The sequence below is a fragment of the Embiotoca jacksoni genome, unplaced genomic scaffold (genome assembly GCF_022577435.1).
Source record: "Embiotoca jacksoni isolate LCO1_2020_lvr unplaced genomic scaffold, fEmbJac1.0.p SCAF_4, whole genome shotgun sequence".
Classification (NCBI taxonomy): domain Eukaryota; kingdom Metazoa; phylum Chordata; class Actinopteri; family Embiotocidae; genus Embiotoca; species Embiotoca jacksoni.
The window spans coordinates 10,903,967-11,192,324 of NW_027185392.1; the positions used below are offsets into that span (position 1 = coordinate 10,903,967).

Sequence of the window (288,358 nt, forward strand, 5' to 3'; positions counted from 1 at the left end):
ATCCTAATTCTGTTAAGGATTTTTTTTTTTTACTGGAGCCCAGTGGGGAGCCACACCCTTGTGTAACAACATTATGAAGCAATCTGAAATGGATGGGCCGGATGTGTGGGGATTTAGTAGCTTTTTCAGCTCTGTGATATAATGATGGATGGCATTAGTGTCTAGTTTGGTCAAATACAAGGAGGGGCCTAAAATGGTTTACTGACATACTTCTGGTGGATCCATGGCCAAGAGCCAGCTGCCTGTGGCAATACTTTGGTTTTAGGGGTTTAGATTTATATCAATAAAAAAAAAATTATCATCTAAAACAGCTTCTGGATGATACAGGTTTTTATTTTTATTTTTTGTGTTGCAACTGCCTACTAACAATGGGGTTGAAGACAGTTTTGGGTTTTCCCCCCTCGCTCTAGAACAGGGCCCCTTTTGCCGACTGGAAAGGCTGACAGGCTGCTGATGAAACAGCTGCCAGCGCCCTGTGAAGAGCAGGGATGGAGAGGCCAAGCTTATATACAGTCTACGGCTGAGACACATGACTCACTCTCTCTTCATTGAGGCGCATTGAGAACGTGTGCAGTGATAAGTCCATGTGGCTGATGATTTCTGGTAAGCCTTCATTCCTCCCTTCACTTAGATTTATTTTTGCTGGGGCCGTTCTTTCTTCTCAACTCTGGGTTTTATTAGAGAAAACAACAGTCGATATCAGATGTCTTAACCCATTCACTCTTCCTCTTTCTCTGGGAGTTGCTGTAGTCTTTGTGTGCCTCTCCCTTTTCACTGTTTTCTGTTGTGGAGCCTACAGCTGCAGCTCAAAGAAATAACATTCCACAAGAAAGAAGCATTCATCTCAGCTATTGTGGGCTTGTACCATTGGGAAGTGGACACTGCACTAAACTCTGAGGACAGGAAATGAACAATGTAAATCTTATCAACTTTCTTAGGGTATGTAGGATTCAGGAACCCCTTTATGCATTCAAAATGTGGGTGGAGGAAAATGGGGCTAAGAGTATGTGGAGTATCATTGCCCTATTGGAGTTAGAGCTTCTGAAATTGTTGTGGATAGATTCCCCAATCTTGGGAAACTCCTGTTTGATGACTTTGAATTGTAAAAACTACCACAGATTAGAACAGTCCTGATTTCCATGTGAAACAACTCAAGGGCTGGTGATTAAACTCATACATAGTTACATACTGATTGAGAAGGACAACATGCAAGTTGAAACATCAAGAATTAAACTATAAAACCATAATTTTATGGTAAAAAAAAAAAAAAAAAAAAGGCAGAAGCACATTGTGCATAAGACCACTGCTCTCAATAAGACGGGACTTTATTCACAGTTAAGATGGCCTTTGTTGTTGAATCTAACTAATCTAACTAACTATGTCATGCCTGTGCCAAAGACTACTTCATCTTGTTTTCCTGACTTCTGGATAGAGAATTTAAAACAGAGCAGGGTTATCTCAGCTCAGGCACTGTATGTGTTACAAACTAGAGGCAGGAGTTTTAAAGACTTTGACATTAACTAGTTGGTTACTGGACTGACAGAATCGCATGTTTTTTGACTGTAAGCCATACTAGCAGAGTATCTCTGCCCCCGTGCTGGAAAGTAACAATGTAAATTTACTTGAGTAACTTGTGTAATAAAATACAGTTTGGAAGTACTTCTACTTTACTCAAATATTATCTTGTGAATTACAACACATTGTCAAAGAACAACTAAGGGGTTTCCAAACTTCTTAGTCTCTATCTTACAAAAATCAGTGTATAGTTGGGGCCACATTTTAGATGTTAATGAGATGTTAACCAAACAGTGATTTTCCCTCTAAATTTGTTACGTGGTTTAATTTCAATAAATGTTTTAGAGATTCAATATTTCATCAAAAATATAAGAAAAAAAAGTTCAAAAACTGAAAACGTATTTTTTTGGATCAGAACCTTTTTTCTTCTTTACTCTCCCAGTGATCATCTGACGACCCTTCAGACCTATCTGCTCTCCCGATATATATAACTTGATATCGTTCAAACTAGCTCCACCTGCAGCAGCTACAATAAGTATTAGCAGATTTTTAATGCATGGAGTATGGAGTATTGTAAAATTGTTGTATTGGTAGCCTACTTTTACTTAAATAAAAGATCTGAATACTTGTTCTGAAAACGTCTCTGTTGCCACAATACTGAATTTCCGGAGTATCCCTTCAACAACTTTGAACTGACTTTCTCTTTGACAATTGGGCTTGATAATATTTTTCTTATTCTTAAGGAACTTACAATAACTTTTTTTTTTTTTTACAATAATTCAATTTTGTTATTCTACTGTTTCCCTGTATCATTTTAGAATAAATAAAAACATGTCTCGCTAAAATAAAAACAAATCTGCATAACATCTACAACAGTTTTTTTTTATTATTATTATCATCTCTTTCGCCCGTTTGGAATCCCCCGCGCCCCGCGAGAGATAGAGCGTGTTTGAATTTGACGTCACTCCTGCTTTGCATAACCACCGGTCTCGCGCCTTTGATTGGGTCGCTCATGAGATTTAATCTGCATTTTCTTTTATGAGCACCACGCTTCGCCTTCAGTCTGCAGCTGGACTCTTCGGTCACTCCCCCGCCCTCGGTCCACCCTTCATGAAGGAGAGAGAGAGAGAGCAGCCCGCCGCCGCCTGCTGCCGCCTGCCGCCGCCGCCGCTGCTTTAACGTGGAGGGGAAGGACGCGGAGAGGGACGCCAGCCGCTTTACACTGCGCGGCTCTATTGTTTGTTCGCAGAAATTTACAGCTCTGTCGACATATTTAGTGCATTTCAGCTCGTTTCCGGGCTGAAAGGGAGGGACGGTTTGTTTCTCCGGGAAGTCTCGAGGAGCGGAGTCGACGGTTGAAAGGTAACGGGCGGTTTACTACGTTGTAACGTTTTCTCCCGCGAGCGGAATTGTTGAAGTGAAAACATCCTTTCTTCGTCCAGTGTTTTACCGCCGAGTGCCTCCAAATTTACTGTCGTGTGTCCAGAAGCCCACCCTCCTTCTTTCAGTGTCCCTTTTTTTATTATTTTTTATTTTTTTTAAATGAAGCAAACCGCATTTGTTTTTTTTAATTCATACCGTTTCTTTGTGGCGTGAAGTGGCGATGGATGTGTAACGTTAGCATGGCACGGAACGGTTGGGCAGAGGTTTGTGTTTTTACTCCGATTTAAGACCTTTTATTTGGGTGCACGGTGGTACGGCGCTCAGCTGGCACCATCCTCAATGATATCGCGTTCATTTTATTGACTGGCTTCGTGCGCTTCACACACACACACACACACACACACACACACCAAGCCGCCCAAACGCTCCCTGCTATTGTTCTGTGAGGCTCGACTGGGCCTTCTGCTGCACCGGGGAGAGTTCAGCGTGTTTGTTTCTCGGAGACAAATTTTTTTTTTAATTTTTTTTTTTTTTTTTAATCAAAGCTCCACTTCAGGCTCGGAAAAACAAAAAACAAATAGAAAGTCTCAAAACAATGGTTCTCAAAGTGAGGACCGCCTAGGGGTCCTTGACAGATCCCCGCATGAGCAATCTGACAGCGTTAGACATGTTAATATTTTTTTATCTTTTAAGATGGGCTGTTTTTAAAAAAGGATTTTTTTTATTTTTTTTTTCCAGTTCATATCTAGACTCTTTTTTTTTGAGAGCGGTCGAAGTCACTTTGCTTAAATGTTGGAATCATTTTTCCATAAGAAAGTTGTTTTGAAGTGGCATGCATCTTGTTTTTTTATTATTTTTTTTTTTCTTGGCTGCTCATCTAAGTCTTGCGTCTCGTTTCTTTCCCGCCAAGCTCTGTTTTTATACTTGCATCCCGACACATGGAGTGATCTCATTCACCACTTGGCAGAGCAGTATTTAAGGCAGACTATCAGACAGCACCGTCTGCAGATCTCAGTGATGCCGTTTATCGTCCTGCTTTTGGCTCCGAGTCTACATTGCATAATCTCTGTGTTTCGGACTTGACTGGGTGTTGGTTGGCAGGATTTGGATGTAGGCTGTAGGACCAGGGACCATCTCGCTGGCTTCCAAACTGTGTTTGACACGCGGACCTTTACTGGACTGGGGCATGCGTTTCTCCCAAAGCCCAACTTGTCACCTGAGTGTGAAACCATGTGTGAATGAGCCTGGCACATGCCCCCGCAACATCCTCATGCTTATGTCTGGCTAAGCTCCGAGGGCTCAGTGCAGGTCCTATCTCAATGGCTGAATCCTGTAAGATGTGCTTTCAGGTCCGAATTTGTCACAATGTCAAAGTCAGACCGATTTGAAAGGCTCCTCAGAAAGTAGCAGAGAATTGCAGTCTTTTTCCTGAATTTCGAGGACTCAGCTGGTGTGTCATTTGTCGTTGCCACTGTCCCAAAATCCCGTGTTCACTAGTTTCTAGTAATGGCACCATCAGGTATGGTTTGTTGAGGCAACCCTTTTCAGCAAATAAAGTATTATAATATTTTTGATTGCTAAAATGCTATTGATTGCATGATGTTTTTCTACATCATGGCATTACTTATGTTCAGGATCAACAAGAACACCCCAGAAGTTCTGATTTCTTTTTTTTTTTGTTAGACCTTTTATGCGATTTTTAGACTATTACCCAGCTAGTATTGTTGGGTAAGAAGTATTGTCGCTGTCAGTCTCAAATATAGTGCACTTGAAGATCTGCTGTATTTAATCATGTTTTAAAGCAGTTATGCCATTTTCTGTTGCAGAATTATGACGCATTATCAAATGAAAATGATGTTTGCTTAGCAATTCTCATAAAATTAAAGGTTACTGTGGCTTTTATATTTTTAAAGAGAGCCCCGGGTGTCCAGGACCTCAACAAGAACATCAAAGGTTATTCAAACATCTTCATTTGAATAGTTTCCATCTCTTTGAGCAGGTGCAGTTTGTGTTCGGCCTTCGGGTTCTATAAAAGAACCACATTTTTGCCAGATCCATCCTGTGAAAAGGGACACAGCTGTGTTTTTTGTGCTGCACAGCTACTTCCCCTCTCCGCACCTCTGTATCCTGTTCCTATTCCTACAGGTCACGGCTAAGTAAAAGAGGAGCTCAAAATAGTTCTCTCGTTTCATTGCATCCTATAACCTTAAGAAAGCGGAAGGGATTGGATGAGGGGGTTTTAAAAGAGGAAAGTCCAAGCATTTTGCAGAAAGTTATTGTACCTTAAAATCTCTACTCTTCTCAACAGCACATTCACAAATTCAAGTTCATTGTACAACATTTCTCTTATTCCTCGTATGTACTTCTGCCTTGTGGATTTTAAAGCTTCATTTATGACTGAGGCTGTGGCACCTAATGACCTGACTACAGTTGTTGTTGTTGTTGTTTATTTAAGGCACGACTGTCTGTGAGAAATGCAGGTGGTTGACATTGCACCATGTGAGATCGTGTGACTGGCTGTTTAACATGAGGAAACAAGTCAACTCTGATGGTCTGTGACTGGGTGACGTACCTGTCCTGTGTTTGAAATACCTCTAGTTCTTTGAATATATTTACTTGAATGACTTTTAGGCTCATCAAGCCACCATTGCAGGTGTGAACAGCCTTTATCTGAGGTGTTGGGTCAATGAAAGTAGCTATCTACTGGCTCAAGTCCCAGCTTCACTTTGTTTGAATGGTGTGATATGCTGTGGGATTCGTACGCCTAATGGATGAGGATTTGTTCTGTTTATTCAGTTTAGCGTGGGATCCTTTAGATTAGTGAAACAGCTGTGAGAAGTTATGATGGTGGTTTTAGATGTTGGGGTCAAGGGTTCAAATCTCCTCTCCATCCTGATCGCACACTGTGAGAACAGAATGTACTTACCAATGACTTTATGCCTTATCAGCAATTATCCATCAACATTTCTGAGAGCCCAGAGCCTGCCTGTCCTTAGTCTGAATACCAACTCAAAAATCAGGGCCACAGAACGGAAAGCACAACCCCTGCGCAGAACATTTGCATCTACTTGGGAGTCGGCTGATTTCAGTCCTGAACCAGCGTCAGCCTCGGTCCCACACCCATTGAAATTCAATCCGAACTCTCGCCTGCCCTACTGCATCTGTTTAGGAAGGAATTCAGGGCTGAAATATATTTCATCATTGACCCTTAAAGTTTGCAGTGTGTCTCGTGTTGCTCTCTGCTTGTCAGCTGTGAGACGGTGCGGTGCTGTAACTCTCATCACTGTGGTCTGGAGGCTGGCACTCTCCTGCCCATTAGGATAAAGCAATGGACGCTGGCGCTGCATTTTTAGGCATTCGGTCTGTCTGGGACTGCGAAGCTGGGCTCAGTGCACTGTAATTATTGAAAGAGTTATTCAGCACTTTAAAAGTCTGTTTTTTTCGCTCACTTTGGCCTTGAAGGCCAAACCAAAGATATATTTTACTGTGCCATGTTGTTGTAGACTACGTACGGACCAGTAGTTTGAAAAGAAAAAAAAAAATCTATTATTCATGGGTGCATGTTTCAGCGTTGTGAAGTGACATAATTGTAGATAATAAGAGACGGCCCTTTTTAAATAATGGGAAAACATGCGAGCGTGGGTAAAAGCCAGTAGTGAAGTGGCTTTATTTGCTGTGTGTATCTGCTTTCTCTGCTGGGGCATTGTTGTGTGTTTCGATCTATTTAGTAATTGATCAAAGTGCACGGCAGCAGTACGGGTGTGTGTTTGTTTTGGACAGGCTGGGCATATCCTGTTACCGTCCTCGGTCTCTTTATGAGAAACTCGGCCCTGTGTATTTATTAATGTGTGTGTTTTATGTGTGGTGTGGGGCGTGGCTGTTGGTTTGGGGCGGCTGTCAAAGAGGCACATAGGCGAGGTGAGGGATCACTGTCCATCTCGCTTCGACTCACCCTGCCCAGTCACAGGCATGGTAACCGATCTCACCCGCAGGCTCGCCAGCATTATATTGACTATCTGCCCACTTGTCCGTAGCCAGTTGGCTGGTAAACAGAAGAGCAGCTATTGGCAGGCTTTGATATGGCAAAACAGCGCTAGCCTCTCTACAGCCAATTAACCTAAACAGAATTGCTTAGTGTTTTTTTTGTTTTTATGTTGATTTTAAAGTTGCAGAAACTATCAAAGGATTATTTTTTATTTTTTTTAACACAGTGATGATGTGAAAAGGAGATAGTGTTTCAAATTGTAATGTTTCAAGCCTGCACAGTCTTCTCCAACTTCCTCTGTCTGCTTTAGTTCGTTGTGGAAAGCAGCAAGTAATAAGGAAAAAGAAGAGGGGATATCAAGGATCAGGTCTTTGGCAGGAAACTGGTATGAGCCTCATGCTGCAGCACGCCTGGTTGAAAGTTTGTCGACTTTTTTTTTTTTAATTTAACGTAGGATAAGAGATTGGACGCTACTTGGACTTTTAGTCTTTAAAGGGATGCTTCAATAAACGTAATAATCCAAACGACTATCATTGGCATGTCGACAAGTGGGGGAGAAAGCAAGTGCGCAAGAGCAACCGTGATGTGAAAGTGAAGCTTTACGTGTAACTGTATAATGCTACAATATGGACGTGTTATGAGGCTACATATGGGAGCCTCTGCATTGTGTGGGTAAATACGTTGCTATGATACGCTTGAATGGTTTAATGTGTCTTCAGTACATCAACGCGATATGCATGTCTGCTGTATCAAAAAGGGCGTCATGCGTCCCTCTTTCACCTTCGCACGCCCGTTTGATGTCTCTGGGCGAAGTTGCTCATGCCAGCTGCTCCTCCGTCCTGTTGCACCAGTTAATCCCGTAAACACCCGCCCCCCCCCCCCACCCACCCCCAACGGCACCCTGCCGGAGGGGGGCGCATAGTGTGCGGTGCAGACAATGGGGCTTGTCTGCCCACCCTCCCCCTGATAGCACCCTAATGGTGAACTCCGTTCTTACTCACAAACACGGAAAGATTGCACGTGTTGTAATTTCTGGTGACTTTGTTTGCCCCTTCTTCCCTGCATGGTGACCACACCACCATGCTGCCTTGATTCGCTCCACCGTCGAACCTTTTCGTAATGACAGCGGGGCCTGGACATTTGCTTTTTGAAAGCCCTGCCAGTTTTAGAGCAGATTGTAGCCCACTTCTCCGCAGCCCCACTGCTCTGCCAGTAGCCGGGAGTCCGCCCCACTTCCACTCCCTCAAACTCACTTTGTCCACTTAACTTGTAGCCTCACTTCGCCACCTGCTCCGTATGGCCTCATTGAGACGCTTACAGTCAATTAGCACATGTTGGTGTCCTGTATGGAATTGATTAGAATAAGCTTCACGCTTAAAATCCAGCCCAACCCCCTCTTCATGAAAGTGTTTTTTTTCTCTCTCTGCTATTAGCATTGACTGTGTTGTGTCATGGAGCACCCTAAATGTTGTTTTTCTTAATTGATTTCCTTTTTTATTTTTTTTATTTTAATCTGTGCTGATTATGTAAAATAAAGTTTAAAGTAGGGAACAGGTTGCAATAGTGGAAATCTGGAGTTGAAGACTTCTTAATGTCTTTGGTCTCGATCGGCATTTGAAAGATACGTCCTCAACATGTTGGCATGTGATCTTTTTTTAACAAAATAGCTGCGTGTATGTGTAAACAAATTAGAATAAATGTGCATATTATAGTAAAGAAACACAAATTGAAGCGCTTAAAGGGTTTTCCCAACATGGAAGATTGTCAAGCTGTAAATAAGGACTGTGTCAAGATGTTGTGTCTTATGCCTGTTTCCTAGCAGTACGCGGTTTGGATTTTGTGTATTTCATATTCAGTTTGTCTTGAGAAATTACTGCTCAGTAATGTGGGGATTTGTTTTTTTTTTTCCCTCAAAGATATTTGGGTCAATTTAATTTGCAGACGACATGTTGGCTTATTCCGGACAAGCACTTGTTCGTGCAAATGCAGTCTTGGGATGAAATATAGTGATGCAGTTCTTGTCAATACTTGCACACATTCTTGTTATTTGGACAGATGAACAGAAACCAACCAAGCTGCAAGATCACAGAGGGTTAATGTGGTTCTTTGTCTGCAGATAATGAGGTGCATGGAGTGCCATTCATCTCCTCGATAGTTTTTTAGTGAGGGGTGAGGAGCCCGTGTTGGCAGGGCTGCCCTCTACACACAAAGAGAGAAGGTCTATCCGCCGGCATCAAGAGACATGCCGGGGAAAGTGACAACGAACGGCTTTAATGGTGGCCAAGACAAAAATCACCAACAACAGGAACTCTGAAAATGCATCACTCTAAAGCTTTTGAAAGAGTTTGATGGCATTCTTGGCTTTTACACTTTTTTTTTTTTTTAATACTTCTTTTGTCATTATTTTTTGTGGTTAAGTCACTACAAGCTCTCGTTGGTTTATTATAGAATTTACAAATCAGATCTATTGATATTGATAGAGTGTGTGTGTGTGTGTGTGTGTGTGTGTGTGTGTTATTTGCCTTTGTCTCAGCCTGAATAACCTCCTCCACCGCCTCCCCCTCCCAGAGAGACTTCATCAGGCTGGAGAGGGAAAGTGTTCAGGTTGCGGTTTTGTGTGATGCATTTATCCACGAATGCAACATCCACTACAGGATGTTGACAACAGAAGTCGGAAATAGATCATTACTGATAGAGTTCCTTTTCGTTGGTACACACACCCTGAATTTTGTCACTCCTGTATTTGTAGAACAAAAACAAATGATCCACCAAAATGTTGGTGGGAAGCAGTTTTACATAATTGCTTGTTTTAATGGATTTTTTCCATTTCAGAACAGCAAGCGTTTTCTTATTCATTAATATAGTGTGTGTGTGTGTGTTTCTTATTTACATATGTTTGACTTATTTCTTTGAAATTCTTTATTAGACAGATCTACGTTGAGGTTACAATTGCATTGCTAGTTCTTAGTTTTGCATTTGTTTTTAACAACATCTACAATGGAAGACGTGGTTCTGGCAGTGAAACCCTGGTTCATGAAGGGATGAGCAGCAACTCTGGGTCCCATCACGCATGCCATGCTTGCCCTTGTTACTTTTAATGCAGATACAAAGTGATGTAAGCTGTTTTTTTGTGATTTGAGTGTTTGTGATATCGTGAAGGTCAGCGTATAATGCTCTGACAAAGCTGTCCTGAGGAACCGGCCCCTTAATTAGGAACACGCACAGTTAGAAAGAGAAGAGCAGTTGTGTAATCTTTTCATAAAAATGTCCGTACAGGATTTGTTTTAGTAAGACATTACGATGGGACTGAGAAAGAAGGCTCGTGTCTCCGTGTGTGTTGTAACCTTGAATCTAGTGATTAGTGGCTGTTTGAACACGTTGCTTTTCAAAGTCAGTGGGACACTACAGAAAGTCAATCATTAAATCGCAACACCGACAGACATCCTTCACTGACTTCCTATTTATTGCTTGTTTCCAACCTGGTGCAAGCTGTCTATACATCATTTTAGGATTTAATTATGTTAAATTGGTTAGCTGGGATGCAGGAGGGTATATCACAGTGACCTTTTAAACACAGACTGTTTTGTAATTCATTTTATTTTGCCCGCTATGTGGACTGAAAGCTAGATAACTTGATTACTATTTGCAAATACATTCAGCTAAACCAGGTCTGAAGTGGCTCCTCTACTTTTGAGCGTTTGCTGCCGTTTACGTCTCAAGCATCCTTCTCTCTCGCTTTGACCTCATTGTACAGGAGACTGACTTTATCAATCCAAACTGGAGAAGTCACTGGTTAGTTTTGATACACGGAAGGCCACCCTCACAGGAGAACTTATTTATTGATAAATGTCCCTTTTTCTTGGCCAAGACGCATTGTTTATGCGTTTTTGTTTTAGAGTGAGTGTCTTGGCATTTTGAGATTGACACAACTATTAAATAATAAATAATGTGCCCTCGTCAGCTGTGCGTGTTCACAAAAGCTTAAGCTCACATGCTCTCTCTCTCTCTCTCTCTCTCTCTCTCTCTCTCTCTGTCTGTGTCTCTCTGTCACCTGGTATGTGTGTGAACTAAACACTCAGTGATCCAGCAGAAACGGCACTACTGCCTTGTATGGTCAGGAGAAGCAGCCATTTACACACTCAGCCTCCCATTTCTCGGGAGGCTGATCAATTTACCAACCTGGATTTGCTTTTAGGTTCTTGACTGCAGGCTGATTCTGTAACTTCTGCAGGTTGTTAGTGATTACAGTGGAATTGAGTAAAAGCGAGCAGTTTTCTGCTTCCTCTCTGTTCAGGCTGAAGATTAAGCTGGAGGTTTGGAGAATCCCTTCAGTCCCCAATTGCTATCTAACCACTTGTTTTGCTCTTCAGTCCACTGCATGACTCAACCACCCTCTTCCGGCTGGCGCTTCCATTCTTGCCTCGCAGTTGCATGCACACACGCGTCCACTCGCTTGCACTGAATACTGCCCGTGTTTCTCCCCGTCTTCTACATGCCTCGGCCTCAGACACGCACCAAAAGGGAAGTTAATGAACAAACGGACGTCTCATTTGCAGCCTTTGTCCTACTTCACTCTTTCAACACTCCCAGACCACAGCCAAGTTCACTGGGTCAACTGAGGTTTGTTTTTAGCGGGCCAAAGGAGTGGTTCTAGTGAGAATGTCTGTGGAATTTAAATAATGCAGGAGTGGCAGTTTTCACCGTGACACTTTTCTCTCTAGGTGTTCTTTCCTCATTCACACTGTCCTCACCCACTGCTCCATCATCTGCCTCCACGGCAGCATACTCTCATTTATTGGTCTCCCTCTGACCCATCCACTCCTCACTCGGTCACACATGATCACCCACAGCCAGCTGTCACAGAGTAGCTCCGGGGAGTCCAGAAGAACTCAGCAGGGCTGCGATGTGGATGGCTCGGATTGGACGTGCTCTCGGCACCGCTGCTGCTTCAGGCATGCACTCATTACCAATAATGAAACTGAAGCAGATGCAGTTGACGTGAATCTTAAAGTAAGAATCTCAAAGATGTCAGTTTTGGGTTCTTTAGCAGCGCCTCTGTCTCCAACTGCAGCTGGGTTTTATTGGGCGTGACTTTTCCGAAGGGCGAGATTGTTGCATTAGCTCTGTGTACATTTGTCAGATGGAACAACCACTGCTCAGTGACTGAAACCGCTTGAGTTTTCTCAGGAATGTCGCCAATGAGAGGGCTTTCATCAGGCTCGCGTGACTTAACAGATATTAATTTAAATAAAACTCTGAGAGATTATTACTTGAACTCAACATTAGACATGAAAATAGCCATTTAAATTACTTGCACTTGTAATGATCTTTCTCTCTTTTTTTGGGCTCGATCATTTTGATTCAGCTATTTGCAAAATGGTGGTAGACATTTTTTTTTTTTTTTTTTTTTTTTTTTTTGCAATGCACTTAAATTTTAAAGGCCACTGCCCAAAGTGACATCTGCAAATGGGTTCTTTTTTTCTTTTCTTTTTTTTCCCCTCTCCCAGCCAGCAGTCCAAAATGCTCTCACATCTGGCAAAGAAAAGCAGGAAATTCTCCAGATGGGACAAATGATTGTTTTCTTTTTTTTTTTTTGGTTGTTTTTTTTTTTTTTTAAAGTACTTGAATAATTAATCAAGTATCAAAGCCAAGATTTGTTTTCTAACACACCGAAGAAAGAAATAGTCTTTTGAACTTTTGAAATGCGTTCCTAATTTACTTCTCTGACTTGTGCTTTCATTTATTTACATTTGAGACACGCAGTCAATCTGTTAAACGCCTAACGTGTTGTCGATTTGCCGTTTTTGTGTAGTTTCAGCCCGGTGATAACTGTTCGGGGTAAATGTACAGATGACATTAAGCTCCAGCATCAGTGCCAGCAGACCCCCCCCCCCCTCCTCCTCCTCCACCACCACCTCCTCCTCCAGCAGTCTGCACAATGCATTCCAAACCCCTGCCATGCTTCAACACGGCTAAATCCCTCTCTGCTTGTATTAAACACGGTATTAAAAGTGACCCATTTCGTCAGACACCGCTTCTGGACATGTAGAGGGCGAGACTAAGAGATGGGTTACGACGGGCGTAATCAAAATGGCTGTAGACAGATGTTAGGAGTGAGATTTAATGACCCGTACGGCCGTATTTCTCTTCAAGTGGAATGGAAATGCTATCGAGTGCTTTCTCTGTCGAGACCAACTCCCTTCAACAATGTTTCAAAGTAATGACTACAATTTTAAACGCACACTCTTCTACCGCTTTGGTTTAGCACATCTTGCTGCAGTTTTCTAGCCTTTTTTGGCCTTTTTGCCTTCTTCACGATACGTTGTAATTTTCACCACTGTTATTAAAGTAATTGTGATATTATCTGTGTGGAGTTGGCTAGTACGAAGGCACGTTGTGCTGCGAACATGATTTTGGACTCGAGTAAACTTGGGAGTTTTTTTTTTCTTTCTTTTTTTTTATACAAATGTAGACTGACAGAACAGGAGCCAAATACTTTCTGGGGAGTTGTTCTTTTATTCTTTTGGTATTATAGTGCAGTCATTTTTCGGGTTCCCTGCCGGGTGTACAATTACAAATTGAGTGTTTTGATGTCAAGTGTGACATTTTCTAATGGACATGAAACTGAACACCAGGGCACTGCAGAGCAGTTTGACTGTAATTTAGTAAAACGGCACTTATCGGTGCATGCCTGTCTGGATGAGATTTTAATGATCCTTTCACACACACACACACACACACACACACCCCCACTCTGTCCTACGTCGTAAGGTGTCAGCTGGTCAGATACGATGCTTTTACTTGCCCAGAAGGGGGTCGTCACATGAGGAACTGGGTTTCTCTGTATAATATTGTAAGGACTTTAATGCGTTAAGTGCCATGAAATAACCCATGTTGTGATTTGGCGTTATATAAATAAAGTTGAATTGAATAATAGTGCTGTCTGCTAAACATTAGTTTAGTAGCTGCACTGGTAAAACTGTACCGTGTCATGCACATCAGTGTCATGCACATCAGTGCCAGTCAAACTTCCCTTTTCACTACTGTGTGCTGCACTTTGGTTTTTTTTTTTGTTTAGTTTTTTTTGCAGCTCCCTCCTGTTTGAGCAAAAACTTAAGGAGACACCCAGTTTTCTCAAAGAGCAAGTTTGAACTCCATATAAATGTTTTTAAATCAATATTTCAACACTGCAAGATTGAAGTGTGTAAGGACTGATGTGGAACTAGCTTTACTTCTTTACAGGCTCTTTTTCATTTGCCTAGTCTAACATCAGTGGCATTAAAAAAAAAAAGACTGGCTCGTTTTTTTCTTCTTTTTTTTTCTTGATTGTTTTGCTCCCAAATACTAATGGATTCAGTACCTTCTGATTAATTGAATTAATTTTCAGCAGCATTCCAAGAGCGCTGCACATTTAGCTAATTGATCCAAATCTAAGGCTTTTTGGAAAGAGGACATGCTGCTCTCCATGACTTGGCTTCTTTTTTGTGCCAGACTTGCAGCCAAAGGGACCCGAGGATAACAAGAAATACAATAGAAGCCAGCCAGAGTGAACGCAGTGAGGGAAACTGTCCCAGTTTGTAACATTCCCATTAATGACACAACGCGTAAGACTACATTTTTTGTATTAAGTGTGATTTAAACACTTGATGTGCAGGTATGGGTGTTTGTGTGGAGTGTTTCATAAGTTCTGACAGAATTGGAAACAAATGGTCAATTCTTTTTCTTTTTTTTAAGATTCATAAATTTCTGTTTTTGTCTGAAGTAACCCCCAGCACACTGATACCAAAAAGTTGAGACCTTTTTATAGTGGGAGCAGGATTTCAAAAACAACAAAAGTTTCCAATGTTACGGTGTCATTACCTCAGATGTTAATGTGTAACTGTAACTAAACTGTTCTGACCTTTGGACGAGAACGAGCATGGCTTCTCTAAAAAAACACAAAAAAATCTTTAACCCGAATATGTCAGTTGGGAATAATACAGATTCTCTAAATAAGTTCATTTACCATCCTAAAGGCAAAGGTTCATGTACTCTAATGTTATTTTACACTGTGTGGCTTTTACAAATGTACTGAGTAGTGTCATGTCTCAATGTTCGTTGAAACTTTTTTTTTTTTTTTTTTTTTTTTTTTTTGCTCTCAGCAGGTGTCTAACTCCTCAAAGCAGCTTTTCATTTCAAGAAGCATAGACTAAAGGTCCAAAACCTGAAGTCCACCATTTACAACAATGCTAAACATTTTGGTGATTCCCAAAACAGATTTAACATCACATCTAAATTACAACAATCACCACACAATGGCAGTCACCTTTTTACAACTTTTGAAAACTTTCCTTTTAAAAAAAACAACAACGGGTAGCGCATATTGGACACCAGACTTGCGTCATCAAGTTACTATTGTAGAAAAGCAGCTTTACTCTACTATTTAAAGCTTTGGCTGTTTCAGCATTTGCTCTTTATAATAGTGGGTCTTTGTCCTTTTCCTGTTCAACTTTAGTTCCTCTTTCCTCGCATATCTTGTTTCAGGGATTTGCAGAGCTTTACTAACTAGATTCACAGGAGCAGATCTAATGGGAGAGGGGGATGTGACTCAGGAGTAAAGAGGAATACCTGGCTTTAGAAAAAAGGAGACCAGTATTCAGGAGGGGGGGTGGATAGAGAGCTGTGGTCCCAGTGGAGAAGGAATGGGGGACTGTGGGTGAAGAGGACGGTTGAGGGAGGAGAATATACATTTAATGGATCCTTTAACCGCTCTGTTCAGAGAAACCTGACCAAAGTGGTTATTGAGTTAAAGATCTGCATGACCCGACTGACACTTAACGTCTTCCACATCTCGCTCTATGCTTTCTTTTTCTGCAGTTCTTTACCACAGATTCTTGTAATCCGCATTGACTTCAGATTTTCCGCTCCCAGCACAGCAAATCTTTTCAGCAATTATAGGGTGACGTAACGATTACCATCTGCATCTGCTCAAACCAGAGGAAGACGGTGGCCAACAAATCGGCCTTTTGGTGCTTATTTTCCACCTTCTCATCCTTTGGTGTCATGTCAGGAGATTGTGAAGCCTTTCTTGGCTTTCGGCAATCCCAAACCACAGCTTTTCCCTATTAAGTTTCAAGATGTTTGGAGTAATGTCAAAGTCAACGGTTTTGTTTTGTTTTAAATGTTTAAAATGTACAGATAAAACCACACACTCTGCCTTTATATTGTGGTATTTTAATAGTAATCATTTTTTTTAGTTCATTTCCTTATGCTGCATTATTTTCATAGTGGAGGAGAGTGACTGGTTTTAGAGAGACGATTTGCTGGCATCTCTAGCTGCTCATTTCCTGTTGTTTCAATGTTTCAAACTCCCCCCAAATTCCAATGAGGCCCCTTACCATAAATGGTGTTTCCTTTGGCAGAGAACTCGGTATTTTAGAAGACAGAAACTGTGAAGAAAGAGAAAATGAACATTGTTGTCAAAACGGAGCCTGGAGATTAATACGCGTTTTCCCTCGTTCTCCCTTGTTCACTTGTTCTCCCACAGGGCAATACAGTGCGAGAGGAACTGGCCACTTGAGACACGTGGAAGCCCCCAGAGTTAGTCAACAGCAGAGACATTGGCGGCAACACCTTTTTAGGAGGAGGGAATGAAACCGGATGGGGTTAACATGGAAACACCAGAGCCCACTGAAACTGCAGTAGAAGCAGAGCACTCCTCATCGCAGGACAACGTAACAGAGCAAGCACCATCTCAACCAGCGGAAGCAGCAAATGATGCAGCACCTGCAACTGCTCCAAAGGCCAATGGCAAGCCAGCGGCAGCAGAGCCCAAAGTCAAATCAAAAGCTGTTGGAAGTAAAACACAGGCCACAGCAAAATCTGCAGGGGTTTCTGGATCCAGCTCACGGCCAGGTACTGCCTTGCAGCGCCAGGTGAATGATGTCAAATCCTCTAACAATGTGTCTGCAGCTGCAGGAAAGAAAATGACAACGACGGCAAAAGCAGCAGCAGCAGCATCATCATCATCATCAGTAGGAGCTGTACCTAAAAGACCAGGTGGTGTAGCAGCAGGGTCCTCCATACCCAAGAACCAAAGTAGAGTGGCTGACAAGAAGCCTGTCGGACCTGCCAGGACTACCTCTGTTGCTGCTGCTACAGTAACAAATGGTACTAAACCAACAACCGCAAATGGCACTCCTAAGAGGAGACCAGCAACTGAGACTGTTAACGGAGCGAGACCCAAAACCACAGGTGAGTCTGAAGGACTTTAGTCAAATTAAATCATAATAAACTTCTCCAACTCCTTTAAAAAGCATTTCAGTTTTTTTTTTGCTATAGTTGACAACCTATGCTTAAACTTTTTTTTGGTGTGTGATTTCATTGTCTTCTCTTTTTTGTTTGTTTTGTAGGTGCTGCCAGCAGAACAGCGTCTTCCACTGCTCCAAAACCCAACACTTCAACCATAACTAAAGCTGTTGGTGCTGCTTCTTCCAAAACCACAAGGTATGGATGCCTATCACAAACTGGCAACAAGCGCTGAAGAGTTTACAGGCCTGATGGCGCTGTATCAGACCATTTGAACAAAACGATGTGGTTGGGAAAACCCCTTTATTTTGCTTCTCGTTTTCTGAACTTGGTGATTACCCGTATAATCTGGATGAGAGGGTGACTTTGTTTATCTTGATGCTCTGAAAAGGAGCCGTTGGGATTGATGTCAATTATGGTCTTTGGGTCATTATTGAGTCAGATTTCACTTCAAATGTGTGTCATGTTGACAGAAATAACCTCAGACAGAGGGCCTTTACAGAGCCAGTGATAGTGAAGAACTAGTGCTTTGTCCCAATCAGACCCCCTGGCAGAAACCAGACCCACCTCCCCAGGGCAGAGAGTTGTTGACTTGGATCGTAATCCCTCTCCTACTGGGCCGGTGGTTTGGATAGAAAGTGCTGTAGTTGGACCAAACTCTGTGAAAGTGCTGTTCTCCGATGACCCTTTTAATTTTTTTGTATTTCATAGCTGACCTGCTCATTTGCTGCCACTTTGACTGGAAAGTTAATTAAAAAAAAAATGCAAATGTTTTACCATTTTAAAGGGAAATGGATGCTTGTATCATCTGTTCCCAAATATAATTTTCAGCAGAGAGCCAAACATTAATGATTAATAATGTTTCATCCAACGTTTTTAAAATGATATGATTACAAGTTTTTAACTTGAATAAAGTGATCGTCATTTGTGTAAATGAAATGGTCTCTCTTTAAAGGTTATAGATAATCAGATCCATAATACACCGATCCAACATCTTTCCACAGGATGTAATGTTCTGCACTGAGAGGCTTGATTAGATTCTGTCTCCACTCGTCTTTCCTCTTAATGCTCTCTTATTAGATTAAGAAGTCATGTATTACATCACCATCCTCTGAAGCAGCACAGACAGCAGCATGCACTCATTGCTTTCTTTTTTGGCTATAAGCAAATGTTCTTGCTGTAAATGCCTAACCGTGTCCTCCCAGCACCCGTTTCTGTACCTTAAAGCCTAAAGCGCAGGACTTTTACATGTTTTTTTGTTTTTTTTTAATCATTTTGATACCATGGCTACATCAAAACTAATATATTTTTGTATTAAATCCCATAACTTTTGCTACCTTAATGCAGAAGTAAATCTCATCAGCATTGGTAATCCAATACAGCGTTTACTATACTTGCTGGACTTGAGCAGCATGCACATCCTCACACGAGAGAAGCTTGAACGAATGAGTGGGTGTAGTTTTGGTTCGATAAATGACTTCATCAGCTAATTCTACATACCTTCATTTGACATTACTCCCTGTGTTTTTCAACCTAACGTAGACCGTGCAGGGTGACGGAGGTCATACAAGGTGACGACGGCTGCTCTGGATGTTCTGTACCGTGTGTTTTGTGTTGGTGGCAGGATGTGTACAAAGAGAAGCTCACCCTCTGAATTAATTAGAGGAGGCATCTCAAGCGGAGGAGTCTGATTACAGCGGCACGTCATCCTCGTTATTTCTTCCTGGCCGAGTCCCTGGCAAGTAACATCAGGCAATCAGCTCCCAACAGCAGAATAGCAGCAGGTGTCTGCCTCCTCTGACACATGATGGATGTTACATTTTGTGCCACCTGTGTGTGTGTGTGTGTGTGTGTGTGTGTGTGTGTGTGTGTGTGTGTGTGTGTGTGTGTGTGTGTGTGTGTGTGCGCGCGCGCGCGCGCGCGCGTGCGTGGGCGTGTGATGCTCGAGCCGGTAGCGTGTTGAATCCTTTGTGTAGCAACCGTGGCGGTGTCGTGCACTTCAGCCAGTGTTGCGGTTTGTGCTGGCCGAGTCGGTCGGTAACGGCAACAAACCTTTTCTTAGCTCAAGACAAGACCTGCATTATTCATGACCGCTGCTCCAGCTCTAACCTTCCATATCAACACATGCAACATTTGATCGTGTTAAAGCAGTTGGCAAACTACCCAATGAGATTATTTAGCCAACACAATAGCTGGGTCGCCTCTTGGTTGTAATTCCAGCCCTGCTGTATTGTTTATCATATTGCTGTGACAACAGCAGTCGCTGGGAGCCAAACTGTCACACAGGAACCCATAAACATTTTTAGTTTTTCCCTGGTAAATCTTTCATGTAGATCTGTTGGTGTAGTGGCACGCTGCCTGTGGCCAATAGAAAGGCAGCCCTCTTTCATGAAGTATTAACGTTCGCCCAAAGGGAGAAATGAAAACATATTGAATTTTCAGAGATTACTGTACTTTTACTGGAGCAGAGAGTTCATGACACTGAGGTTTGGCGATTGTGTTGGACTATGAACTCCTTGAAATGGGATTTGTGTAGAGGGAAGATGGAAATATGATTTGCTAAAAGGATATGATGGAGAGGCAGGAAATGCAAAATTTATGCCGAACACTCGCATTCTACACAGTTTAGGCAGGACTGTTTCAGTTGCGTGTTGATATTTAAGGGTTTCTAGGTTACCGTGTGAAGGACAGCAGGATATCTGTGTCCCACTGGTAGTTGATATTGATGCCAAATGTTGTAAAATCTGGCACCTGCTTTGCTCTGCTCTCCTTCAGTGATGGGCCATGGTGTCCTTGCACTGACTGGGCAATCAGTCTTTGTCCACCCCGCCCCCTCTTTCAGTCTCCCTTCACTGCCCCCTTATCCCTTTTTCTGCCTTCTGTACATGTACAGTGTTTGGCATTTAGCCAAGATCTCCTAAAGCCCTCCTTAGAGCCTTCACATCCATCTGGCTTTCAAAGCCATTCATCATTTAGCTGCAAACACACTGTCAAATTCAGAGTGCAGTTTTGCACCACGAGGACGGTGATTAGGGCGTCGTGTTACTGAACAGTCTGTAAGATGTTTAACATTCAGACTTGCACCATTGGGAATGAATGTACTTGCTGCTGGACAGTATGTTTAATGTCTACAGAATCTATCCTCATTATTAAAAAAAAAAACAAAAAAAAACCCCTCAATGGGCTTTAATGGAGAATCTGTCAAAATTACCCCAGAACGAGTACACTGGCCTTACAGGAACGGCTTTACTTTGCACCACCCACATTCTGGTCACTTTTATCATCTAATTTTGTTCGTTTCTCTCACTTTATCATCTCCTGATTTGTTCTGTGTTGTTCCTTCAGAGATAAAACTATGTAATTTCTCCCCGACAGTTCTGGCACCGAGCAGGATTACAGTACTAACAGAAAAGGCCCACGGCATCTATCACGGTGACAGTGGGTGCTCAGGGCTTCGTAAGAGTCAACACTGTCTACCCGGCTTTTGCTAGGCAGCAACATTTCATCTAAGCTCAGAGCTGATTCAGGCCTTCGCTCTTTATTGTCAAGGAGATAACTGAAGGCCCACACAAGCCTGAGGAATGTGCGCTCCTCTCAGGAAGAAGTAAATCAGATAGTTTTGGACAGCCTACAAGCCAAACAGGGCATTGTTAGGGTGCTCGATTTCCTTTTGTTGTGTCGGAGGGGGCCATTGAAGTGATGAGAGGAAGAAAAAAGAAGAAGAAGAAAAAAGAAGAAGAAGAAAAAAAAAAGGGCACAGACAGAAGAATGTGAGCTTACTGGAACATGGCGCATGTTTACCTCCTGGCTAGCCTTTCTTTGTTTTTATTAAAACAGAATAATTTAATCTACAGAAGCTGGTGTGCCAAGAGAGTCTAGCTTCCCAGCTGTGATTTTTAGACAGAACGAGAGGGAAGCTGGAGTCATGGATGGATATCAGGGGAAGGTGTGGCTTCAACAAAGCCCCTCTGGCTCATGTTTACTCTTTCAGTTTTGGCAAAACAGATGTTACAGCTGCTTAGTCTGTTAATCCATGGCTGTGGTGTTGCATCTGTCCTAAACACTTGTGAATATTGACTGAAAAGCAATGAAAGCCCATAAAAGTATCCGAGACTTGCTCCAGAGTCGGCCTTTGCCCTCAAGAAGACCTCGTCTTTGGTCATTGAAATCACATAGATGGCCGTTTAGTGCCTCTCATCTTCCTTTTGGACTGTGGTTCGTATCGATTTCAACCCTCTGTTGGCAGGAAATATAATCCATACTAATACACCAACAACAGAACCACCAGCCACCACCCACAGACAGTGTGTTGAGTGCAGGCATTAGTGAGTCTGTCTTCTGCTCTCCCTGCCGTCCCCCTGGATCAAATCTTTGTAGGTTATGACTCATCATAAAACGATATAGGGAGGGGTTTGGGTTGTCTCGTCTATGAATGAACTTCCTTTACCCTCTATATACAATATCCATCACTAACTGGCCTTCATTTTCTCACTTTCAGCCAATTACAAAATATCGTAGCTGCGAGTCCGTGTCTGAAACAAATGGTCATTGTTATGGTTATTGTAATGTGGGAGCGGCATCTGTGTGCAGGCAAGTTATCCCACTGAAAGCCATCAAAGTCTTTGTGTCTTTGCCAGTTCATGTTTACATCAACAACCATATCAGCAGACCGACTCAAAAAGAAGACATTAATGCAGATTGGTGAAATTGTTGATGGGGGACCCACACAGTTCCTGAAGGCAAGTCGATCTGTACCGTTAGAAACAGATGTCATACGAATTATTTCCAGCGCTGAGGTTTGGCATTGTTTTTACAAACCAGTGTTAAAGCATAGAATGGAGGACGAGTGTTGCCTCCGGCCGACGACTCGCTCATTTGACCGACTGACTTTGTTTGTAGGATAGCCAATGAAGAAGTGCATTGCAGCACAGACTACGTCAAATTCTTGGAGCCTGACAAGGCAAAAGTACTGTGGAGATTTCACAAAGCCCAGTGTAGCACAGCATAAGCAACATTTCAGAATCGGGTCAAATGTGGCGGAAAATCTGCTGCATTGCAATGTTCTCGTAGTGCAGACAGACTTGCATCTTTTCAGGCTTTGGGCAGATGATGAAAGAACATTTATACGTGGAAGAACTGTTCAATTGGATTGTATTTTCGTCAAGCCCCAAGGAACGTGGCACAGAGAAGCAAACACTTCTCATTTGAGGACATCCATTTTTAAATCAAACTTCATTGTAATAGTTAAGACCAACTAGCTGCACTGTCAGGTCCTGATAACATCCGACTTGAGAGTCTTGACCTAAAATTCTGCAACTCGACTCAAGCAGGATAGTCGCGAAAAAGTAATGGTGTTTTTGGGCCTTGGTCCATTTTTGTGTAGCGTAAAGATTGGGCTGGGATAAGGTTTTGGTTTTGTTATTTATAAATGTGGTTTTTAAGAGTTTTCTCCTTTTCAATAATTGGTGTGTATCAAGTAAATTAACCTTCCAGACAGAGTGCAGCCCACGGTGGCATTAGTGGCAAAAAAAAAGAGCAAAGATTGACAGGTTAAAAGTCGGCTAACTTGCGTAATGTCGTGTGCTGTGTGTATATCCTGAGGGCAGATATATCGTGAAGGACTTCTTTGCGCTATAGTTCTCTCCTATTGCCTTTTACAGGAGCAAAGCCTGGGGATAGGAATTTTTGGCTTGTTGCAGTGATTGAGTGGATTATTGCAGTGTCACACAAGAACTCCTCCAGACTGAGCAGGAGATTAGTACAGGATAGATTGAATGACTGTTTTCTCCCCGTACTTCCCCCTCCCCTCCTCCTCCCGCCTGCCGTGAGTGTCCTTAGCTATGATCTCCTGTTCCCTCTTTTTTAAGCATATTCTTTAACTGTCCTTGATTTTTTTTTCTTTTTCTTTTTTTTTTAATCCCTCTCTCTCTCTCTCTGTCTCACTCTGCTTGACCAGTTTCTCAAATATTCCTCCCCTGTTCCCCTCCCATCTTTCTATTTCATGATAGTGGCTGAAGAATGAAAGAGTTCTTGGGTGACTGTAGATAGAAGGTTATGTGTTAATGTGTTCCCATTGTTGAAATTGCTTTTGTGAGCAGGTCATTTGTTTACGCTTGTAAATGCATATAAAGGTGGCATCAGATTTCATGTTTGGATTTTTGCCAGCAACAGTGAACGGATCACAAAAATTAAGCTCCTTGGTTTTGGGTTTTTTTTTTTTTTTCTATATTGTCACTGGAACAACTCTTTTTGTCTCCAGGCCCGCCACAGCTCCCGCAACATCTCGACCTACATCCACCACATCCAGGACCCCAGCTCCAACCAAGCCCTCCACCACTGCAACAGCCAAAGCTGTTGCTTCCAGAGTCACCACAGCCCCATCTGCTGGCAGGACCACAGCAGCGCAGCCTCCTAAAACTACTGCTGCTGCTAAGAAAGGTGAGGGGGCGCTGTTCTTACCAGGAGATGCTAAAGCTGTTTCTAAGTTGGATGGCACAAACGCGCATGACGACTTTTAGCTGGACGGCCTAAAATATCTGTAATGCATGTTGACTTTAGTCTTGGCAAGGTGTTATGATTGTCTTTCCTCTGATGTTGGCTGCTCTATGAATGACTGGAAACGTGTGTTTTTGTTTCCAGTCTATATTTGATAGTTCAACTTTACATGATTGTCTACAAATAATTTGTAATAGAAAAAAATATGAGCTGATGCAATATTTTACCTGTAGGTAACATTGTGTGTTTTTTGGCCCAGATGTCAGTCGACCACCCTCTACTGCAGTGGCCAAGAAGCCAACAACAGCTCCAACATCAGCTGCTGCCAAAAACCCGGAACCCGCTAAACCAATGGGCACCGCAAAGCTCAACGCCGCTTCCAAGTGGTCAACAACAACGAAGGCGGCGGACGCCAAGGTGTCACAGTCCAAACCTCAACAGCCTGCAAAACCTGCTCTCGCAAAGAAACCTGTCGCTCCCGTGCGCTTCCCTGCGCTCAACAAACCGTTCGTTGGTCGAAGCCCGCCCGCCTCCCCTGCCAATAAACCTGCAAACAGTGGCACCTCCAAAACCAAACTTGCACCCAAACCCACCCAGACTGTCCGACCTTTTACTGCTACCAAGAAAACGAAAGTTTCAAATACTACCACACCTGCTGTAGAAACACGGGGTGGTGCCGCCGCCGCCGCCGCCACGCCAGTGGTAGCACTAGCAGCAACACAAGCAGAGGCCACAGCTGCCTTACTACGAGGATCATCTGCCTCGGCACCAGAGGAGGTCCCTACCCCAGTCTTGGCCCGGGACACCACACCAGTGGTGGCACCTCAAGAGGCCACTCAAAGCCATGAAGCAGCTCCTTCTCCTCCACAAAGCCCCGTCGGAACAACCTCGCCACAAACGTCTCCCCCCACGGAACGGTTAGAAAGCAGTCCTCCCCCGTTAACGGCACAGGAGCAGATCCCTTCCCCAGCTCACCCTACATTGTCACCCGTGGCCTTCCCTTCGGACACATCGAAGGAGACTCTTTACTTGTTAACGGATCAGACCCCTTCAACATCTACAGCCCCCTCGGCAGCAGCAACTGCAATTCCTCAGATGGACTCTCCCACCAATCTAAATGAGGAGGAAGATGAAGAGGAGAGGGAGGGAAGCCAGCTGGTTTCTGTGTCTGAAATGAGTGGAACCACACAACCCACAGAGGAGTCTCGTCCGGGGTCAGCTGGACCGGTGGGGGGGTCTGCTTGGAGAGCTAGTGGCGCCTTGCTCTCTGAGCTGGACTCCGAGGAAGTAAGCGGCAGCCAGCAGGGCGCATCTGAACTGAGTGCTCCTGGTGTCCTGGAGGGCACAGAGAGCATGGATGATCTGGGAGACGGCAGTCTTAAAGGAGCCATTGACATGGAGGGGGCCTCAGCAGGCTCACCTGACTTCGAGAAGGTTCCTGATATACCAGTGAATGACTTTGATGAGGACGAAGATGAGGATGAGGATGACTATGATCGGGTGTGTGACATGGACGTGGGCTCGGAGCGGGCAGACGAACCACAGAGACCCAGACATGACAATGACGTGGAGGAGGAGGAGGAGGAAGAGGAGGAGGACGATGATGACGTGGAAATGGCTAGTGAAGGGGTGACGGAGAGCGGGTTAGAAAGCTACGGGAATGCAGATGAAGATGACTTTGCCGAGGACGAACGGCTGGACAACTTGAATAGGGTGGCTCAGCCTCCTCCCCCACCTATGCTGCCCTCTGCTCCGGCTGCTCAGTGGGACCAACCAAACCCGTTTGCTGATCCCTGGGCAGAACCTCTTGAACCTCTACAGGTGGAAGGAGAGGCTGCAGCAAACCCTTTAGCAGACTCCTGGCAAGCAGACTCTGAGACCCCAACTCAGACCTCATCTCAAGCCTGGCTGGAAATGGGATCGGCTCCTTTTGTTCCTGAAAACCAAGAAGTTCCCTATCATTCGCCTGGCAGATGTGAGCCACAAAATCTCGAGGCCCAAATGTGCATCGATCAGTCCAGCCCGGCGCCGATGCAGACCTCGGCCCCAGCTGTCCTCTCCACCCCAGGAATGTCTCTGTCCAGCTTCGTGAGCAGTGAGACCAGCACACTTGAGGAACTGGGCGACTACAATCGTGACAGGAAACTCCAGTCTCAAGCTGCACAAGCCCCGATGCTTTCCCCACAGCCCGACCTAGACTACCAGGACCTGGGCATCCATCTAGAGAGAGAGGACAAGGAGGAGGAGGAGGAGGAGGAGGCGGCGGAGGAGCCAGAGACCCTGCCTGCTGATGAAGTCCTGGGAGGCCCCGCAACTGCCCCCACTTCCAACCCCTCCTCATCCTCGGTAACGGAAGATGAAGCGAGCGACACCGAGGGAGAAGCTCAGCTGGACGATTCCTTGGAGACTCCAGCGGTCGGCCACGCAACCTTTGACGGCCAGTCTGCAGCTCAGCGCTGCCTGTCCACTGTGGAAGAGGGAGAGGAGGCGGATATGCTGGAGGCGGTGGGTGGCGCGGGTGGGGATGCAACTCCACCTTCAGCTACCTCGTTGGCATCTTACGGCTTTGACACCACGACCACAGCGTCAAACTCCAACGCCCAGTCCACAGGGGAGAGCTGCATCAAGAGCCCCGGCATCTTTTCCTTGGAGGAGCTGCCCGAAGAGGCCAAGGATCCCGGTTTGGCGCTGCAGCCCGTCACCCAGCCACGTTCCCCGGAGCAGCAGTACATCGAGTGTGGGAAGCGGGAGGCGGGTTCAGCTGAGCAAGTCGGGGAAGAGGCGGCGGAGTCAGAGGAAGCCCCCGATCCTTCGTTAACTCGTAGCACCTTGCAGCAACCAGAGGAAGACCCTGACAGCCACCAGTCTCCCTACTATTCCACTGTATGTGAAAAGAATGAGGACCCTTATGCAGGTAATGTATAGTTGTTCATCTACCTAACAGTTCAAGTAATGCCCCCCCCCCCCCCCCCTTAACTCGCCCCGGCCCCGTTCCAGCCTCCCCGCAGCATCGCAGTTGTAGCTCTCGCTGTCAGCGTTTGTCCTGAAATCTCTGGGGGTGGATGAAATCAAAGTTTAAAAAAAAAAAGAAAAAGAAACAGAGAGCAAAAAAGGGAAGATATAACGAGGACAGCAGTGGCTCTTCCCTCAATATAACAATTCCATTATGAGTATATGGCTTCAATTCCTGTATGTGCAATAGCTATGTGTATTTACTCTGTGAGTGTGCCTGGGTTTTTGTTTCCGTTCCACAGAATCATGTGGTTGCCCTGAACTGGCATGGATGTCACTTGTCTGTTTACAGCTCTTTTAAAAAAAAAAAGAAAAAAAAAAAAAGGGAAAACCATAACAAAAGAAATGTGGAATGAATTGTTTAACATGTTTCCATGTGTATTTATCCTAGTACTTTTTACTGAACTTGGCTAAAAACTGAAATTTAGTTTTGATTGTATATTCATGTTGATTTCGCTCCCCTACTCTGCACAGGCAATTTTGCTTACCCTCAATCTTCTTGCACTTTAAATTGTACCTTTCTTTTGTTTATCCATCTTTTTGACTAATGAACCTTAAAACCTTAAATAAAGATTAGATTTTTTTTTACCATGACGTGCTCTCTCATCGTACAGTTTTATTAAAATGGGCACTTGGGAGTGGAGTGCAAGGCAGTTTCACGATGGATGATTTGTCTTGCACACAAATCCACACGAACACAAAGGATAAAGTTTCATTTTTGCGAGACACAAACGCTTAACTTGGTTGTAACCCGGAAGGTTTCCAAGTCAAGTTACAGCCTTCCCATTTATATCTCGACACAATGAGCAGTGAACCTCGTGCCCAAACCTTCAAAGACTTCCAACCGGCCTGTAAATCACATTGCGGGAATAAATCTGCCGCAAGCTGATCGTCCACTCCACCCGAGGATCGAATCCATCTCGAGCAGCAAAGAAGTCTCGACAGCTCATCGTCCGGCCTCGGGAAGGAAACGACTCTGCTCATTCCTCCACTACTGTAAAATCCCTCCAGTTCACTGTGGGTGTGTTTCTGTCTTAGCTCTTTTCTACTTACCTTTTTTTTTTTTTTTTTTTGTAAGCATTCCTGCTGCGCTGTTTCACAGCACCTTATTAATGTTAACAGAGCTTATGCATGTCACTGTTGCACAATGAGTTTATTTCATCTCATCTCTTTGGAGTGGTGTGTTCGGGGTCAGCCAGTAGCTCGGCTCTAGGACTTCACGCACTTAGAATAATGTCTAGCTGTAGCTTGATTTCCCTCTAAAGCCGAGCTATTATTTAAGATCTGTTTGAGATGCTGGATGTCTGTAAATGCATGGAGAGCTTTTGCATGCATCACTGGTTGACTAACTATAAACTCCATTCATGGGTGATGACTTTTTAAGCACGCAATAAGCTTTCCTGTGGTTGTTTTACGTCACGTCTCACTACAGTTGATGGCGATTGCATATACAGGAAGTTTGGCTGCTTTTCTTTGCACATACATTTTTTTTTTTCTTTTCTCTTGTCATTTTTAAAAGATCTTTAAAAAAAAAAAAAAAAAAAAAAAGACAAAAAAAACAACCACCTCAAGTATGCACTTTTGCTCTCTGCATAAATTTTCTCCGGCCCAGTCACCACCCCCAGTCACCTCAGCTCGGGTCACCATTTTGCCGTGTGTTCACTGTTTTTAAACTCTGGCTCCACCACTGTGAATGCTTAACAGGCTGGTTCTGTCGCTGCGGCACAATTTGCAAACAATGCCCCGCTGTCTCTTTATTCAAAGTACAAAACTAATAATTGCTGGTCACTTTGGTGCTCTAGGCTCCTGGCAGACGTTTGGGCTCGGCTTCACAATGCTTCCACTATTCCTTCCTTCCTCAAGTACGAGCCTCCGTAGGCCGGCCTCTTTCCTTTTACACCCTTCTGCTTGTTCTCACACTGCACTGCTGTCACTGTCCCGCTGCCTGTGACCTCTGTTGTATAACACCACGCTACTGTAATCTCCCTTCCCACTTCCTCTCACACACAGGCTTCACTGCACTGACGCACCCTCACCGCCGCGACCACTCGGCGTACCCCAGGACGTACTACGACATCGTCAAACCTATCGCCGCCGCCGCCGCCCCGCCCAAGCTGACCTGTGCCGACCTCCCGCCCAGGAGTGCCGGGCAGAAGGCGTTGAGCCCTCAGCTCCGCAGGCTGGAGCAACATCAGAGGCAGCTGCTGGAGCTGCAGCATCGCCGGGAGCAACAGAGCAGGCCGCTGGAGGAGGCGGCGCCGGAGAGGAAGAGGAGGGAGGAAGAGGAGCAGAGGAGGAAGAAAGAGGAAGCGGAGGAAGAAATAAAGAGGAACAAGGAGGAGGAGGAGGCGGCGGCGAGCAAGACGAAGATGAAGAAGCAAGCGGAGGCGAAAAAGAAGGAAGAGGAGCAAAAACGGAGGAAAGAGGAGGAGCTGAAGCAGAGGAGAGATCTGGAACTGCAACTGCAGCAGCAGCAAGAGGAGCTGAAGCAAAGACAGCAGATCATGCAGTGGCAGCAGGAGCTGCAAGAGTCGAAGAAAGGCCAGACGGTGGTGCTGTCCCCCTCCTCTGGCCTCTGCACCATCTACGAAGCCCTGGAGAACAGTGAAGAGGAGGCTGAAGATGAGGAAGAGGAAATCGATGAGCTGAACCCCGTTAAAGGGAAGAGGGAGCCTAAACGCAACGCATCGCGCCAAGAGAAGGGCGACCGCTCTGAAAGGGTGACGTCCGACCAAGGCAAACATCGAGACTCCTCACCATCTGCCAGCCCCCCTCCTCTTCCGGACTCCCTCCAGTCATCCAGCGACCCCTCCCACGGCGGAGACGGCTCCTCCCCCCGCCCTCCCGAGTCTCCGGAGCGACCGCCGCCCCTGGACCTGGACTGGGGGAAGAAAGTGGACATAGTCCAGCAGCTGATCAATCAGACCCTGATGCTGAACGGAGACGGCTGCTCCTCCCTGCTGCTGCTTCCGGGAGGCGCAGGAGGCACGCTGAGCCCCCTGGAGAGCAGCCTGTGGCCCAGCTTACTGCCTCCGCTCACCCCTCCCTCTGCCACCGTCACCTCTGTGAGCAGTTTCTCCCCAGAGGCCACTGGCAGCTCCCCACAGGGGGAGTGGACCGTGGTGGAGCTGGAGACGCACCACTGAGGAGGCGTGCGCATGTGTGTGTAGATCTCACACACACACACACACACACACTTCAAATGTACTGCAGATGTTGCATTTAAACTTTAACAATAGTCACACAGGGGAGAAGACATGAGTGCTGTCTAAGTATGCAAACACACACACACACAAGGTTGATGTATACATGAATGCAGAGCAGCACTCTTTACTTTGACTATAGACACACTTGATACAAATGACATTGTAGGAACAGCTGTGTAAGCGTTTAGACTGGCTAATGAGTGGAACAAATGGCAATAACCAGGGGAAATGAATATCACAATATCTGTTAAGAAACAGAAACTAGATTATTTCACTTGATGTTGATCACGTTGCACCAAATGGTAAAGGGTCATTTTACACTGTATTATAGCTCCCAGTATGTTTAAAAAAGTTTTTTTTTTTTTTTTTTTTTAAGTACACCAAGCTTCACATTAAATGATATTGCTTTGCCAGCCGAGAAAGACCCATAAACGTGGTGCTGTAGCTCAATGGTTCCCAACCAACAAGGGAGAGGTTGCAACGGGAGTAGAAAAATATATTTATTTCTGCTACACATTGTTTATTTTTTATTATTCTTTGATTCTTTTATCTCCCCCCCCCCCCTTTTTAGCCTGATCAAATCTGCCCATTTAGGGCTTTAACGAGTTTCCAGATGCAGAAATCTGACTAATCACGGTCTTTGGTTGAACTGCTCGCATCCTGTAGATGCATTCAAACCGACAGACGGTCACAAATAAGAGACGTAGATTTGTTTTAAGGGGGTTTTGAGTGCGGAAGGTCGGGAGCCACTGCCGTGGATTCACTGGAGACGTACTGGGATATGTTCCTGTGAAAATAAGCACAAACGAGGCAGATACTAACGCTTGGCGGTGCTACACTTAAATTGTTGTCCGTTTCTCTAAGCTCATAGGCAGTTCATTAATGAAGAGAGAAAAACAAATAATCACCCTGAATTCAGACTCTCGGGCAGTGCAGGGTTTATTTTGTCGTAATAGTAAGATCTGCAAGTGACCCGACCCCCGAAAGAACAGAACCTCGGTGCCCCCACCCCCCCCCCCCGATGTTGTAGCTGCAACCCTGCCTGAGAGTCTGTGCTCGGGGTCTTAAAAGTCTCGCGCCCCCGCTACCGATTGAAGAACCCGGGTCTCGTCTCCGGCCCAGAAATTCAAGTAGAACAGGACACCACATGGAAACTCTGCACCTCTCTTACCTCACACTCGATCTCCTGCGCCGCTGCCAACACAAACCTCACTGACTATAATGTTGCGCTACGCTGCTCTGAACACACACACACACACACACACACCTGAAACCATGTGGTTACTTGTAGAGTCCCATGATGCATTTCTGCTACTCACCTAACACTGTGGCACTGGACACTTCTGATGAACCTCTGTGCCATGTGAGGACACACACACACACACACTGGCAGTGCCAAATGGCGATTGAAGTAAGTTAACATGACTGTTTCTCACCCTTTTTTTTTTTTATTATTGAAGCCATACCTGTTTGTTTCTACATGTTTACATGCATCCTCATCACCTTATTTAAAAGTGACAAAACACCGGAGATGATGAGAAGTCATGAAGAGCTCTGATTCTCGGCGTTCTACGAGATTGCACTTAAATTCCTGAATATTGCGTCATCAAGTCAAATCGGTGTGGTTATTGAGGCCCGCAGGTCGCTCTCGTCATATATTCCGACTGACTTTGATGTTGTTTATTTGCAAAACTTGAGGTTCAAAACATGAGCGGTCCGAGCCGTTTGGATCTCGGTTCTTTACCAAAGGTCAGCGTGACGGGTAAATTGCATTTCCCTTTGAAACACTGGAGTCAGACACTGCTGAGGTTTTTAGTCACTGTGTAGCATTGTGTTTACATCTGTATTTAATGAAATACAGCTGAAGGATATATTTTATAGTCGTGTGGCTTCACGGTCAACACCGCTGATCCGTAGCCCCACATTTAACGTTTTGTCAAGTCTGGTCTTCCTCGGCTGCTCGCGTTCGACGATGCAGCTTCAGTCACGGGACGCAGACAGAATTACATCAGGCCGAACGCAGCGGTCATATCAAACACGCAAGATCTGAACTTCGCAACCAACTCTGGATTTTAACCGACAACCGCTGTGAAGGTCAGAGGTAACGTTACGGTGTGCTACGAGGAGGACGATTTTTTTTTTTAAATGGGCGGGAATGCCGAGAGGCTTCATATCAGGTATTCTAGGTGTTACTTGTGTATTGTTGAAACTGTGATGAGCTGAAGAGTTTATCCTGCTGGTTGTAAATGTTCCTGTGTGTGTGTGTGTGTGTGTGTGTGTGTGTGTGTGTCAGTGCTGTTTAAGGAGGTCATATTGAACTCCAGTATAATTTCACTGGTTTAAAGATGAGGGAATTCTTTCAGAGGGAATTTGCTTTGTAACGTGATAAGTCGAACTGGAGGGCACAGAGATCTCGTGACCTCCTTCTCCTCCTCATGTCCACTTGAATCTGTTTCTTGTTTTTTTTTTTAAGTCAGGTCTTGGCTTGCCGCCTCGCCTGCTAGTGTTTAGAGGCATAAAGACTGACTTGTTTTTGATACGACGTAAGTATTAAACTGAAAAGATTTGGCATCCAGTACTTTAACATCAGTTCACTCTCACGGCATACGTTTGCCTTTTCGCCCCCACGATGAGATCCAGCAAAGAAGGGTGGGGTTGGGAGGGGGGGGGCACCTTTTACCGTCACCCGCTAGCTTGTCCCGTGTCTGTGTGGAGCAGCTGGTGTCTGTGGTTGATTGTGTTTTCATCCGTGCGCCTCCGAGCAGGAAGCATCACACTCGCGCCGCACGTTTGTTTTTTTTTAAAAAAAGTCCTTTCTAAAACATGTCTGTGCAGTTTTGTACGTATTTGCGGACACATGGTCTAAAGACTGATCACTGTAATGAAGGGAAGCTCCACTTTACTTTTGTACTTCAGAGTTTTAGAAGTTTAGTAGCCGTCTAAGAGGTTTATATAGATTTTTATTGACTAGAAAATGAAGGGTGCAAATAATGGTAGATTTTATTCTTTTGTATGTAAATTGCCTTTCTTCATGTCAACAGAACTGTTGAGCTGAATGGTTACAAGGTCAAATTGAACACCGTAGGCTGAACTCGACGTGAACCAATTTTCTTTTGTTACTCTGGCTACGAGTCATTAAAATATCTCGTTTGGATATTAATTTATTGAAAATGAAGTGAGGCCTGTGTGAAGTCCTTTTTAAATGTCTCCATGAATCTCTTGAAATGAAGTAAATGGCGCGATCTCACTCGAGACCCAAATCTTGGCAGCTTGTTGTAAAATGTTTTCCATGTTTATTTTGACTTTCTCATAAACAAATGTGATTTTTGTGTAATTATTTCAATGCAATGTTTCATGTAAATAAAATGCTTTTTTTTTTTTTTTAAATTTTATTATTAACGTGTCTGGACTTTAATATAACATGACAATCTGTATACAAAAATTCAAAACTTGGGTCTTAAATCTTTTAAAACATTCAAAATCAACACAACTATTTAAGACTGTAAAACTGCTTTGAACGTCGGCCAAAATCTAAAATTAAAACGCAAATCTCCGTCTTAAAAGCTTTCAGGCAAACTTTCCGCCATTCCTCAACCAACAAGTCACAATACGAGTGTCGTGTTTACACGAGTGGAGGTTTTTCCTTCTCTGGAACCAGATGTTCAACCTTCTAGAATCTGTCATCGGCTGGAAACACATTTACATAAAACAATCTGCAGGGTTTATCTGCAACGTACCGAGCGAGTCGATCCGGAGCCGGCGTGTCCAAATGCTTTATATCTGCCACGATGGAAAGACGTGACGTCATTTGCGCACTAATCCGCCCTCCCTCCGGCAGGTCTTGCGTCAGTCCGCGGTCTGGTTCGACGACAGCAGCTGCTGCAGGCAGTATGTGGCGCTGCAGCTCGTCGGCTCGTCGCTGCCCAGAAACACCAGGCTGTGATATTTGGCCTGAGGGACCCTGCACACGATCCTGAAACGACGACGACCGTAGACGAGTCCGTCAGCGTGAGAAACGGTCAAATCGGAATGCAGAGATGGGGATTCACCTACCAGTCGTATATATCCTCCGTGTTGGGGTCCGGGTTCACCTGCACCCACTGACCGATGGACCACATCCTCACCACGTCCCTGTAAGGGACACGTTGGCTGTCCCTGTCCGCCTCCGCGTGCGCACTGGGAACGTCCTCGTAGCACAGGAAGTAACTTTAAAAAAAAAAAAAAAAAAAGGGGGACAAAAACGCAGAGAGTCGGAACAGTTTGACAATTAGAGACCCAAGCGATTGCGATCAAAATATTAACACCAAGAAAAGGAAAGGTGGAGATGCGACTACGCTCACTAGTCGGGGTCGCCGACCGTCACCGCTTCTCTCGCCTCACTCTCCCCCGCCGCCGCCGCCGCCGGCTGCTGCTGGTCGTCTCGGAGACGCTCCACGTTCCAGCGCATGCGTTTGTACAGTCCGGTGTCCACCGAGGACAGGTACGCCGTCGGCTTGCAGTAACGGAAGATGGTCATCCTCAGGCAGCCGAGCTGACTCTGGCCGATGCAGAAGTGAGACACGCTGGGAACGCAAAGAGGGCGAGGACAGTTGGACGAGAAAGGACGTCGCACACTTACAATGTGGAAACTGCAAAGTTCAAGAGTGATTAGCTTGTGCCACTGCGCCTCCGGGCTTACAAAGGCGTCGCTGGTGTATAATGCGGCAGTTTATATATTCAAGTATTTAGTATCTTCACGGTTAGCGGTCCAGTTGTCTTTATAGCCGACTAAATTGATGACTCTGTGTCCTGTTGCGTTATACTCCTTCTACTGTACCAGATTTAAAACCCAGCAAACAGAAAAATAAACACAACTATACATCTTCCTCGAGGAGCTTTGTGATCTCGTTGCCTGATAATAAAAAAAAATAAATAAAAAAATAAAAAGATTTAACAGGTAAACGAGGGAAGAGCGACGGAGAAGGACATGCAAACATGCAACAGGTGTCGTGTGCGCAGAAAAGAGCAACATGGTCAAATTACAGCGCAGGAAAACCAGGAAAGCGGAATAATGGACCGTCAACACAACAACGTGTGCAGGTCTGCGTGAGTGTGTACTTGTTGGGCTCGCTCTCGTCCAGACAGAGAAGATTGTAGCTGGCGTAGGTCAACACCAGCTGCTCCAACCTGTCACACAGCTGCTGAGAGAAGTCCAACAGCTGCACGCGCACACACACACACACACACACACACACACACACACACACACAGAGTAGAAGTTCTAACCCTTGTTGTTTTCATTCAGTGAACAGAAACGGCCTCCCATCCGGCAGCAGACATGAATGGTTCGTCCCGACAACTGATCGCGTCAACAAACCCCCACATAAAGTGTCCCGTGTCATCTGTCAGGCACATCATTTCACATCATTTCACATCATTTCACATCATTTCACAGTTAAAAAGGATCCAATTCAAAATCGTTTGAGATGTCCCAGTTTGTGGTTTTCGGTCAAAGCCAGCCATTTGAGCATTTATATGAATCTAGCTTTAAAAAAAAATTTTTTTAAAAAGCTACACTACAATTTGGGTTCCATCTGTAGTATACGGCTACAACTAGTTATTTATTTCCAGTAGTTTAGAACTCCATCAAAACAAACCTGCGGTGTCTTTAAGACAAACAAGCATTTTTGACGTTATTCCGATCTACCCGCCGATAACGAATCTGGACACAATTGGCCGATGGCAGCGAGATACCAAGCAAGGCCTCGACCGTCGGGAGCAAGTGAGGGACGTCTGGGCCCCGGCGCCCGGCCGTGGACATGTGGACATGAGGCACTGGGGACGGAAGCGGCCAACACTTTGACTCGCGCTCTACGTCCTGAGCTACAGCTGCCCCCGAGCAACTGCAACAAAGTGAGACACGTGGGACGCTGCGGAGGCCTAAAATGATAAAGCTCCATTACCACATGACGACGTCCATGTCTGGACGGACGGCCGGCCGGGAAACCTCAGTTGGACGTCGTACCCTCTCTACCACGCTGATCAACGCGATATCGCAGAATCCACGAACCGTCTCGCCTCCAGTGACACGAGGTCTTTCCTTCTAAACGCGCCGACAGCGTCTACCAAGTTTCGTTCTCGGCATGCAGCGTTTGACACGTAAAAAGACAGCCGGTGGAGCCATTGAATTTTTATGCGACGATCAAATTCCTGCCTCCTTTTCTCCCGCCGATGCGTCTCCGCCGAGCTACAGAAGCCGCGGTTCGCCGTCACACCGACGGACAATCGATCGCCGCCGGGGGGGGGGGAATATTCGGGTAAATCTACCGTTGAGGGGGGAAAAAAAAAAAAAAAAAACATTTACCCTCCTGGAAAGGTCGACGGGCAAGCGGGCGTGCTGGAACGCGGGGCTCCTGGCGGTGGATTCCAGGTGGTTAAAGAAAGGCTGACAGGTGTACAGGAAACTTGGCACCGCAGCAGCCAAAGTGTCTCCCTGTATTTGGCCTTGCCTGTCAGGAGGAAAAAAAAAAAAAAAACCCAGAAAACTTCAGGAAGCATCCGAGATGAAACCGGTGCACTGCCACGGGAGATACCTGGTGGTGAGGAAGTCGTGCAAGTCATCCGCTTTGTTCATGAGGAACTGGAGCTGCAGCTGCATGGAGTGGATGCTCCCCTGCAGCCGTCTGGTCTCCAGGCAGCTGAAGCTCCGGCTACCAGAGGAGGACGCCAGAGCAACGTCAGCCAACAACAGCAGCGGCTCCTCCACCTCTGAAACGCCAGATAAAATGTACATAAACAGACGGTGAAGGAAGATGACGCGCGCTCAACCGCACAATATTCATTCAGAAATAATGTCGTCAAATTCAGAGGAAGGTGTTCATCTGCTCGATCGGACCCCGAATTTGAGTAAAATAAAGTTTCAAATTCGTCTCTTACATCTTCGGAGCGTGTTATTATAATTATTATTATTATTATTATTATTATTATTATTACCATTACCCGTGTGTCTGAGGTTCTGCAGAGTCTCTGCGACGTGGGACTCCTCCGTGTCCTCGTCCTCCTCCCGCTTGTCTCCCGACACGTGCTGTCCCGACGGCGAGAGCTCCACGTGCATCTCGACCTGAACTTCGGTGTCCGACATGCTGTCCGACATGCTGTCGGGGACAGTTTTAGGTCGGGAACTCGTCGGAAAATTAACCTTAAGTCACCGACCAATGTGTGACGCGTGTACCGTCTCCGGTTTGACTAACGTCTCGCTTAGCATCCGGCTAGTAACCGGGCGATGCAAACTAGAAACAACCTCAGATGTAAACGAGTCGGCCCGCTGTTTTTATTTTTCCTTTTTACAAATTAAACTACACGATAATTCAATGTCAATTCACGCTGCGGTCACTTAAATATAACGTGTTTTTTTTTTTAAAAAGAGCCCGTGTTAACATTATCTACCCAGTTCGCTGTATACCTTTTAGCCGTTACCGCTCCTCTTGAGTGACTTCCTGTTTGTAACCTGTTTTTTTTTTTTTGTTGTTGTTTTTTGTTTTGTAAATTGTACTGTTTGCTTTAGTGTGTGGTCTTCAGTACCATTATCACTTAATTAGATAATGTTCTTTTGAATTAATTATTTTTTTTAATCTTACTTTAATTGTTTTATCAAACTCATTTAACTGAATACATTTGATTTTTTTTAATTATTATTATTATTAACAAATGAAATAAACTGGGCAATAAAGATGAAAAATCCTTCATGTTAAATTTTATCTAGGCGGGGTAAATCTCACAGCAGTATTCAACACTGATTACTGTCAAACTTGAATTAAAAGTTGTTCATTTTTACATGAATTAAGATTGAAATGTTTTTGATTTTTAAAGCACAACCACAAAACAAAAACCCCACAAAAGAAACCAGAAGTATGTAGATGTAGTGAAGGAAAAATGTTCTCAATCTCAACCCCAAACCAAGTCTACTTTCATTTCAACTCCATGATGAATGATGATACAACAGTGCTGTTTACAGGTTTTGTCAGAATGGTTTCTGAAAGCATTTCTGTGCAGTGCGAAGATGCAAAGCAGCAGAATAAATATCATATTCTACATACAAAGGGAACACTTAAACAACACGATGTAACTCCAAGTCAATCACACTTCTGGGAAATCAACCTGTCCAGTTAGGAAGCAACACTGATTGTGAATCAATTTCACCTGCTGTTGTGCAAATGGAACAGACAACAGGTGGAAATGAGGCAATTAGCAAGACAACCCCTATAAAGGAACGGTTCTGCAGGTGGTGACCACAGACCATTTCTCTGTCCTTTTGCATTTTGCCAGTGCCCTCACCACTGTAGTGATGGTGAGATGAAGCCTCATGAGGCATCGAACCACTTCAGCCAATTGGTTCGAGAAAGGGTTCATTACTCGAAGCTTCGTGTGCACACGAAACCACCTACTGGCCAAGTGTATAATCACAGGCAGCTGTATCTGAACCACATGTGATGCATTGAATTTTTGTGTCTGTTATGGCTGTTGGGAATGACTATGAATTACAAAAATGTATGACCAAATAATTTCTGTACATAAATTATCACATATGTGCATAATAAAATATTTTTTGAATGTATTCTGTGTGTGTAAATTTTCCCAAAATGGTAGTATCATATGATATGGCAGGTTGTGTAATAATGTTTTTCTGTCACTTTAGGAAAATGGCATGGGCTTAAGCAGGCAGAGGACAGTGAAAGTGCTTGAGGAACTAGGAAGAGGGGACTGAATATGCTTGTGTAACTTGGACAATGATGTACAGGACAGGGGACATTTTATTCATTTTTATTCAGAAATAACAGTTTCTCAACAGTTTTTGGTTTTGTGGATGTCCACATGTCAGAAGTAAGGCTAACAGCAGCCACCTTTTCCACTTTAGCCTTAGCCTTCTCCATAGCTGACTCATACTTGGCCTCCACCATGGCCTTCAGAGCCTAAAGGAAAAAATATATAGTGCTGAACTGTGAGACACAATAAAGTACTCATTTGTTTCATGCATGCACCCATACATACCTGCCTTGTAGGGAGAACATAATTAGGATCCAGTTTGGACACAAATGCCCTGAATCCAACATCATCCACAATACTGAAGGGCTGTGTGTCCTTCACTATCATGGAGACGAGGGCTTCATCCAGCTCTTGTTTTCTGGTGGCTGGTTAAAAGAGAATAAATACAGTGTCTGTTACCTGTCTTTATTTGCACAATAAACAAAAGTGAACAGGGAAAAATTGTGATGGTGCATTTGTAATATTGTAATGACTTACCTTGGCTGGGTGAAGCTCCAGTTTCCTCCTTATTCTCATGCAAGGCACGGTAACGCCACAGCATGGATGAGGTGTTGTTATTGTACCCCAACTCCTTGGAGCACAATAAACACCTCACCTTTGAATAAAATAAGAAACTGTGAAAAAGCCTCGACACGCGCTTCGAGGAAACGCCCCCTCCATTACTCGACACAGCTTCGAAGCGTCGGCACACCTGGTAACATCACTACTCACCACTAGAGGTAGCATGAGGCGGTGTCTACAACCCACAGAAGTTGCTCAGGTAGTGCAGCTCATCCAGGATGGCACATCAGCGCACGCTGTGGCAAGAAGGTTTGCTGTGTCTGTCAGCAGAGTGTCAAGAGCACAGAGGAGATACCGGGAGACAGGCCGGTACACCAGGAGACGTGGAGGGGGCCGTAGGAGGACAACAACCCAGCAGCCGGACCGCTATCTGCTCCTTTGTGCAAGGAGGAACAGGAGGAGCACTGCCAGAGCACTACAAAATGACCTCCAGCAGGCCACTAATGTGCATGTTTCTGCTCAAACTGTCAGAAACAGACTCCATGAGGGTGGTACGAGGGCCCGACGTCCACAAGTGGGGCCTGCGCTTACAGCCCAACACCGTGCAGGGCGATCGGCATTTGCCAGAGAACACCAAGATTGGCAACTTCGCCAGTTTCACACTGAGCACATGTGACAGATGTGACCGAGTCTGGAGACGCCGTGGAGAACGTTCTGCTGCCTGAAACATCCTCCAGCGTGACCGGTTTGTCGGCGGGTCAGCGACGGTCTGGGGAGGCGTTTCTTTGGAGGGCCACTCAGCCCTCCGTGTGCTGGCCAGAGGTACCCTGACTGCCATTAGGTACCGGGATGAGATCCTCAGACCCATTGGAAGACCATATGCTGGTGCAGTGGGCCCTGGGTTCCTTCTGATGCATGACAATGCTAGGCTTCATGTGGCTGGAGTGTCGGCAGTTCCTGCATGATGAAGGCATCGATGCTACGGACCGGCCTGCCCGTTCCCCAGACCTGAATCCAATCCAGCACATCTGGGACATCGTGTCTCGTTCCGTCCACCGACGCCACGTCGCACCACAGACTGTCCAGGAGTTGACTGATGCTTTGATCCAGGTCTGGGAGGAGATCCCTCAGGAGAACATCCGTCGTCTCATCAGGATCATGCCCAGGCGTTGTAGGGAGTTCATACAGGCACGTGGAGGCCACACACACTACTGAGCCTCATTTGGACTTGTCTTCAGGAATTTCCACAGAAGTTGGATCAGCCTGTGATCTGATTTTTCCACTTTTATTTTGAGTATGATTCTGAATCCAGACCTCCATGGGATAATGATTTTGATTTCCATTGATCATTCTTATGTTATTTTGTTCTCGACACATTCCACTATATAGATAGGTACTGTATATACTGTGCATTTTATATTTAATATTTTGTACTGCTATTTTATTGCTTTTCTATTATTATCTTATTGCTTCTGTATGCTGCTGTAGTGAAAAAATTTCCCCTCGAGGATTAATAAAGTAACTACCTACCTACCTATGTAATGAATAAAGATTTTCAACTGGAATATTTCATTCATTGAGACCTAGGATGTCTTGTTTAAGTGTTCCCTTTATTTTTTTGAGCAGGGTTAATAAACTTGGATATAACCTCTTTGTAATCACCAATACTTTTAATAGCACTATATAGCCCAGTTTTTTTCTCAGTAACTGATTACAATTATATTTATTTTGTCATTTATTTATGTTACTACATTACATGTAACAAGTTATTCCTAAACACTGATTATTTATCATCAAAAGTGCCAAATATTAACTGATTTTTTTTTTACCTTAAATTTTTTGTTTGTTTTTATTACAGTGACAAATGTAGTTTGGCATTGTTTTATTTTGGAGCTTATAAAAAAATGTGACATTGGGAAATAGGTTATATGGGTTAAAGTTTATGATAATACGTCCACAGGTTTTCTAATCTTATTCTGTCGGGCTATCCTATAACTCCTGCTACATCCTCCACAATGACGGAGGATAGACACCCCAGCATATCCTGTCAAATGCCACAAACGTGATTTTTTTTTGGGGACAAAAGTATTTTTCAAAACTTAAATTAACACAGGATAAAAAGAATGGTTTGAAAAAGTAATTGGTTTATTAAGGACATCCCTATCATGAATCATCGGTTCCCTCTCGACAGTCCTACTTTTTGCTGACTGCAAATGACTCAGCTGTATTTATTATTATTACATTTTTATTATTGTTGGGTTGTGAGTTTTTGGATTTACCCATCATCTACAGGATATTGAGTGTGTATCCTGGAGTGTAGGATTACTCTCTTCCTGTTTCCTTCTTAACTCTCCGCTGGAAAATGTTTATTTTGCAAATCACTTATGCAAATAGTATCTTATTCCTCTTTGTCAAATTTGATGAGGACGCCCACTCACACAATAACATCACCCAACCCCATCATGAGTTTTTCTCCCTCTCTCTTCCTCACCCCAAACCACTAAAGCGTTGTAATAATGCACTATTAACATTTCTGGTGAGTGAGATCAGTTATATGGACATAAATCTATTTATCTTTCATTGGCAAAAATCTGTATTGCAGATCTGTGGCCTTGAAACATCGATTCAAGCCAGATTTAACCTTTTACTTAACTCTAGTCTTTTTCTCAACTCTGCTCTGTGCCTGATTATTTTTTTCAAAATTGGATTCTTTTGAAAAAAAATGACCACACAGCCAAAACGATAGTTCCAATCTATTGGTACTTACATGTATACTACATGTTTATGTTCTCGTAACATGTCTGAAGTATCAGCCTGGGGGAATAAAAACAAGTTATCAACAGGTAGGCCTTGCATAACCGTAAACATTTATTTTGTATGGCTGTTCATTGAGTGTGTTTCAAAAGTCACTGTGAACAGTATAAAAGCAAGATATTAAATGTAAACGATACAAACATCTTCTGACCTTGTAGAATGTGATGCATTACTGTAGATTCAACTCACCAATAGTTCCTAAAGTTCCTAAAATAAGAACCTTAAATAACTATAGCAGTGAAATGCACATTCATACAACAGTAATATTAAACATCACATATACCATTAAGGCAACTGCATAGTTTGTACTTTTACTTTTGGTACTTTAAGTACATTTTGCTGATAATACTGACATACTTTTACTTAAGTACGTTTTTGAATGCAGGACTTGGTAGTGGAGTATTTTCACTATGTGGTAAAAGTAGCCTAAAGGATCTGAATACTATTCCTCCACCGTGTGGCCGCATCAGCAACCAACAACAATATTAAAATGCTGATATATATAGACTAACAGAGTATCATTTATGCTCTGTTAAAAACAAAAATATTTGTAACATTAGTTTTACACTTTACATATTCAACAGTTGGTTCATTTAACGTAACTGTTGACAAGTGGCCCTCCCGCAGGTCACATGACTCATCCAGGCGCGCCCCCGCCAACCAGCAACGGACCAATGAGCGCCCTGGCGGTTTGCTGGAGCGTCGGGAGCGCGCGGCTGGTCTACCAGTGTACGAGTGGCGTGTGAGCGGCTTCCTCCGGCCAGTCAGTCCCGGTGCTGTCTGAACGTCTGATCATGTTGTGTGTGTCCATCCCGTGTATCAAAACAAAGAGAGACGTTTCTTCTCTGCGCGTTTCGGACTTTATCCAGCGGAATATTTAGCGGACAGATTGGCTTCCCATTGTCCCTCGTTGTGACTGTGTGAGCGGCTTGTGGAGGACTGACAGGCGTTTCTTCTTTTTTTTTTTTTTGTTGGGTTTTTTTTTGTTGTTGGTGAGGCATGTGATACAGAGACTGAGGCGTGTTTCGCGGATGTTACCCGGGAAAAGAAGAGCGAGAGAGGAAGAAGGGGCTTTCTTTCATTTAATGTCGACAGTGGATGTGACTATCAGCAGGGCATGACGGAGGGACGCTGCTGGTGCTAGCTGTTGAATCAGGCAAGCACCCAAACATGAACAATAATGACTCTGGAGCCCAGTAGTTTTTCTTGGATGCTGTTATGTGAATGTCTCTTTTAAAAAAAACAAAAAAAACAAACAAACAAAAAAAAAACCCGTGCAGACAGCGGACGCTTTTTAAATTTTCGGTGAAGTGAGGGGCTAAAAACGCGCAGGGAGGATCGGTTCAGGCGCGGCCAGGCGAGCCCAACAATGCGGATTACCTCCTGACTGTTTGCCTTTGTGTCAGTGGACTGTTTCTATAAAGTTTAATTAAGGCTCGCAGGACGAATACACAGGCCTGTATAGTGTTTTTTATTGTCTCCTGAAAAGGAGGCAGCACGTTGACCTTAAGCACCAAAATCCCACATGTGCACACGTTGGCTGTGAAACTGCGCAGACTGAGCACAGCAACAGGGGACAACCATGGCGAACGACTCCATTCAAGTAAGTCCATCAAGTTGGATGTCCTGTAACCTGCATGCACGGTCTCACTTAAGTCTTCTGGCTTGGACTGAAACCTTCCCTTGGACACAGGATCTTGGGGCTGTGATCTCTTAACGTGTCCGTTTGTGAGCACTTCAACCAAAGACAGCTCTTTTCCTCTCAGATTTGAAAGATAATTCAGTCATTTTTCAAACAAGTGTTAAGTTAAATATATATATTTTTTTCTCTCTCCACTCATTTTCCGACCCGTCACATTTTTCCTAGCTCCCAATCTCCAAGTTGGAGACCACAGTTTTTGAACATATCGATTGAAATTGGATAAATTGTGCATTACTTTGAGAATAGGTGTGTTCAACAGGCTTTAATTTAAGCATTTTCATTTAGTGGATTAGCCAGTGAAGTGTAATTAAAAAAAAAAAAAAGGAGAAATAAGTGACAAAAATAACTTGCACAGTCCAAAATAAGATTTTCAAATTAATTGATTGCTCCAAAACTCAGATATTACAGTTCCTGTCATATCTGACAGTTCCTGTCATATCTGACATCTAAAAACTGATAATTTTAATATTTTAGAAGTTGGTTCTCGCAAATGTTTGGTACTAATTGAAATGATAAACTATCAACATAGTCGCTTATTGATTTTCCTCTGGATCAATTGATCCACTAATTGCTGCTCCTCTTACTGTAATGTGGTGGAGCAGCCTGAGTGAAATATTTCTGATTTGCCGGAGGGACTTCTCCAGGACTGGTGTTGCCCTCACTGTAAGGAACCACCAGGCACTCAGTAAAATTGGAAACAGATAGTTTGTCTCTGGTTAATAATGCATGATGGTCCACTTTCTGGTTCTGCAAAGGGCTCGTCCAGAGATCTCCAGCAGCGCCCTGTCACCTCGCTGTTCTCCTTTGTTGTATGTATTTGCCATGTCGTGTGGACTTTGGCGTGTCTGCAGCTCTGTGCCCGTGTTGTGTGTACAGGGTGCAGGCAGGTGGACGCGGGCACAATACTGGTGTTTGGTGGGAAACGGCGCACATTGCACTCCCGGTTCCCAACTCCCTGTGAGCATCACTCGTTCACGAAAGCATTGGTGCAGCAGGAAGAAGACTGCTGCTTGCGTTGCATTTACAGTGAATAGTTGTGCGCTGAGGTAAAACACTCACAATTTCCTGATGTAGCAGTCAGACAATAGATTGTTTCTGTGCTCTTGAGAGCCATCTAGCTTGAAATGATCAAGTTAAATGTGTTGACCTTCATTTTGAAATTCATATGGAGAAATTAAGGGGAACTGAGAAGACAGATGAGCTTTATGAAAGTCATCCCACTGGACTCAGAAGGACATTGTTGTAGTGGAGCTCGACACACTGACATTTAAGTCTTTGCAAGTGTCATGTATCCGTTGACATGCGAGAGTGGAGCTGTGTACAGTACACCGCTCAGAAACGCGTATGCTGCTGGTGTCATGCAGGCGATTCAGGTTAATAGGTCATCTGCAATCAAACATTGGGAACCTTGACGTCATCCAGCTGGTAATTAATGTCTGGCCGTGAAACGGGAGACATGTTAGCATCAACACACTCTTGTCATTAGAAGGAGCCCAGTGAGGAACAGGTGAAGGTGAACAATGCAGAAGAGGGATGACAGTGTTGAGAACTACAGAATAGAACTTAAGCTGACTAACATGAAATTTGTAAACGACCTGATTTGGTAATAATTGGACAAAAAAATGTCACGCATATAAGCAGCGTGTGAGTGTAAGAGCTTCTGATGTCATATAATGTCCAGAAACACAACGGTCTTCTGCGCGCTTCAGTCATTCATGGTCATGATCGAGGTGTGCTGTTCATTGATTGGCCTGAGAATTAATGTTCTCACAGGATTTTGAAGGCCTAGCAACAAAGCTCGTCGTGCACCTCTGCCCCGTAGTGTGTAGCAGCAGCTCGGTCGCTGCTTCTTTCTGACTCTCATGACTAAAAAAAGAAAATCAGTGCACGTTGGTGTTCTTTGTTTTATTACCTTGTAAATTTAATGTTTTGAGCCGTTAGTTGGACAGAACGAGCGATTTTGAAGCGTCACATTAAGGAAGTGAGCTTTGGAATCATTGTGGTGAAGTGCCTTAGCTTATTTCTAACAGTCATGGCAATGCAATTGTTGAGAGGATAATCTGCAGACTAATCAATATAAAGAATAATTTAGCTGTATCCCTCCGTAAACGGGCTGCTCCTTTATTATGTTTTCCCTTTAATTTGTGCCTGGAAGATCTGAACTCCAGCATGTGTCAGTAGTAAAATGAGTCACAGTCTGTGTTTAATTATGCTGCTTCAGAGCAGCATGATATATGACTGCTTTTAAAAGCTTTGGGTAAATTTACCACTTCAACCAGGTTTAATTCCAGCTTTGGAGCCTTGTCAAAGTGCCGTCACACTCACTTTAACTTCTCTATGGGAAACGACCAATGTAGAAAAATCAGTGCCAAACAAACCAAGCTAAATTCTGTTGTTCTACTCCATTGACAGCGACATGCCACTGACTGAAATTTGTATATTTGAATTGACCACCCAATAAGACAAGAGACTGACAATGTTTGTCTGACTGCACCATGAAGCCAGAGAAATACTTTCTCCTGAGAAACCTGCAGGAGACAAACAGCAGTAGCCAGGTGCTTCAGAGCAGTTTTTCAAAAATGGTTTGTTGCATTTGTTCGTTTTGGCGGGGCCCTCAGGGCAGACTAACGTAAAATTTGATCAGTGAAAGTGGGAAAACAAGGAAGGATTGAAATAATGGGGTTCAAGATCTCCCTCTGATCTTTTTAAAAGGAGAGGTTTCTTTTGGTGTCTGCCCGGTCGAGAACTCTGGAAACCAGTATTTCTCTTTTTCTGCAGGAGATGATGCTGATATACTCATTGGACATTTTGTTAAAGCTTGGGAATCCGTTTGATCCCTAATTAGGCATGTTTCCATGTCGCCTTTCCTGTGTGTGGACGATCCTAAGGATTCAGTCAACTTCGTGTTTGCACCTCAGACCAACTGTGTGGGAGGAGTGGGGTGTGGTCTGTGTCCAGATAATTCCAGTGTTGGAAAATGTGAGAAAAGACGGTCGGGGAATGACATGCACTACTGACCAGGAATCAAACAGGGCATTCACTTCTGACAGCAGTTGCGCCCATGTGATACCCTAACCACTCTGCTATCGCATCACCTCTACAAAATGCTCTTTTCCATGTTGGTACTTTACACATAGTAGAGCCTGGGGGATGGTTACTTTCTTGTAGGGTTTATTTTTGTTTTAAAATGTATTGCGTGTTATGGCTATGCTATTTTACGTACAATTTATGATACGAGTTGACCTAAGCAACAGACCGGGACAGTGGCACCTAGATGGCCATATTTGTAATTCATTAGTCCCCTATGAAGATTAAAGCTGTGGTGGCAGTGTAATATATGTAGGCCAACTGCCCTTTTTTCAATTTGCCTAACTAAAACTCAAGGCGGTGAGGCTCTACACCCTTCCCATGGCATGCCGTCTGTTTGACCTCAAAGGAAGATGATATTAAACAGCACCGATAGAAGCCTGAGCTCGACTGCGTCACACTTCCTCATAAAGGTTAGACGGGAGACAAGAATGGAATGAAAGGAGAATGTGTCACTGATCAGTACAGTATGTGGAGGAATCTGTGGTGGTTGTTGCTTGTGTGACATATTTTTGGACATTACTTTATATGTTCATTGGAAAAATCCCAACTAACCCAGATGAACTCCCCTTGTTTGTGATATTCATGTTCTCAGACACACAGATATAACAAGTGACACACACACACACACACACACACACACACACACACACACCCACCAGGGAATGCATAGGAGTATTTCCCATAAGCCTTACCATGACGTAAGGAGGCAGTTATGCACACGGTGGGCTTTTCTCAGCGCTGCCCTGTGGCCATGTAGGCAGGCAGAATCCACAATAATGTAGCAAGGAAAGCGTTGAGCATCTCGAGACTCGGAGATTATCTAATTTTTTTCAATGTCAGGCATCTCAGTTTAACGTAACGATGTGCTCTAACAGGACTGTGGCCTCATAATCATGTGATGCAATCTCTTGCATGACTATGTCTATATTTAGGCTCGTAACACATGATAATAACCTCCTACTGGCTCCTTTGAATGTGTGCTTTATCTTATCTGACCTTCAAGGAAATTGTAGCATTTTTAAAACCATTGCTAATAAGGTTTTAATCATTTCTACTGAGCACGCTTAACATATAAATATGTTCTCATTTGGACCAATCACTTTGGAGGACAGTTTGTTTCATTTAAAGTACATCTGAATTAGTGAATGTGAAGGGAACCAAAACCTACATCCTCGAAAGCCAATGTGTGTTGGACATAGTTATTCTGTTGTCCTCTGATAGGCTGTATTCACTGTGTCTATAGGGTGTCCATATTATATTATATATGATATTATACTCTGTAGCTATTGGCACTGAAGTAGATCTGTGTCCCAGTCAGCTGGTCAGAGGTCATTTTACTAAATGGTATTCATGGGACATCTCAGGGTTGATGTCAAAGATGTGTTCCTCTCAAGTTCAAGCTTATTTTGTAACGTACTGTGAAAAACAGGTCAAGGGTCACATTATTAAATGAATGTCATGTTTAATTAATAAATGGTGACATTAGTACAGAAGCCAACATTATAGCAAACTTAAGACAATCAAAATCCTAGTATCTCGCTGGACCATGTATGAAATGCTGGAGGTTCTTTAATTTGACATAGTAGCTTTTAATTTGAAATTGATACAGGAAGTTGTAACATTTGTCTCACCACTCGTGTAACTTGGTTATTTTGGGTTTTCGGACTGCAGCTCGGACAAAATAAGACATTTCATGATGTTACCTCCGAATCTGGTGTTCTATTGTCTGAATGCTTAATCAAGAAAATAATTAAAGTTTTATCTTTATTATTTCCCATCTGTACTGATACATCTCAGTCCTTTAATGTACTAGTTACCTTCAGTGACAAATGGTGCAAGAAGTCGTCTCCAAGTAGCTTTAATAAAAATATTTTGTTGTAGGTGGGAGTTTTCTGACATGTTTGTTAGTTTGTCCTGTAAACCAGCAGTTGTCAAACATTTTCCCTTCATACTTTCATTTTGTCACGAGTGAAGTGCATCGATGGGTCGTTGCTCCAATGGGAGCAGATCAGATTGGTGTAAGGCTTTCCTGGGGCACCAGGGTGGAGGGACAGGCAGGCCGAAAGGGCGTTATGCTGATGATGAGGCTCCACAGTCGCAGCAACACAATAGGTTGTATTGTCTGACACAAGCAGCCCAGATCACATTCAGTTCACTGTGAGTTCATTTTCCTCATCCTGGCTGTAGCATGTTGGTGACCACACCCTCACTAACCAACCAACCAACCAACCAACCAACCCGGCTGCCCACCCTCAGGCAGGGTAGTCCAGCCTGACATAGCAGGTGCGGTTAATGGTATTTGAGCTGTTTTTGTTGGTTTGTTTTCTTCCAAGTAAACTGAAATCTTGTGTGTGTGTGTGTGTGTGTGTGTCCAAACTGTTTGTGCCTCATATTGTCGGTATGAGCTGCAGCAGCTGCTGTAAGCCGGCGCTCTTCTCCCTGGAGTTTGCCCTGTTTCTTTATCTTCCGCTCACATCTCGCCTTCCCTCTGTGCTAACATCTCATAATTCTCATGACCTCATAGCGATGTACCCCTGCATTCCAGTTTCACATGGACCCCTCCTTCTTTCTACACACACACACACACACACACACACACACACACACACACACACACACACACACACACACACACTCAGCTCACACACTGTGATGACATCACTTATCACCCCTGGCCAGTACACCCCACCAGCTCCCTGTATTAGCCCTCGGAGGGCTGGAGAAAGCCAGAGTGATCAGGAGGATGGACGGGAGCGAGTAGGTCCGAGTGAGTCTCTCAGCCAAAACATGAATGTAACAGACGTTTTTCTGCTGACGTCTGTTTTTTGTTCTTGGAAGCAAAACAGATGACCGATGCTGAAGTTTCGTTCCAGTGTCTGCATCTGTACAAATTTGGAACCACTCCTTTTTTATGCTTCAGTCTTTGAAGTTTTGTTATATAACAGCCGTGGGCCGTGGCCCTGCTTGCCAACACCAGCAACCTTGTACTCTGACGTACTCTTGAACCTTGACCCCTCCTCATTATGGCAGTACAAAAGGCCCCCGGGCCACATACACCGCTCCCAGCCCCGTCGCTCGGCGCTGCCGTGCAGTTTAAACTGCCACTCAGTCAGGTTAACTATCTCCAGAACTGAGAGGGGACGGACAGCTTCAAATGTGTGTGAGGAAGAGGGGTCTGCCTTTCTTTAACAAAACAAAAAGGATGGAGGATTATTGAAGGCAAAGTTGCTTTTTACTGGTAGCTTGAAAGTGTTGGTGGTATTCAGTCTGAGAGAATAAATTAATCTGGTGAACTGGAACAACAAATAAACAACATTGTTTAGCCTGCCTCAATACAGTCCATGTAAAAGCCAACACTTGGCATGCATCTAAAGGTCAGCTTTCTTTTTGTAGAAACAAATTAACAGAGTATTATGCTGTAATCTCTGGGAGGTGTTGTCATTTCAGGGAAATGTCCTCTTCCCCCTAATGGGACAAGATATTTCAACATTTTAAATTGAGGCAGTTTTAGAGCTATTTTAGGTTAACAGCAGAAATAATATATTTGTTCCGGTTTGATAGGATGTTAATGAACCCTGACTGTTGTCTTCATTTCTATCTTGGAGTCCTGTTTTTGCCCCTCCATAGTTTTTAATGTCTGCCTGCCTCCCACCCTTTCGAGTGTACAATGTTCTCATCCTTCTGCGCACATTATGGCGATTGAGTCATGGTGATTTCCTCCACAGCAGGGGGCCCGCTGGTAAACAGTCCATGAACAAAGCAATACTCCACAACTTAATGGAATAAACGAGGCACGGTTGGCTGTGTGCAACAGAAGGCACGAGTGCTGATACGCGTTAGCCTCATTTGGCTGTCATTGTTTTCTGTCCACGTTAAATTTCAGGGTGGCTTAATGAATTATCTTATCTGACTTGGTTAAGAATGATTGGCTCCAAATGTATGACACCAGTCAACTGCTGGTTTATGAAGCAACTGCTTGTCGAGTTGACCTTTTTAAAAGGAATAGACCACAATGCAGTTTTTCCTTTGCAGGCATGAGGACAGTCGTCCTGAGATCTCAATGCACTACATCTTATAAGAAAACTCATGAAAATACACAAAACGCGGGCAACCGAGGAAAACATTTTTACAACACGAGCAACACTTGGGAACAAAAAGTGCTTAAAAGTGAGAAATGTAGCACAAACTACCATCAAAATGTTCCAGTGAGGACTAAAAAGTGATAAACATGGTCGGGATACGCTTTCTGTTGCCATGGTGACTCATAAAGTTACTGAAGTAAACCACTAATCACTGGACTGGTATTGGAAAATGAGCTAAAATTGTTTTAAACATTTAATCATTATTCCTGCTGTTAATGGATGTGGCTTTTCTGTATTTGTTTTGTTTTTTTTGCAGTCAAGGCGTTTTCAGTAGCTACAGAGCAACACGAGCGTTCATTTGGAGTCCAACAAAAGTTTGATATTCGCGCTCTTTTAGCTCCGTTTTGGGTCTCCACCAGCGCCTGAGGGAAATATCTGGTTCTCTAGCTGCTCAGTGCACCACTACGTAGATAGTTGTTAACTTACACTCTGCTGTTTCATAGTGAGCAGGTAGAGCACTGTCGCTTTAAGAGCGTTTTCACTGAAAGCAGCCTCCTGCTGAGGCCGAAAACATCACTGAGAGCTGTGAATGTGAACCAAAATGGTGTCATATAGTTTTGCCACGATGACATTGACATGTTGTTAATGCAAAAAATATGAGTTACAGCCAATTAAAAGAACAGATAATGTTAGAAATGTATGCAGACGTGTACAGTTGTGTTTGTACTACACTTGGTGTCTGCACACTTCAGCCTGTTTACATTTACATCACACCTGCCTCGACTCCTGCAGACGTAGATGGACCACAACATTTACCTTCCCCTGACCCTCGCAATGCTAATACTACGAAAAGTATGAATTTACTTGCACACTAAAATGCAACATCCTATAAAAGAATTTTCAGAAGTATAGCTTTTCAAATTTATTATTGAATTGTAATGTCAAAGTTGACGTACAAAATTTATTTTTAAGGCTTATGTAGGCAATAAAAATGTATAAATGTTTTCAGGTATGTAATTTGCCTTTAGCGGTTTTGGCGACGCCGCAACAAACGATACGCATGAATTGTTCGTATTTTTCCATGACTGCCTCATTTGCCGTGCGCATGTTCAGAGTTTTTGTTCTACTTCATCAGCCCCGCTTAATTACCGAGAGTTTCTTCTTCTCTCTGACTGTCTCGGTATGAACTCTGCTACCGTCTGGGTCAATTTACACGATGCTGCCGAAGCTCAGTCTTGTGCCTATTCCAGCAGATCGTTGTAAATCGGTGAGACCAAGATTGCACATAAAGGCAGAGGCATACAGAGGATGTTTCTGGAAATACATTTCCATCAGAGGCCTCTACTGAGGGACTAGTTATAATGGGTCCAAATCTAGTTACTTGGAACAACCTTGTCAAGCCCATGTAGTCATAAAACCCACAGATTTAAGAGAAGAAGAGACTCAATTACGCCGTTAACTCAGGCTCAACAAATGCCATCCAACTTGTAAAACGCCTCGGACAGAGCTCACAAGAAGCATGTCCTTAGCTTCACCTTTAAGATCAGGGCGGTTGTTTGCACTACATGTCCAACATCAAACTCACTTGGTTTTGTATTGATCAGTAGATGCATCTTCTGCTCAGTGCTTCACTCTAATGACTGTCCTTCGCTGTGGTAGACTTGTGTGCAAGCTTTATCTGCACAGTTTTCACTGCACCTCATCTTCATTTCTGTTTTGAAGGCGTTCCATACAGAACTTTTTGATGGTGGTTGTCATCTTTATATGTTCCTCCTGTCCACACTGCAGCATCTCTCACAGCGCCACACAGTTTTACCAGCAAACCTCTGGTAGCAACAAGTTCTTCTTCTCATCTGCTTTTAAAGGCAGCTGACAAACCGGTACTAGGAGCATTAGTGCTATCTTCTGTCGGGAGTAACTCATTAAAACCAGGCGCCGGTAACAAAAGTCACATACTCTAATCCATTTTTATTTATATATATATATTTTAACGACTATTGGAAAATCATGTCGCATCTCTACTTTCCAGTACCAGTATTGTATTACCTTAGAAGAATTAAATTTAGCAGGTTTCAGTGCAGTGCCATGGGTTTTCTTACTTCCAGAGTCCTCTCCACATTTCTAAGTCAACATTTTCTGGCCTCTGCAGTGCAGCCTGATCAAACTCTCTGATGAATGATTCTGGACCAGCAACGGTCCTGAGTGTAAAGTGATCCGCCATGTTGGCCTTCTATTATCTTTCCCTCCCCTCCTCTACCCTCTCCCACTATCTCTCACCTCCTCCTGTCCTGGCTATGCACCAGCTGCTGCCCTCTTCCTCTTCCTCTTCCTCCTCCCCCTCCCCCTCCTCCTTCCACAGCCTTCCTCCTGTAGTCGGCTGGTTGGCTCTCCAGAGCCGTCCTCCACCGGGGATAATTAGAAGGAAGACTTTTCCTTTCAAGTGATGCTGTTGCCGTTAATCGGCCTAAAGCCAACACTTGTCGGCTAAACATGGTGAATTTACTAAGAAATTTCACAGTTATTGGTGTCCTACAACAACCTGGTCTGTCATTGAGTGCTGCTGGTGGTTTGATAGATTTCCACAGTCTAGAATCATTTAATACGTGCTGCTGGGCCATCACCCTCTACAGGTAATAAATAAATCAGTGTATAGTTTTGTAGGAAACCAGTTAAAAAGTGTTTGTTTTTGTCATTTTTGTTTTGAGTCAATAAAGTAAATCCTTTGCCAGCTCCTCCGTAGCAGTACAGAGGATCTTTATCAAAGTTTGTGGTGAATGAGGTGGGTGTGTCTGTGTGCTTTTCTTTCTTCTTTTTTTTTTTTTTTATTTGCGTCATACGCAAAGAGAGTGGCTTGTAAGATATAAATAGGTTTTGGGAGTTATTAAAGTCTCCCCACACGCAATCCCTGTCATTACAATTGGCTGGAGATCATGTTGCACTGATAACATTTGGCTCACTGGGAGTTTCACCAGCTCTGGCACAAAAGTCGAGCGTGAATGGGTGGATGGTTAGATAGCTGGGTGGAGCTGCCGTCAAGTCACTTAGAATTAAATCAGTTCCAGATAAAAAGACCTTATTATTTATTCACCATTAGTATTGCATCAATAACTTTATTATTATACTGGATGGGTTGGGCAATAAACTATTCAAGCCTTTTGGATCCCTGAACATATTTGTAAAAAGCCACAGTGGAAAATAATGGTATCCTTTTCTGAAACAATTAATCCGTAACGTTTCCATAACAGATCTAACCTTCGTTGCCACTTGTTTGTTTATGATGTCATTGCATGCTGTTTTTTTGGAGTTTGGACAGTTTGGAATTCTGGCACCTGTTGCTTCTGGTAACTTGTGAGGATCGTTTTTATGATTTCGGCCATTTTATAGACTAAACAATTGACCAGGAAAATATTTGATACATCAGTTAATATGAACAAAAATCCATAGTTTTTGGCCTGGTCCTTTTTTGTTAGCAAGAAACATTCAATTTTACAGTAAAACCTTGCTAAACAGGAAGCTTAGTGTGGATAGATACCAGTAATAGATGCATCTCTTACTGACCGGTACTTTGTTGTTGTTTTTCTTCTAAAATATACCATATTGGCCCAAATATTAGCGTGTTGTTTTTCTGTAATTCAATTATATTTAAAGACTAGAAATTTATATTATTTATTGATCTCAACAGGTATTCTTCTTAATTGAAAAGTCTGTCTTCTAAGGTGATTACTTTTCACATGATGGGCTTGTGGCAGCTTTATTGATGCTCCGCCAGCAAACACCCTCAAATCTGTTCAATGTGTCTGTTAGAGTTCATCAGTCTTTAAAATGATTCGTTCGCCCAATGTAACCTTCAAGGGTTGTTGATGGCTCGTTTGTATTTTGGTGCCCCGTAGGAAATAAATTCCTGACGAGGGAAAACAAATCAAAAGCGTGTCATACTGCAGAATCAAGTGTGAAACTGGCCACAGATGAGGAACTCGAAAAGATAAATCTGTAAAATTATGACTTTTAAGACAAAATCATTTTCGACCAGGACCTAATGAGAGAGAGAGAGAGAGAGAGAGAGAGAGAGAGAGTGTGTTTCTGGCTTCTTTGAACAGAACGTTTGCATATGAAACAAAGTACTGCGTTATGGTTTCCTCGTGGAGCTTTACCGGCTTACAGTGTAAATAAAAGAACAATATAAAACCACAGCAAGATCACACAAACCCTGGGACTTTTCTACTGTGTCTATTTTGAATTTGTCAATAGTTAACCACCACCTTTAGTTTATGTCTGGAGTCGACCTCTTTGCAGCCAGAGCGCAGATCACTTCACTTATTTAATGCTCGGTTGGGAAGACATCTGGCTTTCATTCAGCTCCGGATTTGAATGTCAGCAAGCCTCAACACAGAGGGAAGGTTTGACAAACAGACAGCTGAGGGGAAGCGGGAGACAGGTGTTTGCGGCTGGGCTGTCATAGAAACAGCTGGCAACAGGATGAGGTCATCGTTTTCCTGCCCAATGATTTACATATTTCCACATTTCCACCCACACATACAGCAAGATGATGTCTAATTTAGCAAGATCTCCATATTTGTAGTTAAAGGGTCCTTTAGTGTGAATGTAACACATAAGAGGACATGATGACAGAACACTCTCCTCACTTTTTTACATATCACCATTTGTTTTGGGAGCCTTAATGAGAGTGCTCTCTCGGAGGACAATTAACTGTAGGCTGTAAAATTATATTTGGCTATGTAATTAGAGATTGGATTAAAATGCTTTTTGCCTTCACACTTGATTAAGTTGGTTACTCAATCACTATCCCCAAATACTTTATATAACCGGATTCACACCCACCCAAACAGGAACTGTAACCCTTCTTTATTTTAATTTCAGCTTCTCTTTTCTCAGCCTCAGTAACGCACTCATCTAGCTGGAGGTTTATCCATGTCTCAAGAAATGTGGTGCTCTCATCCACATCTAAATATGTCTACTCTTAACTCTCTTAAAATCTGGCCAAATCTCCCCAGCTATTGTGTCTAACTCCATATAAGCTGGTGCAAAGCTGAACGCTTTCAACAATATTAAACAGATTAAAACAAAAATTATGTAACAAGTTAATCTTAATATGAAAACAGCTGCTTGTTTATTGCACCTAAAACTGCTCTTGAATTAAGTTACCTACTAGATAAAAAAAAAAAAAGTTCCAATTAATTTACTAATGTGTTTTTTTTTTTCCTCCTGTGAACACAGACATTAAAATGCAAGTTAGTAGTCGTTTGGTACCTCTCTGAAATACAAAACATCTCTTAAATGCCATTATTATCACTGTTGTTGCACCTTTTTATACCTACTTTTATCTAGAGACTAAAAAAAATGTAGATATTGTCACATGGAAAAACCTTGTTTAATCAATTTTGTTAAATTTTCTGATTTATTACGCAAGCCTATCTACAGTATTTAAAAAGACAACTAACTTTTATTACATAATGAAAAGTCATAATCTCGTGTCGGTAATGTCTCTCCAACAGGGACCACATAATCACCTTTAGTGAGCTGAACTTGTCTCTGCAGGTCGAGTAAACACACACACACACACACACAGACCTGCCGCACTGGTCTCTGCCGCTGCTCCCACACCTGAGGCCAACTGTCATAACCGTTGAAGCTGTCACACTCACAGACTAATGCCAGTGAATCCCCCGGGTTCCCTTGTGGCACATTAACATGCACTTCCACCGTCCTCTTTTCTCTGTTATATTCACCACGTACAGCCAGCTACCCACATGCTCGCACAGCTTTTACACACACACACGCGCGCGCACGCACAATGTGGGTGAGAGACACTGTGTGGCTTGCGGGTGTGACTTGCTCGCAGTCAGCAGGCTCGTCACGGCTCTCTGCTGAAAGAACATCACAGACGAGCAGTTTTCTGAAGAATTAAAAGTCATTGTGTCTGTTGGTTTTTCTATTCATCTTGACATGAGATATTAAAATCGGGCAGAGCCAGCCGTTCAGTCATATTTACATGTTGAATTAAAATGCATTGGGTTGAATATTTTGTCATCAGTTTTCATTGGAGCACTTCAAAGCACATCTGCACAGACTTGAGATTTTAGTCACGCTGATCCAGACTAAAAGAATGTAAGCAACTATTAGATACATAATCATGAATTTTTATACAGCAAAGATAATTAATTATTATTATTTAATTGCATTTTTTTTTTTTAATGAAATGCTTCAACCGTTGGACCGATTGCCATTTGGTTGAAACATTAATTTTCCCCTCAGGATGACTTGTGACTTCTAATGAACCATGATCAAATACCAGCAGAGCAAATTACACTATTATCAGTCTCAGCTGCACTTTATGGTACTAATTATCAAACCATAGCGTGCTAAACTAATGTGAAACATATTACACAATGTACATGGCTTGCTAAATACAACCATGTCTGCATTGTCATTGTGAACATGATAGCATGATGTGGTTAGCATTTAGCTCAAAGTCCTGCTGTACATAAATCTGAAAGTAGCTATGGCCTCACACTAGGATCTCTGTGAGGCCATAGCTACTTCCGGTTTTGTTATGATTGTGTGACCTAATAGCCAAGTGGTTAAGGTGTATAGCACATGTGTGGAAATGTCATCAGTAGTCCCTGTTTGATTCCTGGTTGGCTGGACTTTTACAACTCCCCGTTGCTTTCTGCCTCGACAATACCTGTCTTTATTATTATACGAAAATAATGTAGGTTTCTAAGGCCCTTACACACACTCGCTCGCAAACTGTTCTGTACTTCCACGTACTGTTTGAACATGCATAAGAAAGACAAAGTGACAAAATCATTCATATTCAGTTTATTATTTGAACTGATTTCATCCCTCTTTTTTATTTTCCAAATATCTATGATCCAGATGAATGTAAATGCAGCTTGCATGCTGTTGTTTGAAAGAGCTGTGAACCCACAGCCTCCTTTGTCTCCTCTGAGGGATTCATCCTCCCTCCCTGACTATCACGCTCACTCCTGCTCTCCATCACAAACACAGTGTGACTTGCTTTTGTCGCCGGACTGCAGCATGTCCGGAGGACAATTTAGAAGCGTGTTTCTAAGAAAGACTCCATTGTGAAACCTTTTGGGCGGAAACATGTCGGGGAGAAGATTCAGATTCTCAAAAATGGTTAAAAAAAAAACACAAAAAAAAAAACGTAGAGTGAACAAAAATAAAACTTCTGCACCTCCTTAATGGGGAAAAGGCTTTTCATGTTTGGGAGGTTGATTGAACGTGCAGGCCTGCACATTGTGTATGTCAGACTGGTTTACAGCAGCAGTCAAATGTGCTCCCAATGAACTCTTCTCCACCCATGAACACGAGCTCTCTCTCTCCTTCCTCCTCCTCCCTTGCCTGTGTGTCTGATGTCTGAGTATTTGGCAGCGAGTCCGGCCTCCCAGCATGCTCTCACATGCTCTTTTATCCAGCACTCGCCTCTGGCTCTGGGGGTCGACTGTCCTCCCTTCCTCCTCCACCTGCTTCTTTATCACTTTTTGGCTGACCGTCTCTCTTCCTCCCTCCCTCTTGTGTCTTGCTCTCTGGCTGTCCACCTCCTTCAGTCTGTCTGCCTCTCTGTCAGCTCACAGTCTTTCTTGGCTTCTGTCTGTCTCTGGAGGGGGGGGGGGGGGGGGGGTCTGTCTCTTTTCTCCTCCCCTGCAGACTCATCCCTCCCTCTGCTCGCAGAGAAAGAGATGAAAAGAAGTTCACCAAGGGGGCTGGAAATGAAATGGGCACAACTTCCCTCCAAAAAAAAGTCTGTTGTCATATCGTTAGTGGGAGGAGCACAGGGAGTTCAGTGAGGAAAGGAATTAAGTTTTGTGCTTTCTATGTCTTTGTAAAATTATTTTGGAGTATCAATTTGTCAGTCAACAGAAAAGGATTTTAAGTAAAATTGTAGTCCCTTTCAAGTAAATGTTTTCTGGTTTCAACTTATCAGATATAAAGAGCTGATGCTTTTCTTTTCCTTTCATAATTGTAAATGGGATATAATTCAGTTTGTCAGACAGAACAAGACATATGATGACTTCATCTTGGGCTGCCTATATTATAAAACATACTTTGCACTATTTTCTGACAGCACAAATAGTAGAATTTGTTTACGAAAAGTAATTGGCTGATTAATCGATTAATAAAAAATAATAGTTGCAGCTTTGTTGCTGCTAATAACAAACTCGGTGGGGTCCGTGTCAGATTTCTGCTGTTTGAATATGAAGGCATATTACCATCTCATTTTTATTATCACTGTAAGTCAAGTTAAAGAAAAGACATAATGAGATGCAAATGTGCCCAGAGCGAAGTGAACTGACACAGCACGGGTTCAAAGTGCTTCAATTTGAACAACGGGGCTTTGTGAATCAACTTCATAATGGGGGGGAGGGGGATTCAGGGAAGGGAACAGGAGTGGCGTTTTTATAGCTAATGTCAGTGTATCAGATAGTCCGGTGTTTAGAAATGCTCGTATGATGCAAGATAAAAAAAAAACAAGTGGCGCACCTGAACAAACCTGTCGAGCGACGTTGCCTCACCTCTACCTGCCACTCTACCAGTGTTCTTATTGACTGGTGTTACTATGCCTGGGTGTTGTTCATACATTTTTGAGACAGTACCTTAAGCTCCATACTGTTTTCCCGAACTACATTTACCAATTTTTGAAAATTCATTTTTAGAAAAAGAAAATACACAGTATGGTACAGATGCAGAAGACTTCTTAATACAGTTTAGAAGGGGAGAGTTTAACGAAGGTTATTTACTGTAGCTATAATTTACTGAATGCCTCAGCTGGCTGTCCTTGCTTTTCTTCTATCTATAAAGATATAAGGTTTTTCCCCTAACAACACCTCCATTTAAAAAAAAAAAAAAAAAAAAAAAAGCTTCAGTCTAGTCCATCTGTTCTTTCATATAATATAAATCAGTGGAGATTAATTAGGTGGAGATGTACGTGCAGTGAAACAAGTTGTAGCCTGGTGACTTTATGGCTTTCCTGGCTCTCAAGGTCTCTCCCTCTTTCTGCGACACCTCTCCCTTCCCTCGCTCCTCCCCTTCTTTCCTGCCAGGTTGGCTGCTGTCACCACTCGGGCATCTCAGGAATGCCTGCAGATGTTTTCTTCGACTCGGCAACACACACACACACACACACACACACACACACACACACATGCACACAGTCTCTTGGACACATTTCCTTTCCATGTGCTCATAAAGTGCGAGGCAGACATTGTTTTGACTTCAGGTGGAAGTCTGTATCTAACCTACCCTATCCTACCCTTGTTACGTGAACAAAGCCAGGAGCAGCTCGTGTCCTCTCCTGTTTTCGTGCTTTTTAATGCGGCGCGACAAACCAAACTGACATCAGATCAGTGCCTCACAGCTAGTCAGCCATGCAGACCCATTTCCATCCACTTTAGCACACTCACACACAGGAAGGAAATGTTTGCAACTCTGCAGGGTTGTGTCATGAAGCTCATGTAGGCAGATACCCCAGACCTGTCAGAGCAATTACCCAGATATCTCTGCTGCTTTTCCACACAGACACTCACACAGTTCATGCAGACTGTTCTGCACCAGGCAGCTGATTTGAACTTCTTTGAAACATTTGTTATCATCTCGATCTGCATGACATTCAGTATTTCTCTTTTTCAACCACAAAGTTATTTTGGCCTGCAAGAGGCCATCAGCCATGTATAATGTCGGAAGGTTGGAAGGTCTCAGTAGTTTCGATTCCTGATCTGTAAATATATGAATACACTTCTGTCAAGGTTGGTGTGTTTTCTTCATTCCTGTATTTTATAAGCTTTTCCTCTAAAAATCAGCCTGCCGGGGCTAATTGAACCTTTTAAAAACACACCTATTTTTGAAGGCCTCTGCTCGAAAATAACATACCCTTAATAAAAAGAGTATATCTCTGCAACCACAAGGTCTATTTGAATAATGTTGGTGTAATAATAAAGGGAACACTTGTGAGATTTGTTCAGATGTGTAAATATCAGTATATATGTCCATATTTTAATAATGGCTTTGCTAAGTCTTCTCCTTGGCCCCCAATTGGGGGCCTCTAAGGCTTAAAAGGTTAAACAAAAGTGCAAATAGGGCTAACAACCCAGTGAAATATAAAGGCAGACTTATCTTGAACTAAATAAAAAAGGGTGCGTCATGGGAAATGTATGTCCTTCAAAATAAAAGTGCAGCAGCAAATTCTGTGGACTTCAAAAATAAAAGTTTGACTTTTGCGCACACATCCATGACACTCAAAAGTGTGTCTCAATGGCCTCGCGACCCACTTTGAGAACTACGGATGAGGCTCTGTGCACTTCCCCTGCATTGCTTGTTGTGTTTTTTGACCATAAGACAACATTGTAATTTAAAGGCTTTGTACAGCCTTGGTAAAACACAGGTAGTTTTAATTGTTCTGACTAGTTAGACCGTTTCTCATGACTATGTCAATTTAGTTTAAATTGAGTTGAGACAAATTACAGGATTTACCAGTCTGCTGTTCATAGATACAGTTAAAGTGATTAGATTTACTAAATATATACATAATATTACAAAAATTACATGTCTGTATTGACAGGTTGATGGAAAGTCATGGCTGCTTTTCTTTTCTTTGGGTGTTCAGAACTGGTTTTATGAGAAGCGGGCTGTTTCAGAGAAATGGAGGCTGTATGCTCAGTCAGTCTTGTCACGCTGTCATATGGCCAAATATTCCTCTGTTCACATTCCCACCTGGATTCTTAAAATTCTTTTGTCAGTGTTCCCTGAATCAGCTGAATCAAATCACTTCCTTTCTAAGCTCCTCCCACAGCGTGAAGGGAGGGCTTTTTTTGTGTGTGTTGTGGCCAAAGAATGATTGACGGTTGTCAGTCATCCTTACTGACTAAGCAGGGATTGGAAAATGTTTGACAGGTGTCGGGAACAGACGGTGATTAATGAGGGTCCTGCTGTGCTGATGAGGACGATTCACGTGGCTGGTGTGAATGTAAGCCTCTGTCTGTTTATTCTGGAGAGAAAGGAGCGGCGGTGTTGCCGTTTGTTACTTTTTGCCTCCCTTTCTCTCCTTCTTGCGCTCTGTTCCAGGAACTGTTCAGTAGTTACGCGGTCACGTCACCCTGGACCTGCACAGACTGTGTTTACATTCCCACCTTGAGATGTTTGTCATTGAAACATCTACTTCTGTTTACTGAAGCCTTTTATGATTGACTCAGCTGTCATCTTCCTCTCTAAACACTTCCAGCTCCCTGCTGGCTTTCAGCTATTTTACTTTAAACATTAGTTTTCACCTGTTGCTTCTCTTCCTGCTAAGGCCTGCAAATAACCATTCTTTTTTTTTTTTGGGCTATGAATTGTCAGAAGAAAAAAAAAAAATGTGTCCGGAAGTCAATCGTGACATCTGCAAATATCTTGTTTTACTCGACCAATAGACAAAACTCGAAAAAAAAAAAAAATTTTATCAGATAATGGACAAAATCTCACCATGAAGAGCCTGAAACTAGCAAATATTTATTTCTTAGATAGGAAGTTTTTTTTTAGAGCACAAAAATTAATTCTTCAATGGAGGTGAACCTTGAGTAAAGTTCTTTTTTTTTTTTTTTTTTTTTTTTTTAATTTTAGAAGTTAGCAAGGGTAGCCAAATATTATTTTTGTTTTTACTTCCTGTTTTCAAAAAATGTACAAGGCTGGCTGGGATTGTTTTAGGGTTAGAAGACTGATTGATTGTAGTCATATCAAATGGATCCCGCCCAAACCCAGTGACACACAGTACCATTATAGAAAATGATAAATATTTTGTCTGAAATGTTTTGCAGCTGCCGTTGGACATGTGACATTTCTGTCGTGGCTTTGTTTGCGTCTGCTGCAGTGTGTGAGCGATAATCCAGGTGAGAGGCAAACACGCTGCCCAAAGGTTTGCTTAACAAAACAGCAGCTTACTGGCACGACAGGGAAGTAAGGAAATGAGATAAGGAAATATTGTGAAACAGCCTCCACATTTTCTCCCCTGAGGCCTTTCATCCAAGGAGGAGTTTATGTTCTCCTCTTACCCTTCATCTCGGCTGCATTGTCCAGTACTGAGCAATACCTGAGGCACATTGTCTCTCACTGAGTTTGTTTATTCTGAGATTGTTTGCGAACTCCAGCAGAGAGGTTTTTAAGCCAACAGGTTGAGGGAGCTAGACGGAGTGAAAGCTGGCTAGAGGGAATGTGGGTACAGAAGGAGAGTGAGGGAGCAATATGGGACATTGTTCAAAGGAGTAACAAAGAAAAAGTCTCCCTCCAGTCTACAATGCAAACTGAAACACAAACACACTTTTGATGTAAGACAACACGTTGGCACACATCATTGCCAGTTAGGATACGCCACCTCTCAGAAAAGGCTGTATCTGCTGCTGGACCATGACCTCCTTCTCTGTTCATATCATGTGTGCATGTGTCTGTTAATTCAGCAGGTGGGTGGTGCACTTCAGTCCCATTTGTATTTGTTGCAAGTTTCCTGTAAGATGAATGAGTTTTCAGCAGTCATTATTTGAAAGATTGGTTGCAGCACAGAGAGTAAAGTTTCCTCCACAACTGCTAAAGGGGAAGTGGCCTGTAGGGGGTGAAAACAATGGCTGTCAAGTTGACCAAGTCCCTGGAAAGCATGTCATTAAAATGACAAACCGAGCTTGCGTAACAGAAGAGTTTTCTGCTGTGACGTCCAAGTCTTTTCATTTTGTTCATTTTGAGGGTGAAGCTGGAGACACTTGAGATTGAGGTGCAGAAAGGACACACTGGATGTAGAGCCACACAGGCGAGGAGACGGAGGAGGCCAAGATAAATGGCCTACCAGAGGATCTCGGAATGCATTCAGGCTCATAGCGGGTCAGCCATATATTCTGGAGCTAACCCCCTACGAGTCTTAACAGTGATCATACTATTTAAAAAAAAAATCTATTCTAAAGCGGAGAAGGAGGCAATTAAGTCATTTAAAAGCCAGGTGTAAAGTGCAAAGAGAAGAGGCGCTGAAGGAGATGAGAGTGACGGGGAGCAGAGAAGGAAGATGGAGAAGAAAGGAGAACGGAGTGAGTTGATGTTGGTCGGCCTGGTGGTCGTCAACATGACCACACGGACTAAAGGAGAAACACTGAGTGTTTCGAGTATCATGTGGGTTTGTAAGTGGTGGATCAGGTCCCGATTAATGCCTTTGTCTTCTACTATTGTCATCTTTTCTACTCATACTTCCTACAAGCATCTCCTCCTACATCTGGTCAGGTATATCTGGTGGAGCTTAGCAATGAGGCAAATATGAAGAAATCCGTCAGTAACCACTTCTCTTTATCGTTAATGAGCTGTTTTGGTGAACACTTGACTGGCACAGTTGTTGCACGTTGTAGTTACAGAGTGTTTGCTGAGTCATTGCTGTTCTCTGCCCCGTTCTGACTGCTTCAGCCCCATTTCTCTCCTCCCTCTCTTCCTGTCCCCACGCCGCTCCCTCTTTGTTTGCCTCGTCTGTCTGTCTGTCCCTCTAAAACCGTCGCTAACCACTTCTCCGTCTGTCTTTTTCATGAGTGCGACTGGACAAATTAGCTGTCGTTTTTGCCAGATTGTATTTTCTCCCATCTCTGGGACAGATGGTCCCTCTGCTCATGATTGCTCCATCTACAATGCCAGTCAAAGACTTTTACTGTACCCTCAAAAATAATGTGTTCCTGAATTCATGTTTTGATGACTTCTCATCCAACTTCTTTGTATTTTCCCAACACATAAAAGCCGCCAGCATGCAGCCAACCTTCCCCTCCATGGGAACAGTAAATGCTTTGTTTGGTTTTTATTTCCATCTTTGTCCATGTCGACAGTCTATTTCTGGGCATCATACGCCGTCCGCTTACTCGCCTCACTCCCACTCCTCGCCTCTCTACCGTGCAGTCAGTCAGTTTGTCAAGAATAGGAAATGGTATTTCCTGCAGGTTCATTTTTTTTCAGCAGGACAATACAAATTGGCCCATGTGGTAGTCGAAGATGTCTGCAGGAAATTACATGCAAGTTCCTCTAAATCCATTACAGAAAGCCACTGCAGACTCATGCTTCTGTTCTAGGTTGTGTGTCTGTGTCTGTGTGTGTGTCAGAGAAAGCTGATCGGTTCAGCAAACCTCATCTACAGTGCATGGAGCGTTAGTCCAGGCAGCAGCATGGCTGAGGGGGGCAGTTCTGGTTTCTGGTCAGTCGGTCGTTTCAGCTCCATCAGTTTGGTCCAAAGTTGAACATCTCAACAACTATGAGCTGACTGACTTTGGTGACTTTTTCATCTGGTGACATCGTCAGATCAAAATTTTATTTTTATCTTTGGTTTTTCGACCAAATGCCTGCAAGGTAAATGACATTCCCGTCATCCTCAGCTGTGTGTGAAGTGCTAATTAGCACACGTTAGCATAACACGCTAACCTAAGGAGGGCTGAGTATTGTTCAAAAACACGTTATGCCGATACCTTGACTTTAAAACCTTTAATATTTCAATACCAATTTTACAAAATCCATTTTAAGAAAATGTAAATTACACATTGCGGTACAAATTCTTAATCTTCATGGATTTGAGAGGGAGAGAGTGTAACAGGTTGTTTTCTGTTGCCACAATTAACAGATGTTGCCCAAACCCCTCATGTTATCTTGGATGCTAGCTGGCCGGCTCCACACAGAGAAGCCTCATTACTGCAGTGTAATTCAGACAGTGATGTTTAATATTGATTTGATCTTTGTCTTTGTGGGCGGCTAGAGTCTATCTATGTTAACTCCTGTGGCTCACTGATGATGACGTGCAAAAGTTATAAACTGTGTTGATGTAGCAGAAGTATCAAAAAATGTGGTGCATTTATGAAAGTAGTCGCTCATTTCAGACCATCATCAATGAGCTGGTTCACTTTTGCTCTCATAATAAATACTCACCTGCTGCTAAAAGAGATTCATCAGTCTTATTGAGTTGAGAGTCAATTACCAATACCATCTCACAGGAACCGGTTCTTTCCTCTTCCTCTTCTTCGCGCTTACTCCTCTATTATTAGCTGTCACTCTGAGCACAGTCAGAGCTCATCTGTCCTTCCTCTTATCATGTTGGAGTCGCATTTAAATTGGCCTTTTCACTTATTGTCGCTTTCAACAGCCAACCCCCAAAGTGTTATTTGGACTGAGTGAGCCGCAGCCATAAGAGTGCAGCGATCACACCCTCTATAATAACACGGCTCTCTCCATCAGAACTGGGCTGAGCTCTGTGGCCTCGCTCCCCAGGAGACATGTCCTCACGTTTCACTGGGAACCGAGAGGGGTTTTGTGCGCCTGTTTGCGTGTCTGTGTGAGCGCGCATTCATTAAAAGTGGATATCTCTCCTCCTATTTTTGTCCATGTCATACACGCTTGCACGACCACGCCTGTCCATGACCTCTGTGTGGACACTATCTCGGTTTCAGAGTGGTCACTATCACTCGTTAGGAAATCTCCCAGGCAGTGGAGGACACACACACACACGCACACGCACACGCGCACACGCGCACACGCACACACACACACACACAAAACGGCTCTTCACCCACGTTCTGTCTTGTTCTTCTCTGTCCAGCTCGAGGCTCCTCTGCGCTGCTCACACAGTCTAAATGAATTAGCCTCGCTTGGTGCCGTTATCTATTGAATTAGCTCGTCATTACTTTCCTGGACAACACTGCTGAATGTTCCTCCCTGGGCGAGCGCACTAACAAGCTGCACGAGTCATTCGTGCCCATGAACTGTTGCCATCTTTGCAGTGTTACACGGGTTCAGCTGCTAGAGAATGAAGTTGATTGTTTTCTTTCGGTTTCTTGTCTTTGACCGGTGAGCTCAACTCTTTGAGACGGTGTCGGCCTAAGAAGAGTGTCACCATGACTGATATGACTCATCTGATGCTTCCTCTCTGCAATACGCACTGAAGTGTGTCAGATCACTACTGTAGACATCTGCTGCTGCTGGCGCGTCTTCAACACATGTTGTGCTGGAGGTGACGGGAGACGCGCTCCCACCAACTAGACAGAGGACACATCCCGCAGGGTGTCACACTGAGCTATCATTGATACTGAAGAGCTGCTAATGTTCGTAATGTAACCTTACAGTCAGAGTCAGGGTTGATCCTAACTGCTGATAGATTTCTCAGTAAAGTCAAATTTATCTGACATGTTTTCAAAGAATTGATAAGAGTGAATTCAAGTTACTCCCTTTGCAGAATGAACTTGCACAATTGCTGGATTTGATTAAGACCCAGTAGTTGTAAAAATAGTCTTTTTTTTCTTCTTCTTTTTTTATGTATTGGAGAAGTTTTTATGTTTCATGTTTCAATAAGACAAACTCTGTTACAGTTTTGCACAAATATGGCCGTATCTCTACAACATACTCGTCTTTAAAAGCTTTTATTGTGCTTAACCAAAGATGCCGGGGAGGAATTTAGAAAGTAAGAGCTTCAGTGTTATTCTCTGCGGCAGAATACAAGTGCAGGGAAGAATAATATGGCAAATTTATCCAAAGATTCATCTCTTGTCTAACTTTTGGTGAACTCACAATGAATGAAATATTATTTCCAACAAGCTTTAATTCTATTGCATTGAACAAAATAATAATAAATAATATTAAATATAGATGTAAGCCTTTATTTCAAAGTGCTGACTTTGGAACTGATTTTGAATTAAAGAGGAATGTTTACTTGTGATGAAATGATGGTCTGAAGTCAGAGAGCAAAAAATTAAAATCAGTGATTTGTCATTGAGGAAACTGATGAAAAGGAACATAAATGATCACCAAGGAGGACAGTTGCGTGGAAAGCAGCCCAGTCCGACAACACTGAGCACTTGGCAGAGAAATGTAAGAACAGTAAAGTGACTTATTAATAAACACTGACACTCATGAATGCAGTATATCAGTATATCAAAGGCAGCTGTACTCTGTCGTGGATTGAAGAAAGAACCCTCCATTACTCCTCAGGATTTAGTTTTAGTTTACATCAGTAAATAAACTGCAAATGCAGTTTCTCTTGAAATGAACACATAAGGACATGGTTTGTAGTGCAGATTGCTCTGCTGGATTTGTCTTAACTAAAAACGAGTCAAGTGAGCCCCTCTTAGTCGTTAAAGTTGTCCTCACAGTCGATAATCTCTGCACAGATCAGAAACTTGTTACAGAAAATACAAGCAGCCTTCACATTTCTTGCAGTTCTTAATGATTAACCTGCCATCCCCCCAATATGTAACTGTCTTTTTGATTAGGTGTACATCAGCTATACTTAGTGTATAAGGGCTGTCGAGCTGTATTCATAGCAAAAGTCACTTTTATTGACGTTTCTGCTTGAAATTATTGATCAGAGAAGAAGTAGAAGAACTTCAAAAACCTCCATCCAGCTAAATTACACAATAACCTCACCATCTGACAGATAATCTCATGGCAGTGAGGCTAAGCAGAAACACAACCGCCCACAGTAAGACTGAAACTCTGCAGCTTCTTTAAAGCAACAGATCCTCCAGCTGTGACTGACAATGAAATGTAAGCAGCAGTGTTCTTACTGTGCAGGTGTGGATCACATATACAAACACAGCAAAGAGGAGACGCTGAGTGGAGACGGGGAGGATTAACTGTCACGTTAAAGTGACATCTTGGCTGCAAGAAGCTTTCTCGTCATCTTCACCAGTCAGGCTGGATGACGAGAGGTTCACCACACAGGAAGGCTGTAAGAAGGATAACAAAAGAAAAAAGAAAAAAAAAAAGCATCATGTAGACGAGCGACGCTGCTGAAAACTTCCTTTCAAAGCTTTTTAGGGATTTTAAGTGCAACACCGCATGATAAAAGGTAAACTTTTGTTATCTCAGGAAGGGTTGCGATCATTGTTATTATTTACATTTTTTAAAGACTCCCCCTGCAGCTCCAAAGCTGGAATGCTCACCCACTGCATGTGATATGTCCTCTAGCACATAGAATTGTTAACAAGGGTAAAAACTAGATTTTCTTTGGAGAACATTTTCACCAACCTGTTGTCAGTCTGTAAAGGAATATAAATCAAGCAAAATTTAATCTCACGGTTTATAAAGACTGCTTAACAATTAGAATGTAAGGGTCTATTACCATGAAAGGCCCCATGAATGTATAGAGAACATTTCAAAGTTTGTAAACTGAATAAAGTAAAGCCCACTGTTGGGTTGTCTCAACTGTGAGATTAAATCTTTGGTTCTAGATTACACCAAAAGACACTGAGACATAATGATAGTGATATAATTTTTTTTAATAACGGCCTCCCAGTGTGACTGCTGTTCTAACCAACTTTGACACACCAACCAATCAGGAATAAAGAATGAAACAAGGCAGAAACAGAAAGTAGTTTCAGCACAATAGTCCAATTTCAAAACTTTACAGTTTCACAGGGGATGATTTGTTTTACATCTTAGCACTTCAAATCACCAAGCGTTCGTCACATTCCTCAAACTGGTATCGTACATCCTGACAGGCTGCTATTTTTCCAGTTTAGAAGATGATGTTGGAGAAGATAACTCCATCCACTCGTACAGAGATGTTGTCATATTTGTGGGCGAGGAGGAGGAGAATCACCTCTGGGGTTTGTAGACGAGAGGAAGTGAGAAGTCAAGCAGGCAGCAGAAAAGCGTCCCAACCTTAGTCTCTCTGGCTTTGATCCAATACTTGGAAAACGCATCCTTCCCTCGTTTCCGCCCTCAACATTATATCACCGACCCAAGTGAGATCAGAAAAAACTAAAAGAAGCTGTCACTGATTCACCTCCAGCCAGATCTGATTAAACTGGTGAACACAAGCAGCTGAAGGGGACTTGACATCATTTAGGCGTAATGCTGCAGATCCAGGACTGATTCACCAAACCTTTAAGAGGGAGAATATATGTACATGTGTATGTGCAGTGTCTCTGGCCTTTTTTTCTCTGTGCCTCGCTCGTCACTGACAGCAGCAAAATCGCAGAGGAAACAGGAAAGGCCTGAGCAGCTTGGTGTTGGGACGGATATCCTCTCGAGGAGGCGTTCCCCCTCCTCCCTCACTTAACTCTCCCTCTCTTTATCTCTTTTTATCGTTTTTTCCCCCCATTTTTCTCTCGGTGTGGCATTCACCGTTTGGCTGAGCTTGGAAACTAACCACAAATTTCTGTTCCTCTGGAGATTGCTTTTTTGGGTCGTCAAATCTGATTTGAAGCATGTGTTGGCATGGTGACGAAGAGGATGAGGACAGCTCGGAGGTGAAGTGTTGATGATTTGTCTGTTCCTGTAACGGTGCCTGTGATTTCTGGCGATTAAGTGTCTCTCTCTCTCTCCTGCTGATTGTGTCTCGGCCTTGTTGAGTCTCCAGGTCTCAGTTTGTAGTAAGTTGTAGCAGACACGGGGTTGTCATTTTAGTAGGCAGGAGAAAGTTGTGGAGTGAGTGGACTTTCATGTTGGACAATCGGGAAGGAGCGGACCGTGAGAAAACTCTGAGTGAGGACAATGGACAGCACAGGTCATGAGACAGATTTGTAATTCACTTTGATGCTCTTGTATAGTGAGTTGTTGCCCATTCAGCAGGCAGACTCTCCTGAAAATGGCGTCTTTAATGTTATTCTCGAACTTCAGAGATTTTAAAGCTCTCCTTGTAAACAGCTTGAACATTGCGGATATGTATTGAAATGTTATAAACACCAGCTTTGTAAATTTTTTTGTCATTCCTTGCTGCTTCTCCTGCTTCCTTTTCTCGCCTTCTTGTTTTCACACAACTTTTCCTCCAACCCCCATCACTGTGATCTCCCTTTCTTTCCTCCCATTACCATCTTATCTTGCTCACCATCTCTTCCTCTTCTGTCTACCTCACTCTCAACACTCCGTCTTCACCAGGCTGAGGGGGAGTGATGTGTTGGAAATTCATGGCTGACATCGCCTAACTTCTCTTTCCTTTGTCCTCCATTGTTTCCCCCTCCCTCCCTCCTTCCTCTATATCTAACCGTCCAGAGTGACCCGGGCGGGCTGTCGGTTCTGGAGCAGCTTGGTCTGGACCAGAACTCTGACTTTTCCGACTCCAGTGTTCAGCAGCTTCTGGACGAGCAGCGAGAGAGGATCCGCAGGGAGATTCGCAAGGAGCTGAAGATCAAGGAGGGAGCTGAGAACCTGCGCAGGGCGACGACTGACAAGAGGAACGCACATCAGGTACGCCGCAGCTAACCCTTCATCCGCCAGGACTTATTCGAAGTCTCCGACCAAAGCAGCCAAATGTCTTGATTCTTTGGGGGGAATGGAGACTTCAAACAGGTTTCCCACTTAACAATGATACTTTGTATGAGTGTATCGTCCAAATACAAAACCTCAGAAACAAGTCAGGAATAAAAGGACAAGGTTATGGAAGCAGTTTGATTTATAGTCGGAAAATCCTTGAATTGTTATCGTTATAGTAGTGAAAAGAAACCAGTTTAATGACGGCTGTCTGGAACAGCAGCTGATGAGTCAGACAGTAGTTCAGTGGACCTGGATGGATTTGATGGTATATTAAGTCCTTATGCTGTTTGTTTTTACCACAATTCTTTTTAAAGCTCCAAGTGAGCAATGTGTCATCTTTTATTCACACAATTGTACAAAGGTTCATGAGCACCTTTTACTGCATCTAGAGGTGTTGCCTCACAGAGCTCTATCTTATACCCGCCAAAAAGTGACACCAAGTGCAACGTGGGTGTTTTTGAAAGTTTCAGACCAACTCGGATGTCATTTTCCTCATGCAATGGGTTTGTTGGTGTTAAAATGAGCTTTGGTCAGGTTCATTGTTGGGGCATTGTTATCATGAGGCAGCTGAAAGTGATGCGATTGACCTGGTGTTAAGTCAGATTTTACTCTTACTTTCAGGGCATATTATTTGGACAGTAATATGCAGGTGCACATAGTGTGTACACTCTGCTTGTGACATGCAACAGTACATAAAGATCTAAAAGATTAAAAATAAAAATAAAAATTACAATGTGAAAGAATATTTTGTGTTTTTATCCACCAAATCTTCTTAACTTCCTTTTTATATTTAATTTTTTCACTTTTATAGAGCGCTTTGTGAGTTTGTGAACAGGGCCTGCACAAATACACTCTACTGACTCACCTGCTTGGCAAATATGCCTTTATGATAACAACCCACCAAGGTGAAAGTGCACCTGGTTTTTAAAGAAAATGTGAGATGACACACTGATTGATTCAATTCACATTACACACAAAACACATGTATGATTAATTAAGAGATTCAGTACAATGCGTTTGGATTTGGACACACATTAACCCTCGTGTTGTCCTTGGGTCAGCTGTGTTCAACCAAGTTCTATTTTATTTCTATATTTTTATATTTTTTGGGATCATTGGTCATCATTCTTTAAAAAAAAAAAACTCAGCCTCCTTGTCACCAATGATCCCAAAAAATATGAAAATAAAATAGAACTTGGTTGAACACAGCTGCGGGTCATTTTGACCCAAGGACAACACGAGGGTTAAATGCCCTTGTGCCATGTGCTCTAGACTGTTAGCCCAACTGCAGCCCATGAAGTCACTCATTTACTACCCAGAGCTGCCCATCTGGACACCAGCAGCTGTGTCCACCTCTGTCTGATGCTAGAAATGTGCAGCAATACTTGAGCAGTTGGAGGGTTGAATGGTTTACTCATGAGTAGTTGTAGCTTTTAAAGGAGGAATCAGTGTTTAAAGCAAAGTAGGTCAACATCCAACAAGCTGCAGAACAGAAACTGCAAACATGAGGAAAGGGTCACTGCTGTGCCATCATTACCAAACCATCTTTAGACACTTTATTTAACACCTTATAATCTATTTTCATGCATTCATTGATGATTTCTAATATAAATTTTGACCAACTGTTGAATGAATTTTTAGTTGTTTTTTTTTTCTTGAAGGAACTTGAATTAGTCTTTGATCAATCACTTTTAAACACATATTTTTTTCTACGTTTATTACTTTAACTCTCTAAAATGTATTACTTTCATTTTGTAGCAAATTGTTACTGGCCGTTCAACAAGCATCCATAGATCACGATACTGACATCATTTTTATAGACTGAAGGCTGCAGGATGTGTTGCACAGAAGCTGTTTAAGAGTCAGTATTATTCAAAGGCAAAACACAGTCGTTCAAAATGGTCCAATTACTCATGTTTAATTAGAATGAGTAAACACCTTCAGGGTAATAATATAGTTTCTCTCATTTGTCAACAGCAGCATTGTCTGATTGTCTTGCAGAATTAGTTCAAAGAAAAATGTCTGCTCCCATGTGCCTCATTGTTCTTGCATGTCTTATTTATGGTCCGCATGTTGCCCAAGGTATATTTTTCCACTGCTTCACTTGTACACTCATGGTTTCACACTAAAATAAGATACATAATAAGAATGTCTTTCTTCCTAACTATAAATAAATGGTTTAATGCTTGGGTTTTTGCCTGCAGGTGGACAGTCAGCTGCGGTCCTCAAATCGCAGGCTGGACGACCTGCACGCTCAGCTGCAGGAACTGGATGCTTACATTGTGGTGAAGGGAGGAGAGGAGAATAAAGGTACAGTATGTATGTGTTCAAATGTCACTCCTGCAAACTTTAGTGTGTTGCCCTTTAGCTGTCATATCTTTACAGCTGCATTGGTGCATCAGGACTAAAACAAGACATTTCAGGCTGTTCTTGGGCTTCCGGAAACACTTTTTCACCACTTGACATTTTAAAGACCACATTTTTAGCAAAAAAAACAATCAGCAGATTGATAATTTTTGTTTGCAGCTCTACATGTCAGATATTATTAGAAAATATATAAGTAAAATAGCAGGGATGCTTTAAAGCCCTTTGTTCCAGACAAAGACCTCTGGGCAGTAGGAAGGTAATGTGGCCTCAGCAGTCTGTCCTTATTCTATTTGGTTGTGACACCATTTGGAGCCAAAGAAATGCTTCAAGCCGACAGCTTGTTGCCAGATTTTAAATGCTGTAGTGGATCTCTACTCACACAGACAACCATGGCTCAGTCATCAGATCTGTTTCCAAATTGTAGGATATTAATCACCGTGCATTCTGCTGCAGAAATCCAAGAGTGAAACAACATTTTTAGACGTCCCGTGAAATCCCCTCAGGACTATATTCTCTTTAGAGCACACCATGTGAACCCTCATCTTGTTCCTTATTATATAGTCTCCAACCTTTCCTTCTTTCCACAGATGAGTGTCCTCAGTCTCCGGGGGCAGAGAGTCGTACGTCAGCCCACAAGGAACGCATCGCAGCCCTGGAGAGGCAGCTCAACATCGAGCTGAAAGTCAAACAGGGAGTGGAGAATATGATCCCCATCTACGCCAATGGATCCACCAAGGTACAAGACATCTACTCTATCCATGCACACACACACACACACACACACACACACACACACACACACACACACACACACACACACACACACACACACACACACACACACACACATATTCACACTCAGGCACAGCTTACCAGGACAAAGGGAAGGGCACACATTAGACCCCTCCCCCAGGGCTCCAATAACCCACAGTGTGCATGCATTCATGAGCCATAACCTTGGAATCTGCTGACTCAGATGCTGATCTCTACATGTGTATAATCTGACACACCAACTATGCCTCCAAAATGCATACACCTCCTCTCCTCTTAATCACTTAAAAAAAAAAAAAATTTCTCTTTGCCATTTGACCTTGTTAGCCCATACCTGCACTTCCTGCACCCTTTCACCATTTAAAGATTTGAAAGCGGGGATATGAGGGCAAAAGAATTGTCTCTTATTTCTCATTACAATTTTTGTGAATATAACTATAACTTACAAAAAGTGACACCCTTCCTCCGTCATTCCATACGTTTTTATACTGTATGCCTGTTTGTTTCCTGTCATGTGATCTCATTGTTTTGGTACCGTTTCACTCAGGATAAGAAGATGCTGCAGACGGCCCAGCAGATGCAGCAGGACAGCAAGACCAAAATCGACATCATCCGCATGCAAATCCGCAAGGCTGTTCAGGCCACCGAGCACAATGACGACACGCAGGGTGAGTTTCATCAGTTGTCTAAATGAATACAGATCACATGAACCACATTTGAATTGTATTACCTTTTACTTACTTGTGAAAAGGGTCTTATTTTTCCTCATGTACTCTACTTTTTAAACTCCAGTAAACAGTAAAATTGGTCTGTTGTAGATTGATAAAAGGGTTCTAATTTAATTCAATCGCACATAAAGCCAGAAAAAAGTGCGTATTTACGTGATTATTTCTGGTCAAGACATTTTTAGCTCACCAGTTATTTAGATTCAGATTTAAACTGTTAATTTCAATCAGACATTTCAAAATAATACACTGTGATTTATGACAGTGTTCAGCTGGCTGTGACAGGATGCTTTTGCCTGTTTTATTTTTCATCTCATCATCTGCAGTCTTGTTTTGTTCTTCTCTGCATGCCACAAATTTTTCCTGAGCAGCAGCTCCAGACAGCAGACACACATTGTAGCATAAACAGATCAATAAAGAGCCTGCTCATTGTTTCACATCTCTCTCTCTCTCTCTCTCTCTCTCTCTCTCTCTCTCTCTCTCTCTCTCTCTCTCTCTCTCTCTCTCTCTCTCTCTCTCTCTGTCTGTCTGAGTCTTGTCAAGAAGAAGATGAAAAGGATAGTTAGGGTTGATGCACTACGGACTGTCTGTGTGTATGTGTGTCTATTTGTGTGTAGGAGGGGTGGCCAAATATGGGAGAGAGCAATACAGAGACTTTGAAATGGCACACCTGGCACATTACACCAATCGATCAAAGTAGCACACAGATGCACAACAAAGGAAATCCAATCCTCCGACAGATCGGTGGGCAGATGAAGAGTCTCTTTGACGCACAAAAACACACTCGGTGTAACAGTTGTGTGTGTGTGTGTGTGTGTGTGTGTGTGTGTGTGTGTGTGTGTGTGTGTGTGTGTGTGTGTGTGTGTAGAGGCAAAGCAACAAGCGGGTATTAAATGTGTTGGAGTATTTTCATGTGAGTGTTGCAGCACACACACACACACACACACACACACACACACAAACACACTCACACTCGAGTGCTTTTAGTCATGCACTTAAAGATACTATTAAGCAAACAGGTTCTCTGCTCACTTTCTCTCTGGCTCATGACATGTTGTGGCAGAGTGATCAGTTCCAAGGCAGATGAATGACTGAGTGCCGTGAGTGCCGTGGACCATGAAGGCCTCACCACTGGGAAAAAGGGCCGATTGATGATGGTCACAGGGGGTTGATGTTCTCCTTAAGTGCTGAGAGAGAGAGGGGAGAGAATGATGAGAGGAGGGCAGAAGTAAAAGCCAGAATTTTAAGATGGTATTTTCCCTTGGGGCTATCTATTCTTTTATTCTTATGTCAGGCAGAAGGAGCTGATGGCTGTTAAGAAAGTGGGTGTCTTTTAACCTTCCTGCTGTGCTCCGTTCTTTCGTGACCCGTTTTTACAGCCATTTTGATGCAACGAAAAACCCAAGTACAGCAGGAAGGTTAAGGCAAAGAAGACAATGGCCATTCGGAAGAAATATTAAAGGGCCCTTCAAGGGTGTACTTTATCCATCTGTGTCTTCATGATGAAAGCCTACATGGTTTCTAATGACCTGGTGATCTTTTCACAGCTATACGGTGTTAAAATAATGTTATAGATGTCCATGTCCAGACTGAGCAGCAATGCTCTTTAAAAGGTTCTCCACCAAATTTATTTTGAATGAAAAGATCACATTGAAAACAATGCAGAGCTACTGACCTTTGTATTCCACGCCTCCTTTTCCTGGTCACAAACCTGGTGCCTACAAACCCTCAGCCATTAACCGTTTGTATCCTCAAGTCTAAAGCCTCAAGAGTTGAGGAGCAGGTAACAGGGACCTGGTTTGTGGCCTCCTGATTTTCTTTTTAACTTTCAAACTAAAATGTTGTTATGTGACATCACTGGAGGCAATAGACAAACATTTAGACTTGTCATTGTAGGGAACATAGAGGTCTTTTAATGATGGCTGAGTTCCATTAAATGTCCCTGTGAACCTTGAAAGTTTAACAACATGCTCCAAAAGCAGGACCTCCCCTAAAAGGAATGCAGACATCATTAATGCACCTGTGCGTTCCCTACAAGTCTAAAGGACTATTTATCAGACTCCAAACAGCTCCCCCTGGAGAAACATGAGGTTTTATGCAAAGACCTGTAAACAGACTTCAATGTATAACACATCGGTTTCCCCTTTAAATTTTATTATGCGCAGCTTGTTGTGCTCATGTTTCTCTACACTTTCTCCATTTGGTTGTCTCTCATGGTAACGCAACATGCACGTAAATGTTCCCCTACTGTGCTGCTGTCCCTCACTGTCTCTTCGTTGTTTCTGTCCCTCTTCTTGAACCCACACACACACTCCCGGGGTTGTGTGTACAGTGTACACACACAGTCTTTCAGGCACCACACCCGGCTGAAGGGTCATCTAGCAGGGTCTGCTGCTCCAGGCAGAACACCTTATTAGGAGATAAAAGCATCCACATCACCACTAGCCCCCCCCCTCTTTTCCTTTCTCATGTCTCATGCAGCTTTTTCGAAAGCTCATAACTCATAAGAATTATTCCTGATCCCTCCGCTGTGTCCTTCTGTCCTTCTTCACTGATCTGATACTGTACTTGAATGTGTCATATGTCTCTGTTTAGTGCTATTTATCCTATTGTCCTTTTCCTTGTCTCACCTCTTCTCTTCCCATGTCTGTGTGCTCCATTGTGTTCGATGCCCTCTGAGAGGAGGCCACTGTGCCATTAAACCAACCACTTCGCTGTAATTGTGCTACTCTGAGATGTCTGTTTTTTTGTGTGGTTTTTTTAAGGGAGGGAGTTTGAATATGCTTTAAAATTTGACTTGAGAGCGTTGCACCTCGTTACCATTACCCAGTCCTTGAAATAAGTAATTGTGCATGTTCATCACAGGCACTGGTTGCATTTTTCTCATCAGTCTACGGTTAAAATTAACTGGAAATATTAAATTGTACATAAAGGCTATAATTGGTGATTTTTCTTTTGGTTAAGTATTGTTGCAGTACATCTTGTTACTGTTGGCTGGGTAACGATAAGGTCGTTTTACAAATATAAAGGAGGAGAGTTGTTGTTTTTTTAACTGCTGGGTGATGGGTCCATTTGGAAACACAGATTGGAGCTAAAGCTAACGCAGCTCGCTGAGGAATACTCAGAGGCTGCCTGCCTCCAGGCGCTACTAATGTTTTCTTCGTCTGACTCTTGTGCAATACATCACATGCATTACGGCATCAACCTAACTTCCCTTTAACACACCGCTGCCACAACAAGAGAACTTCAAAGCTGTAGTAGGTAACTTTGAGAGGAGAGCGGACTGAGCCTCACAATTTGAAGGAATACAACTCTCGGTCTCCTCCTCCCGCTGCGCTCCGACCCCGCCCCTCTCCTCTCTTCCCTCTCCTCCCTCTCCTCTCCTCCCCTCCCCATGCCCGCCCCTCTCCTCTCCTCTCCTCTCCTCTCCTCTCCTCTCCTCTCCTCTCCTCTCCTCTCCTCTCCTCTCCTCCCCTCCCCTCTCCTCTCCTCTCCTCTCCTCTCCTCCCCATGCCCGCCCCTCTCCTCTCCTCTCCTCCCCTCCCCATGCCCGCCCCTCTCCTCTCCTCTCCTCCCCTCCCCATGCCCGCCCCTCCCGTCCCCGATGAGGAGGCTTCGTGCACGCGCACTCATTAACATCGGCAAGTGAAGAGGCAACATGGCGCAGACACCCACCGGTAGGAAACACAAACTCAACTTCTCCCCAGAAGCAACATGCTTCACAGTAACCTTCGCCCGCTTATACTTCAGCTGGAAACGTGGTCCTCAATTCACGACTTTTTCATTTCGCAACAAGTAGTCCAACTTTGTAATAAAGTAACGTGAGTGTTTCTGAAAGCACAGTAATCTTATTACATATGTAACGTCTGCCAGCAAATTAGTTGCGCTAACACAGATGACAAGCCAGTAAATGATCCGTTTATTTACTCGTCGGTTTATAAAATGTGTTGCATTTTTATCTGGATTGGTTGAAACGTCACGGGTTTGAGAGCCAGACACTGGGCTCAGCAGGCGGCGAGGTAGCCGTGTATGAGGTGCATAAGGCCGGGGTGAGGAGGATGGAGCAGGTGGGCGTCAGGTGGGCCGAGGACATCGTTTGGGTTAAAAGTTTCAGATGGCAGAGGATTGAATACAAGCAGCCTCAACCGTCGTTTCTAGACACGTGATGTAGTTGTTGTTAGCTGTTTAGCTGTGGATGCTATGAGACAGTGTAAACATTGCTGCTGTGCCTTTTGTTCCCTCTCGGAGAAAATTCAACACCTTGATTTACATCAAGGCAGTTTTGGAGCAATGTTTGTCCAGCGACCCCAGCCTGACATCACACGTGACGTCAACAGCCAGTTGTTACCTGCTGCCAGATGTCAGCTCCACAGATCCTGGTGGGACAACAACACAAGCGGTTCATTCCTCGGCGGATACAGCTGCTGTTGCTATAAACTGTTGTGAAAAACTGGACATAGATTTGTTTTTGTTTTTATATCTTTTATATCTCTCCATATATTTCCAAATATTTATGTCACTACCATAATTTCTTCTCCAATAAAGTGTGATTTCTAAAGTGATTGGATTCTAATTGCATGAATGTAAAAAACCAAATGTATTACTTTACCATAATATATTATCAAAATACTTTTTTATACTAGACAATTTAAAACATTATTGAACAGTTGGAGAAATTACAATCGCCGGGTAAATACTCAGCAAGCAATGTCTGAAAAGCAATGTCTAAGAAAATGATCAAAGACCACTGATAACAACACTTTAGAATATATTGTCAAACTTTATTTGGTTTAAGAATAAAACAAAGTAAGTTGGTTGCAGAGGCATAATGCAACATAAACCTTGATGCTGGAAGTCAGGATTCCTCATCTGCCCTCTGTGGTGACCTCTGACCTGTAGAAAGGGCAGAAAGAATTAGGAATGTGATCACAGTTTGATTTATGAATCATCACAATGGTATTTATTTAGGGGAAAAATACTTTTTTAAACTAATCCTGATTCATGTCAGAATTTAGCCTTGCTTGTTTTTTTAATACATTATCGTGCCTCTTCCAGTAACGATAAGGAGGACAGTGGTGTAGCTGTGAGAAGTCAACCATAGCTGACCAGTCTAAAATGTAAACTGCTAACAACAGTGATAATTTTGAATAAAGTGACACAATCATTTACTTACTGCAAAAAGGTGTAGAAATAAAATTTTGAGGACTAGCCTATCCCAACTCACTTAGGGTGAAGGCAGGGTATACCCTGGACAGGTTGCCAGCCTATCACAGGGCCATGTAGAGACAGATGGAAACAAGGAAGCCAGGGTACCTGAGGGGAACCCATGCAGGCACAGGGAGAACATACAGACTCTGCACAGAGGGCCCCAGGCCTGGATTTGAACCCTGCACCTTTTGGCTGTGAGGTGACAATGCTAACCACTGCACCACGGTGCTGCCTGAACAGCCTGACTTGAACTGTGTAAATCCTCTTCTCTCACCTCTATGCAGGTAACCACGACCTGTGCGGGGTGGAGCTGCGAATCGAAGAGCTGAGACATCACTACAGGGTGGAGCACGCTGTTGCTGAGGGGGCCAAAAACGTCCTCCGACTCCTGGGGGCCAGCAAGGTTCAGGACAAGAAAGCTCTGTCTGAGGTGAGATAAACAACACACACACATCCTGCAAGATGTTTTCTCTCACACTTCACAAAGCAGACACACCTGTGTAAGCTGTATCAGTGACATCATCATACGGACACACCTGCTGATGTTGATACAGGTGTTTATTTTATTTGATCATATATATACGTTTTCACTGAAATCATGTTTTGCTGAGATTAAAGCAGTTTTTACAACGTCGTGACATCCTCAGGTATCCGGATGTGATATAATTTGACTTTTAGTCCAGAAAAGCACAGGATACCAAAAGCAATGCAGCAAAAAAGTCTTCTGTGAAGACGGACATTTCAGAGAGCAGCTTCAAGTGCTGTAATGTACAGTCTCTGCTCATAATAACATTTGAGAGATATCTTCACGACAGCACACTTGTCTTCCATTGCCTCCACAAATCAAAATGTCAGTGCGGGTGTTGATGGTTGTTGATCAGCACCAATGAACCACCTGTTCTTCCACTATGTGCTGAAATTTCTGTCTTTTAAACCTCACTCTTAAGTCTTTACTATTCTGTAACTCCACCACAAAAGTCATGCAAACCTAACTTATAACTTTTGAATATGATGCAACAAGCAAATATATTTTGATCATCTCTACAGTCATGTATAGCCTGATAAACACATCAGATGAGCAGTTAATTGCTTTCAAATGAGACTAAAATAAGATGTGATGCTTGGTGTTCACCGTGAGGTAGGATGGACAGCTACTTGAGTACTTGATGTCTACCTAACAATTTAAGGGGTCCCCCATGGGAAATTAATGTGTATTAAAGCCTCAATGTGTCGATGCTCTGCAGGCACAGTCTCGTCTGAGCGAGGCGTCTCAGCGGTTGGACCTGCTGAGAGATTCTCTGGACCAGCGTCTGGCGGACCTGCCGGAGGACCATCCCAAGGCCAGCGTCATCAAAGAGGAGCTGGTCCTGGCCTCCTCACCGGCATTCAGCTCCCGCCACGGCGCCCCCTATCTTCACAACCAGTACAGCACCCTCAATAAGCCCTCACCTCTCACTGGTACGTTTATGTCAAATAAAGTTATATGAAGGTATAGACGCTCAGTGAGTCGGACTCAGAAGGAGGCAGACACCTGCACGCTTCCGCACAGTAACATTGCTCATGTATGAACTCCACCAGATGAAACCTGTCACCCAGGTACAATTCAAATTTAGATTTATGAAATATTTACTGAATTGTATTGTTTAGATGAGCACAGGAGCTTACAGAAAAACATTTCAGACATACTAACTGACTGCCACAGTAGGAAATACATAGAAGTGGACCTAATTAGTGTATTTGGAGCTGTCTATCAATCGATTTAGTGGGATGAGATTTTCCCTGCTGTTCTTTGAAATCAAGAAACCATCTGGATGAACGCTGGAACCTTTTCAACAACAAAAGGCAGACAGATCAATTCATTTTCACTTAATTTTAGGAACATTCAGCACTTCTTTTTTGTGATAATGTGGTTAACAAACATTAATGCAAAAAACTGTCTGAAAGGGATTTTTTTATTTTATTTTCAGACACGTTTGTTAAATAAAAGAACCTGTTGTTGTGCTCGTGCACAGTAGTAAAGTTAATATCCTTTTATGTACAAGCTCGTTTTTGTTCTAGCACGAGTAAATTCATATGAATATGCAACAAGTCTGTAATGGCTTCAGTGATTTTATTTCCATCCATTTATGGCTAGTTGTAGAAGCAGTCTCTAGGCTTTATGCATGTGCATAGAGTTTAAAGATGTGGATGCATGTGTACACAAGGTAAAAAGCATATATGTTTATAGCATCTGCAAAACTTTTCCTTTTGAATTGAGACAGATTAATTTGGTCTTAGTGTCGTTTGATCTGTTATTGGTTTCACATGCATCGTTTTCCTCTGTCTTCAGGTACCTTACAGGTGCAGGTGCTCGGCTGTGTTGGGTTGTTGGAAGTGGTCCCAGGTCGCAATAAAGGAACAGCTGTCATGCTGCCCTGCTACAGCCCCGGAGACACCAGGTCCTTCATGAGAGGCAGCAAGGGACTCTACGGACGCAGCGGCTCTGTCAGCGGGAAGACGCCCAGCAAGACGGACGAACTCTCCTGTAAGTGGCCGGATGAGTCTTTGTCTCTCAACATCTTATTTTCAATGCAATGCAGCTAATCCATGTTAACTGTGTTGGTGAGACTGACGGTACTCACTGTAGGCTGGTCAGATTAGATAACACAGGTCACTGCTCACATACAGCAACATCAGCAATTTTCACGCGATTGATTTAATACTCTGAAAAGGCAGTTCTCTAGCAGCTTTTTATGGTCTTGCACTTTCTGCTGCAGCACTTTCTGCTGCGTCTCCAAGGAAACAAATGGCACTCCGTAATCATCTGTATTTCATAGAATGCAGAGTTTTTAAATCTGCTGTCTGGGGTTCATGAAACGAGTCGTTCTATTGCGGTTGTGACACGTTTTCGTAAATTTTTCCACAATTCAACCACCATTTTACAGCCGCAACAGTAGTGCGGGGAAAGCAGCGCAGCCTGATGTGAGCACTGCAATGTTTTGTAATTACTGTCACTGGCAGAGAGGAGACAGAAACTCTGCACTGCTGATTTAAATTAGATTACGTATTGTAGTGTAAGCGTAAAGTCATTTTTATTTTTATACAGGTTCAGGCTGAAGTGCATAGGAATGTCACCTAAAGAGGAAATATTTGTTATATGTGTGTAGCTGAGGTGAGCGCGGTGCTAAAGCTGGATAACACAGTGGTGGGCCAGACAGCCTGGAGGACTGTGGGAGAACAGGCCTGGGACCAGACCTTCACTGTGGAGCTGGAAAGGGTCAGTATGCACATCCACTCCCACAAATCTGCACATTAACACGAGACATGATGCAAGTATCCTTCGTGACAATAAAAGGCCCTTTTTTCCCTGTGTGTCTTTGTGTGTGTGTTTTAGTCGAGGGAGATGGAGATTGCAGTCTACTGGAAGGACTACCGCTCGCTGTGCGCTCTGAAGTACCTGAAGCTGGAGGAGTTCCTGGACAACCAGAAACACAGAGTTCAGATGGAGCTGGAGCCTCAGGGCCTGCTGCTGGCGGAGGTATACAGTAATCACACACAGACACACACAAATCATGACACAACATACTCACGCAACCAAGAAAAAAATTGGGAAAATGACAGCTATACACAAAAGTAGACATACATGTGTTGCATACATGACACGTAAGTGCTATACAAGAATATTCAGATGTGTGCACATACACCTACTCACTAGCTGTCACCTGCACCTGTGCTGGGAAACACTGCTTTGATATCTCATACTTGAAAGGTTTTGTCTGAGTGTGATGTCTGTAAATGAAATATGGGTGTGTTAGGGGGGTTTGTTTGTTTGTTTGTGATGTTTTGTTTTTGTGTGTTTTCCAGGTGACCTTCTATAACCCGGTCATTGAAAGAGTTCCTCGCCTCCAGAGGCAGAAGAAAGTCTTTTCTAAACAGCAAGGTGGGAAACTGACAGAGTTTAGAGGAAAAATAATCTCTGATGATATTCTTCTGTTTTCTACTCAACAGCCTGAGTGCAGTTCATACAGAGAAACATCAGAAGCAGGTTTATTAAACTGTAATAATCTTAATGAGGAAATTAACGCAATCTGAGGGGAAGCACACTGCTGTTAAATCTTATGTTTGCTGTATTTTCCATTTAGAACACAGCACCCTCCAGTGGTGAACAATCTTGTTATTCAGATAGCATTTATCGAAAAGTGCATTATTAGAAAGTTTTACATGATCAATATTTCAGCCTAGCATCTAAAATTCAGCATCTAAAATGATCTGATGATGTGATGGATCATGATTTTATTCCAGACAGTCAAGATGAGGAAAAAACAAGATCCTTGCGATATAATGATTATAAAGGAATCATGTTATCTGTAAATTATAATTTGACACCTCTATTTGACCGGATTAACCAGACAAGACAGTTTTCGGTTACATCAGTCTCTGACATTGATTTATCTTTTTACACTAATTTGGCGCAACCAGGTTGTATTTTTATTTTATTTTTTTATCATGTGCACGCTTTTTCACTATCTAGTGTAAATAATGTTTATTTTTCATAGAACAACTAATCTTCCTCATATTTGACGCGTGTGTGTGTGTGTGAAAAGATGTCATTGCCAAGACTATTTTATTGTTAATATAATGTAATTTTTTTTTTTCAGTAAAACTCAAGTTTTAGCAAAAAATGCTAAGTCAGTCACAATTCTTTTCTCAATTCATATTTCTAAAGGAGCAAAAAGCAGTTTTTGAATAGATCAAAATGTTTCAGACTTGGGTTCTTGTATACCGCCTCCTGGTTTCTTTCTCAAAAGAAAAACAACTAATATACCTCAAAGGAACACAAATGTGAAGTTTTTGATTACGGAAAGCTGAACAGTTTTAAAAGCTCAGGTGTGTCTTCAGTCTGATATAGATACTTATGAGTGTGGGTGATTAATGACGATCTGCTCTGCAAGACATTACTGACTCTTAAATGTGTGCGTGTGTGTGCGTGTGTGTGTATTTCCAGGCAAGGCGTTCCTTCGGGCTCGTCAGATGAACGTGGATATCGGCACGTGGGTGAGGCTGCTTCGAAACGCCATCCCCACTGTCAACAACTCAGGAACCTACAGTCCCAACGCACACAGCCTGACACTCAGCTCTGGGTGAGACATTCGCAGATAACACAAACATCACACACAGCAAGCCCAAGTAAATGGCACACAAGCTGCACAGACGTACACTGGAGAAACACTCCGCATCTGGGTGTGACCTTTGATAGCCGTCAGTCAGACGTTGCTATCAAACACAGCAGCATTCCTTGAACCTTTTCCCCTGTGTTTCCTGATGATGAATATAGCACGCGATGCTTTTTCTACCCTTTCGTGTTTTTTTGTGTGTCTGTTTGTCCGTCTGCATTACCATGTTGGTCTGTTTGTGTGCGTCTGCGTGGATTTTCCAGGGAGATCTCAGTGGAGAAGTTGAGTCTGGACAGCGACTCTCCGATGAGAGGCGATTACAAGAGAGACTCAGACACACCCACTCCGGTGAGACGGACAGAGACAGGAGACACCTGGGAAATAGGGGAAGTGAGTGATGAGGGTTGGTGTATAAAAAAGGTCATTTTAAACAGCTGAAGTAAAACGTGCTAAACCTGAATTCCCAGGAAAAGAGAAAAGTAACTGATCTCCTTTGAATATCAAAATATGAAATAAATCAACACAGTTGCACCTTTCTTACTTTAATCTGAGAATGTTGTAAATGTCTATAATGTAGGCCATAATAATTACAATTTAGGTTGAGTTTGAACTGTATTTTTAAGATGGACAAATCTTTCTCGGATTTCTGTCATTCACAACGAGAGTGCAAAACTTAACTTTGAGTGACAACAAGTGAAAACAAACTGCTTTTGACGGAATTATTAAGTTTCCCCCTAATAACTGTCAATTTGATTAAAAAAATGTTCAATCGATTTCTTTTTTTCTCACTCTATAATATCTGAAAATTATTAGTTTGTTCATTTCAATGAAACTTACTAATTTGCGTTTATGTTTGAAACTATTTTTGTATTTGGATACTATGTAAACTGACAGCAGGACACAGTCAATGTCAAACCTTTCATGCCATCACTTACATTTTTTTAGGTGGTCCAAAGTTTTAGTTTTTCCGTGTAATTCAATTCCAAAGTGATATATATATCGTTTTATACTGATTTTGCGAGCACTCAGTTGGGCATCTTTCCCATCTGTACAGTCTCTCTCATATTATGTGAATGAAAAAGCTACTGAAATATCTTTACGGTCAGTTCTCTGTTTCTATGTCACTGTACTTACCGCCAGCTGTTCTTCCTGTTAGCTGCACAGCTACAGTGGAGTTAAAACGACACTGGCCGTCCAATGTTTTCTCACCAGGCTGTTTAACATATAAATCTACTGGGAGGAGGTTATTTTCATAAAACACGGCTTTGTGGATTTTTGGTCCAGTCTATCTGGTTTGAAACACAGAGCAGGGACAGTAAGTTTCACCTCCAAACTGTGCTTCTTGTCTTTCATTTTGTGTCATCTTTTGTCTCTGCGTGTCTTTTCCTTTATGTCTCTTCCCTTGCATGTCCTCCATAAGGACCGACAGCCAGCCATCGAGCCCTTCTCCCCCCGAGACCTCACCCCTGAGTCCCCTGTCCTCACCCCATCTGTCAGCAGGTACACACACATGCACAGAAACACTTTTTTGCCCTATGTGCAACATACTTGTTTGTGTATTAATAACAAATAGGCCTTTTTCACAGATGACATTTTGACTTGTGGCAAAATGAAAAGCACGACTGTAAATTATGAAATTAATTTAATTTTGGGCAGCAAAGGTGTGCAGTGGTTCGCACTGTCGCCTCAAAACATCCTCCGACTTTTTAAGTTTTCCCTTCCACCGTCATAAATCATGCAGGTATTAAATATGTAGGTATGATTGCAAGTGTGAAAGGTCATGTGATTGACTGGCGGCCTGTCCAGTGTGACCCCGCCCTGGAAGAATTGCATTAACCGGCCTGTCTTACCGAGACACTTTGATAGTTATTTATGACATCGTTATTTATAACATGTCTGCTATTCTTCCTGTTACAAGTCAAAATGTCTGCTGTCCAACGTTACATCCACATACTTTACAGAGATCTGTACCCACACTCAACTTTCATGTCTGCCATATGAGCAACTGATGTACTTCTATTTTATCTTTGGTATCCACTTTAAATGCGTGTCTGTGTCTCCAGTAAGCAGAGGAAAGGTCCTCTGTCCCTCCACGACTTCAGGCTGATCGCTGTGTTGGGCAGGGGACACTTTGGGAAGGTACAGTTTCACAAATTCACTTTTTTTTTAATGCATCAAACTTTTTGACTTGGAATTCACAAATATTCAGCAAAAGTTCAGCAAACAGATCTGTAATAACACAAAGGAAAAAAAAAAGTGGTTTCGTATGTTCACAAATAGAGGTACAGTACATACAGCGACAATAGTCTTGGACTTATAACCCTTATGGATTGCAGTGTGTTTCAAGCTTTGGACTTTCTCTGGCAGCATCAGGAGGTTTGTGCAAACATGTTTCCAGAAATAAGAAAAAAGCTGAAAGTGATGTGATAGTCGCATCATAACCAAAAGACCATATATACAAGATAGTTTCTAAAAAGTAAAAAAAGGAAAAAAGTTTGGGTTCTTTGACGTGTTAGATGCCTGTATTTGTGCACATATTAAACATGTCTCAGATTTCTGTATTTTACAACTCTCTTCCTTTTCTGTTTGTGAAACATTTAACGTCCAATGCAAAGTGCTCTGGCTGCTGGAGCTAAATATGTCTCATGCATATTGATGATGATCAGTCAAAAAGGACTTGCTTAAAAGTGTGTCTGTGTGTCTCCAGGTGTTGTTGTCAGAGTACAAGAAGACAGGCACAACGTACGCCATCAAAGCCCTGAAAAAAGGAGACATCATCTCTCGGGATGAGGTGGAGAGGTCTGTGATGTGTTTATTCCTCAAACATGTGCTTATGTGACTGGTTGCCATTTTTTTGCCTGAAGTTTCAGAGCTCCAATTATACTTTTATACACAGTATATAATCTACGGCGCCTTGTTTTGTATCAACATGATTAAACTTCATCTGTGGGCTGAGCATGTGTGTCTCATTGGCCAAGATAAACACTGTCCAATGATGAATAAATGTCCCTTTAATGTTTTCCATCGACTCGATCTCTTTTCTCACTTTTCTCTAATCTTCTGCGTCCTCCTGTCTTTCTCCACTTTTCATTTCCTCTTCCGCCTCTTCCTCCTCCTCCTCCTCCTCCTGATAATCTCTGTCCCCTTTGTCTTTACTTTCCTTCCTCTTTTGTTCACTTTATTTTGCCTCTTTATCCACTTTGTCTCTCCTTCCTCCTCCAGTTTGATGTGCGAGAAGCGTATCTTTGAGATCGTCAACTTGTCGCACCATCCCTTCCTGGTCAACCTGTTCGCGTGTTTCCAGACACCAGAGCACGTGTGTTTTGTCATGGAGTACACAGCAGGAGGCGACCTAATGATGCACATCCACGCAGACGTCTTCACAGAGCCACGGGCCGTGTACGTAGTGTGTGTGTGTGTGTGTGTGTGTGTGTGTGTGTGTGTGTGTGTGTGTGTGTGTGACACAAAATGCTACCTAAATTATTCTGCCATTATTTTTTACTTACTCACTTCTCAAAGTGAACTAACAAACTTTGTTAGTTTTAATAAATGTACATTTTATGTAGTTACAGCCCCAGTACGCCAGACTTTCAGGGTTATTTTGGAGTCTGTAGTTTAAGGATAAACTCATGTGTCTCACTTCAGTGTTAAAACACCACTCACCCACCAACACTGATAGTTCTTGTACATTTTTCCGTCCAGTAAAGAGATTCCTTCTTAAAACTATAAACCTTTTTCACAGCAGGCATTTTCAACTTAGTAGTAGCAGGAATGTACAGGTAAAATAAATGACATTAATAAAGGCTCAGTTCCATTAAGTGTCCCAATGAACTGGCATGTACATTATGTTTGGGTTTACAATGTATGTGCACGGCTTTATAAGGAAATATGGTTAAAAGAAAAGCTCAGGCTTTTAAACACGGTGTCGGTAGTGTCAGGTACATACAACTAATTACATTTTCAGTTAGAGATACACTTATTTACAGTAGGACCAGCAGCAGCTGCTTAGCCCTTCAGCAGTAGTGTTATCAGTATCAAAGCAGTGCAACAGCTGGCACACAGCTGGTTGTCAAACCTCACAGCAGATTTGGTCACTTGTGATCTGAAAGCATCATCTGCTATTTACTGAGGTTTACATTTAATCCTGTGTAGCTGGAGGGTAGTAATGATGTTTCTCTGTTTTGACTTCAGGTTTTATGCAGCCTGTGTGGTTCTTGGACTTCAGTTCCTCCATGACCATAAGATTGTTTACAGGTGAGTGGACGCCACACAAGCCTGTTTTCTAACGCTATAGAAAAAACACAAAAGACTTTTGTTTCTATTCAAGAAGCGACAAAACACCCACCACTTGAATCTGTGCAAAAGATGTTCAAAATGTGCAGTGGAGAAGCTACAAACATCGACCTGTGTTTCTTTTGGAATTCTGAAACGATTAATGCAAACTCTTTGACAAAAGAATTTCATCAAAGATCTTCCAGAATAATTCCTATCCCTATGAATTCCCATTAAATACTTGACATTTTTATTTGACACAGCTTTGCAGTCTCAGTGCAGCACAGCCTTTCAGCTGCGAGGATGGCTGTAGACAGAGGGGCTACAGAGTGTGTGTGTCTTTAAACTCCTTGTGTGCTCACTGCTGTGTCTGGTGAAATACTGCAAAGAGACAACGATTCTCACCTACATCTCTTCTCCCTCCCAGAGATCTCAAGCTTGACAACCTGCTGCTAGACACAGATGGATATGTGAAGATTGCTGACTTTGGACTGTGTAAAGAAGGTGGACATCCATGTTACTGACAGATTGTGTTTTTTTTTTTTTCGTGTTGCGTCTGTATGCAGTTTGCCTCTGTTGTGAAGATTTTTCTGCCAGGATACAAGTTTATTTTGAACAATGATTGTGTCAGGAGGTGTGCACATGTAGAGAGCTCCTGAAGCAGGCTGCCAATTTTGTCTCAGACTCAGAAACACAGAGGTGTTGATATAAAAATAACAAGTTAAACAAACAATGAAACACCAAAGATTAAACACGATAGACTTCAAGGTTTTCCTCATCTAAGTCACAAAGTTACAACAAAAGAGACAAAGGAAATTAGGAAGTAAACCTTCCACACGTTCTGCAAGACTTTCATTTGTCTGCCTCTGTTTGTAGGGATGGGTTTTGGCGACCGGACCAGCACGTTCTGTGGGACTCCAGAGTTTTTGGCTCCAGAGGTCCTCACAGACACATCCTACACCAGAGCAGTAGACTGGTGGGGTCTGGGAGTCCTCATCTATGAAATGTTGGTGGGAGAGGTGAGAAATAACATGCACAAAGTCAATCTTTTTACACCGTGCAGCAGGTGACAGCTGCGTGAATTTTTATGTGAATGCACCATAGCAGCTTTTCACATTTATCCGATTCGTCACTGAGCTTTCACAGCAGAGCTTGTAGGTGAGACAGTGTTTCTCTGAAAGACGAATCTGATTATGTCCAGATCTTAAAATGTTTTGTAATTACCTTAAATTGTGAATTTAACAAAAGACCAAAAAGATAAAAGCGTAAAGGTGATCGATGTAACTAAGCACAGTGCAAATGTGCTGCGTTTCTTGCAGTATATGTAAAGATACTTTATATTTATAAGATGTGAGAGGTTCCTACACGTCATATTACATATTCACTGTGGTTAACACATTGATTTGTGAATTTCAAATTTCTGAAATTGTTTGTATTAAGTGGGTTTTTGTGTGTTCTCTGTGTGTTGCTGTGTGTAGTCTCCATTCCCAGGGGATGATGAAGAGGAGGTGTTTGACAGCATTGTGAATGATGAAGTCCGCTACCCACGCTTCCTCTCCACGGAGGCTATTGGCGTCATGAGAAGAGTAAGAACACACACACACACACACACACACACACACACACACAATTTCTCACCATCTCGCCATTTTTGTCACACACTAACTATACGTGACAAATGCTGCACATACATATGAAAAACGTAATCACAACACAGTTGACAATCTGACACACTCACTTACTCATAATCACACAAGTCATATTAATGTTTGACTGTTATTTCCCATCATAATGTCTTTTTCTTTGTGTGTGCGCAGCTGTTAAGGAGGAACCCTGAGAGAAGACTGGGTTCTGGTGAGAAGGATGCAGAGGAGGTGAAGAAGCAGCCATTTTTCAGAGTAAGTACACTGACGAGGTCTTTGGAGCTGCAGACGGAGCCTGTCGTCTGCGGCTCCTCATCTAACAGCTCCCTTTGGCTGCTTGCATTATTCCTCCCTGCAGTGTTTAAAACTGACGAACGTCCAGATCTCATTGCTGAGGCCCTTTTGTGAAGTAGCAGCGCTCATAATTTTCAAAGCGTCTGTGGCTTAGGACAAATATAATTTAGAGTTATAGAACTACAGTTGGTTTACTAAAGAAAGTAAAATAAAGCAGATATCTGGAAGTACAAACATGCACATTGGACTAAAACTAAACTCCAAACCACAGAGGTGTATGAACATGTATTGAGAGGTGGCAGCGGAGGGACCTTTTAAAAGCAGAGCTTTCTCTCTGGTCAGTTTTGGACAGTAAAACAGTTACACTGTCTTGCAGAACTGCGTGCAGGACTGAAAAAGATTTGACCTTTTTAAAACTTTTCATTCTCTTTTTTTCCAAGAATGTGGACTGGGAGGCGTTGCTGCAAAGGAAGCTGCCCCCTCCCTTCGTCCCATCTATCAGCGGCAAGGAAGACGTCAGTAACTTCGACGAGGAGTTCACCACTGAACCTCCGACGCTCACTCCTCCGCGTGAGCCCCGTGTGCTCTCCCGCAAAGACCAGGATAGCTTCCGGGACTTTGATTACGTCTCTGACCTCTGCTAGTGGGCTGAAGCCCACAGAATTCGAGGAAGGTTGGATTTTGAAGGCTTCACGGTGGTTTTTAGCCAGAGCGGACCGACAGTCTCTGATGACTGTTCGCGCTCGTCCGCCGATACTTACACTGTGAACGAATGCAGAGAGACCGAAGACAGTCAAGTCTGTGTTTTGTGTGTCTGTAGGGTTTTAAAGATCATGGACTGAGAAAATAAAAGCCGGGACAGATAGTCATTGGGGTTGAATGTTCTTTCACAAAACGAAGGACAAACGAACACACCAGTGAGCTGTGTGTTTTTCAAACATTAGCCTTTAAAACCCCTCCTCCCATACTCTTATGTGTCAATGTAGTCACCTGTGCAGCTGTGAGAGGAGCTCACTGTCTTTTTGTACTATTGACTGTCTAGAGGTTGCTCAGTGGCCTCTCATACCAATGCCTTACATTTGTATTTGTATTTGTTCCACAGAAAAGCATTTGTGTTAATTTTGTAGCCCAGCCAGAGGGACACAGTGAGCTGCAGAGACTGTTCTTTAAAAAAAAAACCGAAGAAATGGTGACATCCAGAGGGAATCTGTGCCCACAGCTTTTCCTGACCCTCGATATGTATGACTGATATTTAGTGAACTATTAGGTAACTATAGGGTAAAGAACCACTGTCTTACTTCACTGCAGTGGACTTTTCTTTGAATGTCCAACAACTACATTTTTAAATCTGTGCTGTTTTCAATTTTACAACAGCAGTTTGCAAACGAGTCATATTTAATAACAGACTCCTCGGTGCATCATTCAATACGCAATATGGTGGGGTTTTTTTTAATTGGACTTTTGATTCCAAGAAATAATTTGACGGTAACATGTGTAGCACATCCACCCACACAAACATTAGCATAAAAGCTATGTGGCAAACACAGGAAAAAAAAAACACTAAACTGTGATGTAACAGAAAGTTCATTATGGGTTTGAGACACTTTCATCCAGTTTTGTACATGCTACCGGAGTTTTGTGAACATCAAGTAAGTAATTTCCCTCTAAGACAATTAAATATTGAAGCTCTCAATGGCTGAGAGAGTTGTTTCAGTGTCTGTGTTGAGAACTGAAAGCCACCGACAGGTTCAAATCTACTCACTGTGGTCATTGCAGGGTTTGGTTTTCGGTTTCTGAAACTGATTGATATCTAAGCACTTGTGGAAAATCTGGGTGTTGCCACAAGCAAAACAAACTTTGTTGGCTACTTTTCCACAGTAGAAAGAATTAGAGAGCTTGCTGCAGTAATTCTACCCCAGTTCTGTCAGCAATACATTTCTAAATTAATAAGAGAGGGCCACACAATCATAACTGTTGGTGCCACACTAGCCAGCCGTAAAAACATCTGTAACATGCTCTGAGCACAGGGGAGGTTTGTTGTGCAGCTGTATGTATGACGGTGTGGATTTTACTTATCTTGTGTACGACAATACAAAACCATATGAGAGTATAAGAAGACCTATTTTATAAAGAAAACCTGGAGTGAATATTACGTCTGTTTATTGTTTTCATGGGACATTGGAGTGTTTATTTAAACAGAGGAAGGTTCGAGTACAGACACTGGAATGTGAAGCTTAAAAAAAAAAAGAAGTAATAACACCATTTCATTAAAAACACATAGTGCATAAATAGTGCAAAATACAGTTAAAATATAGGCATACTTAAGCCTAAACTGGGATTTTCCAGGTATCCTGGCTAAATTAAGCCTTAGATTGTTTTAATGAAAGCAGTGGCACATAAATTATCATGGAGATTTATTCTGTGCAGCTTGCCGGCTCCAGACAAGGCTGTATTATTCCTGGTGCCTTACAATTATTAGTCACTTAGATCAAGAAACTATTTATTACAGTTATAAATTCTGTTAGTTACTATAAGCCTGCTTTAAAATATATATATATATATATATATGTTTATGAATATAAAGCCTCGCGTTACTCTGTTATCCTGGATTTCTTAATTCTGCTCTTGTGAAACAGCCTTTGCATTTGACTGTTTTATGTAAAAGCTGCTTGCTGCAGACATTAGAGGTAATTAGGGAAATTAGGGGTCCAACAATATCTATAAACGCTTTATTCTAGTTTGCTGGGCGTTTCAAGCAGCTAACGTTGCCATGCCAACGATATCAACAACAGGGAAATAAGCCACATAACCAACAACAACAACAACAACAACAACAAAATCCTGGACAGTGAGAAATGACAGGGTCCATCAATATCTATAAACACCTCAGTTTAATGTAGCTTGGCGTCTTGAGCAGAGGATGGGCGTGCAGAGCAGTGGACCCACACCTCAAAACAACCTTTTGACGAAGAGTGACGACATCTCCATGAACCCTTTAGATAAATAACCTGCAGCACATATTAAGTTAGGTGTGCAGGGTTTTTGCTGCAGCGCACCAATGACGTGTACGTGCAGGCAAAGTGTGCACAAAATCAGGTGTACCCTGGCCTACGTTACACGCACGCTCCCCGTCGATGTATGCGAACGAACGCGCCGCATATGAGTAATACCTGTGTATACCCGTGTATACCTGTGTATACTTGTGTGTACTCGTGTGTACCTGTGTATACCCGTGTATACCTGTGTATACTTGTGTGTACCCGTGTGTACCCGTGTGTACCTGTGTATACTTGTGTGTACCCGTGTATAACTGTGTACCCGTGTATAACTGTGTACACCCGTGTACACCCGTGTATACCCGTGTACACCCGTGTATACTTGTGTACACCCGTGTATACCTGTGTACACCCGTGTATACCCGTGTACACCCATGTACACCCGTGTATACCGTGTACACCCGTGTGTACCTGTGTATACTTGTGTGTACCCGTGTATAACTGTGTACCCGTGTATAACTGTGTACACCCGTGTACACCCGTGTATACCCGTGTACACCCGTGTATACCCGTGTACACCCGTGTATACTTGTGTACACCCGTGTATACCCATGTACACCCGTGTATACCGTGTACACCCGTGTATACCTGTGTGTACCCGTGTGTACCTGTGTATACCTGTGTATACTTGTGTGTACCCGTGTGTACCTGTGTATACTCGTGTGTACCCGTGTATACCTGTGTATACTTGTGTATACCCGTGTGTACCTGTGTATTTGTACATCGTCGGTGTACTGAAGTAGACGCTCGTGATATTGAATTCAATTCTTCGTCAGCTGACGCCAACAAGCACGTGTGAAATCAAACTGTAAAAGGTTTGAAAGGTTTCTGTCGTTTTCTACAACTCTCCAAAGTAGTGTGTGTGTGTGTGTGTCAGTGTGTGTGTGTGTGTGTGTGTGTGTGTGTTGCTGGCCAGCCTGCCAGAGAGGGAGTCGAGAGCTCTGCTGGGAAACTACATGGTGCTCAATTTTTCAAGATGTCGTCGTTGGAACAGAGGCTGTCGCGAATCGAGGAGAAACTAAAGCAGGAAAATGAAGAAGCTCGCCGGAGAATCGACCTCAACATCGACATGAGTCCGCAGCGATCACGTCCGAGGCCGAGTGAGTGTCCACCGGGGGGGACCGGGTTGTCGGTTAACGGACAGAATAGCAGGAGAAAGACCGGAGAGGCGGCGGGGGGAGGAGGAGGAGGTGGAGGAGGGAGGTGGAGGGAGGTGTTGCTATATGCTAAAAGGCTAGCTACATAAACAAACGCCGACTCAGCTCGGTCCGCCGATTTCACAGTCTAATAACCCGCTTAAGAAGCGGGACAGATTCTTTACTGAGTAACGTAAAGCAGGATTTTAAAGCCAGATGTTCCTGTCGTGAAATAATCCCGCTGGAAGTCAAGGTCCCGAAACCTGTTTTGATTCTGCCCTGTCAAACATGCTAGGCTAACCTGCTAGCAGCCAGTGATAGTCGGTGTGAAGGCCCTCCGTCCGGTGGAGCGGGGCTTTTTTGGGGGAAAAGTTTCCAGTTTGTTTATGACATATTACGGACGTGCCATTTATATCCATCTTATCAGGAGGTTTATATCATTAGTAGCCATCGTATTTGAGTGTGACGTTTGGACAAAGTCGGGTTTTCACTGCCATTTTTGATGCTCGACGGAAACAGACGCTAATTTGTAAAAAAAAAAAAAAAAAAAAAAAAGCTGTGTTAACGCTGGCTGACGTTGAACCGACGTTAAATCACGTTGGTTTCGGTGTTATGAACTACTGCTCATCGCATGGTGATGAAATGCTTAATTTTCAGCATAATTACTGGATGTAGTCCCTCGCGGGTTTTGAGGGAAACCTGAAATCAGTGTTGTGTGTGTGAGCCACCTGAGGAGAAAACGACCTGCAGCCGAGGCTGCAACTTCACCTCGTTGTTGTCTTGAGACGTGAAACATCGAGAGGAAACTCCGGTGTGTGTAAGACAGACGTGATTATCCTGCCTGTGCGGTCGTGAGCTTTTAAAACTATTCACTCTTTCCTGCAGATCCTCTCCTCTTGTCCATCCACATAAGTTTGACACCGCAAACATATCTTCCTATTTGGTTTTGTTTCGCGTTTTATGAAGCTGCGTTTGCTTGTCTGTAACAAATAAATGAAGGTAAATGTACTTATTGTCAAGTCTCATGAGAGCACCAAAACCAGCAAAAAACATTGATTGTCCAAACGTGTGTCTGTGTATCTAAAGCCTGATGAGACCCTGGCATAATCAAGTCAATTGAATTTCATTTTTTTCACCCCCTCTATGTCATTACAAAAGCAAGTTTTGTCATTAGAGACGATGACCCAGTTTCTGTTGCACCATTAATCTGTGGACTCTTAGACACATTTTAAACCTCTGAAAAAAAGAGCACTGATATCACTTTGATACCCAGAATTAGAAGATACTGAGCTAAGGCATCGGTGTTGGAGGAGATGGGTACGTTACTCTTGCAGACCACCAATGAACCACATTGTTTACAATGAGTTGCATGTTCCTTCGTTACACACTGGACATGGGCACTCTACTATATTTTGAGTTGACTAACACCATCCTGCCTCCATAAATAGTCATTAGAGCACCAAACGTGTGTTAATCTGCAGTCCCCGAAAAACATTTGACTCCAGTTTGGGTAATGTTTGTTTAAATCTGCAGTGCCTAGCTGTGTTAGGAAATTACTGGGCCTTTTTATTTAGATGTATTGGTTCATTAGGACTCAGTGGGCTTTGGGCTGAATGCCACAGACAACGTTGGAAAGTATTAAGAGTCAGCGTGGCGCATAGTTGATTTTGGTCTTAATGAGATTTGTCGACAATAAGAAATAGAAAAATGCCAGTGTTTTGTTAATGCGTGAAGAGAACAAATGTGAGAAAGTGTATGCTGTTTCCATTTATTTTATGATGGAGCGTGTGTGTGTCTGTCTGTGTGAACACATAGGGTTGTCCCAGCACAACAGTGCAGTAATGTGCGTGTGTGTCTGTGTGTGTATATTTTCTTTCCTCTGTTTAGTCATCGTGATCCAGCTCAGTCCTGCTCCAGCCCCCTCCCAGCGTGCAGGTATCATTCAATCCATCGCTCTCTCTGCCACTGCACTCCCCCTCAACATCTGATCCCCCATTATACCTTCAATCCCTTCCTCCTTCATCCTCTCTTTCTGATCTTTTTTCAGTTCATACCACCCTCAAATAATACCAGAGAAAAACTACAAACTAGTTTAGTTTACTTTGTTTTGGCCCTTTCAGTAGAGCCTAATAGGCCCCCAACACCACTACTTTCCTCACATTCTTCATCTTAACATTTTTATGCACATTTCTTACTTCCAGTTTAATTTTGAGTTTTAAAAATACTTTGTGTAAACACATAACTCAATCCATCTACAAATGGCTGGGAAAGTCTGTTTAATATGACCAACTGAAATGGTCTTTTGAGTAACATATAAGAAGTAACTTGTGTTAAAAGCACTTGACAAGGTGTTGTTTCAAAGACATGGATTAACCACAACTTTTAACATACCAGCACATTATATCAAACATCCTTTGTCTCATCTAATAATTTTACAACTAAATACGTTTTTATCTGCGTTATTTATCAGTTATTTACACCTCCTCTAAACTCACATCATCTCTCCATCTCTACTCCTCTCTCTCTGTCTTTGTGCGTCTGTGCCAGTGGCAGGGTAGTGTTGGTATGTGTTGATGTTCACAGTGTGTGTGTATGCGTGATTGTGAACGTGTGTCAGATGATTAACCTTTGTTTTGCTGGAGGCAGAGAATCACGGTGCATGAGGCTTTTCCGCACGGCACGATGTTTTGGGTTATTTTGTTTGACACAGTCTCTAATCCAGCATCCCCACTGGTCGGCCTGCAGGAGTGCTGCGAACGCCCCGGCCTCTCTTTCTCTCTGTGTTTTCTTTGTGTGCCGACTGAAGACTTTGCTTCCTGTCCGAGTCCGACTGACTGTCTGTCTGACTGACTTCCAGCTTCGTCTTTGCTGTGCAGTTTTGGCCGAATTTCTCCTCTCTCACATCAGACTTTTTGATGTTGTTTGTCTGTTTTTCATCTTCTGGCACCCTCCCCTTCCTTTTTGCAGCGGCACTGTGTGAGCTGGAGGCGGTGCAGCACTGCCTGCGAGAATCTGTGTTTGTGTGTCTCACCCTCTCCTCGCTCCGTTTGCCCGTCAATCCTCCCATCCGTACATCTGGAGCCAGCCGAACTATGGAGATGCAATCTTTGCCAAAGACTGCCTGAGTCTTCCTTCCTCTCCCCAATAACCCCTCCTCCCCTTCACTAATTTATTCTCCCCTTACAGGCTGTTCTGTCCAGGTGACTCATGGATACGAACACCCGCAGCCGCTCTCAGAGGAGTTGCCAATCTGCCACAACACAAACACTATTAAATTATTATGATGATGAGAACAGCTGCATGGTCCTTAAAATGTTTTGCAATCTTGTTACAAACATTTAAAAACTTGATGGTGGGAATTTGCTAATACATATGGCGATAAACTCTCAATAATAATGTTCATGGTCGGGGGAGGGGTCATCATAGCTGCTGACTTTCTGTCTTAGCATTTGGTTGCATGACAGATACTAATACTACTTTAGATTGTTCTCCTGAAAGTTTTTAACATATCTTTATGGAAATGAGTCAATGCTTGCTTGTACATGCACCCGATATTACAAGGCTGGTGGAGTTTAAACATGTCCTTTAACGCATGGTTTAGACCTGGCTTTATATGGGGCTAAAAGCATCCTGCATACTCTGTTTGGAGTTTGGATTTTAGTGCCAGTAAGATGTGAACTGCCCCTACAACTGTTAATCAGACATCCAGGGTTATGAAGTCATTTATGAGTATCGGTAACGCAAACTGCGGCGTATTACAACCTGGGTTTTATTGTCACTGCTCCGGCCATCGGTTTTATCTGTTATGATAACTTTCTACTAACCAAAATAATTGCTGAGATCTGGGAACACAACCACGTTACCAAAAAAGGATGTACAAACACGAGCAGTTAAATAACCAGGTTTGCCAAAAACAAATATGTGGTGTGGAGGTTTTACCTCCAAAATAAAGTGGTACTTAACCTGGTGCATGATCATCTCGCTGCTCATATTTGTTCCCCTGTTTGATGTATTTTTGTAATGTTGCTACGTTCTGAAATCTCAGCGGTGACTTCAGTGAGTAAATGCTATCATTACAGTTTAAATCAATGCCTGAAGCTATTAAAAAATAAAACCCATATTTAAAAACACTGTAGTTTTCCTTTGAAAACAAACTGTGGGCTTGAACATCCCTAAACTGTACCTCCCAAACTGCGGCCTGACGCTGTGCTGTCTCTCTCTGCCTGAGAATGGTGTTGCTTTTGCTCTGGAATAACCATCCTGTTTGTTTTAACATTGGGTTGGGACATCAGTGAAACAAAAACAAAGCTGTAACTTTGGGGAAAGAAACAAAACAAGTTCTTATGCTGTTTAAATATTACGCGGGGTCTGGATAGCAGTGTTGTAGTGAAATAACTCTTTGACCTCGCCAAGGCCATTTTTCCTCGGTGTCTCACGGGAAATCATTTTCCGTCGGTATGATACAGGATATGATGGATCTTGTTCTCTTTTGTCATTAGACACTTTTATTAAGTCGGGGGGGGGGCTCTGAAATCCGGATTACAGGAAGAAAATACAAAGTCAAAGAAGTCACTGAAATTTGTAGAACAAACCTAATAAATTACAAACACATTATAAACTTCTGTATTGACGCACAATAACTTAAAATCATTCAAATAATGGAATATGTGAATGCAGGAATACACACAGTGAGCTTAAATGGTGGCGTGTGATGTAAAACACACTGCCACCACCCTTTGTCAGCTATCTGTGTCTAATGTGTCATGTCTCCCCACCCCAGCGCTCCAGCTGCCCCTGGCCAACGATGGAGGCAGCCGCTCATCATCTTCAGAGAGCTCACCTCAGCACCATCCTTACCCCAGCCGCCCACGACACATGCTCACCCTGCCCACGCCTCCTTATGGCCTCCAGAAGAGCTTAGAGAAGTACGTTGATTCCTAGACACATGCTGACATTTATCTGAGTGAAGACAAATGTAACAGGCTGCCTGCATTTACACTAACAAACCAACTGATGTTGTTCCTGTGGCATCTGTAGGCATCTTTATTGTTGACTGCCCTTCTGCTATTGTTAGATGGCGGGAAAAATAATATTTAATACCCTTTCAAGTTTATGTAAATACATTTCCTGAGAAGGCAGCCAAGTGATAAGTACCGTGAACATACTTGTGTCTGGTTTGAAAATGATGATTAACACCAACTCGCATGCAAAAATAGCCACAGTGAGTGCAACATTTTAAGTGCAGAGGGGGTGTAAAGATGTAAATGTGGGGAGACTAAACAGAGTCACAGTTAGCGGTCCTTACGTACTTGAACACGGTTAAGATTCACACCAACACTCGGTGTTCACTTTCACTTTGTGAAAATATGTTATGCGTAATGGATCCACATGCAGCGAGTGCGAGTGGAAGAGATGTACGGAAACACGCGCACAGCATCCAGGTCTAAATCATTTCGTCTCTCGCTTCTCAAGTGACTGTAGACGTTTCACAGAAACACTTCATGTAGCGTTTGCTGACGTGTGTGTCTGTGTCTCTCTGTGTGTGTGTGTGTGTGTGTGTGTGTGTTTTTTTTGTCCCTACAGTGCAGAGATTGACCAGAAATTGCAGGAGATCATGAAACAGACGGGTTATCTAAAAATCGACGGTCAGGTGAGACGTACACACAGAGACACTTGTTGCATTTTAGTCCCCTCAGTGTTGTAATCACAGAACAAGTCTGGACATCGTCTGGATCATTCTTCATGACAATCAAAGACAAAAACCAACAATGACTTAAGCCTTCAAACAAACGCTGCCTTTGTAGCCAAACCTCATCATAGCTTGTTCCTGTGTGCCATAGAGAAGTATTATGAAAAAACTTTATAAAAAACCATCAGCGCCACAGTGTTGCACTGGCTGACATTTCCCTTCTTTACCATCTACATTGGCATATTTTGCATCAACCCCACATACATCCTCCTGCTGCCTTTAAATCACAAAAGAGGAACAAATGTGTATTTACTCCTGGTTGAGTAATATCCTCTGAAACTTACAGTGTCTGATTTCTTTAGGAAATTAGTAATGCTATTAGAAACATAAAGCAGGAAGAAATGAAGGTTTTGACAGATTGGCTAATACAATGTTGGTTTTGGCTACGTATGTGTCCTGGGCTTCCTTTAATACAAGACAGTTTTCTCCTTCTGGCAGCAATAAAAGCAAACTTAACAGTGCGCCTGAAATATTCCAAAATACAGCCCCACTCTTGTTCTCCTCAGTTTGCAGAAATAATTTGCAGCTGCAATGGAAAAGCACATCTCCTGGTCTAATAGGCACAGAGACCATTGTTAAAGCAGGTCAAGGTTAAAACCCTATGAAAGCAAACATCCACACTGCTGGCGTGCCCTTGAGCCCAGCACAGACTCTATCAGGGCAACAACGGCCCTCTCTGGCATCTTTTTCTCTTTGCCCATAAACAGAACATCATGAAAAGCATCAACAACCTTGATGCTTGTTGTTTTGTCTAATGATGGCTGACCTTATTTTAGTTTGTGTGTTTTCTTCCTCTCCCAGCCTTCAGGTCCAGTTTCGTAATGAGAGCCATTCAGGGTTTGCAGATGCTCGAGAAAATAATGTGACTCATTACTGCTCTCCAGATTGTTTTTACTTCCTCTCATTAGCCCTTGGGAGGCTTGCTCCATCCTGCACTCAATAAGAAGTCACTCACTGCGCCTCAGTCACCAATGATTTCGTTTTAACGAAGAAGTGGATTGATGCATCTTTCCACTGTATGCTGGTGTTCTGCAGCAATGGCCGATGGGGGAGCAGCTTAATTACAGATCAAAACATTTGCTACTAAATGGCCCAGTGGGGTTTAATATTGCTGCATGATGCAGAAAGTCAGAGCTGGCCTCGTTATTTTCAGCCTGAGGAGTTTGCATAAAAACAACATTTATTTAACATTTTAGTCAGTGACAATATCCTGAGCGAGAGCTGAAGTTTTGGATTGTGATTGTGTGCGTCCACAGCGGTATCCAGCAGAGGTAACAGACCTGATCAGTGAGGGGGAGATCGGCAGTGGAACTTGTGGACAGGTCTTCAAAGTGCGATTCAAGAAGACGGGCCACGTCATCGCTGTCAAAGTAAGACCCTCCTGCATTCACCTGTCCACTGTTCACACAACCAGCTTTATTATGTTGCATATTACGGCTAATGTACGCGGGATCCAACTGTCACGGATCCGCTGCCCTCAGAGTGTGTTCACCAGGTCTAAGTTCTGAGTGCATGTCTGTGTTTTCCAGAGCCACTGAAGCTTATAATTTACTGGAATATGTTTATGGAAGGTGTGCCTTTATTTAGTGGCAATTGATTGAAAATTAATTTTATGATCATTTCAATTGTTTCTGACTTTGTGTTCACACATACACAGCAAAAGCAATTTTTTGTGTTTGTAGTTAGAGAGAGACAAGTAAAAAAAAAAATCAAGAGAACAAGACGACCTTAACCTCCTTTCAATGTCTTACAATTGAAAGAAATCTGATAGGGGCTCTTAACTAGTTTGTTGACCAGATGTTTTTAAGTATTTCCAGCTGCAGATAGAATCATTACTAAACAACATGGTCGGATGAAATAAAACAAAATACAGCTTAATAATAATAATGTGAGATTGATAAAAGTGACATTTAAAATGACTGAGGAAGGAAGAGACCAAAGATTGACAGATTCAAGTACAGCCACAGGGCATCTGTCCCCTCAACTAAATGAGCTGCAAAAGTGTATTTATGCTTGTGAACCATGAGAAGTGTTGGCACTTCAAATGATTTTACTAATGTATCTGCTAAAGAGCAGATACTCCACTTCTGAAACGTTTCCAGTAAAGACAAAATCAACACAGAGTGGTGACATTGCCAGACAGCAGCCAGATGCTGTGTGCACTCGACTGCATGCACACACACAAGTTATTAGTTCTGTCTGTCCTTGGGGAGCTGGTGTGCTAAAACATGAATCGCAAAATGTGAATTTTTGTCGTGGGTTTGTCTGTTTTATTCCCCAAGCCAGGTTTATTGTTAATAGGACCCCTAAAACTCTGAGCTGGTGTGGTCACTAGTTTTCGCAGGAGCCATCATGATTCCTCATGATTTACATTTCTATACATCTTAATGTCAAGTTAATTGAAGTATTACGAGCATTTTGTTGGCTGCAATGTCTCATTGGCTTCTTTTTCCTGTGTTGGTACCCGAAGACGAGAACATTGTAATTAAGTCTCTCTGACAGTGACGTAAACACTCACCCTCTCTAACCTCAGTCAGCAGGAGGAGCTTCAGGCTCTCCCGGCAAAGTCTTACTGTCTTATTTTCTTCAGTGCTTTAATTGTGACCAGTTTACCAACACAGTGACATTAATAACCTCACATAATACACCCTCTGTTTAAGAGATGACTTAATTGTAGCCGTCCAGTCTGTTTAACAATTAGGCAGTCAATCAGTTTACCACAGGAGTCTTGTTGTTCTTTGATTTTCTTAATGGCTTGTTTCTTAATGCATGCGCCCAGCATTAAGTGCCTTTAATTTTTGTTTGTGTGTGTCACCAGCAAATGCGTCGCACAGGAAACAAGGATGAGAACAAGAGGATCCTGATGGACTTGGACGTGGTGCTGAAGAGCCATGACTGCCCTTACATCATCCAGTGCTATGGTGCCATAGTGACCAACGTGGGTTTCCCCAAAATACTTCACTGTTTGTATTCTTAATAACAAAATTATAGGATTGTGAATTCAGTCATGTGTTTGTACTCTTTTATTTGAGTAAACTCCCTTAATTTCAGTATTCAACTAGTAAAATCTATTTGTATGTGTGTGTGTGTGTGTGTGTGTGTGTGTTTGGATACACGTACAGACGGACGTATTCATCGCCATGGAGCTGATGGGAACATGTGCTGAGAAGCTGAAGAAGAGAATCCAGGGCCCCATCCCAGAGCGAATCCTCGGAAAGATGACAGTGGCAGTAAGTCGTGGATACACGCACAAATGGCAAAGTGTAACATTGCTCACTTCACTGTTTTGTTCTTACAGTCTTACCGCGTGTGGGTTTCTGCTCCAGATAGTGAAAGCGTTGCTCTACCTGAAAGAGAAACACGGTGTCATCCACCGGGATGTGAAACCCTCCAACATCCTCCTGGACGATAAAGGTCAAATCAAACTCTGTGACTTCGGCATCAGCGGACGCCTCGTCGACTCCAAGGCAAAGACTCGCAGTGCCGGCTGTGCTGCTTATATGGCGGTAAGTGAAAACCCATGCGCACGCGCACACGCACACGCACACGCACACACACACACACACACACACACACACACACAATGTACACTGTGTACATAGCTCCAGGGCTATCAGTGATTTGAAGCATCAGTCAAGAAGACCTTAAATTTAATCTAATTTTGTTAGTTGAATCGCTGTATCTTTTTTTTTATTTGTCTTGATCAATGTGCAAAGAGCAAGAGAGGATAACAGAATGACAACGTTTATTGAAGTCTTGTCTCACAATTACTTAACTACAAACTGATTGTGATGGACGTAGAGAGCGGGGATGGAGAAGGAGGGCAGAGTGACGCATCTGTTTCTGCTCTGACACTCAGTCAGGACACGTTGTTTAAACACTACAAATGGTGAAAAAGAGCCGTTGAAACATGCAACTTGTGACGTACGAGTTTTATTATGTGGCTTCTGGACGCAGGAGTGGATCATATGTTTCTCATAATTATAATCAGAGAGAAAAAACAGGAGTAACAATGTTAAGTAATTATGAAGAAGAAAAGCAGGAACCACAAGCACATCTCAAATTACAATACAGTAATGAAGATTAAAACACAGAACCGCTTCCAGATTCATAGTCCGCATTATCATAAATATTTGTTTACACATGATACACACACTGTTGTCCTAAACTGAGTGTTGCCTGCTTTTGAATTCTTGCAGCCTGAAAGAATAGACCCTCCAGATCCTACCAAACCTGACTATGACATCCGAGCAGATGTGTGGAGCCTTGGCATCTCTCTGGTAAACCTGTTATCATTTTATTAATATGTACAGTGTCAGTCTGATGTGCCACTTGATTTGTGCATTTCCTTTTTGCTGTGCCTGTGTTTATTATGTCTATTTTGTATCAATTATATTTGATCAAAATGGAAGAAACATTCAACAAATATCAAATCAAATAGTGCTTGAGTTGATGGCAAACATACTTGGGATGCAATGACAGAATTTCATAGCATAAAAATAATTTTGACATAAGTTCCATCATGTATCAGATGGGTATTTATACTGTGAGGAATGATTTTTAAAGCTAAAAAGTCGCAGAATAATTTTCTGTTAACTAAATGATGAATCATTGTTGCAGTTAAAAAAAAGGAAAGAACATGCAACACAATATGAATAGAAATGATCAAATTTGAAATGATCATTTTTAGAAAGGGATACATGGGCCTTTTCACAATTCATTATAAGCATATAAGAAGGATTGTTGCTGCATAGCAGTTGAAGAGTTTGAGCGTAGAAGTTCATTCTTGATCTTAACTACAGAACCTCTGGAATTAAACTGCAAACTGAAAGTATCTGTTTGACTGCCATCAATATTTGGCAAATTAGTATGATGAAGGGTGAAATAAGTGACGCTTAGTTATTTATCCTGCGTCCTTACGAACAAGTTAAGCATTTGCTGCGGTTGAAGATGTTAATGGGTCGATGTGTCCTCTAGGTGGAGCTGGCTACAGGACAGTTTCCCTACAAGAATTGCAAGACAGACTTTGAAGTTCTGACCAAAGTGCTGCAAGAAGATCCTCCTCTCCTGCCTCTCGGCATGGGTTTCTCCCTCGACTTCCAGTCCTTCGTCAAAGACTGGTGAGTTCAAATCCGACGCTCACTGAAACTGACTGGTTTGTCAGTTCAACATGTGCAAATTTTTATAACTGCACTCAGAATAAGATCCAGATGTGGTGAAGAAACTTGTTGTTACTTTGGTCCTCTCACACTGTCTGATTAACTGAGATCTGTTACCAATTCATATGTCTTTCTACAGCCTCACAAAGGATCACAGAAAAAGGCCAAAATACCATACGCTGCTGGTATGTCACATTTTGTATTCTGCAAGAAAGACATTGTTTAGATTCACCGGAATAAGAACAAAGTTAGCTCATTTCACCTCTGTTTTTTGTTGCCCGTCTCATCACAGGAGCATAATTTCATCCTGCGTTATGTGGTGCTGGAGGTGGATGTGGCTGGTTGGTTTCAGACGGTGATGGATCGCACCGAGTCGCCCCGCAGCAGCCAGTGTTACAGCCATCAGCACCAGCTCCACTCGCTCTTCAGTAGGTAGCCTAGCCTTGACCAGCTCGGCGTTAGCTTAGCCAGACGCTAGACTAGCCTAGTTTAAGCTTTGCCAAGCCCAGACTAAGTCTGTTCTGGTCTAGCCGTGAGCAGCTACGCCTAGCGAGAAACCCATCCTGCCTGTCCATCTGTCCATCGGAGAACCTGAGGAGCCCACAGAGGAGGGAGAGAAGGAGACTCAATGGAGGACTCTGGATGGACAGATGGAGCGATGGACGGAAAGATGGATGGATAGATGACATAGGTGGCTCTGTTTAATAGTCTGTTGAATTTGGACAGGCAGACACGGGGAGGAGGGAACAGGAAAACGTGCATACTGTAGTTGGCTTCATTCATTATCTCACTGTCTCGTCACACTATCATATCAGGTCGCATCAGTGTGTGTAACAGCCACACGCTTACATACAAACTGTGTGTATCTTTTATCTTTGTCTACATTTCCTTCACTTTTTCAGAAGTTTTTCACCTGTATGTTTGTTCCCAGCATTGATCCGAGCCGTCGGATCAGTCAACAGAGTAGTCACTACACACTGGAACGAAGCATCTGCTACTTCAGCAAACACAAATCGCTCTTGTACATAAATTACATGGAGGTCTGGTGCAATTATGATTCTTCAGGTGTTTCTACTCACACATTCTCAGGCTGTATCTATATGTGGTTGTGTGTGAATGAGCATTTTCATGTGTGCGTGTGTGTGGATAACTATCCAGACACACTCACTGGCTGTTTCTATGAGTGAAGTTATATTTCCGAGTCATTTATTCACACTAGAGCTCTAACACACAAAGGAAAACAAATTAATCTGTTCCCAGCGCATTTTTAATATGCAAGGACTTTATTGCTCATTAGTTTTGCTGTGAAATATGTTAGAATACCCATCTTTTTTTTTTTAGCAGCTGTATAATTGGAAAAAACAATGGAAAAAGTATTACAAAAAAATTAGCGTTGTATTGTAGCTTTATAGAAAATGAGGCATTTAAGGTTTTGATTTTTGTATATTCAGGATGAGTTGAACTAAAAGTGTTTTAAGAGACGGAGGCATACTAAGGAGTGAAAAGATGAGCTAGAAAGGAAGCAACGGCAGGCTTCATAAACTCTACAAGTGTGAAGGAAAGACGGAGAAAGAAGAAGAGGGAGCTGCGTGTGCTGATTGATAAACATTTGGAAGATAAATGTTACTCGTGCGAGAAACGAGGGACACGTTGGAGGTCAAAATGGGAGCAGAGTGCTGCTTAATTAAGATGGAAACAACAGTCTTTATCTTGTACAAATAATATCACTGAGGAAGAAGTTATTAACTGTGGAGCATTTCTTTTACTTCACTCTCATCGTCTACCTCTTCCTCTTCGTCTGCCTCAGCTGTTTAGTGTGATGCGGTGCTCCACGGTGTTGCCAGACCAAAGGCTGCGTGTAGGTGGTTGTTTGGTGGAGCCCAAGAGATTTAAAGTTTCAGTTATTAAGAATCCACGCAGACGAGTCTTGATAAAGCAGTTTTGGCGTTTTAAGAACTGGAGGAGGAGTGTCAAATTATGTAGGGGCCCGACAGTCCAGCCACCACCCACACGTTGAGAAAAAATAATTCTTTTTTTCAGTTAATTTTTTTGTCCAATACTGGTTTTTTTTTTTAGGATTTCAGATGAATGTGAAAGCAATTACCATTTTCCAATATTATCAATTATAATATTTTATTGAGTCTATAAATAGCCAGAAAATGGTAAGCAATTTCAAGTTGTTGTTTTTTTTAAAAACAGTCCTAAAATTTACCTGATGGTCAGTTTATGATAATTTCAGATAAAAAAAAGAAAAGAAAAGAAATGCAGCCACTCTTCACTTTTTAAATGATTTTTGCGTGAAAAATGATTAGAAACAAAGACCAATCATGAGCTGTGGTGCAGAATACTTTTCTGCCGATTAACCAATCAATTATTCAAGAAAATGAATAGTCTGAATATTTTGTAATATGCAGACTCCAGTGTAAAACACTGGAGGTGGATTTTTTTTTTTCCCCCACCATGTGATTATTGTTCCAAGTAAAAATAGCCTCGTCAGTGGCCCCCAGATAATTTGACTTTGAGACCCCTGACCTTGAGGATTGTTGAGATGAAACTGAGTGTGTCAGGCTCGATGAACCAGGCAGAGCTGCACTGGTCAGTGTGTGTGAAACAACAATGTGTAGACGTATAGATGAACTTCACGAGCGCGGGTCCACACAGAGACTGACTGACTGGAGTCCTACTGCTTCCCCTCTTGCAGGGGCCACAGCCAAAGCATGCTAGATGTGCAGACTCTCAACTTCCCACGCTACGTCACACTTCAAACCAAATCACTGCTAGACACAGAACTGAGGAGCAATGATAGAGAGAGAGGAAACTGTCAAGTGTCAAGAGAAAGATGCAGGAAGGTTGTCGGGATGGCAAGAAAAGATAAGCGGAAATGAATCGACAGGAAAAAAAAAAAAAGAGAGGAGAGTATCAAGTGAGATGAGAAAGGAGACGGGGAGGATAAAGAAAGTGGGATGTCAAGTTTAAGAAAAGTCCGAGACAAACTGGAGTTGGATGACAGGAAGTTAAGTGAGGAAACAGGGAAGGAAAACAAGAGCCCAGGTTTCACAGGACAGCCGAGCTCTGAGGCCAGCTGGTTCTTGTAAAAAGCTTTCGTGGTGTTACACCGACCTACCAATTATGATTTTAGCAAGCGAGTTAGTGTGTTGTGTTTATGATGTTTTTACTGTTCTGTTCAAACTATGTTATTTATTTTACATGGCTACTGCTGCTACTTTTTATTGCTTTAGACGCTGCTGTCACTTCTTTTCCCCAAAGGACAAATACTTTATTCTTGTTCTTTTAAGCCAAATAAGTGAAATAATGCAATGTCTACACGTGTTACCAAATACAGAGGAGCAAGTCTTAAGAGAGCAAAAGCAAGTGAGCGTTGGTTGGAATGGATTAGAGAAGGAAGTGCAAGAAGGTCGCCTTCACAAAAGTACTAACTCACAAACTATAAACACACACTTCACCTCAAATGTAGCTCTATGTGTAAAGGAAGTAGTTAATCATTTATATCCCAGCATCATACTACAACTGTGTACAGTGTACATATGATTAGAGGGGAAGTCTGTCTGTCCAGATGCTTTCTGTCACATCCATCCAATACTCTGTCCGTCCGTCCCTCCATCTGTCCACAGGTCGCCTGCAAGCTTGACAACCGAGACCGTTCACACCAAAGGTGACCACGACTCAACAAAAATACGAAAGAGCGTTGTTGTTGTTATTGTTATGACTATTGTTATTGACATTATAATTGATTACTCTCAGAGGTGTGTGTGTTTCGGGGGTGCTGTATTATAGCAGCGCCGTGTGTGTGTCATATACCGTACAGAGGGAGACTGGTGCACTAACACGCGACAGCGGCAATACAAATAGCTGGCTCGTCCTTCTGCTCAGTAAATCGAACTCACTGTTGTTTGACGGGCCTGTGAGGAAGTCAGTCCAGCTTCCTGTCTTTGGGTTACCGGGATTCACTGAACATGAGCTGTCCTGGATAACTGCTACCACACAGCTGGTTATCAACTGGCTCTGTCAACTCTGGGTTTACTGATCCGGCTCTGAATGTGATCATGTAAAGCGGCAAATCCTAATCAGACTGAACCACCTCGAAGGACATGCCACGTTGTGATGACACAACCTCTTATTGAAGAAGAGAAGAGTGTTACTTCAATAGTGTAAGTGAGTATAAGGCTAAAAGTAGGTGTTCTTGTAACTACACAGGTCTTTTTAAGGGGTATTCCAGCAATTTAGAATTACATACCCCCAATAGAGCAGTAGAGGAACAGATAGCCTCACTTCAACTCAATAGAATAATCTTCAGGGTTATTTTTTAAAACTTCAGAAAGCTCTCCTCCTGACAAGTAAACTAAATACGCAACGTCGATGGCATCCCCCTGATGTCATCATGCATTCAGCATTCTCACTTTCATGTGCAAAAGCATTGAATAGTTTTCACTCTGAAAAAAGTTAGGTGTGCCCTTTAAATACATTTGGCACTGTGCATTAGGAGTATGAAAGTCATCTAAACTGTCAGATGTTATGAATATCCAGTTAGAAATGGTCATTCATTGTGCCCCTTGGATTGGTAATCTATAATATCTTGTATAAACTAAGAGTGAGCAAATTATTGTGTAAATAACCATGTTGGTAAATCATCTTGAGTGATGACCCCTCTGATCGGATCTAATGAAATGAATGTGCTCTGGAGGGAGTTAGCCACGCAGCACAGGTTAAAATGGTGATCAATCCCCGTTAAAAAGTCAACCAGAGTTAATCCCAAAGACAAGCTCGTGTGATTTCCTGAAACTGGCCCCTGGGCCGATGTGACGTCAAATTGGCACGTCTCCGTTAGCTCGGCCTTCGACGGTTTAACGTCCAGACCAGATGTGACCTTAAATTGATTTCAAGCCACGGTTTAATTTCAGCACTGAACAGGGTTTTCCTGCTCTGATAATCTTTGCACATGAAAGGGTTCGCGGTTCCTCATCACAGGTCCGCTCTGCCCCGCCGTTAAAACTGTTGTACATAGACCTGAATCTGGTGCTCAGCAGCCGCCCGCTGCACCGCTCTGCCAGCACGCAGCCGAGGTGTCCTCACCGGTGCCGTTTCAAATCCACAGACGAGACGGTTTACCCCCTCCATATCAAACCCGTGTCCAAATACTCGTGTCCAAAGTTGGACCCAGTCTCCCGCTGTCGAGGTCCTTCTGTTATTAAACTGGTGTGTATTTTACAAACACGCGCACACACTTGCTCGCCCGTGCTGTTTGACGGTGCCACGCTACACCTCTCTGTACGTCAGTCAGGTGGACGCCTGGTTATGTGTGTGTGTGTCGACAAACGAAACGTAATTACTAATTCACACACACACACACACACACATCAAATGTATAAAGTTATCCCATTCTTCACAGCCATGCTGGCTACAGCCGAGAGTGGCTTCGTGTGTATATTAGCTCGTCAGGTGGCCAGCGGTGTCAGAACAGCTGGATCACAGCGTGAAACCTGCGCGGTGCCTCAACACCGAGCAAAAAGTGTGTGCGTGTGTCTGTCTGTGTCTCGTAACCCCATCTGTAAGTAAACCAAATATCATTTTCACTATGCAGTCATTCAAACCATGTCAGCTTGCTTGGATGGGGAAACAAACAAAAAAAAGCCTCCTGTACATACACAGATTTACAGATGAGCTGGAGTTAGCGACGGTGTGTTTTCCTTTCCCAACATCCGCCTCCCTCCTGTGGTCAACATCGCCGCCTTCAGCTGGCTCAGAGAAAAAACAGAGCAAGAGATATGTTTTGAATGAGCTGACAAATATTTAAGGATTGTATTGGGGTCGGGGAGGGACGGGGGTTAGACTGGGGTTTGTAGTTCGGGGGAGATACAGATCAATGCTGTAAAGTATATCAATTGCATGTTATTGTCACCGCTGTAACTGCCATTGTTTTGTTTTATGTTTTGTTTTGTTTTTTCTTTTTCTTTTTTCCAAGACAATGGTCGGTTGGGACGGGGATGCACAAAACTTTATCCTTATTTATGATTTTTACACATATAGTCTGTATTTTTGTTTTTGAAAAAAAATGTTGAATTCTTGTGTACTTAGGAAAAGACACTTTTTTGCCTTTTTTTTTTTTTTTTTTTTTTTTTTCAAACGTTCTCTGTCGACTTTGCAATATACTTTTTCACTTTGTACCCATCACTAGTTGTTGTCGAGGAGGAGGAGCTGTATCTTTATTAGCAGACAGTGTTTGTTAGGAAAAAGTGTCTGAACGTCCTGTTTCCCCTCGTTCACGTGCCGCGTGTCCTTCTTTTCAGTTAGCTGTGTGAGCGTGCAGAGTGTGTGCGTGTGTGTGTGTGTGTGTGTGTGTGTGCGTGTGTGTGTGTGTGTGTGCGTGCGTGTGTGTGTGTGTTAATTCGTCTACCAAAAGTCTTTATCGACGGTGATTACTATTATTAGCTTTTATTTTTGTCCATTGTTTTGTTTTTTATTATAATGATTATTATGATTACTGTTGTTGTTGTTATTATTATTATTATTATTATTATTATTCAGGGCAAAGTTGACACCAAATTGAACAAAGAAATAAGTGGGTGATCCCAGACAGACGGCGCTGAGCGCAGGACGGCGTCGTCCGTCTCTCTGAAGGTTTCTTTTTCTGGCGAGGTGGGGCAATTGTTTTCCTCACCGTTACCTGTTGTGTCTGTCCACCTTATTCAAACCGCCACGTAAAGATAACCTCTGAACTGAAAGTCTCATAGTATTTTTTTTGAATTATTATTATTATTATTATTATATATTGTTTTCCTTTGATCAGATATGATCGATTTATCTCTTGTTTCCCCAGTTTGGGTCATAAATTGTGTGTGCCGTTATTTTATTCTTTTCATCCCCGCCCTTTGCTTTTGGATTTTTATTTTGTATTCCGTTTTATTTTATGATTATTATTTTTTCTGGTTTGTCGGATGCTGTAGTAATGAGCTGATGGTCAAACACCAGAGCTTTTTTTTCTTCTTTTCTTTAATGCTGAGACTGTCGTGACCGAGTTGCACTTGTGATGGGTTTTATTTTGGTTTTGTTTTGTGTTGCAGATTGTTGTGTAGAGAGGAGAATATCGGGTGTTTTCCTTATTTTCTTAAAGTCACAGCAGTTATTTTATCAATCATAAAAAAAAATCTGTGACACAGAGCGAGGAAAATGATTCAACAGTGTATTTTTCTCACTGGTATTTATTTATTGGTCATTTGTATGTTTCTTTTGGTTTGTTTGTTTTTTATTTGTTTTTATGTGTATTGCTTCTTTGTGGAGGGCAAACAGGACTCAAGGTGGAGGAGTAGTCTCATTTTCTCATTGTGTACAGAAAGTCATCACACTAATATGCAGTCTATTTCGTAGAATAACAGGTGAAAAAAATCTAAACCTGCAGCACACTAAAGTGCACCGTTTTTGGCAGTCAGATGTCCATTATTTTGTTCACTGTTTATTTACCCTCACAGAAGACAAACAAACTGCTGGTGGTTCAAAGCCACAGCACGGTGTATTGGACTCCAGTTTACTTTGCTAATAACCCAGTAAAAGCTTTTATTGTTTGAAACTTGGACGGTTTTTAATCAGTAAGTTCTGAACCCCACACCTACGGCGCAGTCTTTGTTTTTGTTTTCCGGTGTTTGAGATGATGATAACTACTATGATGGTGGACTGATTGGCTTGTTATTAACCTGCGATCCCTGACGGCAAGGCAGGACACGTCTGCTTTGAAATACCATTGAGGTTTGTTGCTTGGTCTTTTGGAAATGCAGTTGTCAGTCTAGATTGCATGACTTTGCTAGTGTGCAGCGTGGGGGTGGGGGAAGGACTGACTTCAGTCACCGCTGTTGCAGTTCAAAGGCTTCTTGTATGTTCGACACACAATGGATATATTGTCTTGACAGTTGTATCAATCGACACAGCTTTACTGTCTGTTTCTTAAAAACGTTTTGTTTGTTTGTTTTTGGGCTGTATTTTATCGCCCCCTTCCCCCCCATTATCATTTCAAACAGAATAAATGCCATTATATTGTGAATACCTCAGGATTTTTTTGGAGAAAAAAACAATAAAACACTTAAAAATCAAATAAATAAATAAATAAAAACTCATAAAAAAGTTTATATGTTTCATGATAGCTTTTTTTCCTTGGAGATATGACTTTTAGTCTCCAATAAGCCCCTCCTCCCACAATCCCCACAATCCCACAATGCAACTTGATATTCAGGAATGAGGTGAAGTATCAGAAGTCGGGGTATGTACACACACACACACACACATCTATCTTGACAATAATAGTGAAATTGATTTGTGAATTAGTTTCATTAAAATGTCGTGATTGTAATGTCACTTCAAATTGTGTTTAGTTTTCAGAGACCTGAAACTTTATAACAAAGTTTTAGTTTGAAGTTATCACGGCACTGCAATGCTTCACTGCATTGGAATTGGATTAATGTTCAATTTTTATATGTTTTTAGAAAAATACTGACAATAGATTACATTTTCATGCAGAAAGGTTCGACATGTAAAGTCTTCTCACACTTCAGAAACTTCGACCACCCAGAGGGAGGAAGTAGCTTCTGTGCTTTCCGGGGCTGAAAATATTTCCACAGCAGGGCCAAAAGCCCGGGAAGATTGTCATTGGTCTGTGAAAGCATCAACATCAGGACACACTCCAATGGCCAAGAACACCTGAACTATATCATCTGTTGGGTTGCTGCATACTGATCCGGTCTGTCACAAATGACAAACCTAACAATGTGTTTGCAGTTGCAGGTTTTTTTGAATACTTCAGATTATTAGATCCTCAAAAAATACAGACCAACTTGACCGATCAGTGACTTTCCGAGTGGTAAAGCCCCACCTCAAACGTTCTTGAACTTTCAGAGAGAGCAATCCCTTGGAGCAGAGACTTCGAGTTCCTTGAAGGTTTCTGTTCCCTGTGGAAAGTTCTAGCAGAGAGCCTGAATGTGAGAGGTGGAATTTTTTTTTTTTTTTTTTTTTTTTTTTTGATGCACATAAAGCTTCAGTTCTGTGAGTGCACATTACAAATGTAAAAGTACTGAGATAAATACTTTTGATCAGTTCTGTGGATTTTGTGTGAGGAACCGTGGAAACAGTGGAGTCTCTTTTATTACACTGCAATTGTTTATAATTCAAGGTTTCTGATACACGGTCTCAAGACGGAGCAGACAGAAGTGTTGGTGACATCATCGGCGTTCATGAGACATTAGTAGCAGTACTACTCCTCATGACAAGTAAACTGAGCTTCATGTGTATAATCGGAGGTGTCGCGTCATTTCAAACATATACTCATATTCCCAGACTTTCATCCACACAAAAAAATGCAGACATGCTTTCAATGTCTGTGGAGCCAAAAATGTGTTCATCTTGTAATATCCAGTTGTGTCCACAGCAGGGAGTACTTTTCAATCTTTTTTTTTTTTTTTTTTAGACTTGACCTCAGGGGGGTGTCACTGTGTCACCCGGCTCACAGGAACATTTTGAGAAAGTGACAAATCCCTCCATAACAACTTACTTTAAATCTGATGTTTTCAAACTTTTTTTTTTTTTTTGTCACTAAGGACTTTTATTGGTTTTGTAAAATTAATCTTAGTGGGTTTTATTTTTTTTTTTTATTTTTTTTTTTTAAAAGAGTATAAGTAAATTATCTTCTGCACATCTCAGTCATCTAAAACAACTCTTAACTGTGACACTGAAGGTAAAAATCAGGCCTGTGTCTGCAGACACAGTCCTATGGTTCTCTTCCTGCTGCCGCCTTTGGACTTTCCCCTTCAGTGAAATTTACCTACATGACTTGACATGACTCTTGTTTTTATCTCTGTAGCTTACATAACAGCAAGTCACACTCTTTCTTTCTACATTAAGCACAAAGATGATGTGTATACCATTAAAAAAAAACAACAACAACATGCATGATCACCTTTCACTGATACCATTGTGAGGTGTCTGAGACTGTTTTCGATGCAGGAAGCTGCATTATATAATTGTGAGTTGGTGTAACAACAGACTGCCCTGTGGCGGCAAAAATCACCCAACAGGATTGTGACTGAGAGAGTCAGCTGGGGAGAGACAAAAACCTCATCAGACACTAATTATCATTTACACTTCTTCTAGTCTAATCCTATTTTCATTTAATTTACATAGCCCTTTTTAAAAAACAAGTTACATGATGCTTTATAAAGACAAAAACACAGGAAATACCAGATAAACATTGAATTAAATGTGGCAAAGATTGACAAAGAAACAAAGGAGGTTAAAAAAAATGTCACTGAAGTACCGAATAAAACTTCAAAACAATGCAACTCCAAAATAAAGTGTTTTTTCAGAGTGATTTACTCTTGCATGTTGTATATTTTGTGTATTGAGAAGTAGTTGAACCACATGTGAGTCAGGGATATTGAGCCATTTTCTTGAGATCAGTTACAGCACATCATTTTGTATCTGAAACGAGCGATTCAGGCTTATGTATATCCATCCAGTTTGTTTTGATCCTTCACTAAGACAACTTTAAAACGATTAAGTTAACCGCAATCTAAAGTTGCTGTTTTATTTTATGACCTACAGTAAAATACAGTCAGCATACAGTGTACGCACACACCCTTCAATCCTGATATTGTGTGTGTGTGTTCATGTTGCGACATGCTGCCCCTATGTTACTATCAGCTCATCTTTGATGTGACAGATGTGAAACAACAGGAGGACAAGAGCTCAAGGTAATGACGGGTTTGAAAAGAAACTATACACCACAGGAAAAAAAAAAAATCCTAAACAATAAGGCCCGCCTACCTCCACCTCTCTGCTTTGCAGCCTCTCTGGAAATCTCTTTCTTTCTCCGTTTGCTCTCTCTGACCATATATGGTAGGGAATTAAACCAAAAGCTCATTGGTGGACGGGAGACAAAGCGCAGTTCACCTTTTTTGAGATGTGTTGTGGTATCTCTGAGGCAATGTCTTTATTTTTGTTGGTTCATTAATATTTTATTGTCAAGTGTATATATAAGGTAGAGTAATTTGTTTTGTTTTTTCCAGCAAACACATTGCAAAGACCCTCCGTGGTTTACATGTTTGCACTGATACTGGACCCATCGAGATGTCACTGAAACCATTGAGACATATAAACACACTGTGTGTGTTAGTTTTACATGTTGGCCGACATTTGACTCTTCTCTGCAGGCATTTATGGGTTTTGTATCATATTTCCACCTCGGACACATCAGCAGTGCCACACCCATGCTCCTGTTGCAGGTACAGACGAGGCCCTGCATTCCTCTACACGTACCCACACAAACACATGCACACATTATGTCTCATATTCCAGGGAAAACATGTCAAACTTTTTGGCTTTTTCCTCCCTTCATGCCAGCAGTATTGCAGCTCAGTTGCACGGCATGTTGAGTATTTATCCTGTACTTAATTGTCCAGATTACCCACGATGCTGAGTTTTATTTATCCTAGCCTTTGGATCTGGTCAAGACTAGGCTGCAGACCCTGCAGAACAACGCCAAGCCAGGGTGTGCCATGCGCACACACCCACACACACACACATGCAAATACACAATATACTCCCACCACTCCCATCACACAACAATAATCACAGCTCTTTCTACCATGAACAACTCATCCTCCTCGTGTGTGTAACTTACAACAGGTAAAGCAGTTGATCATTTCAAACTTCGTTTAGAATAAAGTTTTTCTATTTTCCCTGGGTTTTATAATCAATGTGCAAATCTTGGTAACTCATGCTCAAAAAAATACACTTTTGGATTGTATATCAGAAAACATGGATATAAAAAAAAATGTCAGTAAATACTGTAAAGAAGCTCAAGGCAAGTTTTGTCCGACCAAAATCTAAGGGTACTTAATTTAAAATGATGTAAAAGCACTATGAATTTTATATTTCAGAAGCTCAAAGCAGAGAACATTTTGTTTATTTTTTTCCTGATGAATGACAAACGTGATTAACCAAATATCAACATTGTTGGTGAGTAGTTTTCTGTCAATCGACTAATCAATTAGAAAATACTGTAGGCATACTTCTTATTTATCACAGACAGCACATAGTCTACCTAAACAGTGAGTCACCTTAAGGTATAAGATTCTGGTCCTTCCTGTAAATGACTTAACCTATTTGCTTCCTGTATACACAGAAAGACATAATATGCACAGCAACAAAACACTGATCACACGTGCACATCAATTATTCTATGTGCTTTTTCCGCCGTTTGTTTGTTAAAATAACCTTCAGGTTGTAAAAGCATGGCATCTGTTTTTTTTTTTTTAATGGTCTTATTTTTTTTTCTTCACAACTAGTTGTATCGACTTCTCATAACTCCAGGTTTTTACGCGGAGCTCCTGAACGCAGCACACGCTGCGGGAGGGAGAGGGCGTGGCTTTTATGTTACCTGCGAAAAATAAAAGTGGGCGGATCAAAGGTGCAAACTGTTCATCATCCTCGCAGTGCCACGCCGGAGCAGCTGGGCCGCCTGACAGAGCAGAAACTCGGCTGGAGACTCGAGAAAAAGCAGCAGAGAGGAGTTTTTGTTTTCTCTATTCCCGGAGCAGCTTCTTGTTTTGTGGTCAGAGGATCGTCGAGCAGAACTACGCTGCTGCAAAGACGGACACCGGAAGAGCTCACCTACAGTGCCTGCAGCTGAAAACCAGGTGTGTTCTCATGTTTTTACTCCGCAGTTAAGAGACAGCTCCGTTGTTTTAACTGTGTCTCCAGAAGATGGGAACGATCGTGGGCTTAAATTAATCAAATACAGCTCACATTTAATCAGGTTTGCTCGCGCACCTGGCCAGGTGTTCTCATCAGGTGAGAGAGAAGACCCCATTTAACCTGCGCATGCTCAATCATCACCTAGTTCTCTCTGAATCATGATGCAATGTGTCAGAATAAATTTAAATCCTTTCCGTAGGACATCTGCTGAGTCAAGAGTCTCGTTATGTTACTCACACCAGTTTAACCGGCAAACTCCCAGTCATACTTTTAAAAGAGGGGTCTAAATATACAAGGATCACAATGGTTTATAAACTGTTGTGTAAATTAAAAGTTGCTTACCCGATGAGCACAACTCTTTAGACTTGAGCTTACTTGGTGGTTTGTATGAGATGAACTGTATTATTTTTGCCATAAAACAAACGACACACCCAGCTGCTGTGAGTCGACCCTCAGGTTAAAAGAATGGCTGGATGGTGGATGCTTTAGGGCTGTGATCTGGAGCTCTTGTCTGTTATGAATTATCAACGTGATTTTGAAAAGGCTGCCTCAACTGGGGCATATTTCTAGGCATGACTAGTCACGATAGTTTCTTATCATAACGGAGTCTTCCTCTTTTAGGTCAGCCCGGAAATTTCGCAGCACTGCAGTCACAGTCATCCAAAGGTGCTGCAGAAACACCCTATCAACATTCGCAGTGCAGTCTGTTGTTACACACAAAGTGAAATTCAAACATCTGAAAACTTTTCCCCTCTTTTTTTTTAATTTTTTTTTATTGTGCCTGTTTGACAAATACAGATTTAACTGCTCGTCCTGCTCCAACTGAAACTTTAAACATTTAACAAATCCAGCATCCTCTCATTCACTATATTAACTCTAACTAATCCCTGAGGTCAGGGCCACAACATTGCAGATCTTTTACCCGTTCTTCACCACAGCAGCCTCGTACCAGCAGCCAGGCTGCAGATGGCAGGGCTCGAGCTCTCTGTGTGAGCCACAGAAGCCTCGATAAAGCAGGGATTGACTGGCAGCCAAGAGCAGGTGGAGGAGGAGAGTGGAGATGCAGTTTTAGACCAGAGGTCCAGACAATAGGAATGTATTTATGGTGGTTGAGGTTTACCAGGTTCATGGGATCATCCTGACCTCAGCAGAGGTTTGGCAGGTTGTGTCGGATATTAAATTTAGATTTGAGTGACAGGAATTAATACAGAAGAGTGGATGTGAAGATTGAAGTAGCTCAATTTGTCGTTTTGAAACACACGGTGTCAAAATGTGCAGAGGAAGAGTTTGTGTAACTTCCTGAGGAAGTTAACCCATGGATAACTTAACCAGCGAAGCAACATGCATGCGACTGTCACAAGTTTTCTGTGTCAACTTTGTGTGTGTGTGTGTGTGCGTGTGCGTGTGCGTGTTTAGTGGTTTAATAATGATGCCTGTCACACTATAAATAGATGACTCATTTAGTTTTCTGTGCCACTCTGAGAGCACATTATAAAACCAGAAGAGATCTTCAGTGTCTCTTCCTCCCCCCACTGATTTTCAAGAGTCTGAGCACATAATGTACTTAAGAGAGACACAGATGACACCTTCAGCACTGATCCCTTTATCCCTCACTCTACACACACACACATATGCTCGTATGCAAGCACACACATGCACACACATTGCTGTATGTCAGCTTCCATCCTCTGCCTGTGATGAGTGTATGCTGTACAGATGAAAAAAGTCCATTGAGGCCAATTGCTTATTTTGCGTTTGATAGTTTAAAAGTGTGAAACCTGGAGACATGTTATACAAAATAATTTTTTAAAAAGCAAAAAGATTTAGAAACCACCATGTTCGTATTTACAGAAACCGATTTGGAATATTTTTTGTTTTAAGGCTCTGTTTTGTGTAATAACTCTCTAACTTTAATTAGAAATAACCTTTTCAGTTTAAAATTTAGATTTTCATTCATCAAATCACGTCAAGATCATTTTGACTTTGTCATGTCTCTTTCTTTTCCCCTTCATGACTTTGAAAAAAATTTAACAATCCTTTGTCAGAAACAAAAGAATGAGCTCTCCAGGTTGTCGTTGAAGTAGTTTATCATGTAAACTCTGAATCTGTTCAGACTCTGGATGCACAGATGCTGTTGTATAAAACAGAATCCAGGTGATCGGTTTTATCCTTTTTTAGGACGTTTTTAAACAAATGTCTCTGATGCTGCGCTGACTGTTTCTTTAGGGTGTGGTCAGGAAATGATGACATTTCTCTCTGCCCAGACTTGCTCAGACATTCCTTCCTTCCTGCCTGCAAAGCATCCCTCCTCCACAGACCACCATCAGGACTGTTAAATACAGTAACTTTAAGCAACAGGCGGCTTTAAATACACGCAGCGGAAAGATATGTAATAGCTGCACATTTATTAGCTCGGGTGAAAATTGAGGATCTGAACAGAGGGTTGTGGATAAGGAGCGGGAGTCGGGAATTTGTGGAATTCTGTGTAATGAGTCGGTGAGGAAGGAATGTGGACCAGACGGGGAATAAAGGATGGACAGGTAGAAGAGGAGAGAGTTATACTGTGGAGAAAAGTGACAACTTGTTGTGTCTGAATGTGTTGAGAGAGCAGGTTTGTGTGAGCGCACACACCTCATCACACGAGAGGATTGGAACAGATTCTAGAGTCTCAGAGACACAAACGGTTCAGTTGTTCCGCTTTACAGTATGTAGCACTTTTCATCAATATAATGCAGCGAACTGTGGAGTTGAACTAACACCAGTCTGATAGTGTCAATAGCTGTCAACTAAACCACAGTTAAAGTTAATCCTCATTCAGAGGCTGCAAAGTCCTCTTAATAATAGTGATCAGAATATTTTGGGGATGAAAGAAACATTTTTTACTTGCATTATGGAGGTTATGCTTTCGAAGGGGTTTGTTTGTTTGTTTGTTTTTCAGCAGGACTAACAGTCCCATTTTCATGAAACCTGGTGGAAAGATGTGGAATGGACATAGAAAGAAACCATTAAATTTTGTAGTGGATCATTAAATCACAACCCTCTTTCACGTGGACCTGTGATCCTCTGAAATGTACTTGCTCAAATTTAAAACAGGGAACAGTCGTTATGGAGCATTGGTCTCAATACAGAGGTCTCATAGAGGAGAACAGGAAACAGTACAACTGTAATACATAAAACACAGAAGAGATGATGGGAAACAAACGTTCTCTGCTGGATTCAAACCAAAGTGAAGTCAGCGTCTTTTTAAGCCTCTTCATGTGTAGACATGTTTAATCTGAATTTTGATCGGCTACTCGGTCACAGAAAATAATACTGACTGGCTGCTGGTTGGTTTTAAAGAAACCTAAATCCAGATTCTTGTCAAGTTGACTCAGATTCCAGTGTGAATTGATCGTGATGCTTCTTTCCCTCCTGTCGCGTTCGCTCCTTTAAACTCTGCAGCTTCACTTTGAGTTCATAATTTGAGACCAAGAGCTACTATAGGTGTGATTTGATCCCTTTTCGAATTGTTGTTGTTGTTGGGTATTTCCAGGTATATTTTATTAATTAACAAAGTCAACCTTTTGAATCTTCAAATTGGTCTCCTAAAGATAAATTAAGTTTGTTGGGTGTGGCCAATACTGATGGCCTATCAAACCACATGAAGCAATTTGCACTAAATCAATAATGTTGTGTCCAGACCCTCCACCAAACAGAATTAACAGCTCTGCTAAGTAAGTGAAAACATAACCTTCTGAGTGTAGGTATTTGTAATGTAATCTATGCAGCTGCTTCTCTTTTAAATCTCACTAATTGAAATGACAAAGAACAGGACCTAATATAGCATGTCAAGCTTGTGTCACAGTAAAATGTCAATAATCTGTAAAAGCCATTTAACCTTGCCTCGAAAGGTCAGACTTTCCAAACTGGCTTTGTATTTGTTGAACTCATTCTCTTGCTCCGTCTTAAAGCTACCATGGCCGACGCAGACAAGTTCCTGTACGGGGACCGCGGCTCGACGAATAACCCTATGGCTCAGGCCGACTGGGCCACCAAGAAGCTGGTGTGGGTCCCCAATGAGAAGTTGGGCTTCGAGGCCGGCTCGGTCAAAGAGGAGCATGGAGAGGAGTGTGTGGTGGAGCTGACCGACTCTGGCAAGAAGGTGAACGTCAATAACTTCTCTGAATATCTTCATTTAATGATACACAATAAGTTGCTGGTGAACATCGTCCTCAACTGACAACAAACCTGCATGTTCATTTGATTTATGCTTTTATGACTAAAACTTTAGACAGTGCAATGTCAAACTGATATGTTTCCACTATGTTAACCTTGTTCAGGAAGCCTGTCTGACGGGTGCCTTGTTTTTGTAAACCTCAGGTGAAGGTAAACAAGGATGACATTCAGAAGATGAACCCACCCAAGTTCAACAAGGTGGAGGACATGGCGGAGCTCACCTGCCTGAATGAGGCCTCTGTGCTGCACAACCTCAAGGAGAGATACTACTCTGGACTCATCTATGTGAGTTTGGGTGGATACATGTGTGCACGTGTTTATTTAGCAGCACCACAAATGTGTGTTTCAACATAATTTCATGTTCCAGGTCTTCTCTTCATGGCATTTTTCATGTGTACTCATGCAGCTCATTCAGCATCAAGCTCCTCTTTAACAGTCTCATATATTCTGTCTCGCGCAGACGTACTCTGGTCTTTTCTGTGTGGTGGTCAACCCATACAAGTACCTGCCCATCTACAGCGAGGACATAGTGAACATGTACAAGGGCAAGAAGAGACATGAGATGCCCCCTCACATCTACGCCATCACAGACACGGCCTACAGGAGCATGATGCAGGGTACCACTGTCGCATTTTTATGTTTGTTGGTAAAGTACACACACAGCTAATGTCTATTTACTTAATTTTTTTTTAATTTACTTTATTCAATAAATATTTACACTCTCAATACACAATTTAGAATACAACAGTGAATAAAATCCATTGCAATTTCCCTAAAACCTTAAAATCACCTCATCGTTTCAGTGCTACATTGTATAGAGACATACTTTGTCACAAACACACAACACGTTACTGAGCGTCACTTCAGCTGCTTGTGTTTTTCTGTTCAGTCATCTTTGTCTCCTTATCGGTATTCTCGTCTTTCTCTTCCTCTAACAGATCGAGAGGACCAGTCCATTCTTTGCACGTACGTCTCTCTCTTTTCTCCTATTACCTTCTCATTAAACGGGAGTTATTTCTTAAGTAATTCGTCCTTCTCGTTGACATTCATCCAGCTTCTGCACATTCTGTCATTTTCCTGGTTGTTCGATCAAGCCTCGATTTAGTTTTTCCCCTTAATACACTGCAGGCTTTATGCAAAAATGACACTCGTAGTGATGAACCAAGAGAGAATTACCACCTGAGTCTGCAGCTTGACTCAAAGCTGCAGCATCTGTGCACTCTTACAGTAAAAATGAACAGCTGTTTATCAAGTTGGGCTTAAAAGGTGATGATGTGTCAATGTTAGTTTTGTAACTCGTTTCTGTTGCCCCCAAGTGGCCAAAAAAAATCTGATCTTGCTGCAGTTTTTGACCTGTATTTAATTGCATTGTTGGAGCTTTTGATCATATCACATGATCTTCATCAGCAGATAAAGCACAATTGTAGATGACTGTAATTTTGCAGCTCTAATCTATGTTTGGTGAAGAGGTTTAGAGTTCATGCTTGACTTCGGAAAACTTGCATCATGAATTTTCAGTGTACTGTCCCTGTTTTTAATATAAATGACCCCTCTGATTGTTTCGTATTATGTGTCTACATCTCTTTTTGCATTTTTTTTTCTATTCCTGCAGTGGGGAGTCCGGAGCAGGAAAAACTGAAAATACAAAGAAAGTTATTCAGTATCTTGCACATGTCGCCTCATCCTTCAAGTCCAAGAAAGATCAGGTCAGTAAAAAGCTGCTGTTTTGGTCTTTTTTTTTTTTTTTTTCAGTTACTTCGTCCAAACAGTTGGAAACACCACGATGGAAAGACCCCAGTATTTTTCTGGCCTCTGATGTTCTCTGATCAAGTCCATCTTTATAATGTTGTAGTATACCCGAACAAGCTGCGTCGTGACTACTGAGCATTCCTGTTTCAGGCCTCGACGTGCCTGCCTCACCTTTGCGGTGTCTTAAAGTGAAGCAGAACGAAGATGTGTGTTTTTGCAGTTCTCGACATGAAATGTTTAAATAATTTCTTCATGACTCATCAGGCGACACCAGGTTTCCTCTGCAGTTTTATAATTTTGTGTTGAAGTTGGTATCAAATGTGTTGAAATGTGTCTTTTTTTTTTACTTTTTTTTTTTTACCTCTTCTCCAGGGCAATGCTGTGTTGTCACATGTGAGTTTATCTCTCTGACTCCATTAAATGTCTGTACTACTCTACTAACAGAAAATATCAAAGGAAATGCATTCAGGACTGTTGCCTCAGGCTTTAACGTAGCAGTTTTACATTTTGGGAAATGCCCTCGTGTGCCTTCTTGCTGAGAGTTAAATGAAAAGAATGATAGCACTCTTATGTCTGTATGGTAGATATCAAGCTGCTGGTATAAAGTCTGGAAACTGGGGTCAACAGCTAGATTGGCTTTGTCCAAAGTAACAAAATCCACCTACCAGAAGCTTTAAAAATAAATAAATAAATAAATAAAAATATTATATCGTTGTTTTAATCTGTAAAAAAAAAAATAATTAAAAAAAAGTTTATAAAGCATGCTGGCACAAACCCCTCTAATACAAGAGCTTGTCATTTTTACTGTTTGGGCTAACCCAGGCTAACAATTCCCCGTTTCCCGTCTTTATGCTGTGCTGTAAGATAACTGCCTGACCAGCATTAAACTTGCTTTCAGGTGCCGTTTCAAACTGTCACGCTGCCCAAACTAATATCCCTCCAAATATGAAGCCTCAAGGCTCCTCCTTTTATGAAAATATGTTAAACAGGATTTTTTTTTTTCTGCACAAAGGACAAAGTCTGAAAATCTGGATGTTCTACATTTCATCATTTGTCTGTAAACCAGAGAATGCTCAAAATGCACAATTGGCATGCGTTTAGTTGCTGAAGGTGCTGCAGACAGCCGTCTCCTAAATCAGTGAACACCTCATGTATGTAGAGTTTTGCCTTGTTCACTTTGCTATACAATTTCACATCCATTACAAACTAAAATGTCCATAAATATACAACTTTACTGCAATGAAGCTGCAGTCTGTGACGGGTCAGATTAACGAGACTCGGCAGTAATGAATGTAATCCGGGTTTTGACAGAACGTTAACAGGATCGGTTTTGGTAACAGGTTGAAGTTGTTTGTTCTTGCCAGCTTTACTCTGAATTTTTTAAGTACCCGCAGAATCAAACTGCAGCGGGATTTAAATGACCATCTCCTAACCCAGTGTTGCACACATCTACACACCTGGCACAACAACTTTATTAATTACTCCATGAATTATCCCTGATGCAAAGACAGGATCGGTCAGGATCTAATGGCAAATTATGCTTCACTTCAGATAAGTGAGCTGTCCCACAGATAACCACAGTTAATGAGCTGCTGTTATTATTTGTGACTTGACTTTCATTCTCAGGTTAAGTCCTAACTTCCATTTTAGTTGTTGATTTATAAATTTACGCTATCGTTTTATAAAACTAACACGCTAACAAATAGTTTGGTGTGGGTTCAGGGAATAAAGAGGTGGATCGGCTCAATAATTATTTTATTGTAACAGTAAACTGCCCAACAACACAGCAGAGCAGTAACTTAATCTGAGGCTGAACTCCACCTTGATGTTTTGGCCTCATTTAAAGCTGCATTAGGTGAAAGTTCCCCACTCTGCCCAGCAGCTGTTTTTTTTTTTTTTTTTTAAACTTCATTCTGGTATATATAGAATATATGGGGTTTATATATATATATATATATATATATATATTTTTTTTTTTTTTTTTTTTTTTTTTGCCATGTGCCCTCCTGCATTTCCTTTGGGGGGATCTTGGCTAACCTGCTTGTGTGCCTCTTCTGCTCTCTTGTTGGTGCCTGCATGGACGGAGACAGCCATATAGGGGTTTGAGCGTGAGTGGGCTTGCTGCGCTGTGGGAATGTGCAGGATTCAGTTTTTGCTTGTCTGTGTGTGGTTGGTTGGGAAACAATAACATCCCCTGAAGTCATTATTTTACGTTGTGCTGCAAGGATGGTTTTTAATAAGCTAAATAAATCATTTCACAGTTTGGTTATACTGGCATATGAAAGAACTACAGCGCTGGAGGAAAATGCATGATTTTAAAGTTGTGCTTACTTGACGAACGTCTATCTTAGTCTTAATACGTTGATATTGGAGTCTATAGTTTGGTCTGATACTGTCTTCTCTCTGCCAGGGGGAACTGGAGAAGCAGCTGCTGCAAGCAAACCCCATCCTGGAGGCCTTTGGCAATGCAAAGACCGTCAAGAATGACAACTCCTCAAGATTTGTAAGGGCTGTTTCATCAGTTTTTACTATAGTGCTTCCATAAAAGTCTCTCTCACAATTTAAGAAAGATTTATTAAAAAATAATCTCAACAATCAAAGTAGCAGATGCTGAGGTACACTGACTTTTTCATAATAACCTTTTTAATACAATCCCCATTGTCTTCACCTGCCATTACGGCCTCCCTGCCTGGTTACCAGCCGCTTACTTTGGACTTCAAGCTCCTCTTTGTAATGCAAGCTGTCTTTAAAAAAAAAAATCTGTCGTCACAAAGTCTAAGACTAGTTAGCTGTGATGACACAATCAGGGTTATTTCATCTGACTTAGAAAAGCCCCTGCAGAGCCACATGACATTAAAGAGTTTGTTAATGAGAATTACACGCTGTGATGAGTAAATGGAAATCAATGTGTGAAATTAGTGGAATAACTCTTCATACAAGTTGCATAATACTATGCAGTATATTACATTCAAAGTTTTAGTGCTGTACTCAAATGATTTCATTTGTTTTCTCCTCAAGGGAAAATTTATCAGGATCAACTTTGACGTCAACGGATACATCGTTGGAGCCAACATTGAAACATGCATCCTTTTTTAAAAAATATGTTGTTTGCTTTCTGTGTTCGTCCATGTTTTTGCCTGCTACAAGACTCCATAGTCAAAATTAACAAAGGGTCCCTATGATCTTCTGCATATACTTTTCCCTCCAACCCATTTTCACCAGAATCACAGAAGCAGATGATTATGCTGTAATCACCCAGCGTCAATTAGTTTATGATGATTTTACCTGCCAGATCTTTGTTCAGTGTACCATGTGAGCATAAAACCCAATGAAAATATTAAGTGTTTTATTATATTTTAGACAAGTATTTTTTGACCCAGAGCTTTTCTACAAAACGGAGCCTAAAGTTCATGGAAAATTTAAGTGCAATCTCCTCCTCCGTTAGGCTTTTAATTGTGTTTCAGTGGTGCCTAAAAGTAGCTGCCACACAGCCTTACTTGTGTACTACATTTTAAAGAAGTTCTTGTTGGCTTCACTTGCTTTTGTGTGCGTTTGTCCTTAACGGAGATGTTGTCAGATCTTTTGGAGAAGTCTCGAGCCGTCAGACAAGCTAAAGAGGAGAGGAGCTTCCACATCTTCTACTACATGCTGACAGGAGCAGGAGACAAGTTACGCTGTGAGCAATGAAACATTTTATTACAATGCAAATGCAATAAACTTGGCTTCATGACGGAAAGATGAAAGTTTTTACATAACTGGTTAAAAGCTGAATGTGACTTTCAGTTCAACAGGCAAGATTAAAGAGAAATCTTTGAATTGATTTCGGCATATATGATTGAGGCTCCTGTTCGCCTCAGCAGAAATACAGTGCTGCTGCTGAGGTGTGACCCACATACAGCTGAGCAGCCACCTGTGAATGCCAGGTCCAGTTCTGCTTAGCTTTAGAGAACAAATATGATCAGTTGTCAATAAACCCTTCTCTTTCCTCTTCGTTATCCAGCCGAGTTGTGTCTGGAGGATTACAGCAAGTACCGTTTTATGTCCAATGGAAACGTAACGATTGCCGGGCAGCAGGACAAAGATGTGTTCACCGAAACCATGGACGCCTTTCAGATCATGAGCATCCCAGAAGAGGAAAGAATCGGTATCTACCATTTTATTCTTTAACTTGTCAGAATCAGAAATGTAATGCGTGCAATTCATCATGTGCTGTGGTTCTCTCCTCTGCAGCAGACACTGACCTTTTCCGTTTCTCGTTCAGGTCTGTTGAAGGCGGTGTCGGCCGTGCTGCAGTTGGGGAACATGACCTTTAAGAAGGAGCGTCACTCTGACCAGGCCTCTATGCCCGACGACACCGGTACACACATTTACACAGACATTACACCACCATCATCATCATCATCATCCTCTCCTCTGTGCAAGCTGTCTGTCTCACACCATCATCATCCTCTCTATCTTCCAACATGATCCCCATGTTTCACCTCCAGCTGCCCAGAAAGTGTGTCACCTGCTGGGCATCAATGTGACCGACTTCACACGAGCCATCCTGTCTCCCAGAATCAAGGTCTGCTTGGCATCTAATACATGATAGTTCGCTGACAATCAATGTTATTGAAATATTTGGTACATAGTTTGTGATCCAAGTTTCTCATCTTTGTCTCAATTGGGAGAAATGTTTCCACTCGATATAAAAGAACAAGATTTAGTCAACCAGCCAGTTTCCATGTGATCATGAATGTGGTATCATGGTATGACATTAAAGCATTTTCTTTTCTCCAGGTTGGCAGGGACTACGTCCAGAAGGCCCAGACCCAGGAGCAGGCTGAGTTCGCTGTGGAAGCTTTGGCCAAAGCCTCTTATGAGAGGCTGTTCCGCTGGCTGGTCCTGAGAATCAATAAAGCCCTGGACAAGACCAAGAGGCAGGGAGCCTCCTTCATTGGCATCCTAGACATTGCTGGATTTGAGATCTTTGAGGTAAATGGTTTCAGACTTGACAAATTCACTGTTTTGAATTGTAACTTTATTTCTATGATCAGAGATAAAGACGAAGGGGCTCAGGAGCTCTGTCTGTTTTAATGTGTCAAAATGGGACGCTGTTTAATGCTGCATCTTATCAGGAAGTGTCAAAGTTTAATTGGATTAAAAGAGGCATGTTTACTTCAAGATCTGAAGTGAAAAAGTCTTGTTGTGTTCCTCGCAGAAATTCACCGTAAACCTGAAGAGGAGGTCCTGTTAGATAAAGTAAAAACACTGTGTGGTTTTACGGAGTGTGACTTTAATCCATATCATATTTTACTTCTATACAACATACTCTATCAGACACACTACCAATCATACTATACTGTTTTCATATAATGACTGTTAAAATATCAACATGCTTATCATGAGTGAGAATACGCGCAGCATCAGACGTCCATCAAACTGCGACCTGGACAGGTCATATGGTAGACAAAAGATTTGAGAGAGCGCTCAAAACAAATTCAGTCTTCATCTTCAACACTATTTAAAACCCACATACAGATTTGTTAAATCCTTATTTTGTCTATAAAAGTAATGAAAATATTTGTTACTACCTTTTTCTTCTTCCAAAAATCCAAAAGGGCTCATTCACTTATGGGGGAAAGAAAACTGCGATCTCTCCTCCGCTATTGATATAGAAACAATCAATCCAATTTTTTGTGGTATTTAATGTGTATCACACATTGTGGAGTTTATTTTGGTTAGACGTGTTTCATATTAAGTGGTAAAGCCTAATTGTAATACTGCACACTCAATTTAGGGGCTACAAGCAACAAATTATGTCATTCATTATTGATTAATTTAATGCCAAAGTGATTACATTAGGTATTGCAAAATTAGGGTCTTTCTTTGATCTGTCTGAATGTCCAAATGGTATTCAGAAATGCATGTTTGAGAAAGTTTGAGAGGCTGAAAAAAGTACTTTTTTTTGTTAAAACAATTACTTGATTGTCTGTCCGTTAACTAATCGATCAATGGACTATTTGTTTCTCTAATTCTCACCTACAGCTGAATTCGTTTGAGCAGCTGTGCATCAACTACACCAATGAGAAGCTGCAGCAGCTCTTCAACCACACCATGTTCATCCTGGAGCAGGAGGAGTACCAGAGGGAAGGCATCGAGTGGAGCTTCATCGACTTCGGCCTGGACCTGCAGCCCTGCATCGAACTCATTGAAAAACCTGTACGCTGTTGTTCCTCCTCTGCTTTCACACAGTAACACTGGCAGTAGCTGTCTTAACCTTGAGTGACACTTCATATTATTGATTACAAACCCTCTGCAGAACTTGCTGCAGTATTTTCTGTGGCAAACAGTTGTGTAATACAAGTTGGGGCTTGTAACGGCACACAGATGTTACATCAGTCACAACTGCTCTGAACTGAAGCCTATCATGTGTCCTCTTGTTTGTTGATCACAGGCAGGTCCTCCGGGCATTCTGGCTCTGCTGGATGAAGAGTGTTTGTTCCCCAAGGCCACAGACAAGAGTTTTGTGGAGAAGGTGGTTCAGGAGCAGGGCACGCACCCCAAGTTCCAGAAACCCAAGAGACTCAAGGACGAAGCAGATTTCTGCATTATGCACTATGCTGGAAAGGTCAGACAATATTTCTAATGCACGTTTACAATTGGACTACACCTGCCTGTCCAATGAAAACATTTCCAAAAACTGAAAAAAAACAAGCAAAGTTCTTATTTTTCTTCATCAGTGTTTTTTTTATATATATAAAAGAAGCAGGCTGTTAAGTTTTAATAGTAGTGTTTCTATATTCTTATAGAAGGTTGCAGATATTTGTTAAACCTCTTAAGTCATTAAGTGATCATTTCTGCAATAATGGAACAAAACTCGCATCCGTTTAAAAGAGCAGCGTGTTGGATTTAATGCTATATAGCAGTGACTTTGCAGTCTGCAAAAAAATGGAACACCCCTCTCCTCACTCTGCCTTTCCAAGTGTGTAGGAGCATCTAAAGTGACCACATACAGTGGGGCAAAAAAGTATTTAGTCAGCCACCAATTGTGCAAGTTCTCCCACTTAAAAAGATGAGAGACGCCTGTAATTTTCATCATAGGTACACTTCAACTATGAGAGACAGAATGGGGGGAAAGAATCCAGGAAATCACATTGTAGGATTTTTAATGAATTAATTGGTAAATTCCTCGGTAAAATAAGTATTTGGTCACCTACAAACAAGCAAGATTTCTGGCTCTCACAGGCCTGTAACTTCTTCTTTAAGAGGCTCCTCTGTCCTCCACTCGTTACCTGTATTAATGGCACCTGTTTGAACTTGTTATCAGTATAAAAGACACCTGTCCACAACCTCAAACAGTCACACTCCAAACTCCACTATGGCCAAGACCAAAGAGCTGTCAAAGGACACCAGAAACAAAATTGTAGACCTGCACCAGGCTGGGAAGACTGAATCTGCAATAGGTAAGCAGCTTGGTGTGAAGAAATCAACTGTGGGAGCAATTATTAGAAAATGGAAGACATACAAGACCACTGATAATCTCCCTCGATCTGGGGCTCCACGCAAGATCTCACCCCGTGGGGCCAAAATGATCACAAGAACGGTGAACAAAAATCCCAGAACCACACGGGGGGACCTCGTGAATGACCTGCAGAGAGCTGGGACCAAAGTAACAAAGGCTACCATCAGTAACACACTACGCCGCCAGGGACTCAAATCCTGCAGTGCCAGACGTGTCCCCCTGCTTAAGCCAGTACATGTCCAGGCCCGCCTGAAGTTTGCTAGAGAGCATTTGGATGATCCAGAAGAGGATTGGGAGAATGTCATATGGTCAGATGAAACCAAAATAGAACTTTTTGGTAAAAACTCAACTCGTCGTGTTTGGAGGAGAAAGAATGCCGAGTTGCATCCAAAGAACACCATACCTACTGTGAAGCATGGGGGTGGAAACATCATGCTTTGGGGCTGTTTTTCTGCAAGGGGACCAGGACGACTGATCCGTGTAAAGGAAAGAATGAATGGGGCCATGTATCGTGAGATTTTGAGTGAAAACCTCCTTCCATCAGCAAGGGCATTGAAGATGAAACGTGGCTGGGTCTTTCAGCATGACAATGATCCCAAACACACCGCCCGGGCAACGAAGGAGTGGCTTCGTAAGAAGCATTTCAAGGTCCTGGAGTGGCCTAGCCAGTCTCCAGATCTCAACCCCATAGAAAATCTGTGGAGGGAGTTGAAAGTCTGTGTTGCCCAGCGACAGCCCCAAAACATCACTGCTCTAGAGGAGATCTGCATGGAGGAATGGGCCAAAATACCAGCAACAGTGTGTGAAAAACTTGTGAAGACTTACAGAAAACGTTTGACCTCTGTCATTGCCAACAAAGGGTATATAACAAAGTATTGAGATGAACTTTTGTTATTGACCAAATACTTATTGTCCACCATAATTTGCAAATATATTCTTTAAAAATCAGACAATGTGATTTTCAGGAATTTTTTTTCTCATTTTGTCTCTCATAGTTGAAGTGTACCTATGATGAAAATTACAGGCGTCTCTCATCTTTTTAAGTGGGAGAACTTGCACAATTGGTGGCTGACTAAATACTTTTTTGCCCCACTGTAACTCATGAAAATCCCTCCCCAGAGCTCATGTTTGGTTTGTCCCTTCTGGGCCTCCATAGAAACATGGCGGTGCAACATTGCAGCTTCCATGTAAGAGCACTTGCTTCCTATGTAGATATGAAGGGCTCAATCTAAGGTGACAAAAACAACAATTCTTGGTTTCAGGGGAGTATACCTTAATTATGAATGTTACATTCCTTTTCAGCCATCAGATCCCCTTAAATGCTACAAACTGTTTTTTTGATGAAGTGAAAGTAGTTATGAGACGATATAAAAAATACTTTGACACAAGTTAGAGGCATTGTCATATAAATCTAGTTAGATTATCTAAAATTACAGTACTCGTTATGCTGAAATGCCTCTTTGCGAGTAATATGTAATGATAGAGATGAACTTGTTTTCATTAACATGGCAGCAGTATTGTGATTTTGTAGCAGGTGAAGCTAATTCCTGCAGCTTTATTTACTGTTGGGTAGTTTGACTGATTAGAAAGAATAGTTGTTGTTTCTTTAGCACATTTTTATTTGAGCAGTCCAAATCTCTATCTAATTCTTCTTTTTTTTTGTTATATAAATGTAGTGAAATAAAAGTACATTGTTTTCCTCTCAAATCAAAATATTCAAGTAGAGTAGCTGAAATGTGTGCTTAAGTTCAAAAGTTGGCTCAGAAAAATTTCTTCAGCAATCACATGGCTCATACATTGAATGTGCAACTTGAGTCTGCTTCATAAATACTGCGCTTCACTGTTCTTCAGAATAAGATGCTGCATTAACTTAAAGTATCTGTGGTTTAGTAGCAGCCTCAGCTTTCCAGTTTTTCATTTTGAATGTCTCCTCTGCTGCAGGTGGACTACAAGGCCGATGCATGGTTGATGAAGAACATGGATCCTCTGAATGAGTGCGTGGCCACTTTGCTCAACCAGTCTACAGACAAGTTCATTGCCGACCTGTGGCGAGACAGTAAGTGGTGTAACTGAATTCATCCACAGTCGCATACTGCCAGGATGATTCTTGAAAATGTCGCTGCACAAGACAAAGTGTAAAATTTCTGCACATTATTTTTAATGTAAATGTGAGATTTGTCATTTTGAAGCCTGATTTGATTTGACTGAAACGTTACACTTATTCCCACAGTATCTTTTGCATGATTTCATTTATCTGTGCACCCATCTACAAAGATGCATGAAAGAACTCCATGTTTTAAATGTATTTCTAGTTAAATGTCAAATCCAAAATGAGCCAATAGTAGAAGTATCAAACAGTGGTCAACAGAGCTGCCATCAGACAGCAGGGTTGAATATTATAAGAAATTCAGATAGAAAATAATGTTATATAAAAAAAAAAAAATCTGACTTCTGTTTTTGCATCTTTACAGTGGACCGTATTGTCGGCCTGGATAAGGTGGCAGGGATGTCGGACTCCATGCACGGAGCGTTCAAAACCCGTAAGGGTATGTTCCGCACCGTGGGCCAGCTGTACAAGGAGCAGCTGGGTAACCTCATGGCCACGCTGAGGAACACCAACCCCAACTTTGTCCGCTGCATCATCCCCAACCACGAAAAGAAGGTACATGATGATGGACGCAGCTCTGCAACTGTTGCAGGGATCAATCCACGAGTTTTGTGTTGTGGTACCAGTGAAATAACACGAGATATACAGTGCATCTGGAAAGTATTCACAGCGCTAAACTTTGTCCACATTTTTTTTACATTACAGCCTTATTCCAAAATGGATTAAATAAATTTTTGCCTCAAAATTCTACACACAATACCCCATAATGATAACGTGACAAAGTTTTTTATTTTTGCAAATCTATTAAAAATGAAAAATGAAAAAAATCACAAGTATTCACAGCCTTTGCCATGACACTCAAAATTGAGCTCAGGTGCATCCTGTTTCCACTGATCATCCTTGAGATGTTTCTACAGCTTGATTAGAGTCCACCTGTGGTAAATTCAGTTGATTGGACATGATTTGGAAAGACACACACCGTCTATATAAGGTCCCACAGTTGACAGTGCATGTCAGAGCACAAACCAAGCCATGAAGTCCAAGGAATTGTCTGTAGACCTCCGAGACAGGATTGTATCGAGACACAGATCTGGGGAAGAGTACAGAAAAAATTCTACAGCATTAAAGGTCCCAATGAGCACAGTGGCCTCCATCATCCAAAAGTGGAAGTAGTTTGGAACCACCAGGACTCTTCCTAGAGTTGACCGCCCGGCCAAACTGAACGATCGGGGGAGAAGGGCCTTAGTCAGGGAGGTGACCAAGAACCCGATGGTCACTCTGACAGAGCTCCAGCGTTGCCACTGCTCCGTAAAAGGCACATGACAGCCCGCCTGGAGTTTGCAAAAAGGCGCTTGAAGGACTCTCAGACCATGAGAAACAAAATTCTTTGTTCTGATGAAACGAAGATTGAACTCTTTGGCCTGAATGCCAAGCGTCATGTCTGGAGGAAACCAGGCACCGCTCATCACCTGGCCAATACCATCCCTACAGTGAAGCATGGTGGTGGCAGCATCATGCTGTGGGGATGTTTTTTAGCGGCAGGAACTGGGAGACTAGTCAGGATGGAGGGAAAGATGAATGCAGCAATGTACAGAGACATCCTTGATGAAAATCTGCTCCAGAGCGCTCTGGACCTCAGACTGGGGCGAAGGTTCATCTTCCAACAGGACAATGACCCGAAGCACACAGCCAAGATAACAAAGGAGTGGCTTCGGGACAACTCTGTGAATGTCCTTGAGTGGCCCAGCCAGAGCCCAGACTTGAATCTGATTGAACATCTCTGGAGAGATCTGAAAATGGCTGTTCACCGACGCTCCCCATCCAACCTGATGGAGCTTGAGAGGTCCTGCAAAGAAGAATGGGAGAAACTGCCCAAGAATAGGTGTGCCAAGCTTGTAGCATCATACTCAAAAAGACTTGAGGCTGTAATTGCTGCCAAAGGTGCTTCAACAAAGTATTGAGCAAAGGCTGTGAATACTTATGTACACATTATATTTTTGTTCTTTATTTTTAATAGATTTGCAAAAAAACAAACTTTTTTCACTGTCATTATGGGGTATTGTGTGAAGACTTTTGAGGAAAAAAATGAATTTAATCCATTTTGGAATAAGGTTGTAACATAACAAAATGTGGAAAAAGTGAAGCACTGTGAATACTTTCCAGATGCACTGTAATATGATATGTGTGAACAATTTAATTGTAATGTAGAATAAAAGAGACATTTATGAAAAAGCAAACATACATACATGCATACAAAACAACCCCATCCCATTTACATCCAGACAAAGGGTATTTAGTAATGTAATGCACTAATAGATGCCCATCAACAAATAATTGGACTAGAGAGATAGAGATACGTACATAGATGGATAGATAGATGCACGTGCATAGATGGATAGATGGATAGCTATATAGATACATACATGGACACATACATACACACACACACGCGCGCATGCATACACACAGATAGATGGATACACACACGGATACATACATACACACGCATACATGCATGCATGCATACATACATGCATACAAACATAGTGGTGTGAAAAAGTGTTTGCCCTCTTCCTGATTTCCAATTTTTTTGCATGTCTGTCACTTAAATGTTTCAGATCATCAAACAAATTTAAATATTAGTCAAAGATAACAAGTAAACACAAAATGCAGTTTTTAAATGAAGGTTTTTATTATTAAGGGAGAAAAAAAAAAATCCAAACCCACATGGCCCTATGTGAAAAAGTGTTTGCCCCCTCCTGTTAAAACATAACTGTGGTTTATCACACCTGAGTTCAATTTCTCTAGCCACACCCAGGCCTGATTACTGCCACACCTGTTCTCAATCAAGAAATCACTTAAATAGGACCTGCCTGACAAAGTGAAGTAGACCAAAAGATCCTCAAAAGATAGACATCGTGCCGAGATCCAAAGAAATTCAGGAACAAATGAGAAAGAAAGTAATTGAGATCTATCAGTCTGGAAAAGGTTATAAAGCCATTTCTAAAGCTTTGGGACTCCAGCGAACCACAGTGAGCGCCATTATCCACAAATGGAGAAAACATGGAACAGTGGTGAACCTTCCCAGGAGTGGCCGGCCGACCAAAATTACCCCAAGAGTGCAGCGACGACTCATCCGAGAGGTCACAAAAGACCCCACAACAACATCCAAAGAACTGCAGGTCTCACTTGCCTCAGTTAAGGTCAGTGTTCACGACTCCACCATAAGAAAGAGACTGGGCAAAAATGGCCTGCATGGCAGAGTTCCAAGACGAAAACCACCGCTGAGCAAAAAGAACATTAAGGCTCGTCTCATTTTTGCCAGAAAACATCTTGATGATCCCCAAGACTTTTGGGAAAATACTCTGTGGACTGACGAGACAGAAGTTGAGCTTTTTGGAAAGTGTGTGTCCCATTACATCTGACGTAAAAGTAACACCGCATTTCAGAAAAAGAACATCATACCAACAGTAAAATATGGTGGTGGTAGTGTGATGGTCTGGGGCTGTTTTGCTGCTTCAGGACCTGGAAGACTTGCTGTGATAAATGGAACCATGAATTCTCCCGTCTACCAAAACAATCCTGAAGGAGAATGTCCGGCCATCTGTTCGTGACCCCAAGCTGAAGCCAACTTGGGTTCTGCAGCAGGACAATGATCCAAAACACACCAGCAAGTCCACCTCTGAATGGCTGAAGAAAATCAAAATGAAGACTTTGGAGTGGCCTAGTCAAAGTCCTGACCTGAATCCTATTGAGATGCTGTGGCATGACCTTAAAAAGGAGGTTCGTCCTGGAAAACCCTCCAATGTGGCTGAATTACAACAACTCTGCAAAGATGAGTGGGCCAAAATTCCTCCACAGCGCTGTAAAAGACTCATTGCAAGTTATCGCAAACGCTTGATTGCAGTTGTTGCTGCTAAGGGTGGCCCAACCAGTTATTAGGTTTAGGGGGCAAACACTTTTTCACACACAGCCATGTGGGTTTGGATTTTTTTTCTCCCTTAATAATAAAAAACCTTCATTTAAAAACTGCATTTTGTGTTTACTTGTGTTATCTTTGACTAATATTTAAATGTGTTTGATGATCTGAAACATTTAAGTGTGACAAACATGCAAAAAAAATAAGAAATCAGGAAGGGGGCAAACACTTTTTCACACCACTGTATATACACACACATACACACATACATACATACATACATACATACATATAGATAGATACACAGATCTAGTCCAATTTTTTTGTTGATGGGCATCTATTAGTGCATTACATTATTAAATACCCTTTGTCTGAATGTAAATGGGATGGGGTTGTTTTGCTCATAAGGGAAGCAAAACATTTTTATATAGATATAAAAATATATATAGATCTCTCTCTGTGTCACTCTATATCTATATCTCTCTATATATATATTTATCTAGAGAGATAGATAATTGTACCAGAGAACCTTCGCACATGAACAAATCCTTCATAATGGTCTTTGTTTTTTCCTTCAGGCTGGTAAACTGGAGTCTCACCTGGTTCTGGACCAGCTGAAGTGTAATGGTGTCTTAGAGGGGATTCGTATCTGCAGACAGGGCTTCCCCAACCGCATCGTCTTCCAGGAGTTCAGACAGAGGTGACAAACGACAGCAAACAGTTTTGTATTTACAAAAAGTTTTGTATTTTTATTGCCAACGATGTGATATTTAAAGAGCATACCTGTCTGACTTCTGTCTTATTTCATTCTACTCTAAAGAGATCACGCTCCCCTCAAAGCATTGTTTTTTTCCCGATGATATACAGGCTATTTGTTCTATTGGATGCACTCGACATGGATGACTGTAAAATACAGACACAGTTAATGTGCCTGAGTGCATTTTTCATCATAAAGTTGAATTCTTAAAAACAACTGCCGCCCTTTATCCACATTCAATTGAAGTCAAACTTCTGTCTCTCAGGTATGAAATCCTCACTCCTAGCGCTATTCCAAAGGGATTTATGGATGGCAAGCAAGCCTGTGTGCTCATGGTGAGAACAGTAAATCAGTTTCAGAGATCCGCAGTTTATCACAAGAGGAAGAAATGCTTCATCTAAACTCTCTTTTCATGCAACACCAAGTCACTTCTCTCTCCTCCATGTCAGATCAAAGCCCTGGAGCTGGACCCAAATCTGTACCGCATCGGTCAGAGTAAAGTGTTCTTCAGAGCTGGAGTCCTGGCCCATCTGGAGGAGGAACGAGACATGAAGATCACTGATGTGATCATCAGCTTCCAAGCCTGGTGCAGAGGATATGTGGCCCGCAAGTATGACGCTCGAGTCATTTGATGCATAACATTTTTAAAGTATTTTCCTCAATCAGCATCTATACATATGGGCAACACCTTTTCACAATGCTGTTTGTTTTACTCCGCTCCTCTAAGAAAAGAAAATATGATGACGAGAGAGCATTTTTTTAATTTATTCCAGAGCCTTTACAAAGAGAACGCAGCAGCTGACTGCCATGAAAGTGATCCAGAGAAACTGCGCAGCTTACCTCAAACTCAAGAACTGGCAGTGGTGGAGACTTTTCACCAAGGTAAGGGAATAATGAAGGCAGTTCAAGTTGGTCACATTTATCCACGTTAATAAGTGGTATTATTCTTCAAAGGGTTTGGTTGTTGATCCCAGCGAACACAAGGTAATAGTCCTGTTCAGAATCAGCTGTTCAGCCGTTCAGAAGACTTTAAAACAAGTTTATTCTTCTGATGCTGTGAGCCAATGACAAACCTGAATGATAACTTCTCTGCTGCCAGTAACCAAACCTGATTAATTTGGTGGCAGCTCAATGTTGAAAACTGTGTCATGCACACAGATAACAAAAAACATTAAAAAAAAAACATTAAAAAAAAAACATAGTTTACAAAAACTATAAAAGCTTTTTTTTATGATTAAAAGCACAAAAAAAAGTAAATTTTATATATCTCCATGTAAAATGGTCCCAATACACTTTACAATCACAGAGAACAAACACCATATTACATGAACATGAAACCAGTGAGCTACTCATTTATGATTATACATTCCAATTAATCTGGAGTTTTCTGTTATTTTGTTATTTTACTAATAATTTATGACAGTTTAATGATCGAAAAAGTAAACTATGCACAAGAAAAAAAATTTCCCCCAATATTTATGGTCAGAAAAGTCACCATATGTTTGTATAACGTTATTTTTTTTCATCTAGGTGAAGCCTCTGCTGCAAGTGACTCGGCAGGAGGAGGAAATGGTGGCCAAGGAAGAGGAGCTGATCAAGGTGAAGGAGAGACAACTGCAGGCTGAGGAGCAGCTCAAAGAATTTGAGACCAAGCAGCAACAGGTAGGAGTCACAATGCAGTAAACTATGATCAGTCTTCTTAATAACTATTGTATTCTAAACTCAGTCTGTGAAAAATTTACAAATGTATTTTTTAGATGTGCATTAGGTTTTCTTTTGTGTGGTTCTTCTGACTGATGCAGCTCTGAAATTTAATTTTCCCTCTCTGACTTTGACTTTGCTAGCTGAATGCTGAGAAGTTAGCTCTTCAGGAGCAGCTCCAGGCAGAGACAGAGCTGTGTGCAGAGGCTGAGGAGATGAGAGCCCGTCTGACCACCCGGAAGCAGGAGCTAGAGGAGATCCTGCATGACCTGGAGTCCCGACTTGAGGAAGAGGAGGACAGGGCCACTCAGCTACAAACTGAAAGAAAAAAGATGCAGACAAACATCACGGTCAGTAAATTCCCGATGACAGAATGTAAGATATGATGAAAAAACTTTGCATTTCCATCACGGATTGTTTGTGTTGTACTTTCAGGACCTGGAGCAGCAGTTGGACGAGGAGGAAGCAGCCAGACAGAAGCTTCAGTTGGAGAAGGTCACCACGGACTCCAAGCTGAAGAAATTGGACGACGACGTCATGGTGCTGGAAGACCAGAACAACAAGCTCAACAAGGTCACATTTAACGTGTCAACTTGGATCAATTCAAAATCCTGAAAAATATTTCTGTATCCCTGAAATATTCCATCACAAGTACATCATAAACAAAACAACCACAAGTAAAATTGTTGTTGTCTGCTGACCTCAGGAGAAGAAACTGCTGGAGGAGAGGATCTCCGAGTTCACCACTAACCTGACTGAGGAGGAAGAGAAATCCAAAAGCTTGCAGAAACTCAAGAATAAACATGAAGCCATGATCACAGAACTGGAGGGTAAGTGTTTGTTGTTTTTTAGATTCTTATTGTGTTTTTAATCCACTTTTTATAAAAAATAAAAATAAAAAAAAGGCAAGAAACATGAAAAAAATTAAATTTAAACACAGATCGTCTGAGAAAAGAGGAGAAGATACGTCAGGAGTTGGATAAGAACCGTCGTAAACTTGAGGGAGACTCTACTGAGCTCACCGACCAGATTGCAGACCTGCTGGCACAGATTGCTGAACTCCGAGCGCAGCTGGCCAAGAAGGAGGAGGAACTCCTCGCTGCACTGGCCAGGTGAGGGCAATATTTAATGTGTAGGTTTTTACTGCTGCGAAATAAAAAAGGGATTGTCTTTACCCTCACTGACACTTTACTTATACTCTTCCATGACATTTTAAACACAGTTGCTTATATTGAGGTGTATGTTGATCAGTTCTTTACCTTGACCTCCAGGATCGAACAGGAGGCTGCGGCCAAGAACATGGCCCAGAAAAAGATCAGGGAGCTGGAGGCCCAGATCTCTGAGCTGCAGGAGGACCTGGAGCTGGAGAGGCAGGCACGATCCAAAGCTGAGAAACACCGCAGGGACCTGGGAGAGGAGCTGGAGGCCCTAAAGACAGAGCTGGAGGACACTTTGGATTCCACTGCAGCTCAGCAGGAGCTGAGGTAACGCTCAGCATTGTATAGTTTCTAACAGATGTGAATTTCACAACGATTTAAAAAAAAAAAAAAAAGTATCACCTAAATGATGATTGGAAAAAAAAAAAATCAGTCTTAAAACCTCTTGTCCACTTGTCTTAACCATCTGATATGATATAAATAAGGACACACCGTATCTATATCTCTTATGTCTTCATGAGGCTAACAGAGAAGCCCTACATTACAGTGATTGTTGGATGGATGACATGTTAACATTTAAAGCTATCCTGATATGAACTGAAGTGTTCGATGGCACAAACTGGTTGACAGAATGTGACAAGTAGGTAAATCATGCAAGAGATTCACTTAAAACAAGTTAGATTTATTAGAAATAAACTAACGCAAACCAAGAATTGAGTTTAAAATCAGCTCTATCAGCAATGAATGGATGTGTGTCATATGTGCATGTGGAGTTGGTTAAAGTACAAAGAAAAAACAATGTTATTGAGGAAGAGATGAGGAGAGACAGACTGAACACATGAAAATATACCATCCTTTTCTCACATCTTGTTCCTTGTTCATTAGTTTTTCTTGTTCATTTGTTTCCATCCAGGACCAAGCGTGAGACGGAGGTTGCCCATCTGAAGAAGTCCCTGGAGGAAGACGCTAAGATTCACGAGCAGCAGATGGCTGACATGAGACATAAACACAATCAGGCATTTGATGAGCTCAATGAGCAGCTGGAGCAGGCCAAACGGGTAATGAATACAGTGGTCAGAAGATAAAATTACCACCAAACATCTGTATGACACCAGTAACATGTCTCACGTGTGTCGCCCCTTCAGAACAAAGTTTCAGTGGAGAAAGCCAAGCAGGCCCTGGATAGCGAGTGGAACGAGATCCAGATCGAGCTGAAGACTCTGACACAAGGCAAAGCAGACTCCGAGCACCGTCGCAAGAAGGCCGAATCCCAGGTTCAAGAGCTGCAGGTCAAATTTGGAGAAAGTGAGCGACAGAGGCAGGAGTTTGCGGACAAGATGACCAAGATGCAGGTATGGATGGAGCAGTCTCTGAGAGGTGGTTTACTGGTGGAGGATTGACTGAATGTTTACACAGAGGGTAAAGGATGTTTGAAATGAGGGATGTTTGTCATGATAGTTCTCTGAAGAGGGATGAAGTGGGAGGTTAGGATTACATTAATCTGTTTTCTCCCATTTATTAATTGTTTCTATCTGGTGTGTAGACGGAGCTGGACAGCGTAAACAGCTTCCTGAGTGAAGCAGAGGGCAAAAACATCAAATCCAGCAAGGACCTTTCTTCTGTGGAGTCTCAGCTGCAGGACGCACAGGTACAAACACAAATGCATACATGTTTTGTCACTGGTTTATCAGATGGTTCCTTTTGATATCTAACACACTCCTTTTTGTCTTACAATCTAAAATAATATGTTACTGTGCATTAACCCATGGCACTTCCTCACTCAAATCTGAACACAGATGTGATACACAAATAAAAAAAAAATATTTAACACTTTCTGAGGACATCAAAATATACCCAGGGTTCATCACAAATACACAACTATTAACCTGTGTAGAAAAGAAAAGTACTTGTTGTTCATGGTCTTCATAATCATGTTTGGAAGATTTTTTTATTTATTTTTATAGTAATTCAGTGACGGACTAAGGGGTAACATTTCAAACAGGAACTGATAATAGCAAGCTGGTGCATGGCTTTCCATTGTGCAAATTTTGCCAAATCAAAAATCGCAAAAAACAGAGCAAAAAGACAGCCGTTAAAAGGAGACTTCTCTCACGTGATATTTCTTGTACTGAAATCCAGGAGTTGCTCCAAGAAGAGACTCGTCAGAAGCTCTCCCTGTCCACCCGCCTGAGGCAGATGGAGGACGAGCAGAATGGCCTGCGGGAGATGCTGGAGGAAGAGGAGGAGAACAAGAAAAACGTGGAGAAGCAAGTTTCCACTCTGCAGACTCAGGTCGGTCCAAAGTCCCTTGTTAACGCACAGCATTTATATTTATTTAACACATCATTCAAAAGAGTCAATTTTTGATTTTTAGATCAGCAGTAATCATGAAATTGGTAATCAATCTGCAAAACTAATGACATCTCCATCTGACTTGCCAAATATGGTAAACATGGTAATGTAAGCAGCACAAGTATAGCCTCAAAGAGCTGCTGGCATTGCTGTAAAATCTTAGTGTTGTTTTAAATAAGGTGACAAAGTTATCTGTTAAACAGTTAACCAATAAAAATGCTAAATAAGAGGACATTTGCAGAGTCCGTGATAAATCTATAAGACCGAAACAAATTTCTCCTTATTCCACCTACTGAATGGTCTTTTTTTTTTTTCTTTTTTTTTTTGCCAGTAAAGAAGGACCTTCCACCTTACCGTCAACTTGATTAGGTCACCAGAAGTTGAAAATGCCTCCCAATTCACCCACATCTCATTTTGTTTTCTGTCTTCAGCTGGCAGAGATGAAGAAGAAGCTGGATCAGGAAGTCACGTCGCTGGAGGGGGCGGAGGAGTGCCGCAAGAAAGTCCAGCGGGAGTTAGACAGCATGATGCAACAGGTGGAGGAGAAGACGGCAGCCTACGACAAATTGGAAAAGACAAAAACTCGTCTACAGCAGGAGCTGGACGACCTCTTGGTGGACCAGGACCACCTGAGGCAGATCGTCTCCAACCTGGAGAAGAAGCAGAAGAAGTTCGATCAGGTATCATGTCAGCTGTGTATTCTGTGCCCGAAGCAAAGAGGCATAAAGGACTAAAATGTTTCACATTTTTCTTGTAAAATTTGATGTATATCTAATATTTTTTTTTAAGTCCAATTGAGCTTGGAAACTGATAAACAAGGAAGACATTGCTCAACACCTGCAGCATAAAAAGTTGCAGACAAATGATACATTTTAACATCGCTGCTAAAAGGATAACAATACAAGAAAAAGAAAAGGGCCAAAAGAGTAATTTATTATCACCACAAAATTGTTTCTAAAAAACATTTTGGTTGTACAATTCATCTGGTTGTTGTAGATAATGCGTGTTACGACTTGTTGAGGAGATGATGCTTAAACCTCACTAAGGTTCAGACATTATCATTTAATGCAATAATTAACCAGAATACCTTACGTTGGTTAAATGTGAACAAAAGTGTTCATTAATGGTCTGAGTAAGCTTTATTTGATAAAAGTGCATGGTCACAAAGCTTAAAACGTGGTTGTTTGTCTTAGCTAATGTTTTCAGTTCAGTTTCCTTTGGATTATTGACTTCCCTTCCTGATCATTCCTGTCCTTAGATGCTGGCAGAGGAGAAAGCTATTTCTACTCAGTACGCTGAGGAGCGTGACAAGGCCGAGGCTGAAGCCAGGGAGAAGGAAACACGAGCACTGACGCTGGCCCGCGAGCTGGAGACCATGACAGACCTGAAGGACGAGTTGGACCGAGCCAATAAAGTCTTCAAAGCTGAAATGGAAGACTTGGTGTCCTCCAAGGATGATGTCGGCAAGAGCGTAAGAGAACACAGTGGTGTCTTTTGATGCACGGAGAGCAACCAAGAAAGATGAACTCTTTCTGAATTATTTAGGAAATTGGTTTTGCTAAAATGTCAACACTGGAGACAAAGACTTTAATATTGCTCTCAGCAGTTGTTAAAGTGTTGTTTATAATCTTTGAGCCTTTTCACTGCTCCAAAATACTGAATGTGTAACGATGCAAACTTCTCGTCTGCAGGTTCATGAGCTGGAGAGGTCGAAGCGTGCCATGGAGCAGCAGCTGGAGGAGATGAGAGTTCAGCTGGAGGAGCTGGAGGACGAGCTGCAGGCCACAGAAGATGCAAAACTGCGTCTGGAGGTCAACATGCAGGCCATGAAGGCCCAGTTTGACCGAGACCTGCTGGCCCGAGACGAGCAGGGAGAGGAGAGGAGGAAACAGCTCGTTAAACAGGTACGAGAGAAGAATCAATGATTTCTGAAGTACACGATTTTTAGGTTCTTCACAAGACATTACAAATTGGAAATTACATTTTTACACTCACTTGCTTCAGGTGCGTGAGATGGAGGTGGAGCTGGAGGATGAACGCAAGCAGCGCACTCAGGCCCTCTCATCCAAGAAGAAACTGGAGATGGACCTAGCAGAGCTCGAAACCCACATCAATGCAGCCAACAAGGGACGGGATGAGGCCCTCAAACAGCTGAAAAAACTCCAGGTAATATTTGCATGGATCATCATGTATACACACGAGCATGGTTATTGCAATATTGGTTTTGCATAACTGAATCACTAATTAATATAAAAAAAATAATATGAACGAAAACAAAGACAATTGAAAAGTAATTGGCGCCACTTTCCACCAAAATTTGCTGACAGGTTACAATACAGATTAATACTAGAAAACAACTTGCTACATATTCTTTGTTTTCTGGTGCTGTTTACATATTTGTAAAAACAACAGACGGCCCTTATATTTGATGTCCAATCAATTCAAAAACAAAAGCTTCATGGGTAACTCCTACAGTTATGTAAGCACAGAAAATATATAGTTTGGTCCGTTAGACACCTTCTCTTTCAGAAGTGAGTCCACAGTCTTGTAAACACTGAGAGAAACATACTTTGTTTGGAAAACCCCTTGCAATGATAAGTGTCTAACTTCAGAGCTGATGTCTGCATGTCCACACTACAGGCCCTAATGAAAGAGCAGATGAGGGAGGTGGATGAGCTCCGCTTGTCCAGAGAGGAAGCTGTCAACGGGGCCAAGGAGACGGAGAGGAAGCTCAAGTCTTTGGAGGCAGATTCCCTGCACTTCCAGGAGGTATAAAACAATGGAGACAAGCAACTGAAAGATCTGAGGCCTGCCTGCAGGACTAAATGTTATAGATAGTATATACTGTATCACCAGCCTCTGTGCGACTGAGCTTTAAAATCTTTATAAATTCCTATCTCCACCAGGATCTGGCCACTGCAGAGAGACTCAAGAGACAGATTCAGACCGAGAGAGATGAGCTCCAGGAAGAGATGAACGGCAGCAACTGCAAGAAGTATGAACCAAATATACAGTGTATATTAGAAGAAATGAAGTACATTCACTCACACAATGCATATAAGCTGTAATGGTATGCATGCTCAAGTTTCAGCAGCACATTTGCAACCATGAAAAAAAAGAAACTATAAAAATGTGGTTGTAGTCCATTTCTTAGATGAGAGTTGACAGTTTCGACTGTAATATAGTCAGTTCAAACGAAACCTACAAGTTTGGTTCAGTACGTCAACTGTCACTTCTGCTCTTACTCACTCGTTGTTGGCAGTTCTCTACTAGCAGATGAGAAGAGGAGGCTGGAGGCTCGTATCACCCAGCTGGAGGAAGAGCTGGAGGAAGAGCAGCTCAACACAGAGATGGTCAACGATCGTCTGAAGAGAACCACACTGCAGGTAGGACACTCGGTATTTCTGTTATCTGTTGAGCTGCTCATCCTTTTGTCTTTTTGTTTGGAAGTAGAAGGAAAAAAATGTAATGTTCAGGGGAAGGTAATGGGTGTGTGTGCACATTTCTGGCTTAGTAATGACAAAAATATGGAAAATCCATATAAAAAGACTGAAGGTTGAGCTTTGCGGTGGATAAACGGAAGATGAAGAAAATCTAAAATGACTTTACTACTTTACAATATACATTATTTTAACAGTATCTCTACTGTGTGTGTGTCTGTGACATCAGACTGAGCAGCTGACCACAGAGTTGGGTGCAGAACGCAGCACCTCCCAGCGGCTGGAGGGATCTCGTTCGCAGCTGGATCGCCAGAACAAGGAGCTGAAACTGAAGCTGCAGGAGCTTGAGGGAACCGTCAAGTCCAAGTATAAGTCTACTATTACCACCATGGAGGCCAAGATTGCTCAGCTGGAAGAGCAACTTGACATAGAGTCAAAGTGAGCGGCAGTGAAATGATCCCTTTGTAAACCAGTCCAAAACGACTCTTTTGTACTCAGTCTTAACACTGCACTGCTAATCGTTTCAGGGAGCGCCAGCAGGCCTCCAGGCTGGTCAGGCGGACAGAGAAGAAGCTGAAAGAGATGATTCTACAGGTGGATGATGAGAGGCGCAACACGGAGCAATACAAAGATCAGGTGATCCTCGTCACTAAACTACTTTTACTTTTCATTTCCAGATTATTAGAGAGAAGAGAGGAGTCTTATTGTGTAGTTTGATCCTGACATGAATCCTTGCTGATCTGCTTGTATTGTTTTTGGCACTTTTTTTCTGTATTGCTAAGTGAAACTTCTCCCCGCAGGCGGACAAGATAAACAGCCGAATGCGTCAACTGAAGCGCCAGCTAGAGGAGACGGAGGAGGAGCTGACGAGAGCCAACGCCTACCGCAGGAAGATGCAGAGGGAGCTGGAAGATGCCACTGAGTCAGCAGACGCCATGAACCGTGAAGTCAACTCTCTGAAGGGCAAGCTCAGGTAGAGGCATCTAACATTTAATCCGTTTACATTTAATCAAGCATTTAATCAGTTAAAGGAGAACTACATACATTTTACACTTGACGATTAGTTCTTGCTCTGACTGAGAAAAAAGTTGTATAATGTAATGTCTTCTGGGGCTCTGAAGGAGCTCTGTCAAGTCGAGGCCCAGAAAGTGTACTAAAGAAGAAGCTGAATTAAGTTGCATTATGGGAAGTGTAGGGTCCAGGGTTTTGGGAGTTTTAACTAAGTTAAGGGCAGAGCAGCAGATGAGATATGTTTCAAAAAGTCTGTCGTGAGTCCCAGAAGTGCAGCACAAAATCACTGCTTAGGTTAGGTCGTTACTTTGCTTGTGACTCCACTCATGAATACGGTCTCATCATTGCTACTTCTGTACGTATTTGTGCTGCTCCTGACGGTGTTTTAACTGATTTGTTTTAAAGACGTGGAGACTTGCCTTTCAATTTGCGACGTACCATGAATCGCAGTGGATTGGACAGCGATGAGGATGTGGATGTGCCGACTGAGACATCGGAGCCTGCAGCTGAGTGAACGGAGGAGAAGCCAAAAGGGAAATATTTTATAGAATGTAGTCGTCCCGCAATATAGTAAAACTTTAGCCATGCAAATTATAAAGGACTCAAACTTGTACTTCCCTTGTTCCTTTCTGTGATGCATTTATATTTGGCCAAATAATCGTATTCGTCTCGGTGAATGTAAGCAATGTTTTTCTACAAAAGCTTTACAGAAACCTTTCTTGCTCTATTTTTCTACTTAATGGGTTTATTATATCAACAATACTGCTCTTTTATCAAGCCATTGCATTGCAGTCATTTGCAGTCATCAAGAGTTTTGATGCAGTAACAAACTACAGTTCACATTAGTTGGTATTATTAAACTATCTGAACTGTATGCTCTTCCGCTTACTGTGTTATTACCTCGACCAAAATTGCACAGCGCCAACTTGGATAAAACACACAAGATTGGGAATGTCCACTGAAGTGTGGTATAGATAAAATGCTATAATGTTGGTGAAAAGGTTGGTACACATGTTTTACTATCATCTGTAAGAGTGGCGTTTGTCTCTCACTGGTTTTACACTTTGGTTATTGGTGGTGGGTCATCATGTATTAGCTTTCCACAGCAGAAGAGTTTTCTATCAACGCTTAAGTCTTGAAATGTTGAATCCAGCATATATATATAAATATATATATAAATATCACACCCTACTATCAAAGGTCACTGATGCCAACATTGTAAGGCTACTCTATATTTTATAAAATAGCTAAATGCAATAAAATTATGAAATATCAAATGCATTTGACTTCCTCATTTCTTGTTTGAAAAGTTGTAGTTTTAAAGACTAGGTCTACATTTCTTTAAGTCTGAGACTATATAATGGCTGATGTAGTTGTAGTCGTTTTACCCAAAAATTTTAGTAATCCTTAATGAGGATTGTTTGCTCTTACTCTTAATGGCCTTAAGAGATTCTACTTTTTATTCTACTGATTCTACTAACAGATTGATATTTTCTGTCATGGAAAAAAACAATTATTTTTTTCACACTGAATTCAAATAATTTTTTTGTTCAAGTGTTTACACGCACACATGGAAAAGCATCATTTGATCCTGAGGCCAAATATAGGCAAAAATCGAAATACTTTTACACTTCAGGAGAACGCTTTACATATTTCATATGTAATGTCAGCCTTATTTTATAGAACAGGTAATATACAATAATATTTTTTGTTTTATCCTGTTTGACTTGCATTTGAATTATTTTGTATTTTTTTTTTCCATCTGCACTTTCTATACTTCAGCTGCTGTGAAGACTGAATTTGCCTTCTGTGGGATTAATAAAGTTTTTTTCTCTTATCTTAAAAAACTGTCTCATAGTAAAGGTCTAAAATTATAAACTATAATTAAAACTGAAAGCCAGTGATATGTGGCCCCTCGCACACTGCAAGTCGGGCATCCAGCAGCACGCCAAGGTCCGCATAGTTCCGCTTGCAGTTTTAATATTTTTCTCGATCGCATTCATTATTCTTCTTTAAAAAAAAAAAAAGAAAAAAAAAAAAGGCTTTTTTTGGTGGCTTCAAAACATCTTCAAAAACCCATAAAAAGTTGGCACCTAAAGCAAGTTTCGTGAGGTTTGGAGCATCGTTTGACCTTAAACATCAACTTCCTGTGTCACGGAGAAACATCAAACTTAGCCGAATTGCCTTGTCGATACTATATACTCTATACTATATTCTATATATGCTATACTCTATAGTATAGCATATATAGTATAGAGAGTATATAGTATAGACTCTATACTATATTCTATACTATATACTATATACTATATATTCTATATACTATATATTCTATACTATATATTCTGTATTCTATACTATATATTCTATACTATATATTCTATACGATATACTATATATTCTGTACTATATATTCTGTATTCTATACTATATATTCTATACTATATATTCTATATTCTATACTATATACTATATATTCTGTATTCTATACTATATATTCTATATTCTATACTATATATTCTATACTCTATACAAAAATGTATTTTGGGTCACTTTAGTATGACTTTTCTTTGAATCTTTTGTACGACATAATATGACTTTGTTTTATCATATTTTGGACAACATACTTTGGATATTTTGAATGACTTTTTTTTTATCAGTCATCCATATGACCTTTTTCTGAACTGACATGCCATGCCTCAAGTTATTTCTCACTGTGAGGAGGCAACTGCTCTAACCAGAAGAAAAAAACAAGTCTCTTTTGGACTTTTTGTTTGGTTTGTTTTTTATATTGTTGTTGACCTTTGGTTCGGTATGTACAAACGTACAAACCTGAAGCCGTGTGGCTTTACCCTTAGAGGGACTCGCAGTAGGAGGTCTTGCCCTCCGTGAATCACGTGGCTTAACCTGACGAGGATTCGCTCTCCGTGAGGCTTATGAAGGGGACTCGCCCTCCATGAACCATGAACCACCTGAGCAGGGCTCGTCGTGGACCGCTGGACTATCTTCGGCAGGAGAAAGAGTTTCACGGAGTTCACTCAGAGCTTCCAGTGACTCGGCCGACACTGGTTAACTTAACAGGTAAAAGACTCTAAAGTGTCGGCTGAGTCACTATATATATTATATATATGTATATATAATGTATATAATTAGATATAGACAGGTGGAATTTGAACCATTAATATCAACCTGTTGGTGGTGATTCAACTTTTAGTGAAGTGGAAACGTTTGGAAAAACTGAAAAAGTTTTGCATTCACTACACATTACAGTAAGATATTTAATATCACTGCAGACCCCCTTGAAAACACGCATATCTACTATCCAAAGAATGTCTGCGGCAACTTTGGTCGCATTTGCATGAATATTTGTGGACGGTGGAGTTATAGGTTGCAGTGAGCCAAAGATTAGTCATAATGTTATCTGACTCCTGAGAAGATTGGTGGCTCAGTGGTTAGCAATGCTGCCTATCAACTAGAAGGTTTGGGATTAGATTACCCCCTTTGTAATCCAAATTATGAAAAAAAAATAAAAAAAAAAATAAAAAATCATACTACAGCAAAAAGTGACCTAAAAGTCATTTTTGGGTCAAATGGCGACTAAATTCAAAATGGTGGAATGTAACTTTCAGTGCTCGGGCCCTAAATATGTTATATTTATAGTTGTAATAAATTATTAGACAAATGGGACCATTTTTTTTTTTTTTTTTTTTTAATTGTTGACCATTGTAACAAATGTCTTGGTAGTTGTAAAACCATAGAGCGTATATATTGCAAAACTTGAACCTTACAGTCCTTCTGGTGTCGAGTCCGCTGCAGGATGTTTCCTCTCGGGACTGTCAGAAGGTCGAACAGCGCCACCGTGTGGCCGCTACCGGAAATGCACTGAGGTGAGTCTGCACGCGGCGGTTTGGTTTTGGAAAAAACTTAAAAACGTTTCAGTTCATTACATCTCGGCGCCTCGTGCAAATGCAGATGTGTCCCCAAAAAAACAAAAAAACAAACCCTCCGTTTGGGACACGAGTCGTTAAATGTTTGTCTCTTTAGACGAGAGACGATTTGAAGTTGATCAACTTACTGAAGGTGAGCGAGCCAACACTGACGGTAGCTACCGAGCCTGGACAGAAAGTCCCGTCGAGACTACAGTAAGTGTTTTGTTTTGTTTTGGTTTTTTTAGATAAAGTTGTCAAACTGTGTCGGTGATTACGCAGCATGGAGTCTGTGCGGCGAGCCGCGGTGACCGTGACGTCACCTTCACTGCGCCACAACAGACCGCAACGTTAGGTAAGAGCAGCTAGCCGGCTAACTTAGCCTGCTAGCAAGTTGACTTTTTTTTTTTTTTTTTTCACATCAGAAATCAGCAGCTGGATGTTTTTAAGCTAACGAGGTTGTTGTTGTTTTTTTTTTACGGCGTTTCCCTCCAGAGTAGAGAAGTTTGTTTGAACCGGTCACTTGTTGTTTGACGTGGTTATCTGCGAGCTGATGTGAAACTGTTTCACTGAACCTTTACACACTCTTGACAGCGAGCTCAGCTACCTAGCCGGCTGCTACCGGCGAGACACGCGGGCGACCTCCTTGTTTTGAAATGTGATTCATGATTATTATTATTATATTATTTTTTTTAGAAACGTTGGCTGAACTTAACCAGCTTCAGGAAAACAAACTGGACTCCTCCGACTCCGCGTCCAGCTCAAAGATGGAGTCAGCAGCGGTGAGTGTCGCACAGTCACGTGATCTGACGGCAGGCGATGCAACACCGGCTTCACCCGACAAAGTAGGGATTGTTAGTCGGGATTGTTAGTCGGGATAATCCCGTGTGTGAAACTATCCACTTTGATGTTGGTAACGTGTGTGTGTGTGTGTGTGAATAATCTTGCAGGTGATGATATCCTGTATCACAGATTAGGTGACCAGCTGCGCTCATATCGGGACTACGTCGCAATTTTAATCCCATTTCCTGTTTTACGTATTGAGATGATATCCCACATTTTGACCGGCTGTAGTTTTTTTTTAAAACTCAGCATCCGGACATGCTGTTACAACAAACATGTCCCCACTGAAAAGTAAACAGGAGGTGAAACGCGAGTTACTAAATTATCCGTCTGTTGGGAACCACAGGAGGTAAATCATACAGGACCGTGGCAGCAAGCTGGTACTACACAAGACCGTCAGCTTTGTTTTATGCTTCCTGTATTATGTTATGTCCTTCACATGCTAAAGGCCCGACCTCTAACCTGCATTTTGTATGCGTGTTTATTTTATAAGTTGGATAGACTTATCAGGATTTAATACCACCTTTAATGCGATTGGTAATGCGTCCAACACAGACTCTGTTTCTTACATTTGGTTTGTGGGGATCTGGTCACCCTAATCAGTGTGATTTTAATCAGTTTTGTGATGTAGTAAACTGAGTAACACACAGTCAAAATCATACTAAAGTCTGATGCGTATCGGGCAGTGTTGCTTACTGACTTACAGCATTGTCAGACTTAATACACGCACAGACATTCAAGTTAACTTCATCATGAAAGAAACTATAAGAAATCTCTCACTGTGGAAACATTTACTTTATATTAGAGGGGAGGGAAGATTTGATGCAGCATAGTGTTGGCATTGTTTATGTGGCAATATTGTATTGATAAATAAACAAGTATCAATATCGCATTATATAAATACATTTGTCAGGCGTGTACAACATTTATGATGGGTTTTTATGACGGTGTTGGTCAGTCTGTCTGATCCAATTTTGCAGCAATAAAAATGATTGGGAAAAATATGTGAGATGAACAGGCAGAACATTTTATGTTGTTAGATAAAACATGTTGATAAAGTTGGGAACATAGTTTACTGTTGACTAAATTGCATTACATGTTATTACAGTACTCGGCATACTGCAAACTGTTTGTGATGGTATCATATCCTGGGGCTTCTTGTGATTCACACCCCTGCTGTACAGCATAACTGCACATTGCCTGAAGTTAAAAAACAAACAAAAACATCCACCTCTTCGCTATTTGTGTCACATTTAGTCTAAATGAGTCATAAATATTCAGTCCTCGCTTTCTCCTGCCAAGGTAAAAAGAAAACAAAATATGTTCATTAATTGTGTTTTATTACCAGCGGAGAGGAACACTTGATTGCAAGCAAATTTGTAGATGGCTGCTTAATAATTTGTGCAAATATACTCCTGTAACATACATTTTCTGTGACCAACATTGAAAGTCCACACACACACACACACACACACACACACACACACACACACACATGCGCGCGTGCACACACACATACCACTTCATGACTCATGCCATTTGACAAAGATGCAGTTTAGCAGTGAGCTTTGCAGAGGGTGGAGAGCGCAATACAGATGTGTGAGTGTGTCCCTGAAAGATAAAGATAAAAGCTCAGAAAAACGCAGGCTGGATTAAGCTTCTGCTTTGGCTGCGAAACGGGGGGGAAGGAGGACAAGAAGCAGGAGAAAGCCATTGTGGGCTGGTGGGAGAGACGGGGAGAAAGAGGGGAGAGGAAGGTTTGTTAGCGAGGTGGAGGTTTATTTTGTAATATGCTGTTTGTAACAGCAGCATCACAGAGAAGGAGGTGAAAGAGGGCAAAATGCAGGAAAAGCAGGATTCTCAGAGTCGAGCCCCTGACAGCCAGGGGAAGGTAGGAGTGTGTGTGTTTGTGCCCAATGTGTGTGCTTAAGTGGCACGTGTTTGGTGTCGGCATGTGTTGTTGACATGTTGATGTGTTGTTATTGACGCCATAAATTGTGGTCATTGCCTTCAGATGAGCATTTTTTGCCTGTTTACATGACTTCTGTGCAACTGTTTACCTTCAGATGAAGCTAAATTCAGCGTGTGTGTGTGTGTGTGTGTGTGTGTGTGTGTGTGTGTGTGTGTGTGTGTGTGTGTGTGTGTGTTGTCTCTGCTCATCTCCATCAGCTGCATGCTGTAGGAACCTGGCCTCTGCTCTGTGCTACAGGCTTGTTTTTCTTGCAACGAAAACGTCACAAATATTTATATTAAAGTCCAGTTTATGTATGTTTTATGTATATAAGTTAATGTTGATTATTCTCAGCCACATTTTTGTCGTGTCTACATTTTCTTATGCCCAGTTGTTTGTGTATGAATGTGTCTGCCATTCAACAAGAGGTGATCAGTGCAGAGGAAGATGTTGAATGACACATTTCTCTCTGCCTTCTCTCTTTTCTCTGTCTGTCTTCTTCTGTCTCTCTGTCCATAATTTTAATTTCTCCCTACATTCTTCTCTCCATGTCCACTGTCTGTGCTCTCCGTCCGACATTTCCCTCTCCTCTCGCTTGTCTCTCTCGTCCTCTCTTTGCCATTCCCCCATCTCTTCTGTCTTTTTATCCCTCGGCCTGTCTTCTCTATCGTCCTTCTTCGTGTCTCTCTCTCTCTCTCTCTCTCTCTGTTATCGTCCTTAGGCTCATCCAGCTCTTAAAGCATTTATGTGTGGCTCTCTCAGTGGCACCTGCTCTACGCTGCTCTTCCAGCCTTTGGATCTGGTCAAGACTCGGCTGCAGACCCTGCAGAACAACGCCAAGCCAGGGTGTGACACACACACACACACACACACACACACACACACACACACACACACACACACACACACACACACACACACACACACACACAGAGTGCATAGCAGGACAAAATTTGCTGGCAGTGTCAGCCTGAATCTGTTGTTATGACCTATATAGAGCAATTAGTCACACCAGCACCATATAATCATACTGTCAGACTGCTTGTTTGGAATTATCACCACTGTGGACAGGAAGAGGAAATGTTAACATCTGAAAGTGGATTTTTTTTTTTTTTCTTTTTTTTCTACATTTTAGCACAGAGCTCCAGAGAATAATGTCTATGGGGAATAACAGTACACAACAATCACTCACCGCAGTCTCAAGTGCTTATCTTCAGCCTGTCTAAGTGTTTATATCTTTATATGTTTGCACATTTGAATCTGTCTCTAACTATTCCTCAATGTCGTCTTGTAGTGCACCCAAGGTGGGGATGTTTGCCGTTTTCATCAATGTCATTAAGACGGAGAATTTCTTCAGTCTGTGGAAAGGAGTTTCACCAGTGAGTATAACTGACCTTGTTTATTTATTTTTTTTCAACATTTGCAATGAATCCAGCAGGTATAAATCCTGTTGTTGCACGTTTGTGTGTGAACAGTAGGCAGTTTGTATTCCTGCACCAATCCCCCGACACTCGACCTTTCAGCTCACATTAGCATTTCCTCCCTGCCTTGCCTCAAGTAGCAGACAGACACTCGGCCATTTGAAATCTGCCTTTCATTTTAAATGTCGAAACTATTCAAGGACACTTGAATAAAAAATAAAATAAACTGCCTCTTTGGCTTAAATTTCTATGGGCCTGTTCACACCTGCCATTATCATGCGTCTTGAGGGACCTCTTAAGATGAGCTCTCACTTCCCTGCTCTACATGCAAAAAAAACCACATGCATTACCTAAATAAACAACCCTTACAAAAACACAGAGAGGACTCTTAAGCAACAGGCATTTAACAGAAACATCCTTGCTCACTCCAGCCTCCATTTTAATTTATCAGAAGTTTATGATGTATTTTGTATTTGTGAATGTCTGAACACTCAAGTTTGTAATTCACAAATACGAACCTACAAGTTTCGACCTGATCACGTTGGGTTAGGCTCAGAATATTGATTTATTAAAGTCTTCTTAAACCACAGCTGTGGTTCTGATGTGTGTCAGAAATCGAAGACCAGGCTAACTAAAAATTTAAAACTAAACCCAGAGGAGGCTTTGGTGAAACAAGCATCAAGTAAACAACCTGTTGTTGTTGTTGTTTTTTATTCAGTTAACAGCTGCTTTATAACCACGACTTCAGTTTGTAGGTAAATCTCTTTACTTTCTCTGCAGATCAGCTGCGCTCGGTAGAATCACGCAGTTTTTTTTTTCTATTAGATATTTGTATTATTTATTCAGAGGGTGACAATTGAGGAGGTCGTTCAGTGGGACGTATGCGTCTCAGACCTCTTCCGAATGTGGTCTATGCTGATCAGATCCTTCACAGCTGTTCTTAGAGCTGTCCACTTGTGATTGAATCACCCAGGACACATTAATGCCATGTGTGAACAGGATCTTAGTCAAACAAAACTAGTATTTACAAACAGTCGAAACGGTAGCATGATTTTTCTTTAGCGTTTAAATATTGTCGTTGAACTAAAATGTTAAAAATGCATTGACACCCTGACGCCAATATACTTTGCATTACACCCTGAAACCACCTTTAACAGCATCACAATGTATAAACAAAGAAGCTGAACTGAAAAATGTCAAACTGTTATTTCTTCCTGCGCAGTCATTTGTACGCTGCATCCCCGGAGTCGGTATCTACTTCAGCACCTTCTACTCCTTGAAGCAGCACTTCTTCCTGGAACGGGCGCCCAACGCTGGCGAGGCTGTTCTGCTCGGAGCGGGTGCCAGAGCGCTGGCTGGAATCTGCATGCTGCCATTCACAGTCATCAAGACACGCTTTGAGGTGAATACCAGTTTCTCTACTTACTAACAGACCTTAGTCAGAGGCCATCGACCTCAGATGGTCGGTGTGATTTATGGATCAAGTCAAATTAAAGAAATAAAATGTCGTATAATCTACTCAGTCGGTCAGTTAGTCATGAGCAATTACTTGTCTTTATCGTCTATTTTAAGGTGTGCACTGTTTCCTGTATTTTGTTGAGCCACTTTGTCTGTTGAAATATCATCCTGGGATAAAAGGTCTTTAAGAGACACGTGTCAAATAAATGGAAAAAAAAATGTAATGAAGAATGTAAGCATGAAAATATTTCCGTCCCCACATTTTCTTGCCTGCATCTTTACTGTCACTAAAGACATTAATGCCAAAAAACAATGACACGAGTGTTTTCAGCTGATTAGGCTTCACTTCTGCTGTTACCAAAGCAATCATGAGATGTTTCATGCTGCTTTTGTTTGTTTGTTTGTTTGTTTGTTTATTGTTTCAGAGTGGCTGTTATAACTACGTGAGTGTGGCCGGCGCTCTGAGGAGTGTGTATGAGACAGAAGGAGTCAGGGCTCTGTTCTCGGGGCTGACCGCCACGATGCTCAGAGACGCTCCTTTCTCCGGCATCTATGTCATGTTTTATAGCCAGTCCAAGAAAGCGCTGCCTCAAGGTGAGAGCCAAGCTCGATCAGCAGTTCAAAACGGAGGTCCATACATTGTGAATTGCTTCATTTATGCATCTGTTCTCTTACATTACTAATAGTTTTACAGCTGTTTAGATCCTCCTGATTTTATGGGCATTTGTTTTATTAATAAAAACAAAACAAAAAAAAAACACTAGAAAGAAAAAAGTCAAAAACACTTTGCTGGGGTGGAATAGTTGGTGCATCAATAAAACGAAAATACAACAGTGCACCTCACTTTTTCATTCAGATGCACCCAAAAGGAGGTCACAAAATATAGTATTTGTTGAAAATGCGAATGTCTGCACACCCAGACCTGCTAAACTTCAGGCTCACTGGTGCAGCCAATGTGACCAAAATCACCAGACTGGATATGAAGCATGGGACAAAAAAAAAAAATGGGGGCAGATGGAAACATACAAACCATGAAGGAGACTATAAAGTTCCCCAAATACATAACATGAGATGAATACCACATTTCCATTATGTTTTTCTCACACTTTTCCTTTGTGATTCGACAGGTTTTTAGTTACATCATTTTATGTGTATTTATTTTGCAATTTGTTCAATAGCACCCAACTGATACCTGGCTTCTTTCTCAGAGGTGACGACAGCAGCCTACGCCCCGCTGGTGAACTTCGGCTGTGGGATGGTGTCGGGTGTCATGGCATCGGTGGTCACACAGCCTGCAGATGTGGTGAAGACCCACATTCAGGTCAGCCCGTCGCACTGGAGGACAGCAGATGCTATTCGCTACATCTACAGGGTGGGTACTCGCATGCATGTCATTTTCTGTGAGAAGCAGCACTATTTTAAAACGATAGCGTGGCCACTGCACCAGGATCCTATCACGCTGATCTTTCCTGCACTGTCCTCTCCCTCAGGAGCACGGCATGGGTGGGTTTTTTCGCGGGGCTGTGCCCAGGTCTCTGCGACGCACTCTGATGGCTGCTATGGCTTGGACTGTCTATGAACAGCTGATGGCTCGAATGGGCCTTAAATCCTGAAGAGAATCTGTGTGGAGCATCAAAAAAAAAAAAAAAGAGTGATAAAATATATTTTTTCACTGAAAGCCTGACACGGGAAGAAAAAGAAGTTAAGGAGCTTGTTAAAGACAATGAATCTACACTCCCAAGGATTTTGAGAAGAGGAACCAGGTGGATAAATGTGTGAAAAAAAGAGAGTAAGAATGCTGTGTTTGTATTTGTGTTTTTGCTGTTATTTAAATGTTGGTAAAATATGCCTGTTTGAGGTTGTGATGTTACACCTCTTCTGTCAGTCTTGGACTGTAGTCAAACTCCCTGCTGTGAAATGAACTTCCCTTCTTCTATTTATGTTCCAACCCCGAGGGGAACAGGGTCAATAACTCTTCCCGGCAGCAGAGTTTGGCTTTGACAAGGTGTTTTAAAAAGGCTGTCCAGACAAAGAGGACACCTGGGATGTTGGTGTACCGCACGTCTGCCGAGGAAACTGAAAACGAAGCACTGCAGGAATGAAGAGAGGAGCTCTGGCTTCTGCCATGTTTGTAAAATTTGCAAAAGATTGAGCAATGAATGATTCTTACTTGTTGAAGGAAACATTTGCTTAATGCTTTGACAATCACAGGTACTTGCTCAGCTGCATTATGGGGAAAAAAAATCTAGACTAACTCCAATAATCACAATAAAGCCTTTGTTGCCACTCAAAACTATGCGAATTGAAACTTTGTACATAACTGTGGTGCATTTTTACAGAAATAATAAAAGTCACATCTGTAGCTAAAATACATTTAAGACCTGTAGCGGCTTGTTAGAGACATCAGGATTTTGTGGATTTTTCTGAGTTTTGTAACTTCAGCGCTTAATTGTTTTTGAGGAATTGAGCTGTTGAGACACCCTGTGGAGTTTTTGACCACTCGTAGTGTTGTGGATTATGGATGTTATGAATGGCACCTAACGGGTTTGTGGGTATTGTGTGCAGAACAGCAACGCAATAAACAGTCCTGCTGCTGGCTTCTCTTTAGTGGAGGAGTTCGAAATAATTAATTATTGTTCGGATCAAAGTGTATCAATATGCATCCACAGTGTAAACTATCTGAAGAATTTAGAAAGTCTTGGTGACATGACGGGCGCCGATGCCCAGTGTGATCTTTCATATAACGGGAACGGTTAGTAAAGAGAGACATTTATAATCTGTATGCCAGTAATTCATAACACGTGCTGTTCTGGAAGCTTCCTTTGAGGGGGCAGATAGTTTAAGCTTACAGAGCGGGCTGAGGTGTCGACTGTCTCCAAACCAGAGAGAGATGTGAGGCTGAGCAGGCAAACATGATTAGTGCAACGTGGCAGCAAGTTTTCTTTCTAAAAGCTTTGATGTTTGCTGTTCATCACAAACTGTATCTAACAATGCTGTTCATGTGCCATAATTCCCACCTCGTCGATTATCTTTATCTGTTGTGACTCTACTGCATATGGTCATTGTTAGTGTAGGTATTTGGTCTGTGCATGTGTTTGCCCAGACGGACACTGTGCCTGCCCGATTTTAAAGGTCAATAAATTTGACTCTTTTTTTTTTTTTTCAAAAGTAATTTAGACTTTCTGTTATTAGAAATCAAAAAGACGTTGACATTGGTTTTATTGAATTTTGAATGAATGTCACATTCTCTATTCCTACAGTAGATAGAAGCTATACCAACTACAATATCTTCCATGTTATGAACAAACCAGAACATGCACGTTGCTACTAAACACAGTCAGAGACACTAGATGTGACTGTTGTCGAGCTAAAACCAGTCATCGTAAGAACATTATTAAATATAACTTGTGAAATGTTAACAAGATTATGTTGGGCATTCATTAGCAAATATATCACAATCCCTCCAGAAAGTCACAGAATGTGGTAATAATTCATGCAGATTACATTTTCTTAATGTTTACAGGAACTAAGAACGTTTTGGCAATTTATTCACAATAAACATACTCAATGGAAGCTATGATGAAGGCATCATGGCACAAAGTAAGAATTTCCAAACAAAATGTATGCTTTATTAGCAAAAATAATTCCTCATTTAGAACTACAGCCAGTCGTAGGAGGCTTACTGCTGCTGTAAGACGCTAATTTCCTCTCCTGGGGTTTTATATAATATATAAATAAATATATATAGTTAGCATTTTCCACAACTTGCAATGTTTTTTAATTTCTGCATTTTTACTGCAAAAAAAAAAAATCGTTTAATTCCAGGCAAATTTGATTGATTTGGGGAAAAGCTACAGTGAAATATTTGACTGTAATAATCACCAAAAAAAAAAAAGTAAAGTCCTGGAAGGACTAAAATAAGATTTTCAACAGTTATTATCGCAAAAACAAGTGTGTTACATGTAAAAAGTTTTTGATTAAAGATATTAATATAAGTCGTTCTATGAAATAGAAATTGATGAAGTGCTAAAAGATAAGATTGTTTGGAATATATACGCTTGTTGCTCCTAACAAACTAACATCTTCTAGTTTATAAAGTCTCTTGAAAGACTTAAACAAGATGAAGCTAAATCACAACACTTAATTAATTAGGAAATTGTAAAGCATCCCGTAAAAAGGTAAGAATAACATGTGGACTGAGCATCTTAATAAGGTTTTACCTCAATAACTTGAACATGATTGAGATTTAATCGCAGATGAAACTGAGTTTCTTTCCACAGTCCACGTTCTCCCACAGTCCCTCTTTGGTTAAAGCCCCACAGCGTCTCCACATTGGACACTGGTGGTCCTGATCTCCTCCCTGGGGCCAGGCCTCATACTCCAGAGGGTCTCCGTTCACCCACAGCCAGCGGTCCCCCAGGAAACGCAGGCCGAGCCACACGGGGTAAGTGATGGCGTGACGCTGGATCTTGGTCATGGCCAGACGCTGCTCGGTCTTGGAGATCAGGCTGGTGAGGGTAGTGAGATTCTTACCGCAGTACGTCAGCGCCTGCTCCCACGTCATCTTGTCCTCCACCATGATCACGTCAAAGCAAAAAAAAGGTTGTAAAACTGTGATGTGAAAATCATGCCATCCAGTCGAACAATTGTAAAAACAAACCACTACAGCATATTCATCATTCTCATGATCGGGTTGGTTCTGTCCCCACGGGATGTAGGTTGCAAGCTCTCCTCCTGACCATCGCCAGTGTCCTGTTGATTCTCCGTGCAGACCGATCCAAAACATCCCACTGACTTTCCCAGCTGTTGCCTTTTTCAGTTTCGCCTCTTCCCAACTTGTGCTTAAGGGGGAAAGATCAATGTTGTGCTTTCTGCAGTAACTTTGAGCATCATGCCAACTTAGCTTATTTGGCACATATACATGCTTTCCAAACTGCGCTGACGCACTTACAATAAAGAGCATCATCAAAATCACAATCTCCATGGTGGTGAAGTCGACAGCTTGCAGTGATGAGTCTCAGTTCAAAGGCGGTCTTCTAATGTGCTACCTCTTCGTATGAGTCAGGGAATGCTTCCTGCTGCAAAGTATATGCAAACATTTATTTGACATCTGAGAGCCTAGTGGCTGAGACAGCGACCATGTGATTGTCACATCCCTGTTTTGATTCTAGCCAACAACTTCAATGTACCCCCTCCCTCTGTCTCTATGTCAAGTGAGAAAAGGACCATCTTGATCTATTGCCAGGAAACATATTTGTGCTGAGAAAGTATATACGAAACCCGGGTACAGAGCCCAGGAGTGGCCAGAGAGAGAAAAATACATTTAAATCGTGCGCACCAATAACTAAATTGAGGCCACGAGATACTAAGTCAATACTAATCGACTGGATGTGCTGACAAGGCTCCACAGCCAGTCTGACTAGCAACTCGGTTAAGTAAGGACAGCTGTAATGAAAGGGATGCAAAGGATTATTGCTAATAAAAGACAATAACGATGATTTTGAGAGCTTGTGGATTTTACATTGTTGGCAATATGCTAACTTTGAGGATGCTATAGACTTCATAGTTGGTCAACTGAAAGTTGAAGCAGGTGCAGTGCACTTCATAGTTAGAGGAGAAAGCTTGTTGTGATGTGCTGTCTGTATATAAACTTATCTCGTATGCACGAATTAGGCCTACTTAAAACGTGTACATGAGATAATAAATCGTGGCCTCGATTTAGTGTCTCGTGGCCTCGATTAAGCAATTTGTGCGGACGATTAAAAAAAATTCTCTCAATGGTCATTGCGGGGCTTCGTAAGTAAAAACGTGGATGGGGATGATTTAGTTAAGTACACTGCTCTTTTCCTGTGTGTGACGTGATGCCGTTCGTCTATTCTGGTCTCTTGCGTCCGGTGCCAAAAGAAAATAAATCACAATGCCAGAAACAAGATAGGTCCGTATTTATTTTTTATTAATATATATATTTTTTAAATCTTCCGTAAACCATTTAAGGATAAATGGATCGAGTTTTAGAAAAAATTGACTCCATGCTGGAATTTTTTCTGACACACTTAAGACATGCATGATATACACTACAGAAATCAGGCTGAAGTTCAATGTTTATGAATGAGGCTTTAGGATAAATGCTGAATTTAATATTCAGGTCTGTGTATGTTCCTCTGTTAGTCTGCAGATCACCAAACTTTAAAAGCTGCACCACGAGCCAGAATATTAGCTGCAGCCAGATGTTTTTGAGCTGCAACTTATCCTCAAAATGAGTGGATTGAGTAGGATGTACTGACGTAATGTAATAGTAAAAGTGAATTGTGGACACAATTTTAGATGATACAGCAGAGGTCATGTAGTAGGTCAATTTGGTCAGGCTTGACTGCCAGAAGTAAAATAATGTTTTGCACTGATTTTACTGTTAGGTCACTGAAGCCTGCAAGGATTTTCCTGAACAGATTTGACTAGAAAATGTTCTTCCTATTCAGCTTGAAAAACAATGTCTGAAACTAGCTCACACTGTGTATATTGCTATAACAGCTGATGTAATTTAAGTGAAATGCTTTTCAGAGTTTTTTAAAAGATGAGTACTGAGATTTCATTGAAATCTGTCACCGATCATGTTATGTGACCTAAATGGATCAAGTATTAAAATAAAAAAAACTTAATTGGTTGAAAAAGTATTGATAGGTGAGGTGTAAATGCCCCACAGAAAGACCCACAGCGTCTCCACATTGGACACTGGTGGTCCTGATCTCCTCCCTGGGGCCAGGCCTCATACTCCAGAGGGTCTCCGTTCACCCACAGCCAGCTGTCCCCCAGGAAGCGCAGGCCGAGCCACACGGGGTAAGTGATGTCGTGACGCTGGATCTTGGTCATGGCCAGACGCTGCTCGGTCTTGGAGATCAGGCTGGTGAGGGTAGTGAGATTCTTACCGCAGTACGTCAGCGCCTGCTCCCACATCATCTTGTCCTCCACCACGATCACGTCAAAGCAAAAATTAAGGTAGTGAAGCTCTGATGTGAAAATCATGCCATCTAGTCGAATTACAATTGTGAAAACAAACCGCTACAGCATATTTATCATCCTTATAATCGGGTTGGCCCTGTTCCCACAGGATGGAGGTTGCAAGCTCTCCTCCTGACCATCGCCAGCGTCCTGTTGATTCTCCGTGCAGACCGATCCAAAACCTCCCACTGACTTTCCCAGCTGTTGCCTTTTTCAGTTTCGCCTCTTCCCAACTTGTGCTTAAGGGGGAAAGATCAATGTTGTGCTTTCTGCAGTAACTTTGAGCACTATGCCAACGTAGCTTATTTGGCACATATACATGCTTTCCAAACTGCGCTGACGCACTTACAATAAAGAGCATCATCAAAATCACAATCTCCATGGTGGCGAAGTCGACAGGTTGCAGTGATGAGTCTCAGTTCAAAGGCGGTCTTCTAATGTGCTACCTCTTCGTATGAGTCAGGGAATGCTTCCTGCTGCAAAGTATATGCAAACATTTATTTGACATCTGAGAGCCTAGTGGCTGAGACAGCGACCATGTGATTGTCACATCCCTGTTTTGATTCTAGCCAACAACTTCAATGTACCCCCTCCCTCTGTCTCTATGTCAAGTGAGAAAAGGACCATCTTGATCTATTGCCAGGAAACATATTTGTGCTGAGAAAGTATATACGAAACCCGGGTACAGAGCCCAGGAGTGGCCAGAGAGAGAAAAATACATTTAAATCGTGCGCACCAATAACTAAATTGAGGCCACGAGATACTAAGTCAATACTAATCGACTGGATGTGCTGACAAGGCTCCACAGCCAGTCTGACTAGCAACTCGGTTAAGTAAGGACAGCTGTAATGAAAGGGATGCAAAGGATTATTGCTAATAAAAGACAATAACGATGATTTTGAGAGCTTGTGGATTTTACATCGTTGGCAATATGCTAACTTTGAGGATGCTATAGACTTCATAGTTGGTCAACTGAAAGTTGAAGCAGGTGCAGTGCACTTCATAGTTAGAGGAGAAAGCTTGTTGTGATGTGCTGTCTCTGTATATAAACTTATCTCGTATGCACGAATTAGGCCTACTTAAAACGTGTACATGAGATAATAAATCGTGGCCTCGATTTAGTGTCTCGTGGCCTCGATTAAGCAATTTGTGCGGACGATTAAAAAAAATTCTCTCAATGGTCATTGCGGGGCTTCGTAAGTATAAACGTGGATGGGGATGATTTAGTTAAGTACACTGCTCTTTTCCTGTGTGTGACGTGATGCCGTTCGTCTATTCTGGTCTCTTGCGTCCGGTGCCAAAAGAAAATAAATCACAATGCCAGAAACAAGATAGGTCCGTATTTATTTTTTATTTATATATATATATTTATTTATTTATTTATTTATTTATTTAAATCTTCCGTAAACCATTTAAGGATAAATGGATCGAGTTTTAGAAAAAATGGACTCCATGCTGGAATTTTTTCTGACATGACGGGAGCCGATGCCCAGTGTGATCTTTCATATAACGGGAACGGTTAGTAAAGAGAGACATTTATAATCTGTATGCCAGTAATTCATAACACGTGCTGTTCTGGAAGCTTCCTTTGAGGGGGCAGATAGTTTAAGCTTACAGAGCGGGCTGAGGTGTCGACTGTCTCCAAACCAGAGAGAGATGTGAGGCTGAGCAGGCAAACATGATTAGTGCAACGTGGCAGCAAGTTTTCTTTCTAAAAGCTTTGATGTTTGCTGTTCATCACAAACTGTATCTAACAATGCTGTTCATGTGCCATAATTCCCACCTCGTCGATTATCTTTATCTGTTGTGACTCTACTGCATATGGTCATTGTTAGTGTAGGTATTTGGTCTGTGCATGTGTTTGCCCAGACGGACACTGTGCCTGCCCGATTTTAAAGGTCAATAAATTTGACTCTTTTTTTTTTTTTTCAAAAGTAATTTAGACTTTCTGTTATTAGAAATCAAAAAGACGTTGACATTGGTTTTATTGAATTTTGAATGAATGTCACATTCTCTATTCCTACAGTAGATAGAAGCTATACCAACTACAATATCTTCCATGTTATGAACAAACCAGAACATGCACGTTGCTACTAAACACAGTCAGAGACACTAGATGTGACTGTTGTAGAGCTAAAACCAGTCATCGTAAGAACATTATTAAATATAACTTGTGAAATGTTAACAAGATTATGTTGGGCATTCATTAGCAAATATATCACAGTCCCTCCAGAAAGTCACAGAATGTGGTAATAATTCATGCAGATTACATTTTCTTAATGTTTACAGGAACTAAGAACGTTTTGGCAATTTATTCGCAATAAACATTCTCAATGGAAGCTATGATGAAGGCATCATGGCACAAAGTAAGAATTTCCAAACAAAACGTATGCTTTATTAGCAAAAATAATTCCTCATTTAGAACTACAGCCAGTCGTAGGAGGCTTACTGCTGCTATAAGACGCTAATTTCCTCTCCTGGGGTTTTATATAATATATAAATAAATATATATAGTTAGCATTTTCCACAACTTGCAATGTTTTTTAATTTCTGCATTTTTACTGCAAAAAAAAAAAAAAAATCGTTTAATTCCAGGCAAATTTGATTGATTTGGGGAAAAGCTACAGTGAAATATTTGACTGTAATAATCACCAAAAAAAAAAAGTAAAGTCCTGGAAGGACTAAAATAAGATTTTCAACAGTTATTATCGCAAAAACAAGTGTGTTACATGTAAAAAGTTTTTGATTAAAGATATTAATATAAGTCGTTCTATGAAATAGAAATTGATGAAGTGCTAAAAGATAAGATTGTTTGGAATATATACGCTTGTTGCTCCTAACAAACTAACATCTTCTAGTTTATAAAGTCTCTTGAAAGACTTAAACAAGATGAAGCTAAATCACAACACTTAATTAATTAGGAAATTGTAAAGCATCCCGTAAAAAGGTAAGAATAACATGTGGACTGAGCATCTTAATAAGGTTTTACCTCAATAACTTGAACATGATTGAGATTTAATCGCAGATGAAACTGAGTTTCTTTCCACAGTCCACGTTCTCCCACAGTCCCTCTTTGGTTAAAGCCCCACAGCGTCTCCACATTGGACACTGGTGGTCCTGATCTCCTCCCTGGGGCCAGGCCTCATACTCCAGAGGGTCTCCGTTCACCCACAGCCAACGGTCCCCCAGGAAACGCAGGCCGAGCCACACAGGGTAAGTGATGTCGTGACGCTGGATCTTGGTCATGGCCAGACGCTGCTCGGTCTTGGAGATCAGGCTGGTGAGGGTAGTGAGATTCTTACCGCAGTACGTCAGCGCCTGCTCCCACGTCATCTTGTCCTCCACCACGATCACGTCAAAGCAAAAAAAAGGTCGTTGATGTCCGATGTAAAAATCATGCCATCCAGTCGAACAATTGTGAAAACAAACCACTACAGCATATTTATCATTCTCATGATCGGGTTGGCCCTGTCCCCACGGGATGTAGGTTGCAAGCTCTCCTCCTGACCATCGCCAGCGTCCTGTTGATTCTCCGTGCAGACCGATCCAAAACATCCCACTGACTTTCCCAGCTGTTGCCTTTTTCAATTTCGCCTCTTCCCAACTTGTGCTTAAGGGGGAAAGATCAATGTTGTGCTTTCTGCAGTAACTTTGAGCACTATGCCAACTTAGCTTATTTGGCACATATACATGCTTTCCAAACTGCACTGACGCACTTACAATAAAGAGCATCATCAAAATCACAATCTCCATGGTGGTGAAGTCGACAGGTTGCAGTGATGAGTCTCAGTTCAAAAGCGGTTGTCTTCTAATGTGCTACCTCTTCGTATGAGTCAGGGAATGCTTCCTGCTGCAATATATATGCAAACATTTATTTGACATCTGAGAGCCTAGTGGCTGAGACAGCGACCATGTGATTGTCACATCCCTGTTTTGATTCTAGCCAACAACTTCAATGTACCCCCTCCCTTTGTCTCTATGTCAAGTGAGAAAAGGACCATCTTGATCTATTGCCAGGAAACATATTTGTGCTGAGAAAGTATATACGAAACCCGGGTACAGAGCCCAGGAGTGGCCAGAGAGAGAAAAATACATTTAAATCGTGCGCACCAATAACTAAATTGAGGCCACGAGATACTAAGTCAATACTAATCGACTGGATGTGCTGACAAGGCTCCACAGCCAGTCTGACTAGCAACTCGGTTAAGTAAGGACAGCTGTAATGAAAGGGATGCAAAGGATTATTGCTAATAAAAGACAATAACGATGATTTTGAGAGCTTGTGGATTTTACATCGTTGGCAATATGCTAACTTTGAGGATGCTATAGACTTCATAGTTGGTCAACTGAAAGTTGAAGCAGGTGCAGTGCACTTCATAGTTAGAGGAGAAAGCTTGTTGTGATGTGCTGTCTCTGTATATAAACTTATCTCGTATGCACGAATTAGGCCTACTTAAAACGTGTACATGAGATAATAAATCGTGGCCTCGATTTAGTGTCTCGTGGCCTCGATTAAGCAATTTGTGCGGACGATTAAAAAAAATTCTCTCAATGGTCATTGCGGGGCTTCGTAAGTAAAAACGTGGATGGGGATGATTTAGTTAAGTACACTGCTCTTTTCCTGTGTGTGACGTGATGCCGTTCGTCTATTCTGGTCTCTTGCGTCCGGTGCCAAAAGAAAATAAATCACAATGCCAGAAACAAGATAGGTCCGTATTTATTTTTTATTTTTATATATATATATATATATATATATATATTTTAAATCTTCCGTAAACCATTTAAGGATAAATGGATCGAGTTTTAGAAAAAAGGGACTCCATGCTGGAATTTTTTCTGACACACTTAAGACATGCATGATATACACTACAGAAATCAGGCTGAAGTTCAATGTTTATGAATGAGGCTTTAGGATAAATGCTGAATTTAATATTCAGGTCTGTGTATGTTCCTCTGTTAGTCTGCAGATCACCAAACTTTAAAAGCTGCACCACGAGCCAGAATATTAGCTGCAGCCAGATGTTTTTGAGCTGCAACTTATCCTCAAAATGAGTGGATTGAGTAGGATGTACTGACGTAATGTAATAGTAAAAGTTAATTGTGAACACAATTTTAGATGATACAGCAGAGGTCATGTAGTAGGTCAATTTGGTCAGGCTTGACTGCCAGAAGTAAAATAATGTTTTGCACTGATTTTACTGTTAGGTCACTGAAGCCTGCAAGGATTTTCCTGAACAGATTTGACTAGAAAATGTTCTTCCTATTCAGCTTGAAAAACAATGTCTGAAACTAGCTCACACTGTGTATATTGCTATAACAGCTGATGTAATTTAAGTGAAATGCTTTTCAGAGTTTTTTAAAAGATGAGTCCTGAGATTTCATTGAAATCTGTCACCGATCATGTTATGTGACCTAAATGGATCAAGTATTAAAATAAAAAAAATTTAATTGGTTGAAAAAGTATTGATAGGTGAGGTGTAAATGCCCCACAGCGGGTCCACAGCGTCTCCACATTGGACACTGGTGGTCCTGATCTCCTCCCTGGGGCCAGGCCTCATACTCCAGAGGGTCTCCGTTCACCCACAGCCAGCGGTCCCCCAGGAAGCGCAGGCCGAGCCACACGGGGTAAGTGATGTCGTGACGCTGGATCTTGGTCATGGCCAGACGCTGCTCGGTCTCGGAGGTCAGGCTGGTGAGGGTAGTGAGATTCTTACCGCAGTACGTCAGCGCCTGCTCCCACATCATCTTGTCCTCCACCACGATCACGTCAAAGCAAAAATTAAGGTAGTGAAGCTCTGATGTGAAAATCATGCCATCTAGTCGAATTACAATTGTGAAAACAAACCGCTACAGCATATTTATCATCCTTATAATCGGGTTGGCCCTGTTCCCACGGGATGGAGGTTGCAAGCTCTCCTCCTGACCATCGCCAGCGTCCTGTTGATTCTCCGTGCAGACCGATCCAAAACCTCCCACTGACTTTCCCAGCTGTTGCCTTTTTCAGTTTCGCCTCTTCCCAACTTGTGCTTAAGGGGGAAAGATCAATGTTGTGCTTTCTGCAGTAACTTTGAGCATCATGCCAACGTAGCTTATTTGGCACATATACATGCTTTCCAAACTGCCAGCTGTCGGTTGAGGTACTCGTGCTGGATCTCAGTCTGGGCCAGAAGGCTCTCGGTCTTGCAGAGCATACTGGTGAACTCAATGTGTTTCTCTCTGCAGTGCTCCAGAGCCTCCTTCTAGGACTTCTTCTCCTCCACCATAATCAGGTTTAAGCAGAAGTTGTAGGCACTGATGCCAGTGCGAGCTGACCATGCACGACGGGACCCATGGGTATTGTAATGAATGTTTGTTGGTGTCGTAACCCACCCTTGGTCAGTGACAAAGTCTCCTCCTGACCATCTCCATCCAGCGGGCTCTTTGGATTCCCAGTAGAGACCGATTCATCCTTCAGCGGCCCCCTGAGACTCTCTGAACAACTGTTCCTCTAGCTCACTAGTGATGGGTGAAAGGTCAGTGTGGTATATCCTGCAGTATTCTTGAACTCTTTTCCAGGTCATTGGGATTTCAAGATAGACATGTTTTGCAGACAAACAGCATGCACTTGTAAGAATGCGCACTCTGAAGATGATTGTCTTCATCCTGGTTCTGTGTCTTTCTGGGAGGAATAGCACTGTGATTTTGTTGTCTTCATCTCAGACTGAGCTGGTGACATTTTAATCCATATAAACAGGATCTAAGATAACTTAAACAAAGTCAAATAGTAGGCTATGTGTACCAAAACAAATCTTCTGAAGACGGACATTTCAAGGTTTTTAATGGCTGTGCTGCCTCTTCTTCGGCCTCATAAGTACAATTTACTAACTGTAACTTAGATTTTGTTAGATTGTGTTTGAGAGCACAGTTCTTGTCTTATGAAATGAAGGCTTGATCCTCCCTGTAAGTGTTGTTTAAATGTCCCACGTTAGCTAGCTATGGAATCTGACTGTTTTACTATTAAAGCCAAAATTTTATGTATGAAAGCCTATGTATTTTCTGAACATAGTTTCATGGTTAAATGTGATGTAATTTGATGTTTGTTAATTTCATTGTTTGATGAATTATAAGGCACAAATTCAAACCTCGCGAGAGTGTGCTGCTGAGATCAGAGCTAACTGAGATAAACTTTTTGGAGTATGACCTTTTTCTGAACTGACGTATGCCTCAAGTGGGGATAGAACCCAGTTGTATCTCACTGTGAGGCAACTGCTCTAACCATGTCGTTGGAAATATGAAAAAAAAAAGTCATACTATAGCATTAAAATATATTAATGGGATTTGGGAGGGGGAAATAAAGTTTGTGGTAGTTCGGCCAGAAATCCAAGATTTAGACACCCTTTATTTTTTGTCATTGTTTTTTTTTTTTTTTTTATCACATTTTGGACGGCCTGCCCGTGATCGACGAAAACAAATTGTTATGATAACTTTTAATTCCAAAAATGTTAAGAGCGCACAGAATAAACTCGGTCCGACAAAATTTGTAGGAGGAGTTCGTTAAAGATGCTGTAAAGTAGAAATGAAAAGGAGTTTTAAGTTCATCACACCACAGAAGTATGGCTTGTTAACCACCCATCCAAATTTGAATGAAAAAAAACCACTCGACAAATATGTTAAATTAGGCTTTGAAGTCTTGAGATAATCATCAGTCTCCTCTGCTTTGAGACTGGGGGGGCGTGTCCTGAAGGAGCTGAAGCTCCGCCCACTCGCTGGAAGGTGTTCAGTGTCCTGTATGAGAGTCCTGTGGCTGCAGTTCTTTTCCCCACTAAGCGGTCCGTCTGACATCCAACCTCTCAGGTGACTTCATGCATGATGTCACACTGACCCTCTGTCTCTGCTGGATGGAGCAGCCTGCTTTGTGGAAACAGAATAGAATCAGAATTTATTTGTCCAATGATTGAAAAATACAGACGCAATTAAATCCAGCTTGTCCCCCGTGAGCTGTAACACAGGAGTCAAACTGGACACCAGAGACAGCAGACAGTGAGTCTCCAACTACTTCTAACACACCTGCATTACTATAGTAGAGATAATAAGAGCGGAGGAGTTGATTTAGTTTTGTAACGACTGCAACATGAACAACGCATCCATTACATCACATATCATGTTCAAACTTTGGACCTGCTCAGGTCGAGCTGAAAGTCTTTCTCTTCCACTGATGTCCCTCCACCTCCTCCTCCTCCTCCTCCATGTTTACCATCACCCCGACATGTAAAATACAGTTACATATATTATAGTTCCTTATCGTAGCTATATTGAGATGCATAAAAAAAAAAAATCAGCGGTTATAGGAACATTTTCTTCTGAACTCTGCTCAGCTACGAGCTCAATAGAAGCTAATTAGCTCCATTAGCTCCCATTTCACCAAAATATCGTTATTCTACGAGTAAAATCACATCAGAGGTTTGCACCGCGGACTAAATGTCACCTCTGGAAAAGTTATCTGGTATAATTATAACAAGCACACAGAACTTACGCGGAGTGGTGAACTGCTGGCGGCAGCGGACGGTGCCGGTGCGTCCGGAGAGAATGAAGGTCCGGGGGGGGCGGTCCGAGGATGACCTCTCATGCAAATGAGCTCCAGGCTATTATAGCGTTTCAACGTGTGAGAGGAGGAGCCATGCAGAAGGTTATATAAACCGTCTGTGAGCTAGCTCGGTGACGTACTGAAGTTACCTTTTAGCCACGCCTAAAAATACCTGAGCTGAAGACGGTTGAGAAACTGATTAACGGTCGAACTCCATATTTCAGTGCGACAAAGTTTTCAAACTTTGCACATGCTTTATTGAGAAGCAAATCTTGGAGTTTGCTTTACAGCATCTTTAAAGTACAACATGTGTGAATCGACAAAAATGGCGACTAAATTCAAAACGGCGGACTTCCTGTTGAGTTGACATAATGGCGCGTTGGAATTTTTTGGTATCTGTTTAGGGGGCGCTAGCGAGCCACTAGGCCACGCCCACTTGCGACTCCATTAAAATATGAAATTGTTTGCAGGGGGAGACAGGTGTACCAACTTTCATGAGTTTTTGAATGTGATAAAGCCGCCAAATAGGCAATCTATTTTTAAGGAGAAAAAGAATAACGTGGAAGAATAATTCCTTGAAAAACAATCGTGCGAAAGCCCTATTGTAGGACTTTCGCACCATCAGTGCTCGGGCCCTAAATAAAGGTCCATTTTCACTTAAAGAGCCTCTCTTTGTTCTTGTATGTTTGGAGGGAAAGAGGCTCTGCAGGCCAAAGGGTTATATAGTTTCCTGGGAGTGCCCATGAAATTGACACGCCAGGATTTGTCATTAGTGGGACTTGGATGTGAGGATGTCAGGTCTCTTAAACTTGTGATTTAAAAATGAGTGTAGGAATTCTTGCCGTATGGCCAAAAACGTGTTTTGTGGGGTCATTTGGACCTTTGAACATCGAAATCTAATAATTTCATTCTTGACGTAAAGAAAACGTTTTGCAAAATTTGAAGAATTTCCTTCAAGGTATTCTTGAGATATCACGTTCACAAGAATGAGATGGACAACCTAAAAACCTAATGCCTTGGCTATACTGTCACCTCCGTGGACAATGTTGGACTTGGGCTCCTGCTAGTACAAAGCCAATATGTGTCAGCCCCCAGTCCTGCGTGTTCTTTAATGAGGCAATAGGAGAATATGTCAGGCTTCAAGATATTTATTTAACAGCAGCAGAATAACCAGTTTACAGAGCTCTGGGTCCAGACTATGTTTCCCTGACCGCAACAGAGTATGTGTCAGTTCACGAAGTCTGATCTCCTGACTTTCCCTGACCCAGTCTTCTTATAGTCCAGACACCAAAAAGTCATGTGTATTGATGTGTCCTTTGTTGGTTGGTGGAGGTGGTGGTTGTCTTCCTTCACACCCTGGAGTCCTCCAGACAGCCGTCTGTTCCTGTTTATGCCTCAAAGAACAACAGTATGTGACCCCACAGGTTGCAGACCTCCCCCTGTGACCTTTTGGTTTGGCACAGTACTTTCACCCTCATTCACACATTCACAACCACACCCTGTTGTCTACACCTTCATTCACCACCTTTCGTCTACACCTTCATTCACAACCTTTCATCTACACATTCATTCACAACCACACCCTGTTGTCTACACCTTCATTCACCACCTTTCGTCTACACCTTCATTCACAACCTTTCGTCTACACCTTCATTCACAACCACACCCTGTTGTCTACACCTTCATTCACAAACACAGCCTTTCGTCTACCCCTTAGGATTAATAGTTAATAATACGACCTATATATAAGTAATATGATATGGCATATATATATATGTTGTATTATTGTAAACATAACCTAGCACAGAATCGCCCAACAAGTACCAGTTAAATGAAGTTTACTTGCTTTGAGTATGAATGTGTTTTTACCTTAACATCGATGGTAAAACTTCAACAGCCACCCCCACTGCTCACTCATTGGTCTGCCCTTCAAACTGCCTATGCAAACATCAATGCAAACAGCGAAGAAAACTGAAGAGTGAGAAACTAGTCTGGAGCTGGGCTACTGAACATCCAGCACACCGTTAAAACCCACCACAGATCTTGTCAGTGTTTAGGTTTGGCTGTTGTTCCAAGACTGGGGTTTGATAGTGAGCTGAGCCACACTGTAACATAAAATTCTCAAATCCCTTTTTCCTGTCACACTCTACTTACCTTCTGTGGGCCGAGTTACACTTAATGCTATAGCCTTTCCACTGCTTGTTGTCTTATTTCTTCAAAAACAAATAGAAGCATGTTTCCATGTTGAACCCACAATGTATTGACAAAGGCTACTCCAACTGTATCAGCCTCAATGATTCAGCAGATTCTTCAGTTACTGGATTAGACCATTGTGCAGGCACATTGTCAGGCTGTAAGCTCTTAAGCGTTACTTGTCTCTTTCACAAGTAAAAAGACGAGGGATGCAAAATTTTTAGCTGAGGATCATGTTACATTTTGCCCCAAGCCTCCTCATGTGACACAAGCACCCAATAGCTGTTTTTACTGTGGTCCGCCAGACACTACTCCTTTAATATGTATAATGCTCTGGAATGGCCCCACTTCACACCAAAGTTAAAGGATGTCACCATGTTTATATACCTTGATAATTGAGCATGAGCATTTAACCTGAGTTCTCATATAGTTGCCCTACATAGGTGTTTCTCGATGTGGAGCTTTAATTGTTGAGTCACATGGCAGCAAATAGTTGTATATATTGTGTATATGTACAGGGTCAAGCATTTTACATCCGTTTGGGCTTTAAAAGCTGTGGCATTGTTTCATTATACATCCTGGTCCCTATAATCAAACACAATGCAGTCAATACACAATTTCTAAAATGCCCAAACCAGCTACAATATTCATACACAAGAGGGCAGTGTCGGCCATAAACGTAGGACCTACTGTAAGTCACTGTGAAGCCTCCTGGTGAACCACAATGGTGAAAGTGCTGCTGGGGAGGTAAAGAGTGAGCTGTACTATAAGCATGCAGCCTTTTTTGTGATTGTTTGGAATTTAAAAAAAATAAATCCTAATGAATGGCGACTGAATAAAAATAGAGAAAAGTGTCACCTATCTGGCCACACTCCTCACTCACAGAGGCATTGTCAACCCAGCTCTGTACCAGGGTGTCATGGTAGCTGACATGTAGTTCACGAACAATAAAAATAGATCTATTTCTAATCAAGCAAACCAGATGGAGAGAGAGAAAGTTTTATAAATGAGGAAAATGAGGAGTCCATATGTTCAGCTGCTGAAAATCAAAAAGAAGACATGCAGCACAGAGGAAACGAGTAGGCAGACCGCAGGTGGTCAGAGAAAAGTGAGAGCAAAGGACATTAAATGAGCAGACCATCTTTTTGTTCACTCGTGGATCAAACACTCTTTGGTGCACATGCAGCCAAACCTGCTGTAGTTTCAAGTAATGCACTAATTGCATTGTTTTTGGTGTTTCACCGTTCCCTATGCACTGTGTTGTGCCAGTGTGGCTCCAACAGAAGACCACGGCTCTGTATTGAATGTGTTGACATACTTTTTCCGTGTTTCTGTGTTTACTTTTACCTACCTGTGACTCAACCATAAATTGTGTTGAAAATGTACAAAGAAACTGTGGGTCATTGCTCTGCAGCTCTGATTTGATGCATGCTGGCCACAGAGGCACTGACGAAGAGAGGTACCACCTCCAGGGATCACCCCAAGGTAGCCATGCCTGATCTCTACTTCTGCAGAGACCCAGTAGAGGCAAGCACTGCAAAATTTAAAGAATAGTAAAAGAAAAAGAAGAAAAGGGCAGAAGCTGAAAAGGCACTGGGTAAGGAGAAGTACCAGGGCGGGTGAACCACACTAGCTGCTGACTGCTTCAGGAAAGGTATGAAGTTTACAAGTTTGGTTTTGTTTCTTAAAATCTGGCAATAAACAGCCTTGAAAGTAAATTTTTCACCAAAAAAAAAATCTAACGACAATATTTTTTTTTATATTGTTGTATTGTATAGTAAACATTGGCTATTATCATGTTAGAGGGCTACAATATGTGAAATAAAATTATAGTCAAATTACTAACGGTTTCTGTCGGTGCTGCCAAAGATACTTCTGAAGCTTTACTGGTTAGAAACGGAGATCTCTTCTCAAAAATGTGAGAGCTTTGTGGAATCTACAGTACATACATTTCTAGATGAGCTTGACAGGAAAGAATAACAGGGGTGAATATAATTTCAAAGCTGGATACATGATCTCCTCTTTACAAACAGTATGCCATTTTTAGTTTTAAAATGTAGAATAGTTCCATATTTCAATGGACTTCTATCATTGGTTTTTAGTTATTGATAGAGGATGAATGTAAAAAGAAGTGATATATATTATTGAAATGTTTCTCATACTGTTTCTTCTTGTTCTATAGGAGCCTGGAGTGCCCAGATTGCCTCTGAACTCTGGTCTGCAGCTCCCACTGCACAGGCGTCAGACAAGGATGGCACCAGCTTTTTCTAATCCCAAGACATGTCCATCAAAACACATGAGAAATCCAGAGACTGTGAACAGAGAAATCCATCAACAAAGTATGCTGGTTACTCTTAATTAGTTAGTCTGGTTAGTCTTATTTAATTCTGCCAGTCTGTGTAAGATGGATGAATTTATTGTTTATATATTTATTTTTAGGGAGACAAGTCCAAAGCATAGAGCAGTATCACCTACCATAATATTTTATAGCCCAAACTACTGTAGTTTAGAAAACACTTTTAGATGGGCTTTAATAAAACCCATTTGGCAAATAACTAAATAGCCATGACTACATCTGTGATCAAACCAAAAAAGTTACACTTTAGTTTGAAATGTCCATATTCATAATTCCATTTTTGAGTTACATGGGTAAGGGACCTGTTTGTAAATGTATGCTTAGCATATATGTACAATATGTATTCAGTAACCAGTTTATGGAAACAGCACTGTTCATTTCAATGTTAACAGTAGTAAATACATTGCTGTTTATATCGTGTCATGATCAAGTTAGCTGCATATTAAATCTTTGCCTTATCAACCAAAACAGCTCCACCCCAGATGGGACTCGAACCCACAATCCCTGGCTTAGGAGGCCAGTGCCTTATCCATTAGGCCACTGGGGCATCTGAAACCATAATTATTATCTTTTATAAAATAATAAGAGAACCTATCATTACAGTTACAATGGATGGGATTCATTGTTGTAAATAAAGAATACACGTGTCATTATATACACATTGTTTGAATTCAAATAGCCTTCGTGCGGCGGCCTTACACTGCTGTCTACGCTGTTGCTAAGCAACAATGACCAAACCAGTGAATCAAGTTCAACACAGAGGATCTGAACTGTTTCCTGCTAAACTCGGTTTGTCTACAAAATAAATGTCTTCCAAGCGTATTATTTTGCGCTTCTCCTTCGACTGCCATCTCAAACTCTGGATTCAGCATGCTGAGAGAAGGACATATTTTGTCGTATTTCAACACTTCACCTTGAATAGTCGTTGAAGTGTCAGGTTCATTGCTCGAGCTTTTAATATGAAAATCCAAGAGCGGAAACGCTCATCTGTGCTGTCGTCATCTAAACTATCAGCTAGCTAACGCTACTAAGACCTCACAGCAAATTTGTCCACGAGTTAGTGGAAGACCTGTTTATTTTCCAGTTTTTAATAACGGCCATGTTGGTCGCAAGAGACTTTTTCCGCGTCGGTGTCGATATCTGGCTGGTGTCAGTGAGAGAAACGAGACAACGATAGTTAAAATCCAATTTAGTAGCAACAGAAAGAAAGCTAACACTTGTTTGCTTCGAGAGGAGCACCAGACGTCACCTTAGTGATAAACAAACACTCAGCTCTTCGGAAAAGACTCGTCGAAATGGTGAGCAGACGCTTTTGCGAACTTAAAGCAAGAGCCAGTGTAATGCTTCAGCAGTCATATCATATAGTATTGTCTATTTTTTTTTAAAGTGTCGTGTAACTTATTCTGGCCCACTGAAAATCATCAACCCACTGGAAGTTGTTCATTAACTTGACAAAATCAAATGTCCTACTTTGGTAGATCCTTTCCCGGGTGAAGCCAGCCTTGGGAGGAGAGGCTCCAGTGAGCATCAGTGAGAACAAGAAGAAAAACCAAACTAAGGTTCCCTGTTTGGAGGAATATCTGCAGCAGAGAGACTACCTGGGGGCTTTGACATTGTTAGAGGTATTGAAACGATCATAACTTCAAAGAAAAAAAAAAAACTTACTTCATCACATCATGGGTTAGGAGAAGTGATAATTACCTACTAAAGGCCTTTGAAGAAATGGGCTAGCCATCACTGGATGGGACAAGGTTTTAGGTTTTATGCATGCAAGGGTGACCTGTGGGACCGGAGGGTCAGGTGCTGCTCAGACTCCACCTGAACCCGGGCACCGCCAAGACCTCAAGTCAACACACGGAGAAGTGTAAAGCAAAATAAGGATGGACAAGGATGTGGCTTCAAGTCAAAATATAAAAATAGTTTATTTAAACAGCCGTTAATATTAAAAAACAGCAAAAACAATCAGACAAGATACAAATCAAATTTTTAAAATTCTTAAATATGCTGGCTCTGGCACAATGTTAAATCAGTGTTAACTATTTCTATGTATAACAAAAATAAATGAAAAGATTATTAGTAAGGCTGGTTAACTGTTGAGAGGACTAGTTTTTCCCCACTTCACCATGTGTGCAACCCACTACACACACACACACACGCATACACACACACACACACACACGCGCACACACACACACAAGCACACGCAACACACACACAGCAAACAACTGGTGGACAGCCAGGTCAAATCATAGCACATCCTGCTACATACAGATCATAAGTTACTGAATCCTTATCAGCTCACAGTGTGTGCTGTCCTAAAAAATGTCACATATAGTCACAATAGTTGGATAATAATTTCGAAGAACTGCATTAGGTTCAATTTCAATATAGTGTTTGCTAAATAACCATCAGAAAGCCACAGAAAGATTCCAGTCTATCATCAGATCTTAATATCACTCCAGATTAAAGTGAAATGGAGTTAAAGTGGGAACATTACATTGTAGAGAGATGAATTAGATTATTAACCACTTTTTCATTTGCTGTGAAGTGATCAAAGTCCAGGAACAGTATTCATTGTAACCTTAGACTCCATTGTAACAGTGACCGGCGCTGCTGTTTAGACTAGAGCGTTGAGTGCTGGCTTTCAAAACCAATAAAGTAAGTGATCTGATTGATTTTCTTTCTCTTGGATTAAACCTTTTTTTTTTTTTTTTTTAATTTATTTATTTTTTTTAATTCAGGGCAGAAACAGTAATTTACTTTAAAAAAAAAAAAAAAGAAAAAAGAATCCATTGTGATGGATTGAATAATTCACTGAGCTGTGATGAACCTACTGGACTAACTTGCCTCTGAATAATTAACTACTACACTATTATAGAGGGCATTTTTTTTTAAAACTGTAATGCCTCCTGCAGACTATCCTGTGTCATGCCCTGGAATCACACCCCTATCTATGCCACAGACAACTCTGTACAACTGAGATGCTGCTGCTGCTGCTGCTGATGTGTTGCTGTGTCGTCTGTAGTTTCAGAGAAATATTGGAGAGAAAGAGGAGCATGCAGACCTGTGGATTGGCTACTGCGCCTTCCACTTGGGTGATTACAAAAGAGTTATGGAGGTAATTTCTTTGTATTTCTGTGTGAGTGGGTGTGTGGAACTTATGATATACAGTTGTACATAAAGTCCCCTAAATACTGTATTTAGATAACAAATTCTGGATGCCTGTCCGGTAATGGACAGGCATCCAAAAGAATGGGTCTGTTCACATTTGTAATATTTCCTTTTCATGTTCTGGCAGGAGTACAAGGCTCTGACAATGAACCCCGAATGTCCTGCCGAGGTGTGGGTCTATCTGGCCTGTGCCTTGTTTTTTCTGGGGCTCTATAAAGATGCTGAGGAGGCTGCATCTAAGGGTAGGCATTACAGATGAGATTTGTAAACATTCTAATATTATTTGTAATTTATTGTTTTGTTTTTGGAGGGGAATAGCTCACGGGTACTCTCAGGCATTATTAAGTATTCTTACAGCATATGAAGAAGAACAAATATTCTATGGTGTGCCAGAGTCAGAACAAATTAGTGTGAAAAATGTATCGTGAAGGCTGAATACCAATCTTTACTGATTTGGAGCAGAAGACTGACTATCGTTCAAACGTTAACCACATGTAGTACAGTTTGCACATAGTATGTCCACCAGTTAACATAACCAGTTAGTGCAAATCCAACTGCATTTGAGGCCATTTAAAATGTTGTAGAAGGACAGGACAGTCACATAAACACATGATTTATGTTGTGTGATTGTTGGGAAAATTGCAGTAGCTCACCAAGTTTTTTTTTTTTATATGCACACCCATACTGTTGTAAATCTGATAATAGCTGCTATTTTTGTGTCCATTCATTATTTGTAGACTTTTATTGTGAAGGTGCTTTTATTTTTAAAGACTTTTTTGAACTTGAGGTTCACAGATTGTAGAATTAACAAATGCTGCTGAATCAGTTTGCTGTAGAATATTACACCACCACCCATTCTCACTGTTTAACTTCTATGCCAAATCAATTTACAATGTTTTTCAGTCAGTGATGTGACTGCTGAGAGCTTTATAATGATGTTAGTGAATTGTGTGCCTATTCTCATGTAGTTTGCTCTCTAACAAAGTTTTATATCTCTCGTTCTCTGCAGCACCAACGTCCCCGCTCCAAAACCGGCTACTCTTCCACTTGGCTCATAAGGTTTGAGAATTATGACACTATTTTTACACTAAAATTGTATGTTCCCCTACTTTTCTGTCTGCCATCAATCGATCACTAACAATTAAACACTACACTACAATACTGATCTCATGGTTCATTATATCCACCACCACTTTGCTCCTAAGTGTGACTAATGTTTTCTCGCTCTCCCCGATCTTTGTCCTGATCACACCTCTGACTCCTGCATTTCCTTACTGTCTGTTATCTTCGTATTGTGTCTCAGTTCAATGATGAGAAGAAGCTGATGGGTTTCCACCAGAACCTGGAGGATGTGACAGAAGACCAGCTGAGCCTGGCCTCCATCCACTACATGCGCTCGCACTACCAGGAGGCAATAGACATCTATAAACGCCTTCTGTTGCAGAAAAGGTCTGTGCTTGTCCTTCCCTGTTACTCTCTTTAAATTTGTTTCACAGTCCTGCTGTACTTGAACTCATGTGCCATCCTTGAAACCACCTTGACAGGTGAGAGTTGTTAATAGAGGTGAATTGGATTCCATGTGCTTCACACCTTGTGGAACCATAAAGACAATGCAGGTGTCAGTGCAGCAGACCTGGTGAGCTGGCGTCATGAGACATTGATATACTGTATTTGTAGTAGTCAGGGTTAGAAAATTAAGACTTTAAGACCAGATACCCTGTTCCACTTCTTTCTGTTCATGACTTCGTGGTATCTAAAGACCAATGGTCTTGAGGCTTTTTAATAGGTTAACAGTAGATCTGCCAGCTGTACTGCCTCTGCAGCAAATTATTAAATGCTAATTAGTGATACTATAACTACTTCTTTATACTGCTTACAGAAAAAAAAATAACATTTCAAAATAGAGTTAAGCAAGATTGATAAGTTGTTGGAAAACCTAGAGTACCAGAACACTTTCCTGAATCCTTGAGTGCCGATGTGCCTTGACCTGGCACTCAGTTGTTTCCTTGTTTGTGTCTTTTTTTACTGTGAAAAACTTTTCATCTCTGATCTTTTTGCACGATAAAAGGTTTCAATAAAAATCTGTTACGCAAATATAGACTTTTATGAAAATATTTATTATAATATACATTAACAATAAGACCTGGCATTTGCTGAAATGGTTTGTCTGTATGGATATCTGGGTTCAGCAGTTACGTTGATGGGGTTGAATTCCACATACTAGAAGAAGTTTTGGAGTCTTAAGTATCGCTGACCTCTGACTCTGTCCTGCATGGCTTTAGCAAGTTAACACTGAAAGTAAATACAGGTGTAGTTGTGCTCTGCACCAGATGGGATACAAACATCAGTGCAGAGGAGTGATACTTTAAAGAAGTGACACTAAGTGTGGAGTGTGATACAAATCCTACTACTCACTCCCAATATATACAAACCTAATACCACAGATTACATTTGTAGTCCATGACACCAACTTTTCATCTTATCTGATTTAAACCTCAAATTCATTGGTCATTTTCTAACACTAACATACAACCCCGTTTCCAAAAATGTTTGGACCCTGTGTAAAATGTAAATAAAAACAGAATGCAATGATTTGCAAATCACATAAACTCACATTGAATTGAAAATAGACCAAAGACAACATATCAAATGTTGAAATGGAGAAATTTGATTGTTTTATAAAAAAATATATGCTCATTTTTAATTGATTGCCAGAAACATGTCTCAGAAAAGTTGGGACTGGGTCAACAAAAGTAGAAAAGTTGTGTAAAGCTAAAAAAAACAAACACCTGGTGAAACATCTCACAACTAATTAGGTTATTTGGCAACAGGTCAGTCACATTATTGGGTATAAAAAGAGCATTTCCCTCAGGCATCCCTGCATTAGAAACAGACACTTTTCTGGAGTGGAGATCATAATCTGAGGTACAAAACACTCTGAAAAACATTGTCTGTCAATAGAGTTCATCGCTGCATCTACAAATGCAGGTTAAAACTCTACCACACAAATAAGTAATCACATATAATCATGATCCAAAGTGTGGCCTCTTTCTCTGGGCCCGAGCTCATTTAAGATGGACTGAGGTGAAGTGGAAAACTGTCTTGTTGTCTGACAAATCAAAATTTGAGAATCTCTTTGGAAATCATGGACACGGTATCCTCCGGTCTAAAGAGGAGAAGGACCATCCAGCTTGTTATCAGTGCTCAGTTAAAAAGCCAGCATCCGTGACGGTACAGGGCAAAACGATGCCATTCTGTACGTATTTCAACTGCCTAGCTCTATGGTAGAAGAGTGCGGGTGCCAAACTAGCCTGCTTGCAGTCTAGATCTATCTAACATTTAAAAAATTTGGCGTGTTATTAAAATGAAAAATATGCCCCAAAATATTGAGCACCTAAAATCCTATAGCAGGCAATAATGGGACAACATTTCACTTTCAAAACTCCAGCAATTGGTCTCCTCAGTTCCCAAACATTTACAGGGCATTGTAAAAAGAAGAATGATGCAAAACGGTGGTAAACATGCCTCTGTCCCAACTTTTTTGAGATCTGTCGCTCGCACCAAATTCAAAATAATAATAACAATATTTTTTTTAAACAATAACATTTCTCAGTTTCAACATTTAATATGTTGTTTTTAGTCTATTTGCTATGAAATATGGATTTATGTGATCATTCTATTCTGTTTATATTTACATTTTATACAGTGTCCCAACTTTTTTGGAAACCGAGTGGTATACTGTGAAGCAGATTAAGCCATGTATTAAAATCATATTGCCTGTAACCTTTTCAGACTGTGCTGTTATCAATAAACGATTCATATAAATTAGTTTTTACCTTTTACCTAAAATCATTACAGCAATTAGATGTCAGCAAAATGTGATTAAAAAAAAATTAAAAAATGCAATAATGTTTCTCAGAGTACACTGATATATTTGATGTTAATAGTGTCTCAGATGGCCTGCCGTAACTTGTCAGAAAATGGTAAAAATGTTGTATGTTTGTACGTGCAAATATGTAAAAAGAAGAACAAGCAATGAGGCTGAAAGCTGGATTCACACTCTCATTGCACCTTTTTCTCAGAGATTTCCTGGCCCTGAAAGTGTATGTGGCTCTGTGTTACTACAAGCTGGACTACTATGACGTGTCCCAGGAGGTGTTGGCCGTGTACCTGCAGAGCATCCCTGACTCCACTATTGCTCTCAACCTCAAGGCCTGCAACCACTTCAGGCTTTACAACGGCAAGGCAGCTGAGGTACTCAGTGTTTGACTGCTGCATATCCAGGCTGATATTGTGGTGGTTCTTAACCTGGACATATTTTCTAATATACATAAATGTCTTCATATGTTTTGTGTTCAGACTTCTGTAAAGATAACTGTGTAAGAACTGGTTATTTGGAAGCTTTTAAAGACAAACATAGAACCTCACACGTTACTCACATAACTACCTTACCCATGCCTTACCCAGGTTGTCATAATGATGTTAGGTGAGGTCATTTAAAATGTTTGTGCATTTACAGGAATCCTTGGTTTAATATTTTCTCTTTTTAACCTGCATGCTCTGTTCCAGTTGAGTCAGTTGATCCTCGCTCTCTATATTTCTTTGATGAGAGTAAATCTTCGTAGGTTTAACTTGTGCATGCGCTCTCTCTCTCTCTCTCTTAGGCTGAGTTGAAGAACCTAATCGACATCTCCTCTTGCTCCTTTGAGTTTGCTAAGGAGCTTATACGACACAACCTGGTAAGCTCTTCACCAGCTCCAACTGTGAGTGTGCAGGTGTGTGTGTGGGTCCATACACCAGTGACTTCCTCTCTCTGAATCTCTGTGTGCTGCAGGTGGTGTTTCGTGGTGGGGAGGGGGCACTGCAGGTACTACCTCCTCTGATCGACGTGATCCCTGAAGCCAGACTCAACCTGGTCATCTACTATCTCAGACAAGGTGTGGAGCCACAGCATCGTAGTTTTCTAGATTAAGCAAAACAAGGGATTAGATAGAGTACACTCATTGTTTACACCTTTATTTCCAAATGCAATCACCTTTACTCATCCGTGATAAGTTATGAATACAAAAGCATAATATTTCAATGAAGCATACTGTCTAATCAGTTTTAAAGTAAGCTGAAACAATTATATGAATTACAATGAAACCATGACATAAAACGATGCCTTACTCAACATTTCTTCCGGTGTTGAAAATTAGGTCAAAACATGATTCAAATCCCCTTTCTTAATTCAGCCCTTGTACTGTCATGTATCTCATGCATCATTTCAGTTTACATGCGAGTACAGTTGTTTTAACTGTAAGATTTCAGAGAAAACCTACTTTAGTTCAGGGATTCACATTCATGTTATGCTTTCAGATGACGTCCAGGAAGCTTACAACCTCATCCAAGATTTGGTTCCCACCACACCTCAGGTGACAATATGTTTTACAAGTTCTTTTAAGGGTGACGTCCCGACCTGACGTCAATAAAAGACTTAACGTTTTCTCAATTTCCCTATAATGTAAAAGGTAAAGTAAAAAGTTGAACTACAAGCAGTGAGACTATTTCACTTGATGGGCTTATAGGTTATGTTCTTTTACAGGAAAGAAAATGTCAATTAAAAACCACAATCATGTCAAAATAAATAAAGTCTGTCAACAAAACATCTTCTCTTTGCTCCACTTAGGAGTTCCTCGAAAGATTTTTGTTTCCTCTGACCATTTATTTTAATCTTCAAAAGCCCTTTAATGTCTCTTGGATGGGAAATCACGTGAAGTTCATGAAGTGTTTGTCTGTTGTATCTCTTTTTGTACTTGTTGGAATAGGTTTTGATGGCATTTGAAGCACCAATGCAACAACAGATTAAAAGATTCACTTTGATCATGTATTATTTTCACAGGAGTATATTTTAAAAGGGGTAGTAAATGCTGCTTTGGGACAAGAAATTGGCTCAGTGAGTATTTCTGTTGAACTTATTAACAAGTTACAAACAAACAAATATGATGGCTTTGAGTGTGGGACAAATGTGTGCTACTGTGCTTTTATCTTTCAGAGGGATCACTTAAAAATTGCTCAGCAGTTCTTTCAGTTGGTCGGAGGCTCGGCTAGTGAATGTGGTACGCCAAATAGAAAATTCATGAACTTTATTTCTTAATGCAACAGTTTGCAAGCGTGTTTGTTTCAGATTTCTTGTCCCTTCAGATACTATTCCTGGCAGACAGTGCATGGCCGCCTGCTTCTTCCTCCTGAGACAGTTTGAAGATGTTCTCATATATCTCAACTCAGTCAAGGTTAGTGTTGCTCAATACAAGTAACACATTGTATTATATATCCCTGTTAAGAATCTGTTTTTATTTGGCTGCGATGAAATAAGATGGAGTTGATAAAAAAGGACTCCCACATGCTGGATGAGAGGTGCCACTTCAGATTACAAGTGGTGCTTTAAATCGGCAGTACATTTATTCATGTATGTGTTTTTCCTTTTCTCTCCGTGATTCGTGCTATCAACAGAAAGCTTATACTTTGTATGCGCTTCATTTCTGGATTTGTGGGCACTTACTCTTTTTTAAGCAAAACTGTGTTTTTCTTTTTCAGGGTTACTTCTACAATGATGACACATTCAACTTCAACTATGCTCAAGCTAAAGCAGCGCTTAGCAACTACAAAGAAGCAGAAGAGGTACCGTAACTGAGCAAACATCCACACAGCTCCTTTCTACAGTCTGATTAATGCGTTCACTTTTTAATACTAATTTTGATTTTCCTTTTTATAGATTTTTCTGCTCATTCAGAATGAAAAGATCAAGAATGATTACGTGTACCTCAGCTGGCTGGCACGATGCTGTATGTATAGTAGAATGGTACAATATATACATATATAGCATATAGCACAATTCATAATTCCCAGTAAAGTCAAAAATAGTAGGAATTATAGAGTGCTGTGATAATAACATTAGATAACTAATTATAAATTAACTCATCATAAAATCCATCTTTAGCAAGAAATCAAATTTCTGTGTAACAGTCAAGACAGGATTTCAAACAGAAACATTGAAATGTCTGTTTGAAGAGAGGATCTGAGAAATCAGAGAACAGGCACCTTTGCTTTTTCCATTCTGAACAGATCACAGGTTAAACTTTGGCACAGAAGGATTAAAAGGTCTTAAAACCAGGTCGGTTGACGCTGTTAAAATTGTCGGTAAAATCTTAAAAGTAATCCTTAGTGCAACAGGCCATCAGTATGAGAATACCTCCTCTGAGTGTCAGACTGATGGTGAGGTGTTTGTTCAGTATGAAGATAAGGAGTTAACATTTTGGGTATATTATTAAAAAAAAATGTCAGTTTCTAAGTTTTCACCAAAAGGCTTACTACTGCTTTTGGCACCAGCTGCACAAACAGCTGCAAAGTCATTTTTTGGAAGATGTGAAAAGGGATACAGTGATCCCAGCTGATGACATAAAAGCATGGAGACACTCTTAGATACCTTTGCGGTATCCAAGGGACCCTTTATGCTTTTTAACTAAGTCTGGGATCTACATCAAATATCACTGCCAGATTTCTAGCCTCAGACCTGTGAAGAATTCAGGGTCACTCTTTCACTCCGCCACCTTTTCACTCAACAGCTCTGAGAAATGGAAATCGACATTAAAAAGATTTATTTTTCCCTTCTTGGCTTAATCCACATCAATAAAACCTGCCCACAGACTTTAATATTTTCCAAATTTTAATCTATAAAAGATGAAACTGCCTGTGAATGATGGATTATTGAACACCGATCTTGTTCTTGTCAGACATAATGAACCAGAAGGGTCAGCTTGCCTGGGAGCTCTATCTGAAGATGGGGACTTCGTCTGATTCCTTCAGTCTTCTGCAGCTCATTGCCAACGACTGCTACAAGGTGACATCATCCTCCCTTTTCTGCCTCTGGTATTGTACTGTATGTGATGACCACTTAAATATAAATACCTGTGTAAATCTACAAATTTATGTTCAACTAATCAGTCAAATAATCGCTTAATAAAGATAAATTATCATAATTATTTTTTATTTATTTAATATTATCTTGCTCTTCAAACTTTCATTTTACACTTTTTTTTTTTTTTTTTTAATATTATTGCATATTGAATAAGTTTTGATTTTAGACTCTTGGTTGGAAACATCTGAAGACATCATGTTGGACTCTTAAAGATTTTTAAGACAACAATTAATTGATTAATCAAACTATGATGAGCTGATCAATACATGTGAAAATATCTTCTAGTTGCAGTCCTATTAATGTTTTTTTTTATTTTTTTGGTAGTTCACTTAAATTACTGATTAATGTGCAGAATATTTTTTCTTGATTGATTGAATAATTCTTTTATAAAAGACAGACAATGATCTAAATAATCTAAAGAAAATCGCAGCGCCCAAGGTAATGTCGACGTAATGTCTTTTTTTGTTTGACCAACAGTCCAAAACAAAGAGATATTCAGTTTGTAATGACATCAAACTGAGAAAAGCAGAAAATACTGAGGTTTAAGAACTTGGCAAGACACATTTTTGAGTTGCTTCTTCATCAATGTTTTTAATGTGGCAGTTTCTTTGTTAAAACACCTTAACTCAACATGTCAAATCTATAAATATGCTTGATTCCCAAATGTCCCCTCAAATTGAGAAATAGCACATTTCTTTCTCTATCTGCAGATTTTGTGGTATTTTTCTCAGGCCAGTGTTGGCTGTCCTTATTATCACCTCTTACTTCAGCACGTTTTAATGAAGCTGTCTTCACGTTGAGGTGTGATTCTTCCAAATGCCCTCTAGTTTTCACACCACATTTTTTAAATGCAATGAAAAGTGGTGTTATGGGTACAGACTTTGCATAGAAGCAGAAGGTAAAGAGCTGGTGTGATCTGTGCCTGTGAAGCCAATGTTTTGCATACCGTGTGCTCATTATCACAGCCTGTTGTTTCAGATGGGCCAGTTCTACTATGCTGCCAAAGCGTTTGATGCACTAGAGAAGCTGGACCCAGGCTCCAACTACTGGGAGGGCAAAAGAGGGGCATGTGTTGGCATCTTCCAGCTCATACTGGCTAACAAGGAGCCCAAGTATGCTCGCTTCTTCTTCCTGTGCAGCAGTTTGGGTTACGATTTTTATCATCTTCCGTTGTCTGTAGGAGTGGATGTGATATGTAAATATAATAAACACGAGAGATGGTGCATTCCTGATCTAATCTTGCTTCCTCACGTATCCTGTTTGTTTTCTAGGGAGACACTTAAAGAGGTGCTGGTCCTTCTGCGAAATTCAGGAAACTCGCAGGTTGAGTACATCATCCGAATTCTGAGGAAGTGGGCCAAAGATAACAGAGTCCTCCTCTCCTGACCTCTGAACTCTCACTGCAGGCCTGTAATAAGAGTAGCTACAATATGCAGACATCAGCAGTCATCAGAGTTCATTTGGTCATGTGACTTTAATGAGTTGTATGAATTATATCTATGCCACATGAAGAAATATGGATATTTTTGTGCTATGCTGTAGTAATTTGTGTTACAAATGGGTGTGTTTTGAATTTAAATGTACTTGTATATTTCAATTAAAATATTTCTGTATATTTTAAATTACTTTTATGTTGTCATTGATTATTTTTATTAATGTAAGTGCAGTAGAAGAATCCACACTTTTTTAAAATAATTTTTATTAAGCAATATAAAAATTTTCAGAGCATATTTATACACAACATTTGAAAACAGAAACCTAGAATTTGTAATCAATATCTAGCAAATGTGTATCCAGGTTACTTTTTTGAAAAAAAAAACAAAAAAAAACACGTCCACAGATATCAATAGGTAAACATTTTCACGACAACCACTTTATATCGTTCCAAAATGCATGTGTGTGCGCACATAGAACGGATGTCTGATAGTTTATACCATGGAAGATTAGGAAGTACAAAGAACAATCTAAATGTACACACTCTTTTACACAATTTATTGTAATATGGGATGTGATGACACTGGCTAGTGATATAAGTATACTGAATAAGTCAGATTTGAGATCTTAGAATATCAATGAGCAAAAGTATTATTTGATATATATATATATATATATAGTTGTTAGAAAAATTACTCAGAGGCTAGATTCAAAATCAAACATATCGGACATTTATTCTTGCAAGAAGGAGCAAATACATGCACCCTCAAAGAAGGATGCCCAGCATTGCTCAACGTCACTCCTCTGTAAGGCAGCTTTTATACAGTGTGACAAAACAGTTGACAGTCACCCCCAATTCCTTTGTATCTGCTTTCGTATGGTAATACTGAGTTGGTTGCAGGTCACAAGATAAGGACACAGGGGAGTTGTCAATTAGAAAGTAAAACAAAAGGAACTTTCCAGGAGTCACTTGCAAATAAGAGTAAAACAAAAGAAACCTTTCGGAGCCACTTAATGAGATACTTTCCGGAGTCACTTGCAAATAAGATGACCACATAGAAACTTTCTGGAGCCACATGCAGACAAGAAGAAACAATCTTTTTTCTTTCCAACAATAGTTCAGAACTTCTTTTGACTGACGGGAGCACTCGGTATGAAAAGTCGTAATTGAGGCATCAGAGGCATTTTCTTCTTGAGTCAAGCTTTGAAAACCAAAAAAAATCCTACAATTCCCACAATGAAGCCCAGAGCCTTCTACTATTAAACCCAAGCCCCCAGAGCTGGGCTCTGAAGGGATTTTGGTGTGGTGGGTATATGGTGTTACAACCTGTGGGATGACAACAGTCACACAACCCCCCCATGCTCCCGAAAAAAAAAAAAAAACATTTTCCCATTCACAATCATTGGAGAAGGAACAGCTGTAAAACATTAAAGATAATTATTTCCTTATGTGAGCAACTTTAATGGGGATGACTGCCTCATCATTTGACCAGTGTCCGCTCTCTTTAAGGTCTGTATGGCTAATAACGTTTTACATCTAAACATAGATCATACTGAGGTCCTATTTATTGCTCCAGACGGTGGGCTATGGCCTCCAAGGTTACACGGTGTATGAAGTACTTCTCTACAGTCTAATATCAGAAATCCCAGAGTCATATTTGATCACGCAATGTTCTTCAATCGTTGTATAAAATCTTTGACCTGTACATGTTTCTTTTATCTAAGAAACGTAATATTAAGACAATAATAATAATAAGAGACTTGTTCAGGTCTGTTGTGTCACAACCCGAGCCACAGATGATCATCCACACTTTTGTATCCTCCAGCTAATTCCCCACACTGTCCCCTCACATAACACCACTATTATTTTATTGGCTTCAGATCAAGTTGAGGGTTCAGATTAAGGTTCTTGTCCTCACATATAGAGTCCTGCATGGTCAAGTGCCTCATACATGTGTGACCTGCGCCCTACTCACATGATCAACAGATCTTTTGGGTCTTCTGGTTGTCCTTCACTCTCAACTAAAAACAAAATTTGACTGTGCTTGTGAACTTGTGACTCAGACACTGTGGAGTTTTTTCCTATACATGTTCAATCTGCAGCCTCTGTTGACACTTGGAAAGAATCAGCTGAAAAGTCCAGCTGGCCTTTTTCTTGCCCAATGTTGTCTACTGTCTGTAACTTTTCTGTGCTTTTAATGTTTTTTAAATTTTGTTTTTTTTACTGTTTTTATTAAATGTATTTGTGTCAAGCTCTTTGTGACTATGAAAGGTGCTTCACTGAATCAACTTTACTTACTTAATGTCAATAACACTTCGCCTCCATGTTACATAATAAACCCATCTTTCAAACTGGTCGCTTTTTGTCATTCAATTTTTCGTCCAAAAAGTGAATTCTCAAGCACAAACCCAGTATGACACTATTGTTTTTTTTTCTCAGACTGTAAAACAGAGCACATTATGCAACTACCTAGTTTGTATATTCACAGACTGAGCTGTGCAAAACTGATTATTTGTGTAAAATCTATGAAGTCCCCTTTCAATTGCAAATTTTGCAGAACAACCTGGCAGGACTCACCACATTGTACAGATGGAGGTAGGTGTGTGTGTGTGTGTGTGTGTGTGTGTGTGTGTGTGTGTGTGGAGGGGGTGGGGGGCGTTAATGGGGGCCTTAGGGCTTTGTAACTGGTTAATCCAGACATGGTTTCACACAGGAAGAGGAAAAACAATGTTCAAGGTGAAAATTGAATCTGTCCACACATTTTTTTTTAAACTGTTCTTGTACACTTGTATCAACAGGTGGTAATTAGTACCTTTAACGAAATCAGATCTTAAGAGGTGGTTAACTGGAGCAGCCAATCAACTGGTTTGCGTTCTTCCCTTCAGCATTTGATGTTTGAGTGCGAGCTGCTGCAAAACTGCACAGTTCAGCATTTTCCATGAATAGACAAAATTAAAGGCATAAAGTGAAAGCTGACCATTCCGACACCGAGATGATGCTCTTAATCGATGTCTGGATAGAAATAGCATGTGTTCAGAGTCTCTCACAGTCTGTCCTTCAGTCAGACACTTTATAAAGGTCATCGTAGTACTGATAGTGTTGTTATTATCGCCTGTTGTGACAGAGGCGGGTTTAGGATCGGGGCACACGCTGATTGGACGTGATGACCCCCTGTGGCACGGTGCTTCCGTTCTGTGCGTGCACGCATGCGCAGCGACCCCTCTTTTCTGATATTTTATTTACTCCCGAAACCCAAGATGGCTCCTGTGAATGTCTCAGTCCCATAGCAAATCGAGGATGCAAGTAGCTGCTAAAAAAACAACTTTCCCCCGACCGTCGCGTCCCCTGGAGTTCAATCCGTATGTTGGGGAGGAGGCTCTAACATCCGTCTAGGCACCGAGCAGCCGTCGGAGCTCCGCGGAACCTTCTTCAATCCACCAATTTGGAGTAGTTTCGCGAAGTAGCTCTTCTCCTCGCTGTCGCTGTCTGTCCGGAGCGAGGTTCAGGCAGCTCATCCAAATGGCCGAACCGAGAAAAGTGCAATTTGTCACCCTCTCGGCCTTCGCAGCTGGAGCAGCCGCGGAGTCCAGGAAACGCCGGGTGGAGGACGAGGCCGATTTCAACTTCGGCAGAGCCGGGGAGGTCGAGGCAGCGACCGGGGCAGGAGGTGCTGCCAGCAACGGTCGCCTCGGCAAAACGGGCGACGGGGACGAGGCTGCAGCCGAGAGGAGGGCGACGGTGCGGCTGAACCTGCCCCTGTCCGAGCCGGACGACCGGTCCTCCGCCGAGTTTAATTACGGAGAACTCATCCAGAACCTCCAGGTAGGATCTCCCGGGGTGACTAACACTACCAGGCCGAGTGGGACTGGAGCCGGAGTTCATTTATCGCTCTTTGAAGTGTTTCTGTGGACTTGTCATGGCTCAGAAAGACGGGGTGGGGGTGCACCTCGTCTTTCCGTGGACTAGCGTGGCTGAAACTGACCATTAGTGCGACTCGACACAAAAGGCAGCAGCAGTTTCTGGCCACTCATCCAGCCGGTCCGCTCTCCGCTTTTCTAACTTCAGCTGCGCTCAGTCGCAGTTATCTTGTTTTACCGAGGCACCTCCTTGTCCGTGCACATGGAGAGATAAAGCTCGTCTTGTGCTGCTACCTGTGTCCCCTCCACTCAGACTTGCCCAGCAACAGCCCAGTCACACAGCCATTACAGCACTTGGAAAATGCCACATGCAGTTTGGCCCTCTGGCTGCGGGTGATAGATAGATGAGAGAGCATTGCTGATGGAAGTACCAGGATGTAGTAGGGGAGCATGGCAAATGTCAGAGCAGTGAGATCAGACACTCTCACTCTCTGCAGATATGCCCTTTGCTCTAATGTTGTTTTACAATAAGTATGAAATTTAAAAAAAAGTTTACAAACCACAAATTAATTAATTATTTAAGAAGTGGTCATGTGAGCACTGTTAGGTGTATTTTTGTTTTTATGGCTTTGTGGCTTTTCCCAATTGTAGTTTGCTTAGTTATTTTAGGTTTGGTGGTAATACTGTGATAATGTATTGATATTTTAATGATTGAACTCTGCTGGCTGTGTTGTAGGAGGAGCACTGCAAACTCAAATTTGCAAAATTTTCATGTTTACATTTTTTAATATTCGTTCCAGGCAAAGAATAATCGTCAGACTTTGACTTCACTCCACAATCCCAACGACCCCTTCAACGATGACGAGAAAGAACGGCTCCAGGTCGAAGCCCTGGCAAAAAAGTTAGAAAATAAATATGTGAGTATTGTAGCTGGAGTCTTGAGGCTTGCACAGTTACAAAACTCTGATAAGGATACGAACAAACATGAGTGACACATTTCACAGTTGAAAAGTAAACTTATATTAAAAAAAAAAAGGGGGGGGGGGATTGATTCTGAATGACTTCAAATATCATTGACATTTTTAGAGCTACAACGATTAGTCGATTAATTGATTAGTTGACAGAAAATGAGTCGCCTACTATTTTGTTTAGGATTCTCGGATTCACGATCATTAAATGTGAATATTTTCTGGTACCTTTATTCTTCAATGATACTAAACTGCACATCTTTTGGTTGTGGACTGTTGGTCGGGACTAAACAAGATATTTTAGTGCCATGGACTTCGGAAAAAACTTGTTGACATTTTTACACCATTTCTGACACTTTAAGGACCAGACAACTGATGCATTAAAAGATAAAATAATCAACCCATTAATCTATTAGGAAAATAATCATTATTTGTAGTCCAAAAAAATGTAGCACTTCAGTTTCTTGTTGCTTATCAACCCAACCACACATGGATATCAGTATCTCGATTAAGGTAAGACTAACTAGTGTATTGGTTAAAAACTACTCTTATTGTTAGTTTTAGTAACTTAACGTTTAACGCTTAACTACTCTTATTGTTTGTTTTAGTAACTTAACGTTTATATACCATAAATCTTAAAAAGAGCTTTCCAGTCTTTTCTTCTGGGGGGACTCCTGATTCAGATGAAAAACCATGTATTGAGGAAAAAAAAAGGGATAAAACTAAAGGAGAATCAACAATATTTTGAGCCACCTATTGATTGTTTGTAGATCAGCCAATATGTTTTTTTTTTTTTAAGCAGATGTTGATTTTTGAGAATTTTAAAATATCCAAGAAAACCACAATTTTAGATTTAATTTTTTTAAAACAAGCTGCGTACCACAGACCCCCGTTCCCTTTTTGTTTGTTTGTTTGTTTGTTTGTTGGTCTTTAAATAATTGTGACCACAATACAAGTTAAGTCACCTTTTATTTATAGAGCACAGTTAAAAAAAAACAGTGCTTCTCAGTCACGGCAGTTACATACTGGTATTCACACTTGGCAAATAATCTGTGGAGGACAAACTATGTTAAAAAAAAACCCATCTTTATAATTTGTTTTTATTCATGGGCCAACATGTTTGCCTATAAAACAATATATCTGGAAGAAGCCGGTATCCACCTGGGTGACTTATCTGTCAGACTCGAGCTTAAGATTTCTTGAGTTCTTTAGAGCACCAAATGTCTCTAAAACAAAACTATATGTAGAATTTACTGACGGTGGCTATTTGTCAATATAAGAATTTCCCTGATAAGTGCTTTGGTGTGAATAAAAATGAAATTATTATTATTATTATTTTATTTAGGGTAATACGGGGAAGAAGAAGAGGAAGGACAGAATGCAAGATTTGATCGACATCGGGTTTGGCTACGACGAGTCAGACCCCTTTATAGATAACTCAGAAGCTGTGAGTACGCGTCACTTACAAAAGTAATAAGGTGGCTTTTCACTTACTGTTTTCCAGGACTTCGTTTTAGGGACATGCCTGATTTTGTCTTCATTTTAACGTGGCATCTTGATCTCTTTGTTCCCTTGATATGTGCTGATTTATTTGAAGTCGTCATTACATTCCTGAACTGCTGTTCTCTCCGTGTTCTCTCTACCTCTCCGTGTTGAGGTAGACACGAACTCTCTGTGGTTAAATATGCATTTCCCGTCTTGATGTTTCCTAACAGCACATTCGGTGGCACTTCTAAAGATAGACAGTTGTACTTTATTGCAACCGACCTGAGACTACGGTCTAAAATGGTCTTCATGACTCGCAGAGACGTCCGTGCTCTTTGTGTCCACACAGGAGGACGTCGTTGTTTTGGTGCGACCATGTTTGTTACTCAGTATTCAGAGGATATCACTTTCTGTCTGACTAATAGCTGGAATTATGCTTTTTCTATGGATTCTCTGCCATTATATGATATTTGTTTCGGTGTTTTGATAGCTGTCCTCTCTGCACTCATAAATTGGCAGCGTCTGTTTGACTCGTCTTTTTTTTTTTTTTTTATATGCACAGTGATGGAAAAATGTTTTCCTCTGTGGCCTGGCGGGATTGTCATTCTTTTTAGTGATTTATTTATTTTGGCGCACAACAAGTCATTCCTCTTCGCTGACCAACAGAAGAGCAAAAGGCTGCTTTATAAAATGTTAACACAACACATTATCAGCGCCTTAAATTTTTTATTTTAGATGTGCAGACAACATTTTGTTGTGTATGCAGTTATTGTTTTCTAGAGTCCTGTGATCTCCCGCTGAAACCTGTCTCCTGTTGTTATTTCCGTCAGTATGATGAGCTGGTGCCTGCGTCTCTGACCACAAAGCTCGGGGGATTTTACATCAACACTGGCACGCTGCAGTTCAGAGCGGCCTCCGACTCCGAGGGAGAGGTGGACAAGGTGAGACTACCTCAATACGGGCAAAACCAAACATAAAGAAATTATTATCATTATACTTAGTGTGTTTTTAATTTAGTTTGATTTATTTCCTTTAGGGATCTTAAAAAACACGTCCAGCAAGACCAACAAGCCAACACAATAAATACTGACAAACATTAAAATCACTCATCCAGAACATAAATAATTAATTAAATTAAATACAAATAAGTGTGACACTTACTTATTATTACTTATTAATTACATTTTCAGAGGTAACTTGTAATTATTTTCCCAACAGAATCCAAAGGATCAAGTCTTAATGTTGGAAATCAGTTGTTTTCCACTTGAATGTTTTAAAGCATAATCTGTTGGTTGGTTTAGTTTTGGGCCATGGTAGCAGCACGGCATTGTGTATAACACAAAGTGTATAAATAACTGTTAGCTTGACTGGCGCAGCATTTATGTACAGTATTCATTTTCTCCTGAAGATGAGCCGCAGTGACTTTGAAGGACCTCTCACCGTTCATACCGTCCAATCCGGCTACAAAACTAAGAGGATAAACAAACATGCTGACTTTAGCATTTAGCTCAAAACGTTGCTCTACCTAATTAAGCCTTATAGAAACGCTAGCATGGCTGCAGAATAATAAAAAAAAAAATCCTCATCTGCCTCTGTCAAGCTCAGTGAGGCAAAACATGGCTGTCCCCCAAATCCTCATGTATCATCAAAGTTATAAATTATATAGTCAGGTCTTATTTTGATGAACAACATGTTAACTAAAAATGTATATGACCCCAACAGGAGAGTGATTTTAATCAGTTTTAGTGACACACCGTGTGTGTGTGTGTGTGTGTGTGTGTGTGTGTGTGTGTGTGTGTGTGTGTGTGTGTGTGTGTGTGTGTGTGTTTGTTTGTTTGTTTGTTTGTTTCCTGGACTAAAGTGTGTGTGTGCTCTTGTTTTAGAAGCCGAAAGATGACAATGAGCAGGTGATAAAGAAGAGGAAGAAGAAGGAAGTGAACAATCTGGAAGAGAAGAATCAGAAGAAGAACTGTGCACCGAAACAAGGGTGAGAGTCGTGGCTGTCTCATGATATTGTCTGGTGTCAGCGGGTGAAGTTATGCTATTTCTTCTTCTCGTAAGCTGTTCTGTGGTTCATATTAATGAAGAAGATGGAGAGGCTCATGAGTAGCTGACGCAGATAAAACACATGTGTTTGCATCTGTGAAATAGCTCCCTCTTAATCAAGTGAAACATTACCATTAAGCTTTAATAAAGACGTGACTGTAAAATGCAGTCATGTTTATCGACAGGTTTCCTTCCTGTGCTTTTAAAAGTTGATCTTTTGGATGCTCGAGGATTCGCGGGTCACTGCGAATCCGTCATGCAGCCTTTGTCCACTCGTTACCCTGCTAACACAACCCAACCCACCACCGTGTGTGACATTATCCTCCTCTGCTCCTGTGCCGAGCCTCTCATACATGTGTCATGAGGCAGGGATGCAGACTGAGACTTGCTCTTAGCTTCTGTGACAAGCAAGCCACCTTCTAGAGATCACTCCATTATCCACACTCAGATATGCCGAACATGGAGCCATTCTGAAAACAATTTCTAAAAATAGCAGCAGCTATTGCCATTGTGCCATTATGAAAGGGATGATGTTATATATGTGTGTGCGTGTGTCAGATCTTGGAAAAGCAGACTGCAGGTTAATCCCTCTGAATCCCCGCAGTTCCACACTTTTTCCACATTTCTGACTCATCTTTGTCAGCATGTGTTGATGTCTCAGTTTGCAGGTGAAAAGGCCTTTATTGCCTTCTTTGGATTTTTTTTAAGGTCAGCTGATGAAAAATGTGAGAAAAGGGAGTGGGGTAGCTCGGCTTCAGACCTCACAATAGCGGCCTACACATTTCAGATTTGCCCAAGGTTTCAGACGGGTTTACTGTAGCCCTTCATGGCTGTTTGCAGCAGTAGGAGAAGCTGTTGACTAATCAGAGTTTAGAAAGTGGGATTAAGAACATGGGCATCATCTTCCCAGTTACCTACATTTATTGAAAACTAGTGACAGAAAAATGGCAGCAGGAATGAATGAGACAAATGTAGCTGCACAAGTTGGTGAAAGTCACTTTGCATCAACATTGCTTTTACATGGAACATCTGAGGAAGAAAAACAAGGTACGCAGGCGCTTTGATGTACCGCAAATTAACACGTGTCACTTCTCCTCAGCACACTGTGCTTTTTTTCACTCGAGTCACCACCCTGACGAAGGCAAGATGGCCAAAAATGTTTTCCGAATAAAGCGTCGGCAATCTGCGACACTCTGAAACCTGCCAGTTTACACCAAAACAACTAGACGAGACGGTGTAACGCCACCACAGCAACGACTTTCCGTGCTTTTGTTTTGACTGATGGCTTTTCAGGATATTTAAGAGCTAGACATAATTTTAAGTGTCTTAAAACATGAATCAGGGTGGTAATAATATTTTACTTGCAACAGCACCATTTTTAGTCATGATAAAATGGCAAAAACATAAAAAATAACCCACCAGCTGGCTTGAGTCGAGCTCAGACGGGCCAGTTCACAATGCTGCAACTTTTCCCAAGAGCACTCTAAAACATTTTCTTCTAAACTTAGCTCTAGTCAAATACATACTAGGAGATCAGTAGCTGAGTTTGTTATATTCCATGTAAACTTCACATCCTGAAAAATATCAAACCAGCATATGAATGTCATGCTTAATGAATGTAGTGAAAGTAAATGCTGATGCAGTCTGAGGCACCGTTCATTCAGAACATGTATTTATGTATGTTATTGCTTTGTGTTCCTCCGACAGAGTGACAGCTCTCAACCTCCACCGGCCGGAAAAGAAGAAGAGAAAGAAGCTGATGAAGGACTCGCTGTACCTGGCAGCCATGCTGCGCCGCTTCTCCCGGGAGAAGGAAGAGCTGAAGAAAAGAAACCCCAACATGGCTCAGCCTAGCCTGGCAGGAGGTGTGGCTAACAAGCCCCACGCCGGCAACTCATCGAACCACCTGTTAGCCTCCAACTCCACCCACCCGCAGGCCAACGCAGCCGGCAACGACCTCTCGCTGGCAGACCTCACCGCTGACCCCACTGTGATGTCACTGCTGGGCTCGGCCAACGAGAAGGAGCTGCAGGATCTCCTAGGCGACCTGGACTTCGGCTTGTTGGACACTGACCAGCAGCACGCCATGGCGACGGCCAGGGAGAACGGCATTCTGGGAGTCGGCGTTCCGGCTCATAAAGCAGTGGGAGGAAGTGGCCAAGGGCGAGGCCCGGGGTCCTCCAGCGGACTGTTGTCCCCGCCCCCGCTGCCTGATGGACTGCCTGCTCCTCTTATTAAACGCATCGAGGACCTGCGGGCGGTGAGTCAACCGCAGTCTCTTAGTGGGTGGCAACAATTACCTGTCAAACCTCTTCACTTGAGTTAAGCACAAATGCCATTCAGCTGAAGGAGTGTTTACAGAACGTTTCTATTAGTGTTTAGTCCGGTGAGAACAGTCTTTCCAAAGTATTTGAAAAACATGGCTCAGAGCTGAACCCTGAGGGTCTTTATATAACTAAAACAGGAGGTTCTCACCACTACCATTTGAAGAAGTTCCTATTTTCTCTGTAGTCTGTCTTACAGCCTCGGATCTTTTTTTAGATGTTGGTAAAAATGTAAAGGGAGGTAGGAAAAGCAATTGAGAGGGATGATGCAATTGAAGGATACAGAGGTGAAGAAGAAACGAGTGAAGAGGAGGAGGAGGAGGAGGAAGGGAGAAAAAAAGAAGCGGTGCATTATGTTTTTGTTGTTGCTTCCAATGAGAAACCATGTGAGATAAGGAATATATTGTTAAATTAATTAAAGGAAGAATAGTTAGATTCATTTAGTCTTTGTTGTGTTTTAGTTTTTTTCCATTTAACATTTCAAATGGACTTTTTCAAACAAACCAAAAGCTGTAAACATGAAATCAAACACAACAACAGGTAACTTGTGCATTTGACAGTTTTGGTGACTGTCATCCTCAATTTAGTATTTAGCCCATGTTTTTTAATTGTTTCACTCTTTCTTTATTGATTATTACTGCTTAAATACAGAAAAGAAAACTCATTCAAATTTACGCTATTTCACTTTTTGATCAGGCAAAATTGTGCTCTCACTTGCTGAAGCGAGTTACCAGATACAGAAACAGATCAGGAGATCCTTTACAGTTCCAACCATCAGCAGATTGATGAACCAAAATATCCTGAAATTACATATCTGCTATCAGGTTTGCGGGGAAGAGGACCACTCCTCCTTTTCACGCTCTGATGTTCGTTCTGAGTTATATTGACGCCTGTTACACCAACTCCAACTGCATTTCAAGTGTAAATGTTTCGAGGTTTATGGCGGAAATTATAGTCAGGTGAAGCTCTGTGTCAGGCAGGTAGAGAAGTGTTTGTCGAGGCAGCGCCCCGCAGACATGTATATGTATATGTATATGTATATGTATATGTATATGTATATGTATATGTATATATGTATATATGTATATATGTATATGTATTTGTTCTTGTTCTGTATGGTACGGTGCTGTATGCTGACTCAACCTTTTCTCCCACAGGCCTCGCGGCAGTTTGATCAGGAGGGCAGGAAGAAATTTTTCACCCTGGACATGAATAACATTCTCCTGGAGTGAGTAGGACAGCTTTTAAATCACCGTCAGCCAAAATCCCAGCTCACTCTGCTCCTCCTTTGTCAGCCTTTCTCACTCATTTTCAGCAGTTTCCCCTCACCACCTCTTCTGCTGTCTTTAAGTGTTCTGTTTCCGCTGTCTCTCATTGTCTGTGCTAATGACATGCTTCTCATTCCTATCCACCCTCCTCTCATCTCTCTGCCACTTCCTTCAGCCTGTTATTCTGCTGCTTTTTTTTTTTTTTTTTTTTTTCTTCTCTTTCTAACAGTTTTGACTTTGTCTTCCTGCTCTCAGTATTGAGCTGCAGGTCCAGGAGCAGCCTCCTGAGGTGCGTTCAGACATCTATTCGCACATGGAGGCATTTGTGCCGTGCAACAAAGAGGCACTCCTCAAACGCCTGAAGAAGCTCAGCCTCAACATCCAGGTGAGTGAGGCTTATCTATGGAGAAAGTGGTCAATCCGCTCACATTACACTGATCTCCAATATGATTTGAAAATCACTTTGCTGCTGCAGCCCTCATGATTGCCATGTGGTTACTGAAAGAACGATTCAGGGAGGGCTGAAGCCCCTCCGTGAGCACTTTAAGAGTCTCATCACGCACTCATTTGTGGAAGTTCAACTCCTGCTTTGTTTTGCACACCCCGCAAGGCGCTGCGTGAACCAGATGTCAGTGTCGGATTTTTGGTTTTGTTAGAGGACTCATAATAGACCATATTGAATGCAAGATACTGACAACCTGTTGAAAGTGCAGACTCAAATCTAAAAGCTGGTACTTCACTGACCTGTCGGCCACATTGAAGTGTTTCTTTTATCATTTTTATTTCTGACTAGGATTGGGCATTTTAAGCAAAAATATTATTTGATATTTGCTGGAAATTATTAAACGATTATTCAGACATCTCCAACCCCTCCTTTAAATGTATTTTTTAATGACTATGACTCTAAATGTTGAACCATCCCTATTTCAGACATAATTATCATTATTATTATCAGCATAAAAAGTTAGAATAAAGAATAAATAAAGTATTAGAAAAGGAACTTTTAGCAAAGGGTTAGGTGAGATTTTATTTAGCTGTGTGAAAGTAAAAAATATTCCACGCAAGGCAAAATGTATAAAAGACAACAATCTTCACATTTCAGCTGCAAATTTCCTTCTGTCTTCTACATCTCTGCAGTCACCTGACACGGACATTAAGATTTTTTTTTTAGTATTTTTTTATTAGTACTTACCTCCGAGCACTTTGTGTTTATGCGTGTTCTTCATTTTTTGTTCCATCATACCCATGATTTTTATGGTTCCTCGTGGCTTGTTTGACAACAAATTCCTGCTCATCTGTGACCACAGAATATCAGCTATTTGGGGATTTTTCATAACAAACACATCAGAAGAGGCAATTCAATTCATTTCCAAGTGTTTCTTTTAAACACTCATTTTACTGATTCACAGTTTTATTTCTGAGCATGTTGTCATCATTCGTGCCTTTTTCAGAAAGTTTTTAATCCCGGGCTGTTGTCACTGCTTCAGTCGTTAATGTGCAGGGATCTCGGTGTGGGCAGACGAGCACAGCGTCGACTGTCACTCAAAAAAGGCTGCCGACTGTCTTTTGTCGCGCACCGTTAAAGTTGCATTGCTGACAAAATAAATCTTAATATCCCCCTCCCTCTCTCTCCGTATTTGACTCCTCTTCATGCTCCTCGTCTTTCCCCCCTCTCCCGTCCGCCATCTTTTCTTGGTCTGTGTTACTTCTTTCCCTTTTTTTTCGTTTTCATCTATCTCACTGTCCTTTTTCTTCTTTTTCACTGTCGCTCTGCCTCTATCTTTTCCCTCTCTCTCTGCACTCTGAATTTGACGTTAATTTGTTGTTGTTGTTGTTGTTGTTATTTTCCTCTACCTCTCATTCCTCTTGCTCTCCGTCTATCTCTGCCTTTCTCTCTCTGTCAGGACGATCGACTGCGGACGCCCCTGTTGAAGCTGAAGCTGGCTGTGTGCAGCGTGATGCCAGAGCAGATAGCAAGATATAATATGGACTGCATGGCCAAGGTTGCGAAGTAAGTGAATCGTTTTAGTTTCGGAAGATAAGCGATTCTCCAAAATTGGTCTTGTTATTTAGTTTGAATTTGATTTGAGGACAGCATCACATTGTTTATTTTTTAGCTGAGATGTTTTTATTTTTAGACAGCAAGGTGTTTCCATAGTTTTGTAACTGAATTTAGTAAATATTTTAATAGGATGACCAATAACGGGGGCAATAAATATAGATAATACTTGAAATTATCAAACGTAAACTGAGTATATGTAAATCAAGACCTTAGAACACAACACAACTCGTATCTCAAGGAAAGCATCACGTTATAAAAAAAAGTTTCACAGCTGTGGGAACAAAAGATCTTAATTGTGCAATTGTTCTGAACTCGACACCGTTTTTAGACTGCCAAAAACAGCAAATGGGAATTTCACACTGAAGTAAGGTCTGAACTCTTGTTCTTGTTCTGGTTTGAGTTAGGTGTCAAGCTGATTAACGTTTTAATTTACTTGTTGAACCTGTGCCTATTAATGGCTGTAATATTGTTACCCCAACATACAATATCATAAAACAAGAAACCGAACAGGGAATTTTGATAAGAAACATTTACTTATCGAAAGCATAAGGTTTTAAATTTCCTGATTTACAAAAAGAAAGAAAAGAAACATTTACAACCTGCTGATTTTGATAAGATGTAATCGTAGTCCTTTTATTTTTCTGAAATCATTTGATAACGTATTTTCAAGCAGTTGATAACCTCCATATATTACTGTGTGTGTGTGTGTGTGTGTGTGTGTGTGTGTGTGTGTCTCCTGCAGGCAGCAGTCAGGGGAGGGTGAGAAGAACGCCTCTGAAGAGGAGGATGAGGAGAAACCTGGCAAAAGAGTGATGGGTCCGCGGAAGAAGTTTGTCTGGGATGACAAGCTCAGGTAGTGATCCACGACTGTTGTGCTGGATGCTGTGCAGTATGTTTGTGATGCTGCCGTTTCGCTGCTGCATCATGATTTGTTTTTCTCTTCACGTTTCTTTTTGCCGTTTCTTCCCTGTTGTTCTCCACTGCAGGGGTCTAATCTAGTAAACTGAGCTCATGCAGGCCATAAAGATTTTCCAGAATTGCTTTAAAAGGAAAAAAATAGCAACTAAGTTGTGACTATTCCTCAGCAATTTGGATTAACACTTCACATCCTGTGGAAAAAAAAAAATTAACATGTCACTTTATCGTGCATAAAAATCCCACTTGATTCTGCATAATTTTTACACAATAAGTTTCACCACAACTGCTGCAGCTGCAGGAACATTTTATACCTGCATGAATATGGAAACACTTGAGTGAAGAATTCATGTCTGAATGAAATGACAAAAACCTTTACACCCACTCACAACTGCTCATTACTTTTCTTCAAATTTGATGAAACCTGAAATGATCACCTCAGACTCCCTGAAGACAAACAGTCTGCGATCATTATGTGCTCTGCACCTGCAGCCTGATTTAGCTTTGGTTCTTGAGCAATTTGTGTTGAATCAGACATTTGTGTTTGTGCAGGAACCTGCTGTGCAGCTTGGTGCGAGTGAAGCTGAGCTGCTATGAGATGGAGAACCAGTGCTCTCTGTCTGTGGAGGACTACCTCAAGGCCTTCTTGGAGAACGAGGTCAAACCACTATGGCCCAAAGGCTGGATGCAGACAAGGTCCGCGTCTGTCTGTGTGTCTTTGTGTGTCTTTGTGTGTCTTTGTGTTTCTTTGTGTTTCTTTGTGCTTCTTGTGGTCACTTAGCCTTTATATATATATATATAGTTCAAAATTATTTCAACCCCTCAACCTGCATGATGTTTGTTTTTCTTTTGTGTTGGGCAGCTGGTATGTCATCTGAAGTTTCTGCATGTAAACAGCAAATCACACAGACATGAGTCCGACAGGTGTTACAGATGTTATTGAAAAATCGTTGCTACTCTAACAACCATGACCGTGATTTTCTACTGACTCTGCTAACAAAAGATTTATCCTTAGCAATTACTTCAGAGATGCAACCCGGCATTAATCCAGCCAGTTTTGTCTTCTGCTGTTAATGCTGCATGTTTCTGGCTGTGTGTCTCAGGATTCTGTTCAAGGAGAGTCTCTCTGTTCACAACCACCTCACTGGAAACCCGTAAGTCTTTACTTTGTCACAGCTCGTCTTTCTCCAGGAACAATAACTTCTCTGGAATTTCTCTGAAACTGAGCTTCAAAGTAAAATGTAAATTAAGGTGGTTGAATATTTGCTGGTATTTTTCCATGCAGAGTCAAGAGGAGAATGGTGCCTGGTCCCAAGTCCAAAGCCAAGGTGAGTGACGGCTTAGACTGTGTACAGTGTGTCTATAAAAAAATGATCTCGCTGATTTTTGAAAGCAGCTTTTAAGGTAATTTAATTTGAACCTATTTGCTCTTTTTCTATCATGAAACAATACAACGACAAAATGTGTTTTGAATGCAAGTATCATTTCCTTAATTCAGAACCAGAATTGCTATTTATTGTTTATACCATTTTCTCCAAAGTCCCTTCTTATTTTTTCACACAGGAGGATGTTTTAGCTTTAATTTGAGGTTTCTGGAAGAACAGTTTCATTCATTGTAACTTGAAGTCACGTTTGAGTGTAAACTCTTGCGAAACTCAAGCTGTACTAATGGAGTTACTGCTGTAGAAATGGACTATATTCAAAAGGCAAAAATTTACATTGACAGGGAAACAGGGGAAACTAGAAATGAATGCCTGACCGACCGACTCACTGAGGTTAACATTTACGATGCGTTTTTGGTGACTAAACACGTGTTTTTTTGTTCTTCAGGAGGGTCTTTGGATCCACAAACCACCTCTCGCCATGACCTCCGCCGCGTCTCTGCCCACCTCCACATCCGTTCTGACCTCCAACCGCCAGCCGCCCTCCTCCTCGTCCTTAGAGCCCATCTGTCTGTCGGACTCTCTGGATGAGGACCTGACTGCTCCCTCTCTGGACTCCATCTCTCACGCGCTGGCTCTCCTCAGCAATGCATCCAAGGGCCTGGGCCCCTCAGACAGCCCCCTGTCGCCCCCACCGCTGCAGATGCCCACCTCCTCTCCTCCTCCCGTCACCCCTCACTACCCCTCGGCCTCTCTTCTGTCTGCCTCGGCCGCATCCACAACGCAGCAACATTCCCTGTCAAAGGTGGAGAGCACTCTGCTGGCTTCTGCGTCTGCTGCGAACTTGACAACAACAACGCTACCAACCTCCTCGTCTACCTCCTCTTCCTCATCTCCTGTCATCTCTTCCATGGTTCGTGTGCAGGCAGCAGGCCTGTCGTTGGTCTCCAGGCCTGCAGATGGTCACTACGGCACAATCAAGGGATTTGGCATCTTGGGCCAAACCCAGACTCAGAGACATGTTACCATGGCATCAACCAATCACAGGCCAAGTTCAGTAATAAGCAAGTTGCATCCACACCCCTCCCCTTCGCCGCCAAAGCAGCGGCCTCCTCCCACAGCTTCCCCTCTGCTGCTTCCCCATCAGAAAGGCTTCGCCAGCCCAGCAGGGATACTGGGAACTATGGGAGCCACGCAAGGACTGGCCAAGAGTAGTGCCAAATCCAGCGGCATCAGCAGCAACGGCAGCGCCGTCAACAGCAACATCACACCTTCCTCCTCCCCTTCCTCGCAGTCCCGCTCCAACTCTACCTCCCACCACAGCTTGCAGTCCTTCTGCCCTCCTTCCCCGGCAGCCTCCTCGCCATCCCCCACCTCCCATACCTCACACTCCTCTCAAGGTAAATCCCACACACACCACCACCACCACCAGCCCAACTTCATCACACCCATGCAGGCTACCCTCACCAAGTCCTCCCACAGCAGCAACTCGTCTCCCATCATCAAACTCACCCCTCGGCCTCCTGCACCTACACCGCCTCCCTCTTCATCCCCCTCCCCGTCATCCTCGCCCTCACACCCGCTCGCCCATCAGATTATCTCCAGCCAACAGCAGCAGCACCAGTACTCTCCCAAAACCCCCAAAACTTTTCGGTCCCCCTTCAGTGTATCGGGCAGCATGCAGGTGAAACAAACGAAGGGCAGCTTCGCTGGCAGCCAGAAAACTCAGTCCACCACGAGCAACAGTAGCATCAACAACAACTCTGGAAACAATAAGGGAGTGGTGTTTGCAGTCTGCAGCCATTCAGACAAAACTCCCCCATCTCCTGCACCTTCAGTCTCAGCCAATCACGGGCAGAGACACAGGGTTGTGGGAGTGGCCAACCAGAGCTCAAAGGCAGGGAATGGTTGGGCGGCTTCAGGAACTTTGGCCACATCCTCCACAACATCACACCTCTCACAGGTCAGTTTTTATATTTCTGAGAACAATGTTTGACAAAATGATGAGAATTGTGGCTTTGAGTGAATTAAAGAAAACAACTTTTTCTGCAGGTATCAACCACAGGCTCTCACCTCTTGGGCAGCCCCTCTGCTCTGCCCATGGGCTTCGGGATGCTGGGAGGCCTGGTGCCCGTCTCGCTACCCTTCCAGTTCCCCTCGTTGCTCAATTTCAGCCCTCCTGGAGGCTCAGGGGTAGCTGGCATGGGCTCAGCCCCCAGTTCCAACTCAGGATACCCGCTAGCACAGAGCGACCTAATGGGTGAGTGGACACAGCCCGATAATTAAAGGTTGTTACAAAAAAATTCAATAAATGAAAAAAAAAAGCTAAAAACAAACATTTGTGATTTTAGTAGTTGTTTTGAAAGCCAAGAGGACAAATATCAGGTGGGAACGCTGGTTTTAGGCCCTTTTAGAAAAAACATGCATAACAACACCAAGGGACACAGACAGACCTAGTTTATTGATGCCTTCAGATGCTGCATGAGAACAGCTGGGAAAATACTTTTTCCTTTATTTAGTGTAAAAGATAAGGCTGGTGATGTTCCATATTGTCTTCATGTTGACAAATCCTACGCATGTACCAAAACTAACAAAACATTAGTCCGTCTGTCTCTCAGTACCTTCTGATTCTCTATGCGGTCTGTTGTTCTCAGCCTACTGATTCCTACTGAGCTTTAAAAACTGCTCAAAAACATTAAAGTTTTATATATTTTATTATTTATATTACCGTTCGTTTCGTCAAAATTCTGAAAATCGTGCCCTTTTTGTGGGACCGTTATCATGTTTTTTTTTCTTATCGGGTACTATTTTACTCTGTTTGGTATAAGTTACCACTGCATTGTTTGTCAGAAAATCGGCAAGTCCTCCATCAGGGATAAAAAAAATTAAAAAAAAACTGCAAAGGAAGCTTTATGGTTTTAACCCAGCAGAGATCCGCTGGAATTAAAGCAGCAGTGTGTTGGATTAAGTGACCTCTCGCAGTGAGGTTGCAGTTTGCAACAACCGAAACACGCCTCGCTTCACCCTCTCCGCTTTCGAATGTTTCGGATATTCTACGGTGGCCACAAAAGCCGTTACAACACGAAGGGCCCTCTGCAGAGACGGTGTTTGGTTTGTCCCTCCTGGGTTGCTGTAGAAACCTGGCGGGCTTATTCTAAGGTTATTTCTGCCATGAGATCCCCCCTGAATCCTACACACTGAACCTTTAACTGAGGACTGGGACTAAAAGTGATGAATGGAAACCGTTAACATGTTCATAGTTTGTCATTTGTACTCGATATGTTCGCCTTGCGTGTTTGTACTTTGTACCAGCAGTACTTCAACTGTATCTGCCGCAAGCCACTTCTCCCTGTCTCTTTTTTTTTTTTTTTTTTTTTTTTTTTTAAAAGAAACTCCTTTGTTGTCTCCATCTTTTGTGCCCGTCCATGTCATCTCGACTCTTTGTACTCGGACGCCTCGCTGACACTTTGCTTTGATCCTCTCTCTCTTTCTTTTGTTGCCCGGCTGCCATTTTAGCACGCTTCCCCCTCCGTGCGCCATGTTTTCCACGTTGCCCCTGATTGTGGTTGTTGTTGCTATCTTTCCTCTCATCTGTCCAACCTTCCCTCCATCTCTCCTCAGATCTGTATAAGAGTCTCCAGTCAGGGTCGCAGGCTGCCTTACCTCCTCACTTGCAGCTTGCTTTCTCAGGTAATCTGCATTCATCCTCCTCCTCCTCATCCTCCTCCTCCTCCCTCTCTCTCTCCATCTGTCTGTGTCGGGTCGACCTGTCGTCCTCTGATCAGCTGCTCTGCTGTTTGTTCTGTAACTTTCTGCTTGCCTCACTATATTTGGTGTTTGGCATGCCTCTGGTTCGACCTCTGTGGCACAGTAGAAACAGGCTGTAGAGGTTGCGGAGATATATGGTTTTCAGTGCTTTCCCGTAATGTGCAGATAGTTCTTTTGATTTGAGAGCTGACATCTAATTAACATGTGAAAAATCAATGTGTGATTTTGCTGCCTGAATTATGAAAAATGAAAACCGTTTCCTCTGCTCATGCCAGCTGAGGACTCAAGGTCACGTGATTTGAAATTCCGTCCAACCACAAATCAAAGTGTGTTCGTTTGACCCTCTTTAATCAACTGCTTCACTCATGTTGTAACTTCTGTGGTGTAATGATGTTATAATCTGTGGCATAATTCACCTTGTTTCCGTAGCTAATGAGCAGAGATTTAAAGATCGTTGTCTAATCTTACCTGGATTAATCACAGCTCTCGGGTCAAAGAACCATCTGAACCAGGAGACAGGAAGTCAAACTCAGCCCATCATGTTGGAAAATAGTTGTTACCTGACGACCACCAGCAGCCTGTTAAACTCCTCCCGCAGCCTGTTGCACCAGCTCAACACGATGAACCTCAAACTTTACTCTGACTATTAAAATCAGGCAGTTTTATAATCAAGATGTATCCACACACCTTTGTGTGATTGAACTACTAGTTTGTTTTCTTTCAGCAAAACAGGTGAAAACTGCAGACGGAGGTTTAAATGATCTGTATCCAGAATGCTTTATGTTGAATCGATGAGCGACATTATTTTCGTCTGAAGACGTGTTTCTGGCGTCCTGCTGAATACAAATCTTTTAGCTCTGCTTTTGGTCTCCACCACTTGAGAGAAATATCCACCTTTTTAGCTGCTAAACGGCTACTGCAAGTTAATATGTAGATATTGATTTGAGCGGCCTTCATGTTCATGTTCGACGTTGTGAGCTGGTGCTTCAGGTTGTTGGATCTCAGACGGGAAGAGATCTTTTTTTTTTTTTTTTTTTTTTTTACAAATCTGTATCCTCTCCTCTCAGATGCGAACCAAAGCCAGGGTGGAGACATGAAGAGGAAAACCCACTGACCAATAACAGCACAGGAGATGATGCCGGTAGGGTGACATCACAGCCTCCCGGACACATCCACCAACAGGAATCTTCACTTTGACGGACTGGCACGATGATGTGGTAGGAGGGGGCGGGGCTCCACTGCCTCTTTTAAAAACGGACCTAAAGGAGAATGGGTTTATCCTCGCTACCAGTGGCAATGACGAATTTATTTAACTGTATTTTCTAATGAACCGGGTATGAGAACAAGACGGAGTGAATGACGAGAAGAGTTATTTTTGTTCTGCTTATTTTTATTTTTGTCAACATGTTTACATATGACCGATCTTGATCACTGTGGAATGAGTGTGAGCGAGGTGGTGGTACAGATGAGAGTAGTAGTATGCTACGTAATATAATTTGTATTTAAGCTTATAATAACAGGACTCTCGACCTTGCAGTACAAAAAGAAAAACAGAATATGAGTAATGATTTTTTTTTTCTTTCTTTTTTCTGTCTTTTGTCTCGTGGGAATTGTCGTGTAGAAATTTATTGTTAGTCACCTCTGCTCCCACAAATGACTGTTAAGTAGTAGCTTAATATTAATATTGATAAATTATTTGTAATTTACACAGGGACAAAAACACATTGTGTGAGTGTGAGTGGTGAGGTTGATTTGAATGTGTGTATGTACATAAAAAAAACATGATATACTGTTAATTTCTTTCCAGATGAATCTGTATGACTGGGTAAGGATGTATATCCCCCTTTCACAGTAATGAGCAAGTGTAAGTTGGAAGGCCCTCTCTTGCTCAGTGTGTTTTTGGTGCTGTTTAATCACACTGGACCTTTTCTGAGAAAAAAAAAAAGGAAAAAAAAAAAAAGACTTGAATAGAACACGTTTTGGGCTCCTCTTCTGGAGCGAGGGGGAGAAACAAGATTGTAGCCTACTTGAATTTTTATTTTTTTTTAAGACTTTTTTTTTTTTTTTAATTTACTTTCTCTGCTTACCGACTCAAACCAACTTAATATAACAAGACGCCTTAGTTTGTATTGAAAAAGTATGAAAAAGATCTATGCAGGACTGTAAACGCTCAATGCAAAAGTGCAAGTCGTCGCTTGGCTTTCAACCTCTACTCAACTTGTCAGTGCATTTCTGGAGTTGTGAATGTTTGTAGATGCTGTGATGTCACTTGAGACTCCTTATTTTTCCGGTATGTGTTCAGACAGAAAGCGAAGTGAACTTTAGCTGCAGTGTAGTTGGCGAATAGACTCGCGTTAGCGGCGGGAAGATGCGTTCGTGTTTAGAAAATGTTTTAATGCGGACAAAACCACAATCAGATATCACTTGAGGAGCACTGCTGCATTCACACAATCGGCAGAATAAAGAAAATGGGAAATTGTCCTATTTAGAGAGGTTAAAGCCTTAATTAGCTTTAACTTATTATATCCCTGGTTCCTCTTGTCCACATGTCAACGTGTCTTTGGCCAAGACGCTGAACCCACCTTGCTCGTCTCTGTTGTGTGTGAGTGAGTAGAAGGCAAACATGTTTAAACGCTTTGTAAACCACTAAAAGTACAACGTCAATGTAGAAAGGAAGTCTGTTTTCCATATAGTGTTTAGTTATTATAAAAATGAGCTGAATTCAATCAATTGACCTAATTTGCATCACAATACATTTCCGTAATAATATCAATGAAATATTGATGTAACTGCTTGCGATGGTGCATTTGCAGTAATTCTGCCAACTTTATTTAAGTTGCCATAAAGTCATGTTGTTAAAATTGTGATCAGAAGCAGCACAGTTGGAGAAGATTACAGTAATAACCTCAAAGATGAGTTAGGGTTTAATGTCTGTTCAATCACTATCTATAGCAGAATAAAGGAACACGGTGGTGATTGATTATGTGACCTACTGATGGAAGTCTTTGCATTTTCAGTACTACAAACTGAATGAATAGTGCTGGGTGTCCGTGGCGACGGTCCAAAGCGGTGCACAGCCGCTGATGTTTCCCAGCTGTGTTTTTTTTTCTGCCAGAGAACGAGGGAACAGGTGACACTCAGGTTTGCTCTTTAACTGTCAACAGTGACGTCACACGGGTGACACAAATTGGATCTCTGGGAAGTGAAGTCCAAACCACAGCTGCAGTTACAGTCTGTCACCATAGGTGGCAACGAAGAGCACGAAACAGTGATGTTAAAGATTTTAACTTTAAATAAATTCAATATTAAATGTAACGCAGTTGATTTAGCTCATTTTATGGTAGCTATCCACCGTGACTGTTTTCACTGTGCTATTAACACATAGCACAACAAAAAAAAAAGTCAATTTAGTGTTCATCTGGTGCGACCACAAGGTTAGCAACGCATTGATAAACACCCCCAACAAAAAAACAAAAAACAAAAAAATATTTTTTTTTCTGTTGTAATGATACATTTTGTGAATGCAGCATTATTCCTGGTCTTTATGAATCTATAAAACAATGAATCTGTTCAATAAACGAACAGAGATTAGTTCACGGTGAGGCTTTTGAGGCTACTCTGAACACAAACAAAAGTGTTTGTACGGTCGCCACGGTGACCGTTAGGGACGACTCGAACAAGTCCGATGGTCAAACTCGCGCTAGGCTTAGGCTTAGGCTAGGCTAAAATGGACCTCGCTGTGTCTGAACACCGGTAGAGAAACCTTCCCTCCGCTGAATACCTCTGTTACCAAAACCGTTCTTCCTGAGTCTCTCGGTGTCCTCCGCCGACTCGTTCCCCGCCCTCCTCCGTGTGTGTCTGGCTGACCGGCTGCACCGAGAACGACGCCAAAGATTGTTCTGTAGCTCCTCGGGACGGGGTGCTGCTGGTTAGAGTGTGTTTGTGTGATTACATTTCCCCCCCCTTCTCCCCCTCCAAAATGTAAACCCATGCGTAATCCTTCGGGATGTCATTGTGAGGTCACGTGACTGGAGCAGTGGGTGACATCTTATAAATTGTGCTTTCTCTGGAGCCGGGGACGATGAAAATGACATTTCGTGGTTATCTGGTTGCTTAATTTGGTCTTTTGTAGATTATTTTTGTGTGTCTTACGAAATTAAACAAAACAGGTGGTTTTCACAACGACTGTCCTCGATGTTTTTTTTTTTTTTTCCCCCTTTGAACAAACTTTTTGTTGATTTCAAAAGCAGCGCAATGATTTATTTTACTCCTTCACTCAGTTTTGGTTTCATTGGAGGCGTGTTGGTGTGTGGACGGGAGCGCACACACACCTGTGAAGACACCCGAGTGTTCGAAGACACTTTTGTTTTCATCTGGGTTCTTTTATTTTGGAGAAAAAGCTTTTACTTTGAAACCTTTAGCACTGAAAGGTGTCTGCACTGGGGCTGTTGCCACGGAAACAACACCCGAGCGAGCATCAGCGGACTCGGGCTTTTGAAGCTCATCTGTAAGTTCATTGTTGTTTCTAATGTTTATCTAATTATCAATAAATCCAACGAAAACATTAAAACAAACAATAAATGAATCCACCTCTTCTGTGGCACCGACTTCAAGCCGACCGGTTCGTAGTTGTAAGACTTTAAAATCTGGTAAACGTTTTTTTTTAAAAAAAAAAAGAAAACTTTTTACAATTTACTCTTTTTGTAAATTGTGTTTTTTTTTTTTTTTTTTAATTTTGGGAGTATTTTCAGTGCTGCAGTGAGGATTCATGGCTGTGAGACTTTGTGTGGGACTGATTTAAACATAACCCGTGTGCCCACGTTCAGTTTTAATGAATAATCAAGTCATCCAGAGCAACAGTGGAGCTCCTCGATGTGTGAAAGACAACAACAGTGAAACGGGGATAATATATCCAGGTGTGGCCACATCAGCTCTTGTCGTTAGGGTTAATTGGAGGGCTGTGTTTAGGCGAGAATCTGGCAATACGCATCATAACACTGGAGCTACGATTCAATATTTTGCTAAATATTGTGATTTAAAAATAATAATAATTCAACTTTAGGAAAACTGTCATAGTTTAACTGTTTCCACGTCAGTATGTTAAGATTTCAGGTAAAAGTTGAGCAGCTGAAGATTTCAACTTCTCTATCCAGCAGTCAAGTTAAAGCTCAACACAAAACTAACTGCTGTCCGTCACGTAAACCATTAAAATAAAAATGTATAGTTTTTGTAGTTTTTGAGAATATCCCAATACTAAGAAAATCCCCCCTCCTCCTCTCCTGCCTCCATATAGATTAAAAAAATATGTTAAAATATATTCTCCTTTTATGGACTCCATCAATGCTTCCGTCTCTTGTTATTTGCTGTTTGTTGTTTTTTTTCAATTTATTTCCCGTTGTGAATTGTGTGACTCCCCCATCCTAATTGTACAATTGGTTGCGCCCATGTTCCCTTCTTACGTCGGGGGATCAGAGGGGAACAGAAGAACGGTTACGTCACCTAAAAAGCAGCACGGCAGTCGGACGTTGGAGTCTCTCTTCAGAAAGTAAGTAACGGGTACCTGAACAGGTAACTACGGTGGCCTTGAAGGTCAAACACAAAAACGTTTCACAGAACGCAACATTTCACCGTTTTCACATTTCATACTATAGTATCACATTTTAATGACATTTTTGAGAACATATTATACTATGACATTGTTTTGGGCAACATGCTATACCAAGACATTTTAATGACATTTTGGATGACAGCCTACTATAGCACGATGTTTTAATGACATTTTGGACAACCCATATTTTTTTTTTTGGACATTTTGGACAACATACTCTAGTATGGCATTCATCTTCAGACTTCATCTTCCTCAGCTCGCAGTAAGTTTTGACTCGTTGTTCCTCGTCTGGTTCTGATCCCCGTCTTCTCTGCCTGACTCGGTTTACCTGCCAGCGTTGTTTTCTTGTCGAGACAAACTCACCTGAAGTCCTGCGTCGGTCCACGGAGGCCACCGGGCGACACTCCCCTGAGATCCTGCCGTGGTCTATCCAGACCCGCCCGTCAACACCTGCCGGTCTGGGGTCGGGACTCGGAGACGTCCTCCAGACGCCTCGTCTCTCAGCCGCACCTCATTCACACACTTACGCTGAAGCCTGGACTCTCCTCAGACTCCACAACCTGGACTCTCCTCACTGACTCCACAACCTGGACTCTGCCTGCACGCACACGAAACTCATTCTCCTCGGACGCCAACAACTCTACTAAATCATTATATTCAATACAACTGTTTATTATTTAGTATTCCCGTCTCTATGTCTGCTCTGTTCGATATGATATTTATTTGGGACACTTTGGACAACATGCTACACCGACATTTTCATGACATTTTGGAAGACGTACTACGGGATGATGTTTTTAAAGACATTTTGGATGACATGATATGCTATGATATTGTTTTGACCGTTTGGATGACATACTATAGTATGACATTTTTATGATATTTGTGATGACATACTGTAATATGATGTTTTAATGAAATTTTGGAGAACATTTTTTTAGAAAATTTGGAAGACACGCTATACTAAGACATTTTCTAGGACATTTTGGAGACGTACTATGGTACAACTATTTTATGACTTTTTGGACAGCACTACACAGCAGTCTATTCCACCCTACTTTCTGATTGGTCCATTCTATCCTGCTGTCGGATTGGTCCATTCTATCCTGCTGTCTGATTGGTCTATTTAAACTAGCATTCTAATTGGTCTATTCTTATGTGGGTGCAGCACACTTCTGTATTTCATGGGATATCGCTATAATCATCCTTTTCAAATCAAATCCAAGTACGAAGTCAAAATCAGAAGAGGCAGCAGTGGTGAATTCAGTATATAAATAGACTTAAAGTGACAGGAACGCTTTCAATTCAACTTTGCTTAATTATTTGCTAAAATTACCAAGTGTTTCTAAACAATAGAAATAGGTAGGTAGGTAGTTACTTTATTAATCCCCAAGGGGATTTTTTTTTTTTTAAATATAATATTGCTGCACAATGTCATAAGTTTAAAAAAAAAAAAGCCAGTTGGTCTTATGTGAGGCCAGAGACTGAACCAGAGGAGACAAGTCCAAACTAACAGACCAAACGCCATTATTCAGCTGTGGTCTTACTCCCAAAAGACGAACCACAACAGCCTCCCAGTTACAATGAATATGCTTTATTCTCCTTTTACAAAAACAAACAAAACAGAAAAAAAAAAAAATCACCTTCTAGAAATACAGGTATACAAGAAATAACATGATGGGAGTATCTGCAGTTGAACGCCTGGATGTCAACAGCCAGCTGGATAATAATAAAAGAAAAAAAGAGTTAACTACTTGTAGATGTTAAAGCTTCCAACCAAATTAAATCCTGTGCAGCACATTAATTCCCAGAATAACACAAGAATTAAACCTTCACCTGAGTGCTTACAGGGGAAAAAAAACAAAACTGAATGCAGCTGCAGAGGGCTCCGCTTCTCATGTTAGTTCATCCGAGTACTGTAATACCGTTTTTGACCCAAATGCTCTAGCTAGTAGGTTATTATGAACATAGAGGTACACATTGGATATGATACGAAGCACAGCCGAGATACAAAATAAAGAAAAAAAAAACAATGTTGACTATCTTGTTGATGTACCTGTTGTCTCCCGTTTTGTCATGAGATCCTTTCCCGCTTATGTTCTTATTTAGTGTCTAAGGCACTTTTAAAGAAACATACTGTTAAGTGTTAAAATTTCAGGAGAAGGGCAAAGGAGTCTGCTATCGACGATCACAATCAGCATATTCCACAATACAGGAAAAGTAACAGTAGACTTGATGGGTGGATGTGGGTACCCCGACATGTTTTGTTCACACTGCAGCGACTGGCCTGTCGAGGTGGCTGCTGTTCTTAAAAACTAGGCTAAAACCCTTATAAAAACAACTTGGACTTAAATTTTACATACGGGGGAAAACAAAAAAAAGTATGTTCGGAGAACCTGTCACCTACCAAATATGAAGTGCTTGTTCAGGTCTGAAGAGTCTGGATTCAAATAGTGGCACAAATTACATTCAAGTCGCGGAGCTAAAACTTCACATCTGTGGATTTGTGAAAAACAGAGAATGCTGTTTTAACAATGAACTGCTGCCCTGAAGGTATTTCTAAAACCCGTGACCATCCGGATGAAAAACATTCAGTTTGTTAGAAGACATTTTTTATTTTTATTTTTTTTTTAACTATTTACCCTTTTTCTTCAGTTAAGTTTTGATCCAGCACGGTCAAATAGTTTTAAATAGTATTCAGCTTAGGAATTTACCATAAATGCATCAAAACTGGTGCAATAAAGCCAAAATCATCTTGCACACCTTCTTCTTTGTCGTCAAAACCGGGTTCCTTCATTACCCACAATGCAACAGAAAGGAGAACCAGATCAGTTCATGTCAATTTGTTCTAACCCCACAGCCCCATCTGCTGATGAAGACTAAAATCTCCCTCGTTGAGGTTGGCCTCATGTTGCACACAAACTGGGCAATGTTATTTCCAGCTGTCGTCTTCATTGAAATTTATAGTAACAATCTCGAAGATCTCGTTGTTCCTTTGGCGCCAGGATCCACCTATGATCTATGGGTGATGGGAAGTTTGTCACTAACTGTGATGTTTGTAATTTGACCAACTCACAGTACTAAAATGCGAGGGCTTTCATCAGTGTATGAACTCATTCGGCAATAGATAGTGACTTAATATTTATTCAAAGGAAAACTTTTTAAAACTTTTATTACTTTAAGAAAGGGTCACAAGTACCATTGTCCTTTCTGGACTCTTATTCCCATTTTCTGGGGACTTGAGACTTTTTGTCCATTCTGGCTAACAAGTTGAAAATTTTAAATCTTTATTGCGCAACTAACAATATTTCTTCATCCAGATGGTAGCGTGTCTGAGGATTTTGAAAATACCTTTTAAAGCAGCAGAAAAGAAAAAAAAAAGAAAAGATTCTTAGCTGTCTTAAATTTAGTGATAATACAAAGTGGGGCGAAGCACAAACACTGACGCAAAGTGAAAGGACGACTGTCCTTAATTTTCGATTAAAGAACGCGTTTTAATAACCGTTTAGTGTTACACTGATAGTGAGTGCCGCCTTAGTGCTTCAAGTAAGAAATGACTTTTCCTGCTGGCTTCAAGTTTAAAATTGCTGCATGCAGTTCTGTGCATTTTCCAGCATCATTCGCAGCCGAGGCCAAACTAAAACCTTCAAAAGCCAACAAGCGTTTCCAAAGGTCAACAATCCAAAATGGGTTACGAGCTTTAGATTCCCAGTTAAAACCCTGCAAGACATTCCTTTTATTAAACGTTGAGATGAAGCAACAGAAGGAAAAAAAAAAAAAAAAAACTTTTTTTTTCTTTTCTTCTTCTTCACAGTAATACACTTTTTAAATTCAGAGTCCGTGTATTCCTGTTGCATGTCCCGAGATGTTAGTCGTTCCTGTAGCGCAGCCGAACGAGAAACATCATCTGGTGCAACAGAAGCAGCCGGAGTGGCGGTCTGTGTTGAGTTTTCCAGTCGGAGCGGTGGAGAGAGAGAGAGAGGGAGGGAGGGAGGGAGGAAGAGGGAGGGAGGAAGAGGGAGAGGGAGCGCGTCGGGTACGAGATGGCTTCTACGCGACTGGTGAGCTGAACACTTACATCGGCACCAGAGTGAGCGAGCAACGTTTCCTTGTAGTCCTGCATTTCCAGTATGAAGTGCGGTCACATACATGACGTACTAGATGTGTGCACACAGCCTTCGCCTACATCGCGCGCGCACACACACACACACACACACACACACACACACACACACACACACACACACACACACACAGTTTCAGTTGTATAAAAAGCTCTTTGTACCTATGCATACTTTTCTCGAGAAGCTGAGCAGCTAACTTCACGCCTGATGGGACGGGGATGTTACGTTATGACGCTGAGATGATACGTGGCCGACGGACGAGCCAGGACTAGCAGCTTGCCAGAGGAGAACAGAGTAAGGCAGAAGTGACTGTTTGCCCCCCTGTGACTCTCCGGGACCGGAGGCTTTTTTCATTAAGAGGAGGGCGGTGGATTTTCCCTGCAGTGTTGACGGATACAAAAAGGGCAGAGGCGCGCTGCCGGGCCGCACTCCGCCCCGCTTCACCACAAACAGCTCCAATCTTCTGACCGGTCGGTGGTTTGAAATGAAGAAAGACCATGCGGACGCCGAGGATCTTTTTTTTTTTTTTTTTTTGGGGGGGGGGGAGTGGTCACAGGTGGACGAGGTGGGGAGGTGGGGTGGTGACGAGGAGAAAAAGGGGAAAAAGGGAAGGGGGTGAGGGGGTCGCTGTGTTTTACTCGGCGTTGGGGGTTTGCGTCTCGTTGAAGTCGCTGGCGCGGCTGTCGGCGTCGTCGTCCGACATGTCGACGGAGGCGCCGTCCAGGTTGAGGTTGCGGCGGCCTGAGCGGCCGGAGGAGAAGCTGCTGACGGGGCCGCCGCGCCTGGTCAGAACAAACCAACAACAACAACTACAACTTCTGCCGCTTCAAGCGCCTGTTGACAACTCAGGGAAATATTCTCATCTGCTTTCTGGTCGCGTGTTGAAGATATAGGCAGTTTGACGACAGTCCCATGGACCTTGAACTCGTTAATAATATTTGCAACTGTAGTCACAGTAACAATACACAGTAATCAAGCTGCGTAGAGATGGTCTTAAAGCCTTTAACACGCTCGTCTGTAATTTTCTTCCTGATCTTCTCAGACAGCTCTCTGCTGCCTCTGCTTCCATGTTTAGTGCGGTGCACGCAATTATACCAAACAGCCAATTAAATAGGCTGAATAACTGATTTAAAGATTATAATGAAAGAAAACAGTTTGAAATATGACTGTAACCCAATTATTTCCATTTTTTTCTGGGGGTACCAACTAATCTGTTGAGGCCATTTTGGAATTATCTTTGTAAAAGAAGCAATAATTTTTTATTTTTTTTTATTTTTTTTACACTTCGCTGAAGGTTTAAAAGAGGAAACTGCTTTAAATGTAATTCCTCTTAGGGAGGAGTGAAGCATTTTTCCATTGAGTTGTTAGAGATACAGACAAATTCATCCACGACTGCGCACAACTCGGCCATTAAGAAAAGGATCGCTACCTGTCTTCAGCTTTTTATTGCTACTCTTTCCCCTGTTCTCAGTATTGGATGTGCTGTCATTTGGTTGCGCTCGTTTTATTATTTCTGTCGGTCTATCTTCACGCACAGGTAATCTGAGGACATCTCTAACTCGGGGTGAATCACTGTCTTCTTCGTACCTTAGCCGGTTCTTGAGGGAGTTGACCTCCCGGGTGAGACCCTCGCTGGCCTCCGTAGCATCGTCCAGCTCCCTCTGCAGCTTCCTGCGGGAGGCGTTGGCTCGGGTCGCCTCCTCTTCTGCCTCCTCCAACTGTCGCTTCAGCTGCTTCATGCGAGAATTGGCCTTCTCCATCTGAGGGGGGGACGGACACGTGGGGAGACAGACGTAGACGATGAGGCGTCGCAGAGAGCTGGACGGTCTGATTAGAATCATCCAAAGTAAAAGAGACTCTTTTTTTTAGAGCGTGTCACTTTGCTTCTCGTGAGTCAATACCTGTTCCTTGTACTGGTCGGCATGACGATGCTCATCCTCCACCTGCATCATCACCTCCTTCAGTTTCTTCTCCGTACGCCTGACGATTTTGTTGGCTGCTGCTCTCTCCCTGGAGGTTTAACACGGGTAAGACGAAAAAAATGACCAACTTCACTCCATTTTCTACTCAGACGGATGAAAACTTTTCTTTGGCTTCTTGTGCCAACTGTTGAGTTGGATGCTTACTTGGCTTCCTGTTCCAGCTGCTCCTCCAGCTGCAGAATCTTAGCTTCCAGGGCAGTGATGGACGCCTTAAACTTCGACTTGACAGCCCCTTCCAGCTCCGCCAGCTTGGCTTTCAACTCCTGCATTCATGATAACAAAACATGATCAAATGTTTACTTTTGATTTCATGTAATCCCTACATGTTTGTGAGGACAGCAACCAGAGGAACAGTGGAGGTGATGTTCATGTAGAGAGAGAACACAAATGTTTTTAAATATGCTGGGTATAAAAAAAAAAAGAAAAATGTATGCATTTTATGCACGTTGAACAGTCCAGGAACGTGACAACCTACAAGCGCTGACGAAGGAAAAGTGCTGCTTCCAGAAAATAACACATTCGTTATACACGCATGCATTTAACAGACTGTACAAGACCTTGTTCTGCCGCTCCATCTGTTGTCGAGCGTTCTCACTCTTTTGCGCAGTGCTGCGCTCTCCAGCCAACTCAGCATTCAGGCTGTCGACCTGACGAAGACAGAAGAACGGTGGAGGTCAGACCGACAGGAGAAGACTTTAATTTCATAATTGATTCATTTAACATAGTTTTGTTGTTTTAAAGCGGGATAGAAGGATAGAATAGACCAATCAGAATGCTAATTTAAATAGACCAATCATACAGCAGGATAGAATAGACCAATCAAGACAGGAGGATACAATAGACCAATGGGAGACGAGGATAGAATAGACCAATCAGATGGCACGATAGAGTAGACCAATTACATAGCAGGATAGAATAGACCAATCAGATGACAGGATATAATAGACCAATCAGATTGCTCCTACGAGGTTTTACTATCATGTGACATCATGACGTTTTGCAGCGGACAAAATGTCGAACTATTATGCAAAGTTGCAAGTCCAGCATGCATCACTTTAAGTCAGCTCTGTGCAGCACCGCATTAAGTCCAATGCATCCAAGTTGACTTGACGGCAGCTTTTTTCTACTCCTTCCCCTGCAGCCACCGGCAGCTCTCACCGACCATCAAGTCAGACGAAGTCGTAGTCGGGGCGTAGTTGAAGTCAAACGCACCCACTATCTGTTCTGTGAAGCTACGTCACTTTTATGATTTTTTTTTGGGGGGTTCAATAAATAAAAAAATAAAAAAATCAATCTTTAAAAAATAAATAAATTAAAAAATAATTTTCCCAGGTGTGACCAATCATTCGCACACAGCTGAACGCTTTGCATTAGTATCTTTTTGTCTTCATCTGCCATTTTGAAGGCAAATCTATGACGGTGATTATGATGGTTGTGACTATGATGTCGTGTGTAATCAGTCTACCTGCATGGAGGTCTTTCTGAAGCGCTCGTTGAGCAGCTCCATGTTGCCTTGCTCCTCCTCCAGCTCCTCCTCCAGCTGGGCGATACGAGCCTCCAGCCTCCTCTTCTCCTCCAGCAGCGACGACCTGATACGCAGATTTGGATTAAAATGACTCCAAAACAGTCATTTTCTCTCTGATGTCCGAAAAACAACTTTAGTTTTCACTTGAATTGATCAACTTTTGTGCTCCCAGTGATTAAAACGTAAAAAAAAAAAAAAAAAAAAAAAAAAAGAGTGCCCCGCACCTGCCTGCCTCATGGTCAAATACACACATGAAGAACGTAATGATGTAAAACTACGTGGTGATACTGACTTCCCAGAAGCACTGTTGGCGATCTCATCAGCCAGCTCGTCTCTCTCCTGTTCAGCATGTCGACGGGCCCTCTCTGACGCTGCATGGTCCTGCAAACACACGCACACGCACACGCACACACACACACACACACACACACACACACACACACACACACACACACACACACAGACACACACACACACACACACACACACACACACACACACACACACACACACACACACACACACACACACAGATAGGGGCCTTCAGTCCTCACACTTTACTAACATATCACTTTGCTTGTCATGAATAAAATACAATGCACGTCACAGACAAAATAAAAGTCAGGAAGTCAACCTCCTGCAGCTGGAGGATTTCAGCTTCAAGGCCCTTCAGTTTCTTCTCGTTCTCTTTGGACTGGGTGAAGATCTCGTCCCTGGAAGCTCTGGCCTCCTCCAGCTCCCTCTGATAGTCCTTCATCTGAGCCTGCAGGATCCACAACATCATATGTGTCCAAGTTAAAGGCTGACATGGCAGAAAACTCAGGCCATAGAGAGGACTTTAAGACTTGTTTTAAGGTTGCAGGAAATGGGTCAGGTAATGTATAATGTCAATGAGGGTCAGTACAACTGTGGACAGACAGACCTGTGTGTGTGTGACGTGTGTGTACCTGTAGTTTTCTGAGCTGTTTGATGGCCTCGTCCCTTCCTTTGTTGGCGGCTTCGATCTGACCCTCCAGCTCGTTCAGGTCCATCTCCAGTTTCTTCTTGGCAGCAACAGCCAGAGTCCTCTGCTTCCTCTCGTCCTCCAGCTCTGCCTCCATCTCACGCACCTGGAGGAGGACAACAACACACAGCACCTCAAACTCAGGCCCACCGAACAAACGGTATATTCTCAGGTCAAACGTATGGATTCAGTCTATTATGTTTCATCCACCATGTGCCCTGTGTACCTGTTTGACCAGCGCCCTCTTCTTCTCCTCTCCCTGCTCGTCTCGGGCCTGCAGGTCTCGGTCAAACTGGGCCTTCATGGCCTGCATGTTGACTTCCAGGCGCAGTTTGGCATCTTCTGTCGCCTGCAGCTCGTCCTCCAGCTCCTCCAGCTGCGTTTTCATCTCGTCCACCTGCTGCTCCAGCGTGCGCTTGGACTTCTCCAGTTCATGAACCTGGATGCAGCGTCAGGAGAAACAAGAACGTGACGTGGCTGCACAATCAAACCAGATATCAAAGGTCCTCAGGCGACCCACAGAAACAACAAGCATTTTTGAGATTTTAATTGTATTGCATGCCTGACATTAAAAAGTGTCCCGGCTGATCAGACTGTACTCTGATAGTAGACTAGATCTTCTTTTAGTTAAACATATCCGCTAAAGTTGAGAACCACAACTTCAGCTGTAAATGAAATCCAAATAGATTTAAGCTGGACGCATCTATCGGCTCAGAAGTGCCAGGTGTAACCCAAAATGACGACTTTTTTTTTAGTAGTGTCATTTAAGAGGTCAAAGGTCACTCACATTCTTTCCCACATCATCCTTGGAGCTCATGAGGTCCTCCATTTCAGCGCGGAGCTGCTTGTTGAACCTCTCTAGTTCCTCTTTGGCCTCCAGGGCCTCCTCCAGAGCTCTGGCCATGGACAGAGCCTTGGTCTCCTTCTCTCTGGCCTCAGCCTCGGCACGGTCACGCTCCTCAGCGTAACGAGCCGAGATGGTCTTCTCTTCAGCGAGCATCTAGTGCAGACAAAGGAGCAATTGCCTTCAACACACTGACATACATGCAACCTTGACCTACCACTCTTGTGGGGGATCCAGTGTACCTGGTCAAACTTTTTCTGCTTCTTTTCCAGGTTGGAGACGATCTGTCTCTGGTTGTCCAGGTTCACCGTCAGGTCGTCCAGCTCCTGCTGCAGCCGGTTCTTGGTCTTTTCCATCTTGTCCATGGCCATGGTCTTCTCCTCCAGATGCTGGCTGGTGAGCTCCATGTCCTTCTGCAGTTTCCTCTTCACCTCCTCCAGGTCCTCCATCGCCCCCACATCCTCCTCCAGCTTTTTCTTTGTGTCAGACAGCTACAGGAAGGAAATTCTTGATATCAACGATCAGATAATTCAACATTTTGAAGTCATCATTATACCTGTAGTTATCGGGGCCTTTGGTGTCACAACAGTAGGTGCAAGTGGAATAAGAAGCAAAGCTAAGTGTAAAGCCGAGATAACAAAACTGAAAAGGTGGTGCTGTGTGGGTTGTGCTTCTACTGGAAAAATCTGAGCGACTGATATAATGAATCCCTTACAGCTTAACAAATTGAGCAAATATTTACCTACAGATGCTGAAAGAAACAGTACAAACGCTGAGTCCGTCATCTTAAAATAAGGAAATGTGTCCACTATACAACCGTAGTGTCTCATTTGGCTAATTTACCCCCCTTCTAATTCACTGTACATAAAACAAAAAAACTAAAAAAGAGTGAAACTTGTTATTGATTATGCCTAAAAATTATGATGGCTGTACCACATGTGGAGATACAGAAGAAATGAAACATTAGAAGACATAAATTCACAGCATTAGTTCTCCAAGTTCACTAGTTCAGGCGCATACTTTCACTTCATAGGGTTTTAAATGTGCCACACTGAATAACAGCTGTCTGCATGCTGCTCTACAACTTTAACAACAGCTGTTCGCAGCTGGAAACTTATGCCCGGTTCTTCGCTTGGCACTCAGTCGAGTGTGAGTTTTACCTAAAAGGTGAGCCTGATTTGTATGTTTGTGTGTGTCAGACCTGCAGATATGTATGTGCGCATGTATCGGGGACTAGTTTGTATTTGTGAAGGTGAAATGTACCTGAGTCTGCAACGACTGCAGCTGCTTCTCCAGGCTGCGTCGTGCCTCCTCATCGTCCTCCTGCTGCTCCAGCAGGTTGTTCTTGTCCACCTCCAGCTGGCGGATTTGGCCGCTCAGGTTCAGCTTCTGACGAGTTTCCTCCTGACGTAACTCCTACAGACAAGACCACAACCAGAAATGATGGTAAAGCTATACAAAAAAAAAAAAAAAAATTAAAAAAAAAAATTAAAAAAAAGCCAGAAGGGAGACACGTTTGTTCTACTTGTGATGGTTTTTTTTTTTACACATACCTGCGATGTACTCATTAAAGAGGTGTGATCAAAGAAAAAATGAATTCTTTAATTCATAAAAAAATCACGTAAGATGCTGTTTGATACATGTGAAGTTTCAGAAAGATGTTGAAGTGTGGTTTTCCTCATTTTGATCAGTTAAATTTGTGAAAGATTTCCTCAGATGGAGAACGCTGCTTGGTAGCTTCATTACAGGGCTGCAACAAACAATTCTTTCCATAGTTCATTAATCTCGATTAGATGGTAATCATTTTCTCTGTAAGTCAGATTGTCTTACAGTAAAAGCTTTTTTTGACTAACAGTCCAAAACCCCAAATTTTAAATTCATACTGAAATAAAAAATAAAATAAAATAAAATAAAAGCAGCTGATTCTCAGATCACACCTGAAAACATCAACTACTTAGCAGTTTTCCTTGAATAATGACTGCAATGATTAATCGGGTATCAAAATAATTGCAGCTCAAGGTCATTAGGTAGTTCGACTTGAGAGAACTGTAACTTGCCAACCTTTATGTACGATTGAACTTTGTGAAGAAGATGACAGGAGAAGCCTGTCAACAGTATTCTGAAAGCCTTCTTGATTTCACTGAGCACATCAAAATCACCACTAACATCTGGTGTTTGGATTTCAGACTTAATTGTGGTGACAAATACTTGTTGCCTTCGTACCAGTATACTGCCATTGACTACATATCAGGATAAGACAGTGATTTCAGAACAAGTTACCTGTAGCTTTAAAGTTGTCATGAGAGTAAAGGAGGATGCTGATGCTCCTTCATACCTCTGAGTCCTGCAGTTTGCTGTTCAGGTTGTCAACCTCTTTAACCAGTTTGACACCCTTCTTCTCTGCCTCCTCCAGCAAAGCAGACACATTGTCCAACTCCGTCTGACAAGAGACAAACATTTGATCAATGAATCCAAAGTATGTTGTGAAAATTCTCTTTGACTTAAACTGAGCAATTACTTCCACAAACACTGCATATTTTGTCCTTTTGAAATGGAACATTTGCTAAAAGTCTGGTGCTACGTTCCTTCATCTGACATGTAACTGTCGGTATTTACCTGGACTTTGTGTGAGCGTTCACTCAGCTCTCCTTTGGCCCGCTCGACCTCGGTGGCCCTGGCCATGAACTCCTGCAGCTGGGCTTCCAGTTTCTTCCTCTTGTGTTCGGACTCTGTCTTTGTCTGCTGCAGACCCTTCACCTCACAGGCCAGCTCTTTGTTGTCGCCCTCCAGACACTGCTTGTTCTTCTCCAGGTTGGCCTTGAACTACACACAAACAAAAATAATGCTTTTACACTGCTTTGTGTATTCAGCAAATACAAGCCCTTCACAGACACCAGGTACGACACCCCCCCCCCCCCCCCCCCCCCTTTACCCTTTTGGCCTGTTCCAGCTGCTCGGACAATTCTTCCAGTGCCGTCGCATGCCTCTGCCTCATGTCCTGGATCTGAGCCTCGTGGTTTTTGCTCTCCTCATCGATGGCCTTCTTCAGCTCTGCCACCTCCTGCTCTCGCTTGGTCCTGGAGTTCAGACACAGAAGAGAGGGTTACGAGAGGAGGACATCTTCTAAGATACAGCACCACAACATGTCAACATGAAGGATTTATTGTTACTAATGAAATCCCAATCAACTGTCCACTGAACAGTTATTACTGTTCAGCGCCATCACACTGAGCCCTCAAGGCTGCGTGCACAAATTAGATTCGCTGATGATACTACAATAGTGGGACTCATCAGTAAGGACAACAGAGCAGAGGTGAAACAGCTGGAAGGTTGGTGCAAAGACAACAACCTATGTCTTAATGTCGACAAGACCAAAGAGATAATTGTGGACTTCGGCGACTCCACTGTGGAGAGGGTCAGCAGGACAAAATTCCTCGGTGTTCACCTGGCTGAGGATCTCTCCTGGTCCACAGGCCTTTCCACAGGCGATAAGACTGTTAAACATGTAACATTCTCCACTTTGCACATTTGGACTTTATTTATGCTGCTTTACTGAGACCTATACTATAGGACATACTGGTCGCTGTATTTAATGTCTTATATTTATTACTTTTTACCCTGGTCCTGAAAAACGTTATCTCGTTCCACTGTATGTGTATTAATATGGATATGGTCGGAATGACAAATAAATTAACCTTGAAAAGTCAGCAATGAGCATAATATACTGTCGATGGAAACTCTGACTTAAGGAAGAGGAAAAATAAAAACAAAATTTCCCTTATGCGATTTTTGTAGCCTGTTAAGTGTTAAATAATAAACACTGCACTCAGTGTCTACGATTGAGATGAGTTCTTGCCATGTTTAAATGAAACATAACTTCACAAATCAAAATTATGCTTCTGTCAAACCTTGTAGTTCTTGACCAACACCGGAAACATGTTTGAAGTCTACACTACCCACAATGCAACTCAACCACTGAAGGTTCAGTCAGAGATTCAGCTGTGTTGTGCAAGTAGCAGCTAATGTAGCCTCGAGCAGAGATGAGGAACGAGCTACAAAGGTTCAGTAAGCTCACTTTTTTCTAACTTGTCACCTTCACATTTTTGTATTTCCACCAGCAGTACTCCAAGAGATTTAAATGTGTAAAATCGGAGGGGTTCTCCTTCGACATCTTTAATAAACCGGCTGTAAAAAAGCACCTGAGTTCCTGCTGGGCGGCGGTGGTATCCAGCGTGTCCTCCAGCTCCGTCTTCAGAGCCTCCAGCTCCTCACTCAGGTCCCTCTTGAGTTTTTCAGCTTTACTTCGACAAATCTTCTCAGACTCCAGATCCTCCTGGAGCTCGCCGAGCTGGGCCTGCAGCTCCCGAACTTGCTTCAGGGCGTTGTTCTTCTGGACGGTCTCCTCGTCACTCCTGGGCAGATATACACATGGACATTAGTCTGTTTTCCAGAGAAGATCAAAATTATACAACTAAAGTCTTTATTAATAAAAGTAATGAAAACATTTTCTAAGATTAGATCTTCAGCTGAGAATCTGCGTTTCTGATTCTTTTTTTCTTGCGTCAAATTCATATCTCAAATTAAATTGTGTCAAATAAATTCAGTTTTAACATAAGAATCCATGACATTACCAAAATATTTTGGTCTTCTAAATAAGAGACTTCGACAAAACTTGAACTGCTATCAATGCCTACACTTGAGGGTTGCGCAATATGTCGATACATATAGTGTGACGATAGAAAAGGTTTATTTTTTCATTATTTGGACGACTATTTGCATTCTTCTGCAGGAAACTTACACGAAGGTGACACAATCAAACATGGTGGAGAGTGAACGTGACGCAGAATGTGGTGATTCTCAACAAGAGGACTGAAGTGCTACGACAACACGAGGAGCTCAAACCATAAACAGGGGTTACATCTGTGGCGTTGGTCGCGGTTTGGGTATAAAAAGTCTGACAGAGACCAGAAAAAAAATTATGAAGCAGAACGGTACAGTCGAGTGCTCAAGACAACCTGCAGACTCTGATGTGCTGACACGCTTTATTGAAACAAAGGTTCTTCAAAATCAAATATGAATAAGTATGTATTATAGAGTATAGAATTCAAATTGTAATAAGGCAAGTTCATTTGCATGGTACATTTCAGCAACAAGGAAATTTAAAGGGCTTCACATAAAACATAGAGGGCATCAAGGCAAAATGAAAAAGCAACAGATGGAAATCTAAAAGTTAGGCAGAGAATAAAAATAGGAAAAAGAACGACAAAAAAATTACAGTGCAGCGTAAAAAGTGATTACTTCTCTGGGAGCTTGTTCAGATATGAGGAGCATGAAAACGGAACGCTGCTTCTTTATGTTTAGTTTATAAGAAAAAAGCCTTTCCATGTGGTCATTTTTTTATTCCACTATTCAATCACTGAATCTAAAAAAATACGCGATGTATAATTATCTGGAGATGAAATGACCAACACCAGTCAGTATATTAGATTTTGGTCTCTTCACACAGCTCTAGTTACACTTTGAGTACAACTTCAAACTCTTAAAGGTCTCAGAGCCTCATTTTTAAACAAACTGAAATTTTTTTCAGCTCTTCTGATTTCCACAACTTTCACTGCTCATACACAATTAACGCCATCTGCTTTAATTTAATAAACTAACTAATCCATTCATTTCTTTTAGTACCTTCATTTCAACTTATCTCAGGAAATAACGTTTTAACTGACACTGCAACTTCTACCTCATTCAATATTTTATTCAATTGTTTCAACTGCAATTTTTAGCATTGAGCAAACGCAATCTTTTTCCCGTCAAAAATGTTTTTTGGTTTAATATTTTAGGCGTACCAGAAATACCTATGAGGTTATTTTGGTAATCGAAATGACAGCACAGGTGCAAAAATGAGTATTTTAGCTCTGAAACTGTGATTGTCTGTAGAAATGATAAATAAAGCACACAAAATAAAAAAGTGTCAGTGATGTCATTTTTCTGGCTGAAATGAAGCCAGGAGTGCACACAGGGTGGCAGTGTGGTGAACTGTTCGCTGCTGACGCTTTCTTTACAAAACTGTGTGTGTTTTCTGTCAGAGGAGGGAAACTGTAATGAGAGCGTTGATTTGTTTTTGGCCAAGTAAAACTCCTGCCAAACTCCTGTTACAAATCCACTGATTTAAACACAGTGAATGTTATAATGAATCATTTACATAATTAACACAACGCCACTACTCTGATTAAAGGCACTGATGACTGCGGTATAAATGTAATGATCCACTTTCCAAACAAAGATGAACGACAGCTGCTGAATTCCAAATGAGGTGCATCAAGTTTAATGAAAGCCTAATTATTTGCGGCTGTGACTAGACTGGTGATTTCAGCGTATGAAATTAGTAAGGCAGACGTTTAGTGTGAAGCCCCGTGTCTGGATTATCGCTCTGGTGAAAGGAGGAAATTTAAAATGACCTATGCTGACCTTCAGACGAACAACCTCCACAGCTGTTTACCTCATTTGCATGATGACAGTTTTATGACGAATGAATGGGAAAAACATCAAACGTAATATAAGATGCGGATAATTTTGCCCATTATGTGGAAATCTGATCTAAGGAGTAAAACTGGCAACATTTTCCAGTCATGACAAAAAAATTACAATATGAAAATAAAACAAGCCTGTTAAAAGTTGTGAAATGAATGTTTTAGTCCAGCCCTTCATGTGGGAAAAAAAAAAATTAAAAAAATACTGCAAAGCGCAGGACTGAGAGCATTAATCAACATCAATTTTCCTGTAATCAGTCCTGGCTGCCTCTGAGATGAAAAGCCTCTTCCAGTGTCAGAGAGAAAATAGAGCAGAGAGGGACTGACAAACTGTGTGTGTGTGTGTGTGTGTGTGTGTGTGTGTGTGTGTGTGTGTGTGTGTGTGTGTGTTGAAACACTGCAACTGCTCAGGACAACACTGGCTGCTTCAAGTCAGAGATGTGTGTGTATGTGTGTGTGTGTGTGCGCACACGCGTGTACTCTTTATTTAAATGTCTATTTCAGGTATTGACTCTGCTGGATCACAGTGGAGTGCTGTTGTCATGGTAATGGCATGTACTGCACTGGACAAAAGATGTGTGTGAAGTTGAAATGAGCAACACTAACAGGGAGATGTTACCACACCAGTCTAGGTTTGCAGTTCAGAGAAGTCTGCTTGTGGCTGTAAAAATACATTTCAGTGTTTCCTTCAGTAAGGCGATTTTAAATGAAATACACGTGGTGGAAACAACTCTTCACGTGTTAAACCGTTTGTTGAGCTAAAATGAAGATCGAAGCTGCAGTTTGTTGTGCATTTTCAGTGTGTTGTGTTGAGGAACCACATGAGGTCGAGCAAAAACCACCAGTGTAAAAGCTGAAACTATGTAACTTTGAATGTTACACGAAATTCAAATTTGAGACTTATTAGGTTTTATAATCAGGTGCTTCTTATTCCTGTCTTGAAAATGTCCAAATAATATTCATTACCCCGACAGCCATCTTTCAGCTTCCAGTCAATGAACAACCAGTGAACAACACATTAAGGGATACAATTATATGTGCACATTTATTAGCAATAAGAAGGAAAATCTTTAACTAAAATTTGTCAGCTTCCACTAAGCCATCGCTCTGGTTTTAAAACCTGATAAGTCTTATTTTTGCACTGTGGTTATAAGACCAGCACACCTCTTTGTGTCCTCTTCTTTTTAAACATCTTCACCTCTTTTTTTTAATTTTCTGTACATTGTTCTGTACAACTATAGTTACAGGGTGAGAAGGAGGGCCAGAGATGACGGGGAATAGAGTGATTTAACATAAACTTAAAAAGTACATATATTGTTAATATTTGTTCTGTTTAAAATGTTGCTATACTACTTAACATGTATTAAACTGAACCATTAGGTTTGTCAGTATTTAATTCCTGCCTGCTGCTCAGTTAATACACATTGATTTTTCATCATCACTGCCCAAAAGCACATTTTTGGAGATCATCTCATGCAGTCATTTCAGTTTTGACACCTGTACGTTGATGTTTATGTCTGTGACTGACCTGGCCAGAGCAGCCTGCAGCTCATCTTCCTTTTTGGTCAACTGGATCTTCAGCTCCTCTATCTGGGCCTGAAGCTCAGCAATCTGGTCCTGCAGGTCAGTTGTCTCGCCGTCTAGTTTGCGTTTGGCCTTCTCCAGCTCCTGCCGCGTTTTCTCCTCCTTCTTTAGACGCTCTGAGGGGAGGCGAGACCAACAGGTTTCAGAAGAAAAACGCAAACATCACATAATGACTACAATGAATCTCAGGAGGTAAATGGGTAAAGTCACAGGTCACGGAGGCACCAACAGTTCACAGAATGTGGTGAAACACAAACATGTAATTACCAACAGCCTGACACAACTTAACAGTAATCATATTAGCTGCTATTAAGTCATTGTGCAGCTGTAAACACCAAATTTGTACCATCAAGGCTCGTTAAAAGTCGTACTCAATGTCCTATAATTGACCCCTGTGTTGTTCTACTCTCACATAAAACCTTTATTCTTCCTCCACAGCTTCAATACTTGACCCGGCTCTACACTTTAAGCTGCTGTCGCGGTGTCTCTCGTACCGCCTGCTTTGTGTTTGCTCTCGTAAATGTCCGCTATTCTTGGACAAGAAATGGAGCTAGTAGTTTGCTGGGAGTCTCTTACCCTCCAGGTCAACCATCATCAACTCCTGCTTGTTCTTGACCTTCCCCAGATTCTTTGCTTTCTCCTCCTCCTCGGTCAGCTGAGAGGTCATCTCCACGATTCTGTCCTCCAGCAGCTTCTTCTCCTGTTGGGTTTAAAAAAAAAAAAAAAAAAGGTAGTTTACAGTGGAGACTTTAAGACACATAACTACTGTATGGAGGGGAAAAGAAATGAGGAAGCAGTGTTGATGTCTGAGAAAACATCAACTGAGTCTGGTATATTTTTGAAAATGCACATTTCATACAAAAAAAATAAAGGTCTATTTTGATACTGTTAAGGTGCTTTCAGACAGCCAGCAGCAACCGGCAGCAGGGACAGATATCTGTTCACAGAAAGGCTGGGGTCAGATTATGCATCTAAAAGTGACTGGTTAGGTTTTGGTTAAGGTTAGAGGACACGCATACTGATGAGGAAACAGACTTCATTTCCCACAGAATCTACTTCTGAGAATTATAAACACAGACTGAAACGATACAGAAGCTGATTTTACTGTATCTGAACTACTTAAACTATATATCTGTTTCCCAGCAGAGAGCACACAGATCAATGAAGAGAGACAGTCTGTGAGCAACATCAGCTTCAAAAGTCTGATTATCTGGAGCTCCATCAAACGTATCTCATATCTAGCTCTTTCCTCTGTTTAGCTCGGTGATGACATCACGAGGTGGATGACAGATGGCAGCAGCTGGTGGTGTACAGACTGGTAGATCGACGGTAGCCGGCAGCTGCGGCAGACATGCCGGCGACTTCAGTGGCAGCGGAGAGGAGCGAGAGGGTTACTGCTGCTCTCAGCGGAGGTCAAGGTCTGGATCAATCTGCGCTTCTGTCTGTGCTTGTGTTTTTGTTGATTGTCCTGTTCTGAGGCAGAGACCGACTAATCGTCATTTAAGAAACACTCAGGCTCTGAATTTTCTGCTCACAGACGGTCACGACTTCTTCGTCACATCTATTTGTTTGGATATTACTTGTTTCTTGCCATAGTGGAATTGTTAGGGGCAACTATGTTGTGGATATACGTAGAAACTGAAATTAAATGGCTGCCAAGAAGTCTAGCCAACTGTATCATAAACAGGGAGTAATTATTACACACCCATTTTCATTACACAAATTCGTTTTGCAATGTACAGTAGCATACAGTTGATTTGATGTATTCATCGGAGCCCTGCAGAGCTGTTCGTGTCAGCAAGAACGCTGCTGTTCCAGAATCAAATGTTCCTCTTGTCCTCTGGAGTCTGGACCCCAGAGTTGAACTCTTGAGTTTCTAAACTTATCTTACTTTTACTGAGAAAGATCTACGTTTCAACTTTTTCAACATGAAGGACTCTGTATCCATGGAAACCACAGAAACTACAGAGAGGGAAACGGTAAAGGAGCTTAATGTCTATGTTTTGTCGCTCAAGACGTGTGAGAAAACTTTTACTGCCTGAGAAAAGATTGAAGATCAGGAAATACCTCATAATTACGGTTTCTTTCTTTTCTCTTTTTGACAATTTTCTGCTTGTCTGTTACTCTGATGTCGGGTAATACATAAGAGGCATAAACTGGTGCAATCCATCATATCCTTCATTCATTCCTCTACTTTGAATGATCTCTACTTGAAGGGCTTCCTCTGCTTTCAGGTTTTTGTTTGAAATCTTTTCCAGATTATAATCTTCTCACTTTGAGGAACTTGGAGTTTTGGTCTTCCAGCAGCAGGATGTCCTCCTCCATCTTCTTGATCTTTGCCTCAGCGGTCACTTTGTCCAGCTGCAGCTTCTGTCTTGCAGCTTCCTCCTCCTCGAGCTGCTCCTCCAGGTCCTGTGGAGAAGAAGACACAGGCACGAAAAGATTCATAACCATTCAAAAGACTGAAGTTTGGAAACTGATGAGAGTTGAACACAAGAGGAGATGACACAAACCTGAATGTGAGACAGCATCTTCTTCTTCTCGTTCTGCAGGCTCTGATTCCTCTCCTCCTCCTCCTCCACCCTGGACTCCAGGTCATGAAGGATCTCTTCCAACTCCTGCTTCCTAGAAAGGAGACGGACTCTCATCTCTTCAGCCTCAGCAAACAGCTCAGTCTCTGCGTGGAGTTGCTCTGCTAGAATATTCTTCTCTTCTACGAGCTGGAGAAAGAAAACAGTTTGGAAATGTATTTATTATCTTCATGGCTGAAAGACTGATGAAAAACTGTACACATTTTACCCAAGAAAGTAAATACAGTCATGACCTTATAAATATTATCACCATTTTTATATCAACTTTATTTCAGGCAAATTCATTTACTTTTCATAACGGAGGACATTTTACCTGCTGGTGTTTCCTTTCCATCTCCACGAGCTCGTTCTCAACCTTGAGCTGTCTCTCCTTCACCTTCACTAGTTCTTCATCTTTGGCTTGCAGCTCCTCCTCCTGCCTGGTGACCTGCAACAGTGGCTTCACCTGAGAGAAATAGAGAAAGAGAGAGAGAGAAAGAGAAAATGAGACAGAGAACGAGAGAGCTGATAAAAACATCAGCCTCCACATGTTGTGCTCACCAAATAAATGAAGATCTGGTCATTCCACATAATAAATAAAAATGAATAATAATAAAAAAAATAATTCAATACCTTTTTAATGGTCTAGTAGCAACAATAAAATCGACAAAATGATTTATTAAGTACATGTATATTATGTTGTACCAGTACTTACCAGCCATAAATAACAATGATTCCTGTAATTAACATGACTAAGATAAAGAACAGAAAATAGATGTACAGATGAAACAAACTTAGAAATAATTGATTTAACTTAATTAAAGCTTTATTAACAATACAGGTATGATGATGCTGACTGCAACTCCACCAGAATGATTAAACAGCCTCCGGCAGCCCAATCCACCAGTCTCACTTGTAGTTTTAAAATGTGTAATGATTTCCAAAAGCCCGTAAAAATATACCAAAATAATTATGACAAATGTTCCTATCTGTGACAGTCAAGAAAACTCAAGAAATGTACACTAATGAATACAGTGCTTTTTTAAAAAAAAAAAAATTTTGACCAGTGAAAACAAAAAGACGTGCGATCACCCTGACATTTTATTCTTGAACTTGGTAGAAACAGAAGTTGATGATCTGAACGGAAAGTTTGAGCCATTTTATCACTTTAATTTTTGAAAATGCATTTTACAATTTGGTTAGCAGGACTCAGATTTTCAAGTGATGCAGAGATGTAGAGTTCTTCGTTATCAGTGCAGCACATATGAACTACTTTGTTGGAAAAGGTCAGTGTCATTGGACTCACCTTGGTGAAGAGCCTCCACCACTGCCAGTGTCGCAGCTTCAAATAAGCAGCGCAGTTCCTCTGGAGGACCTTCAGGGCACTCAGCTGCTGCTGCTTCTTAGCAAAGGCTCTAAGAGAACAAGAAAAAAGTACATCAATGTCTGCATATCGCAGCATCTACAGGAGTTTTGAAGAACAAAGCTGTTTTAGTGGTCACTTGGATGCAGCCAGCAGAAAGAAGTTGTCTTCACAAAACTGACATATTATAACATTTCCAGCTGATATGGCCAACCTGTTTGCCAACATGCCTTTTTTAAATGCTCCAATCCGCATCAGTTAGTTGCTAACAGAGTCTGTCGGCCATTTGGTGCTGACCAGATAGTGTACAGTGCGTTTTTGGAACAGATGCCTCTTAATGCTGAAAATGAGACTGTAAGAGTCAACTGTAACAGTAACGTTATGAGCCAGACATGGATCAATATGCTTAAATGCAGCGTGGGTGAGGAGAGGTTTGAAAGCAGATATACTGCAGTAAAAGGGGAAAACATTAAGCCGGAAGAGGTTCTGATTGTGTGTTTAAGAAAGCATTTGATATACTAGGAATAATGCACAGAGGTCTACAGGGAGGTCTGAGACAGGAGGAAGGATCCAATCTGCTGTCTATAGCTGTTTCACAAACTGTTTACAGACAGGAGATGGAAACTCAAACTAGACAATATGTGCAGCAGCACATACAAAGATGTGACACTCACTTGCGAGCCAAGTATCCACGGCACACGGACTGGAAGTAGATGATGATGTCAGTGATCTTCAGGTCTCTCTCTTCCTCCAGATGAGCCAGGACACCCGTTCTGAAGAAGATCTTACTCTGACCGATGCGGAACAGGTTGGGGTCCAGCTCCAGGGCTCGGATCTGTACAAGAAACACAGAAGGTTGCTGAGAAATAACCTGCAAGGGCAGCATTAAATTATGTTTTAATCAGAATTTACTTCTAGTCCAATTTGGAAAAATATTTTGGAATTAAAATCAATTAAAGAAATCAGAAAGAAAGTAATTGGTAGCTTGACATTCAGAGTAAATTGTCATTTCATTCATTTAGGCTGATATTGCGTTCAAGTTTACCGAGGTTGTTGTTGGGTGTATTTGCTATTTTGTTTTTTGTTTTGCCCTGACAGATCAGTAGCGCTCTGATTGGTTGATTGTTTTTCTAACCAGCGAAAACAGATGTCACCAAGCACAACATCAGGCCTGTTTAAATCAGCTAGATCTTGCACCGGTCCAACTCATCAGCAAACCAGTTGTGACACCTTATATCCAACAGCTGCCACAGTAGCAGTTTTAAATCCAAAATACAGAAAGAATGAAAACAGTAACACTACCATTCTCTCACAGGCTTGTTTTCCATCCATGAACCCCTTGGGGATGGCGTTGGGTGTCAGGATCTCATATCTGTGTGTGAAGAAAGCATAAATATAAACTGTAAATGAAGCCAAATTTTTTGTTTGAGGAAAAAAATCAGTTCAAAAAGCGTATTTGTCATTTGTCACCTCTGTCTAAACTCCTGGAAGACGATGCGGTTGGGGAAGCCCTGTCTGCAGATACGAATCCCCTCCAAGACTCCGTTACACCTCAGCTGGTCCAGAACCAGGTGAGGCTCCAGTTTACCAGACTGAAGAAAAAACAAATAAACCGGTAGGAATAAATGCAGAAAGTACACTTCTGTACTTCTATTTTACAACTTCTGCTCTCAAAAAAACAAACAAAAAACGCCTGAAAAAATAAAGTGACATTAGATGTCACAGGGACCAATTTGTCCCTTCATTTTCCACTGCTTGATACACAGCTTCTAACACATAAATGTACATATTTACTCTTTTTTCATGGTTGGGGATGATGCAGCGGACGAAGTTGGGGTTGGTATTCCTCAGTGTGGCCATGAGCTTGGTGAGCGACTCTTTGTAGAGCTGTCCCACGGTACGAAACATGCCCTTCTTCGTTTTGTACGTGGCGCCAAAGGCGGTCTCGTTCATTCCTGCCACCTGGTCCAGGCCTACGATACGGTCGACTGGCGGAGAGACGGGGAAAAGTGGTTAGGACAGGAAGGATTTATGGGGGGCAGAAGATCACTGTGGGAGCAGGGGCAGCAACACAGTGGCATAATGACATGACCAAGTGCAGATGGATGTAACGACATTACACACTACTGTCAAACAAAGGCAGTCTACCGAGGTAGCATTCAAAGTCTAGAACTACAGCTAGTTTTCTGCAGGGGTGGATGAAGCGCACAGCCCATCTATTCCTTATCGAAAGGACTCTTTATGTTTGTACTCCATGGAGAGAAGGACATTTTTAAATATGACATACTCACTAAACATGGACAAAGTTTAACGACAAGAACTAAAAGCTCTTTTCTGAAAATGCTTGATGGCAGGTTCATGAAGGCTTTTCAACATTTTACCACTTTTTAAACAGGACGTGCATCAACATATTGCCGGGAAAAGAATTTCTCCGCAAAATGTCAAAGTTTGGCAAGATTTAAGGCACCGCAAAACACGAATAAACTTATACTAAAAGCAGCACTATGCATATTGTGCACATGAGGATCCTCCTCAGCCTCTGAGATAATTTGTCAGGGAAAATGTCTGAAGTGACAAAGGTTGTAAACTGGGAATGTAAAGCCGACCACTCGGGAGATCTAAAACAGCTGGGTAATGTAGTTTTTAGCATTTTTAACAAACTGGGATGAATTGTGTTTTTTTGGGGGACAACTTTTCTGCTGCTAATCTAGCGCTCTATTTTGCGCTATCTAGCATATTTAGTGAAAGCAGGATTGTGTATGTGGGCTGAAAAGTAACTGCAGCATGTGTTAACTTGATAACGGAACATCACAAAGAGCGATCTCCAGCGTTTTTATGGAAGTTTTCCAGTTGAAGTTGTCCTGATTCTGGATAAACTGAAAATTGTTACTATAAGTTTTTTGAAAGTTGCGGCACCTCTTTCCTTTTCTTTAGCCTTGGCCTGAGAAGCTGAAAGCCTCCACTCTCTAAAAGTTGACTTACTCTTGGGATCACTTATTTGGCCCATATTTTGACACTGGCTTTGTGATTCTCATGTTCCAGTTCTGCTTAAAAATGATCTGATTCAGGACTGGCACAAAAAATAATTCCTTATTATTTGCAGAGCTTTTGCCATCAAAACCTCCAAAGAAAATGCTGCTCTGCACTACACCTGTAACCAGCTGCAGCGCCATGTTACTGTGTCATTAGGCCAAACAGACACACTTCTGTATCACTGTGTCTGCACTTAGGGTGCATGAGGTACACCTGGATATATCCGCCTGCAATTTCCATCCAGCAAAAGGTTTTTAAAAAAAACACGTTATGACAAACCTCAGGTCGTAATGTGTAGACATAAATAATAATTTGTCAAAGTGACACAGTCCATAACTTTTAACACCCTTTAATACGTCACATTAAAATCCCAGCAGCCAAATAAAAGTTACAAGTCACAGCCTCCTGGAATTAAACTGGCGTGATGCAGGTCCCGCTGTCTGGACCCTCCACACGGATTCTTGGGCTCAGAGCCGAGGCAAAATACCAAGCACAACATCTGGTTTCAATTCCCTGCCACTGTGACCCTATCTCAGAAGGAGGAAGGCGGGAAATTAATGTTATTAAATAGTCTTCACTCAAGAGTCAAATCCTTCATTTGCTGGTGGATGAATCAAATCACAGAGGGGGGACATGGGCAGAAATAAGGCTCAGAAACAACTGCACTAGAATCTAAATGCTTCAGGGCGACTGAATATACAAACATCACCAGACCAACGTCAGCCCACAAAAATACTGAAACAAATCAAAGCGCACTGCTTCGACTTAAGAGAGCAAATTACTATATTCTACTTGAACTCGTTTAGGAGCTGGGCACTACTACTTTTGGCTGAGACAAGGGAGCCATGCAGCCTGGAAGCAAATGGGAGACACTGGAGCTATGACAGACACAGCACCGGCTGAAGCATGAAACATACAGCCAGATCTGGGCAAAAATATACTAACAAACTTTGAGAAGCTTGGGGGAGTGTTTATAATTAGCCTCCCCGAGCAGCCTCAGCAGCATAGTATCAACAATAGTAGTTTTCAGTAATTATTATTTTGGCCCAGGTCTGCTACAGTACGACCCAGTCATTCACCTGCCGGCTCATCCAGACTAGTGATATTGTCATAGAATGAGGCCCTTTGAATGGTCTGAATCTCTACAACACAGAGAAAGAGACAGGGAGGGGTTGGTTGATAAGTTAATTCTTGGAAATTAGAAATGTGTACTGTAAGCCTGGGTCTACAAAGCAGACAGCTGTTGTTAGTAGGCTTGAGTGACAGACATGCTGATGTGCTTGTTCACTGGATAATTAACAGCTACATACTGTACATAATGAATCCTGTAGGAAGTTTAACTGAGTAACTACAACAGATATACTTAGAGTGTTCAGACATAAGTAGGAAGCAGATTACCATCTTTCCACAGTTCAGCCACAAATTTTTCAGTTGACTGGTGCAGCAGTGTGGCCACGTTGTCATTCAGAGGGTCCATGTTCTTCATCAGCCACTCATCTGCCTTGTAGTCCACCTATAACAAACAAAGTGGTAAAACTCATTAAAACGGACAAAAATTACACTACAAATAGAGATTTTTGTCTCTTGATGTTTTCTTTACATTGATACATAACATGAACAAAAATTTGTCTCTTTTCATATCCTTACTTAAAGAATCGTGACACAGGTCAAAATAAATTTCTGTATTTGAATTTTTGTTACCTGTAGCCATATAAAAAAATGTAAGGATGCTCTCACCAAGACAAGGTCAAACCCTAGTATATGGCTGGACTGTGTACAAAAAGCTAGAGAGCTTTTACCCCCTTTAAACCAAGGTTTTTAATTTAAAACGGATACATGAAGTTGTGGCATTCGTTTGATCAAGGTCATTTAATCAGTCATTTGGCATTTATTTGGCTAACACAGTGAAACTTTGATCCTTCACTCACTGAGAGACATACATTCACATTCATAAGGCTGGCCAACAATAGCACCATGAATAGATCAAATCAATGTTTGGTGTGATCATCCTTTGCCTTTAAAGCGGCACCATGTCTCTGATATATACATGCACATTACACATCACATGTTTCAGCATCTTGGAAAATTACCCGCAGTTCTTCTCTAGATTTAGGCTGCTGTCTCTCTTCATGAAATCCCAGACTGAGTCGACAATAATCTAATGTTGATCCCACAAAGTAAAAAAATCTGATAATTTCAAAAAATATATGCTCTGAGGTATTTAGGATATCAATCTATGACAGATTTTGATTAAATGTAACATTGTCAATCAGATAATTTCAGTAAGTTAATGGTAAGGGAAAATAAAATAAAGCTGATTCATCACCCGTGTGACATTTTAAAGGTTTGGATGGAGAGAAGAACTTGAGCTAAACACAGATGTATTGCTATTTGTGCATAAAGTAGTGCCAGCTGATAGTTAACTACAAATGCAGTACAGAAATACCAAAGATATGCTAGTGAGGTAATCTAGAAAAAGTGTTTCCACTACATAGTTCAACTGGTCACACATTGTTGAAAACAAAAACCAAAACATTTGCTAAGAATGTACTTATGTAAAAAAATAAATAAATGAAGGGCTCCTTTTTAATCTATTTGCTGCAGAGATTGCATGAAAAAAACAAAACACTTTTGCATACAGCTATACACAAGGTTATTAATTATTTTGTGTTCATGCTTATGTTGATGACATTTGGCTTCATGGTGCTGCAGATTTTTCTCCACAGCAGACGATCTTAAAGCTGGAATCTGAGTTTTTGAAACATTGTGGTCTGAAATGACACAGTCCACATAATGGTACGCAGATGTGCTGCTCAGCATGACTAGCTCTGCACTCTGTTGCATAACACCACTAACGACGTCCAAATCCACGCCCATAAAATTACATATAAATCAAACCAGGTCTCAGTGTTTCCCTGAAATCCCACAGCAGGAGGACCTTGCTTCATTGTTTCATCTGACCCCTGACCTGCAGCAACTTTTCTCGAAGTGGTTGATTTTCACACCATCAGGGAAGAAAGAAATATTCAGAAAAATATACAAGTAGACAGAAATGAAAAAGCTGGTCCTACACAGGACATATTAATATCAGATGAGACTCTCAATATCATTTCTTTTTACTTAGGTTTCTGTCTTAGTGAGTATTTTTAGAAAAGAGTCTCAACATGCTCTAAAAATAAGTATAATTTATTCCGGCATGAAAAGAACCAAACACATACAACAGTCGGATAAGCGTGATTTTTAAAAAGATTAAAAAACAAACGCACCCTGCCGGCATAGTGGATGATGCAGAAGTCGGCCTTATCTTTGAGCTGGCGGGGCTTCTGAAACTTGGTGTGTGTGCCCTGCTCCTGGGTCAGCTTGTCTATAAAGGTCTTGTCCGTAGCCTTGGGGAACCAGCACTCCTCATCCAGCAGAGCTAACACACCTGGAGGGTTCGCCTGAAAGAACAACAATGGGACCAAGTTCAGACTCCACAGAGAGTGGACAATAATATGTCCTGATCTCAACCAGCAAGATAACAACTTCACTACTTTATTTAAAAAAAAAAAATACATGTTTTTTTTTGTCGTTTTTGTCTTTAATAGATATGAGTGTTTAGCACTTCTTTATTAATCCGGAGTCACAACAATGTGCTCTATACGGAGGCCCTGAAGGGTCACGGAGGAGGATTGTTTCAGGACTACTTTTGCATTCCAACGCAATACTTTTTTCTTTTGTTTGCTCTGAACCGCATGTCTGTTTGCATTCAGCTGCTCTGGTCCTCATGGACAGTAGTGTGTTGGTCCATGTCAGCTGTAACACTCAGATACTATGGGAATTAGAGATGATGTGACAAGTTAATGCATTTAGTGCTCATTCATGTTAAAAGGCAGATCCCCGTCAGTATTCAGCTTCTTGTTGTGAGCAGAGCTGCAGCTGCTGTGTCTGCTGTGGGTGAAGCTGGGCTTATATTGGTTGTTGTTTGGACTTTAACTGCTGCTGTGGTTCAGGCTGTAGTGATATGGATATTTCTAGATGTTCGGCGCTTAAGGGGACAGGTTAAGGGAAATGACTTTGAGTTCTGAGCTACATCATTTATGATAATGTAGTCCAGATTAGACCTGTCTAAGTATAGTCCAGAACCAGAGCCAATGTGGCCGAGATATGTCAGAAGCAGTTAAATCCCCTTAAATGCTGATTTGTAAGCTACGAATGAGAAGCTGACTTCATTCCTTGATTTTTGCGATTACGGCCGGGACACATTAGTTTTTAATGGTTGTAACACATACTGTCATAGAAGCATCGCAAATTCAAATAGTAACATCTATAAATATCCATAACACTTTAAACAGCATCTTTTCTTTAAAATTTTAAATAGGAAAAACTTGCATGTGGTTAAAAATAAATGTTGAGTCATATTATTTATTTGCTTCAATTTCTTTTGAGTTAAATAATTCAGGAATAGTGGGACATAAAAGTTTAAGTAGATGCATTTAAAACATTTTAATATATCTCAATGATTGCTAATTCTGTTGTTCTTACTGACCGGCCTCTCAATGAGGTCGATGCAGGGCTGCAGGTCCAGGCCGAAGTCGATGAAGCTCCACTCGATGCCTTCCCTCTGGTACTCTTCCTGCTCCAGGATGAACATGGTGTGGTTGAAGAGCTGCTGCAGCTTCTCGTTGGTGTAGTTGATGCACAGCTGCTCAAACGAGTTCAGCTGTAGGAGGAGAGAAAGACAAGTAAGAACAACAGTCAGCTGAAATACCCACAAATTACAAGAACTGAAAACCTCAAATGTACATGATAACACAAACTAACATCATCATTAAAAATAACTGGGCAAGCTGTCTTTTTTAAAGATAAAAAAAAAAATGGTGAAGATTTAAATCCAAACCTGGAAAATCTCAAAACCAGCAATGTCCAGGATGCCAATGAAGGAGGCCCCCTGGCGTTTGGTTCTGTCCAGAGCTTTATTAATGCGATGGACAAGCCAGCGGAACAGACGCTCATATGTTGCTTTAGCCAGGGCCTCGACAGCAAAGTCAGCCTGGAGGGAGGATGAGGAGAGCAGAGGAAGAGTGAGAAAAGCACAAAAACAGAGACCTGACCTGAACAAAGTGTGAGAAAGAAAGAAAGAAAAACAGTGTGTGTGCTGAACAGAGAGATCGTACATGAGCATGTGGGGGATTTATCAGTATGACTCAGACATGTTGCAGAACCTTGCAAGGAAATCTCTTCAACAAATGGACTCACATTTAGCTGCATACAGTCTATGTTCAAAATGTTTTCTCAGATTTGTTGAGATAAATGCTGTTTTTATTATAATCAGAAGTCTGCATGAGTGCTGCACTTTAAATGGCCATGAATGATTCATAAACAGGCGCTTGGTTTCACAGAAGGTAAAACCGATATTTCCTTGTGCACATTCAATATGAAACAAAGCAAGATATTAGTATCTGACAACTCGTTTGTCAATAAATTTTAATTATTTCAACTTATTTCTATAAATTAATTCTGAATTTACCCACAAATCTGAGCTGCCACTACATGAGAAAGAGGTCAGCCAGAGGCGTGAAAAAGAGCTATGGAGAATAACAAACACTTTGTTGTTGCATCCTGGAATAAAATACAGCGCATTGTTCCAAAAATAACTCAGAATCTGAAAGTTAATTCATTTAAGATGAAGATTGTGTCACCAGTTTTCGAGTTGTTTGGGTTTCTTACCAAAATGCATGTTGGCAGTTGTCAAATATTGTCCAATATTACCCTGCTAATTAGCAGGCAAAAAGGCTAACTTTAGTTGTATTCAATCTGTCTTTGATTTTTGTTGACCTAAGATCGACTATTGCAAGAAATAAAAGAGGATGCACATTGTGTTAGTCAATAAAAAACACAGCGGACTGACCTGCTCTTTAGTCTGCGCTTTCTGAACATAGTCTCTTCCCACTTTGATCCTTGGTGACAGGATGGCTCTGGTAAACTCCATTACATTCAAACCCAGCAGATGACACAGCTTCTGAGCAGCTGGGAAACAAAGATGGAAAACAAAAGCAAAATCCTTTAAATCAGGATGAATTAGGCTACAGCTAGAGATTTCAAACTGTACAAATGACCAACACTTATATGTAAAATTGTTTTGTCAATAATAGAAAAAAGACAAAGTAGAAAAAACTGAGTGTGTGGACCCTATATTTGGATTTTAATTGTGATTTGACAGAAACGCATATCTTTCCTTGAATTTCTTTAATATTACTGTTTAAAAGTTAAATCATTTAACTGATATTACTATATTTAAGCATATTTAGGCAGAATTTATACATCCCTGTCAAGATTAGGTCTGAAATACAGTTTGCCTTTTAATGATTAATATTGAAATTGATCGTTTTATAAAAAAAAATTGACTCGGGGAATGTCCTATTTTACGTGGCTGGAGCTTGTGGAAAAGTAGCGAAAGCAGGATCCACTTAAGATCAGCCAAGTCTCGCTACTAAAAAAACAACATCTGCTTCAGTCCTGCATTCTCCTGTTGCATTTGGCCGTGCTGCATCATTGGCATTGGCCTCATTTTTTCTCCCCGTCTCTGTCTTTTAAGTGGCGAATGTGCCGTGCCACATGTGGAGAAACCGGAGGGCTGTGCCACATTTCCTTCACGAGTAAATCCTCATACTGATGTGGCTTAATGGCAGGTTGACAAGGCTCAGGGAGAAAAGACATAAATCGCCAGCCCCTCTGTTGTGTGGATGAGGTGCACAGTGTAAGGGAAGCAAACAGCGCAGGAGAAGAGATGATGTATATATGAGAAGAGAGGAGGAGGTGAGGGCCTTGACCTGTGAGCTCCTCGCTACAAAGTTACAAAGTAGATGTACAAGGATTTCTCTGTGTGTGTGTGTGTAATTTTGCGATACCTACCAGTATTATCGGGCATAGAGGCTTGGTCAGTGTTCCTCTCCTTCTTGAATATAATGTTACCGAACTGAAGCACCGAGGACACCACCTTCAACATGGCTACAAATATCAGAATCCAGAGAAAAACAAAGTTACTGTAGTAAGACATCACTTTTCCTCAAATGACTTTGTTTATGCAGTCAGACTGAGACGGTTTCCTGATCATGCTCACTTTAACTTTAAACCAAAGGCTGTGGTTGTTGCTTAAATGATTCCACCAGGTTATACAACCAGCCGGAAGTTAAAAAAAAAAAAAGTCAAAGCACGTCCTCGAGAAACTTGTTGCATGTTTTATGCTGGTGGTAAAGAAAACATACCCAGAATCTCCTCATGGCCGAAACTCATGATGTGCATGGCATCCATGGTCTCCTGGAAGTTGTCTTTGTCCTGCTGGCCAGGGATTGAGATGTTACCGTTGGAAAGGAAACGATAGTTGTTGAATCCTTCCAGAAGAAGGTCCGCTGTGGAAAGAAAAATGGAAAAACATTTAGAATCAGATTTCAGGTTTGAATTTTTTTAATGACACTCAGACTAGACTGACAGGAGACTGTCTTTTTCAGGGCTATAGATACACTCTACATTGTTGCGCTGCCAGAAATCAGAGTTATGACAGATAGAATTACTGTGTCTTAGACATTATGATCATTATTCAAAGTCAAGTCTACTCACATTTGAGGTGCTCTCCAGCTCCAGCCAACAGCTGGTAAAAAATGTGGAAGGTGCGCTCATCTTTGGCTTGACGAATAGCTCTGGATTTCTCCAGTAAGTCTGACACAGAGCGGTCAAGAGAAACACATCTATTTGGTGGTTCAGACACACGTCGACTACTGAAGGAGTTGCTGATAAAAATAAATAAAAAACGTAATGGCTCTGTGAGTGACTCTATGTGAAGTTTGTGTCAATAAATATTGATATAGTTATGAACAAGAAAATGATTCAAACATATGAAAGGATCTTTAGAGTAAGGGTTCTACAATAAAAACTAAACAATGTAAGTTTTTTTTATACAGGAGGCTGTTCCATCGGTACTCGTCAAACTGGTTGACATCATAGAAACAACATGCTTTTATTTCTGAAAATACCATTCCGCTTCAATATTCAATATTTTAATGACATTAAAATACTTTTTTATAAATATCTCTCCCACAGTGATCGAAACAGGATACAGGTTTCAATATTGGCCCCGACAATGTATCCGGTGACATCAAAGTTGATCCGGATGAATTTCCCCTGCAGAGATAGACATTAAACAGCATATCAATGGCCAACATACTGACTCTGTCGTAACACACAACGAAACCTCTCGGCAGTTTGAATTGGCTTCATTTGATGGTGACAGAATAATGTACTACGAGTCACCATAAATCACTCATAAACATGAACACTGATCCACATTAACTACAGAGCTGATAAATTGTATTTTATCCTGTATGAAGAAATATTTACGTCTGATTAGATTTTTATTGATACCAAATGGAAACGACTGTTTATAATATATTATCATTATAGTTATGATTATTAATATACAAGTAAAGAAAAAAAAAATCCCATTATTTGCCATAGGAACACTTGAGCCAAGACTTTCCTCATTTCTCCCATGTTGTACGTGAATCTGAAGAGTTGCCTCCAGTCTGAAGGGCTCCACCATATCAATCCTTAATGACTAGCAGGCACCAGTGTCCGGCAATAAAGCATGTGTAATTGCTTTCAGTAAAAGTGGGATGATCAAATTACTTCCAAGATACAAACACACGTCACCTAAATTTGATTCGGGAGCCAAATTAAGATCAGTAAGGATGATGCAGTGACGGAGGAGGCTGTAACAAATGCCGGAGCAGATTTGGTGAGCTGCTCTTCTTCACGATTATCAGTTTCTTTACTTACAAAACGTGACGAGTTGTCGTTTTTCACAGTCTTTGCGTTCCCAAAAGATTCGAGGATGGGGTTAGCTTGTAAAAGCTGACGTTCCAATTCACCCTAAAAAAGCCAGAATAAAAGAAAAAGAAACAAACAAAAAAAGCAGTCCTTTTGTCACCTTGTGAAAGTTAAAGCCAACAAATAAGAATGATGAGAAATTCCCTGACAACCAACCAACAGAAACATGCAGACAGACAGCAGACTTCTTAATACTTGTGTTGTGGTTTACACTGAAAGACTACACGTTCATTATCCCCTTGTAGGTGAACTAAAAAAAATTCTGTATTCAGTGATTCAAACAGCTTTTCTAATCTGGCGTTCATGGAGACGAAGACAAAAATCTTTTGACTAATAGTAATAATTTCTCAACTAGGTGCCGTTAGATTTTATGCAATTTGACCTATTGGTGAGTTAAATGATAAAAAAGAAACGTTAGAAATACTTCATAAAAAATTAGAATAAAGTGAATAAAGACAGTTAATTATCACTATAAAGGTGAACTTGTGTTCAGTGTTGAGATCGATGATATTTTGAATGTTTTTTGAGTATTTTCTATCTGCAGCTGTCACACCAGCTAGATGAGCTTTCTCAGTCTAAAACTGCAGGTGAAATTCAAGTTTCTATGGAAGAAACATGGTGCATCCTGCATCTCAAAAATCTTCTGACTAATCAATGTGAGACAATGTGACCACGCTATCTGAAAACATGAACAAAGAGGTAATATCTTTATATGACAGAGGGTTTAAATGAGAAGAAAAAAACTTTTAAAATTTTGATTTAAAAGGTCATATCACAACTTCTTAATCATTAAAAAAGATCTAAATGTTGAATAAGAAAACATCCTTTTTAGATGAATTAAAAAGACTCATTTAATGTGAAGTTCTGCTGCTGTTTTATGACATAAATTAAATATCTTTTGAGGTTTTGTTAAAAAAAACATAAATCTGAAACCGTCAACTTGGGCTTTATTTTCTGATATTTTATAGACAACACAATTAAACAAATAATCTGATCACGTTTTGGAGTTTTAACATCTTAAATAGCTCCTTCTCAAGCACATCAAATATAAGGTTTGGTTTTAGTAAAATTTACAGAAAAGAGTAAGTCCATTTTGCATGAGTTTAATCTAGAAATAAAAAACATTCTGAATTGAGCCCTTCTCTGGGTGACTGAGGAACAATGACTGATGCCTCAAGGTGTGTGATATTTACTGAAAGAAATATTTTTGCTGTGACAGAAGCCAGAAAGCCGTTCTATCATGTCAGGAAAAATGTGACCACAACTCACAACATACACAGTTTTGTTGGTTTTTTTGGTCAGATTGGACACTTTAAGAAGCTGAATAAATAAATAAGGAATTTATGTAGCTGTTTAGACAGGTGTTTCCACTACGTATCCATCTAAGCCACATTGTGGGTTTCGTCATGACCAGAGAATCCAAAATGGCAGAGAGAAAAACAAATTCTTCTACAATGTTATTTCTCTTCTTGTGGCTCAGAGGACTATTTTCCCATTACGACCAAAATGGATCTGCACACTAAGGGTTTGAATAGGTCACTTTCCACAGAAGGGAACTGAGGAATCAGCATTGCGCTCAGGATGTGAGACGTGTAATGTGATCTTTGGCTGAAGAGCATGATGGGCTGCTTTTAATTGAGTTTTGAGCAGCAGGAATGAAGCGAGGCTGAACTGCATAAACCTGGTTGTTCACCATCAGAGCGGCGGTCCAGCCCACAGAGAGCAGAGGATTCAAACCAAAAGCCTTTGTTTCTATATAAACACAGGCCTGTGGTGCAACTTGGTAGTTAAAACTGTTCATTGGCAACCTCTTCTCATCTGTGTGGTCCGCTGTACACACAAACAAAGAGCAGATTACAAACACCAGTGGGGGTTCAATAGCAGCGTTAGGAGTTGACCCACATTCCTGTTGTAAAGTGAGCATGTCAGACATCTAACAGCCAACAGAGCGGGCTCTTCCACTTAAGATGGCCAATCGTTGTGTAGCTGTGATAAAACGGAAGTAATCTGGGAGGCTTCAAAACAACCGAGACACATACCATCAGCCAATGCTACAAAAACACGGCGACCTTTTTTGAACAAGAAAAAAGATCCCTCATCATTTTCTACTTTTCTTGCTAAACAGCTGCAACTTATTCTCTTATGAAAGTGCAGGCTGTTTGGCAAGCTATGGTGTGGTACTTTAGTGCAGATTTAGTTGAGTCAAAGAGGATCAGTCACAACTGTCCCAATAAATCTTCTGAGGCAGAGGCCAGTTGTGGATGCTCAACATCTGCTTGTGGGGTCACGAGGCCAGACAAATATTGCTAGTCGTGAGAAAAATGAGAACACGGGACGGGAACAAGCCCATATGGAGAACCCATTTGGGTCAGATTCTTAGGCAGGAAACATATCGAGGAGATTCTGCATGGACCACGAGGTCAAGTGATTACAAGGAGATGACTTGGAGATGTCTGTAAAGGTAACATCAGATTAAACAGCTACGGTACAGAGCGGTCAATGATAACAGAGGGAGTCCTTACTCTGACATCAAAACATTGTCACATTTAACTGACCAGCAGTCGGTCTTGATTGCCATAACTGAGCACCTGTGCAACTGTGTTTAAGTGTAGTGATTACATGTGAATATAGTTATAAAATATTAACAAATATATAACTAATTCAATATGTCAATAAATGGAAGCTACATTGTTGTCACTGAAAAAACAAACTATTTGATCTCATTGTGTTCATGTAAAAACAAAAGTGAGTGACTATACTTGGTAAAATCATATCTTTCACTATGTAGACCACAAACACAATCTACAGATTAATTCGCACTCAGATCTAAATCTGTCCAAAACAAAATCACAGATATAAATTTCCTCAAATTGTTCACCAGATGTTTGATTAATGAGAGATGTACCCATATTGTAAGTAATGTAAATGTTAAATGACTGAAAGAAGCAGCTGTTGTTAAATTAATGAGGACAAAAAGTGCAGCTCATGCAATGCTACAGCAGGTGGATGAAGGTGAATGAAAAGCCTCTACTGCCCAATTTCAGTGAATATTAAAGTGAGTTCATTTATCCAAAAGATGGCAACACAGTGGGTAAAGCACCCCTTTCATGTTGTAAGTGAGGTGAGAGAGGTGAGAAACTACATACTACTCACATAAAACAGCGGTCCACTCTGTAGGACATGAGGAGATTCAATTATTATAATCAATAAAAAAATATTAAATTACATGAATGTCATGGATACAAGTAAACCTGTAGTTAAAGATGAATATTTCTAAAATTATGCATTAACATCTACGCACAACAAAAAGCAGTCTATGAAGGGAATTAGCAGCAGGTGTTGTTATAATACTTCAGCGGTCTGCTATTCTGGCCTTCAAGACCCAGAGTTCTGTTGGAGGTCTGGATTTACAGGAAGTCAATGGTACCCTATGTGTCAGGTACACTGTAGTTCAGTCGCTGGTTAGATGACTACATGGACGACCTGCAGGTCTCTGGGTTCTGGTGACCAGGACAGAGAGTCACTGAAGTACTGCAACTTGCTAATCAGAACCTCTAATGATGCTCGATGGCTTTTAACCCTGAAAGTGTGGCCACCTGCTCTAAACACAGATTTAATACACATGTATACTTTGAACTAAAACATCAACAACAATTAGCCTCTTAAAAACTTTTAAACATCAGTTTCAAACAGCACAACATAAAAACCAAGGTTTAACCACCACAAATGGACTTAGCATGCGTGAGATTACGCTCCACAGTAATGGCAAGCAAATTTACAGCATAGCACATCTGAACAAACAGTAAAACAAGTTGAATAACCATGCCACTTTTTAAATCTACTTACAACTGCATTTTGTGCCTGACAGAGAGAGACAAAGTAGAAGCTAAATATGCTGTTTTCAGTGTTAACACCAGCCATTTTGACTAAATCCTAAAGTACAATCACTGACACCATTTTGATGAGCCCCCAGAAGACAAACTGATATTTTGTGAACCCAAATTATATAGAGAAATTCATTTTGGTTGATAGTGAAATGTCAGTGTAGCATGCACATCAACATAGTGTGTAAGAAAGAATAAAAACTTGCCTGTAGTTTCACTGGTTTAGGTGATTCTGGCTGTTTGTGACAGATAAACAAATGTAAATTGTTAGATTGTGTGCACACACAAAGCCATCGTGTCTATTGCAGGCACTTGGTACACGTATATGAGTCATCATTTCCAAATATAAGTAGCTCACAATAATCACACTTTGGCCAAACTGCCCATTTGTGAAATCTAATCTTTACTCATTTACATATTTACTGTGTTCTTCTGGTGTTGCATTAGTAGGTTTAATCCTCGATACAGATCCGTATTTAAATCAACATCACATCATATCTTTATGGTTATATTCAGTTTATGGCCTAACGCATACGTTGCTATCCTAAAGGAGAGTCAATGAGAAAACGGTGAGAGTTATTGAGTTTGATTGAATACTCACAGGAATGTTGTTGTCTTTCCTCCCTTTGTGGGAAGAGGCAACATGTGCCAGGTACTGAATGACCTTTTTTGTGTTTTCCGTCTTACCAGCTCCTGACTCTCCTCTGCAAGGCACAAGAAGACAATGCACACAAAAACAGACATCCTCAGAATTGGCAAACACTAAACTTTTCACATCTTAAACTAAGGCACAAGATGATCATAAAAGGCCGGATCAATAAATTCTAGTGGTACAGTCTCTTCTTTAGGTTTACAGATTTTCAGGTGGAGGTTGGAACTGTCGTCTTTTCCATCACAAAAGCGCAAATATAATGTCAAAACCAAACACTGGTGCACACTTAATCATGTGCATCTTTTACTGCACAGTATTTTTCATCTCAGTCCAGTGTAGCAGCTGTGGTTGCTGGCGTGCTTTTCACTACTGCGTCATACAGTGGCCACGGTGTAGAAAAACAGTAAAAGAAAAAAATCTTCTTCAGACCTTCAAGCCGTGCACAAACTCTGGAAGGGCAGCTTGGATTTAGAGCATACCCGAGGTTTTACAGTACGTGCAAATTTGCATACACCAAATATGCACAAACTACTGTTTTGCTTCCAGATTGTGTGAGTGTGATGTGGCTGGGAGTAAAGAGGGGAGAGCGGTGTGTGGAGTGCTGTCAGTCTTGATAGCCTGTGAACAGAAGATAATAACGCAGCGATTGCGTCAATGATTCTGTTGTTGGCCTTGGACATCTGGTGCCACATTCCTCTGCTCCTCCTTGTCAGGAGTCACACCGCATAAACAGGGAGTGATGACTTCATCACAATGTGTGAGACGTATATATTTGGTTGTTTGTAATTAGTTTGTGTATATCTGAGCAAAAGCCCTTAATATTGAGAACAATTTACTATTTACAGCACATTTCATGTCTGTAAATGTGTAAGAATGGTGTTAATTCACCTTTTCCATGTGTAACTTTTTATTTATTTTTTATTTTAGCCTCTCTTAAAATGTGTGCTAAAATTAAATTTACAAAATGTGTTATAGCTTACATTACAACTTAAATACATCAGTTTAAGTGTGGTACCTCAGTGAAGGGTGTTAGTAAAATTATTTTAAGGCATCCCCCATTATTCTCAGTAATCTGGGCTGTGGCTGCTTTCTTTAGTAATGCAAAATCTAGTGGCTCTTAAAAGTGATAAAGTACCTCAGTTAATAATTATGACACCAAACCATCTGACGGCTAATGTGTGAAAGAATTTCAGATTTCATACGACAGATTTAAAACTGGGACTAAAAGTAAGGCTGTGCAAAATGAATCTGCCTGTCAGGGACTTAACCACAACAACAAAGCTGAAATAATGCTAATTGCCTGCTAGCTTCTACAACCCACATCAGAAAATGGAGACACTTTAAAAGAAGGCAACAATACCAGTTCTACAACACAGTTTTGTATTAGATAACATGGGTTGAATTAGAACGAATTTTATTAACACGGGAGTTCTTGTTTGTACAGATTGAGCTTTTTAGAAAGTGACAATAAACTTCAGGCTTTACTTACTAGTAGTGTTGAGGAGAAAAGACAAGTGACTTATTTTATAAGGTGTGCAAGATGTGTTATTTTCATGCTGTGTATTCAGAAGGGACAAAATAACATGAACACCTTGCCATTCATGCTTGCATGGCTTCTGTCTTGATACCCTCTCTGGCATTTTCTGTAGCACATTCCTGTCATCTGCAGACACTTGTCATTGAAATGAGGCCAGGGGGCCATTGAGCAGAAATGTCAGGCATTTCTCAGACCCGGATCTCTCACTTTTCTCAAGTAGGGGCAGTCTGGTCAGCGTAACAGAGATACTTTAAAATAACTGTCAAGAACGCCGGTCAACTGGTTCATTTTCACTGCTCTTATGAACTCGTTAGTTACCAGTCAATGCAAAATGGTTAATGCCCGACAGAAATAAACTGCACCATGTGATAGCATTTCCAAAATAATCAACTGGAAAGGGGACATTAATTTGGGTCAGATGGGTTGGTTTATCTGGCAGAGGAATGCAAGTGTGAGGCCTGCGTACCTAAAATGATTTTAAGTACAGTAACTGTGATTGCTGAGAGAACCGTTTCGATAAAGAAGAAATCTTAAGTTATGTATGTATGTATATTATACATTATATATTATGTATACAAGTTAAGTTATGCAGCAGTGGACTGTTTACTCACGTGCAAAGAATGGATTGGTCCTCTCGATCTGTGAGAGACGAGTGGAAAAATGGGGGGAAAGAGGAGAAAAGACAAATTTAGCTGCACTTTATTTTATATGTCAATTAACAGCAGGTAAATAATTATAAAATAGTTTAAATATTATAATTATCATTGTTAAATGCAATCTTTATTTTAACAAGGCAAGTCTCATTAAATTTAAAGATCCTTTGTTCAAGGGAGTCTTGGCCAAGATGGCCAGCAAAAACAATAAAATCCCCAATGAGATACAAACAATATAATAACAACAACCAGTACGGTAAAAAGAGCTGGTCAGATTTGTACAATAGGAACTGTGTTTTCTCTGCTCTGGCTATTACTGAACAAATATTATTGAACAAATGGACTGTAAAAGGCAGGCAACATTTGGATCGACTCTGCATCCAACTTCATTAAACACAGTTCAGGTCTTCAACACTGGAGGTGTGACAAGTAAATGACACAAAAATGGAAAAAACTTGCAAGCAAACTTTCGCATGAATGATCACACTGGCAGCGATGCAAATTTGCGATAGTTGTTTATTGCAGTTAATGACAGTTAATGTGTCTCTGTAAACCTCTGGGATATTACAGTTTGGAGAGTCTTGCGAGTGAGACAGATCAGTTATTTGGAGGCCATGTAGTTAATGGTGATGATATCACGGGAAAACAGTGCTTTGTCTTCCCATCAATGCCCCGGCAGGGATACGGCTTCCTGTCGAGTCACATGGTTGGCTGAGCAGCCAGAAGTCCAAGGATTAGATAAAAGTCACCAGATTGTCGTCACTCTGCACTCTGAGTTGATGTTTAAGGCACAACTTCAGCACGACCATTCACATTGTCTCTGTCACAGCAAATACTAACAGTAAGTAATTATAATGAAGGGAATAGTGGGATCAGGATTATTTATCAAGAATATTTATTAATCTTTGCAAATTGTTTTAATGAATTTTAAAATTTTAACTTGACAAAACACTGCCGTCAATTTAACATTACATCTGAAAATATTTGATAAAAATATGACTTCCTTAATATAAATTTCGAGTCCTGTGTTGTGTATCAAATAATGTGGAAATATATTGATTATCCCCAAATATATAGAAAATATGCAGAAAACAGTGACTGGCTAATTGGTTTGACAGTTTAACATTAATTTTCCATCTACCTCATTACATCCTCTCTAAGACAGTTTCTGTATCGCTTGATGAGCAAGAGCCTGTTCATTAAGAAGCCTCGTCTCAGAGGCCGTTACAGCAGTATCCGAACTGCAAAGTCTGCACGTTTGGTAATTGAACAAGTTACCACTGACTGGTGATTGGCAGGCTGATGCATTAGTAGATTGACTTGGAAGATGCAAGCTATCAATAGCTCGGGCAAAGACACATCTTTTTCAAGTTAAAATAGAGCTGTTTCATTGAACAAGTCATTACTAGACTTAACATTTATGTTTATGCAAGAGTTTTAGTTCTTCAAATTCCACTCAGTAGCTTCAGTAAAAAAAATATGGCGAATGGATTCGGGGCAAACAAAACCTTTGTAATTGTTAACTTTATACTCCAAATGTTACGACAAGTGTAAATGCAACACACAGATAAAACGTAATTTCTTGTACATGAATAAAATGAGAGCTGTAGCGTCACCATGTAAAGTAGCAGAGTGTAGTGGAGTCAGTGCAGAATACTAATGGTCCAATCTGTAACGGCCTATTTTAGTTCAGCATACTTTGTCTAATGGCGCCCTGATCTGCTCGTCTCCATGAAGGAGGACGAAGGACACTCGTTCTGTATTAAAGGTTCCAGATCATCTTAAATATATGATATATATATGGTCAAATGTCTACACTCTAATCTAGTGGTGAACCTGCAAGTCAGGAATCTAGCTTTTATTTTTCTTAAATTGTTTTTCCAATTGTGTCTTTTGTTTGTAGAATGCTGGATAATTTCACCGTCCAATACCTCGAAAAATCAAATTAATATCATCCAACACTCTGGTTGAACTGCTCATAACTCATGTTGACACTGTGTGAGATCTCAAGCCAAAAAGGTTGGGAAGCACTGGTCTCAGCCATGCTGTGAATATGTCAGCTCGTTTTCTGCATGTTGTGTCCCAGGATAGACTGTGCTGCCAGAGGTGAAGGTTTCCTGATGTGCTGACTGTGTTCCTTTGGGGTAAACTGAGCGAAGCTTATCTGAGTGAGGATACAGCTGGACAGCTCATCAAGGGCACCTTGGGTTTCCGTCTTCGACCAGAAACATCCTACAGTTACGTTCTGTAACGAGGGTAATCGCCCTCGCACACATGCACTAAGGCGAGGCTGATCCTTCAGGATCTCTCACACCATGAGGTCAACTGCAACACTGCATGTGCCAGCATACATGCAAACAAAATCCCCACATAGTCACCTGCCTTTGTCACATCTCTCTTTACATTCACATCACTATCTGAATCAGACACAAACATACTCCCCTCTGAAAACTGTTATCACACTGGCTGCAGACACAGTGGAGAGATATGATCCAACCATTGTAAGACGTCCATTCAGTAACTTAGTAGTTCTGCTGCAACCTTAACAACCTCTCCAGACTGTAAAGTGCTGATTACTGGCAGAAACTGTGTTTCTGTGCAGACGACAACGACCATAACAGGGGCTGTTGTTTCCTTAACAGTTCCTAATGGTCATAAGAACTGCTTTGTGGGTTTCGCATGATTGGCAATGCTTTTGCCAGCTTCACATGACTTCATTATGATGGAAATTGCCCCAGGATATATAATATTATTAGCTAAAGCTATGGAGCTGAAAGTTGAGGAGTTTGAACATCATTTGGAATATTGATTTCAATCTTTTGCAGGGCAAAAAAGGTTTGCTAAATAATAAATACAGGAAGATAGTATTAAAGTTGAAAGAAAGAAAGTGTTTCAGAATCACAGGTTTAAAAGATATTACAGAAGTGTAAGAGATTACAAAGATGTTGATAAAATTAGACCCTACGTAAAAAGGTCTGTTAACAATTTCACAAAGTGGTGACAGTGAAAAATTAGAGGATGTCTTGCAGCTTTGACATAAGCACACTAACTCTGCATGTGGTGTTTCTCCCTGTGAGGAGAAGGGGGAGGAGGGGGAGCTGATCTTAGCTCTCGACAGTGAGCTCATTGTGGAGCTGTGGCACTCTGGGCCTGGGCCAGTGTCCACCACTGATGGTGAATGCCTGTATTTAGGAGTGGCAATGAAGTGAAAACACTCACCTCTGAGACCAGTCCTGCACACAGATGTAGCTGTTACTCAAGTGTCATAGTGGGACAAGAAGTTAAAACAAAAAAACCCCAAAAAAAACACACTGTTGTAAGGAGGGAAACACATCAGCTGAATGTTCAAGCTTATAAAGACAAGCTGTGGTGCTGTCTCATTAACAGGAGAAAATACAACTATGCTGTCTGTTAGAAAAAAAGAAGCTCTAATGCTACTGATGGTGTTTTAGGTTCAGACGATAGCCATTGCCCAAGTCATTAACCAGCAGTTATAAAGTTATTTCATTAAAGGAGCATCCACGAAACTGTAAAAGTGAATATCAAACAGCTCATTTCCTCGATAGCATCACTGAATAGTCTGTGGGTCACTTAGTCCTTTTTAATAAAGCATATGGCTAAAATGATTATTAAAACACATTAATTACACCTCTCACTTGCAGTTATCATTTCTGGAAAACTAAATTATAATTATCAATAAACAGTGAACACTAGCAGATACTTTCTTAAAAGGTCCTACACACACACATAGTTTTCATTTACTTTGGTTGATCAATCCTCCACTCAGGAGGATATCTTGTGTTGCTGTGCTTTGAATAGTGTGATGTCATACATCTGTATTGAGGGTGATAAAGGTGTCAATCAAAGTTGGCACGAGTCTTCAGAGGAGGTCTAATTCAGTATTAAATATGAAACGGGGAGCTTTAAAAGTAGCAGCCAGTCAATTAATGCTGATATCAATTTGTTTTTAACATTCAGTCCACAACTGCTAACACTGTTGTCTATTAAGAGCTCCATTGCAGGAATAATAACACTGCTGCAGGATGAACCTGGGTGGCAACACTAACCTTTCACAATTCCCTATCTCTATCTTTATTTCACCACCCCAATCCACTGAAACCTCACAGCTTCAATTTACTCCACATGATTTAAACAATGGGCTGCCATAAGTTTTTCAATGCCACATATTTTTTAAATAATAATGTAAAGCCATCAGCATATAGCTAAACAGTTGTGTCAGGCTTTGGTGACTGAGATCAGCCACTGTATACTGACCATACTACCACTTTTATTTGATTTTCCAACTAAAATAAAGTAGTGTATATGTATCCCATGTGGTCTTTCCTTCGAAGCACACTTGGATGGAGTTGGCATGAAATTGAACTATAACAACAACAGTCTCTGAATTATTGCTGATTTTGAAGGACTCTGGGTGTTTGCAGCGTCCTTACTTACATGGAAAGCTATCTCATAACACAGAGGGAGCTTATGACTGTTTATTAGTTTAACACCTCAGAGCCATTATACTTATGACAGGGCGCCAAAGTGAATTTACAGCCTATTAAAAGAAGGTTCTGTTTCCAGTGGCCTGAGCCAACCATCATCTTACTATACACCTTCCAAATGTAAGAAACCCATTTACTACGGGTCAAAATGAATGAATTAGACATAGAGATATCTGTCAGTAAAGTTAACAAAAATTAAAGCAGTCAATCATTTCAAGCCATCCATTTCAGTTCAGTCTGGGCTGAAGCTTCAGCCAAGGACCCATAGAAAGTGATTCATTGGAAATTTGACTTCTGGTTTCCTGTATATGGCATTTTGTAGGAAGGAAAGTCTAATGAAATCTGATAGGAAGATTAACTGTGTTTGGGAAAAGCTGACAACAAGATTTTGATTTTGATTCAAAGTATTCATGCAAACTGAAGGGATGGAAATCATTTAGGCAGTCAGCATCTAATAGCTACTTCAGGTGCAAAATAAATCAGTGGAGACACTGAGTGTGGTAGCCAAAGAGGTGACTGGAATGAAGAAAACAGGAAATCATGGAATGCGAGAGGGGAAATAAGACATACTGAAGGGTACATATTCAACTAAGCATTTCCAAGGTGGATAGAGACGCAACAAGCAACACGTGTGGACTCAAGCACCAACATTCACAACAACTGGTAATTTGGTGGTCTTTCTCAGAGCACATATTTTACTAGTTACAAACCTTAATGTGAAATGATTGATTTGTGTTCAGCCACCTAAATAGCAGCCATGTTAACTGGACAAAAGATACAACCTCACGACACTCAACATAAAACATTACCTCAGAACAAACCACATCTTTACTCAGTGCCCAGATGTGTGTGTACCACCATGTTTTTCAAGGTCAAACAGGTGTTAGAGGACAGAGGCTTTTTTGGAAAATATTTTGGGTGGTTCTGGTTTCTAGAATCAGTTTCTAATTGATTCTAAACCAGTTGAAAACCCTGGTGAAAGGTTTCTGTATGTGGGTCTATGTGAGAAGTGAGCTTTAGCTTGATGCACACAGGTTCTCCACAGAGGTATTTTCTTCTAGTAGCTGCAATCAAATGTTGCATTAGATTAATTGAAGGAACAGTTTTAAAGTAATATTAGAAGGAAAAGCAGTGATAGTTATAGTTCCAATTGTGCTGATACCCCTAAGAATAAAAGCGTTTACTTACAGCAGAAGAAACAGGAGTGCTCCTTCAGTTACTGACTTACAGGTTTCACTGTCCACAAACACATCTGCTCCTTCGAGGATAAAACAGAAATGTTTGGGATAAAAAGAACAATGGTTTCAGTGACTCTGGAGCTGTTTGTCATCCACAACATCTTTTACAAATGTTCTGGATCACTTTATCAAAAGATTAGCAAACATTTCCTGTGTGCTTAACATGCACTGGTGAGTTCAGGAGGTTTGGGGTTGAAAGAGTTCAGCATCAAGCTTCAAAAAGGCCATCAAAGCCATCACCAGTGCAGACCTGATTATTGCCAGGTGGGCCAGTGTTTGCTGAGATTTTCTGCTGTGCCATTATAAACTTTACTAAGCTTGTTTTATCACACATTTTTGACAGTGGGTGTAACACGTTTTTTCCCACTGAGAACTTCATGGGACACTTTTTCTTCAAATAATAAATTCAATCTATTATTCATAACAGTAATTCTGCAGATATGTGGGATGGAGAGCAGTTTGCCCATTTAAAAAAAAATAAAAGGACCTCTGTAAGAGAAATCAAAGAGCTGCAGAGGCAGCCAAGATGGCTCCAGCTGGACTTGACCTAATGTCCTGATTAAACACCAGGGAGACTCAAGAAGGGGGTCGTTCTCCATTTCCACTGAAACAAAGACCCCCTGTTTCATAAGCCCCATCAGGGACACTTGCCGTGCTGTTGATGCATCTCCACTCTTGGAATCCATCACAACAACTGACATGACCCTTCCTTTGAGTCGTGTTTTCATTCAAGAAAGCACCAGCATTTCCTTTAGACATATTTATACATATGATAAAATTGCACATCAGTGAGCGAACATCGACAGAGCAGTGAGGGCAATAAATAAAGTATCTGGACCTCTAATCAATGACAGATGTGCAGTGAATTCTGCGTACACAGTCCGTCTTTGTTAGGTAACACTTCATTTCATCTCCCATCTCAGCTACGACTGGCTTCACAGCAATGTTGCAGTAATTAGCAGTCCCCTGCAAGGTTTAGACACCCTTCAGTCATAAATATGATTTGGCAATCTGTTCAGCACCAAATGTCATAAATTAGAGGCAACAAATTACTTGTGACAAGTGTTCATTCCCTTTCAGATGGCAATGGATACTGCAAACTCTAAACATGAGGTGTGAAAGGTCTGACATTAATCACAGAAATTGACATCATTGTGAGATAACAGAGCTGGGTTGGGCACAATGAAATAAGATGAATAGACAGTTTATACTATGGTAATTATACATTTAATATATTTTGATTGAACTCAACTAGGGCTGCAACTAACAATTGTTTTAATTTTCAATTATTTCTATAATTCATCAATATAGTTTATCTGTAATTCAAAAAAATGTGCGTGTGGAACAGAGTCTTTACCATTTCAGGAGACCAAGCTAGGATTTTCTCTACCATTAAAACAATTAGGTGGACAGTTCATTCTTTAAAAAATATTGTAATGATACTAGTAAAAAATGATGTGAAAATGAACAGTTTTTATTCAAATCACTTTCCACCACACCCGATGCTACAACACCTAAGCCGTGCAGAAACCTGGGCAAAACCCAGGAAGCAGACATTTTCATGTCTAAAATTGAGCATTATGGGAAATGTTGACTTCTTTATTTCAATACTTGTGTGATTTTTACATAAGAACTGAATGAGCCAAAAACAGACATTCCTTACTTGTTATTTGACCCATTAATTGTTTTAAAATAACATTATGTCAATATTGAGATTAACACCCAAATGTGAATTTCATCCATATTGTGAACTCCTAACAGGAACACAGAAGGAGTCTGAAAACATCTGCAAGTGTTTAGTTTCCCAATGGCTTTAAAAGAGAGAAAAAAAAACACCAATGCTAATCTATACAGCTGGATACTCTCTTTTATTAATCAGGTTGCTGAAGTACTCAGGGCCACAGCTGAGCAGCAGCTGGACTCTACTAATCTCCAACCTACAAACCTCCTTTCCAGCCCCAGCTCTTTCTGATATGACCACAAATGGGTTGGAGTAGCATGAAAAAATTACAGGTCATGCATGTGCGCTCGGAGACATGCAGTAAACACAAGCAGCCTTCTGAAGTGCTCAAGGGCATAGGTCATTGGTCCATTCAAGCTAAAGAAATAACCAATGAAAATATGTTGGAATCAAAGCATTACTAATTGACAGGTCTCGAAGCAGCCCTGCCCCCATGTGCCTATGATCATCCATGTAGAAACACAGTTTGTAGAGTATAGAGGGTGTGAAGAAAAGGGAACGTGTTAACAACAAGAAACTAGCTGGACTAAATGTTTAGTTGAGTTCCACATAAGCTACTGAAAATATGCCCAATAGCTTTTACAACATCAAAAGAGTCGGTATGGTAAAACACAATCAACAACAGTCAACCACTACAAGCAGCTTTAGAATAAAGCACAGGAATTAAAACAATAAAACATCTGTGCATACAAAATTCTGTAAATTTGTGTTAAAGGAAATGGGGGTAGCAAAACATGTCTTGAGATTGTCACCATTTTTTTGTTCAAAGAGGGCAAAGTTATAATCAAGCTACTTGTTGACGCTTCCAAAACATCCTTTTGTGCACCAACACGGCAGAAAGCAAAGCTTAAAAGGACTGATGGGACTGTCCAGTTGGTCACTACCCCCACTGGTCAGCCCTCGTAATCACACAAAGGATCTATTGTCGAGCACAATGGGGTCACCCTCTCTGTTCTCGCTGGTCTGATCCTAGTCAGTCACTGGTCATAGAGCCTGGAAGCTTGCCAACTACCAGGCAAGGATCTTCGAAGGCATCACTCGGCCTTCAGTTACAAGATGCTGTGTTCCTGTGTGAATTAAAACTGAATCCACACAACAACTTCAGCAGACTGGGTGCCATAGATGATTGCGGGCCACCCTTATCCAAAAACCTAAACAGTGACTGGGTTCCTAGTGTACTTGAAGGCTAGCTTACATTATAAATCACATCTGATAGCAAGGACACACAGAAAACACTTCAGAGTGATAATCCCGCCGTGCCCAGACTGACATTTAAAATATGGTGAGTAGATGTGACTCTGTAAAGCACTAAAAAAAGGCTTTAATCTGACAATCCTTTGAAACCAACACACTGACATTCAACGACATTATAAAGTGCTTAAGTGTTAATTTCAGTGAGTGTGGTGGACTGAGATAAACGAGAAGCCACTGCACACAGCAGTAACACCTACCTTGTAGCATGCATCTATATGCCGACTCTGAGATGGCGTAAATGTGAGGGGGCATCTCGTGCCTCTTTTTGCCCCTGTACATCTCGATGATGTTCTCTGAGTAGATGGGCAGGTATTTGTAGGGATTTATTACCACACAGAAGAGACCAGAGTATGTCTGCAAAGAGAAAAGAAAACATGGTTTACAGTTAATTCCTCACACAGTGGGTCTAATGTCGCAGTTAATATTTTAAAACGTTTATGGGCATTGATTATACTGCACAGTGAAAGGATAGTGACGAAGCACAAAAGGACTCTGAGATCCTTAATGCACCGTCACAGGATCAACATGATATTTCCTGTTGAAATTAAAATACAATTTTTAGTACTCTCACTGTTACGACTATTACAAGGTTTCTTACAGTTACTGCATCTGGACCCAAATATTAACTTCAAGCAACACAATGAGCCTCATGCAAGAACATTAATCTACTACTTTAGTTACTGTAAATTACTCCTTTCAGCCTGATGAATGTTTGCATCTGTCGGCTACCTTTTTGGCCTAATTTATTGGTAAGTTCATTCACAAAAATATAACAGAGAATAGCCCAACCAGGATGCCAGGCGGCCTGAAGAAACCTTTGAATGTGATATTCAAACGCAGCATCAGAACAAATATTCAGCACAATAGAGAACACAGTTACCTCATGATACTGATGAATAAAGCCGAACAAAGTAAATACGCTTGTCCACTTGGCAAAACAAACAAGATGATTAGCTCTGCAAGACTTGGCCTAAACCAAAGGATGATCCTTTACTTTTGGTCTGGTTTATACTTGTAGACTAAGGATTTAATTAAGCTAAATTATTCAACCTTTGTTTATTTTTATAGGGATATCATTCTATCTTGTATTAAAAAATATCTTTATTTGTAAAGGAAAATCCAAAAGGAACTTAACGAGCAGAATAATTACTTCGAGGTAGAATTGATTGGCAGAATTGAACTTTATTCAGAGCATTTAATTAAGAGCAATCGTACAAAAGCCTTTAATCACAGCAGGACCTGTCCAAGATATTGATATTAAACAGCACCACAGACTACTACGTTGTCATGCATCTGACAACTCCTTTAAAAAAAAAAATTATAGTTTTATTTTTAACAAATGTAGTCATATAGCAAAGAGACTATGCTCTGTCATAGACGGAAAAATTCAGTATAACCTGAGTAAATTGGCTAGTGATGATGATAATAGGGTGAACGATAATTTTGCATGAAGATTGCGTTCGTTTAGATTAGATTTCATTTAGATTTGATTTCAGTTAAGTTTGTTATCATATTTAAACCACATATATTCAGAAAGAGTTATTAAGATTTAAGTGAGTGTTTTTCCCCTGTGCTGATAGGCAGGCTGTTTGTAATTGACTCATGGGAAGTCTGGACTACTCATCATGAATTTACTTCATGCAGAAGAGAAATTTCTGAGTTCCAGAAAAATCGGTCAATGCCACAAATTCTCTTAAATCAGTCATACAAGTCACTTAAAAATGAATCTGATGGTACGAGTGGTTCTTGCATGAGTCCCATTGTGTTGTGCATATTAAAGAATTCATGGATCACTTTCAAAAACTGAGCATGACTGTAGGTTTTTGGCTCACTGCCAATTACCCTACAGTATTTCATATTCTTACTCCACTCACATATCCTCCTCATAAGTGGAAATCTTATTTTTCCTTACCATTTAACTAGTTACAATTTTACCGGAAATCCTGCGACTGGCAGCAGAAATCAGAAGCAGGCGGTGGGCATTTTAATCCACAACAGTATATCTGTCCTTCAGCTGTATAATGCAGACAGACAGGCCAGGACAGGGTTAATCCTTGACATGTCTGCTGCTGCTGCTGCAGCGTGACGGACATTATACAGCACATGCTGCAAGATTAATTTTGGTGGCTGACACTTTATGCTGTTCTTTCATCCTCAAACATTCCTTCTGCTTTTTTGTATTACTTTTCTCTGCATCTCCACTCTGTCTTTTTCACCTTAAGAATTTCTGTGCTTGGCTGAGCTGCACAGCCACATTCTCTTAATTATGTTGTCTGTGACAGTCAGTGGGCTTCAGGGGGGGCCCAGCGACCGCTATAACACAGTTGATGAACTGGAACAATGGTGACACAACTACAACTTGCTGTGGGTGCAGAGCGGATTGCGCATGTTATTGGGTGAGGGGGAGAAAGACTGTGAAAGACACAATAACTGTCACCTAGCAAGAGGTTCATACACAACACACATGATGAAGTCTGATACTGTTGAGCCTAAAATCCCACTGTGACATTACTGTAACACTCAGCCTGGGATGGGCAACAATTCAGCTTTGTCATCGGTTATCGCTCACTAAATTAGTTCAAGTTAGTTATTCTTTAAAGTATGATTTTGTCAGTGAACCCCATTAAACATTCTGACAGGACATAAACAAATAACGAATACTTTAAAAAAAAAAAGTGATATTGTTTTTATTATATAAATCTTTCAATATTACTTAAATCTTCACTGAAATGAATCTCATGGGACAATTTAACACATTAACATTAAACTCAAACACTGAGTGATGGAGTCCAGCGTTGTTAAAACTGGGTGAAAACTGCAAACCCATTGAAATGCATACACTCACAGCAGTAACATACTTAATGGAATCACTGGTGGTGGTGGTGCTGTGGTGCTGTAGCCCACGGGTGTGGAGAGGGTGGGGGTAATATCACCAGATGGCACTAACCCACACGCCCTGCCTCACCCATGAGCACAGATGCTTTAAGCACAACTCTGTGCTGCAACATGGTCACAGAGAGATTTGTCACTCAGGACTTACCAGCAGTATTGAACCTTGTGCTTTACATTACTGAGGCCACTACTCAAACCTTGCTAATTACCACCGGCTGTAAATATTATCTTGAGTTTACAGGATGTACTGATGGACCATTGCCATAATAACCCATTTCCAGACCCCCTACGGTGGGCACAGTGTCAGGCAGACAGATCGTGACCCAGCATGGACCACAGGCAGTGGGCACAGGGATGACTCAGCTGGTTGTCCTTGATGGTGGACCTCAGGGGGGTATTTGGGGGATTAATATGGCTCTGAGGGCAAGGGGTTGGCCAACTACACAACTACGCATAACAACACACCAGCCAGCAGCCATAACAAGACACTCGAGGGTTGTGGTTCTTTTCCGTCTCCAAATTTTTTGGAGAATGTCTACTCACAGCAGAGATACCAACATCTCATGATAGCTGAACTGCACATCAGCCTGTGAGTCAAGACAGCCCCGATCCCACCACCCAGGGAAACTGTGGTCAAAAGAATGAAACTCTGACACAGTTGAAAGGCTTTCTGCCTCTCCAAAAATGTCTAAATAAACGTCTGTGATCCAAGCAGTGCTTAGCAACAAAGCCTCTCTCGATGGGAAAAGGGAAAAATATTTCTGGGGTCTTTGCTATTGCATGAATCAGTGCTTTCCATTCTAACATAACTACTCAAATTGGTCTTTTTTAAAGTATCTTTGCAGCCCTCACAAGAAAATAAAAAAAAATGCATTTGCCGAGCACAACACATTTTAATTATTATCATCTGTGCCAAGATAGACTAAAGATTCTCCTAGATTTAAATTTGCTCTAAATCTTGAGGTGCTCTTAATCTCATCCAAGAGTACTTAATTAAAATGGCAAACCTGTCATCACTGTGGGCTTTTGGCTGCTTACGAGAGGGAGCTAACCCAAATCAAACAACTGTGACAGCTGAGAGGACTGGATGCTACCTGGGTTTGTGGATGAAGGAAAAATAAAGAATAAAATAAACAAAAATGATTTGAAAGACAGAATGTAAATAATCTACAACTGAACACATCTTTTGGCGCCTTCACTAACCAGCATGATTTTGCAAGTGTGTGGACACTGAACTCTGATGCTGCACAGAAATTATGGTGAGTTGGGGATTCATTTCGCTATTGACGGCAGAAGAAAGCCAGACAACCGGCTAAAGAGTCACAACTGGAGGCAAAAACTCGATGAAATGGAGCTGGAATAACTATTAGATCATGATGTCTACTGCTGTGGTCGTTCTGCATGATGGTCTGGATAAGAAAAATGGAGACCAATAAAGCAACCACATGAAGAAAAAGACTGCTCGGCCAACTCAGCATTGCCAGAATTTAGGATCTCTCGAAAAAAAAGCCTGATGCTTACTTTCTTGATAAAAGACATTCAGAAGAGAGACAGTCTTGTATCCTGTTTTCAGTTATGAACAAAGCCACCCGTAGTAATGCCCTCAGAGGCGGGCCAAAAGAAGCAGCCTGCTGATATAGGCGTTCACACAAAGCTCTCAGCCTGAAGCTGCTGCCCCTCCTCTTCAGGATGCACACTCTGCACCGCTTCTTGAACAAAGGCTGATCATATAGTGGCCTGTATTGAATAATACATCACAGTGACATCATGACTTTATTCAGTCTTTTTTCTCCCGAACTACTGGGTTACACCATATCTGATCAATCGTGGTTATCATTGCATACTATTAAGATTTCCATTACTGAAACATATTGTGAGCTTATGCATACGTTTCCCATTCCTTCAGTCAATAAGCTCCTCAAATCTTTTCTCCTATAAAAATGGCAATATGTTTGAAACATCATAACTAAGACATTTACATTCACACCGTGAGTAATCAGAAGTCAGAAAAGAGGTTATATGAGCACTGTGGAATGATGTTCCAACTTAAACGATCCTATATCCCCAAAAGCAGGACAGGACAACACGCAGACAGGAAGGTTGAGGCAGCTGATCAAGAGTTCTGCATGCTTCTAACTCAAACCTCTTAAAACTCCTTGTTCATTAAGTTCACACTTGGGGACATTTGTTTTGAGGCAAAATCAAACAGATGGTTAAGTAGCAGCAGCAGCAGCACAAAACATGACTACGCACGCGTAACAGAATAAAGGCATTACTGTGACCCTGCAGAGCAGCAACAAACAAGCAGGAGCTGACATGGATCGGCTGTTCATTTAGCATCAGTTTTCTCATAGCAAAACCGACAAAATTCTGTTATTTGAGGAGACAGATGTTGCTTATCACAGCACACAAAGAGCTCTGTTAAGGCGGTTTGCTGACAGTGTGACTCAGCTAAAAGATGCGGCTGGCGTAATTTCTTTCTCAATTATAAACCCTCTAAAAATACATACATGTTTTTTACTTGGACTTCTTTTTTTTAAATTTTTTTTATTGAATAAATAAAAGGCAACCGTGATGACAACACTGCTGTAGTTTATGTTGGAAAACACCTGGAATGGCCACTCCATACTGAGTTTAGAGTGAAAATCTGGAAACGATTATTAACTTTTGTAAACTGCCCACAAAAAGAGATTACTGATGATTTATGTTACCATATTTCCTTTGAGAGATCTTCTGAGGTCATGGACAGCAAACACATGGCAAAGTTCACAAAGCTACACATTGCCTGGTCCGTACATTCCCTTTCTTTAACAACAGGTTAACTAATTATGATGACATCTATATGATGAAAACCTGGAATTAAACACCTCGATTTTATACTTGTGTTTGACATGTCTTCACTTAGTGACAGCACAAACTAAGAAAAAACACATTTGTCTATGTATATTTGATCTCTAGGTCTTTTGTTTAGATAAAAGTCAAATTAATTGCGCAGATTAATGGTTACATACTGAAATGCACCACATTTATTGTACAAATGTAGTGGTTAAATATGTGGCAACAATTCAGAGGAACAGAAGAAAATAATATCTAAAACAATTAAACAGAGAATTGGGAAAGATTTTTGTTCATCATATTTGAGGTTGCCCTTTTCCTTGGTTTTAGGACACCTATGTCTTGTTTAACTCTTTATTATACTGTATGTATTCAGCTATGTAAAAAAAGAAACGTATAATTGACTTGGTAGACCACATTTATCAGCAACAATCCTGATGAGTAATGAATTGTAAATCAACATAGCAAATTACTGACTTTAGTTTAATAAATATTTCCAAAGTTATTTAAATACTGTAAAAAGGGCAAAATAGAAAAACATCACTGTAAAATAGCACTTGGCAAAAAAATGTAACAGACTGTTTGAATCCCAACAGAGTGATATATGACCTGCATGTGGATTCTGTCCTTTAATCAATCCACTCAGGGACCTAACGTGATGAAGGCTGGTGGTTTGGTGGGTCGTCTCCTGGACGATGACAGTGAGTCATGCCTCATCAACACAAAGAATACATACTGTCTCCCTCATTAACCTTTCAAAAGTCATGACTTCATCCATAAAGCTTTCAAAGCTGCATCTGTGCGGCCAAGGCAGAAAACCACAAAAGTATTTGCATGGGCAGCTCCTCTCCCTTGAAACCAAACACAGCCAGAACACCTGGGGAGTAATCCCCTGGCCTAAAAGGAAAGATGTAACCACCCTCACGGTCTAAAATCACATCATTTACAAAGTACATGAACTAAAACTTTGGAGAAATTTGTCCACCTAACACTCTGCAACAAGTCAAATCTAGTTTCTCATTTCTGTCTTTGCAACTGCCTGGAAATGTGAACCCCACAGCCGCTGCCTCCTCCCTCAGTCTCAGGTGGCCCACAAGCTTGGAGCCTGGGCTATTCCAGGAATGCATGTCATTAAGTGGGTCATAATCACAGGGGAAATCTGCAGATTAAATGGGATGTGATGGCTTGTTCGTGAAAAGAAATGTGCTCCTTAGTCTCTTGAATTCCGAGACTGCAGTATGAAATGCTACATTGAATATACCTGATATGTTTAATAAGCATGTCTAAGCAATTTACCTAACGTTGTTCAGTGTTCCAAGTCATCTTAAAAGCACACAGTAGTAATAACACACACACAATCTCCAGGTTAGACTTTTCCAATGAAGGGTGCTGTGTGAACGTAGTATTGTGATAATATGCCCAAAATTACATTACAAAGTCAACTGATTTATCTTCCCAAGGTATTACATTAAACAAGGTTCATATAAACCAGGTCAGAAAAAGAGGGAACTGAATTGTAAGTTTTATATATGCTTCTCTGACAACCGAAAAATATGTCATTCCTATTTAAAAAGGCAATTTTGTTTTGAGGCTGATGTAGTCCATTATACTGTACAGGAAGTCACCCTATCTGTTCCAACCCCTAATGATGAGTCCACCTATCAACTTCTATGTGCATTTTGTTTTTACAGCCACATCAGTCACATCACTGGGACAGATGGACTAGATATGACTCCTAGCTACCTACAACTGAACATACAAAGTCATATTTTTTCAGACCTTAAGTGGGTTTCTTAACTTAACTTAAAAGAAGATGACCATAATTTTTTAAGAAATTGGAATTTCGGATGAAAGACAAATACTTACATAGATGAGGCCAGAGTAATAGCGGTCTTTGAGATTGTGAAGCACCGACGCCTCGTTCAGGCAGGTAAGTTCAGCCATGTCCTCCACCTTGCTGAACTTGGGCGGGTTCATCTTTTGGATGTCGTCCTTGTTGACCACCGCCTTCTTCCCATTCTCTGCCAGCTCCAACACCACCTCATCTCCGCGCTCCTCGCGAACACCGGCTGCCTCGAAGCCGTGGCGTTCCGATGGGATCCATACGAGCCTCTTGGCGGTCCAGTCGGCCTGTGCCGCCGGGTTGTACACCACAGCGCGGTCCACAAAGAGGTACCGCTCCGGGTCCTCCTGCCCACTCCTTTGTGACATTGCTGCTGGAAACCAGAGGCAGAACAATGAAGGCCACCTGCAGTGAGGAGAGACAGTACTTTGTTCACCTACTGACCAACAAACAAAATTCACACAGTCGGCTAATAAGGTCACTGCTGCTTATCAAGACTGTTGTGGAAAAGGTCCTTTTAAGAGGCCTTTTTTTTTTAACAGTGGACATTTGACATGAAAAGCACGTGTGTTATTAGAAACGTTCTCTGTAAAACATGGCCCTAAAACTGAAGCAGCTAAAAGAATATTAGCCAGCATTAATTCAATTTTTCACTACTGTGCTTTTCCTGATGTGAAGTGTCAAAATCTGTGGAAAAAGAGTCGTCTGGATTACAGCAATATTTGGATTTTGTATCAACTGCAGGACTCCACACAAATCTCAATTTTCCAAGTGGACTCTGGGTAACCAGTTATGATCAAATGTCATATGATAGGGATTTCCCAACCATTATGACGCTTAGGTGCAGCATCCAGGCCATATAAGCACCGCTTAAGTTGAACAATTGTCAAATCATTGTGGAGCGCATCAAAACAAACTAAATTACATTTACCTAATTTAATATTGTAGTTGTTCCCAGTGAATTTATTTAGTAGGTTTTGTCTTTCAGCTGTTTGGGTGTTATTTATTTTCTGTTCTATGTTTTCAGAATTTTTGGAAAATATTACAGATATGATCATACTTGTGGTTAAAAACTATGTGAAATTGAAAAATATAAAAATGTCTTTGGGAGAGTACCCACCACCAAATTCATGCAAGCCAAGTCCTCCAAAGACAAAGCATGAATGCTTACAGTGTTATAAGTTATAAAACCCAGCATGAATGCTGACAGTGCTGTCATTTGGAGAGTCAATGACACTGGACGGCAACTATATTCATCACCAGGGTTGGTACTAATATTCTTGCACCAGAGGTGAAAGCATGGGAGCAGCTGACAGAAATAAATCATGCATTCATTAACCTGCTCTAATTACAAGAATATTCTGTTAGTTTAGTAATTAGGTTATTTGGGACAAGGTTTGTCAAGTGTATATGCAGCAAAGCTTTTATAATCATGCATGGGTCTGCAATATAATGATGCATTTTAACTTCTGATTTGATCATTGACATTTAGTTTGGCCCTATCTGAGTGGGAGACATAATGTAGCAACCCTCTACAACGGCACATCAAATTTTACACCACGATGTTAATTCTTACCATAATTTTATATATTTAATTGACTAATAAGACCATTTCAATTAAGATATTGATCCAACCAAACTGCAACTAGTAAAGAGGAACGTTGCTGTTGGTTTAAGTGCTTCAATGACAACGCAGCTTCTCTAATGGCTGCTAAATCGTGATTCTGATAAATTAAGATTGTAATGACGGGAATCCTTCAAATGACAACAACCTATTTATCACAAATTAAATTGAGGTCTTAGCAACAAATGTCAAGTTTTAATTTTTAACATTAATTTCTCATTGAGGAAATATAAAGGTTTTGATAAAATAGTACACTCCAGGGCATGTCTAGCTGACTGACACGTGCCACAGTTTATCAGTCATTCATGGTGGTCGCTGCCTGCCTGTCATTTCTCTGCAGTGATGGCTGTCTTAGAATAATGTGTCATGATTACAAAATGTGGGTCATTTAAAAATTAATTTAACAATTTTTTTTTTTTTTTTTTTTTAAAGATGGATAAAGAGGTACAAGAGTATTAGTGTATACTAATTCACATTTGCAGAGCCCTTCTCTGAATCCTGAATAAACAGTTAGCCTACTGAATCAACATGAGAGGGAGCTCCTGATATAAATACTTAATAAGAAAAGTAGTTTTTTTTCTAATGAAACAGGACAATACAAATGCACAGTGAATTATTTCTATTCAGGCTTTTGGTAAATGGTCTGTATCTCCTTCAATTCAATGCTTTTTATAGAAGGACTTGTTTGGCCCACACAAGCGTGAGTGTCACGCCTCCGTCCCTGAGCATAACCAACTCATGTGTACAGTGACTTCAATATTTCAGCTGCTTCGAAAGCAAAGGAGAAACCCTGACTGTCCTGTTTGATAAAAACAGGGTAAAAATCAAACAAATAAAGTATTTAATACCAAAATCACATTATGACAGCTAAAATAATTAGTCTAACTTATTAGTTGACTGGCAGAAAAGCATTATTAATCCTTCGTTAATCATTTTGGTGAAATTTTCAAGCAAATATGCCAAATACTTCCCAGTCGGACCCTCCCTAATGTGAGGATTTGCTGCTTTTTGTTGTCGTATGAGATAATGTATTGCACATTTTGGGGTTTTAAACCAAACAAGTGTTTTTGGCAGTACTTGTTACAGTTTACATTTTACAGGCCAAATGACTTATCAAGAAAACATTTTTACATTAACTGATAACACTTAAAATTGTATGCAGAACAAATTTGAGGGTGACATCTAGGACACTACAGAAAAAGCGAGTGGCATTTTTTTCTTTTCCCCTATTTTAGGACATTTACACACTGAGGAACCAATCAACAAATGAATCAGCAGATGAATTGATAATACTAAGGGTTATTAGTTGGAGCCTTACATATCATAGGGGACTGGTGAGCTCACTATATTATTCCATAGAGGATAAAATTACACACATGAAGAATAAAAGCAGCTGAAGAGAGTACCTGTTGTCAATCTTGGCACTTGGTGCCCTCAACAGCTGATGCAGGGACCAGTCTGAGTGTTAGCCATGACAGAAAGCACCAGCACGGCTTTCATATTATTACTCTGAGACAACTTCGGCTGATGACGGCTAAGAGACTTTTAACCTACAGTCTGGTCAACTTCCAGGCTTCAATCAGGCGCTGGGTAGATAAGAATCTGGGTCAGGTCGCGGGATGGGGGATCAGTGTGGCTGCTGGCTGCAGAGTCACTGCATCCCTCGTGCAACTCCGCTCCACGAGGATATACGTGAATAAAAGCCCACACCACGGGGGAGGATTTGGCAGCAGAGGAGGCTAGCCGGGGACCGACCCGAGCCCGGCCGGGCCAAGCAGCTGCACCGGCTCCGTTAGCCCGCTAACGTTAGCTCAAAGTTGACGTGCTTCATTTTCAAAAGATGCCTGCAAGGAGTCAACACCACATCTAACACAGCCGGGTGGTGGTGGGGGTGGGGGTGGGGGTAGGGGGGGTTGTACTGCTCGCTTTATGTCATTATAAGGCGACCAAAGATCCCAGAGTAGTCAAATCTAGATGTGAGCATTAAGGGATGAACTGTGAAACCCCATCGTGGGTGTGGGCGGCTCAAAGACGTCTGGGTGGGGGGTAAAAGCAGGCGGACAATGACCGCGCCGTTTCACAGCGGCTCCACTGAAATTAACTTATAAAACACACACGTGCGATACAACTATACATTTAAGGACACATCAGACTGATACAAAAGGCGCGCTGGCTCCGTGAAGCCGGCTAACATTAGCGGCGGTGACGATCCTCCATCATTAAAAAGTCACGGCACAATAATCCGCTAGCTGGCGGTACTGCTGCTACCACCCTCACTAAAAATAAAAAACAAAAAAAAAAACCGCTTCTCTGCTGGACTTACCGCACACAGTAGGTGGAGAAACCCTGCTCAGGTGTTGTCTTTTTTTTAATATCCAGTAGATAAAGATAATGGTCCTCCAATGCGTGCTGAAATAGTCCCTTCTTTCGGCCGCTCTCTCATCAGTGGTACATCAGTGGTCCTCCTCCTCCACCATCCAACACCCTCTCAACCGAACTCCCTCTCTCTCACCCGGCCCGGGAAGATGCGCCGCACCGCCGCACTCTTCTCTGGAAACGCCCACGACGCAAAGCCGGATCGTGACTGGCTGTCGAAGTCCGACGCCTCGTTGCGATTGGTGGAAAACACAATTTACACCCTAAACTTTGATCGTCGACCGCTGCCGCCCAACATACCAACACCTGCAGAGAGATGGATGCTGCTGCGGTTTCACACGATTGTGGGCAGTATTCAGGTCCTGTACGTAAGTAAAAGTACGAATATCACACGGTGGCACACTCCACTACATGTAAAAGACATGCATTTCAAAAGGTATGTAAGTCTTATAAGCAAAATTTACTTATTTACATAAGTATAAAAAGTAAAAGTACACACTATGCAGTAAATGTCAGTGTTTTGTTATATAATGTTTTTGGGTTCATATTATTGGTGCATTAATGTGCATTTTAGTTTAGTTTTAGTACTCTAGTTAAGTACAACGATTTAAAACTTATACTTAAGTAAAGTACATGAGTACATGTACTTAGTTACATTCCATTACTGGTTGTAGGACATCCAATTTGTCTCTGATAAGAAAGTTAACATTTATTTTTTATCTCATATCTTCTACACACTACATGTCGGTTGTTTATTATGTCGTTTTGGAACGTCTTTTATTATCTATTTTATAGTTTCATTATTTCGCTTTTAGCTTTTTCTATTTTTGTGTGCAATAGTCTCAAATTGTTTTACTGTTATATTTGTGCTGTTATATTTCAGCGCACAAATAATATGGGAAGCATTTTGTTTCATGGCACTTACCTACTCAAAGGTATCACACAAGTGAGGTTTGATTGATATATTTTCTATTTCATTAATATAGGTGTACAACATAATATTCTTTTATCCCTATTATTTATTATTCTCTTTTGCATCTAAACCATATTAATGTTAATTATATAATTTTCAAGATCATTATATACATTTACCTTGGATACTGTATACTTTTTATTCGTAATTATCCCAACAGATGACTTTTCGACCTACACCTGTATTATTTTTGTGTTACAGTATCTTTGATATATATCTAATATACATATTGTCATCATAAATCAAACATATTAACTAAATACAAAGTAAATCAAAAAACATGTCTGCATTGATTGAATGGACTTTTCCATTCTGGCCAGCAAAACAGTCTACTGTGTTTAAATAGTGCCCCCTGTTGTATAAAAACAGACATTGCTCCTGCCCGCCATTTGCCCTTCAGTAATACATTGATTATGAAGACCTGCACAAGACAATAATTTACGTCAGATGTCAGAAAACCCCAAAAGAAAACATGAATACCATGAATAGCAATGCTGTGACACAAAAATCAAAATAATTTCCAGAGAAGCTAAACGTGGTACATGTGCTGATGAACGTTATGATGGTGTATGATTTGTATTGTTTGAGCACCTATAGGTGCGCATAGGATTTGGTGATTTTCTGTCCATATAATACTGGTTTTCAACAATTACTGTTGAATGTAAATTAATCCAATACCTGAATTTATGGCTAAACACCTGAAAAACGAATGACATTCCCATCAGCCTCTGATGTACTTTGTGTTAACATGCTAACATGAGACACTAGTAAACATGGTAAATGTTATGGGAAAAATAAGTTCATCCCATGGAAACGGTTGACTTTTTTTTTTTTTACGTATTTGAACAAATTAAACATTTGATCCTCTTTGAAACAGTGCCAGTTATTAAAGATGACGTGTTCAAACAAATGACACACAAAACTGACATTTACGTCATCAGATCAGGCAAATAGGAAAGTGTAAGTACATCACGTTGTATATCACATCTTCAAATCCATCAAATGAAAGGCTTCCTGATAAGGTGCCAATGATGAGAACCTCTTTAGGAAGTGAGAGGAGGGACTTGTACTATTTAAACCTCTGTTGTTATCTTTGCTGTTGCAGTGTGATGTGTCATCATGCCGAGATCTAAAGAGCTCGCTAAGGCCTTCAAAAAAAGGTTATGGATGGCAAGGGATTTAACAAAGATCTCCAAATTACGTTGTATTACGACTGCCAGTTTGTCCAAGACAGGCCACTCGAGCAAATTCAGCCCAAGAATTTGATCCAAAAACAAGATTTCATCACAGGATCTGTAATTAACTTTTGCAGCTTTTGGTGTCAAATCAGAAAGAGACTGCACAAGGTTGACCTGTGTGGGATGAAAAAAGAACTTTAGAGCAAAAGCGAAAGTTTGATGAAGAATATACAAGCAAAGACAAGGACGTTTGGACTGCGCTTTGAACAGATGTATCAAAGAGACATGTTAGACAGCTTTTTATGAGTGGAGGCTCATACCAACTGAGACATAATGGTGGAAAAGTTATGGTTTGGGTTTGTTTTGCACAACAGTATTTCTTTGCAGCCACAATTTAAAATACAACACCTTTTCAGGATTGATGGCAGAAAGCAGTGCAAAGACAGTAGTCCCTTTCTCTCAAATGTAAAAAATTGGAGCACACTACTGTACAAATTTGAGATAATTATTACATTAAAAAAAATATAAATATATTGCAGTTTTCTTGTGATTGCACATGTATAGATTTAAGTGTCACTAAAGAGAAGGCATGCTTGCAGCGTGGTTCTGTAAAATGCTGACCAAAAAACAGTTTGAATTGTTTGTCCCACAACATCCGACTGTGCTTGAACATTATTCACTCAGTGTTGAGTGTAATACCAATTAACAACCAAACTTTACAACTACTACAAAAGGTAAAATCTTCATTTTGACAGGTAATTTTGAGCTCTAAGATATATTATTTCTACCACAGTCACAAATCATCAACATTACAGGATTAAACACGTTAACAATCCAAAAATGACAGACAGGTCAAATCTTTGTTATTTCTGTGGACATATCAGGTGGTATGACCAACACCAATGTCTGACATCAGCATCACCCTTGTGGCTGAATGTGAGCAATAGGGTGACCATGTGTTCTACTTTAAGTGGGACTGCACAGCATTTTTATCCTTTATCCTGTGTTCCACATATAGAGACGATGGCCCTCATTTTGATTGGCTCGGGTTTTTAAAAGTCAACACTGCAGGACAGACTGTTCTCTAAAATCTCGCTTTTGTCCAAAGGCTGTCAAAAAAGCAAGGAATGCTGTTATCATAGAGTCGTGTTCGATGTCAATCAAAATGCATATTTATGGGTAAAACTCTGTTGCTGCCAACTCTACGCACAACAAGGAAAAGTCACCACATAGTCACAACAGATTTCAGCAGAATATAATGGAAACTACCACAAAGAACAGGGAATTTTAGCCACAGCAAAAACTCAAAACTACTTATTACTGTGTGAAGCCAGTGGAAGGTGATTCTCAAGACACTTTTTTGTCTTTTTTGCTAGTTACGTCTCAAATTTACACAGGGAGGAATACATTATGAGGCTCACAAAAATTGTGTCTCAAAAAGAGATGAGCCGATCTGTAGATGCATTCTTGCTGAAACCCTAACATGATTGTCAGACAGACATGAAAACGGTAGCTGAAATAACTTGTGTTTACTGTCTCACTTCCAATTACAGTGTATTCCCTCACTTGCTTGAGGCCTAACCTGCAATCTGCGTTGTATATTGTGTGTTGATTTGGATAGCTTACCTCTCAGCTTTGGTAAAGTCCAACACAAACATATTCTTTCCCCGACATTTGGTTTGGGATCCTGTTTGGGATCGCAGCAGAAGAATGAGTAATGATCATGGTTTTGGAACAGGATGTTCATCAATCACACATAGGTGTAATGTTTCACTTGGGCCTTCAGACTCATTTTCATGATTAATAAAAAAAAATATTTTGACAGCTTTTTGTTGGCTCATTATAAAATTTAGCATTTTGCCACTTTCAAAACTCATCAAGTAATTACTGAAAACTTTTAAAGTTATGTGAGTAACAGCATTATTCTAAGCAATGAGCAACAGTTTAATTTTGGCTTTGTTTATTGGTTCAGTTGTTTTGTCTTTTTGACCCCAAGTGCTAAGAATTTCTGAATGCCATTTTAAAGTTATTAATCAGGCTTGTGACTGTGATTTACTTAAATCCTTAAATCTTCTTCATCTGACAGAATAATGTTTTGTTTTTTTTTGCTTACTGATATTGTGTATCACATCTGTTATATATCAGATTATTATTCTGACCTTCTGAGGCTCAGTTATCCAACAGACCTGCACTAATGTACAGCATTATAGTATATTAGATAACAGCCATTGTACATGGTATTTTGGGCTCACAGTAGACCAATAGTTCTATCTTTAGTCCTTATTTCCTTTCGATTACTTATATATATATATTTTCATTTTAAACTATTTGCTATTTATTTAGATGCAGAAGTTTAGCCTTTAACTGCATTGCTTTGATTTACCTATACTTTATTTAACTACCTCACTTACATCTAACTATCCATATCTACTGGTAAAATATTACTATAGTTTGTTGTGAATTTTGTTTGTGCATTAGGAAATCAAAGATTATTAAAAACAGACAACTCCCAAATTATTTGCCACTTTTAAGGTGTAAATTGTAAAATGCAGACCTCAATATACCTCTTCCTAACATTTTAATTTATATGCCCTTGTTAAAAAATTTCAAAAAATGTGCCTTGTGTTACTGACTACAGACAGTTGAGGGCAGCAGAAGCAAATGTAAAGCTTTGCTGAATTTAAGCCTGGTAGATGCGGTGGAGGCTATAGGACAACTCCTGACAGGTTTTAGTCAGAGGTACAGTGGTGCCAATAAGCATCTGATTGGGTTTTCTGTCCATTATTCCTCATATATTTTCCCCTTCCGTTCACTCAGTGTTTCAATTCATTTATGAAACAGTCGTGCACTGCCACAGATTCGGCACCACAAAATAGTACGCTGAGTACTTTTACTTAATTCTATGTCCCATACTAAGCGTTAGCACCGCTTCTGTGACAGATGCAAGATGACTGAGTGAGGTATTTCATCTAGTCTTGTCGAGTGACAGAGTAATACCGTTTGGTGTTGCGCAGAAATCTGCCATTTTGCAAAATGCTGTGACAGCTCCATCTCTCAATTGTTGGCTTCTCCATTCGCCTCTGTGGCATAATAGACCTGTCATCAGCATCGTCCTCCACCACCCCTCCGCTGCTTTTGTCTAGACAGCAGTTCATCAGAAATCTCCATCTTTTTTTCCTTTTCTTTTTTATTGCCAGCGTAGATAAGGAATGTCAAATGTGGCATTTTCAATACCACCATGCCAGATAGGATTGAGATGAATGTTTGACCTCCTTGGGTACCCTCTCCGATTTTCTGCATGTATAGATTGATGTGCTCTCCTTGCACTTGCTCAGTGCAAACAATCTCCATCTTAATAAATTATTTTCTCCATTATTGAGTTCGAGAAATCATATTTTCTTCACTCGCTCCAAACTGTTTTTATTCAAATAGTTTTTTGTCAAATGATCTTGAAATATTTTCTTTGATCAAGTGTCATCTGTCTTGATTTTATTCATTATTCCGTCCTTTTCTTGCAGGTAGTTTTATACTTAAAACAACAGCGTGAAGACACTGAGATCACGCCCACAGTATTTTTCTGTGTATTATATCATAGTTTCATTCCAGTGTTTGTAGATTCTCATATATGTAGAAAGACTAAATTTAACTGTGTAAAAAAGATGAGACACATTTACATGATAAAAAGTTTTACAGACTTTTAATTGTGTCTAGTAAAATGCCTCTTTCCCTGTACTCAAAATGACTTGATTAAAAGGCTTGAAACATGAAGATCATTGTGATTATGTAGCAACTATTAAATTGCCGGTAATTGTGATCTGTTTCCTTTCCAGCCTCCAAGTCTTCCTCAGCTTCCTCCTCACTAGGTGAGCTGTCCGCTCCAATGTCCAAAGAGAGTTTGTGTACAAGCAGGACTTTCTTGTTGTGTTTTGCTGCACGTCTCAAAGCAAGTAACTTTACAACACATATATTTGCGCTTGTGCCCTCTGGCCATAGCACCCGCACCTCCTCTGCACAACAATTTATTTACCCTATTTCTATTTAATGCCAAGATAATTGAATAAATTTGTCCTTGGAATATAACTTTGAGCCAACTGGTTAAATAAGAAAATGAATATGGAGAGTAGACAGTTCCTTAGTTATTCAAGTCAATCAACAGAAACTTAATCAAGAATAATATGGGGTGAAAATTCTTTTTTTTGACCATTTTTCCAGCAAAAGTGCAAAATATTCCTAAACGGGTGTCTTAAATCGGCAGATGTGATACCTTGTCATAAAAAACAAGCATCTGAATATGTCAACCGAACTGGAAGAAAAATATTTCTCACTATGTATAAAGACAAAAGCATTAATCGGTTACTTGAGGATGTAATTGGCAGCTTAATTGGTAATGACATTAAACATTAGTGGCAGCATTATAAACAGAGAACAGCAAGGACAAGGATTTTATATCAGGGCATGTGGATTATAATGTTTTATGTTATGAGGATCTGAGTCAGAAATTCCATGTGTGGTCATCTTATGTGATACACATAATTTTTTTAAGTTTTTAAATATGGTAATATAATTATGTACCTTTTCTTTTTTAAAGTTTTGGTAATATATGTTTTATTTCATTTATTTATTCATCCTTATTTATACAGGATAGGTTGAGCATACATGATCTTTAACATTTGACCCTGTTACCAGTCTAACAAAAAAAACAAAAAACAGAACAGACAGATTCAGTGAACAAGGTTGAGAGGGCTCACAGGCAGGTAGAGAGCGAGTGTGGTTTTGAAGTTTAAGAAAGGTATGAATGTTCTGATTTTCAGGTGTCATGGCAGATTATTCCAGGAGACTGCTGCACGAAAAGCAAAGACAGACTTTCACAGATCAGTTCTGGTTGGAGGCTCCTGGTGCATGAAACCAGCCACTGGAATGGTTCAAATATGTGCCGGATTCTCAGCAAAGCAAAGATGAGATATAAGATGGCAAATTTCCCAATTTTTTTTTTATCTGTATTTATTACGTTTCTCTGATAGGGAAGGTTTATCAACTCTATCATATAAAAACCAGCGGTCAGTGTGATTATCACCAGAGATGAGCCTGAGGGCAGACTGGTAAATGAAACCTGTGGAGCCTGCAGTGTGTTGATGTTTTCATCCCCACAATCCTGAAAAAAACAGGCCACATTTCTGTCACCATTTCAATGTTCAAGGCAGTTTGAAGTTATTTATGGGATTTTGTAACATCTTTGAGTGTACAGAATAACATATAACTGTCACCTAGGGATCTGGAGAATTGTATTTTTTGTTTTTTTCTTTCGGTATTTTGCAGTGGATTAACCATGCAATATTTTATATCCATTTATACGGGCAGCAGAACACACAACCACATCAAAGCTTAAAAACAAAGCAGCTATATTTGTAACAAGAGATCAAATGACTGTATAATGTGAGAGGGGTCGTTTATAGTGACGAATCGACAGAAAATTACAACCCGAGCATTTCAGTCTCTCAGCTCATCGTTTTGGTTTTATGGAATTCAGCTTTACTTTTCAGGTTTGCTCGCAGCATTCTCACAGCACCACTTTCAGCAAAACAAATAAAGCTCTGATCAATGTAATGTGCCCAACCTGCTCAGCAAGAAACAGTATTCAGTAAGTTGTGCCATGATAACTTAAAAGGTGATGATTTGTTCTGGCTGCAGCAAAATATTAGATATTACATGTTCAATATGACAAAATGTCACCTTCACATGCAACAGACACGGAGGAACATTAGCATTTTTTTAAAAAGTTTTTGCTGAATTGATAAATGTCCAAAGTCCCTCTTTTTTAGTTCTGTTTTTGGTCTCCCCCAACTTGGCTTTTCTAACACCAAATATTCCACCATATTCATCGGTAGACACTAAATTTGTCTGTCTGTCTGCTGTCTGAACAAGTTCTGTTCACTCTTCAGAGCATTTTTTTTTCCAGATGCCTGTTGTGGTGGGAAACACAGGTAGACCAGTACAATTGGTAGACAGTAAAATTGTTAACCGTATATCCAAAAGTATTAAAGATGCTAAAATGTTAGGTAGCGCTCAGAAGAACAAGAGATCCATCTTTCACTTTACGCAGTTACTTTATTTGACTGTTTGTTTCGCAACCTGCACCGGGTTATGTTTAATTTTGTTTTCTTACCCTCTCCCCTCATTTCTGGTGTTTTCCTACCCTCGTGTGTGATTACTTACCTCTGCCCAGACTGTTAACACTTGTGTACAATTCTCTTCCCACCCTCTGAGTTATATAGGTTGCGTTAAAAAATGGGGTCGTATTTAACATGTACTCAAGGGGAGTGCCTATGAACAACCCCCTCTTCTGGTATTAATGAAATCGGAGCTCTGAATAATCAGTAAGCCCCAAGTTCATAAGTTGTGAAGTGTTTGCTGACTTTTATGGAAATGACGGAGGATATAGAAGTTCAATATTTGTTGTAATATATTGTAATTTCAGTCAAGTAGAGTTTTGCTTCATAACTCAAGTAATGCATCTGTAGAAAATGTTGATGCTCCAACAGCCTTTTCTTTTCCATCTGTCATTATGTCTTTGCATTTCCTGCATTCTGACAACTAGTTTGCTAAATTGTAGCTTATGTGGCTTCGAAACGCCGTCCATGTTGCTTAGCAGCGATGTTTTCACTTAATTACTTGGACGACATGAGCACGACTGTTGTAACCATGAGCTCATGAGTTCCGTTTGAACGCAGCAACAGTCTGCGTTCTTCTGTCAGTACTGGCCAGTTCGTTGTTGTTTCGTGCCTCATCAGTTAAGGCGTCATTCCCAGGCTGCGTTACAAATTCCATACTTTTTATTTTTGCTTTAAGTACGTACTACAGCTACCCTTACAAAGTATGTACTGTTGCATGTAGTATGCATACAACTGGGACATCCCACTTTGTCATAAAAATGTGCCTTTGACCCTCTTGGTCATATTCATCACAATCCCTTCGGCGACATCAAAAGTAAAAGAAAAAGGATGCGATTTGGAACACGTATGCTTTTTTTTTGAAGGCCTCTTCTTCTTCCTCTTCTTTTTGCAAATTGCAACCGGGCAGAGCATTAGCGCCACCAACTCTCTCAGACGCTAAGCCACATAGCTGTGCGTAGGATTGTGGGTCAGAATATCCAGAAAAGCCTGCTGGCCTGCATTCAGCAAAATACGATGATACAGTAGTACACCCTGGTATTTTGGCATTCTTCATTTCATATACTGCGTATAGCAAGGGTCTCCAACCTCGCGAACTACTTATTCAGCTGGTTTGGGTGGAGCTCAGCTGTGTGAATAAATGTTACAGTGTCCAAGAGCTACATGAGTAGGTTTTTGACACTTTCATTTTGTCAAAGTAGCTCTCCGAGGAAAAAACCTTGTAGACCCCTGGTGTATAGGTACATTATATATTAAATATTTTTTTGGCATACGAAATAGAACGGTAGTGTGGGTATTAGAACGCACAGCCAGTGTTTTCCTAGAGTCGTCATGTGAGTTTTACTCATCTTTAATTCTGTCTTCTCAACTGATCCCTGTGGTCTTGAGTCAATTGGGTCCAGTCCCTGCCTGTACTGCCCCATTGTTACACAGTAAATCCCAAACTATGACAGATGCTGAAAGACTGTACATAGCTCAGGAGAAGTGGGAGCTACACCCCTTCACATTACACACATTTACTGTATTTTATTGACTGTTATTAAGATTAGAGCAGCTTTAATGGAGTTGTAATTCCTCGGTAACCAAGTGGACACAATCAGCAACACACTATCTGCAACTACCACCATTCATTATAATAATAGTAACAATGCTGTGCTTATTATGTGTATTTTGATGCAATGATGTCTCTAAACAGACAGAGACATAGATTCTCAGTCGTTGCATGTGTCCATATGTGCACTCAGACATGTGCTGTATGTGTGTATGTGGGGATTGTTGTCAACGCTCGTCCTCCTCCTCCTTTTTTTGTATCTCTACATTTCTCCACCCCTCTGTCTCTCTGTTTTTCTCCCCACCCTGCTCTCATTCCATCAGGTCCTCACAACACACACACGCCACAGCCTCCGACCGCCTCGTCTCCTCCGCCAGAGCGAGAGGATCAGACAGAGGGAGAGGAGAAGTGACGGGAGAACAACATCAGCATCCCTGACAAGCATCTCCCTCACAGGGGGAGCGAGGGAGAAAGGGAGAGAGAGGTGGGGAGAAAAGGGAAAGAGGAGAGAGAAAAACAGAGCAAAAACAGTGAGAGAAAGAAGTTTTTAGTTGGAGGGAGGACAAGCGAGGGAGAGTTTGGAGTGAGAGAGCTTGGCGGGTGGAAGCGTGGGGACTGGGAGCTTCATTTTCCTTTTTATTTTCTTGGCTGAAAGCGCCGTCTGCCTCCTATCTCTTCCTCCTCCTCCTCCTCCTCCTCCTCTCCTTCCTCTTCTCTGCTCCTCTTCTCATCCCGACTCTCCTTCCAGCT

At 41.3% G+C, this 288,358-nt stretch overlaps 11 protein-coding genes and 1 non-coding gene across 28 annotated transcripts in view; 8 read left to right on the plus strand and 4 right to left on the minus strand.

Moving 5' to 3' along the window:
* Nucleotides 1-2,578: 2,578 nt before the first annotated feature.
* On the plus strand, nt 2,579-32,528 carry prr36a (proline rich 36a). Its single transcript, XM_069167088.1, has 6 exons — nt 2,579-2,877; nt 16,410-17,116; nt 17,275-17,368; nt 23,430-23,608; nt 23,925-26,579; nt 28,688-32,528. The coding sequence occupies exons 2-6, from the start codon at nt 16,513-16,515 to the stop codon at nt 29,821-29,823; spliced, it is 4,668 nt and encodes a 1,555-aa protein (XP_069023189.1). The 5' UTR covers nt 2,579-2,877; nt 16,410-16,512; the 3' UTR covers nt 29,824-32,528.
* A 717-nt stretch (nt 32,529-33,245) lies between these two features.
* On the minus strand, nt 33,246-36,675 carry cunh19orf67 (chromosome unknown C19orf67 homolog). Of its 2 annotated transcripts, XM_069167090.1 has the most exons (6): nt 36,456-36,675; nt 36,227-36,371; nt 34,981-35,081; nt 34,224-34,445; nt 33,937-34,089; nt 33,246-33,856 (listed from the first exon to the last, which is right to left on the minus strand). In XM_069167090.1, the coding sequence occupies exons 1-6, from the start codon at nt 36,653-36,655 to the stop codon at nt 33,730-33,732; spliced, it is 948 nt and encodes a 315-aa protein (XP_069023191.1). In that variant the 5' UTR covers nt 36,656-36,675; the 3' UTR covers nt 33,246-33,729. The 2 variants fall into 2 exon arrangements, with proteins under 2 accessions (XP_069023191.1, XP_069023190.1); XM_069167089.1 differs by lacking the exon at nt 34,981-35,081 and having other exon boundaries at nt 33,249-33,856; nt 36,227-36,522.
* A 6,075-nt stretch (nt 36,676-42,750) lies between these two features.
* Nucleotides 42,751-93,713, plus strand: pkn1a (protein kinase N1a). 3 transcript variants are annotated; one of them, XM_069167218.1, is made up of 23 exons: nt 42,751-43,603; nt 70,873-71,067; nt 73,338-73,443; nt 74,088-74,236; nt 74,819-74,939; nt 80,489-80,634; nt 81,449-81,662; nt 82,534-82,728; nt 83,351-83,460; nt 83,578-83,721; nt 84,048-84,123; nt 85,189-85,324; nt 85,621-85,747; nt 86,778-86,857; nt 87,421-87,496; nt 88,065-88,156; nt 88,580-88,756; nt 89,549-89,611; nt 90,057-90,133; nt 90,506-90,648; nt 91,108-91,215; nt 91,447-91,527; nt 92,007-93,713. In XM_069167218.1, exons 1-23 carry the CDS (start codon nt 43,583-43,585, stop codon nt 92,208-92,210), a joined length of 2,841 nt encoding a protein of 946 aa, XP_069023319.1. In that variant the 5' UTR covers nt 42,751-43,582; the 3' UTR covers nt 92,211-93,713. The 3 variants fall into 3 exon arrangements, with proteins under 3 accessions (XP_069023319.1, XP_069023318.1, XP_069023320.1); XM_069167217.1 differs by lacking the exon at nt 42,751-43,603 and adding an exon at nt 70,037-70,130; XM_069167219.1 differs by lacking the exon at nt 42,751-43,603 and adding an exon at nt 70,037-70,130 and having other exon boundaries at nt 85,621-85,705.
* A 1,821-nt stretch (nt 93,714-95,534) lies between these two features.
* Nucleotides 95,535-115,022, plus strand: map2k7 (mitogen-activated protein kinase kinase 7). 3 transcript variants are annotated; one of them, XM_069166772.1, is made up of 13 exons: nt 95,535-95,722; nt 97,646-97,693; nt 100,539-100,683; nt 101,342-101,408; nt 102,764-102,877; nt 104,326-104,445; nt 104,630-104,737; nt 104,834-105,013; nt 105,707-105,787; nt 106,485-106,627; nt 106,806-106,851; nt 106,959-107,094; nt 110,299-110,416. In XM_069166772.1, the coding sequence occupies exons 1-13, from the start codon at nt 95,599-95,601 to the stop codon at nt 110,313-110,315; spliced, it is 1,329 nt and encodes a 442-aa protein (XP_069022873.1). In that variant the 5' UTR covers nt 95,535-95,598; the 3' UTR covers nt 110,316-110,416. The 3 variants fall into 3 exon arrangements, with proteins under 3 accessions (XP_069022873.1, XP_069022872.1, XP_069022874.1); XM_069166771.1 differs by lacking the exon at nt 97,646-97,693 and having other exon boundaries at nt 95,536-95,722; nt 106,959-107,098; nt 110,299-115,022; XM_069166773.1 differs by lacking the exons at nt 97,646-97,693; nt 110,299-110,416 and having other exon boundaries at nt 95,537-95,722; nt 106,959-109,548.
* Nucleotides 115,023-119,148: 4,126 nt separating this feature from the next.
* On the plus strand, nt 119,149-150,608 carry LOC138208791 (myosin-9-like). Its single transcript, XM_069166908.1, has 43 exons — nt 119,149-119,361; nt 123,370-123,560; nt 123,779-123,919; nt 124,095-124,251; nt 124,573-124,600; nt 125,247-125,340; nt 125,756-125,776; nt 127,794-127,886; nt 128,402-128,465; nt 128,961-129,059; nt 129,384-129,527; nt 129,645-129,740; nt 129,871-129,947; nt 130,163-130,357; nt 131,411-131,584; nt 131,820-131,993; nt 134,829-134,943; nt 135,359-135,549; nt 139,492-139,613; nt 139,936-140,005; nt 140,120-140,280; nt 140,444-140,552; nt 141,201-141,332; nt 141,515-141,721; nt 141,807-141,944; nt 142,078-142,201; nt 142,312-142,483; nt 142,643-142,855; nt 143,442-143,586; nt 143,674-143,880; nt 144,072-144,176; nt 144,668-144,820; nt 145,312-145,560; nt 146,139-146,351; nt 146,572-146,784; nt 146,885-147,046; nt 147,521-147,649; nt 147,787-147,875; nt 148,143-148,266; nt 148,550-148,758; nt 148,848-148,956; nt 149,121-149,293; nt 149,737-150,608. The coding sequence occupies exons 2-43, from the start codon at nt 123,375-123,377 to the stop codon at nt 149,843-149,845; spliced, it is 5,886 nt and encodes a 1,961-aa protein (XP_069023009.1). The 5' UTR covers nt 119,149-119,361; nt 123,370-123,374; the 3' UTR covers nt 149,846-150,608.
* Nucleotides 150,609-153,197: 2,589 nt separating this feature from the next.
* Nucleotides 153,198-161,223, plus strand: slc25a38b (solute carrier family 25 member 38b). Of its 5 annotated transcripts, XM_069167578.1 has the most exons (9): nt 153,198-153,411; nt 153,506-153,612; nt 153,954-154,102; nt 156,773-156,897; nt 157,346-157,430; nt 158,695-158,874; nt 159,356-159,524; nt 160,139-160,302; nt 160,421-161,223. In XM_069167578.1, exons 3-9 carry the CDS (start codon nt 154,025-154,027, stop codon nt 160,541-160,543), a joined length of 924 nt encoding a protein of 307 aa, XP_069023679.1. In that variant the 5' UTR covers nt 153,198-153,411; nt 153,506-153,612; nt 153,954-154,024; the 3' UTR covers nt 160,544-161,223. The 5 variants fall into 5 exon arrangements, with proteins under 5 accessions (XP_069023679.1, XP_069023680.1, XP_069023677.1 ...); XM_069167579.1 differs by lacking the exon at nt 153,506-153,612 and having other exon boundaries at nt 153,198-153,473; XM_069167576.1 differs by lacking the exons at nt 153,198-153,411; nt 153,506-153,612 and having other exon boundaries at nt 153,641-154,102.
* Nucleotides 161,224-163,176: 1,953 nt separating this feature from the next.
* Nucleotides 163,177-163,509, minus strand: LOC138208699 (dromaiocalcin-1-like). Its single transcript, XM_069166774.1, has one exon. It carries the CDS (start codon nt 163,507-163,509, stop codon nt 163,177-163,179), a length of 333 nt encoding a protein of 110 aa, XP_069022875.1.
* A 16,003-nt stretch (nt 163,510-179,512) lies between these two features.
* On the minus strand, nt 179,513-179,585 carry trnar-ccu (transfer RNA arginine (anticodon CCU)). The gene has a single exon. It is a non-coding gene; the product is annotated as a tRNA-Arg (tRNA).
* A 466-nt stretch (nt 179,586-180,051) lies between these two features.
* Nucleotides 180,052-191,783, plus strand: ift56 (intraflagellar transport 56). The gene is made up of 18 exons (XM_069168056.1): nt 180,052-180,336; nt 180,517-180,660; nt 182,064-182,156; nt 182,337-182,451; nt 183,219-183,268; nt 183,513-183,658; nt 186,292-186,463; nt 186,874-186,948; nt 187,044-187,146; nt 187,568-187,623; nt 188,091-188,144; nt 188,244-188,307; nt 188,393-188,481; nt 188,786-188,869; nt 188,964-189,033; nt 189,982-190,088; nt 191,145-191,278; nt 191,438-191,783. The coding sequence occupies exons 1-18, from the start codon at nt 180,334-180,336 to the stop codon at nt 191,550-191,552; spliced, it is 1,674 nt and encodes a 557-aa protein (XP_069024157.1). The 5' UTR covers nt 180,052-180,333; the 3' UTR covers nt 191,553-191,783.
* Nucleotides 191,784-194,836: 3,053 nt separating this feature from the next.
* Nucleotides 194,837-217,535, plus strand: ubn2a (ubinuclein 2a). 3 transcript variants are annotated; one of them, XM_069168428.1, is made up of 17 exons: nt 194,837-195,423; nt 196,259-196,375; nt 197,772-197,873; nt 198,742-198,852; nt 199,795-199,898; nt 201,665-202,217; nt 203,439-203,509; nt 203,805-203,934; nt 205,454-205,560; nt 206,354-206,464; nt 207,079-207,222; nt 207,630-207,680; nt 207,812-207,854; nt 208,357-209,871; nt 209,961-210,168; nt 211,530-211,598; nt 212,744-217,535. In XM_069168428.1, the coding sequence occupies exons 1-17, from the start codon at nt 195,121-195,123 to the stop codon at nt 212,788-212,790; spliced, it is 3,786 nt and encodes a 1,261-aa protein (XP_069024529.1). In that variant the 5' UTR covers nt 194,837-195,120; the 3' UTR covers nt 212,791-217,535. The 3 variants fall into 3 exon arrangements, with proteins under 3 accessions (XP_069024529.1, XP_069024531.1, XP_069024532.1); XM_069168430.1 differs by lacking the exon at nt 211,530-211,598; XM_069168431.1 differs by lacking the exon at nt 197,772-197,873.
* A 1,323-nt stretch (nt 217,536-218,858) lies between these two features.
* Nucleotides 218,859-277,871, minus strand: LOC138209679 (myosin-10). 6 transcript variants are annotated; one of them, XM_069168423.1, is made up of 46 exons: nt 277,686-277,871; nt 273,762-274,108; nt 266,366-266,522; nt 257,389-257,416; nt 255,190-255,292; nt 254,795-254,824; nt 254,551-254,565; nt 253,858-253,875; nt 250,654-250,746; nt 249,936-249,999; nt 249,439-249,537; nt 249,087-249,230; nt 248,734-248,829; nt 247,730-247,848; nt 246,719-246,871; nt 246,368-246,541; nt 245,106-245,279; nt 243,238-243,352; nt 242,919-242,981; nt 240,601-240,794; nt 240,277-240,398; nt 240,109-240,178; nt 239,481-239,641; nt 238,750-238,858; nt 237,778-237,909; nt 237,387-237,593; nt 237,148-237,285; nt 235,450-235,573; nt 234,818-234,989; nt 230,962-231,174; nt 229,695-229,839; nt 229,379-229,585; nt 229,098-229,202; nt 228,026-228,178; nt 227,005-227,253; nt 226,706-226,918; nt 226,145-226,357; nt 225,863-226,024; nt 225,550-225,678; nt 225,208-225,296; nt 224,856-224,979; nt 223,948-224,037; nt 223,535-223,653; nt 223,310-223,418; nt 222,996-223,168; nt 218,859-222,190 (listed from the first exon to the last, which is right to left on the minus strand). In XM_069168423.1, the coding sequence occupies exons 2-46, from the start codon at nt 274,104-274,106 to the stop codon at nt 222,043-222,045; spliced, it is 6,060 nt and encodes a 2,019-aa protein (XP_069024524.1). In that variant the 5' UTR covers nt 274,107-274,108; nt 277,686-277,871; the 3' UTR covers nt 218,859-222,042. The 6 variants fall into 6 exon arrangements, with proteins under 6 accessions (XP_069024524.1, XP_069024523.1, XP_069024525.1 ...); XM_069168422.1 differs by having other exon boundaries at nt 273,762-274,143; XM_069168424.1 differs by lacking the exon at nt 254,551-254,565 and having other exon boundaries at nt 273,762-274,143.
* A 10,064-nt stretch (nt 277,872-287,935) lies between these two features.
* Nucleotides 287,936-288,358, plus strand: part of cygb2 (cytoglobin 2) — an 18,547-nt gene continuing 18,124 nt past the window's right edge. Inside the window, exon 1 of the mRNA XM_069167597.1 lies at nt 287,936-288,358. This exon is cut by the window's right edge and continues 296 nt beyond it. The gene's annotated coding sequence lies outside the window, so the exon portion shown is untranslated.

Excerpts from the sequence above, each read along its gene's own strand:
- prr36a (XM_069167088.1), top strand. The coding sequence starts at position 16,513 with ATGAAACCGGATGGGGTTAACATGGAAACACCAGAGCCCACTGAAACT. Across the intron at positions 17,117-17,274 it reads AGCGAGACCCAAAACCACAG|GTGCTGCCAGCAGAACAGCG; the intron begins GTGAGTCTGAAG and ends TTTGTTTTGTAG. Across the intron at positions 17,369-23,429 it reads GCTTCTTCCAAAACCACAAG|GCCCGCCACAGCTCCCGCAA; the intron begins GTATGGATGCCT and ends TTTTGTCTCCAG.
- cunh19orf67 (XM_069167090.1), bottom strand. The coding sequence starts at position 36,655 with ATGTACATTTTATCTGGCGTTTCAGAGGTGGAGGAGCCGCTGCTGTTG. Across the intron at positions 35,082-36,226 it reads CCGTCGACCTTTCCAGGAGG|CTGTTGGACTTCTCTCAGCA; the intron begins GTAAATGTTTTT and ends GTGCGCGTGCAG. Across the intron at positions 33,857-33,936 it reads ACGGAGGATATATACGACTG|GATCGTGTGCAGGGTCCCTC; the intron begins GTAGGTGAATCC and ends TCGTCGTTTCAG.
- pkn1a (XM_069167217.1), top strand. The coding sequence starts at position 70,089 with ATGTGTTGGCATGGTGACGAAGAGGATGAGGACAGCTCGGAG. Across the intron at positions 84,124-85,188 it reads AGTCTTTTCTAAACAGCAAG|GCAAGGCGTTCCTTCGGGCT; the intron begins GTGGGAAACTGA and ends GTGTATTTCCAG. Across the intron at positions 87,497-88,064 it reads GCAGGGGACACTTTGGGAAG|GTGTTGTTGTCAGAGTACAA; the intron begins GTACAGTTTCAC and ends GTGTGTCTCCAG.
- map2k7 (XM_069166771.1), top strand. The coding sequence starts at position 95,599 with ATGTCGTCGTTGGAACAGAGGCTGTCGCGAATCGAGGAGAAACTAAAG. Across the intron at positions 100,684-101,341 it reads CTCCAGAAGAGCTTAGAGAA|TGCAGAGATTGACCAGAAAT; the intron begins GTACGTTGATTC and ends TTGTCCCTACAG. Across the intron at positions 105,014-105,706 it reads GCTGTGCTGCTTATATGGCG|CCTGAAAGAATAGACCCTCC; the intron begins GTAAGTGAAAAC and ends GAATTCTTGCAG.
- LOC138208791 (XM_069166908.1), top strand. The coding sequence starts at position 123,375 with ATGGCCGACGCAGACAAGTTCCTGTACGGGGACCGCGGCTCGACGAAT. Across the intron at positions 127,887-128,401 it reads ATGACAACTCCTCAAGATTT|GGAAAATTTATCAGGATCAA; the intron begins GTAAGGGCTGTT and ends TTTCTCCTCAAG. Across the intron at positions 129,948-130,162 it reads TCCTGTCTCCCAGAATCAAG|GTTGGCAGGGACTACGTCCA; the intron begins GTCTGCTTGGCA and ends TCTTTTCTCCAG.
- slc25a38b (XM_069167576.1), top strand. The coding sequence starts at position 153,923 with ATGATTATTATTATTATATTATTTTTTTTAGAAACGTTGGCTGAACTT. Across the intron at positions 156,898-157,345 it reads CAGAACAACGCCAAGCCAGG|TGCACCCAAGGTGGGGATGT; the intron begins GTGTGACACACA and ends GTCGTCTTGTAG. Across the intron at positions 157,431-158,694 it reads TGTGGAAAGGAGTTTCACCA|TCATTTGTACGCTGCATCCC; the intron begins GTGAGTATAACT and ends CTTCCTGCGCAG.
- LOC138208699 (XM_069166774.1), bottom strand. The coding sequence starts at position 163,509 with ATGGTGGAGGACAAGATGACGTGGGAGCAGGCGCTGACGTACTGCGGT.
- ift56 (XM_069168056.1), top strand. Across the intron at positions 180,661-182,063 it reads GGGCTTTGACATTGTTAGAG|TTTCAGAGAAATATTGGAGA; the intron begins GTATTGAAACGA and ends TGTCGTCTGTAG. Across the intron at positions 182,157-182,336 it reads ATTACAAAAGAGTTATGGAG|GAGTACAAGGCTCTGACAAT; the intron begins GTAATTTCTTTG and ends ATGTTCTGGCAG.
- ubn2a (XM_069168428.1), top strand. The coding sequence starts at position 195,121 with ATGGCCGAACCGAGAAAAGTGCAATTTGTCACCCTCTCGGCCTTCGCA. Across the intron at positions 205,561-206,353 it reads TGCATGGCCAAGGTTGCGAA|GCAGCAGTCAGGGGAGGGTG; the intron begins GTAAGTGAATCG and ends TGTCTCCTGCAG. Across the intron at positions 207,855-208,356 it reads GTCCCAAGTCCAAAGCCAAG|GAGGGTCTTTGGATCCACAA; the intron begins GTGAGTGACGGC and ends TTTGTTCTTCAG.
- LOC138209679 (XM_069168423.1), bottom strand. The coding sequence starts at position 274,106 with ATGTCACAAAGGAGTGGGCAGGAGGACCCGGAGCGGTACCTCTTTGTG. Across the intron at positions 246,872-247,729 it reads AAGCGCAGACTAAAGAGCAG|GCTGACTTTGCTGTCGAGGC; the intron begins GTCAGTCCGCTG and ends TCCTCCCTCCAG. Across the intron at positions 222,191-222,995 it reads TCCCTCAAGAACCGGCTAAG|GCGCGGCGGCCCCGTCAGCA; the intron begins GTACGAAGAAGA and ends TGTTCTGACCAG.